At 45.7% G+C, this 288,358-nt stretch overlaps 4 protein-coding genes and 1 non-coding gene across 5 annotated transcripts; 3 read left to right on the top strand and 2 right to left on the bottom strand.

Annotated features, from left to right (window-relative positions):
* Nucleotides 1–158,316: 158,316 nt before the first annotated feature.
* Nucleotides 158,317–256,590, top strand: CLMP (CXADR like membrane protein). The gene is given in 8 exon segments (XM_055305165.1): nucleotides 158,317–158,435; nucleotides 235,897–236,054; nucleotides 251,809–252,010; nucleotides 252,705–252,872; nucleotides 253,688–253,810; nucleotides 254,610–254,751; nucleotides 255,861–256,108; nucleotides 256,111–256,590. Coding segments are annotated over 8 exon segments (1,158 nt in total). The 5' UTR covers nucleotides 158,317–158,401; the 3' UTR covers nucleotides 256,194–256,590.
* Nucleotides 256,591–258,275: 1,685 nt separating this feature from the next.
* On the bottom strand, nucleotides 258,276–261,662 carry LOC129496940 (translation initiation factor IF-2-like). The gene is made up of 2 exons (XM_055305287.1): nucleotides 260,751–261,662; nucleotides 258,276–259,956 (listed from the first exon to the last, which is right to left on the bottom strand). Exons 1-2 carry the CDS (start codon nucleotides 261,660–261,662, stop codon nucleotides 259,945–259,947), a joined length of 924 nt encoding a protein of 307 aa, XP_055161262.1. The 3' UTR covers nucleotides 258,276–259,944.
* A 45-nt stretch (nucleotides 261,663–261,707) lies between these two features.
* Nucleotides 261,708–266,279, top strand: HSPA8 (heat shock protein family A (Hsp70) member 8). Its single transcript, XM_055305163.1, has 9 exons — nucleotides 261,708–261,830; nucleotides 262,534–262,743; nucleotides 263,053–263,258; nucleotides 263,497–263,649; nucleotides 263,755–264,310; nucleotides 264,531–264,733; nucleotides 264,975–265,173; nucleotides 265,387–265,619; nucleotides 265,922–266,279. Exons 2-9 carry the CDS (start codon nucleotides 262,539–262,541, stop codon nucleotides 266,105–266,107), a joined length of 1,941 nt encoding a protein of 646 aa, XP_055161138.1. The 5' UTR covers nucleotides 261,708–261,830; nucleotides 262,534–262,538; the 3' UTR covers nucleotides 266,108–266,279.
* LOC129496939 (proline-rich protein HaeIII subfamily 1-like) lies at nucleotides 261,762–262,457 on the bottom strand. The gene has a single exon (XM_055305286.1). The coding sequence runs from the start codon at nucleotides 262,455–262,457 to the stop codon at nucleotides 261,762–261,764; it is 696 nt and encodes a 231-aa protein (XP_055161261.1).
* On the top strand, nucleotides 264,375–264,462 carry LOC129498015 (small nucleolar RNA SNORD14). Its single transcript, XR_008662050.1, has one exon. It is a non-coding gene; the product is annotated as a small nucleolar RNA SNORD14 (small nucleolar RNA).
* Nucleotides 266,280–288,358: the final 22,079 nt, after the last annotated feature.

Raw genomic sequence — 288,358 nt, 5'->3', positions numbered from 1 at the left:
TTGCCTGGGTAATTGTGTTTGCTGTCTACATTGAAGCCCTGCATTTAATCTGCCACTGTAACATCCTTGGAAGAAACCAGAACAAGCTGTAAGGAAGGACAGCTGACTGACCTAGAAAAGATGTTTTCAAACCCTGTCTCAGGAGCACCTGGGTGGCTCAGTGGCTGAGCATCTGCCTTTGGCTCAGGGTGTGATCCTGGGGTCCTGGGATCAAGTTCCGCACCAGGCTCCCCACAGGGATCCTGCTTCTCCCTCTGCCTGTGTCTCTGCCTCTCTCTGTGTCTCTCGTGAATAAATAAATAAAATCTTTAAAAAATTAAAATAAAACCTTGCTTCAGTGCTCTGTAATTGAGGTGAACAAATAAACAGGCAGATAAAAAACAGCTGGAACATTTTTTCCTGACTCCTAAAGCTTTTTTTTTTTTTATAACACCAATTGTTCACAGGTACCTAAAGATCGTGTTCTTTTGGTTTCTGTGTGCAGAACAGAGATGTGCAGTTGCACCAAACTATGGATGTTATGACAATCTAGCCAACAACATCTAGAAACAGAGAGCCTGAGGCTGAGTCTGAGGGTGGCAGGCGGGGGGCAGATGGGGACAGAGCACCATAGAGAACTCTAACAGAACAAGTCAGAAAGGGCCAGACAGGCAGGGCTCATCACCTGCTGGCGCTGTTCCCTCCATGACAAAAAGATCCTTTGTCTGCCTCCCTCAGCAGGCCCATCATACACTTAGCTTCTGGTGACAACACTGTAGGAAGCATGTGGCCTAGTGGTGAATCAGCCCCTCCGATATGCCAGATTGGATGAAAATGGAAGCCATTATGTTACCTGGCTGGAATGGTGTGTGGGGATTGGCCCAGAAAATTTTGTGAAACTAAAAGTTCATGAACTGAGAAGCAGAAAATGTTCTCTGGAAGGATTTGATGACATAAAGTAAAATAATAGAGCACGTTAAAGAAAAACTCAAAAAACAAAACTGTGGCTTGGACTTTCAAAAGTCCCAGGTGGAAAGAGGCTACAGTCACATGTTTTAGATGTTCTTCAAAATACCTGTTATTCGGGCTCTGCCCCAGAGACAGGAGGAGTCTAGATCTAGCACAGCACTCTGTTCCCAGAGAGGCCACACCTAACTCACTGCAGATGGATGGGGACCATCCAACGTTAAATTTCACAGCCCTTCTTGGGTCACCCCCCAACAATAAACAACTCTAGCTTTGAACATACAAATAAGACAGTGAGTTAAGGTAGGTGGTCACTGCCAAGCATCCTGCTGAAACACCCTTTTATCCAGATGTCAGCTGAGATCTTCACAATCTCAACCTCCAATCCTCTGAAATTTCTCATTCCACTCCTCCCTTAAGTCCCTTCTCTGTCTTCTGCCAGCATATCTGCCACCTTCTAGCTTTACTTGCCTCTAGGTTCCCTTCCTTGATAATAGTCTCAACAGCACTGTCAACGCCTTTTGGTTTTGCCAAACCCATGTCATCCATCTCCTCCCCAAGAGAAACCCAACCAGCTGCTTGCTCTGCCCTGTGCCTGGGAAGACCAGGATGGAGACAATGGTGCCATCACAAGTACATCTTCCAACTTCTACGGGTGTTGGGCCCATATGGAAATCCTTCTGCTTGTCTGCAGTCAATAATTTTGACACTTGGAAAGTTTTCCATTTCTTCTTTGACCCCTACCTCACTCTCTACTCTCAGAAGATGATTTCACCTCTTTTTCACAGAGGAAGGAGCAGTTACTACTTGAAGCTACTCTCAATGGGTCTTCACATCTGCGCTTCTGAAAGTAACACTCACCTTTTGCTACTTTCTGACCTCCTTCAAAGAAAAGAACCCTCCTTCTCTTCCCTTGTAGGGTTCTAATGAGAATGAAATAAGTCAATAAACATAAGATACCTAGCATGATGCTTAGCAGGCCATAAATACTAGGACATTCTTCCTTCTACAAATTTAATCGCCCCCCCTTTTCTTTGTTAGATTCTTTACCTCCTGACTTCTCAAGAACTCCGTTCTCTTAGTTGTCTCTTCTCTTTGATCTTTCCCTTTCAAGCTAGCAGTTTCTCTTTTATTGAAAAGCATATTCAAGTGATTCTCATCTTTTAAAAAATATTTTTTTAACCTTATTGCTAAGGTTGTCATGTCCTCCTCTTACTAAATACTCCTCTTACTAGAGTAATGCTCCAGTAATGCTCTGTTGCCTTCAATTCCTAAGCTCTGGGCAATATCACTAGCTTGCTCCTGTCCCATTTTCCTTCATGATGTCATTGACACTGGTTTTGCTAACTTTACAAATGACTCGTTACATATCTACTCCAATCCTCATTCTGCTCAAATTTCACTCTCTTGACTACTTGACTTTCTCTATCTACTACACCTTCTTTTCTGGTACTTCAGATCTCAGTTTATGGCTAATATCCTAGCTCAGAGAACACTGAGCAAGGAGCTTAATGTAATCTCTGGCTCCTCCTCTTCCTTCCCTCAGCCTCCACCATCTACCGGCTACTGAATCTTCAGGATTCTTTTTTAAACTAATTCTCAAACCTGGATATTCTTTTCCAACCTTTCCTGCCAGAATTCAGAGCCCCATCAAATCTCACCTGGACTACTCAGCAGCCCCTTGATGACACCAGGTCTTTGGACTCTCCCTGTTTCTGTTCACCCTCTGCATTGCTGTCGGCTACCATCCTCAAAAAATGAATCTGTTCTTCTCACCCTTCTGCTGAAAACTGTCTTGGCTCCCAGCTGCCTCTGTTAAGTACAAGTGGTGTAGGTGGACCTTCATGATCTGACTCCAGCTTGCTGCTCCAGGCTCACTGCCTCACCTTCTAGGTTTTGCCCTTCTCCATCTGGACCATGCCTCCTTGCCTATTAAAAACCAGCTCAACTATACCCTTTTCTGAACGAGCTTTCTCCGATTGACCTGAGCTGTTCTGCTCACTGTTCTGGACACGGTGTTCCCACGCCACCTTATTCTTACCTCTTTAGAGCCGTTAACAAGTTGCCTTTGACTTTTCTACTTGGTCCTCCTCACTAGAAACCATGAGCTCTTTGAAGAAAGACTCATCTTATTTAACGCCACATCCTCAATACTCATCTAGTTTCTTGTTTAACATGAGTTTGTTGCAAGAATATAAAGAGAGGATGTGGTTTTAAAAAATAGGATAGAAATAAACAAGAACAGAATAAAGTTGGGGTAAGAACATGTTATATCCTGTCCATAGCTGGTAGAAATGCCGAGGTAGCAAAGAATAAGAGATAAGGACACTTCACCAGTGCTCTGGAAAACCTAGATTCCAATCCATCAACTCATTTCTCTCCACTGCTCACGCAGGAATAAACTCCATAAAAAGTGCAAATGTCTGGATTCTTCACTTTCCTATTTCAGTCTGTTTGTAATACTTTTTATCCTCTCCCAGAATCAGTTATCAGAACATGATTGTAGCACCATGATTTTAATGCAGGTATACAAGACAGCCCAAAATCTCAATCCCCCAAATTAAATTTGGCTGTTGCTAAGAGAGATCAGGCTTCAGATAGAAGAGTCAAAACCTAGTACTACCATTAAGCTCTGGTTCCTACAGCATCCAGATGTGTTAAGAATGATCATATGTTAAGAGAAAAAAAAATAATAGATGAAATTAACTTTTAAGCTCAGTTTTATAAATCCTCTCATCCCATCCACAGTTGGGCAAACACTCTAAGAACACAGACGTGCCATCCCTGCTAACCTGTTCCTACTTCTTGACAAGCCAAAATGTATCATTCAAGCTTGGGCTGGTCTAACTGCTAAATAAAGCCATCAGCACAGCCTTATTTTACCTGGGTTTGCACTCTTTCAGACAAATAACAGGAAGCTCATGCATGCAGAACACCAGCCAGGACCAGAAATCAACACTCTCTATTGATTGTTGCCAACTGAGTTCAAATGGAGGGAATGGCCTCAGCCAAGATGAAGAAAGAACTCAAAAGACGGATTTACGGAGATTTGAATCCTAAGGGACTTGCCTGGCTCTCTTTTGGAAGTGGCAATTTCCCTCAAATTCTGCTATACTTTCTTTGTCTTACAGAAATTTATTTAGCCACTGGTTCAGCTGGAACAGGCTATGGGGCAGGACTCTTCCTTCAGGGTAATCTACAAGAAAAGGAGGGGTATTGCAGTTATTAGGAGTAGATATAATGCATATAACTTTCATTCAGCATTTTCTTTGACTTAAATGTCAAGAAAATTTGGCAGTGATTAATATACCAAAACATAAAAAGAAGGCAGGAGGTGCCAAGGAATATAACAATCTACTTCTTTGTTCTAAAGTCCTTTAATTAGGTTTGCATAGGTATCTATATTTTAAGGAATCTCTTTGTGTCCCAAACTGCAAAGAGATGCTGATATACCCCTTACCTGCAGAGATAAAGAACTAATGACAGAGCATGGGAGAAGGCTATGGAGAAAAAGAGGACATTGAAAATTTAGGGTGGAATCCACAAGACAAAGAATGGTATCATAATATTCGAGAACAGTATTTAAGAATAGACCACAGTATTTTAAAATAGAACATTGGTTTGGAGTCCTGACTTTACCACTTCCTGCCTTTGTGATCTTGGGCATTGTGTCTCTAGTCCCGGTCTCTGCAACTATAGAATGCAGATAATAATAATTCTGCATAACAAAGAGCTCTGTGCTCAGTAACACATAATACCAATGATATTTCAGCAGTAATAATAATAACGAAGGGCTCAAGATGCTTTTCTTTTTAACTGTCCATACTCCTGCGAGATAGCTAACTATGTCATCCTCACCAGGAAAGGGAAAATATTTGGATAAAGACCTTAGGTAAGCTCTCTACTGACAAGTTGAGAAGCTCATTCTGGAGACTCATTTAAATAAAGACTGGAGCATGAAGAGGCTCAGAGTCCAAGTATAGAAGTCTGAGGAAAACATATGACCAAGCAATGGTGGGGACATTCGTTTCTGGCTCCAGTGGCTATAAGATGGACACTGTGCAATCGTGTACCACTGGGCTGAGAGACCTGAGTGATGGACAGAGGCTTTACACCTGGGAGGCCATCCTTTGAACCTGACACAGTCGTAAAGGAAGTCTTGACTTGGGTTTATCTCTTTTTCCTTTTTCTCCAAAATGCGTAAGAAGTTTCCTTGGCTACAAAACCATGCCATACAAACTGCCTGAACCAGATAGCCAGGAAGAAAGAACTCAGAAAGAAAACACACAAGGCTGCTGGACTGGAGGGCAGGGAAGGAAACTGGCTTCTGCTTCTGTCTTAATGGACTGTCAATCCTTCATTTCCTCGGATCTTTGAACATACACCCATATGGCTCATGTCAATGCTTTCAATCGCTCTCTGCGTCAGAGATGGAGATACTTTTTATAGTCAGTGCAGGGAATGTTCTCTGACTAGTAAGCCTATTTGGTTCTGGAGGGAAAGACCAGCTTCTACAAGACTAGCCAGCAGAAAGAGCTCCTTCTGAGCCATTCTGTCCAATCCACAGCTCTTTTTGAAGTCCGAACCGATTCCACAGCAGTCTTGCTATCCAGCCTCTATTGCTGGATCTTGTCAAATCAGCACTTTAGGAGTTAACATGTAGAGAATCATGCAAACATTCAACTTCTAAGGGAAAAGAGCCCATAAGTAGCTTATTAAACACCAATATGTGCACGGGAGTGACAAGCCTTTAGAAGACTGTTGCATTTTTACATCTACCCAACCAACCCTGTCTTATTAATTGGTCCCCTTAACATGCATTGTTGTTTTTCTTTCCTCCAAAAGAACGGTTATGTGCCAGGGGCAGGCATTTAATTGCCACTAAATCTCCTGGGGCTTAAACCAAGAAACCATTATCTACTCCAACTTCTAACCAAGTACGAGATGTACAATGTCCTTATTCTTGCTGCCTACACACTGTAACACCAGCACAGTACCCGTGAGCTTCCCTGACCAGGCCAACAAATAGGGCGAGTGCCTAGATTCTAAGCAAGGTTTCCACTCTGGGCGAGTTCAGCCAAAGTGAATACTTTCTTTCGCATTTGGTGAGATCTCCAAGGAGAAACGGACCAAGAAGTCTCACAAAGGCTGGAATCAAACCCAGTGCCAGGAAAAAAAAAAAAAGAGTATGGGAGGGGAAATGCTAAGCTCCTCCAAAATCCAGTTAACTGGAATTCTTCCTACAACAAGCCCAACCAAGCCAGGGAACAAGGTTCCTTTCTGGCTTCTGCCCACCCTCATCAAAGCAGCTCTTCATAGGCTGTTATCAAAGCCCCGGGCTTCTCTGGAGGATGCCTTCTTATCTGATTAAATGGAATATTATGCTAAATCTTCACCACCCCAGCACTGGCTGTGTGGGTGTGCTGGATAAAATCTTCATGAACACGCCATCACGGGGTCATTTGTTTAATTTCAATTCTGCAAAGTGTAAAAATAGGAGCTGCCGTGGAGGGTTGAGGCTTGACAGCTTCAATGAGAAGGCTCCAGGAGCACAAAAACCACGCTGCTAGGCCAGATCGTCGGCTTTCTCCCTCCACCAGAGGAAAATGGGAAGAAAATGAACCTGCAAACAAGGTACTGCCTTCCCTCATCTTCTCTTTTCCCTCTTTCACCTTTTTCTTGCACTTTGTCTCTGCACTTTCCTTCCACTCCATCAGCCTCCTCTCTCTGCTGCCGCACCCTCCCCACCTGCATCATTTTTCTTCTTCTCCTTCCCAGGGACCCTGTTTGCCCCCAAAGGCTTCACCTAGACCACACTGGCCTTCTGGAGCAGTTGGACTTCAGACTCCCCGGGTCTCACAGACTTTTCCAGAAATTGCTCTCCTTCCCCAGGTCCCACACACTGAAAATGTAACTATGAGATTTCCGAGATCAGTTAGATTAAGTGGGAGACGGGCTGTAGGGGCTGTCTTTCTTCACGCCCCTTCAGTCTAGCCAGATCCGTTTATTACTTGTTGAGTTCTACAGCTAACTCCTGTTGGGGGTGAGCAGACAAGTGGTATCTCCCTGGTCTTGGGTTTTGGACAAAGCGATTTTTAATATTTTGAAGCTCATTACAAAATAAATGTTCCAGGTGCACTCTCCATTTCTGCTCTTTGAAGCCCATAGCCACCTCCGCATTGGCCTTACTACAGCTCAGGCTCAGGAAGGGACCATTTCTTTTCCTGGGGGTTCCAGAGCTGTGCCAAAAGGTCACATAGGTGCTGAGGGTGGCAAGGTGCTTCCTGCTTCCTGCCTACTGGGGTCTCAGAAAGGTCTCACTATTTGACCTACTTTCAAACCAAAGCATTTGGGTTGTTTCTATTAATATGACCATTAATACACTGGTGGAACTACCCGTTCAGCTCATTCACTATGCCTAGAATGGGCTCCTTGCCAGTGGTATCCATGAACTACAGGAGCTATCCTTCTCCCCTACTGTGGATCACCAGCAACCTTCTCTGAAGACAGAACTTCAGGGCTGGTTTCAGGAAAGCCTAACACAAAAGGTGGCTAGCGGACAACTGACTCACAGATTCATCAATGTCAACCCTCTCTAGACACCAACTTATGTTCCTATTATCATTCCTATCTTACAGATCTATACTCGAGTCCACTGCCATGTGTTCCCCTCTCCAAAGAACTCAATTGCTACACACACAAAATAAGGCTTCAAGAAGTGAAGGTGACCCTCCTAATGGCATAAGCCTACTCAGGATCCCATTTCCTAAAACACACACACGCGCGCTCACACTCTTTGCTATGACACTGTTTCAACCCTCCTGCCCCTTATCGGCAATGTTATTCCTTGCACAGACGTGCAAGGCATACCCACCAGGAACAAAGCACAGTGGGTACTGGGCCATCCCTTAGAAGCCAGAGCCTCGTCTGTACCAAAGTAAAGGGTGTGTGGAACTGCAGCATCTAAAAAATACGTGCGGTGTTTCTGCTTTGGGCTTATTAGGGTTTGGATCAAATCAAGGAAATGATGATTTTAGCACAATTTGAAGAGTAATCAGGCCTCGACAGAAAATGAAATGTACCAATCCACAGATGCAAAAAGGGGAAAGGAGAGAAGAAAGAAAAGATCCTGATCAAGCTGAAAGAACAATGAAAATCAAAACCATATTAACTGTAGCAGGCACCCCAAGAGATAGCAACCCCACATCAGGGCAAGTGGAACGGGTGATAATTCATAGCAAAATTGTAAACAGCAGCCCAAAGAGTCAGCCACATGCCACCTGTGTACAAGCAGCAGGCAGTGGAAGCAGAGCAGTGAAAACCCCTGTGGAGTGCACCTGCAGCCCTGGGGCTGGCTTTTCGGGTACAAGTGTACAGACTACAGATGTGTCTGATGGGGAGCCCTGACAGGGAACCAACAGTGAGCTAATCTACAAACAAAGACATCAAAGGACTGCTAAGGTCCAAAAGCAAAGGCTGGAATAAGGGGGCAGCAGGGACCATCTTTATAAAGTAATCACCCTATAAAGATGTGATATTATTCAAGGCCTGCGATCCTTGACTACATCTGGACAAGCAACCAAGTAAGGCACTCATATTTGGTGACAGTGTCACATCGGGGTGCTATATCCCAACACCCCAGTTTGGCTACGTATTGATCAGTTGCTCATACCAGTTTCTTTTCTAACACTAACACCAAAGCCCAGCCCCAAATCTCCACAACCAAACAGCCTTTGGGTGTGGACAGGGGAAACCAGGACTTCCATGTTCCCTTTGGGGACCTGGTCTCCTGAAGACTGATGATGATGCCCAGCAAAGCTCTTGGCCACATTGTAAATTGAGGACAAGATCTTCTGAGCAAGTAACAAAGTAAATGAGCCAAGGGAGGGTGGGCTTCGGGCAAGCACTGGTGACCTCACCAGCAGCCTAACTGCACACCATCAAAGGCAGGCAGTTAATTTCAAGCAGCAGGGAAGGTGCCATGGCTGGGGACACTGGGTACAAGCAAGAGAGACATGATCTTCCAGTAAGGAAAGGCAGAGGCACCACTGAACGGAGGGAATAAATGCTAACCTCACCCAGAGCACAAGACTGAATTGCTCACACAGGAGACATAGGTTTGTATTTTGTCCTCTAACCCTCCAAACACTATTTAAATAAAATTAAAAAAAAAAGGTCAGATCATACAAAATCAGCAGTGTGGTTGCCTCTCTTTGTTGTGCCTGGTCTACGGTGAGCCTCAAGAGCAGACTAGAAGCAAAGTGGTATTTTGGGGTGGGGGGATGGGGAAGGCAACTTTCCAACTTGTTTCCAATATTGACTTCCTGAACTCAAAGAGGGAGCCCCAGCTGAAATATGTCCCTCTTGAAAAGCCCCCAGGCTGAGAGCTCCTCCTCCATAAAACCCTCTCTGTATCTCCGAGAGGTGATGTGCCCACATAAGCACTGGCAGAGGAGACAGCTCAGCCCCCTGCACAAATTTCTTTATCCTCTCCCAGAGTGGTGGGAGTTTTACATCTGCTACTGTCATGAAAACATTTTATTATATTTTTTACAAGTCTTTTTTTTTTTAACTTCCTTGGATAAAGCCAGGGATCTTCCAAGTGTATGTGATGTGCACAATCCTTCCACCCCATCTTCAGTTCTGGTCACCCCCCTCCAACTGCTCCAGGCCCACCAGAACGCAGAGCCTGGGAGCATGCTATCAGGTGCTTGCTTATTCAGGGTGGCCTTGGAGCCATGTACTCAGCTAAGGGACTTCCTGAGGAATGAGGCTTCTCCAGGCAGGAGGTCGGCTGAGGGTGCCAACAAGTTGTTTGGGTTCTAACGACTTCATGCTAATGGCCACAACCTCTCATCTCCTTGTCTCCTCCAGAAAAGTAAAGCCAGTTCTTCTGGAATGGGGGACTCCGTGCATTGTGAGGTCCAATGCAGGAGTTCCTCCAATTGCTAGACCCTCCATCTCCACTGTGGGAGGAGATGGGGATAAGCAAGAACCTCTGCCTAGTCTTAAATAGGCACCTTCAATAAACCCCATGATGTCCACTCTTTCTCCCAAATCTTGGACTTCTACAACATAAGAAAAATCGGCGTAAAATGGATGGGGGTGGTCTGGTGGGGTGAGCGAAGCACCCCCCAGAGCAGGGCAAGCCAGGGTCCCTGGGGGCGAACTTTTGCCAGAAAGCCTGAGAGGAGGAGACTCAGGCCCTGCCCGCACCACTTGCCTGAGCGCATCTCCAGGACTGAATGGAGAGAGAAGCCAGCTTAGCCACCCCTGGAAATTCCGGGGGGGGGGGGTTGGCGGCCTATCCGGGGGTTTTCCCGGGACACCAACTCTCAGGAGTGGACAGCACAGCCAGGCCACGATCCATGTTAATAGCTTTACCGTGCCCTCTGGTAACTTGGAGGTTGCGCTCAAGATTCAGAGATGGAACAGCACCCCTCACCTCCCACCCCAACGCTTCCAGAGCCCCCCATTTCCCCCGGGGCTTCCCCATCCTCAGCCCCCCCCCCCAGCACCCAGCACCCAGGCGTGGTCCTGCCTCCTCCCGGGAGCCCAGGAAGGTGAAGTTCTTACCTGGGTCTGCAGGGGGAGGCGCTCATGGGGCCCGCGGGTCGGGCGCCCCGGCTGCCGGCCGCCGCTCACCGCATCTCCCGGGGAGCCGGTCCCACCGGGCGCGGGAGCCGGCAGGAGGCGCGGAGCCGGGGGACGCGAGGAGGCGAGGTGGGGGGGGGGCAGCGCAGCTCCCCGGGGCGGGGGCGGGGGCGGGGGGCTGCGGGGAGCAGGGCTGCGGGGCGCGGGGCAGGCCGACCCCTCCGCGGGCTCCGCCGCCGGCGCCGCGCGTCCCCTCCCTAGATGAGCATCGTCCCCTCCGTGCTCCGCTCCTCCCCGCGCCGTCCCGACTCTACCTCTGTGGTTTCCGCCGGCGGCTCGGGCCCCTCTCCTCCCCCCTCCCTCCCCCTCCGCCCCTCCTTCCCCCTCCCCCCTCCCCCGTGTCGCCTGCCGCCGGATTCTCCGATCCTCCTGGTCGCCTGGCGCGGGCACCGCAGTGCCACTCGGGGGACGCACAGGCCACCAGCGCCCTGAAGACCAAGCGCCCCTTGACAATCTGGACCCCGCAAGTTTGGGGCGGACTCCGGCCCCGGAGCTGGGCCGCCTGGCGGCGCGGAGGGGACGCCGACCCCGCGGAGGCCGAGCCGCCTGCAACGAGGGAGGTGGGGAAGGCGAAGGGCATGGGTCCGCGCGCGCGGCCACAGGTGACCTGCGGGGGCCTCGGGACCCGGTGGAAGCCTGACTCCAGATCCGAGCACCGCAGAGCAGGGCAGAGCCTGGGGAGTCGTTGAGTCGTTCATTTTGCAGAGAAAACTGGCGCCCCGAGAGGCGCGTTGACTGGTCCAGGGTCACCCACCTAGCGAGCCAGGAGACCTGCGGTGTCCCACTGTCAGGACACCCAAGTTTCCCGAGCGGCCCAGTCAGCCCTCTTCATTCCCTCTCCCTCCTGCACCCCTGTACCTGGGAGGTCACCTGAGCCCAGCCAGGAAAGCTAACCAGCAAACTTACAAGCTAAGGCTCTCCCCTACCCAGGACCCCTCGGGGAGCCCTGGCTGCTTCCAGGGAGCCTGGGAGGCGTGACAAAGGCCAAGGGCCCAGCTGTGCTGAGGCCAACCAAAGGGGAAAGCACAAACCCTTTCTTCTCGCCTTCAGAAATCCAGCGGACAATTAGATCTGCTCTATGGAATTCCCATTTTCCACTTGTCATAGTCCTCCTTCCTCTCTATCCTTCCAGGCCACTCTCTGACACAGATCTTTTCATATTAACCCATAAAAGAGAACAGGTTTTCCCCCATGTGCTTCCGACAGTGAAACTAAAGTACTACCTGCTAGTGTCACCCTGTATCAAAAGGGCCTTCTCACTAGAAGACCTGGGGGGTGGGAGGTAGAGGGTGGGGAGGGAAGGGGGGGCTGGGAGGTTGTCATGGCATTAATTCTCATCCCAGAGGATATATATATATTTTTAAAGATTTTATTTATTCATGAGAGACAGAGAAACAGAGAGAGAGATAGAGACAGAGAGGCGGAGACACAGGCAGAGGGAGAAGCAGGCAGAGGGAGAGACACAGGCAGAGGGAGAAGCAGGCTCCACGCAGAGAACCCGTCGTGGGACTCCATCCCGGGTCTCCAGGATCAGGCCCTGGGCTGAAGGCGGTGCTAAACCGCTGAGCCACCCAGGCTGCCCTCATCCCAGAGGATATTATCTGTGGCAGTCTTCTCACTCACCAGTGTCTGGCCCTGGGGCATTTGTAACCCCAATGACACAGCTCACCCAAAACTGCTCCTCAGGACAATGGCATCACAGGCCCCTTCCTGCTGGGTGGGTTACCATATTTTGCATTCGTATATTCTCTTTGGGGAAGCTATGGTACCTATTTCACACCATGTGCCTTGAAGCAGCAGAGGATGATGAGACTTGCCCTGGGGTTACACCATAAATCAGGGAGAGTTCCTTTGTCAAATGTGGCCATCGAGAAGCAGATAGCGGATAGGGTAGGAGTCTGAACCCCGAGGTAGGTACCCCAGCCCTGCCCTTTATCAGCTCTGTCAGCTTGAACAAGGTCTTTAACCTCTATCTAAGCCTCAGTTTCTCTGAATGAAAAATAGAATAAGTAATTGGCCCTGTCCCGGGAGTAAATGAGACCCAAATGCAGGCCGCTTGGGACATGGAACAGGATGTATTTTAACTGTGACTCCTACTATTCGTCCACGCTGTCATTTGGGGCCAGGGCGTCCTCCTAGAGACCTCGTACTTACACTGACTGGCTGGGTAACCCTGACCAAGCCGCTTAATCCCTCCGCTCTTCTCTCATAATCCAACCTACCTTAATCTCTAAAATGGGGATCCTAATATGTCCTTCATAGGACTGTTGAGAGGATTAACTAAAATCATATCCGTGAAACAACTAGCATGGTGCCTGGTACATAATAAACCACCCCAAATGCATCAGTTCCAACTTCATCATCATCTCCAGGTACTAGATGTGTGAGCAAGTTACTTATCTAAGCCTCACAGGGTTACAAAGATTAACATAACATCTGTAAATTATCTGGCACATAGCAAGCGGTGAATGTATGCTAATTACCTTCCATCCCTTTCGAAACTGCTCAAAATTTATTTTTACCTGAAAGCATTCCCACTGTATCTCAATCACTTAGGATCTCATTCATCCTCTACTTCGGATCCTGTAAGACCAGTTTGTTTCATTTGCATGCATTTACATCTTTTTCCCATTCCCTCATTCATTTAGCAAAAATGTTTTAAATACTTATTATGTGCTGTCAGGCACTGTGCACCCTACTGATGTGCATGTATTTCTTCTATATTGATTTTCGATTCCCAGAAGCTAGGAACGTGGGGTGTGTGTGTGTGAGTGTGTGTGTGTGTGTGTGTGAGTAGGCTCTAGGCCCGACATGGGATTCAACTCTAGATCAAGAGTTGCACGCTCTACCAACTGAGGCAGCCAGACACCTCCTAGTTTTCCATATATTTTAACCTTTCGCTACCTCCTATAAATGTAGCCGTGGCCATAGGTTCACTGAGTTAGTAGGAGACCCAGAGACTCTATCAGGCAATGTCTTCATTTTATAGCCCAGAGAGGCTAATCAACTTAAACTCATTACTAAAGCTAAAATGGTGGCAATTTCTTGCCTCCTTATCCATTGTTCTTTGAACCGTGCAAACTTTTCTTGCCACATACTCCATGGAACACTAGTGCCTTGGAAAGTTAAAAGGTGGCACTCCACCAAAGGGTGCTACCGCCAGGTGTGTTTGAGAAATCATGGGTTATGCAAAGTAAACCATGTTTGATTTCGAGTTTTTGGGGTTTTTTACTGCAAGACTTTTCAGAGCCTTTCTTAGGTTTATGAACACTGTGGATTTACAAGAGAGGGATATAGTACACCTCATTTGTTAAACAAATGTTAACACTGTTAATTCAATCAGGAAACCCTTTCTCATAGAACATTTAGGAAACTACTGATCTAAGATACAGATTTAGGGAACAATGGTGCTGCACCCTGGAAATGCAACCAAATAATGTGACTGCTCAGTTTGGGTGACCTCCAGAAAGGGGGTAACTCATGACAGGCATTCAGTGAGTCCTCTTTAAGAATGTAATCGTGGGGGATCCCTGGGTGGCTCAGGGATTGCGCCTGCCTTTGGCCCAGGGCACGATCCTGGAGTCCCGGGATTGAGTCCTACGTCGGGCTCCAGCATGGAGCCTGCTTCTCCCTCTGCCTGTGTCTCTGCCTCTCTCTCCCTCTCTCTCTGTGTCTATCATGAATAAATAAATAAAATCTTAAAAAAAAAAAAAGAATGTAGTAGTGGGGGGCACCTGAGTGTCTCCATCAGTTAAGTGTTTGCCCTCAGCTCAGGTCATGATCTCCAGGTCCTAGGATCGAGCTCCACTGGGGTGGGGGTTGGGGGCTAGGGGAGAGGTTCCTGCTCAGCAGGGAGTCTGCTTCTCTCTCTCTCTCTCTCTCTCTCTCCCTCCCCACCACTTGTTCTCTATCAGATAAACAAACAAAACCTTTTAAAAAAAAGAAAGAAATGTAATAGTGATAGTGGCAGGGTAGTCACAGCACTTAGTTATCAACAGATAGCTTTGGTGACACAGCAGCAAAGGACACACCAAAAGCGTGATCCTCCTTTGCTCTGTCCTCATACAGTGTTAAGTCTGTTACGGTCATTCCCACAACTGCTCTGCTCTCTCAGAGCTGGGAGGAAATGAATAGTACGCACTCTTTGAGCAAGCTCAGAAGTAAGCAAAAAAAAAAAAAAGATATTAATCATGAATATACTAACAAGCTTCTTTTAATTGAGCAGCTGCTAAATGCTAGGCACTGTGTGAGGTGATTTGTGTTTCTGTTTATATTCATTCTCTCTATATATTCTGTCTATATCCTGATAACCACTTGTGGAGGAAAGTATCCACCTCCCCATTTTGAAAATAAAAAAGGCTGACATCCAGAAAGTCTATGGGGCAAGAAGCCAAAGCAATCCAATGACAAAATGACAACTACTAGTTTCCCTATAGTATTGCAATCCTAGGGGAGCATAGGCATATCATGTACTAGAACACACTTTATAGGACATAGTTCTCTCTTTCATGGGAGAGACAATTATAGAACAAATGTTGATTAATGCCCAATTAAGTAAGAAATGGAGCCAAGAAAATTCTGTTCTCAATTGTCTCCCCCAAGGGTCCACACACCATACTGCCTGTCAGTAGAATATGCGAAGGATTCAGGGCTCCCATCAGTTTAGGAAAAGGAACCACGCTTATTGTGGTCATCATCTCATGGTATATGTGGGTCAGGTCTTTATGCTGTACCCCTGAAACACTGCTAGATGTCGATTATATCAGGAAAACTGGGAAGATAAATAAACAAAAAGAACTCTGGTATCAGCTGAACAGAGAGGACATTTTGTATCAACAGTGAAATGAAGACATAATTTTCTCTCCAGCCCTAGCCAGAGCCCATGTAGAACCAGGACAGTGATTTAATTCTTTCGTTCTCCCTTTCACCCAAAATACCTGTGAAAGTTAATAAAGGGAATAAAGGGAATTCCCTTCACTGAATTCCAAGGGAAGCCTGGACCATTCAATGCCAATGACAAGAAGGATCGTCAATTATAGACCCCAAGAGAATAAAAGTCAACAGGAAAGAATCATCAGTTACAAGCCCCACCAGTGGAAGAAGCACATTGCATCTCCTACACAAAGTCCAGTATCCTTGCAACTCAGCTAGTGAGAAACCATCATCACCCTGACCTCTTGCTTTTCTCCACTGGACTTTCCTTCAGCACAGCCCCTCTCAACTTCCTCCTTCTTCTTTATAAAGTAATGTTCCTCTACTTTGCTGGACTTGCCTATGATTTTTGCGGTAGCTTGCTTGTTATGAATTGCAATCATCTCTTATTCCCATTTTGCGGGTAATATAAACAGACCCATTTTGCGGGTAAAATAACTGACAATTTTATTTTCATCCCCAACAAGAAAGCCACATCTGGGGCGAACATGAGACTCCTTCCAAACTAGACCTTCCTAAGAACTATAGTTCACTCCTCCCTACCTGTCCAGAATGGGGTCAAGTCAAAGCACCCAGACACCCTTTAGTAGCAGCCACAGGAGAATAAAAGGGCAGACTTTGTCCCCTCCAAGAGGTCAGAACCCTAAAGCCCGCCATGGCCACCTGTACCTCCTGACCAGAAATATAACTAGGCTCTTTTTTGTTTTGTTTTGTTTTTCAAGGGGATTTGAAGTGAAACCAAGCTAACAAGAGAATAAAGGCAAGAGGAAAGAACAGAGCAAAGCTTTGCTATTTCCCCAGGCAAAATATACCAAGAAGCTTCTGTGATATAAATTATATTTGCAGAGCTGAGACTGGAAAAGAGAGAACGTGGACATTTGGGTGGTTTTATCATCAGAGGATTCTACTGAAACATCTGCTGCATGGCTGTGCAGGTGTGCAGCTGTGTATGTATTAAGGGGCTGAGGTGGGGGGCTGGGTAAAACATCAGGATTGTAAAGCAACTATTATGATGTATCAGATACTGTACTGAGTGCTAGCAATTCAGAATTCCCTGTAATCCTCACTGGATGAAGTTAGGTTTAGTCATCCCCACTTCAGAGAAGAGAAAGCTAAGTCTTAACAAAACTTCAGTAACTTGTCCAAAGCCACACAGTAAGTATTTAATGTGGGAACCCAATATTTTATCTGTAACAAATAACAACCCGAAGGATCTCATATCTGAATGTAGCATTTCAAATATATTATTTTTGGATAGCACAAAGTCCTGTGAGATAGAGCCTCCCAATTTACATGCAGAAAGTAGGCTCTGAGGTGACCCTATTTGGGTCAAACAGGTAGAAAATGATACAGTTAGGTCTGGAATCAAAGGCTTACTCTACCACTCAGTCACTCTAGCAAGAGAGGCACTTTCCAAATTTTGAAATCCTGATGCTTCCAAGAACCAGAAAACAATGTCACTCCTTGGAGAATGCCCCTGAGAAATTCCCATAGCCAAACCAGTTACTGCAAAGGGCACATGCTGGGGGAAAAAACACTAAAAGCCACAGAAAGTCCAGAAGAATCCTTGGGATTTCCAGTCCTTGTGCAGAGGTTCCAGGAGCTGGAGTCCCTCTACCTCTGCCTCTCATAGATTTCTGGCCAAATGTTTAGTTTTTACTGCATAGAAAACATATTAAGGCTTAATGATGATAATGATAAAAGTGGGTCCTCATACGCACACATCCGAGGCAGGTCCCACTTCAGACCACTGCAGTAAAGCAAATATTGCAATGAAGCGAGTCAAATGAATTTTTTGGTTCCCCAGTGCATGTAAAAGTTATATTTATGCTATACCATAGTCTATTTGGTATGTATTAGCATTGCATCAAAAAATAATAATAATGCCATAGTTTAATTTTAAAATACTTCATTGCTTAAAAATGCTAACCGTCATCTGAGCTTCCAGGGAGTCATAACCACGGATCACAGATCACCATAACAAATATGACACTACGAATAAGTTTGAGAATTGAGAGAATCACCAAAATGTGACACAAAGACAGGAAGTGAGCAAACGCTCTTGGGAAATGGCACCAATGGCAATAGACTTGCTTGGCACAGCGGCACCACAAACCTTCAGTTTGTAAAAAAAAATAATAATAATAATTCACAGTATTTACAAAGCACGACAAAAGGAGGTATGCCTGTAGTTAACTCTTAAAAATTGGGATCCCTGGGTGGCGCAGAGGTTTGGCGCCTGCCTTTGGCCCAGGGCGCGATCCTGGAGACCCGGGATCGAATCCCACGTCAGGCTCCCTGTGCATGGAGCCTGCTTCTCCCTCTGTCTGTGTCTCTGCCTCTCTCTCTCTCTCTCTCTGTGTGACTATCATAAAAAAAAAAATCTTAAAAATTTCAGGCACTGTTAGAAGTGAGACAAGGGATGGTGCGAACAAGATCCAAGTGAGAAACATCACACACCTGGGGCACTTACCAGTGGCGATTGTTACTAAACCTCTTGTCTTCTAGAACAGAACTAGGATGTGGCCAGGATGGGCCCAGCCACAAGCAGGACTTAAAACCGAGGATCCCCAGGCAATATCAACCAATCCAGATGCGGGCCTCTTAAGCATTCAGGATGAAGCACTCTCCTCATTAGCACATTGGACCCCAGTGGGACACTTTACCCAAGTAGGGCCAACCGCTGATGGTGCCAGGTCTCTGCAGTTCAGGTTGGGGCCATTCCTCTGACTTCAGGGCTCCACCTTGTTCCTCTCCTTGTTTGGCCTAGAATCCAGTTGCCGGGAACAGAAGTTGTTTACTTCTATTTCCTCATTTAGGAGTCATGCAATGAGGGGCGCCTGGGTGGTTCAGTGATTAAGCGTCTGCCTTCAGCTCAGGTCATGTTCCTGCGGTCCCAGATGGAGTCCCACATCGGGCTTCCTGCATGAAGCCTGCTTCTCCCTCTGCCTGTGTCTCTGCCTCTCTCTGTGTGTCTCTCATGAGTAAATAAATAAAATCTTAAAAAAAAAAAAAGGAGTCATGCAATGAGATAGATAGCATTATCTCCTTTGGTAGATAAGGAGAATGAGGCACCAGGAGATGAAGTAACATGCCCAAGAGGACCTAGCTAGTAAGGGCAGAGCAAGGATTTTTTTTCCCCCAGGATTTCATTTACTTATTCATAAGAGACACAGAGAGAGGCAGAGACAGAGGCAGAGGGAGAAGCAGGCTCCCTGTAGGGAGCCCGATGTGGGACTCAATCCCAGGACCCCAGGATCATACCTTGAGCCAAAGGCAGACACAACCGCTGAGCCACCCAGGTGCCCCCAGAGCAAGGATTTAAACCTGGGGTGTCTGCTGCCAGAGTCTCAGCAAGAGAGCTGGTGGCTAGCCAGGGTATTGTTAGCCGCTCTGACAAGGTCTGTGGGCACCAGCTATCTTAAGAGCTGAGAGAGACCCTGGGGTAAGGGCCTGCATCTGAGGGCAGGGTGTTCTGGAGCCCTCATTCCCCCTCCTCCAAGCCGGCTTTTGCCCACAGGCCCTTAGCTCATTTCTCTGCCCATCTCCCTGCCAGCGTCACCAGCTGCCCCTTGTCAGCCCAGCACAAAGAGAAGCCAGATTGGCTGGGGGAGGGGTGCCAAGCAGGGGACTTCTCTTGCCCGCCTCCTCCTGAGAGCACCCATCTGGTCTGTATCACCAGCTGATTTGTGCCGTGAGAAGCCTGCTTTCAGGTGAGGGCAGCGGGATTCAGTCCCACGATCCAAGCCTCTTGATCCAGATGGGACTCTTCCCCTGACCGTGGGCATCACCCAACCCTGCAGGATCTACTGTTGGCATTGAAACAAGGCTCTACCAGGAGTCCAGCCATGGAGAGGGCCAGGCGTTTCCAGGCCTTTCTTTTAGGGAGCACATTTGACCTCGGGGATTAGAATGGCTTCCTTTCCTCTTTCCTCCCTGGGTGTTGTGACATTTGAAAACCAGAGGCAAAAGGATATGGGCGGGGTATGGGTGAGTGGCAGGCTGAGTGGCAGATAAATACAAGCCTAGGCCTCAGGAAGCCCAAACTCAAGTCCAAAGTTCACTGGAAATAAGCTATTTGAACTTGGGATTATTATTTCCCTTCTTCAGGCCTCACTTTTCCCATCTATAAAATGGGAGAGTTGGATTAGATGGACCCCGGGAAATTTCTTCCATATTGTTTGAAAAGGAAAGACTCCTCCAAGGGCACTTGTCCAAGGAGAGAATAGGGAAAGAGCCCAAGGTGGCTCCCTATCCCCTTCTGTTCGCCACCCAGAACATCTCCTAATGTCTCTAAAACACAGAACTCCCATTCTCCGGGACTCCACCCCTTGGGATGACACACTGGGCACCTGTGCAGGCTGCTGGGCCAAAGTCTCTAACCCTGGAGAGGTGACTCCTGAGCTTCCCTTTGACTCAAAGCAAGTATCCAAAGTCTGGGTTCTAAGAAGTGTCCTGTCCTGGGCTCACATGTTCTCTCAGCTGCCATTGGCTGCCAATCTTAGAGTTAGATTTTTATTTGCTTCTGACTCTGCTTTTCCTCTTTTAATTAATAGAAAGAAAAGGAAAACAAAAACAAAAACAAAGAAACAAAAAAACGAATGAACCGGTATAGGGTGCCAGGCAATTAACTAATCAGAAATATGGTTAATAAGCTTTGGAACATGAAGTGTCTCACAGAGAAAATCTGACTCCTCAACGGTATCAAGGCTCAATTCCTGACAAGCAATGGTTACTGAGAACACAGCAGGTTAGATACTTTATTTTTTTAAAGATTTTATTTTTTTTATTCATGAGAAACACAGAGACATAGGCAGAGGGAGAAGCAAGCTCCCTGCAGGGAGCCTGATGCGGGACTTGATCCCAGGCCCCCAGGATCACAATTTGAGCCAAAGGCAGATGCTCAACCGCTGAGCCACCCGGGAGTCTCTAGATACTTTATTTTTAAAAGACTTTCCCTCTTCTAATTTCCTCTGAAAGAAAGAAGACAAGGAAAAAAACAAAAACAAACAAACAAACAAAAAAAACCCAGGTCAGAACACATGAGGGAAAAGCAGAAGTAGGAGGCCAAACTGGGATCTTGGGTTGTACTATAAACCTTAGAAGTGGGTGCTGAGTCTTGATTACATGGTTTTGTACAGCCCTGAGTACAGCACACACACCCACAAGCAACCACTGAAGCCGCTCAGCAGTGATGACTGACGCTGAAATGCCCTGTCCTTTGTCAAAGTCCCTGGCTCAGTCTCTGTCACCAGTTGCCCCACCTAATGTTAGGGGCTAGCAGAATTGGTTTGGCTGCAGGACATTCCAAACAAAGTGTAGGGCCCAAAAGTTAAATCTCCTGCCAGGAATGGGGCCTGTGCTTGGGGAGAGGCACAGCATCACACGATGAGAAAAGCCCATCCAGGCAGATGGCACATGACATGTGGAGAGGACGGTGACAGGCACCAGGCAGTGATCCAAGCAGGGAGGTCCCTAAACAGGAGATGAAAGGTGGAGCCCAGTGATAACAGGCAATGTGGTGGCAATGGGGAGGTCTGTGGGGTGCCCAGCTTCTGGATCCTACTCCCGAGTGGACTAGTGAGAACAGAGAGGGGCATTGACCCCAAGGAGCTGGGACTTGAGCAGCTTATCAGGTCAGGACCATTGATAGATGGGAAAACCCAACACCAAGGCTAGATTATCAGCATGTGGCAGAGCTGGGGTGCAAACTCAGGTGCAGCCAGATCCAGGTATTTTTTAAAGATTTTATTTATTTATATGAGAGAGGGAGAAGGAGAAGCAGGCTCCCCACCAAGCAGGGAGCCCGATGCGAGGCTTGATCCCAGGACCCTGGGATGATGACCTGAGCTGACGGCAGGTGCTTAACCAACTGAGCCACCCAGGCGCCCCGGGATCCAGATCTTAACATCTGTTTTCTCCCAGGCCTAGGCTCCATCTGCCTGTTCAGGTGGTGAGGGGGTCTGGTAGGAACTCAGGAGGCTACTGCAGAGTCAGTTCTGGAAATTGTTTACTGACTCACTACAAACCACCATATGAAGGGCCTCTCCTGTGGGTCCTCAGGGGATACTACAGACTCAGGAGACACAGGAGAAGATGCAGGAAGGGAAGCCCCAGTTCAATGAAGGGCCACTAGAGAGAGCCTGCAGTCACCCTCCACCAGATCAAGTGTCCAGGCTCAGACTCCTCACAGGGCACTGTAATAAATCTCCCAGACCCACGCTGCTAATTCTGGGAGATCGTGGGAACTGAAAGGACAAGGCCCTGCGATCCATTGTAGTTTCCAGAAAAGCAGAGACCTGAGAATCATTAACAGAGTGCTAGGAGAGACAATTAAATACATGAGTGAAGGGGATCCCTGGGTGGCTCAGCGGTTGAGCACCTGCCCCTGGCTCAGGGCATGATCCTGGAGACCCAGGATCGAGTCCCAAGTTGGGCTCCCTGCCTGGAGCCTGCTTCTCTCTCTGCCTATGTCTCTGCCTCTCTCTCTCTCTGTCTGTCTCTAATAAATAAAATCGTTAAAAATAAATAAATACATAAGTGAACACTACCAAAGTGGAGTCAAGTCCCCAAGATCCAGTCACACCAACATAAGTGAACTCACCGTCCAGAGAGGCTTACCACAGACATCAAAGTAGGCCTATTAAATCCTTGTGTCCATCTTTCATTCATTCTTGCATTCCACAAACATTAATTGAGACTCTGCCACCTAGAATAATATTAGTTAACAAGACAATTAAATATCTTCTCTCTCAGGAGTGCCTGGGTGGCTCTTTGGTTTGAGCATCTGCCTTTGGCTCAGGGTCATGATCCCAGGGTCCTGGGATCGAACCTCTCATCAGACTCCCTGATCAGCAAGGAGTCTTCTTCTCCTTCTCCCTAACAAATAAATAAGTAAACTCTAAATAATAATAAATAAATAAATAAATAAATAAATAAATAAATAAATAAATAGGGGCCCCTAGATGGCTCAGTTAAGTGTCTGCCTTTGGCTCAGGTCATGATCTCCAGGTCTTGGGATCAAGCCCCACGTCAGGCTCCCTGCTCCATGGGGAGCCTGCTTCTCCCTCTGCCTCTGCCTGATGCTCCCCCTGCTTGTGCTACCTGCCCCCGTCAAAGAAATAAAATATTTTTTTTAAAAAACCCATACAAATAAATAAACAAACAAACATCTTCTCTCCCAGAGTCTACTGGGAAGAATCCGAAAACCAGCATGTATGCCAATACAATTTCAGATAAGTGTTAAGAAGAAAATGAGGCACAGCTGTGGACTTGCCAGAAGGATGGGGAAAGCTCCTCTCAAGGTATCAGAGCTGAGCCGGTAGGAGAAGGAGCCAGACACATGGAGGGAGATCCAGGGGAAGTGGTTTGAGGAAGAGAAAATGCAAGTGCAAAGTCAACCTGAGCAGGTTGGTCTCAGAAACTGCCAGAAGGCTGGCCTGTGTGTGTGTGTGTGTGTGTGTGTGTGTCCTACCGCAGGAGTGAGCTGGGGAAGGGGCAGCTCCGCAGGGCTCTACACACTGGGGGCCTGATTCCGACTCAGTCTTCGGGGAGATGAAGAAGTTTAGCCAGAGAACCACAGGATTCAAATGACTTTTTAAGAAGGCAGCCCCACACACTGGGTGATATGCTGTATGTTGGCAAACTGAACTCCAATAAAAAAAAAAAAAAAAAACTAGAGAAGGAAGAAGAAGAAAGAAGAAAGAAGAAAGAAGAAAAAAGAAAGAAAGAAGAAGGAAGAAGGAAGAAGAAGACGGCTCCACTGCTGTGTGGAGAGCAGTTAGGAGGCCGAAGAGTGGATGTGGGGAAACCAGTTAGAGACACAACACGTTGGTTCAGGGGAGCAAACTTGCTGGCTCGCGGGAAGGTGGCCCCTCAGAGAAGGTACAGTGATCACACTCAGGGCCCACTTCGGAGAGATCGGTGATGCCTTCTGTTTTTCAAGCAAATATAATTTATTTTTAATTTTTTAGACGTATACAAGACAAAAACTGGAGCACTCTGGGGCCGAATTCTGCTAGACCTTCGGCCCCAGCCTCCGACTTCTGCAGTCCCTCCTGGTTTAGTGCCTCCCTAAGAGCCTTGCCCCTAACATCTAATTTGGCTCCCTTGCTGTGAGCTGCCTTGTCAGGCACTCTGACTGGGTGCCACGCACATATTTTGCAGCCAATTTCCAACCATCTCCGGCCAGGGTGATGGGGAGTGAGGAGGGCCGAGCGTATAATGGCTTTGGCCGATGGGACTCAAGCACTGGGTGAGGATTCACGAGTCTCCAGCCTATTTCACCATGCTTATACTCTAACTGGTCATCCCCAAGGCTTCCAAGCCACAGATCTGGTTGACCTACTCCTTCCAAGACTGTGTACCCCTTGCACACGATATTTCCTTCGTCCTGAATGACCCACAAAAGCAGCAGGGATGCATGTGGCTCTTTCATTAACTGAGCATGGAAAACGTGGCCCACACAGAGCAGAACTAGTTCCTTCAGTGAGTAGAAGGGCTTCCAGAAGATTCTGAGGGGCTCCTTCTCCTTTGAATATGCCCATGAAAGACAGAAAAGGGAGTTTCAATAGGAAGGAAAAAAACGTGAAGTCCAAAGATTATCGAAATGGCCAGGCTTCTGCCAAGAGACTGGTTTCTAATTTTATTAGAGCTCCAGTCACTGAGTCTGTACTAGAAATCTAGTTCTCTTGCTGAGGATCTGGCATATTTTGCACCCTCCAAAGGAGCCGTTTACTCTGGAGACATAGAGTCATGTAGGATGTTAATCCCAGCGGACAAATGGGAGAAGACAGCAATAATAAATATCACGGCTAAAAGAGCATAAAGGAAGTAAAAGCTTGGGGCATCTTGGGAGCACCAGCTGCTTAATAATAAAGGAAATGATAACATGATTCCTTGGCTGGGCTGTAAAAATATCTTTTAGTTACAGGTGTCAAAGCCCAAGTGTCTGGCCCTTGCTTTATTACTGTCGTTTAGTATGCTGTTGGCATCTGCTCCCAGCACAAGCATTTTTCCCTGACATCAGAAACATGAGGCTCTCTCTCTCTGAATTCCCAAAGTCCCCCACTCCTGAGACCCACTCCCTCCTCCATTCTCTCCTAACCCAAGATTGTCTGGTCTTTTTGCTGGAGAGAGAAATAGCTTCTTTCCAGAAAGGCTTAAATAATTGCATCTACGTTCATTGAACTATTAAGCCCTCTCCTGTCTGAGGGCTGGGGTGGGGAATACAATTATAAAAATTGATGATGTTAAGAATACAGTTTTCTTTTTAATTCAATTCTATTTTCCGCTCATAAGCCTCAAGAGTTACAAGATGTGAGACAGCTCCCCGAAGGAATTTGCAATCCGGTAAGAAGGGTGAGATGAACACAGGATTATAGTGCAAGTGTGAAATAAATTGAATAAAAACAAGGAATCCTTTGGAAACGAACAAACCAATCCAGCGGGCGAGAAGACAAAGGTCAGGAAGCCTTCCTGAGGTTGGTGGCATTTGAGGTGAGTCTGGGGGGTTCCTTTGAGGCAGGGAGCAGTAGCAGAAGGCTGGGTAAATGGGCAGGGCCCAGATGGAACTAGAAAGATTGTCTTAGCTATAGAGCCTGAGCTGTTTAAGGACACCTGGGCAGTCCCAGCCAGGGTGTATAGTTGAGAAAACTTAGATGTAATTCAGAAAAAGTATTGACACCAGGAAATCCTTCTCCTTCCTGGACACAGAAATGTGAAATTCTAGGTGGCCAGGTAAGAATGTTGGGGCAAAGTAAACCGCATTATGATTCTAAGACATCTGTTCATTTCCAGAAAATAACCAGGGTGATGGGAATTAGAACCCCATCTACTGGGGGAGAGAGTTGGGAAGAGCTGAGCGTAGTAAGAGTCCTTGTCAGGCAGGCAGGGTTTGGGGCCAACATTCTAATCCTCAAGAGATTATGGGCATGATGCAGGCTAACAGGCTAATTCCAGAACTGGGGGTGAGGTCTGAAGCTAGAGCCCCACTCTGGGGCCTGAAACAAAGTGAGGAATCCAAACAGCTCTTCTTCGGAGATGTCAGCATCCAAACTAAGCCCGATCACATCAGATACTCATTTCTGGGTAGTACTGTGTCCCGGTGCCAAGACTCAGCAGATGGTAAGACTGAGCTACTGACATTTTTGTTCTGCCCTGAGCAGGCACTAGGGTTTCTGTATCTGCAGGCAATACCCGGTGTCAGGGATGAGCAAGGCAGGGGACAAGGCCAACGTCTTCCTCTTCTGGCAACATCTGACCGTGCGCTCCAGGAGGCACCTGCTACAGAGCAGCAAAACCTGGTAGGATATGTTGTTTGAGACATTACGGGTCTCACAAGAGGAAAGACATAAGAAGCAAGAAAAGAGAGAGAGCGAGAGAGAGGTCAAGCCTGATCTACTGGAGGATGAATAGGGGTTACAGCAGTGCTGCCAGGGTGCTGAGTTCAGGGCCAGCCTTTTAGGGGAGGAAGGGAAGTCTGGGGCTCCACCTCGAAGTGGAGCCCTGGAGGGAGGGCAGGGAGGGCACAGGAGGTGGGGGCAAGTTCATTGACAGCCCCAGGTCAGATGCACCCCCTAGTTACTGTCAAAGGCAAAAGCAGATATCCTCTGCGAGAAAATGTCTCCATCTCCAATTTAAGCTCTCCGACGTTCCACCTATCATGACAATGAGCTCATAAATATCGCTGAACATAAAATGCAAGCCACTGAGAGTTGGCAGATATAACCTACAATGAATTTAGAATCCCTCGGATTAAGATATGAGATCTGTCAGATATAGAATATAGAGCAGCTATGCAAATACAAGGATTATCTACGTACACAATCATGTCTTCTTTGGATAAAGACAGTTTTAGTTCTTCCTTTTCGATCTAGATGCTTTTTTTTTTCTTGTGCTTCAGGAAACTTTTGATCACACTTAGAATAACTTCTAATTGTACAGATGCATCTGAAGTCTAGAGAGGTAAGGGTTAAAGAGGTAAGCGTTCAAGTCTCTCTCTCTCTCTTTCTCTTTTTTTTAGCATCTGAAAGACCCAAACTCAGAATCTAACAAAACTGACAGGACCTACCAGAGGTAGCACTTTTAGGCTGCTGGATCAGTTATCCACTGTTTTAATAATGGTCTGTGAAAAAAATCTCAAAATCGAGACTCCTGGGTGGCTCTGGGGTGGCCCAGAGCATGAGTCACACATTGGGCTCCCTGCTGCAGGGAGCCTGCTTCTTCCTCTGCCTATGTCTCTGCCTCTCTCCCTGTGTCTCTCACAAACAAATAAATAAATGACCTTTTTAAAAAAATTTCAGAATCTCAGTAGATGACAATAAACACTTACATAGGTCATGGGTCTGTGGGGTTTACCTGTCTAGGTGGGCTTCACTCTTGCGTCAACAGCCAGGACAGGTTGGCATGGGCACTGATCTTGGCTGGGCCTCCTCTTCTGTTCGGTGTTGGCTGGCTGATGGCTGATCTAGGGCTCTGTCAGCATGATGGAGTGAATAAACTCTGTTCTATGTGTCTCTTACCCTCTACCAGGATAGCCAGGCCATAATTGTCTCATTGGAATTGACAGAAGGCAAGTGCAGTAAATGAAATGCACAAGCTTCTTTCAGACCTTTAATAAGTTTGTGAATATTTCATTGGTCAAAGCCATGCCAAGCCCAGAGTCAGATGGGAGGACTCTATGAAGTCACATGACAAAGTCCATGGAGACAGTTGGGCTACAGAATTGGAGCCACTAATGCAATCATTAATGGTTAGAGCCAAGGGGTTAGTACACATGATAGCAAGGCAATACTGTATATTTTGGCCCTGAGGCAATTAACATTTGCATTTTACCTCCTCTGGGAGAGTGACCAATAAATTTTACCAGTAGTCCTTTCCCAAATTGCTGTGTAAGATCTGAGAAGTTCCAGAGAGAGTGAAGATTAGGTACTGGGTGAACAGTTAGATCTATCTAATTTTTTAGAAATTTTCAAATACAGAGGAGAGCAGGCAATCCTGAGGGACTCATTAAATAAATGGATTCCAGTGTCCAGAATATCATATATTAATTGGGATCTTTCTGGTTGCAAATGATAGAAATCCAAGTGAAACTGGTTTAAGCAAAACAAACAAAACAAAAAAAAACAAAACAAAAAACAAACAAACAAAAAACTGTATAGCTTCCATAACTGAAAAATCTGGGAATATATCAGGTTTCAAACACAGCAGGAACCAAAGCCTCAAATAATGACATTGTGACTCAGTCTCTCTTTATCTCTGGGCTCCGGTGATCTCTGTCTGCATTCCCAGGCAAGCTCTTTCCCTGTGATGGCTGCCAGCGGCTCTGAGCTTACAGCCCCCATTATGACAATGCCATGTGGAGAGGGCTTCATTTTCCTTCTAATTCCAATAAAGCTCTAAAATCGACCTTGTTATTCTGACTTGTATGACCTCCCCAGCCCTGAATCTATGACTTAATCCAAGGGAATGGAAAATGCGTATTGGCCAGTCCCACCTTGGACTCACACTCGAGAAAACCCTGCATATCACAGACACACACATACACCCCACATAGTTGCTCAAGAACACTTTGTCACATGGGGACAATTCTCAACACTGGCACCATACGACCCATAAACCTAAACACCCATTCCTATGGCTAACGCCAGGCAGGCACAAGGAAATACTCTCACATATCTTGACCTGTGTCCTCAAAACCAAAGGAAAACCTCATTAAGAACAGTTTTGTAGGTCATGCTGCCCCTGACATTGGAGATGGTTAATACAGTGGAGTAAGCAGATTTCAGTGGCAGAGTTACTTAGGTCATAGAACAAGTACTTATGCAATTCTGTGTTTTATTATTTTGTTAATCATCATGTTCTTCTTCTTAGATAACATGGATTCGCAATATTTTTTCCCGCTAGTGCTAATTACCCACTTTCTTATTTCTCTTTGTCTTTCATTTTATGGTTCCATAGATAACTCACAAACGAGCTTTACAATCACAAGCAGGTAGCTGAACAACATTTTATAATATGAAATGATTCATACCTCTCTCTCTATATATATATATATATATATGTATATATATATATATAGCTATATATATATCTGGATATAGATATAAATATAAATGCAAGATGCATAGAGTATGACATTAAATTTTTACATAGGCAGCTGAATGGTCGCCAAATCCTAGAATTGTGGATATTATTTATTGTAAGAAATGCTAAGAAGAGGGGCACCTGGATGGCTCAGTGAGCATCTGCCTTCTACTCAAGGTGTGATCCCAGGGCACTGCGATGGAGTCCCACATTGGGCCTCCTGCAGGGAGCCTGCTTCTCCCTCTGCCTAGGTCTCTGTCTTTCTCTGCGTCTCTCATGAGTAAATAAATAAAATCTTAAAAAAACGAAATGTTAATAAGATGTATGGAAATCCTCCCCAAGTTAAAAACTCAGCTTTGTTTAAATACTTTTTACTTAAAATTAGAATTTATGTTTGGTCTTTTAATTTTTTAAGGACATTATTAAAAATTTATTTGAAAGAGAGAGAGAACGTGAGCGGGGGTGGGGGGATAGAGGAAAAAAAGAGAAGCAGACTCCCCACTGAGCAGGGAGCCCAAAGAGGGGTTCCATCCCAGGATGGAGCAGTTCCTGGGATCATAACCTGAGCCAAAGGCTGATGCTTAACCACTAAGCCACCAGACATCCCTGGTCTTTTAATTTTAAGATAATTTTGACTATTTTAGAAGAAAAAGTAGCATTTTTGAAAAGATATCTGAAAATAATTTTATTTTGTTATATATATATATATATTATTTATTTATTTATTTGAGAGATAGAGAAAGCACAGAGGGAGAAGGAGAAGCAGACTCTCTGCTGAGCAAAGAGCCTGATGCGGGGCTGGATCTCAGCACCCTGAGATCATGACCTGACCTGAAGACAGGTGCTTAACCAACTGAGCCATGCAGGCACCCTTTGTTATATATTTTATTTATAGTTTCTGGATAGACATTTAAGTTTTATGAATTTTTACCAAAATTATATTTTATTTTTAATTCCTTTAGAACAGGAATTGACAAGCTATACAGACTACTGCCTGTGTGTTTATAAATAAACACTGCCTGTGTTTATAAATAAAGTTTTATTGGCACACATCCATGCTCATTAATTTATGTATTCCCTAGAGTTGCTTTCACAGTACTATAGCAGAGTACAGTTGTTGAGACAGAGACTACACATAAGGGCTAAAATACTATCTTGTCTTGCCCTTTAAGAAAAAGTTTGTTGATCCTTGCTGTAGATTATTGTCAATGGAACACAAATTATATGAAAACATTAATTATGCTAAGATAATTAGTGACTGTGCTAGGATGAAAACAGGACAAATATATTTTGTGGAACAAACATGTAATAATTTAGGAAATATGTAATTTACTGGTATCTGGACATTGCCAGTCCTTCAATATCACACCGAGACATGCGTAAATGTAATTAAATTTGGTTGCATTTGATTTTTTTGCTGACTCTCAGTCTTTTAAAAACCACCGTTTGAAAAAAAAAAAAAAACACCGTTTGAGGGCACCTAGGTGGCTCAGTCAGTTGAGTGTGGGACTCTTGGTTTTAACTCAGGGCAGTGATCTCAGGGTCATGAGATCAGGCCCCCTCATTGGGCTCCATGCTCAGTTCGGAATCAACTTAAGACTCTCTCTTCTTCTCCCTCTGTCCCCCCTCCCCACCCTAAAATAAATAAAAATAAATCTTAAAACAACAGCAACAACAACCATTTTACACAAAATGAAAAATTTTGATATTCTGGGGGCCCCTGGGTGGCTCAGTTGGTTAAGCCTCTGCCTTCAGCTCAAGTCCTAATCCCAGGGTCCTGGGATGGGGTCCCTTGTTGGGCTCCCTGCTCCACAGGGAGTTTGCTTCTTTCTCTCCTTCTCCCTCTCCCAAATAAAATCTTAAAAAAAAAAAAAAGTAAAAATCTTTTAAAAAATTTGGCATTCTGAAAAGAAGATAATCGAGCAAATTTTATGTCACAATTTGCTCAACTCATAACTTTGTACTACTTAGATATATGGGATGGAGTGCTTCAATTTTAACTCTTGTTCCTGGGTCTGGGAAAGTTAGAAACAGGACTAGAGGGAAGTTATGGGCTTCCTAAAGAACCAAAATGTTAGAAATAGAAGGTGGGGGTGTGGAGAAAAATCAGCCAGATTACAAACAACAGATGTCAATGAGAGCTGACAGTTTGCCAACAGGAGCAATTCTATCCAATGCTACTGTTCTCTGATTCCAGAACAGGGATTCATGGGGGCAGGGAGGAAAGTATTAGGATAATATTAGAAAGAGTAGGTATTTATTAAATATTATATATTTACATTAGGTTTGATAAGATATTAGAAAAAGCAAGCTATCTCATGATATTCCTTCCTGGTCGGTGAAGTGTTTGATCAGAAGCTCCATGGCCATGTCAGGGATCCTGTCGAAAGGCTCCTGCTTTAAAGATTTTATTTATTCATTCATGAGAGACACACAGAGAGAGAGGCAGAGACACAGGCAGGGGGAAAGCAGGCTCCGTGCAGGGGCCTAATGCGGGACTCGATCCAAGGATCCCGGGATCAGGACCTGAACCGAAGGCAGATGCTCAACCACGGAGCCACCCAGGTGCCCAGCTCCTGCTTTAAAGGGGAGACTGGACTAGGTCCAGTTGTTATGTCCCAAGCTGTTATGTCCCAAGCTCTGCAATAGTATGATTCCAATAACCAGCCGAAAATGCTGGGGACAAACAGACTAGTTCCCACTGCTGCAAATGCACACAGTGCAGAAATATCTTAGCAGGCAGTCTAGCTCTGCTATTAAGAAAGCTCTAGGTCTATTTTTATATCAGAGACACAGAAACTCAGAAGCCATCACAGCAGGAGGTAATCTGGGAAGTTACCCGAGGACAGTCTATGGCCTTGACAGTCCAACTTCAGAAGGAAGAATTAAGCAATCTTTGCAACATAGATCCCCCGGATATAATTCTATTTCATCTAATCAGTCTACCAAAGGCAAAAGGTGAAATGCTAACAAATTAAATTAAAATGCAGGAGACGTCGCTCTAAAAAGCAGAGTTCAAAACCAATTTTTCTCTGATTTCCTCTTTGAACCTGGAAGTTAAGAGGTCTGTGGAGAGAAAAGATTGCATCCTTTTTGATCAAAGTTATCAAATCAATTTATTCTGTTTCTAAAGGAATTAATGGGAAGGGACAATGGTGTTTTATCTCACGGTTCAGAGAAAGAACAGGGCTTCATTTTCATTCCTCATGAAATCTCTGGAGCCAGACTGAGGCAAGTGACAGTGACCAGCACAGTCTGTAGGATTAGAATGATCTGCTTCCCTCCTTTCCTGCCACTGCCTCCTTTCCATAAAATTGCACCTTTGCCTTCTATCAGCCTGCCTAAAGCTGGAGAACATTCTTGAAATATATGTAGTACCTCTAAGCCAGTCATACTGCAACTACCCGCTAACTAAATATTTTAGTTATTTATGTACTTCTTCAATTTGAGAGAGAGAACATGCACAAGTGGTAGGAGGGGGTGGTGGGCAGAGAGAGAAGGAGAGAGAGAATCTTATGTAGACTCCATGCTCAACGTGGAACCTGATGCCAGGCTCGATCTCACAACCCTGAGATAGTCACCTGAGTTGAAATCAAGAGTCGGACACTTAACCGACTGAGCCACCCAGGCACCCCAACTAACTAAAGATGTTTAAAACCAGAAGGAGCCTTAGAGAGCATCTTGAAAACTTCTTCAGTGCCCAGATTTACAAGTTATATAAATGGGCCCCAATCTACTTGATAACAGAAAAAAGTCTATAACAACCCAGATCTCTCAACTTTCATTTAATGCTCTTTCAGGACACCTGGGTGGCTCAGTCAGTTAAGTGTCTGCCTTCGGCTCAGGTCATGATCCGGGGGTCCTGGGATCAAGTCCCACGCTGGGCTCCCTGCTCTTCTGTCCCTCTCCCTGCTTGTGTTCACGGTCTCTCTAAAGTAAATAAATAAAATCTTTAAAAAATAAACATTCTTTCAGCTGTGCCACTCAATATAATACTATGATACTATGAAGGGCTGGAGAAATATTCTTGGTAATCCATACATAAAGTCCACTTGGGACTCCATTGTCTCTTGAATACTGGCTTGGTGCCCAAACCATCCACAGAGTTCTTCTGGGAAATGCTGGCTTTGTGTTCTGACTCTGACACATCTTGGTTGTTGATCAAGGGCTGGTCTCTCACTCTTTTAGACCACAATTTAATCATCCCCAACATAGAGATAATCACAAAAGCACCTTGTAGGATTGATTAAAGATTTTATTGTTTTAGATAAATATGTAAAATGCTTCACAAACTGTGAGGAAGCACACAAATATCAGGTTTAATTATTGTTGTGGCGGCCATAAGGCACAGTGTTTCTCCAAGATATTTATTTCCTGGGTAAATTTTCCACATACCATAATCTGTGCTCTTTCTTTTAATTCCATCAACATATCAGGCACCATTTTATGTCATGGAGCTTCAAAAATGAATGAGATGAGATGCAGGCCATCCAGAATTCCATGGACTAGTAGCAGGTATATAAATAGTCATGATAGATATGAAGCGCTATGGGAGCAGAGGGTGAACTGATGCCAAGACGCTTAGGAAGGTTGCATGGTGCAAGTGATAGTTTTGAATCAAAAGTAAAAGTTATTCAGACAGGAGAAGGAAGAGAAAAGAGTGGAAATTGGGGGCATTCCAGGCAGCTGCAATGAATTTGCATGTTTACACAAAGGCAAGTAGACCAGAAATGGCTGATAGGTAAGCTAGAACAACAACAGCAGTAACAACTAGAGCTATTTTTTTAGAAATACTTCTAACCCTATGGTCTTTACCCACACTTATAAGCAGCACAATGACCCTTCAAGGTAGGTAGCATTACCTAAAGATTACAGGTAAGAAAACAAAGGCTCAGAGACAGTAAGTAACTTGCCTAAGATCACATAGCTGGTAAACAGGGAAGTCAGGTTGTGAGCTTAGGTCCTGGTGCTTCTATTTATTGTACCACATTACTTCTCATACACTGGGGGATTTTAAGAGATGACTGGAAATGCAGGCAAGTGACAGAGTTTGCAGAACATGGAACACCAAAGGCAGGGAGCTTGGATTTTAGTCTACAAATTTTGGGAGTCCCCGAAAGATTGTTAAACAGGTTTTTTTTATTTTAAAAAAAAAGATTTTATTTATTTATTCATGAGAGACACAGGCAGAGGGAGAAGCAGGCACCATGCAGGGAGCCTGATGTGGGACTTGATCCCGGGTCTCCAGGATCACACCCTGGGCCAAAGGCAGGCACTAAACTGCTGAGCCACCCAGGGATCCCTGTTAAATAGGTTTTTAAAAAAAATCAGTCTGGGGCGCCTGGGTGGCTCAGTTGGTTGAGGGTCCAACCCTTGATTTCAGCTCAGGTCATGATCTCAGCATTGTGGGATTGAGCCCCACACTGGGTTCTGTGCTGGGCTTGGAGTCTGCTTAAGATTCTCTCTCACTCCCTCTCCCTCCCTACCCCTGCCCCTGAGCTTGCACACTCTCGAGTTCTCTCTAAAAAAAAGAAAGAGAGGGAGAAATTGGTCTGATGGCCAGTGTATAGGATGGACGGACAAGAGAACAGAAACAAGACGATCAGCTTAAAAAGTATTACAAAAATCCTGGTAAGAGAAAAGAAAGACCAGCTGAATCTATGTGTTCATCCCCTCACACAGGCATATGTGGGCACAGATCACTGTTTTATTAAGTCAAGACATTCCCTATCTCACATAACAGAAAGTCCAGAGCTTGGGTAGGCTCCAGGTTCATCGAAACCCTTGGCCTCTGTCCTCCTCTCTGTTCCTGTCTATAGTTATCCTAATATGGGTTCCCCTGGGTAGACCCAAAATGGCTACCAATGGCAGTGAGAGGTCGTCATGCTTCCTATTCACATCCTACGAGAGAAAGGGAGTCTCTTCTCACAAATCTTCAGTCTGACTGGGTCAACATAGATAACAAGAGTGAATAATTACCACCAGTGGAACCATTCATCACTTGACTGAAGAGGAATCAGGATTTTCCTCTGGATCTGGACAGGATAAGTTCCCCTGGGCCTTGTATGACAGAGGTAGCTACTAGAACCAAATTCTCGCTTGTTTTAGGAAAGGGGAAGTGGGGAGTCCACAAAAAGTGGACTTCTTATCTACAAGAAGTAGTAGCCACTATAGCCATCCAGCTTCGGGCATGGATACCTGATGCGGATGACTTTCCATATATATCCATCCCCAAACTGATCTGCCTGAAGACATGCTCATGGTCAAGGCCTTAGACTAGCCCTTCCCAAACCCCCTGTCTCAAATGCTCTTCTTCCACTTTATGAGAAAGCCATACTCCCACCTATTCCAAATATTCCCATAGTGCCTGGCCTCAGGAAAAATGTTCTGGGGGAGGGGGCGGGCAAAAAAAAAAAGAGGTTAAATTAAAATATTGAAGTTAATTATAAGGATGAGGTAACAAGTACTTTCTCGTGGCTGGTGGTTTCCAGGGTTTGTTTGTTTGTTTTTTAAGATTTTATTTATTTATTTGACAGAGGGAGAGCACAAGCAGGGGGAGTGGGAGGCAGAGGGAGAAGGGGAAGCAGGCTCCCCACTGAATAGGGAGCCCTACAGTGGCAGGACTCGATCCCAGGACCCCAGGATCATGACCTAAGCTGAAGGCAGACGCTTAACCAACTGAGCCATCCAGGTACCCCTCCAGTTTTTTGAAATTTAAGGGAGACTTACTAGGGTTGTCACCTGTTAGATCACTAAATATACTTTTTAAATAAGTTGCAGTGCTATTTTGATATGTAAATTAGGAAAAGTGAGATAAGAATGGAATTGGCACTAAACCCTGTTTTATTCTAGTGATATATTATATTGAACCATAGATTCATGAACTGGGGAAAACAATAAAAGTCCCATCTGTCTCATTAGGTGACGTGTTTCCAGTAAAATATATTTTTATATTTAATTTAAAAGGTCAATATACTTATATTTTTGTTGATTATGTATTAATAGCAATTCTCATAACTCTTTCCGAACACTTAGATATTTATGGCATCAAACATTTTTTTCAACTTCAATTTATATTTTTGTTTCAGAGAAGCATGAAGGGTGAGCAGTAGAAGACTCCCAAGCATTAAAGTGGGGGGAGTTAAATGGGAATCACAAGGTCAAGGAGAAAATATATAAAAATTTTCACCATTAAAGTGTTGAGGGGTCAGGGAGGGGGAATTGGAGAAAGGTGGTCAAAAGGCACGCATTTCCAGTATAAGATACATAAGTACTAGGACAGCATGACTACAGCTAACACACCTCTAGAATCTATAGGAGAGTTTTGAGAGTAAATCCTTTCCACAGAAAATCTTTTAAGTTACTAAGTTTATGGTAGAGGTGGTGGGAGGTGGGACACGCTGGGGTGGGGAGTTCACTCTTTACTGATGAATTTTAAAACATAAGAGCAGGAATTAAAATGGGAAGGGAAGGTGGGGTCACTCAAAAGGTCCATTATGTAAACCATGCAGGATAAAGTAAAAAGAGAATAAATTGAGTTCTCATTACAAGGAGAAACATTTTTCTCCTTCTTTTTTTTTCCTTTGTTTTTATTATATTGATGTGAGAAGATGGATGTTAGCTGCACCTGTTGTGGTAGCTATTTTACAACAGAGATAAATCAAACCATCATGCTATATGCCCTCAACGTTTACAGTGAGGTATGTCAATTATTTCTCAACAAAACTGTAAAAAGTTCACTCATGTATTATTGCGTGAATGATTCTGAGTATCAAATTGGCAATGAGATTCTATTGGATAAGTTTTTTAAATGCTGTAATTGTTTAATTTTTAAATGTTGATCTTTACCTTATGTTAAAAAACTATTATCTCTTGGGCACCTGGGTGGCTCAGCGGTTGAGCGTCTGCCTTTGGCTCAGGTCATGATCCCAGGGTCCTGGGATCGAGTCCCACATCAGGCTCCCTGCTCAGTGGGGGGTCTGCTTCTCCCTCTACCCCTCCCCCCTGCTTGTGATCTCTCTCTCTCTCAAATAAATAAATAAAATCTTTAAAAAAAAAACAAAATATGAGGTTTCAGGAAGGTGGTGGAATGGAATGCTGCAGAGAGCAATAGAATTGAGAACAAAGGAAAAACTCACTGGATGTTTGGGAATGAAATTTCAGTCCAGCTATGGAGGGTGCAGAAACAAGCGGATGGAGGAAATATGGGGGATACTGGTGTACTCAGTCAGAGAAGCTTCTTGATGACTTTTCTATCCCAAAGACTCCTTTTGGTGCACTTGTTATGGTTGGCATGTGAATGGCAGTGGGGAGATACTGCACATTTAGTAAATTAAGCTCCCAAGAATTCAATGTCTTGGAAAATGAGACGTGCTTTGCAAGACACATATTACACTTATGGACTCAGTAACAGTGTGAATTTCCCCATAATAATAGTACTTATCTCACCACTTAAGGCAAAGAGGATATTTTTTAGCTCAGAGACACTTTCTAATCATTAGTTAAGCAAGCCTCTTTTCTTATGTGCACCTTCCTAAATGATCAGATTAAGCTTTTATTCTTCCCCCTAGAGAGCTAATCAAATATGTGGTAAGGCCACTTAGAACCACATTGTAAATTTATTTTCTTTCTTACTTCTCCCTCCTTAGCTATAAAAATTTGGTTCCCATCCAGAACAAAACAAAACAAAAAGAACAACACAACAACAAAACCCCACCACATGTCACTAGCAAGAGCAAGGGTTCTGTTTCCATTATGAAGCCCATAACCTGACCATCAGAGCATCTAGCACATGTGGGGTGAGCCTGGTACCCTGTATTTTGGTGGCAGGTGGTAGGAGGAGGTGAAGTCTGCCTGCCAGGTGCTCACAGTTTGAGTGTTGGTGGGGGTCCCAGAAAAAAGGCATGTTCTTATGAAATGGTAATAATGATCAGAATGTGGTTCTTCCCATATGGATGTTGAGGACTTGGCATTGAGTTGAGGAGCATAGACTCTCAGGCTCGAAGGGCTTCAAAGTATAGCTCATCTAACTCCCTGTCCAATATTTGTCCCTCCTCCCTCATTTCTGCTAAGGGACATTTCTGCTAGTGAATTCACTAGCTCTTGAGGACAGCTCTGACTCAGTAAGTTCTTCCTAATAATGAGTCAAAATAAGGACGATACTCCTGCACTGTCATTGGACCCAGTCCTACCAAGTCCACTCAGGCATCCCTCAGCTTTACTTCATATTTCACTCTAACAGACACCCATCCCTTGGGTCAACCTGGTTTTCTTAATGTATCTCAAACATATCATGTCTGTTAACCTCCAACTCTGTGCGTGTTCTCATGTTGTTCCCTGAAATCCCCTTCCCTTTGCCCATTTAAATTCCCTCTCTCTTTTAAGACCCAGCTCAAATAGTACTTCCCGATGTGGCCCTCCTATGTTACTTCAGCTTGAATTATCTACTTTCCTGAGTGTTTTTATCCCTAACAAGCTGATAGGAGGTGTAAGGTGGGTCCTGGTCTGAGTACTAAGCATCTTGGTCATTCGTCTCGTAGTATTCACTAGAACCTATACGCGTAAGTATTGTACTCAGGGCAAAACAGGAACCACATGTCAAAATTCACTCTATGGGCGCCTCTGTGGCTTAGTGGGTTGAGTGTCTGCCTTTGGCTCAGGTCCTGATCTGAAGGACCCCGCTTAGCAAGAAGTCTGCTTCTTCCCCTCCTTCTGCCCCTCTTCTCTGCTCATGCTCTCTCTCTTTCTCTCAAATAAATAAATAAACACATACATACATACTTTTTTTTTAATTTTTTTTTTATGATAGGCACACAGTGAGAGAGAGAGAGAGGCAGAGACACAGGCAGAGGGAGAAGCAGGCTCCATGCACCGGGAACCCGACGTGGGATTCGATCCCGGGTCTCCAGGATCGCGCCCTGGGCCAAAGGCAGGCGCCAAACCGCTGCGCCACCCAGGGATCCCACATACTTTTTTTTTTAAATAAAATAAAATGGGGCACTTGAGTGGCCCGGTGATTGAGTGTCTGCCTTTGGCTCACGTAGTGGTCCTGGGGTCCTGGGATTGAGCCCTGCATCAGGCTCCCTGCATGGAGTCTCCTTCTCCCTCTCCTAATGTCTCTGCCTCTCTCCCTATGTCTCTCACGAATAAATAAATAAAATCTTTAAAAATAATAATGAAATAAAATTCACTTTGCTTTGTCCACTGGTTGTTAAGGACTGAATGACTGTGACCCTCCCCCCAAATTCATATGTCAAAATCCTAACCCCTAATATGATGATATCAGGAGGTGGGGTCTTTAGGGAGGGCATTAGGTGATGAGGGTGGAGTCCCTATGACTTACTTATTGTAAGTCCCTAGTGCCTTACAAAAGCAACCCCAGAGAGCTCTTTCACCCTCTTTCTACCACATAAGGATACAATGAGAAGGCAGCCTATTGCTTGGTTTTCATCCAAACCGAATCGTGCTGGCACGCTGAACTTGGACTCTTAGCCTCCAGAACTATGAGAAGTCAATGTTTCTCGTTTAAGCTGCTTGGTTCATGGTACTTTATTATGGCAGTCTGAGCAGACTAAAACACTGGTGTCCTGCTGATGTAGGAGTTAGGGGCGGACAGGGCTAGGCAGGGAAAGATAAGGGAAAGGCCCCAGAGTCAGGCTCCTACCCATCCCAAGAAAACAGAGATAGGACAGTAAAAACAGAAAAAATAAACCTGGCTCCCTAGCTCCAAAATGTCCAGGGGGGTATCCCCCTTTAATGGCTACTAAGTTATCACAGAAATATGTCCTTAAGGTGTTAACAATAGTCCCTGCTCAAACCAAGATGGCACAAGAATCTCAAGGCCATGGGCTACTTGACTAGGCTCACAGAAATCCCAGATGTAGAGAAATATTATGGAGGAGATATTAACCTGAGAGAAGGGAACCTCCTAGTTGGGCTCATGATATTTACAAGAACATCTATTGTTATTATGATAGTTACAAGTCCACCCTGTTTGTTCTAAATATAGACATGATATTTACAAACCCACCCTGATAATTGACAAGAAATTTACCAAGTTCTCTGGTGAGTTCCCCTATAAAAGACAGACCATAAAAGCCCTCAGGGGCACCCTGTGGGGACCCCTCACTGCTGAGACCTTTCTCTGTATCTCTGCCTGATAGACCTCTATGGCATTGCTCACTGTTATCCATGAGATTCATTCTTCGACTCCGAGAGACAAGAACGAAGCTGTCCCATATCCCTGCCAGCACGTAGAGCACTGTCTGGCACATGGTAGGCACTGAGTAAACATTTGTCCAATGAATGAATGAATGAATGAATGAATAGTGCTTAAATGCTTGGTAGTTGATCGAGTGCCCTGGATTGGACAGATGATTAACCAGAGCCGAGACTAAATGACAGAGGACAGGAATATCATTCTTAAAAATCGAACAGCCCTCCACATCCTTGGGTCTGCTCCAGATTTGCGGAAGGAGAGGGAAGAGGTGGAGGAAGAGGTGGGCTGTCAGCAGAGAAAGTCACCAAGTTCTCAGGGGAGTAAGATCAGGTGGGGAGCTCTGACTCATCTCGGGAAATCATCATCAACGTTTCAACACTCCCTAAAAACTGCGGCCCCCGGATAAGCTTTGAGGCAATCTTGGCTCCTCTCTTGTCTCTCCCCCGTCGATCTGAAGGAGCTCGTTTTGCAGACTGGGCTGTGGTTATTTGGTGTTCAGGATATGACAGGACACGTCCTATGGTATCAGGCACCTTCATCTTCATGTTTCTTCAGAGCCCAGGAAATTATTGGAGGCAGGAAAAATGGAAGGGGAAAAAAAGAAGATTCAAGGAGTGATACAAACTTTGAGGTACCACCTGAATTCTTCTCTTCACCCACCTCACGGGCTCCCCAGATGCCTGGGTTTTGACACATAATATACTTTACATATAAGGCATAATAATAATAAGCCCCTCAAAACCTGATGGCTTGACACAAGCGCAACCATTTCTTGGCTCATAATTCTGCAATTTGGGCAAGTTTCAGCAGGGACAACTCGTGTCTGCTGCTCAGGGTGTTACCTGGGGCAGCTTGACTGGGACCAGAGAGGCTGGCCTGGCTGGCGACTGGCTGAGCCTCTCTCCAGCGGAGTGCTTGGAATTCTTTCTATGGTGGCTGGCTTCAAGGAGAGAAGTGAAGCCTCAGAACCCTTAAGGTGTAGGTGCAGAAGTCACATGATGTCGCTTCTGCCACTATCTATTGATTAAAGCTAGTCACCAGCTGAGGCTAGAGGGCAGAAGAGGGGAAAACCTTGGCCTCCTGTTGGGAGGGTGTCAAAGTCACATTCCAAAGGACATGTTGGATGGGAGGGATTTTTCCAATCATCTTTGGACACAGTTTACCACAGTTATATTTATATCCATCTGTTTTGCCAATAGATTACTTCCCTCAGGTCAAATCCCTGTTTGTACTCATTTTATGGCTCTCATGGTGCCCACTCCCCAGGGATGTCCATCAGTTCAGGCACTATGGTTCCCTCAAAATCATCTCTTCCTGGGAGCACTCTCTGATCCTCCAAATGCAAATGGATTTTGCATCCCCTGAATAAAAGTTTCATTCTGGTTTTTTCTCTCACTTTCTGAAAATTATAGGTCATACAACACTGGAGCTGCTAGGAAATGAAATCATCTGGTCCTCTACCCTTCATTTATAAGTATGGAGAAATTCAGACCAGTTGCATAAAGCAACTTGCCTGAGGATTCATAGCTGGAGTTGGACCCTCAAGACTTCCTCAATCTTGCAATCATGCTGTGTTTTGTACCCCAACCAGCTTACCACATGAGCACTAAGCCCCAGTTCCGATATGAAGAAAGGATGATGGAGGAGTAAAGCACAAAGGCTACAGTGTCAAATTCTCAGAAGAAACCCTAAATCAGAGGACACCAACTGCAGAGAGTGGGTAGGCTTACAGACAGAATGCAGCTGGCATATGTGTTTTGCGTGGTTCACATGGTATTTGTTAAAAGAAAAACATCTGAAGAAGTTGCCAACATTTAAGAAAATGTTCATATCAAAATCCAGATCATCAGCTTCTTTGGGAAAACAACTGGTCCATCTAGCCCCCACCAGGCCTGCCTGTGAGCCTGACACCAGTTTGCTGGAGCCATATAGTGGCTGCCCTACTAAATGTGGCCAAGGTCTCCCAGGTCCCTGGTTTAGGGGAAGCTCAGCCTGCTTTCCTCTTTCATGTAAGCAGCATAGCTAATGAGGCAGGTGAGTGTGTGGCTCCTGCTATAGAGGAAGGCTTTGGGAAAAAAAAAAATCACACAAACATCTTCTTTTGCACGACAATTATCTGCCTGCATGTTCTATCTCCCTACAAATTATAAGCTCCCTAAGGGCATTTACCATGTCTTAGAAAACTCTGAAAGAAATAACGATATTCGTTTAGCACTGCACACCTCCCAAATAGCATTTATGTACGTGATTGCGTGTAGTACTCAGTAACTTGGTGACGTGGGTCTTACTATATCTGCTTACCTTCTTCTACATTTCTCTATCAGATGAGGAAACAGAGAGGTTGATCCCAAAGATCAGCCAACCTTTAAATGCTGAGCTGGGTGTGGAAGAGAGCTGGTATTAATTTTCCTTCGGGAAACTATCCCTTTTCCTCCTAGCCCTGTGGTTTGGCTGAGGCTTGAGCCCATGGGAATTCGACTCAGGTCTGTCCAATAGTAATTCTGATCCGCCACCCCCCCCCAACCTCCGTGATTGGGTTGTGTGACTATGTGACCTACGCTGGGCCAATCAGAGCTAATGAGGACCAGTCCTAGGACTTTTTCTGAAACTGTTCTTGCGTTAAGTTGATCACTTTCAGATTAGACCAGCCTCCCCTTTCTTCAGACTTCCATGGGCAAGTGATGAGTGTCCTAGGAGCTCCCCAGCTCTGCGAAAGACCACCCTGCCCCTCGCCTGCAAAACACCACAGACAGGAGCAAAATAGGCTGTGAGCTAGGTCTGCTCCTAAAAAAATCCTCTCACCTCAACCCTCCCCAACCTACCACCACCCTGCCTTGAGACCACCAAGACCTGCCCAATATACGCATTATCTGGAGACTGACGTAGTCTCCTCTAGGGCACAGGGCTCCCAGATCATCCCACACTTCTAGGATGCTAATCCTCACACGTCTCAATGGGCAATGAGGCACGTACACTGCCCTCATAGTCCTTTATCCCCTTTTCCTGCCATTTTTGTTTTCCAAAGAGTTTGTGTTCCGAACATACACAGTTGCTTATTTTTTGTGTCCCCCTGAACTTATTGAGATATAATTGACATGTTGCCTTGTGTAAGCTGAATGCTTACAAAGTGTTGATTTGATACACTTATATATTGTGAAAGGATCACCAGATCACCACCTGTAGCTTCAGCCAACACCTGTGTCGTCACGTCACATAATTACCATTTCCTTGTTGGGATGAGAACATTCAAGATTTACTTTCTTAGCAAAGTTCTGTACTTCTTTCACGTCTGTCTCTCCCTGTTAGAATGCAAGCCATGTGAGGGAAGGGACCTTTGCCATTTGACTCACTGCTTAGAACAATGTCTGGGACAAAGGAGGAGTTCAGTGCCTATTGTGTTGATGGGTGAATACTACCCAGCACGGAGAAGCCCTCCTGAGAGAGAATACCATGAAGAAAGCAGCTGCAAGGGGTGGGGGGAAGAAAAATATTCCTGCTTGCATTTTTTAAAGCCTGTATTTTAGTTTGTGAGGGCTGCCATAACACAATATTATGGCTTAAACAAAAAGTTATTTTCTCGCCATTCTGGAGGCTGGAAGTCCAAGATGAGAGTGCCAGCATGGGTGAGCTCTGGTGACAGCTCCCTTGCTGGCCTGCAGACAGCCATCTCGTCCCCTTGGATCCTCATACGGCCTTTCCTCTGAGTATGGGCATGTGGACAGCTCTCTCTTCCCCTTCTCATAAATCCACCAATCCTGCCAGATTAGGACTCCACCCCTATGACCTCATGTGGCCTTAACTACCTCCTAAATGCCTTATTTCCAGATACAGTTACATTGGGTATAAGGGCTTAGTCCTATGAATTTGGGGAAGGACACAATTCCTTCCCTAGCACCTTGACCCTGGATGTGCCTTAAACTTTTTCGGTTATTCATGAAGCAATAAATTCTTCTGTTTATGTCATATCTTAAGCCAGGTTGAGTTCAGTTTCTGGAGTTGCATTTAAAAGAAGCCTAACCATGGGGGGCCTGGCTAGCACAGTCAGCAGACCACGCAACTCTCTATCTCAGGGTTGTAAGTTCAAGTCCCATTTGGGGGTAGATTATTTAAAAATAAAATCTTTAGGGGATCCCTGGGTGGCTCAGCAGTTTAGCTCCTGCCTTCGGCCCAGGGTGTGATCCTGGAGTCCCAGGATCGAGTCCCACATCGGGCTCCCTGCATGGAGCCTGCTTCTCCCTCTGCCCGTGTCTCTGCTTCTCTCTCTGTGTCTCTCACGAATAAATAAATAAAATCTTTAAAAAAAAATCTTTAAAAATAAATAAATAAATAGGGGCTTCTGGGCAGCTCAGTCGGTTAAGCATCTGCCTTTGGCTCAGGTCATGACTCCAGGGTCCTGGGATGGAGCCCCACACTGGGCTCCCAGCTCAGCCGGGAGTCTGCTTCTCTCCCTTTTCTTCTGTCCCTCCTCCTGGCTCATGCTCTCTGTATCACACACTCTGTCTCAAATAAAGAAATAAAATCTTTTAAAAATTAATAAATAAAAATAAAATAAAAGATATCTAACCACTCCACAACAAAAAAACAAGCAGCCCAATTAACAGATGGGCAAAGGACTAAGACAGACATTTCTCTAAAAAGTTAGACAAATGGCCTACAAACACATGAGAAGATGCTTAGCATTACCAGTCGTTAGGGAAATGCAAGTCAAAACTGCAGTGAGATACTACTTCACAACCACCAGAATGGCTATTGTCAAAAACCAAATAGGAAACAAGTTATTATTGGAATAATGATGTAATGTCATTGAAGTTGTGGAGAAATTGGAACCCTTGTGCACGACTGGTAGGCATATAAAATGGTGCAGCTGCTGTGGAAAATGGTAGAATGATTCCAAAAACAAAAAAACAAAAAAACACAATTACCATATGATCCCATAGTTCTGCTTCTGGATACGTATCCAAAAGAAATGAAAGCAGAGCCTCGAGTAAATCCTTGTACACCCACGTTCATAGCAGCATTATTCACAATAGTCAAAATGTAGGAGCAACCCAAGCACCCATTAACAGATGGATAGGGGCACTGGGTGGCTCAGTCAGTTAAGCATCTGACACTTTTTTTTTTTTTTTAGCATCTGACTCTTGATTTCAGCTCAGGTCATGACCCCAGGGTTGTAAGATCAAGCCCTATGTTGGGCTCCATGCTGAGTCTGGAGCCTGCTTAAGATTCTTTCTCTCCCTCTTCCTTTGCCCTTCCCCCAGCCCCACCTCCTGCTTGCACACTCTCTCTAAAAACAAAAACAAAAACAAAAATGAGAACAGATGGATGGATAAATAAAATGTGCACAATCTACAAAATGGGGAAACTAGGAGGACATTATGCAGTGAAATCAGCCAATCACAAAATAACAAATACTATGTGTTTCTTCTTACATGAGACTCCTGGAGTAATAAAATTCATAAAGACAGAAGGTAGAATGGTGGTTGCCCAGGGGTGGGAGGGAGGGGGAAATGGGAGGTTGATACAGAGCTCGGAAAAATGAGAAAATTCTAGAGATGGACTGTGGTGATGGTTGCACAACAATATAGCTATGCCACTGAATTGCATACCTAAGGATAAGTTTAAAATGATAAATATCATATTATGTCTTTTTAAGGTTTTATTTATTTATTCATGAGAGATACACAGAGAGAGAGAGATAGGCAGAGACACAGGCAGAGGGAGAAGCAGGCTCCATGCAGGGAGCCTGACGTGGGACTCGATCCCAGGTCTCCAGGATCAGGCCCTGGGCTGAAGGCGGCGCTAAACTGCTGAGCCACCAGGGCTACCCGATAAATATCATATTATGCAAACTTTCCCATAAGAGAAAAAAAGCTAACCAATACACTGGATCTCAAACCTAAATCTTCAGGCTCTAAATCTTTTTTTTTTAAATACTTATTTATTCAAGACAGAAAGAGAGAGAGAGAACAAGCAGAGGGAGCAACAGAGGGAGAGGGAGAAACAGGCAACCTGCTGAGCAGGAAGCCTGATGCAGGGCTTGATCTTAAGACCCTGGAATCCTGACCTGAGTCAAAGGCAGATGTTTAACTGACTGAGCCACCCATATGCCCCTCCAAATCTTTTTTTTTTTAGATTTTATTTATTTATTCATGAGAGACATAGAGAGAGAGGCAGAGACACAGGCAGAGGGAAAAGCAGGCTCCATGCAGGCAGCCTGATGTGGGACTCGATCCCGGGACTCCAGGATCAGGGCCTGAGCCAAAGGCAGATGCTCAACTGCTGAGCCACCCTGGCATTCCTCCAAATCTGTTTTTAACCCTACATCCCTGGTCTCCTTTCATCATGTATGCTATCCAACTCCAATGCCCTATATATCATTTGTACGCAATACAAAACAGGTGAATAAGTGAATTAATATGTAAATTAATGAATGCATTAACATTTATTTGTTTAGAGAGAGAGCGCGCATGCGCGCGCACACACACGTACACACACAAGCAGGAGGTAGGGATGGAAAGAATCCTTAGCAGGCTCCACACTCAGCGTGGAGCAGGACACCGGGCTTGATCTCATGACCCTGAGACATGACCTGAGCCAAAATCAAGAGTCAGATGCTTAACAGACTGAGCCACCCAGGCACCCCACTAGCATTTATTTTGAACTGACGTGATATCACAATGACATGACATAATCATCTTGCAAAAAGCCAACATTTCAATTGGTGGTCCTTAACAGTTTGGAAAGTATCATGAAAGTTCAACACAACCTCTTACTTCAGGAAGCCTGGAGGCTCTGTCTCTACCCATTCACACTTACCCAGTTGGCACATGAGAGTTTGTTTTCTCTGTGAGTGTATATTTCAAGCATGGCCTTTGAGGAGAAACACCTTGAAAGCTGAGAGGCTTTCCTTTGTATCACTGATACTTGCTCATTCAGAGAGCCTAGATGCCCAGCCCCTACCCCAGAGCCTCATGGTGGAAGAAGCTGCTGGGCAAGAGTAGACATGACTTTGAGACAGGCCCCAAGCTTTCATTCATTCCTTCACCAAGCCCTGGTGAGTTTTACATTCTAGATGTCTTCAACCTTCTCCACCCTCATTGCCACCACCCTGAGTACAGCCATTGCCATCTGTCCTCTGACTACTTGCAGGAACCTACTGACTGGTATCCTTATTTCCGTCTTGCATCAACCCCACATCTAGATCCATCCCTCACAGAGCAGTTGGAGTACTTTCCAGACCATCAATCTGATTACACTCTACCCTGGTTTAAACCTTAAGTGACTTCCTACTGTGGAGATAAAGAGAAAACCTCCTAACTTGTCCTACTTGGCCCTCATATGTTCTGGCACCTGCGTAAACATTCAAGCCTCATATGGAACCACCTCCTGCATCTTCCCTGGGCTCTAGCCAGATGCTCTCGGTCTTCTGTTCCTGAAATGCGCCAACCTTTCCACCACAAAATCTTTGTGTACCCTGGCACTCCTCCCCACCACCACACCCTCTGCCTATTCAACTCTTATTTCTCCTTCAGCTCTCTATACAATCGTCTTCTGCTCCATAAAATCTTCCCTGATCTTCCACATTTCCACCAGGTTAGATCAGTGTCCTTTGTAATAAGCTGTCATGGTTCAGTGTTCTTTTCCTTCGGGGTATTATCCTTAGCTCATAAATACACATTCCTTCAAAGTACTATTTGATCAATGACAATCTCCTGCACTGCATAGATTCTAAGCTCCTTAAAAACTAAGACTATGTTTGCTTTTGCCCATCACTGACCCACCATCATCTAGCACAATGCCTGGTTGTATACTAGCTGTTCAATAAACATGTGTGGGGGAAAAGGGAGGGAAGGAGGGAAAGAAGAAGTAAAACAACAGTGTCTCCATCTGGAATTTTAGGATCCCATACAGCAGCATATAGACACAGCACTGGTACCAGTTTAATATAACAGCTGGAGCTCAGCATACAGAGTTCCAAGTTTCAACTTGGGTTTTGTGGGGCTTGGTCAAATTGCTCTAATTTGGGGTTTCTACTATTCATTTTAGCAGAGAGAGATAGAATTCCTACTGAGTGTGAGGTGTTATTGGGGCGCTTGGCTGATTCAGTTGGTAAAGCACACGACTCTTGATCTGGGGGTCGTGAGTTCAAGTCGCATGTTGAGCCTAGAGCTTAATGAAAAAAAAAGAAAAAGAAAAAAAAACCTTCTCAACTGGAAAGGATGACTTCTATCACGGGATACAGCAGAATTTGAAGGGGGAATCTTGCTCAGAGCACAAAGAAACCAACAACCCATGTGATGGGCATGTGTTGGGTGTGTGAGTGAGTGAACAAGGAGAAAGTGATACAGAGATGAACCAGATAGTTCATGACACCAAAACATTTACTCTCCAAAGTGGGAAAGACGTAGGGCTAGAACCGTACTACGAGGAAGTCTGCTAGAACAGAGACAAAAGGTGCATGCTGAGCACAGGGAGGTAGTGATTAATTGCAACTTGGGAAAAGGGGAGAGGGTTTGTTGGTGACTTTGGATCTCAGCCCAGAAGAGTAGACAGGACCTCATGGCTAGCCCCGAGGGACAGGCACTTGACCCTCTTTCCAAGAAAGGTGGTGAGAGCTAACTAGTTAATGTGCAGGGGGCCCTCTGAAGCCTTCACCAGAGGCCCTGTGAGTTATCAAGTATGGCCGGCCCTTGAACAACACGACTTTATACTGTGCGGGTTCACTTATTTGTGGATTTTTTATGATTCAGTCCTAAACATGTTTTTTTCTTTCTTAATGACATTTTCTTGTCTCTAGCTCCCCTTGTTGTAAGCATACAGTGTATAATACCTACAGCACACAAAATATGTGTTAGTTGACTATGCTATTAGTAAGGCTTCTCTGGTCAATGGTAGGCTATGAGTAGTTAAGTTTTGGGGGAGTCAAAAGTTTCATGTGGATTTTTGACTACCCGAGGGGCCAGCACTCCTCACTGCCCACACTGTCCAAGGGTCAACTGTATTGTCTCTTGACAGCAGGCGATTCTAATGTATTCAACTACAGAGTGACTGTGCTCGGCTGACCAATGATATTATTCCTGTGAATTGAATGTTTATAAGCTTTTCCCTTCGCTTCACAAAAAGGTCTTGACTTGCCAGCATAATCAGTTTGTGGGAGAAAATATTGCAGCTGCCAACAGGGGATTAGCTTGGGAAAGGTTGACTCATATCTAAAACTAACCAGTGATTTCTGCCCTATTTCTGTTCTTACCAAGCCAGCCAAATGTCTGGCACTCCCTGTGACTTTATCAATTCAGTTTGACCCCTAGAGAAACACATAAACAAGGACAAGTCTTTCTAGAACAAGATATGAGGAAGTAGAAAACAGAGATGGTGTTAGACAAAACTGTGGCGTCAACCACATGTATATGTGGAACGCCTGGTGTCTCTGGCTGGAGTAGAGCACACTGCTAATGATAGTTAGCTCTTACTGGGTTCTGAGCACTTTTCTAAATACTTTGTATGTATTGCATCATTGGCTCCTCACCACAACCTGAGATAGATAGTCATTGCCATCCACATCTTGTAGAGGACAGAGCTGAAGCACAGAGGGGCTACGTAACTTGTCCAAGGTCACATAATGGTGGGATTCGAGCTCATGTCCCATGCTCTTAACCACTGTATTAGACTGCGTCTCATCCATACAGCTGAAAGCAAGGACATTGGAGTCAGGTAAACCTGACCATGAAAGGTTTTCGTCACTTTCTAGCTGGGTGATCTTGGGCGTATTATCTAATATTTCAGGGGCATTTGCATTGTAATAAACCCCAAAGCCTTAAACTTAGGAAATGACTGTCATTGGGAAGAATGTACCATCTCAACCTGCTAGTCGGCTACCATCCCCATGTCCCCAGGCGTCCAACCCCTCCAGTTGAGCCCCCAATTTCAGCTCCTGCCTGCTTGAGCAGTTCTGAGTAAGGGTGTGCCTTTTTCAACAGGCTCAGCCATGCCAAATGGAGGCCAAGTCTTGGAATACTCAGGCCTTTGGTCTAATCCAGTTTCCAAAGCCCTAATGGGGGTCCCCTGAGCCCTTGTGTGCCTGTCCCACTTTTCCCTTCATGCCGTTCATCTGTCCTGCTAATGGAATACTCGGCCTTGCCCTCTTAATACAGATTCCCCCATGAATTTTGATTTATGTGACTAGGCTTCTGCTCTGACACTTTCCAAGTTCTGGTTCTAGAAACTTATCTAACAGTCAGCTCTGATATATGGCTTGGGCCTTGCCTCGCACTTACTGGTCCCTTTTCCAGGCTCAAAAGAGGAGCATTGCTCCTTAGATGACCCTAGGAGCTGGCCCTCTGCCACCTTGAACATGCCTCTTGATTAGCTGCTTACCTGACCATTTGCCACACTTGGACTCTCAAAACTGCTCTATCATAGGCAGAGAAGCCTAATCTTTCCTTCTCTCTCTCTCCCTCCCTGCCTCGCTTCCTTCCTTCCTCTCTTTCTTTCTAAATAAATTCACGTAACATAAAATTCACCATTTTAATCACTTACAGTATATATAGCTCAGTGGTTTTTAGTATATCCACAAGGCTGTGCAACCAACAGCACTCTCTAATTCCAGAATATTTTAGCCTCCTTATAAAGAAACTCCAGAAGACATTAAATCTGAAAAGCTCACCTGAAGGCTGGAAGGGACAGGTCTCCATGTGGTATGGCAGGAGATGTAGAGCTTTATAAGTGAGAAATGAGGAAGCATACAGAAGATGGAGACGGGGTATAGGATGTCCTACCACCAAATATGGTGCCTTGGCATGTTGAATAGTTCAACTGGAGGAATTTGAGAAATGGCAGGTACAAGAAGGATTTTCTGACTTTCTTTGGAAGCAGATTGTAAGATCCTCAGCTGAGAGGCTCCCTTCCTGTCTTTGGAGGAAAGAGCATCCCTACCTCTAAAAACAGATGCCGAAAGGAATCTGAGTGAATAGGCCTTGCTGTCTTCCCCAGTTTACCACTCCCAGTGCATACCATTTTTGTGTTATCACATTTTCCCACAACTCTCCAATCTTCATCAAACCTATCACAAAGGTTAGGCTTAACCTTCCAAAAACCAAAAGCCAAAAACAAAAAAACAAAACAAAACAAAACAAAACAAAAAAACCCCACCACCACACTGCTTCCTGGTCATCCTCCATTCCCCCTCTCTCCACCCCTGACAACCACTAATTTACTTTCTACACCATGGATTCACCCATTCTGGACATTTTTTTAAATAAATACAATCATATAATATTTGTCCTTTCTTTGGCATGTTGTCCTTTCTTTGCCTCTGTCTTAGCATCATGCCTTGAAAGGCCATCCATGTTGTAACATGAATCAACACTTCATTCCTTCTTATGGCTGAATAATACTCCAACGTGTAAATAAACCACGTTTTGTTCATACGTTCACCAGTTGGACATTTGGGTTGCTTCTGCTTTCTGGCTATTATGAATAATAGTTCTATGGACATTTTTTTAATTTTTATTTATTTATTCCTGAGAGAGAGAGAGAGAGAAAGGCAGAGACACAGGCAGAGGGAGAAGCAGGCTCCCTACAGGGAGCCCAAGGTGGGATTCAATTCCAGGACCCTGGGATCACACCCTGAGCTGAAGACAGACACTCAACCACTGAGCCACTCAGGTGTCCCAGTTCTACAGACATTTGTGTACACAAGTTTTTCCATACACGCTTTCAGTTCTACCAAGGAGTGGAATTGCTGGATGGTATGGTAACTCTATGTTTAACTTTCTGAGGAATTTCTGAGGTGTTATCCAAAGTGACATTTTACATTCTCTCCAGTTACGTATGGGAGCTCCAGTTTTCCACATCCTTGTCAACACTCATTATTGTCCTACTCAGTATTTCTTGGTTCCCCTGGCAGAGGGTGTCTTCCTGAAGTTGGTGATTCCTTGAATAAAATAGGTAAGCACCTGGCTTTGATGATAGATGTCTGGTCTTCTTTGCCTTACAGGGTACTAAGGCAGGCATGTTTCTTGAGCAAGTTTTTGGTTTTTTCTTTTTTTTAAATCTTCTTGACCCTCAGTTTTCTCATCTGTTAAGTAGGAATAATAGGGACATTGAACAAATTTATACCATGCATGACAAACCCTTGGTATAAAGCCTGTAAAGCCCTACCTCAATAAATGAAAGCCATTGTCATTACCATCTACCTTTGTTTGCCTACACCTCTAGAGTTCTGGTCAATGGGCTGTTCCACTGGTCATCCGGCTAGGTAACAAGTATGTACAGAGAGTCCATCAAGTTCCAGCCACCGTCTGAAGGAGCTAGGATTATGGTGCTATACACGTAAGAGACTCCCAAGTGGGAAGCTAATACTCTACTAGGGCAAGGGCCATGATAAACACATAAATTTAAAAATAAGGGAAATAATCATAGGAACTAGAAGAGCCTTGATAAAATAAAATAGGGTAATATAACAAGGAGCAGGGTGAGGGTCAGCAGGTGTGGCCAGGGCAAGGGCTGTGGAGGAGAAAAACTGCAGGAAGACCTGGCTGGGGGGGGGGGCAGCCACACACAGGTCTGGGGAAGAGCGTTCACATGGACAGACCCTCAGACACAGAATCCCTGTGACAGGACCAACTAGGAGGGGCTGTGGGGCTAAGAGAAGTGAGGGGGAAGGGAGCGGGCCGCAGGAGCTTCCGGCAAGCCCAATACCCTGAAGACACAGCAGGAGCCCAAGAGCTGCCTGGGCACCGTGCTGGTGACAGCACCGTGCTGATGGTGGGGCTCCAGAGAAGGATAACAGTGAAACTGGGCCAGACCCCGAGTGTGATATTTGGCAGGAGTTCTGGATACTAAATGTTCCCTGTAGTTGGCAGGAGTCAAAGGAAGTCTCACTGGAGAGCTTCAGTTTGGCATCCCCCCCTCCCAACACCACTGTCACTCGCTCCTGGGAAGTCTTGTCCTCGTTTGCATTTCTTTATATCTGACCCAGAGCCCTCGATCACATGTCTGCGGCTGACAGATCCACAACAGGAGAACAGTGTGCATTGATACAGGTTTTTGAACTTTGAAAAGTTGAGACAAGAAAACCTGGACTCTCTCTGCCTCCCAGGGAACATTCTGGATGAGGCTGGTGGGGTTGAACACTCACCCTGTGATGCCACAATGTCCAAACACAAGCACCGAGGAGGCATTGTAGAAAGCCCAACTCACAGCCCATGGGGTGGCCTGAGTGCTGCCTGCGACCTCTCTGGGGCCATGCGTGTGGCAGTGGAGGATCCTAGTTCCAGAGTGTTGGCGTGCCGCCAGGGGCAAGGACTTCAGCCCGGGCATGAGTGTGTTTGTGCGCTGGGCTCTCCCGCTTTCCAGCTATCTGGCCACGAGCAAGTTTCTGCAACACTCTAAGCTTTAGCTTTCCCCATTTTTTACAAAGACTTTATTTATTTATTCATGAGAGAGAGAGAGAGAGAGAGAGAGAGAGAGGCAGAGACACAGGCAGAGGGAGAAGCAGGCTCCATGCAAGGAGCCCGATGTGGGACTTGTTCCCGGGTCCCCAGGATCACACCCTGGGCTGAAGGTGGCACTAAACTGCCGAGCCACCCAGGCTGCCCAGCTTTCCCTATTTGTGAGACAGAGACAAATCCTATGCCATGGTGGCAGCAAGTACATGGCACATAGAAAGCTGACCACGGGGCCTGGCACTTAGGAAGCCCTCAACTAGTGTCACCTATCATCATTTACTCATCATTTTTGCTCCTACTCCTGCTGCTATGATTTTAAGAACAGCTGCCTGCGAAGGGTTGCATGCTTTGAAAAACAAGCGCTGAGGTTGACAGGTCTCCCAAGAAGGGCAGTCATGAAAATGAGAAGAATTTGAAGATTTGAAGAAAAGGTTGGCACGGCAAGGGTGACATTGTATGAAAGAGTGTTATTAAATGGTTTTCAAGTATGAAAATTGAAGAGCTACGAAATGGGGAGGTGGACAAAACTCATAGTTTCTTGGCAGAACCTATTATATGCAAAACCCCAGCCTGGGGTCTTTGCCTTTATTATTGCATTTATCCCCATTGCAACCCTCTGAGATTGTTGTGGTTATTCCCATTTTTCAGATAAGGAAGCTGAGGCTGAGAAACCAAAGCAAATCCTAAGGGATGCACTGGTTTCTGACTTTGATACCAACGTTCCTTTCTCTATATCCCAAAGCTCCAGCTAAACCTACCTTTTTAGTCTAGAGACTGTGAGCTCCGCAGATCCAAGTACATGTCCCCAAATGCTACAGTTGCACAACGGAGCAACCAATCCAGCCCAGGAGACAGATGTGTGAGTGTGTAAGCAGAACATGGGGACAAGAAAGCCTCTTCGTGTGGCAAGAACACTTCGGGCAGAGCGCAGAGGAGGAGGATTCCTCCAGAATAGGCCAACAGCCCAGGGCCTTCCCCCCAGGACAGGCAGGGTGAATAGCATGGTTTGGGGCAGCGGATGAGGCTCAGGCCTCTGCTCATCCATCTATTCATTCATTCATTCATTCACTCACAATTGCTCATTTTTTAAAAAATATTTTATTTATTTATTCATGAGAGACACACACAGAGAGGCAGAGACACAGGCAGAAGGAGAAGCAGGCTCCATGCAGGGAGCCCAATGTGGGACTTGTTCCCGGGATTCTGGGGTCATGTCGTGCCCTGAACCAAAGGCTAACATTCAACCTCTGAGCCACCCAGGCATCCCCACAATTTCTCATTTAATGTCCACTTGTGTCAGGCCCTGTGCTGCATCCTGGGCAAGCCAAGGTGAAGAAGGTCAAGTTCCTACCTTCATCAAGATCACAGTCTAGTGGGGAAGTTGGAAAAGTAAACGGAAAACTATGACAAACTGGGAAAGGCATAATAATGGGGATTCTTAAGGCTCACTTAGGAGCAAGTAGTTCAAATAGGGAAGTAGGATAAATATCAGGGACCATTTGGAAAGATCTTATTGAGTGAGCATGTAATAAAGTGCCAGGTTCTGGGCTGGATATCAGCTGCACCATGAAGAATGAGTAGCCATATAATGAGGAGGCAATGGGAATGGTAGGTGCAGCAGAGAGAAAGGGCTTGACCCATCATGGAACCTGCAAGTAGTCCATACAGCTCAGGATAGACTGAGAGAGGTAAGCTTTAGGATGGAATAGAGAGGGAGCTGGAGAGGTGACAAGTGTGTAGTTACCACGGGCCTTACATGTGATACTAAAGAGTTTGAACAGCCACTAAACAATCATAAGAAGGAGATCTTGTGACAAGGCACTCTGGCTACAGTGATATGGTCAGAGGATCACATGCTATGATACAGAGGCAAGATCAGAGCATGGTTCAGAAAACTCTTGAACTTCAGGCCCGAAACTGTAGGCAGGGGGAACAACAAAGTGGAATCTACTTACAGGAAATTATTGAGTCTCTCAATGAAGGCAAGGGCAGTGGGGATGGAGAGGAGAGGACCGACTGGGGGGATACTTGGGAAGGAGAAAGTATTGGCAGGGCTTGGTCACCACTTGGAGGGAGGGAGAGAGGAGAATCAAGAGTGAGCCTCACGATGCTGACCTGGAACCAGGTGTAGAAGAGAAGGCAATAGATGGCTGGAGAAGAACGAAATCACAAAGGAGGAGAAGTGAGTATGATTGAAAGATGGTTTCAAAGCAATATATTATGTTTTCTAGACTGGTTGGAGGAGGAAATGAAGAAAGAGTATTGACGGATACCTAAAAACAGAGGCAAAGAGCCAGTAATGTCAGACGCTGGGTGCAGCAGGAGTAAAGGAGTTCGAGAAGCAGAAGGATAGGAAACTGGGGTGGGATTGAGGATATTAGAGTAAAGGTTGGAGATGAAACCTTTCCAGGGTGTGACCATCAGTGTGAGTGGCTCAAGTGGAATGGTCTAGACTACCAGGCAGGTCCCCCTTGTAGACAGAGAAGTCAGGAGGGGGTGAAGAGGGTGGACCTCGAGGCACCAAGGTCTTCCATGAAGCAGGCGGATGGAAGCTACAAAAGCAGGGAGAGGGAAAGCTGTGGGCTTCTAAGGAGCAACACTTGTAGGAGGATCTTCGAAAGTATGGTTTGGAGGCAGAACTGGGAAACCGCAAGTTTGCTTGTCTGGGTGGGACCTCGGCTTCACCCAGAGGAGAGGAGGAGAGAATGGGCTTCATCCACAGGAGGCGAACAATGGTGAAGCAGAGCCAGCCCGGATGAGCAGGATCCAGTTCAAGCCAGAGAGAGGGCAAGGTGAGGATGCGGGGAGTTGACGTACTATGGTGTAGCGTTCTAGAAGTCCTAGAGGAGGAAGAGAAGGAGTCACAGGACAGGCGGCCCAAGAGGAGTGAGAGCTGTTTGATGCTTGTGACTGGCACTGCCATTGTCACAGTCATCCTGCTCTCTCCCCCTCACCCCTGCATCCAACTGGCAACCACAGCCTGTTGATTTGGATTCATATGTAGCTCTTGGATCTCTCCCCATCCTTCCTTTCCCACTGCCCGAGCCCTAACCAGGGCTCTCATGCACCACTGCAGGGGCTTCCCTTTTGGCCTGTCTCCTGCTTAGTTAGCCTTCCCCACCACCTCCCACTCTCCACCCTATCCACACTCCACTTAGCGGACAGAATGTTCTTTTTTATCCACAGATCTGGTCCCATTTATCCCACCACTCAACATTCCCCAATGATCCCTCAATTGTTAACAAGACACGATCTGCCCCATTTGTTTGGCTTCCAGAGTCACTCATAATTGGTCTCCTGCTGCTCTGTTCCATGTCATCTTCCGCCGCTCCCCTCCCCCAGCTGCACGCTCTAGTAATGCTCAATTATTTATAGCTCTCGGAACGTGCTACTATCTTCGCTCATGTTTCCAGATTCTGCACATTCCATTTCATCTGCCTACACGTTATTCCCACTTGCCACACCTCGCCCCTGACAGAGCCACTCCCGAGTCCCCTCACACACATATTTCTTCCTCTGTGACTTTGTCCAGAACTCCTCTCAAGAGCCTAGGGGACTCTTTCCTTAAACTCCCCCTAACCTTTGCACAACACACCACAAAAGCAAGTGTGCAATTATACTGTACTAAATGTATAGGACTATTCACCTTCCACCTGACAATGAGCTCTCTTTAGAGGAAAACATTGTTTTTTTAAAAAAAGATATATATATATTATATTTATATATTTATAGTACCTATTTAACATATAAATATATTAAATATTTATATATACATATTTAATCTTAAATATATAATTTTATATATATTTGATTTTATATATAATTGTGTATTTAATTTTATAATTATATATTTGATTATATTTATATATTATATATTTAAAAATATATAATAAAACATATTATAATTTTATATATATAAAGATATATTTTATTTTAAATTTAAATATATGTTTATATTTTAAATTTTATATCTTTTATATATATATATTATTTTTTTTTTTTAACAGCAGTTTTAGGTTCACAGCAAAATGGAGGGGAAGGTGCAGAGATTTCCCATATATCCCTTTGCCCCCCACACGCAGAGCCTCCTCAATTATCAACATCCTGCCCCGGAGGGGGACACTGTTAAAACTGATGAAATAGCAATGACATCATTATCACCCAAAGTCTATAGCTTACACTAGGGATTGCTCTTGGCGTTGTACCATCTATGGCCTTGGACAAGTGGATAATGACATACATCCACCATTACAGAAGCATACAAAGTATTTTTACTGCCCGGAAAATCCTGTGCTTTGCCTATTCATCCCTCCCTCCCTCCCCACTAAGCGTTGGCAACCACTGATCTTTTTACTGTCTCCATAGTTTTGCCTTTTCCAGAACGTCATACCGTATGTAGTCTTTGCAGAGACATCGTCTTTTTTTTTTTTGAGACATCGTCTTTTAATGCTCACATCCAGTGTGTGTCACATTGCTTGGCACATAGTAGGTGTGGACTATTTACAGCATTAATGGTTGACTGAGTGGATATGTGTTTAGGGAAAGGACACCCGCTGATGTGAGGCACGGTGTATATAATTAGGCTCTCAGCTCCCAAAGCAGCTCTGCTCTGGGTGGGACCTGGGCTTCATCCAGAGGAGAGGAGGAGAAGCTAGTAGACTATGTCTGATTCAATTCATCTCCAGACCTCATCTCCAGGGCTGGCATGTAGTTTTTATATCGTGGAATGAGGACATAGTCCCTAACCTCAAAAAGTATACAGTAGACCAAGTCACATTTCTGAGGCCATGCTGTTCCATCCTCCTGCTTCTTCAGTTGTCACAAGGGAGGCCTAAGGGCCACAATCACTCCTTCTTTCATTCATTTATTCAACAAAGCTGCCACAGGTCAGGCGCTATGTTCTGCTTATTAACTGGAAACTTCTGGAAGGGCAAGGCTGTGGTTAGATGGCTGGTGTGTACTGCACAGGCTGAGGATCTCACAGGAATAGACCCTTTCCCTCAAAGCATCCCATGCCCAAACCTTGGGCTTCCAGAGAGTTTGCCCTGCCCCTGCCTGGCTATCAGCTTCCAGTCCAGTCAGAACCAGACGGTTTGGCATTAATTGCTCTCTAATTGTTTCAAGTGTGCTATTTTTATCTCCAGAGTACTTTGCACTCTCCTTGCAAACCGCCTGGTCTTTTAGTTTCACGTTGCCACTGTGCCCCCAGCTCCCAGTAAAAGCTTGCTGATTGATTTTCTAGGAGCTGTAATCATTTCCAAGGCAGCCCTGGGATAGGATCTCTCCTGAAAGGGTGGCTGCTTCTACCCCCTGTGATCCACTCCCCACTCCCAGCACCTCCCACTGGCTGCTGCTTCTCTGGGTGTCACTAGAACCTCTTTCTCCTCTCCGTCTATGCCACTGAGGTTCTCTTTTCCTGCCAGTTCTCTTTTTGCATAAGGGCTCTCTTGGCCAGAAACGGTTGCCTCACCATCTATTTTTATCTCTCCACGCAAAGCATTAAACACTGCTGGGACCTGCTGGGGTGAATGAAGCTTCTACTTTGAATTTCTGTGTTTTCGGTTTTATTATTGCAAGACACAGTTAAAGGAAAGAAATCTTGGCGGGGGGGGGGTGGGGGGGGAGATGGAGCTGAGGTGAGGTCGAGTGGGAAGAGAGGCTTCTTTCTAGAAAGGTAATAAGCAGTGATTGCTGACAGGAGGAGAGGGGAGGGGCCATCCCCAATCACCAAGACTCCAGCTCCTTATTAGTCTCAGAAAGAAGGCAGTTAAGGTGGTAGGGACAGGGTGGAAATTTGCTTCAAAAGTGCTTCTTGGAGTTCAGGGAACCTCAGAAGATTTTCTGAGAATTGCCAGTATGGCTCTTCAGACCTTCTGAAACCACCTTGCCTACCCCCAAAGCAGACCGAATCATAGGATCGCTCATGTTTCTTGGGGCCTTAGGGAGACCTTCTTTGGCTCTGTCTCCGGGTGAGAGCTCTTGGGCCGACTCTGAGCCATTCAGATTTACCAGGGAACCCTCAGATGTAGGAGGCCACTAATTCTCCTGAGGAGAGGGGCGGTGGTGATAATTATTTTTCAAGTGGATCCAATGAGATTTATTTGCTGCCTAGATGCTGGTAGCAGAGCATCAGGGTTAAGAGGCCGGCTTGGCTTCACGTTAACCAGAGCTTAAATCATGGTTGTGGCATTTCCCCTGTGAGCTCAGGCAGGCTACTCACAGTGCCCGAACCTCAGGCCTCATCATAGATAAATGAGCATAATACGACCACTTCATGAGTTATTTTGAGAATTACTGAGACAGGGAAGGCACTTCGTGCAATGCCTGGTGCATCGCAAGCCCTCAATCGGTAGCTCATGATATTATCATCCCAAGGGCAGCGATTCCCTTCTTCCTAACCAGACTCCATCCCAGTGCTCACGCAAACCCTTTGGGAACCCCAAAGGATTCCCAAAGGCTAAGTCACCTAAATAGAGACCATGGGAAAGAGCCCCAGATGAAACACCGCACACCTGGGGTGCTGTCTCTTGGCTGTTGCTGTTACACTGCTTCTCTTAACAGAGCAGAACCAGGACCAGGCCCCTCCAGAGCCTGACTTAAAGCAGGGACACCTGGGTGGCTCAGTGGTTGGGCGCCTGCCTCCAGTTCAGGCGTGATCCTGGGGTCCTGGGATTGAGTCCCCCCATCGGGCTCCCCATGGGGAGCCTGCTTCTCCCTCTGCCTCTCTCTGTGTCTCTCATGAATAAATAAAATCTTTAAAAAAAAAAAAACAAGCAGAAGACCCCGGCTCCAGAGAGCACCAATGAGCTGTCCCAGTTGCCTGCCAGTCTGGACCAGTCAGGACAAGACCCCGGGAGCAATCAGGAGGAGGCCCTTCTAACCAATCAGGATGAAGCTCTACGAAGCCCACCAAGAGCCTCCTAACCAGTCAGGATGAAGCGCTCCCCCACCTTTCCCTTATTAGCATATGGGAGTGGGAACAAGGATGGGAATCCTGTGTATATAAGCAAGGCCTCCTTTGGGGGGACTCCTCTCTAACCACTCTGTGTGGTGCTGTGTCTCCTTTCCGCTCTCGCCATACCTCTGATTAAAATTCTTGCTTTTGGGTCTGGCTTCATTTCTATCCCTGTCAAGCTCAAGAACCCCACTCCAGGACCAGTAGCAACCCATCTGGTTGGCTTCTGCTGGGTGTTCCTTTGGTTTAGGAAGAGCACAGGGTGACGGGAGTGCCTTGCAGAGCTGTCTTAGGTGGTGGAAACTTGCTTGGCTTTTTCTGTGAATAGAGTCCCACCCTAGTCAACAAAATATCTCTGATGAAAATAATCAATGTGGTCACATCATTTGTTCGGTGACAGATAATGTTTTGCAGGTGTGAAAAGCAAATGATCTGGGGCACTGAGGGGCTCAGTCGGTTAAGCAGAGGACTCTTGATTTCAGCTCAGGTCACCATCTCAGGGTGGTGAGATCTAGCCAGAGTTTGGCCCCTGCTCTGCGGGGAGTCTACCTAAGATTCTCTTTTTGCTCATCCCCCTACTTCTTTCTCTTTAAAATAAGTAAATCTCCGGGGGCAGGGGCAGTGGGGAATGGGAAGCAAGCGATCTGAAGGTGAAAATTCCTGGATTCAAATGGTGCCCTCCATTATACACGGGTAGGCTAGTTATTCAGCGTTGCTAAGAGAGCTTTGGTTTGCTCATGTGCAAAATGGGGTAATAAGATTACGTGACTAACACGTGCGTGAAAAGCACTCCGCACAGTTCCTAGCCCGTAGTGATTGTGCAATAGAGGGTGGTGTTCATTGTAGTTGAAGAGTGGGTGGTAAGTGATGATGTTGCTGGCTTACTGGGGCACCCGCTACGTTTTGCCCCTTGCTTGCAAATGTCTGGTGCTCATCTTCACACCCAGCACTTGGAGCGCAGTTCATGCCAGCCTAGACTCGAACCCACATTTATCTGCAAACAGCATCCTTCGAGCGCTTCAGCTTGCTGTGTCCTCATCAGCTGAGCTGGACCCAGAAGCACTCAAGAACCTGGCAAAGCTCCTTCTGGCTGACTTGGCACCAAAGGAAAGAAACCATGTCAAACACTTCTTTCCCCCAAAGGCTGCAGACGCTGCCTTTCACACCGCAGAGTAGACACCGGGCTCCCAGACAAGTTCCTAATTAACGACACATAATCAGCGTCTCTCAAATGTGCATATGTTATTCTCTGCCCAACTGATTAATTGCGCTAAGTATTCCGTGGCTGAAGGTGGAGGCTGGGTTGTCAGAAAAGCCCGTTAGAACCAGACCGGATTCAGAGCTCGGAGGATGAGAAAGTCCTGATCCAGGTTCCACCAAGCTGCTGGAGTCTACACAGCCCCTTACCCTCCCTAAGCCTCTCTACAAGTGGGGCCACAGAGACTTTCTACCTCTTAAGGCTGTTACAAGTGAGCCAGTTATGGGGCGCCTGGGTGGCTCAGCTGGCTAAGCGTCTGCCTCAGCTCAGGTCATGATCCTGTCTTGGGATTGAGCCCTGAGCTTCCTGCTCGGGGGCAGGGGGGGGGAGTCTGCTTCTCCCTCTGCCTCTCCCCCGACTCATGGTCTCTTGCTTGCTCTCCAATAAATTAAATCTTAAACCCACAAACGGAGACAGTCATGATCATCTCTGAGAAAGTAGAGATCTACATCAAGGCTCATAGCAATTACTAGCAGCCTTTGCTATAACCTTGTTTTTCTAGATCAGAAGGGTGGTCAACCTTGTGCAAAAGTGTGTGTCTGTTCTGGGGTGTGGGCTTTGTGATGACCTCATGTGATCCTCATTGACCATTCCTAACCTGGAGGAAAACAAAGCCCCTTCAAGGAGCTCCCAAGGGGCCATCCAGGTGTGAATGGCTGAGCCACAATGTGAATCCAGCTTGATCCAATTTAAAACACCCAGAATTCATTCCCCTTGCTCATTCAAAATATCATACTCCCTGTAAAGGGCCTCTCAGATAGTTTCACCCTCTTTTCTGGTTCCCTGTCCTCCCTCCTCTTTCCTCTACCTCACCACCTGGCTCCCTGTTAAAATATACTCTCCTCCGTCATATCCTCTGAGGACTGGGTAGCTAGCTTCCTTTCTTCAGTGAGGTCTAGTTAACCTGATGGGATATTCGTGGCCAGTTTGTCAGCTGAAGGTTGCCAGTCTCCTCCCTCCTCCCACCCCCAGTAATTGAATTATTCTAAGAAGAGCCTTCTGGAAAGAATGATACACTCCAATCACACCAGGGATTACCTGCTTGCTCCACCTCCACTGGGAGTTGCCCTGAGCAACCACAGGATGATCACAGGACCAAAGCCAGAAGGTTCAGTGGGTGCACAATTTATTGAGCTTAACATAGAACAGGGTTATAAGGCGAAGGGTACAGCAAGCAGAGATTGGGAGATGATGTGGACAAACCATGATGAAATACATTTATCATGTGTTAGAGCTGGAGGGCGGGCTTTACTTGGACAGAACAGAGGGACCGAGGAAAAGCCTGTGTTCCCTCCTTTTCCCTTGCTCTCCAAAGCCTTTCTGGTCGCAGAGGCAGCTCTTGTGGCAGTGAGTTGCAGGTGGCTAAGCTGTCATATTTGATTTGCCACCGGGTTCCAGGCAGGGATGGGGGAGCCGACAGGGCTCATCTGAATCAGTTGCAAGAGGATGCTTATTGCACACTATTACATCAGGACTCCTCTTCCAAGGCTGCATAGTAGATCGTGGCTGGGAGGCCCTGTGCTTGAGCACAGGCAGGGTGCCCATCATCTAGGCTGCTCCTCACTTGCTTTCTCTCTCCATGTCTCTCACACATGCTCACACTTGACTACAGAAATTGGGAGCAGCTGGACAGTGGTTCATTGTTGCTAGACCCCAAAGAGAAAGACAAAGGTCTAGAAAAAAAGTGATACTAGGCTTCCTAAATTTAGCAAAACATGATGGTTGCCACTTTCTGCCTGTCTGCTATGGCTGTGGTTCTATCCCCCTCTGCCTCCCCCCCCCACACACACACTCTCAAAGTCTATAGTGGGGCCATTCTAGAGAGGGCTGCTCTGTGATGCTCCTCAGGCAGGGCAGTGTTCATCTGGGGAAATGTTTTTATTTAAAATTTTATTCAGGGATCCCTGGGTGGTGCAGCGGTTTGGCGCCTGCCTTTGGCCCAGGGCGCGATCCTGGAGACCCGGGATCGAATCCCACGTCGGGCTCCCGGTGCATGGAGCCTGCTTCTCCGCCTCTCTCTCTCTCTCTCTCTCTCTCTCTCTCTCTCTCTCTCTGACTATAAGAATAAATAAAAACTAAAAAAAAATTTTATTCATGAGACATAGGCAGAGGGAGAAGCAGGGTCCCTTGCAGGGAGTCAGATGGGGGACTCAATCCTGGGACCCTGGGATCATGACCTGAGCCAACAACAGACCCTCAACAGCTGAGCCACCCAGGTGCCCCTATAATGGTTCTTTAAAGTGGGTGGTGTTTTCCTCATTGCACACGACGGGAGGAACCTGAATTGCCGACAGCCAGTACCAGCTGGTTGGTGTTCTTTCCTCTGGGCCAAATGCTTTGGACAGTGATGGAGATAACCCTGAGGAGGTAACAGGGGGCCAGACTGGGAGAGAAAAATGAGAGATTTACCAATCTCATTGCATAGTTTTAATTCAATTTTAGGAAGGCTTTTCTTACTCTTCAGGGTTCAGTCCCCAAATGGGGTTCCTGGCAATGAAGCTCAAAGGCTATCTTTCCAGGGGATGGGATGTTTGCTTTGCTGGATGCCACTGCTTGTGGCTGCTGGCCCAGCAGAAACCTGTATGGAGAGATCAGAGCCCTCCTTTGAGGGAAACCACCAGTGACGGGACCTTGAAGTGCTTATAGAGCTGCTGAGGCCTCCCTCACACCAGCTGCTCCCAATGCTTCCTTCTGCTCTTTGCTCCACGGAGCAGCCTTCCAGGTCAGAGCCACCCCCTCCTGCTTGGGAAAACCTGTGTTTCTGTAGGTTGAGCTCAGAGCTGACCCAGATCCATCAGCTCCCAAGGGAGGCCTGGGTTCGATGATGGCGCCATCTGCTGGCCCTTTCCCGTGCCACAGCCGCTGCTGGGTTCCTTCCGGAAGCCAAGGCAGTAGTGGTTCTCAAAGTTTGGTCCCCAGAATCCCCTGTTATCACCAGCAAGTGTGTTAGAGTTGCAAATTCTTGGGCTCTGCCTACCGAATCAAAGAGTAGATTGATTCCTGGCTGCTCGAGTTTTAACAAACCCCTCAAGTGATCCTGATGCACCCCCACAGCTTGGGAGTCCCTGATTTAGGAGATCTAGCTCCACCGTTTACTCATTTCTCAAGTCCGCAATTATTAATGAGCCTCTTTCTGGCAAACATGACCCCCCCCCCTCCAACACACACAGAAAGTAGGATTGCTTGCAGTACCTCACATCTCCATACAGTACAGAAAGGAAGCATTATGATTACCCTGTTTTTCAGTCAGGGAAGAAGTGAGAACAGGAGACTGGCCCAGGACCCCACACCTAGTAAATAGCATGTTTGGGTTCTTTGCCCAGGTCTTTGCATGCCAAAGCCTGGGCTAGTCCCCAAACCACACTGCACCAACTTTTCCATGAGGTGGGGGGGGGGTTGGGAAGGGAGAAACCACCCCAAATCCTACACAACTGAAACCTGTTACGCTGCCTAAGCTTGCCGGCAACACTCACCTAGAGTTAGACGTTTATTTTAGAAGGCTAGCACGTAGGCGGTCTGATTGCCACACTGCTATCACCTGCCACCTAGCCAGTCCCTCCCCATCTCCTCTGTTGACCATATAGAGCATTATTGGGTAGACTGTGATGGGAGAGAAGGGGAAATAGGGGAAGACTTAAAGAGCCTGCTTGGGTCCTGCCAGGGTGGCACAGCTTCAGCACCTCCTAGAAGGCAGGAGTTTGACTGCTTAATTGGAGATTTAGAGGGTAGGACCGTGGGACCAAACAGAAGGAAAAAAAAATGCAGGAAGGAATAAGAGATAAGAACTGAAGGCAAACCACTTGAGAGCCTCTGAAGCAGCCCTTCAAGAGTAGGACAGGCTGCCCAACCACAGCCGACAGTCGTGGAGCACCTGTTATGAGCAGAGCATCACACACTCGGCCCCCTGCCTACAAAGGCTACACTCATTGTTCACGGGAAGAGACATGTGGCTTAAACCTGTATAGAGACTCCAGGCTTAAAATTCCCTTGGCCATTAAAATATTTGCACAAATAGCGGTGTTTTTTGTAATAACATTTATCAAGCACTTAACTCTTAGGCAGGGTTCTAGGCCTGAAATGAGACCAGGGTGGCCAAGCAAGTGATCACCACTTTGAAAAGTCCTGCTTCCAGTCTTTAGCTTTGCAGACCTGGGAATTGGATTTTATTAGTTTTCTGTCTATCTGGCCCGTACCTCTCAGATGCTCCCAGAGTTCACAGGAAATGAAATTGGTGAATCAGCTCATCTTCTTTCCTTATGAGAATCTGGAGGCTGGTCACTTGTGGGCATGGAATCCAAGAAAGGGCATCGGATGAAGGGATTGGGGCATATCAGAGAGAGCCTGATGCTCCTTCCTGCCTCCTCGCAGCATTTCAGCTCCGCTGCAACGCAGGTCTTCTGATTTCAGCTTTAGTCTCAAGGTTCGCTGGTCCCTTTGGCTGGTGTTGTGTTTTTTTATTTTTAAAGGTTTTACTTATATGACAGAGTGAGTGAAAGAGCGAGAACACAAGCAGGGGGAGAGGGAGAGCAGAATCCCCACTGAGCAGGGAGCCTGATGAGGGGCTCAATCCCAGGACCCCGAGATCACGACCCGAGCTGAAGGCAGACGCTCACCCGACTGAGCCACGCAGGCTCCCCTGACTGGTGTCTTGCCCCATTCCTGGGATTATATTCCCAACCGTCTCTCAAGATAGTCTCACGGGTAGATAAGCGCACTTTCATGTATTCGGTGTTGACGTTTATGTTATTTTATCAGGAAGATGGCCTTTCCTAACCACAATCCCAAAAGCCAAGGCTGTCCTTGGAGCTGGCTGGCCCACAAGACAACCCAGGCACCTGCTCTCAACCCCCCACTTCTCAACCTCTTGTGTTTCCCCCCTTCAACACACACAGGGGTGGGGAGCTCTGGAACAAAACCCGGAGGGTGGTCTTTGAACCACCTGCTTACTTCTGTTTCTCCCAGGAGGAATCTTTGTGTCCCCAGAAGCTAGAATAGTTGCTAATACTGGTTACAAATTAATAAATTAACAAATGCCTGTTGGATGAATGGAAAGAGTTCTGGTCTGTGATCAAAACATTTCGTCTCAAATTGTTTCAAGACCATCACTAACTTACTTTGGGATCTGTGACTAATCACTTGATGGCTTTGTTCTTGTTTCCCTAGACATAAAGTAGGAAGATCCTCCTCCCTGCTTCAAAAGGACATTAGGCAGGTGTACTTGATCACTGCCAGACATTGGACTCCTGCCAAATCATGTTAGTTCACGTTTTCCATCCTTAGGCAACCAAGCATAGAAGCTTCTGGGCATTAAATATGTTTTCCAGTTCCATCACGTCAGTTTTCCAGTGTTTCAAAACACAGGAAGACACAACTCATCCACTGAGTTCTCGGGGAATAATAAGACAATGTCTGTAAAGTATCTGATACTTCCTTAAAATTGTTGCTGATGGATTTGCACCACTGTGGTGGTTAGCAATTGATTCCACATGCATGGTTTCAATACTCAGAAAAACATCTTTTAAATCCAGGGATTAGGACTGAAAAAGAGATGTGGAATGAGATGATTGTTTCTAGAACTTGGTGATTCATGGCTCCTGCTCAAGGAAGCCCGATGCTCACTGAGCTCATGGGTTCTTCACTGAAGACCAAGTCAGACCTCGTGATGCCAGGACCCTGGATACAGAGTCTAGAACGTTGGGCCCCTGCTCCTTCTTGCCCCATGGATAGGCCTTCCCCAGTTGCCCTACTGGTCAACCCTGTATGATGCAGATGATTCTGGCTCCACCTGCGTTCTCACCAGAGGCTCTGGGCTCTCTGTCCTCTGGCCAGCCATGCGGGCTACTTTCTTCCAGACCAGGAACCTCAGCTCTGAAGAACTTGGAAAGTATAATCCACTGTTCAGATACTCAAAGGACAGACGTAATAGGCAAAAATCCATTTCGAAGCTTGGGGCTCAAGTGAACAACAGTAATAGAGTGAGGACAGTTTATAATCACTAATGCTCTCCTTAAAGCATTTCTTGGTGATCTCTCTTGATAATCTTGCTTTCTGCCTCCCGCCCCTGCATTCATTTTCTGGGCCCCCTGTACTCTCCTTGCCTAAAATACATAAAGAAATGGTTTTTCTTATTTAATGAGTTTTCTGAATAAAGTTGCATAATCTCCTAGCTTAATTTTAAAAGCAGGAGAGCTGAGCATTTTGCATGGCCTAAAGGAAGACCTAGTTGTTTTTCACTTTTATTTGAGGGGGTGGGGAGGAAGGAGTTGTAGGGGAGGGAGGGAGTTGGCTGGGTAGATAGGGAGATAATCCCCAAACCTTGACAGGAGTCTAAACTTTTCTCCCTGACTTTCAAAATTTTTCCTAATTCAGTGCCATTCTATGTAAGCAATTGTATCTCCATCCCCGGATGCTGGTTTCTAGCCAGAAGAGCCTCCCTTAGGGACCTTGACTTTCTGTACCGGTGGCCTCTGGAAGGACAGGCCTGGATTCTGATACTTCAGGCAGAGTCACTCACCAAATCATTGAATCTCTCTGAGCTTCAGTTTCCTTCTCTGTAGCTCGGTGCCTGACTGGCCCACCTTACAGGCAGATACGATTGTATACATTTACACACATACGATTATAAAATAAAGCTGTGGATCTGGGGAAGTTTTCAGGGGAGAAAATGTGAAGTTCTCTGTGAATGGGCAATACTTCATTGCCTGACTTCCAGAACGAGCTTTTCCAATTTCCTGATCAACTAGATCCCGTTCGTTCTTCAGTAATCACTATCGATCCCTACTTTTTTATTTCTCTTTAATTAAGGAAAGAATTAAACACATGCAAAAGCAAAGAGCACAGCATAATGAACTCCCAGGGATCCATCTCACTCAGCTTCCAAGATTGCATCACACGGACAATCTTGTTTCACTTCTATCTTGCCTGCCCTCTGATTATTATTATTATTATTATTTTAGGATTTTACTTATTTGAGAACAGAGAGCATGAGCAGGGGAGGGGCAGAGGGAGAGGGAGAAAAGCAGGCACCGCTGAGCAGGGAGCCCACATGGGGCTGGATCCTAGGACCCTGAGACCATGACCCAAGCTGAGGGCAGACACTTAACTGACCGAGCCACTCAGTCATCCTCCACCCTGATTATTTTGGGGGAAAAAAAAAGTCAGATAAAAGATATTTTCAAGGTATGTATATTTAAATTTCATTTGTTTGAATCAAGATTTTTTTTAAGATTTTATTTATTCATGAGAGATACAGAGAAAGGCAGAGACAGGCAGAGGGAGAAGCAGGCTCCCTGTGGGGAGCCCAATGTGGGACTCGATCCTAGGACCCTGGGATCACACCCTAAGCCAAAGGCAAATGCTCAACCACTGAGCCACCCAGGTGCCCTGTATGAATCAAGATTCCAACAAGTCTCACTCACTGCTTTTGGCTGATAGGTCTCACTGGTCTCTTTTGTCCATGAGTCCCTTCTGTCCTTCTTGTTTTCCTTGCAATCTATTTGCTGAAGAAGCCGGGTACGAGCTCTATGGAACCCACCACATTTTGGATTTGGTTGACGGCATCTCTATGCTGTTATTTAACTTTTCCTGCTTTCCCTGTATTTCCTATAAACTGGTCATTGGATCCTGAGGCTACACCAGATTTGATTTAGATTTTTTTGGTAAGAATATTGGTGGCACAGCTGAGTACTTCCTTCTGTGTCACAATAGGAGGCAGACATATGACATGTGGTGTTTGTATCTTGGGGGTGTTCCCCAACGTTCACCAATGGAATCAGGATGCGCCTGCTAAATGTTAGGTAATGAAGTGTCCCGTCCACTTTTCACCTAAGGGTCTAAGCAGTCACTGATGATCGTGGTGGTTTTGTAATGCATCGGTGTGGCCACGCAGGATGGGTTTTCCTGTGTGTTTCTGGTTAGGATGGGATGCAAGGGAGATGGTTTTGAGGGGTGGCAAGCGAAAGGAAGCAGGACCCATTATCATCTGACACCCAGGTGGCTCGTCCATGAGCTCCCCTCATTGCCAGGAGATAGCAGCCAGGCCTGTGAGGTCCCCACCTTGCCCCTTTCAGCCTCTCCACCACCTGGGCCTCCCCACGACAAAGGCCCTAGCTTCCACAGGACATCCATGCCATGAACTTTAGAGGCCAGAATTGCCATGGGCTTCAAGGCCTCCTCCTGCACTCTGCTGCAACTGCCATCTGTCCTCCCTTCTCACTGCCTGCCTGTGGACTTAAGCTCGAGTCCCAAGTCGGACCCATTTTTCATTAGTGGTTGCAAAATTGTGATGTTCTGGTTGTAGCATTTCCTGAGTTGTGGTCTCAACAGAGCAGAAGACTCATTTCTTTCAGTTTTCAAAATAACGAATCGGTTCCTAAGCATCTTCCAAAAGTAATCACTCAATTCTACTTGCTTTTTTTCATGCATCACATGGACAATCTTGAGCTCATTTTGAGCTCAGAGATTTTAATATAGTTGATGTGACATTGTATTATTATTACTATAATGCTCTCATTATCTCATCTTTGGCCAGTGGGAGCTCATTCAAGTCGGTTCTTAGATCTTTTTGACACCATCCTTGTGGTCTCTGACAACTTCTTTGCCTGCCCGTCCAACAGAATGTTCCGGGCTGCCCTTTGAGGTTTCCTGTCCCAGCCTTGAAATCAGCATTTATCTAAGAAGGCACAGTTCCTTTTAGTTGGAAATCCTACTTAGAGAACACAACCTGGGTGTAGGGGTGCTCATTATTTTGGTGTTAGTCATGGTTTTCAGATCTTGTGGTAAACAGAGCAAAGAAATAATGGAGGGTTTTAATTTTTTTAAAGATTTTATTTATTCATGAAAGAGAGAGAGAGGCAGAGATAGGCAGAGGGAGAAGTGGGCTCCTCACAGGGAGCCCAATGTGAGACTCGATTCCGGACCCCGGGATCATGCCCCAAGCCGAAGACAGACGCTCAACCGCTAAGCCACCCAGGTGTCCCAATGTGTTGTTTTTTTTTTTTTTTTTTTAAGAAAATACATCATATGATCTTTTCAAATCAAATTTAAGATGATAGAATTTTCCATTTGATTCACTCAATTTTATATTTGTATCGCTCCTCTTCTGCTAAAAGGCTTGGATCCTAAGTATATTAACATAATTATTTATTTGCTATATCCTAATATACACACACTTCATAGTTTTAGAATAATACTAACATAGCATATATACTAATATATATACTATATATACACTATATATTCTGAAATATATGTGACTATGTACTTGACAGTTTCAGAATAAAGATATTAATGTTATAATTACTGAAAACAGCTTAAGATTTCTTTACTGTTCTTTTTATCCTTTGGATATATTCTAGGAGCTTACAACTTATTCTGTCTTAGTAATTATTTCAATTATTTTTATCTCTGTATGTCTTTTTATATTTTAAGTAAACTCTATGCCCAATGTGGAGCTTGAACTCCTAACCTAAGACCAAGAGTCACATGCTCCACCGACTGAGCCACCCAGGCACCCCATTTATCTCTGTGCTTAAACCATCAATGTGATATACATTGAAGTTCATTTCTTTCATTTTGCTCTCAATGTTTAGGGATCGTATTTATGTTTAATTTCCTTTTGTAATTACAGAAGACATTAGTATAGCTCCAAATTCAAGTGTATAAAATTAGGTACTGTGTTGATTTGAAGTATGTCCACAAATGCTTTATCACACCCTTTAAAAGGTCCAACCCACACTCCCCTTGAGTATCAGGATCTTGCTTCAAACAAATAAGATCTAAATGACAGTGGTGACTTCTGAGACTAGCTCATAAGAGGTTTGACAAGTTCCTCTGCTCTTTTTGGGTAACTTGTGCTGGAGGACACCAGCTTCCACATGAGAAGGCGCAAGCAACCCTGGGCAGAGATGAGATTCACATTATGAGAAACTGAAGCCTCCTGCCAACACCCATGGGAGGGAGTTTTTGTGCAGGTGAATCCTCTAACCCAATCAAACCTTTTTTTTTTAAGGATTTTATTTATTAATGAGCAACACAAGCAGAGACATAGGCAGAGGGAGAAGCAGGCTCCCTTTGGGTAGCCTGATGCGGGACTCGATCCCAGGATGCTGGGATCATGACCTGAGCCAAAAGTAGACACTCAACCACTGAGTCTCCCCAAACGTCCCCCAGTCAAACCTCTTGATGACTGACACTCAGACCAACATCTTGACTGTCATCTCTTGAAAATACCCTGAACCACAACCACCCAAGCTGCTCCTGGATTCCCAACTCTCAAAATGTATGTGACAAAATAAAAATGCATTCTTATTTTAAACCACGAAGCTTCTGGAGTAATCTGAGGTAGTAACTGACAACTAATATAGGTACATTCGGGGAAGTCTAGTTTCCATTCCTGTCTCTTCCATCTCCCTAAAGTTAACCATTTTTTTTCCTTGCTACTTTGTCCTTCCACTGGTTTTTATTTTATTAATATAAGCAAATATGTACATATTTCTATTCACCTTTCTTAAATAAAACTTATATTACATACTCTTCTGAACCTTGCAGTTTTTTAAAACAAGATTTTATTTTAAGAGAGAGCATGAAGGGATAGGGGCAGAGGGAGAGGGAGAAGCAGACTCCCTACCTGAGCTAAAGGCAGATGCTTAACTAACTGAACCCCCCAACTGCCCTGGAACCTTGCAGTTTTCAATTAACAATGTTTAATAGAAATTATTCCAAAGCTGAATAGATATAGTTTTTCGTTCTTTTTAACTGTTGATTAGTATTCCGTTCTGTAGATGAACCACAGATCAGCCTATCGGAGCTGTGTTGTTTCCAGTCTCTAGCATTGCAAACAGTGCATATGAAGTAGGATGCGTATGTGTTTTCACAGTTTTGCTAGTTTATCTTTGGCATCAGTTCTTAAGTGCATTTTTTTTAAAGTATGAGAGACACAGAGGCAGAGACCCAGGCAGAGGGAGAAGCAGGCTCCCTGTGGGGAGCCCGATGCGGGACTCCATCCCAGGACCCCGGGATCATGACCTGAGCCAAAGGCAGATGTTCAGCTGCTAAGCCACCCAGGCATCCCTTAAGTGCATTCTTATTGAAATTTTTTCCTAGGACTTCAGCTCTCATGGCTCTCTTGTTCCCCTCTCCTATTTCAGAGTGTATTCCTATAACTTAGCATGGATTTTCCTTTATTTTGTATTGTGAGCTTCCCATGTGTATCTTAGTCCTGTACCTATGAGACTGTGCTATGGTGGCCCATGTAAGGCAGTCACAAAGCCACCCTACTGCTATCAGGAGATTGCTTTAATGCTGAATTTGTGAGGATTAAAGGAGATGTGACCTAGAAAGGGAGTAGGGTGGTGGTGGATGGGAATCAGAGTACGCCAAAATGGGAAATCTTTTTCAGTAGGTATTTCAAACATGAAGCAACTCTTCTTGAAAAGGAGAAAAATATTCCATCCCACTCCTATCATGATGACAAGCAAGGTAATGAAGATTATCTTGAAGATTAATGTGGAAGATAATTAAGATCTAAAATATGAAATAAAGAGGTTGGAGAGCGAATCCTTTCTATTTAAACCAGCAAAGCAGGGAGCAAACATCTCGCCAAACACAGTGGCTGGAAGTAAAGCCTCTACAGAGATAAATTATATTTAAAATGAACGTAAAAGGAACATAGTAGGGGCACCTGGTTGGCTCAGTCGGTTGAGCATCTGCCTTCGGCTCAGGTCATGACCCCAGGGTCCTGGGATTGAGCCCCAGGTCAGGTTCCCTGCTCAGCAGAGAGTCTGCTTCTCCTTCCCCCTGCTCATGCTTTCTGTCTCATTCTCTCTCTCAAATAAATATATATATATTTTTAAATTCTTAAAAGAACATATAATCAGCTAAGCATATGCCTTCAGATCATGATCTCAGGGTCCTGGTATCAAACCCTACATCCAGCAGCCTGCTCAACAGTCTGTTTATCCCCTCTATCCCTCCCCCCTGCCTGTGTTCTCTCTCTCTCAAAATATTTTTTAAAATGAACATATAGCATTAGGGGAGAAAAGATTAAGAACCTATAACTGGGGACACCTGGGTGGCTTAGTCGGTTAAGTGAGCATCTGCCTTCAGCTCAAGTCATGATCTCAGGGTTCTGGGGTAGAGCCCTGTGTCAGGCTCCAGGCTCCGTGGGGAGTTTGCTTCTCCCTCTCCCTCTGTCCCTCTTCCCCGCTATGCTCCATATCTCTCTCCGATAAATCTTTAAAAAAAAAAAAACTATAACTAGACAGCAATTCTCTAAGGGATAGTCCTCCTGAATGTCTTGGAACAGAGGCGCATCGGGTGGTGAAGTGCAAATGGGATACTGGCCTGTGAGCCAGATCAGCTTGATCAACCCTGGTGACCAAACACAGGTTCAATCACCCAGTCGGATCCCCTCTGCACCCAGCAGTGAGAACTTATGACTTGAAGAAGCAATAGCCCCAACATGAACCAGGAGGACACAAACCACAGAACGCTGAGGGAACCGGGGGGCGGGGGGGAAAGGGCAACAAAGAGAAGAAATCAAGCCAAAGGTTGACTGCCTGGACCACAGTGAGTCTCACCAAGTCTGCAGGGTGGAGGAACTAGAACTTGCGGTCAGAGCCTCTCTATCTAGTCGAGAATCCACAGTTGCTCCTCTCTATGCTGAACCTCACTATCTAGAAAGCTGCACAAAGTTCTCATTCAGGGTTCGGGCTGAGTCCTTTCTCATTTTCACTCTGTCCTTAAATATCATTATATATCTATCAAAGGTGGGGTCTATTTTAGACCAGATTCTGTTACTCACTGAGGACAAAGGCAAGGAGGCAGTATCCCTTTGCAGTGCGGTTGGGAGGCGGTCACTACGTATTACACTTTTGCAAAATACTGACAAGCACGTGGCACACAGCAGATTTTCAACAAACCCCTGATACACTGATCAGATCCTTAGCTTCAGGTCTTCATCGCAATTTTATCCGTATCCTCGCCTTTCTTCCCTGTCTTCATGGGAGTTAAATGTCAGTGAGCATAAACCTTTCTTTACTTAGGCAATAGATGAGCTCCTGCCCCAGTTGCCTATGGATATTTTTATTATCTTAAAATATTTGTATACACAACATGCAAGTCCCTGATGATGCAAATGCACGCCCGTCATGGACCTAATTCCTGCATTTTAGAAATCAGTCATTTAGTGGCGGAGACTGAGTATATACACAACAAAGATGAAGACAGTCATTGCTAGATGATTCCAGTAGTTGGGGAGTTCACAGAGGGTGTTGCCTGCTGGAAACACCACTCGGGCTGGAGAGCCAGCTGAATGTTGAAGAGTTTGATGACAGATAAATGGAAACGAGAGAGGAGGGTTTTTGGCAGGAAGGACTGTGTGCGCTAAATCAAGAAACTGGTAAAGTGCCACGTTGATAATATTAGCTGTGGTAGGGAGGGCCCGGGTAGCCTGTCCCATCGGAAGTGAGGATTTTGCTGCAGTGGGAGGGGAAGAGGATGAAACACAGAAGACGAATAGGCAGTGCTGTGTAGGCTGGAGTGGAAGAGCAGCAACTGGAGGCTGGCGGGCTGATTCAATGTCTGTAAATAGAATCCTCTTTTTCACACTAAGATGGGGGGTTGGGGAACCAAGGACACCTGATCATCTCAAAGAAGCTTCATCTTTACTTCTGATTAAATTTTAATAGGACTCCAGCCTCATTGGACCTCAGTGTCTACATGTCAATACTTGGCGGGAGCTGGGCTTTTGCTATTCTTGTTCACCTGTTAGAAAGGGGAGGAAATGTTTGAGAGATAACTAATGGCTAGTTGATTGGTGTCTGGCAAATTTCAGTCTTGCATCCTGGGATTGCTCATAGTTAGGGGGGTTGCCCGTTCACCACACCTGCACACTGAGCATGGCCTCCCCATCATCTGGGTTGCACTTTGGTTGTGTCAGTGATGTGAGGGAGGCACGGACGGTAAAATACGTGAAATGCCTTGGTAAGAACGAGGGTTTTCAGGTGCACCATCGCACTTCGTTATCCGAGCCATCCCCTCCCATGGTGGGAGTCCCCCTTTGCAGATCAGGATAAGGAGATCTACAGAAGCAAAATGACTTGCTTAGAATCACAAGCGAATAAATGGCAAGGCCAATGTACTGACCCAGTCTTGGGCTGATTCCAAGGCTGAAGCTCTTTCCTCCACCTGGAGCTATCACACTGGAAGGAAAATTGCGGTAGATTTGGAAGGTAGGGAGAGGTGTGGTGGTGCAGTGTTCGACATGAGGGAGTCCTAAACACTCGTGACTCCCCGTTGAAAGGAAGAATTGTAGAATAGTGCAGCTCTAGCTCAGCTCTTCCTTGCCCTTATGCTATAAAAATTGTCTTTTGCTGGGTGATGAGGGTTTTCCTGCAGAGGGTTATTTGTTGTTTTTAAAAAAAAAAAAAAGAAAGAAAGAAAAAGCTCTTTCTGCCTGGGCAGAGGACCTGAACAGACATTTCTCCGAAGAAGATACCCAGATGGCCAACAGACACATGAAAAGAAGCTTAACCTCATTCATCATCAAGGCAGTGCAAGTCAAAACCACAATGAGATATCACCTCACACCTTGATTCTAGAATGGCTAGAATCAAGAAGACAAGAAAAAAGTGTCACCAAGGATATGGCGATAAAGGAACCCTTGTGCACTGCTGGTGGGAATGCAAACTGGTGCAGCCACTGTGGAAAACAGTATGGAGGTTCCTCCAAAAAGTATAAATACAACTATCATAGAATTCAGTAATTCCACTATGGAGTATCTACTGAAAGGAAACAAACACCAATTTGAAAAGATACATGCACCCCTACATTTATTGCAGCATTACCTACAATAGCCAACATATGGAAACAATCCGTAGATGAGTGGATAAAGAAGATATGGTAGGTAGGTAGATATACACAATGGAATATTGCTCAGCCATAAAAGAATGAGATCTTGCCATTTGCAACAGAGGGCATAATGCTAAGTGAAATAATGAAATAAGTCAGAGATAAATGCCATATGATTTCACTCACGTGGAATTTGAGAAACAAAACCAATGAACAAACAAAAAAACAGACTCTTAAATACAGACAACAAACTAGTGGTTGCCAGAGGAGAGGTTGGAGAGGGATAGGTGAAATAGATAAAGGGGATTAAAGAGCACACTTATGATGAGCACTGAGAACTGTGTAGAATCATTGAATCAGGAGCACCTGGGTGGCTCAGTAGGTTAAGCGTCTGCCTTCAGCTCAGGTCGTGATCCTAGGACTTGAGTCCCAGGTCAGTGGGGAGCCTGCTTCTCCCTCTCCCTCTTCCTGCCACTCCCCTTGCTTGTGCTTCCTCTCTCTTTCAAATAAAATCTTTTAAATATTAAAAAAAATTGTTGGATCATTGTGCTATACACCTGAAACAAATGTAACTCTGCATGTTAATCATGCTTCAATAAGATTTTTAATTGAAAAATAGGATTTTCTACCTGGAATGCCCCCATACCCTTAACTCATTCTTTAAAATTAGTTTGGCTAAAAAAAAATAAAATAAAAAAATAAAATGAGTTTGGCTCAGCATGGCCTGTTCTCTGAAGCCTGTGTCCGTGCTTTTCACATACAGGAACTCCTTGTTCTATCCACAGCACTTGGGAAGGGATTCAGTATTATCAATTCTAAAAAGAGATTAATCTTACTGCCAGCCTGTCACAAGCCCACATGTTGTCCAGAGCCTCTTGATAAAGTTTTCCTAATTTTTCTCATCAGTTTACTTTTAGACACATTGAGTGAGTGGACTGTGGATGAGTATCTATGACCCTCTTCCTCCTCTTCTTTTTCCTCTCTGCCCTGACCATCTTCTCCATTTTGACCATCTCTCTGTCCTCTCTTCCAGGTTCCTGACTCCATCCTGGAAACTGAAAGGAAAGTTTATGGTGCCGGTTGCTCTTGGCCATACTGGATGGAGGGCAGTAGGTTTCTGTACCTATTCTCCATGGGCCACCCCCAGAATGATGCCTGCCCCATTGAAAGCCCACAATATAATATGCTGAATAATAGACTTACAAATAATTGCTCAGGCCATTTGGACTCTTCCAGGTAGAAATACATATTAGATTTACAAGGTTATTTTTTTCATTTGTTTCTGTTTAATATTTCTGGCCCTTAAGCTACATGTCAAACGTGTGCTACAGTGGACATATATAGTTTTCCTTAACCAAGCCAGAGCAATGAGAATATTGCATCCTCTGGTCACTATTACGGACATGCATGGACCGCCTCCACAGCAAAGAGTGTGACACTTGCGACTCTGTGTGAACTGTTGGTAGTGCAATATTGTTCTCTACCAGAAGTCCTAAGCTGGTTGGATATAAACCCAGAGTAGCTTGTGGCCATCCTGTCACCCTGTGGCAAGGACCTAACAGAAAAAAATTTCAAAAAGAGGAAGGCACGACAAGAGATGCTGAGACCAGGGCTCCTGGATGGCTCAGTGGTTGAGCATCTGCCTTCAGCTCAGGTTGTGATCTAGGGGTCCTGGGATCAAGTGTTGCATTGGGCGCCCCGAGGAGCCAGCTTCTCCCTCTGCCTATGTCTCTGCGTCTCTCTGTCTCTCTCAGGAATAAATAAAACCTTAAAAAGAGAGAGAGAGAGAGATGCAGAGACCATCTCTTTTGCTTAAGATGTAGCGTCAACCATGCCTGAGCTAGGAACTGCCTGGACTTTTCAGTTTTAAGAGCTAATAAATTTCCTTTGTCACTTAAGCCAGTTGAAGTTGGATTCTTATCACCTGTAACAGGAAGTCCTTATAGTGCAGTAATTACGCTAATGAATCCTTATCTCTCCAATCATAAGCCCCCCCTGCCCGTGAGAGAGGAAAGAGGAGAGAAGATAGAGTGGGTGGGAACAAGAAACCCTGTCCTATGCAATCACATGGTAATAATGTAGCTCCAGGCCTGTGAGACTATAAACTCCTTTGAAGCATGCATCCCCAGAGTCTAGCATAGTGTGTAAACAGAGTTAAAACCCAGAAACTATTTATTGGTTGAATAAGCTTGATTTATTCATAGTTTCTAAGCATTAGAGTTCACTGAACTTGTTCAAATCCTGACTATTATTTACTCACCATGTGATTTTGGCCAAATGACTCCACCTTTCTGATTTGATTTCCTTGTCTGTCAGATGAGCACACTAACAGTAGTACCTACTTTGCACGCTGTTAGGAGAATGGAATAAGGTCATGTGTGGTGCATATCACATGGTAAATATCACATATCACTGCATAATTACCATGTGATATGCACCAGTTCTTGCTATTATCAAACAAGAATGATTAGGATGGAGACTTTCACATATTAAAATTTCTACAAAATGCTATTTGCTATAATGACATTTTAACGTATGTTGGTTTATTATGTAATTGATGTACCAGCTAACCCTGAACAATGTGAAATTCCTGTATAACTTTTTTTTAAGATTTTATTAGAGAGGGATCCCTGGGTGGCGCAGCGGTTTAGCGCCTGCCTTTGGCCCAGGGCGCGATCCTGGAGACCCAGGATCGAATCCCACATCAGGCTCCCGGTGCATGGAGCCTGCTTCTCCCTCTGCCTGTGTCTCTGCCTCTCTCTCTCTCTGTGTGTGACTATCATAAATAAATAAAAAATTAAAAAAAAAAAAGATTTTATTAGAGAGTGAAGAAGAGCAAGAGAGAGAGAGTGAGAGCAAGAGAGAGAGCATGAGCAAGGAAGGGGCAGAGGGAGATGAAGAAGCATACTCCCCGCTGAGCAGGAAGCTGGACTTAGGGTGTGATCTCAGGACCCCGAGATCATGACCTGAGCCAAAGGCAGATGTTTAACCATCTGAGCCCCCGAGACACCCACTGTATAAGTTTTTACTCCCCTCACCCCACCCCTGCCCTAAACTTAACTACCAAGAGCCTGCTGTCAATGGGGAAGCCTTACTGATAACAGTCAATTAGCACATATTCTGTTATATGTATAAAACAGTATTCTTTTAATAAAGTAAGCTAGAGAAACAGAATGTATTTATTGAAAAACTGTACTTATGGAAAAAACCCATGTATAAGTGGACCCGCACAGTTAAACATGTCGTACAAGGGACACCTGTCTAGCCATGTGATCTTAGGCAAGTTACTTAACTCCTCTGAGCCCAGTTTACTTCAATGGAGCACCAGTCTAGTACTGCACATATTCTTCTTGTGTTAAGTAACATGGGGCATATTAAAATGCCCAGCTGGGAGGTGATAGGTGGAGCAAGGAGCCTGTAAGCTGAGCTGCAACCACCTCCACCCTCTGGCATCCATGCCCTGGCTTAGTTCCTTCTCCTCACAAATGCTATATTTAGGAGGCGCCTGGGTGGCTCAGTCGGTTAAGCATCTGCCTTCAGCTCTGGTCATGATCCCAGAGTCTTGAGATCGAGCCCAGTGTCTGGCTCCCTGCTCAGTGGGGAGTCTGCTTCCCCCTCTCCTGCTCCCTCTGCTTATGCTTTCTCTCTCTCTGGCAAATGAATAAATAAAATCTTTAAAAAAAAACATTTAGGTCAACAGACTTTCTCTGTTCCTTGTGTCCTGCTCTGCTTGCTCTCACCTTCTAACCTTCATTCCCTGTTTCCTGGGCTGGAGCCTGTTCCAATCCTTGCTTGCCCACATTTTAGATAGCCTGGAGGCCCTTTTAATGCTCTCTTTCAAGGCTTCTTTGATCCTCGCACCCAATGCCAACTTTTCTTCTTCTGTACTTAAAAGCAAATATTTATACCTTTCTTGTGCCATCTATATATGTGCATAGTATCATGTCAATTTTATCATGTCTCATCTCCTAGAACACTCAATATCCATTCATCTTTGCAACCTCCTCTATGCCAGCACATGATGACTTAAACAATAATAGGTGCTCAGTAAGTATCAGTTGAGTAAATGATGCTGTGAGAAAATGTATGAATGGAGGATCATGAAAATAAATGTATTCCTACTTCCTCCTTCTTGAATGATGACATTTCCAATTGCCTTCAATCTACCCCCTTAAGTCATATTTCCAGGAATCCAGAAATTCATTAGTGAATTCATGAACAATGACCTCAAAGAAAATTCCAAATCCACAAAAAGGAGCATTTCTATCCTATTAGCAGTACATATTATGACAATTATAATATATTTTTAAAATATTTTATTAATTCATGAGAGAGAGAGAGGCAGAGACACAGGCAGAGGGAGAAGCAGGCTCCATGCAGGAAGCCCGACATGGGACTCGATCCCAGGTTTCCAGGATCACGCCCTGGGCTGAAGTCGGCGCTAAACTGCTGAGCCACCCAGGCTGCACTGACAATTATAATATTAGGGCATTTTACAGATTGTATTAATTATCCATCCACCCATCGATCCATCCGGTCAGTCATTTATCAGAAAAATGTGCTTGCCAATGTTGATGAGGATATAGAGAAAGGGGAACCCTCTTGCACTGTTGGTGGGAACACAAACTGGTTCAGCCACTCTGGAAAACAGTATGGAGGTTCCTCAGGAAGCTAAAAATAGAGCTACCCTATGACCCAGTGATTGCACCACTAGGTATTTATCCAAAGGATACAAACATAGTGATTCAAAGGGACACATGCATCCATACATTTATAGCAGCAATGTCCACAATAGCCAAACTATGGACAGAGCCCATGTGTCCACCAACAGAAGAATGGATAAAGAAGATGTGAGATATATATATATATATATTTATATTTGTAAGGTATATGTATATAGGAATATTACTCAACCATCAAAAAGAACAAAATCTTGCCATCTGCAAAGACATATAGGGAACTAGAGGGTATAATGGTGAGCAAAATAAGTCAGCCAGAGAAAAATACCGTATGACTTCACTCATATGTGCAATTTAAGAAACAAAACAGATGAACATAGGGGAAAGGAAGGAAAAATAAAATAAAAACAGGAAAGCAAACCATAAGAGTTGATGAAACAAACTGAGGGTCGCTGGAGGGGAGGAGGGTGGAGGGACAGGGTCACTGGGTGATGGGCATTAAAGGAGGGCATGTGATACAATGGGCACTAGGTGTTGTATGCACCTGATGAATCACTAAATTCTACCTCTGAAACTAATAATACGCTATATGTTAACTAAATTGAATTTAAATGTGTTTTTAAAATGTGTCAGCTGAAAGGAGCACCATGGAGGGAGCTAAAATAAGCACAATTGTGTGATTCCTGCCTTCACAGGCCATCTGGGAAAACAACAAACTAGTGACAAGTTCACCACGACAAGGGGCTGGAGGACAGATCCCTGCAGAGACAGGCGTCAGGGAGGACTTGGCCTCCTCTCAGCAGTATTGGCCAAAACAATTCAAGTGAACATACAGACAAAAGAATTAAAATCCATTATGATTTGAAGGTTGAAAATAATTTCAGGCACTGCCCTGAACCCAGTGTGTGTTTGCAAGTTTCCGAATTTGTCAAAAGCCTTCTCTAGCCTAGTAGGAGATGGAGAATAAATAAATGTCAGTAGAACTGTTTTTGGATGCCCATGAAATTAATACCTGTGGTTCTGTATTTTCCTTGCCAACCTGCCCAGGTAAATCCGAGAAACCATTCCAAAACTATTCATCCCCTAATAATGCAGGTGTTATCAGGTGCGGAACACACGGGTGTTATGGTGACGGGCTGTGTTCCCACGAGGAAGATGAACCCTTGGGATCCATCTCTGACCCTGGATTCTGAAACTGAGTAGTCCGTTCTACCCAGCCCCCAACTTCTCAGTTTTCTACAGGTTTTAGGGTACCAATCCCAGGCTAGAAAGAGACCAAAAATGCCATTTCATGGCACATGCTACAACCTGGATGAACCTTGAGGACATTCACTGAAAGTAGAGCAGTGGCTGCCAGGGGTGGGGGAGGAAGGAACAGGAAGTCGTTACTTAATGGGTCCCAAGCTTCTGTTTTGCAAGATGAAGAGATTCTGGAGCTTGGTTGCACAGCAATGTGACTGTACTTACTACCAAAATCATAACTTAAAAATGGATAAAATGGTAAGTTTTACATGATGTGGGCTTTACCACAATTAAAATCATTTCAACACCTCCTCTGCCTTCAAACTGGACAAAACTTTAATGTGCACCAGCAGATGGGAATTGCTTTGGGTACTTAAAGAGCTTGAGAAAATACTCCTCCATCTACTTCTGGCAATCCTGTCCACAGGGCTCTGGGCCCTCCTTTATGAGGAGTTTCATATTTAAATACACAAGAGTACCTTTGAGGCAGTGGGAGCCTTTTTCCAAATTTTGCCCTCCAAATCCCCCCCCCCAAAAAAAAAAAAACAAACCCAGAGCTAAATTCACTGCCTTTTGTCACATTAGAAGGCAACTTTGGAAGTCATTCCATGTTTCCATTCTCTCCTCCTTTCTGCCAAGTGGAAGCAGGAATGGGATATAGGCCATTGGGGTCGTGCCAAGTCAAACCTCTATTACAAAAAAGAGGGAATCATGAGTGACAAACAGTTAATATTTACAGCCAGGCACCTTTGTGAGTGCTTTGTCATACATTAACTCGAGTCCTTGTAAGAACACTGTGAGGCAAGTATTCTTACTGCCACTATTTTGTAGATGAATAAATTTGGCAGAGAGGTGTTAAGTAAATGACCCAGGATCATACTCCAGAAAGAGCTGGAACAAGGACTGAATTCCACACAGTCTGATCTTTATGACTATGCTCTGAAACCCCATCCAGCACAGCCATTAGACCCTGTCAGGTAAGGCTCCCATTCTGTGTCCTATGTTCTAGAGGATGCCCACTCTCACCAGGCTGGACCCCTTCCCATGGGGGAGGCGGGGTGAGTTGATGGGCAAAAAAAAACATGACCACTTGACCCCAATGTTCTCTTCCCAAATGGTCTCAGGTCTGCCTCAATGGCCAGCACTACCTTCTTTCTTAGGTTGTCCATTGGGGTGCTATTGCACCCTCAGGGTGTGCATTCCTGGAATCAAGTGGTGCCTGAAGGGTGATTGTCTATGGGGAGTATGCATGGAGCTCAGATGTGTGGCCTCACAATGTGGGTCAAAACCAGAAGTGGAAAGAGAAAGGAGAAGGCTGCAGGCTGGGGTCAGGTGTGGCCAGCGTGTCTCCAGACTACCGTGTTCTGGCACAGAACCCCAAGGAGTCGGGGTACCTGGGTGGCTCAGTGGTTGAGCACCTGCCTTTGGCTCAGGTCGTGATCCCGGGGTCCTGGGATTGAGTCCCACATTGGGCTCCCAGCAGGGAGTCTGCTTCTCCCTCTGCCTGTGTCTTTCATAAATAAATAAAACCTTAAAAAAAGAAAAGAAAAGAAGAACGAACTCCAAGGAGTCTGAGAACTAGGCCCTCCAGGTCATTGCTATAAAGATTTTGTTTGTTAAGTAAAATATGTTCTATTCTACAATGATTTGTTAGCTTGCTCCAAACTTCAAATATTCAGAGGCCAGTGTTCCTCCACTGACAGTCTTGCCCGGAGCCCACAGAAGTCGGGGGTCCGCTCCCCGTTAATTCCCCTGTGGCTAGCCCACGCCCTCCCTACGGGTCAGGCCCTGTCGTGAGCAGTTCACATATATTCCTGTTTTGTCCTCCTAACAACTCGAGACAGAAATCTTCCCCCTCCACATGTGGTTGTGGTCAGAAGCGTGCTACGGTGACATTTGCTTCGCCTCCCCTACCCCCCAACGAGACTGGTCTACAAGATAAATAACTCTCTTTGTGACTCTAAAACCCTTGAAAAACACCAAATAAGGAAAATGGGAGTCATAGTTGGATGATTTTCAGAGTATCTGCTGCATTATTTTCCTTTCCTGACAAAGTGAGCACCAAGTGAGCACCACTTAGACCCATTCGTAAGCCACCTCGATAGAAGGAACCAACCTGGACGGCCATCCTTGAGACGGATGTGTGAAGTCCATTCCCTTCCAGTAGGTGTAATTCGGGGACCCTGCTGCCTGGACGCTCAGGTGAGACTCAGTGCGCTCTGACTTTTCTAGAAGAGAATTACTTCCCAAATGATCTCATTTTTAACCCCATGGTATCCTGTGATGGAGAAAGTTCAGGGATTCTTTGCTCATGTTACAAAACAAGAAATGGAAATTTGAATCTGTCACTGGAAAAACCAGGCCAGGGTTCTAGGTCAACCTCTTGTTCCTTCACCTTCAAAGAAAACCTTAAGAGGATCAGGGGCACTTGGGAGGCTCAGTCAGCCAAGTGTCTGCTTTTGTTTTAGGGTTTTTTTGTTTTGTTTTGTTTTTGTTTTTAAGATTTTATTTATTCAGGAGAGACACAAAGAGGGAGGCAGAGACAAAGGCAGAGGGAGAAGCAGGCTCCCTGGAAGGACCCTGATTCAGGACTTGATCCCAGGACCCCGGGATCACGAACTGAGCCAAAGGCAGACGCTCAACCACTGAGCCACCCAGGTGCCCCAAGCATCTGCTTTGGGCTCAGGTCATGATCCCTGGGTCCTGGGATCAAGCCCCACATTGGGCTCTCTGTTCAGCGGGGAGTCTGCATCGTGTTCTCTCTGTCTGTCTCTCTCTCTCTCTAATAAATAAAAATCTTAACAACAAAAAGGTGTTTATTTGGCCTATTGGGATGGTTCACTCTTCCAAACATGTCACCGCCCTGTTCACGGGCACTTGTTAAAGGGTAGTCACAGTGTCCAAACCTATCATCCCATCGAGGCTACAGCAGCGCGCTGTTGGGATCAGGAGCCCAAATGCACCTGCCAATCTAGGATTTGCCTTCCACCAAGACGCAAGGGCTATCATGAGGCAAGGAGCTGAGCAGCACTGCTACATAGAGGGCCCGGCTAGCGCACAATTATTAGCACCACTGTTTTCTTCTGCCTGTAACTGTCATGAAGCATAACATCCTTCTATAAAGAAAGAGCTGTCTTCCCCTACAAGAGACTCTCCAGTTCCACTCCAGCGCCCGAGGCATGGTCATTATGGAGATGGAAGGAGCCATACCCGCCAGAACTAGGCACTCACTATGTTCCAGCTCTCATTTAATTGGCTTTTTTTTTTTTTTTTGGTACAAAGCCATAAATGCAGTGAAGGTGGATGGGTGGTCTTTTCACAGACCCATTATCAATAACCCCTTGCCAAGGCCAGCCAGCTTTGTCCTCTTATTTAAAAATAGGAAGAAGGAGGGGGAGAGGTTGGGAGATGGAGGGCAGGCAAGAGATATCTTGCTTTTCTTCCCCCCCCCCCCCTTAAACTCAAATCTGAGCATTTGCCTCTGGCTTTCTCTTTCCAACCAGGCAAAAAATCTTTAAAGTGAAGTGAAAAGACAGCCTAATGAGGGTAGTCAAATATTTCCAATTTGAAAATTATGCAAAGGCTGGGAAGGGACACGTGATTATCACTGGAGCAAGAACATTTTTGGGTTTGTTTTGGGTGTGTGGTTTCTTGTGCCAGGTGGTTACAAGGCTCAGCCTGGGGAGTATCGAGCCTGCGTCCCCCTGGCCCTTCCCCGGCCCCATCACATCTAGTATTTGCATCTTCCTGCTTTCCATGTTGCACAATAATGTGGTTAGCATCTTAGGTCAGGTTCCCCAGGAAACAGACTCTCAGAGGGAGGTGATCTGGGGTTGCTCTCAGAAGCAGCACCTGTAAGGGAGTGAGGGAAGCAGGCCTGGGCAGAGGGAGAAGCTGAGCCACCCTGCAGGTGTACAAGGGGCCGCAGGCAGGGCTGGGGTGGCCCTTGGCAATTTTTAACTGGGATCCCAGGGGGCTCAGCTTCTGTAGCCCCATATAGATTTGTCACTGGTGGGTGACTTCTGGCCTGGGAGACACGACCTTGACCCAGCAATTCCCTGCAGCCAAGAGCCATTTCCAGAGAAGGGAAGAGGTACCAGGAAGTGCGAGGAATGAGTGCCTTGATCCCAAAGGGGATCAGGGTAGCCTCCTGCATTATTCGTTGTCATCAGCTTTGTCTCCTCAGAGTACAAGTTGGCAGAGGCAGGCATCCTGTGTGTCTGTGCCCGACTTGTACCTCCAGGACTCACAGCAGCAGCTGTCACATAATAGGTGCTCAAGGGAGGGCTGTCGAACATAGAATGAGTTAATGCTTTTTATTCTACATACTTTATTGTCTTAAACAAGTAGGCAAATGCATTCACGCAACACGTTTCCCTAGAAATACCCAAATATCTCCTAAGCCCTAAGGACGTTCTACTATGTAACCATATTTAAATTAGCCACTTAAGAAATTTACATTGACAGGATGTGATGATCCAACACAGGGTCTCTGTTCAGTTTTCCAATTATCCTAATGTACTGTCAGCTTGTTCTTTCTCTCTTTTTAAGTCCAGTCTAGAATCACACATTGCATTTAGTGGTCCTGTCTCCTTAGCATCTTTTTTTTTTTTTAAGATCTTATTTGTTTAAGGGGAGAGAGAAAGAGAGAGAAAGCATGAGAGCAGGAGCAGGGCAGAGACAGAGCGACAGGGAGAACCAGACTCCCCACTGAGCAGGGAGCTCGATGCAGGACTCGATTCCAAGACCGTGAGATCCTAACCTGAGCTGAGGGCAGATGCTCAGCCAACTGAGCCAGCCAGGAGCCCCTAGCATCTTTTAATTTGGAAAGTTGCTCAGCTTCTTTTTGTTCTTATGACCTTTTTGTTCTTATGATTTCTGAAGCCCTCAGTCTAGTTGGTCTGTGCAATGTCCCTCGATTTGATTTTGTGTGATTGTTCCCTCGTGACACATGCAGCCCTTCAAAAATTTTTGACAGGAACACTATATATGTGATGTGATGCTGTGTTCTCATGGGTCACACTGAGAGGCCAACGAGGCTCTTTGTCCCATTACTTACTGGTCATGTTAAATTGGATCATTTGGTTAAGGCAATGTCTGCCAGACTTATTGTATTAAAAGTATCATTTTTGCTTTGTATATAATAATTGTGATGGGACACTCTGAAACTGTGTGAGTATCCTATATCCCCAAAGTTGTTCTGTCAATGACTTTAGCATCCATTGAAGATTCTTGCTTAAATCAAGTGCTATCATGATGATTGCAGAATAATGTAACAATTTTAGAAATAAAAATATCTCACCTGGTTGGCACGCAGTAATTCTGAAATCTCTATACTTAAAGATGCTACATGTTCTATACAACCAATATATAAAGTGATGTGTAAGAAAACATATGAAAATAGGTTCCTTTCTTAATTAAAATTTTTCATGTAACTACATTTTAATTTTTTGCCTTTTAAATGATATTTTTGGTTTTTTTAAGATTTTATTTATTTATTTATGAGGGACACAGAGAGAAGCAGAGACATAGGCAGAGGGAGAAGCAGGCTCCCTGCGGGGAGCCCAATGTGGGACTCGATCCCAGAACCCTGGGATCTGAGCCAAAGGCAGATGCTCAGCCACTGAGCCACCCAGACGTCCCTATTTTTACACTTTTAACCAAACATCTATAGCTTGAAAAGTCAAATTGTTCTATGAAGCTTATAATGGAAGCAAGCAATATTCTACTCAGTTCCACCCCCCCACCCCCCCCGCCATCTCCCCATTCCCACTTCTCAAAGCCATTCATTTTGGCTCTTTTAGCTACTTGTTGCCATGTTTCTAGATAATTCACCAGCCCCATTTCTTGATTTTTCAGTTTTGGATATTTTCTTTTTTTTTTTTAATTTTTATTTATTTATGATAGTCACACAGAGAGAGAGAGCGAGAGAGGCAGAGACACAGGCAGAGGGAGAAGCAGGCTCCATGCACCGGGAGCCCGATGTGGGATTCGATCCCAGGTCTCCAGGATCACGCCCTGGGCCAAAGGCAGGCGCCAAACCGCTGCGCCACCCAGGGATCCCTTGGATATTTTCTATTAACATCCCCCTATGGACATGACTGGTTGTCTGGCACTCTTCCCGCACCCCCCACATGGTCACACACAGCTCCTTCCCCCTTTGTTCCACAGCTAACCAAACCATACTTACAGTCTTGATTACAATATACTGTTCACACTGTGACCACGTAATCATTGTTTACACAGCTCTTCAGGGCACTGTGCATTTATTTATTTATGTACAATCTCTGCTTGATTTCAATCTTCTGTTTCTTCCTCTGCATAATTTCCTTTTTTTTTTGATGATGATGATGATTTTATTTATTTATTCATGAGAGACCTAGAGAGAGTCAGATGCAGGCAGAGGGAGAAGCAGGCTCCATGTAGGAAGCCCGATACGGGACTCGATCCTGGGATCACACCCTGAGCCAAAGGCAGACACTCAACCGCTGAGCCACCCAGAGGTCCCTCTGCATAGTTTCCTAATTCACTCCCAGATCCTCAGCCAGCAGTATGAATCTCTTCTCATTGCATTCGTTATATGGAGTGATGCATCGGTTTCCTGTTTTTCCTGGTGACATAGCTTTGGGGTCCTCCATCCTCCTAGCTCCCCCCTAGATCTGCTGCATGGCCAGGAGAAGGGAATCCGAAATCTCCTTTTACCCTAATCCTGGGGACTCTCTCTCCTCTCTGTGTTGTATCCCTCGTTTACTAGATTGCATGTCTGTCTCTTTCTTGGTTTCTTCCCTTATTTTGATGGAGAACATCCTCTAGTACCTTTCTAAGAGAGGTGCACATGATCTAAATGTTTGGAGACAAGGCACCACTGTAACTTGCATGACTTTATTCCCTGATAGTTTTCCTGAATATAGAATTATAGATGAGAAAGCATTTTCCTCTGATTTTTTTTAAAGCGTTGTCCTAATGTTTTCTTACTTCCAGTGTTATTATTAAGAATTCTAGTGCCATTCTGATTGCTTATCTTTTACATGTGAGCAGCCTTTCCCATCAGGGAACTTTTGCAAATGTTCTCTTCACCTCCAGTGTTCTGAAATTATACTGTTATATCCTGCTGGGGGTCTTCTTTCACTCATTATGCCAGGCACTCTGGGTAGAAACTCGTGGCTTGCAATTCTGGAGAGTTTTCTGGAAGTATTCCTTTGATCATTGGTTTCCCTCAGTTTTCTCTTTCTCCAATGCCTGTTATTTGGATATTCCTCTAGGACTAATTTTTTTTAAAGATTTTATTTATTCATGAGAGATACAGAGAGGCAGAGACACAGGCAGAGGGAGAAGCAGGCTCCACACAGGGAGCCCGATGTGGGACTCGATCCCAGGACCCTAGGACCACACCCTGGGCCAAAGGCAGGCCCTAAACTGCTGAGCCACCCAGGGATCCCATGCCTCTAGGACTAATTTTATTTTATTCCCCTCACCCCTTTTCTCTGCTATTCGCTACCTTTGTTTTGCTTTAATTGTTCTATTTTCTGAGGCTGTTCAAGTTTATCTTTTAGCCCTTCTACTAGACTCCAACTAAATTTTTCAAATTTTCTTCTGCTCCTGCTTCATTCTGTCTTCTACAAGCTCTTCTTGTTTGCATCAACTAGCTATTAGCACAAGAGTGCTGCATAATGAGTCATTCCCCAGCTCAGTAATAAGCACTTATTTCTCACTCGTGAGTCCTCCTATGCGGGCGTGTGAGTTGGCTGTTGTGTCTCTGATGTATATGTTTCTAACTCTTCTGGGACCAGTCAGCTATCAAGGATATGTTCTCATTGATGGTAAAAGCTTAAGAAGGTAAACTTCGGCATAAAAACTCCTTTCAATCCTTTGCTTATGTCACATCCACAAACCTCTCATTGATCAAAGCAGATGACATGACCATATGTAACACATCGGGATTGGGTTGTACATTTGTCCACACTGGAAGGGAGAAGGGTACATATTAGCTTAACGATAAGCCAAACTTTCATGTTCTTCTTCCAAGTATTTGTTGGGGCTTCTGTCTTTCATGTTAGCTTTCCTAAAAGGTTTGGTGAGCCCTGCCACTTCTCTTCATTCAAATATGAGGCACAGGGAAAGCAATGAACAAGCTTTATGGGAAGGAACTGAACATGCTGAGCGGTGAGCTGTGTAGGACAATCTGGCTGGGTTGTTTCATGGGGGGTGTGGGGGGTGGAATGATCACTGATATCAGTGGATCTTGTTCTTTGAGCAGCTCAGTTTCTAAAGAGAAAAATCTCCCAATCATCTACATAGGAAGTCTAGCACTGGCTTCCAGTTATCTGGGCATCAAGTGGAAGAAAGAACCAGGGATCTCACTATTTCAATAATAGCTCCCATTTTCAGCATGGTTCCCCTTCCTCAGCTAGGCCCGCTATCCCTGATCCCAGAATGTCTCTGGTTCAACTTTTTTTTTTTTAACATTTTTAGAAAAGATTTTTAGAAATTTGACAGAGTGTGTACATGTAGGCAGGGTAGCAGGCGGAGGGAGAAAGAGAAGCAAGCTCCCCACCCCGCTGAGCAGAGAGCCCAATGAGGGGCTGGATGCCAAGACCCTGGGATCATGACCTGAGCCAAAGGCAAACACTTAACTGAGCCACAGGCGCTCCTCTGTTCAACTTCTTCAGAAAGTAGACTTTTAGACTCCTGCTCATTGGTAGAGGGGAAATCACCAGCAAAGTGGAGTTGAGGTAGGAATCTAGGTCTATCTGCTTCTCATGTGGACTTTTGATAAATACTCCCATTTCTAGGTCACCCTGGACACTCACTCAGAGGTACCTTGTGCTGGTCATTTCTGAACATTCTGGAGCTCCACAGCATGAATGTCCTTACTCCTGGGCTTCTCCTATTGCAAATGTAAGACTTAGCTTTACCTGGTACATGACGTCTGCCATCAACTGTCCAGTTTCCAAACTCTGATTCTGTCCTTTCCTCTACTATTCTCTTCTGTATTGTGGTTTTGTGATTTTCACACTCACTGTTACTGTTCTAGACAGTGGCACTAGCACAAGTGCTCAATCTCCCACATTATACCACAGTTTCTTAACATATTAGTATTCTCTCACTAACCTATGTATCAGAATATCTTTCCATAGCAAGTGTGGAGAGGACTTTTTGCTTAATTTTATTGTTGTACATAACTCACTTAATCTTCTAAATATGGTCATTTTATAAGTTCCAGCCGTTTGTCATTAAAATAACACTAGGTGGGGCTACATAGTGGCTCAGGTGGTTAAGTACCTGACGCTGGGCATGAATCAGATGATCATCTGACCCCTACCATCTGCTCTGTCTTTGCAGGCGCTTCCGAACATGCTTCTTCCAGAATAAATGAAAGAGAAGTAAGATGGGTACCAACTACCAAAGCCCTGATGAAGTCATGACTCCATAAATCCCAAGTTTGGTGACAACCCCCAGGAGGCAGTGAGAGGGGGCGCTGTCACTCAGGAATGACTGCCAGTCTCTCCTTTGCACAGTAAGAGGAACCCCACATGCCAGTGATCTAGTTCCGGAGCATCCCCACCTGGCCCACACCCTCCACCTGTCCACCTTGCAGCTGTCTGTCCGACCCCTGATGCATCTACGGTTCGGGAAAGAAAGTAGATGAGATTATCTTGTTTAAATCTGTGCTTCGAACTGTCGGGGCGGGAAAGATGTGAAAAATCCTGGCTACGGTATGGAGTAAGAATTTCTTGTTTGGGTGTTTATTGTATTTATTTCACATCCAGAGTTGGTCATGTGTCAAGTAGGATTCAAATGCAAGGATAAAGCAGAAGTAAAACCACAAAGACAAAACAGACACCAAACACCTAATATCTTCTTCTCACTGTTTTGTTGAATCCTGCTCAGGTCTACTTCATCTCTCTCTTTTTTTTTTTTTTTTTTTTTATATTTGTGATAGTCACAGAGAGAGAGAGAGGCAGAGACACAGGCAGAGGGAGAAGCAGGCTCCACGCACCGGGAGCCCGACGTGGGATTCGATCCCGGGTCTCCAGGATCGCGCCCTGGGCCAAAAGGCAGGCGCCAAACCGCTGCGCCACCCAGGGATCCCTTTTACTTCATCTCTTAAAGAGACTGATGATCTAGTGCTTGCACCTTTTTATAAAATATTGAGGCAACCTATAATATATTTAAAATAGAAATTGCTGGGGCACCTGGGTGGCTCAGCGGTTGAACGTCTGCCTTCGGCTCAGGGCGTGATCCTGGGGTCCCAGGATCGAGTCCCACCTCAGGCTCCCTGAATGGAGTCTGCTTCTCCCTCTGCCTGTGTCTCTGCCCCTCTCTCTGTCTCTCATGAATAAATAAATAAAATATTTTAAAAATAAATAAATAAAATAGAGATTGCTCCTAATAGATACCCTTTATTGAGTATTTGCAAGAGCCAAAAGCTTTCCATGCATTACCTCATTTGGGATGCCCTTAACTCCTTGTGGTGGGTATTTTTATGACACTTTTTTTTTGACCCTCATTTTATTTTTTTAAATAAAGTCCATGTTTTATTCAGATTTTCTCAGTGGTGGCCACTTGTCTTTTTGTTGTTGCCGTCCAGGACTCCATACAAGATATCACATTTATTTTTTTAATGTATTTTACTCATTTTTTAATTTAAGTTCAATAAGCCAACATACATCATTAGCTTCAGATGTAGTGTTCAATAATTTATCAGTTGTGTATAACACCCGGTGCTCATCACATCACGTGCCCTCCTTAATGCCCATCACCCAGTGACCCCATCCCTCCACCCACCTCCCCTCCAGCGACCCTCCATTTCTTTTCTAGAGTTAAGAAAGTAAGCTGAGAGAAGTTGCAGACGTTACCCACGGTCACAAGTTGGTAAATCACGGGATTTGTGTCCAGCATTCTGACCTGTGAGCCTGTGCTGTTTCCTACAGTACTTTCATTTCTTCAAATCACCTCCCAGTCTTACAGATGCACGATTAAATGCACATATTTACAGTTGTTTTAAAGTGTACAGAGTGTTTTGTACTCTGCTTTCTCTGCTCCCACTTATTGTATCCAGCATGTTTCCATGTCTCCCCCATCGGTATAATTCCAATTTACATTTTAATAGGCTTACAATAGTCCACTGAGTCATCATAGCATCACTTACCAAGCAATTTCCTTCTGTAGGAGTTTTATGTTTTCACTATTTCTGGGTAGCATAGACACACTGTAATGGACCTCGGGCGCTCGGCTTTTGCTTTAAAAACATTCATCTTCTTAGGATAGATTCCTAGCACTGGGATTTGCCGCTTATTATCATTATTGCTTTCCAGAGTGTTATACTGACTGACAGTCCTGCCAGGAGTGGGTTGGTACCCCAACTCTCTGTACCCTCACTAGAATCAGCGTAATGGAGCACTTTCAAACAGGAATATGAAATGTATGGAGGGCTATTATGGTTATTGCTGCAATGAAAATTATTACCAACAATCAGATTGTCCTTGGACCCACCACTGCTCATTTCTCCATGGTTCCCTTCCCTGTCACTTTAATATCCTCACTTGAAGTTACAGTGATGAGTTTGGCTCCATCACAGGACACTGGCAACATGGATACGAACCGAAAAAGGTAATCCATTATTCAGACACCAACAGCTGGTGCTAAAAGTTGCTCCTTCTCCCACCTTCACAATTTCCATATCCCTCTCATTTGCGTTAACAAGAAAATTGGGAATGTTTTGGCCGCTACCCCCTATTCCCTCCTTAGTTCCCATAAGTTACATAGTCTCCCTCCCAACGTTGACACATCCTCTCCATTCCCAAAGCCATGAGGCCTATTTGATCCTTGTCATCACTTGCCTGTGCACACCTTCTATAACAGGACCCCCTTCTTCCCTTAACCGTCTGCATTAGCAATCCTGAGGCACAGCCCCTGCTCACTCATGTGTCCGCCTCAAAGTTGGCACCAGTGTTCATGAGCCTCAGAAGCAGTGTCCAACCTGGGATATGTGGTGCCCTCCTTGGTGTACACCCTCCTCCTTCCCGGCCTTGCTTCCTTCCACTTTCTCCACCTGCTCCCTGATGCCCATCAGTCCTTGGGACATGGTCTTTTCGGGTCTATGAGATGCCTAACTGGACAGATGCTACATGCAGAAGCTTGGGCACCATTCCCCCACCTGTTTGTGTCAACTGCTCAGAATCACTCTCGGGCTGGGGGAACCTGGGAAAGTCTCTTAGGCATCTTTCAAGCCACCATGAGTATTATGGCACAGGCTTTCAGCAGCTCTCCGCCTGCAATCTTGCCAGCTCCCTCTCCCCATCTAGCCTGTGCAGAGCTGCTAGGGTGATGTGTCTGACTGAAGGCTGGGTCATCTGCTCCCCGAGCTCCCCACTGTCTGTAGGGTGTCATCTCCTGTCCTCTAGGAACTGCTCCCTCTCTAGGCCTGCACGCCCATCCTCCCAGAGCTCCATCCTCCACCCTGTCTCCAGCCCTCTGCCCAGCCTTATACACCTCTCAGAGGTCCCTCGATGGAGGTGCTTTTGACTCCAGACCATCTACTGGCACTGGCCTCTGCCTGGGACATCTACTCAGTCCTCTGCCTTCCTGGTGAAGACTTCATTCCATGGCTAAAGCCAAATGCCACCTCCTCTGGAAAGTCTCCACAGACAGTTAGGCTTTAGTGATTGTACAACATCATTAACTTATGTTTTATGCTCACATTATGTTAAACTGATTGGTTGGAGTGTCTCCCCACTAGATAGAAGCTCCTCTAGGGAAAGAACCATGTTTGATTCATTTTGGCTTTCCGATGCCTGGCATCATCTCTAATACAGACAGTTGCTTCTGGATGAAAGTGTAGCTAGAGCTGTGCCTCCTCTAAGAAAGGGATGGGCCAAATCTCTAGCCCAACAATCTCATGAAGAGCCCAACCATGTAGAATGGGAAGAGCTAGCTTGGAACAGAAGCAGACCCTGACCCCTTGAATCTCCCTCTCTCCTGCCCCCATTAGGGAAAGGACTGGACATTTCTCCAGGAGCCTCTTGGTTCTGGACAGAAGAGAGGAAGCAGGGGATGCCCCATCACTGTGGAATGAGAGGCTGGGCAAGGGGCGGGGGGTCCTCCATTCCTCCAGGTCCACACATCTCCAGATTCAGGGAAAAAGGAAGGAATTCAGGTGGACAGGAAATGATCAAAACTGGGAGTTACTAGCTGATTGTCTGCTTCCATGGGCTATTGATCAGTTAGGGTTTGTTTGTTTTTTATATATATACTTATTCATGAGAGACACACAGAGAGAGGCAGAGACACAGGCAGAGGGAGAAGCAGGCTCCCTGTGGGGAGGCCGATGTGGGACTCAACCCAGCGACTCCAGGATCACGATCTGAGGTGAAGGCAGATGCTCAACCACTGAGCCACCCAGGGACCCCTGTGGATCAATTTTGAAAACAAAGGTTTGCAGACCTGGAGAAAAGCATACGTGACACCTGTGTTTCCCCAAAGCTTTCAGCCACCTGCTACCTGAACAAAACTCAGGTTCTGTGAATCCCGAAGGAGGGAGTCTGCTGGTCGCTGAGCATACCCCCACCCTCTTCTGTGAGAGGCCAGGCCCAGGGCTCCGTAGCCTCCCTTCTCCTCTGCCAGCCTGTGATCCTGGCCAACAGGGTCACTGGAGGGAGACAGAAGGGAGGAGGCGGTGGAGGCAGCTGCTGTTCTTGTTGCCTTGCTGTTCCAACCCACGTCCCAGGGACAATGCTTTACCCACAGCAGCATGGGCTTCCAGAGGAACAGCTGGTTCCAGCTTCCAGAATCTTCCACTCTCCCTGAACTAGCCCCATGGTGCTCGCCCGGGTGCACCTGCCCCAGTCTGTTGGTGGCTTGGGGTCGTGCTTTCTCAGCCTTCCGATCCTTGCACCCAATTTCTCATATTAAATGATCTCTGTTAAAACAATTGGTGTGGGTTCTCTTTTCCTGACTGGCCCCTGACCAGTCCGGGGAGAACAGCTGTTGGGAAGCTACGGCAAATGTCTGGCTCCATTAGGACTTGCGAGTCCCCTTTGGTGGTGGTGAATTATCACAGTAATGATTAGCATTTACTAATACTGTGTATGTCATACACCCTGTGCCAAGAGTTGACTGTATTATGAAAGACTGAATATACAGAAGCACAGTGGCTATACCACATGGGAACAGAATTCCGACCCATAGGACTCTGGTCCTGACTGCCCACTTCCCTAATTTTCCTGCTTCCAACTCAGAGAAAGCCAAATATGTTCCCCAAACCAATCACAAAAGAGGTCCCACCTCTGGTTAGCCTGCCTCTGGCTTCCTACAGTCAGAGCTCCCCTCTCCCCTCTCCCTCCTCCCCTCTCCCCCCTCTCCCCCCTGCTGGTGAGTCTCTACAGACTGACTGATGGTGGCCAGCTCCCTTGCTACAGCAAGTTTTGTTTGTTATTTGGGTGATGCTCATGCATTTCCACAAGTAATGTTATCTCTTACTGGCATCCAGCAGGGCAGATGTAATTAAGTCCCTTTTACAGATGAAGAAACTGGCACCCAGAGAGCCCAAGTATATAACAATTAGGTGACAGATGGAGGATTCAAACCCGGGTAGGCGCTCCTCACCTAGTCCTTATCCATCCTGCCATGATTGTATCTTCACAAGGCTATCTCCCTGGGCAGCCTGTGTCTTTCTCAAAGTTCGGAGGTGAAACTTCCAAATGTTGTCTCCCCGGCCCTTCCTCAAGGCATGGCCCACGGTTGATGCCCGAAATGTGATTCAGTAATGACTCTGAGGAAGTGTCTCTGGTCACCCTTCCCCTGGCTGAAAAACACTTTGAGAAGGAAATAAAATCAGTTGAGTGAATGGTCTAGGATTTACTAGACTTGGGCCATAGTATAGACTGTGGACACGAATACGGAAGAAGGGAGCGCTGTCTGTGCATCGATGGGGCTCACGAGCAGGTATCAGCAGGACCAGGGACCCGAAAGAAGCAGTAGCCAAGGCAGCTTGTGCTGTACCTGCACGAGGTCAAAACGAACAAAGCTGTCTACGCCCAAAATCAGTCCTCACTGAGAGGTAGAATTTTGCAATTATGTGAGGTAGGTAGCTGTCTCCTTCATCTCCCCGCACAAAAGGATCTTGTGTGCTGTTGTCAAAACCCCTGTCTGAGCAAATACCGTATGACTTCACTCATCTGTGGACTTTAAGAAATAGATGAACATAAGGGAAGAGAAGGAAAAATAAGACAAAATCAGAGAGAGAGACAAAGCATCAGAGACCCTCAACTCTAGGAAACAAACTCAAGGTCACTGGAGGGGAGAAGGGGTCAGGAGATGGGGTCACTGGGTGATGGGCATTAAGGAGGGCAGTTGTTTGGGGCACCTGGGTGGCTCAGTCGTTAAGTGTCTGCCTTTGGCTCAGGTCATGATCCCAGGGTCCTAGGATCAAGCCTCGCATCGGGCTCTCTGCTCATCGTGGAGTTTCCTTCTCCATCTGCCTCTGCTTGTGTACTCCTGTCTCTCCCTCTCAAGTAAATAAACCTTAGGGAAAACAAAAAGGAGAGGGGCACCTGGGTGGTCCATCTGTTGAGCATCTGCCTTTGGCTCAGGGTGTGATCCTGGAGACCCGGTATGGAGTTCCATGTCAAGCTCCCTGCATGGGGCCTGCTTCTCCCTCTGCCTGTGTCTCTGCCTCTTTCTCTGTGTCTCTCATGAATAAATAAAATCTTAAAAAAAAAAAAAAAAAGAGGGAGATGATGTAATGAGCACTGGGTGTTGTGTGCAACTGATGAATCGGTGCATTCTACTTCTGAAACTAATAATGCAGTATAGGTTAAATAAGTTGAATTTAAATTCAAAAAAATTAAGTTAAAACAACAGCACATGTCTGAAGAACTGGAGAAGGCAGAGACCAAAACCCCATCGGACCCCATAGTCTGAAATGCCAGGAGGACCCGCAGGCAGCAGGCCCGGCCACCAGGGGGCACTGGTGCTGAGCTAATGGGCTCGGGCCTCCCACCCACCTCTCCCGAGAGGCCACTTTCAACAAAAGCCAGCAACAGCAGGTAAAGTAAAAACTGGACCTGGAAATGGGGCTGCTCTTATAATCCTGCAGTGAGCCTTTTATGTGATTGTGACTTTTATCATTAATAGGGCATTTGTTGTGCCGCAGAGGCCTGAATTAGCAGTGGTTGAAGAACTGAATCCAGCCCCCTGTTTAGGCAGCACTGAGCAAGGTCTTGAGGGCTTTCAGAGGAATGGCCTGAACAATCTCCCAGCAGGATTCGTGTAAATAGGGTTTTCTTTGATTAGCATCGTTCTGCTGCCCGGGGCTTTCGAAATTACAGGATTTCTGAGGCTTCCGGTTTAATTGCATAATTGTACAAAAATAATACTTAATAAAGAACCAGGCAAATAAAAACGACAGCAACAGTTTCCCGGCTATTACCAGCTACTGGAGGCGGCCTGACGTGGGCAAAAGAATGGGTTTTGGAATTGAACGTGGGTCCAAATTGTAGCTCTGCTTCTTTCTAACTGCACATTCCAGCAAGTTCTTCAATCTCTCAGAGCCCATTTCTTTATTCGATCAAGATGGTAAAGTGTCACAGATTCGTGAGGGCAAATGATGTGTGGCATGTGTAAATGTCTAGTACAATGCATGGCACGTAGTAGGTGTGTAGTAAATAAAAATCCCTTCCTCCGTTCACCGAATGGCGGGGCTTTGCCTTGATGATTAAACAGTGGATATGCTACCCGTTTGTGGCCTCTGTGCCTGGGATTTTGTTCCTTTGAAACAAAGGATTTCTCATCTACCTTTCCATCTCGACTCACAGGCTTTGAAACAGAGCTTCTGAGGGCAGATAGCCCTGTGGGATGGGAAGGGTTTTGTTCAAAATGCAGATTAAGGATAAATACAGACTCTGTGATTGATCATGATCTGTACTAGTGCCTCCTACATGGCTGGCTTTCAAAATCCCTCCCCTGTCCTGAGGATGGACTCTCTGCTGAGGCAAGAGAGGGTCCATGCAACTGACCGCACCTTCCCTGCTTCAGCTCTATCACCTCAGAAATGTGGAAATTGGATTGTGGGTTTGGTCTGGCTTCAAGTGGGTAAACTGGAAGGGCAAGGTTTGGTTTTGAAATGTCAGAGGCCTCACTCCAGATATCCAGAGGTCAGACTGCATTGTGATGTCTTATTCTCCCCTAAAGGCATAGGCAGCAAGCCAGGTGGGAGCCAGGTGCTGTGGGTCTGGTGTGGGGGCACCAAGAAAAGCCCTGGACCTAGATACGCAGACTCAGGGGTCAAGACCTGGTGCTACTACTATTGTATAATAATGTGTCTGCTCTTTGTCCCTCGTTCCTAAAACCATTGGAGAGAGTCTTATCCATGAGGTCCTTGGATCAAAACTGAGTTTATGGTCAGGTGATGGCTCAGGATGGAGGCTGGTCACCAGAGAGACCCACCACGTGCTGAGAGGGGTGGGGCTTTGAGCCTGGGCAGGTGTGAAGGGCTGGAGATTGAGTTATCAATCATGCCTTTTTTAATTTAAGATTTTATTTATTTATTTGAGAGGGAGAGAGCAAGCACAAATGGGGAGAGGGGTAGAGAGAGAAGGAGAAGCAGACTCCCTGCTGAGCAGGGAGCCCGATCTAGGACTCCATCCCACTACCCTGGGATCATGACCTGAGCCGAAGGCAGAGGCTTAACCACCTGAGCCTCCCAGGTGGCCCTCAATCATGCCTTTTGGTGAAACCCCAGTAAAAGTGCTAGACACAAGCTCCATGAACCTCCTGGCTGGTGAGCATGCTGATGTGTCTGGAGGGTAATGTGCTCTGATTCCATGAGGAGAGGACACAGAAGCTCTGCATTCAGGACCCTCCCAGATCTCACCCCATGTGCCTCTTCATTTGGTTCATCCTGATTCATATCCTTTAGGGTGAAACTATAAGTATAGAATTTTCCTGAGTTATCAGGGTTGTCTAACAATTTATCAAACCTGAGGGAGGTAATGAGAATCCCCCAGATTTGTAACTCGTCGGTCAGAAGTGTGTATGGCCTGCCCCCCCCCACCTTGCAGCTGATATTCAAGTCAGGGAAACCTCTTGGGGACCCAGCCTTTTACTTGTGGGTGTGCACAGACACCAAGGAGTTAATGCAGAACTGAACTGCAGTTTATCAGTTGGTATCAGAGTAGCTATTTCAGGTACCTGGTCTCTATCTAGCAAATCACTCACCTCTGAGGCTTCGTTTCTTCGTCTATAAAGTGAGGTTGTCTGTGATGATTCCTGTAACCAACTCACAACAAGACAGTAGCAGTGAGAGTGTGTGGTGCACTGTCTGGTGCTGTATATGCCTGTTCCTGTTCCTGCTGACTCACCTGGTGACCTGAGGCTCACCCAGCCTGCGTGGACCTCAGCTTCCATGTCAGGGAGATGCACCCCTCTGTTCCTGCACCTCATTGAATTTGTACAGAGTGAAACTGAGTCATCCATGTAGGAAGACTTTGACAAATACTCCAGCAATTGCACTACTGGGAATTTATCCAAAGGATACAAATGTAGTGATTCAAAGGGCCACCTGCACCCCAGTGTTTACAGTAGCAATGTCCACAATAGCCAGACTATGGAAAGAGCCCAGATGCCCATCGACAGATGAATGGAAAAAGATGTGGTATCTATATACAGTGGAATATTACTCAGCCATCAGAAAGGATGAAATCTTGCTATTTGCAATGATGTGGATGGAACTAGAGAGTATTCTGAGTGAAATAAGTCAGAGAAAGACAAATACCACATGATTTCCCTCATATGTGGAATTTAAGAAACAAAACAGATGAACAGAGGGGAAGAGAAGGAAAAATAAGATAAAAGGGGGGCAAACAGGGAGGCAAACCATAAGAGACTGTTAACTCTAGGAAACAACGAGGGTCGCTGGAGGGGAGGAGAGAGGGGGGACGGGGTAGCTGGGTGATGGGCGTTAAGGAGGGCATGTGACGTGATAAGCACTGGGTGTTGCAGGCAACTGATGCATCACTAAATTCTACCCCTGAAACCAACAATACATTACATGTTAACTAAATTGAACTTAAGGTGTTTTTAAATACTACATAGTACTTCTAAGATCAAAGCTGCTGCCTTCTTTGTTTTTAATTTCTGAATGCATTACATAAAAACAGCTGGATTCATTTTTACTGAATTTTGAGCATTTGGGATAGTCAGACTTTAAAAGGTGGACCACAAGGTAATAAAAGGAATTCACCCCAGAAAGCCCCAGTGACACCTCAAAGAGCTAGACCGTCATCCTCCTGAGGAATAGAAACTAAAGGACCATGAGATGCTTTAGTGACCACCATACTGAGGGTCCCCAGGATATGGAAATGCAACATCAAGAGAAACCAAGGGGGGATTTCTGACAGTAGCTGGAAGAGAGGGGTAGGCAGTTAAAAATTAGTGTTGATTTGCAGGGATTTCCTTTTTGCATGATAATTGTTGTTTCCAGTAACTCTAGGTACGCTGGCTAGTACACAGATGTGAACCTAATACAGTGACAGATTCAGCTAGATCGGCTATAGAAATCGAGATCAGAGATATTTCAAAATTATGAGGCTCATGAATAACGTCCTTTCCCTTCTCGTTTCAATTTGGTTCCTCTAATCAGCCAGTCTGGGGGTAGGGAGGTGCCTTTCTTCCATTCAAGAAAAAGCAGAATTGAAACAGGCTGCTTTGTGTCCAAGCCTTGCGCTGGGACCTCAGTCTGTGCAAAGTGGGAATCCTGTCCTACCCGCCACCAACCTGCTCCCCGTCCTGCAGGAACGTGGGTAAATTCCCAATCTAAGTGGGATCTTACTGGCGGTCACTGCCCGTTGCCCCTATGAGAAAGCTGGGGATGCCTCTCTTCCTTCCCCTCTACTTCCAATCTGTTAACCAGTTCTGCTTATACTACCCTGTAAAATTATTTCTCAAAATTTCTCAAATCCATTTCTCTTCCCCCCCGCCCCCACCACAATCCTTAGCTCCAACCCATGCTCAGACCCAGGCAGGTCTGAGTCTGAGAGTGAACCCCCCAGCTGGACACAGATTTGTGCAGGAAATTGGAAGGCTGTGACCACAGTTATGGGGAAGTGGGCATCAGTGACTGTAGCTCAAAAGGATGAGTCAGTGACTGTAGCTCAAAAGGGTGAGGCAAGCGAAAGCTCCCACGCCCCTGTCTCCTTGCCTAATACGTTTTAGGAAAATAAGACTACTGTGAATTCTTACGGGAACCTCCTATTTTGGTACCAGCAGTATAACCTTTGCTGTATATCCAATTATCCCCAAGTCCAGAGTCTTCGGAAAGTAGCAGAAGACAAATGACACAATGAGTAGGAAAGAGCAAGAGCACGAGGATGCAGCTCAGTAGACCAAGATCCCACTTGGTGCCAACCATGGGGACATCCCTTTGTACCCTCGACTGTTTCACAAACCTGTCTTGAGCATCTAGCAGGTGTCTCACCCTCAGCTACATACTGGGGACGCAAAACAAATAATCTCTGTCCTTAAGGTACTGCTTGGAGGACAAGACAGGTGTGAAAAGGGATTGAGAATCTAGATGGAAGAGACCTCAGTAGGTAAGTTCCCATATTTGGGACCAGGACCACATCTTGGTACTTTCCTACGTGGTTACTTATTTAATACTTATAACATCTCAGTGAAATAGCTACTATATTCCCCATTTTTTAAGAAGAAATAACCCACCATAAGTGGTTAAATTTCTTGCTCGTGCCCCACAGTGACTGCACGGCGGAGCTGGGATTCAAACGAGGGTCTCCATTTCTAACCTTATGTGTTCGCTTCACTCTACTATCCTCCTCCAACGTACTGAAAATCCTCCCTTGGTTTAATCCCATCTGTGTGGAGGCTCTGCCCCTGGAGACAGACCAAAGCTATTCTCTTAAAAAACAAACAAAACAAACAAAAAAAACACCTCCAAAAAGGTTTAGAATGAGGAAAAAATGCCCAAGTTAAACATTTTATTTTTTTTAAAAAGATTTTTATTTATTTGAAAGAGAGAGAGCAGGGGATGGGCAAAGGGAGAAGAAGGCTCTTTGTTCGGCTTAATGCAGGGCTCGATCTAAGGACCCTGGGACCATGACCTGAGCCAAAGGCAGATGTTTAACGGACTGAGCCACCCAGGCACCCCTAAGATAAACATTTTAATGTAAAGAATGAAAATGAGAGAAGAATAAACCAGCCTTCTTCGGACAGGCAAGCCCTCCATTCTGAAAGAAAGTTGGTGGCCACATGGACTAAGGGAAAAAAAAAAAAAAAACAGGGAGAGAAGCAAACCAAGCAACAGACTCTTAGCTATAGAATAAACTGGGACTTCCCAGAGGGGGATGTGGGGCGATGGGTGAAACAGGTGAAGGGGATTAAAGAGCACGCTTATCTTGAATCACTATATCGTACACCTGGAACTAACGTACCACTGGATGGTAGCTATGTCTTGTCCTCTGCTTCGAAGAGATGAGGTTGCCAGCAAGTGAGTTGTTCTGGTGATGAGATGGAATAGTAACTATTTGCTATAAATAAATACATTTTAAAAAACTAATACTTAGGAAGACTCTCCCCCAAAACAAAAAAGCTGTGAATGACACTGAAAGGCAAATATCTCCGATGCCTCTTTTCCACCCTAAATCCAGTTCAACCCTGAGTCCCACGGGCCTTCCTCCACAATGTGCCCAACTCAACCACTCCTTGCCACCCAACCGCTGACACAGCAGAATATTGGTAAGTGATAGGATTGTGGGCGTGATGTTTTCCCCTAAAGCCAACATAATACCTGTATAATTGTTATATCTTAAAAAAAATTTCTATTTTAAAATTCATATTGAAAAAAAAATGTATGTTGTAAAACACTCAGTCCTGAAGCGTGCCATGTGTATGGACAGCATCGGACCAGTTGCACCAAATGCAGTTTGGAACACCTGAGTCCTGCAGCAGCAGCAGCTGATGGTAACAGCCGCATCTCCTACAAATCAGCCTGGAGCTGATGGAAATGCAAGTGGGCCCTGGAAGCTCCGGGGAGGGGGAGGAAGCAGGGGGAGGAGGGGGGAAGGGTGGGGGAGGAAGTGGGAAGGAGGAGGGAGGAGGGTGGAGGTGAGAGGGAGGAGGGTGGAGGTGAGAGGGAGGAGGGTGGAGGAGAGGGAGGAGAAAGGAGTAAGGAAAGGGAGGAGGGAGGAGGTGGTGAGAGGAAGGAGGGAGGAGGAGGGAGGAGGTGAGGAGGAGGAGGAAGGAGGGGAGAGGGAGGAGGGGAGAAGGTGGAGGGAGGAGGGTGGAGGTGAGGGAGGAGGGTGGAGGTGAGAGGGAGGAGGTGGGAGGAAGGAGGGAGGAAGGGGAGGGAGAGGGGAGGAGGTGGGAGGAAGGAGGGAGGAAGGGGAGGGAGAGGGGAGGAGGTGGGAGGAAGGAGGGGAAGTGAGTCCTCCTTTCACCGCAGGGCCCTGGGCACAGCCCAGGGGCGGAGCCGGCAGGGTGCAGTGACGGGGGCTGCCCGCAAGGGGGCAGAAGCCACCCAGTCGCGAGCCCGGCCCTGGAGAGGCCCCGTGTCCCCGTGTCCCCGTGTCCCCGTGTCCCCGTGACCCGCAGGGACCCAGATCTCCAGCCGCTGAGGAGTCTCTGCGTCTGTTTTGCTGTCGTTTTGACCCCAACTACGGAAGGGTTAGAGCCGAGTGCCCCGTGTTCAGAAATAGCTGCTCAGATGGGCTAAAAGCGTTCGGTGTCAAGGCTTTGGTGATCTTCCCGCCCGTGGCACACAAACTCAAAGTCTTCCTGCAGAGCCACGGGGAGGTGGTGAGATGACCTAGATTTAAAAATCATCCGATAGAGGGGTGGCTCCCCGTGCCAGTGACATCCGGCCCCCTCCACCCTGCTCCCGGGGCGGAAAGCCCTCCCCCTTCTCTAAAGAGGCCAGATTCAGGGGCTCCCCGACCACTCGATTTGCTCCAGGTCCCGGGGCTTTAGCTTGACAAAGAAACAGAACAAATAATGTGATCAGACACCAGAGACCAAATCTAAATGATTTCAGTACTCTCCAATTCCACCTCCATGGCTCATTTCCTTAAGCTGAATGTATTGGTGATCTTTAAAAAAAAAAAAAAATAAGATTTTTTAAAAATTGAGAGAGCGAGAGCACCAACACAAGCAGGGGACAGAGGCAGATGGAGAGGGAGAAGCAGGTTCCCCGCTGAGCAGGGACCCCCGATGATGAGATGCAGGGCTGGATCCCAGGACCCTGAGATCATGACCTGAGTGAGGGGAAGGCAGATGTTTAATTGACTGAGCCACCAGATGCCCCTGTATTTGTGATCTTAATAAAGAGTAACACACACACACACACACCCCTACCTTTTCCCTGGTCATAAAGCCACAAACCCACCATGCTGGCTTTTATCTAGAAGCAAAGGCTCTCAGAACCCTAGAACTGCAGGCATCAGAATCACCCAGAAGCCCAGTCTGCTGGGCCCCACCCCTCGAGCCTCTAATGGAATGAAACTGAGATGGGTGTTGATGCTGCTGCTGGTTGGGGAACCCTTTGAGAACCACTGTCATAATGACATAGAACAGCAGGGGTTCTCTCTCTCTCTCTCTCTCTCTCTCTCTCTCTCTTCATTGCATTATCCTCAGCACTAGAATGCTCAGAAACAAATACTTAACAAATACGGAAAAGAAACTAATATTCACGGAGACTATTGTATGCCAGGTGCTTTGCATCCCTCAAGGCCATTTCATTTAATCTGCACAAATTCCTGGAAAGTAGGTAGAATTAATCCCCATTTTCAAATTAGAAAACAAAGTTTTGTCCAAGAAGTTATTTGCCGCTATCATCTCTCTAACAAGTGTCACCGCCTGGATTTGCTCTGGCTTCAGAGTTCATGCTGAATATTCTATCCCCTGTGTGAAAGGTGGATGCAGTGAAATGAATAAAAGTGGAACAATAAGCAGATTTGGGGGGCGGGGGGGGCACCTGGGGGGCTCAATCTGTTAAGCGTTTGGCCTCAGCTCAGGTCATGATTTCATGGGTCCTGAGATCAAGTCCCACATCGGGCTCCCTGCTCAGTGGGGAGTCTGCTTCTCGCTCTCTCTCTGCACCCCCACCCCAGCTCATGCTCACTCTTGTGCTCTCTCGTTCTCTCAAATAAAGCCTCTTAAAAAGCTAAGCAGTTGGGGTTTTTTTTTTTTTTTTTAAGGCAGGTAAGCAGTGTAGGAAAGCTTTGCAGTCCCAATTAGTATCCGATGTGGCTCCCAGATTGCCCCCGTGCCCGTGACATGGCTCTGAGGAAAGAGGGCAGACTAAGTGAAGAGCCACCAATGTTGAGGACGAGACTGCTACTAGCAGTTACAACAGCCTCAAAGAATAGAACACCATACGTTTTCCAGAATAGAAAGTAGTTTCCATTCTTGCATCTGAAGAAGGGGTATTTGTCTAAAAGGGTGTTGGGGATGTTTGTTAAAGAGCTTTCTACAGATCCGAAATCCCCAAGCTGGAGGTCTGATGAATTTCAAAAGCAGAAAAACAAAATGCGATGCAATGTTTAAAAGCCTGAGAAACTGATTAACACCCTTCACAGTTTTTTAGGTTTCTGCCTCAAAATGGAAGTGTTTGCTTCCTTAAGCAACCCCTTTTGGTTTTTTTAGGCAAACATAAGCATTTTGATTCTGTGTTTGTGTGCATGTGTGTGTGTGTGTGTGTGTGTGTGTGTGTATGTGTGGCGAAAGTAGGGGGAGAATTTCTATTCAACGTCATGCAATGTCAGGAAATAAACTTTTTGCATAAAATGTTGAAATCCCAAACAGACTCCTAGCTGGTACGTTTTGGAGAACAGTTAAACAGATTTTCATTAATAATAATCTGTGTGGGGAAGAACTGAATTTCAACATGTTAGGCAATGCACAATTTAATTCCACCAACAGAACCTCCTCTGAAGATAAGACATTATCTTCAAGAAACTTGCAAATTAAGCAGAAGAGTATGATAGACGTATTAATAATTATGGTAAGTGGGATACACGGATGTTTGTGTCTTTTCAATATTCCTGTGTTGAGATCCTAACTCCCAGGGGGATGGTATTTGGGGTGGGGCCTATGGGAGGTGATCAGGTCATGAGGGTGGAGCCCCATGATGGGATTAGAACCCCTATGGGAAGAAACTGGGGAGCAGATTTTTCCCTCTGCCTCGTGAAGATACAATGAGAAGGCGGCCGTCTGTAAGTCAGAGAACGGGCCTTCACCAGACACCAGAACTGCTGGTGCCTTGGTGTTGAACTTCCCAGCTTCCAGAACTGTGAGACAAGAGTGCTGTTCCAAGCCCCCAGTCTTATTAAAATGGGCCAAACTGACAAAGACAGCAACCATGGTCCAACTGAAGAGGAAACAAGCAGCAAAAACTGCTTTTTTCTTCATGATTCTTCTTACATGTCTTTCTAGCCCCATCAGGGCTTTTTGATCTGTCCGCTGCCATCTAAACTATTTCTGCTCTCCTAACGGCCTTGTTGCCCCTGACTCTGGTCTACCCAACACACTGCCATTGGGTTTACCCTCCTAAATTTGAGGCAATTGACTGTCCCCAGTCAGGCTTTCCATGGACCCTAGTTGCCTGCAAAGCTGAAGTGATCTGGTTACCAGAGTCCACCCCCGCCCCCACCCCCCACCAGTTCTGCTGCAAACTATTTGCCAACATTATCTGCTTTCAATCCTCAACTCCAGTCAAGTCCATACACACTCACTGTCCCTGAATACACCACAAAGCTTCCCATGTAAAACCCAACAGCACTGACTACGCCACTGTTTACTATTTGGCATATGCTATGCTGAGATATTCCCTACATGAGATGTGTTCATCTCCTGGCTCATCACAATTTCTAAGAGTAGGAATTGTGTACATTTGTTCTCATGTCCTCAGTCTTCGACGCAGGATGGGTACACAGTTGGCCTTCAATGAATCCAGCTAACTTTGACTAAGGCTTTCATTAAAGACATCAGGTCTTATTTACAATACTCCATACTTATGCCCATCCGTGATAAACATGAATGGGCAGAGTCATATCAGCATCTCTTGGAGTGACATAAAATTAGACTCGAGTTAAGACACCTATAGACTTGTCAAGTGGGTGCATCTGTTGCCCCTCTCCAAGAGGATAAGTGCCCTTCTCCTTTCAAGGTCAATGTCAAGTGTCACCAATATCACAACTGAGTAAGCACCCTTTTAGTCTGCTTATATTTATTTCTTTATTTTTTAAAGCATGTTATTAATTTATTGACAGAAAGAGGCAAATGAGCACAAGTAGGAGGGTTAGAGAAAAAGGGAGCAGCAGGCTCCCTTGCTCAGCAGGGATGTTGAGTCCTGATGGGGAACTCGATTCCAGGACCCTGGGATCATGAACTGAGACAAAGGCCAACCCTGAACCGAGTAAGCCACCCAGGCACCCTTGCTTATATTTATTTCTTAGATTAGGAAGGCTTGGCCCTCTACAAAGGGGACCGAGCCAGGAATCATAGATGTTTATTGGCCTAAAATTATCTGAAAGAGCTTTGACCAAGTGGGTGTGAAAAGCCTTCTGACATCTCTGCTAGACTCTTCAGACTAGTTAGCAGTTTTTCATCAGGGACTTCAACTCAAATGTGCCTTCTGGTTATCAGGCTATTACTCCAATATGGCCTGTTGATCTACTTTTTTGGCTACTTTTTTCTAACTTGAAAAATGGCAACATAAGATAGTTCATTTCCTTTGGTCTATAAACATAGTTTTTGGTTATGATTTAGGACTGGAAGCAATGAATTAAAATAGCAGAATGCATATAAATTGAAAAATGCTTTTCTCATTGCTCCATTCACCACAGTGGTAGGTTAGCTATTCACTTAGGTTCAGGAACAAGATTAGTTAATTGTTAATCTGAGAACAACACAGCACTGGCAACATGTATAGGCAGGTCCCACCAGCAAACACTACTCACCAAGAACAGCTGCATATAAATTTATTATTTACTTAATACTGATGAGCCAGAGAAAGAAAACTTCAGCTGTGAATCAGTACTTTGGCCTATAGTTGGTTTCCAAACTATAGTTGGCAAAGTTAAAGAATCACTACCATGCCGGGTTCCTGGAATACAACATAGTTGAATGATTCAAAGAGGAACTGCTCAGAATTACTGGCTCTGAAAAGTGTTGTTGGGGTCCTCAAGGATTTTCAGTATTTTAAATTAAGTATTTCAGATTTAGATGATTTTAGATTTCAGAATTTTAGTATTTTGGGATTTTCTTATTTTAACAGTCTTTTACGTATTTCTCAAATTGTTGGAGGCAAAACCTCACTCACATGAGTGTAATGAGCAGAGTCAGAGACTCAGCCCTCGCCTGCCACCCACTACTTCCGGTGCCTCAGCCTGCATACTTTCCAAATTAGGAACTTACAAAATCTGCTAAAAAAAAAAAAAAAAAAAAAAAAAAATCATGGCTGCCCTCAGCATTCCCATCTACTGGTTAAAGCGCAAGTCTGTATCCAGACATGTAAGCCCCCCAACAGGTGACCGAACAAGGAGCCTGACTCTCCCTCCTCATGTCCCATCACTCCTTTTATGTCCCAATTAGATGGTCCCATCTCCAGTCCCATGACTTCTTTTTATCACTTTTGACAGTTGCTACAAGGCTAACAAGCAATTATTGGTCACCTATTATATCAGACGCTACACCAGACATGTTCATACTTTGTCCATTGACCCCTCACAACAATGCGACAAGGTATTTTTCAAATAAGGAATGAAATTCAGAGACTTGTGACCTGATAGTAAGGGTTGGGTTGTATGTGAGTCCAAAATTTCAGGTCTTCCCACTATATATTGTCCCCTCTTGGCGAATCTTCCCTGTTCAGTTTCTCCTCTATAAATTCTACTCATACTCAGGACCCAGAACTAACTCCACCTGCTTCTGAAAACTTCTCCTTACTCTTCAGAGACATTCCCCTCCTTGGAATTCATAGCTCTTACTGATACTTTAGTACTCTTCATAAGCATCGAATAATTTTTTTAAAAACATTTATTTGAGAGAGAGAGAGACGTCACCTGTTCCGTGCAGGCCAGGTTGACAATTCAGCTGTACTGTGAAGTTACCAATAGGCTAGAATGTCCTTAAAACACCTACCCTCAGTAGCTCCCCACCACTGATTTACTACTGAACACTTGGTGGAACTGGGCGGGTCAGGGTGTGGCCCTTGTCCACGGGCATGCGGAGGGCACGGCCCCAGGCAGGGCCGGCCAGTGGTCACCCTGACCTTTGAGATGCTTTTGCTCTCCCTTTTGACTCTTGAAAAACCAAACCAAGCCAAACAACAAAGGAAACCCGCACAACTTAAAAGAAAACTTGAAAGGGATCGTATACTACTAGTTTGTACTAAGTTTTTTCAGGAAAGGGAAATAAATTTATATATATATGCAATATATTTTTACACTGTTTTGTTACCATTAGGGAGTTCTGAGTGTATCACTTTATCAGTGTGATGGTGACGTAGCGTCGACGTCTTGGGTGTTCTGACTCAGAAAGGCACATCTGTGGGCATCTAAGAGCCGTGCTCACCAGGAACGTCTATGGGTACAGGGTGGCCCTCCTCTCCATCCCCAGAGTGTGAGGCACGGTGTCACCTGTCAGAGCTGCTGTCAAGGCCTGGCTTGCAAACCTTTAGTGAAACAGCTCATGTCTGTCTGCATATTTCTCCTCCTGTGTTTGCTGTTGTTAACATTGTGTGTCAAATTGGTAAAGTGATAAATAAAGCTGTTGAAATGTGAAAAAAAAAAAAAAAAAAAAAAGAGAGAGAGAGAGAGAGAACGGGGTAGTGGGAGGAGCAGAGGAAGAGGAAAAAGAGGACTCCCTGCTGAGCAGGGAGCACAGTGATGTGGGACTGGGATCATAACCTGTGCCGAAGGCAGACACTTAAATCGTCAGGTGCCTGGGTGGCTCAGTTGGTTGAATTACATATGCATTTCATGCACGTGTGTAGTATTTCTCCAACTAGACCGAAAGTTCCTTAAAGCAGGAGGCATGAGTTGCTCATAGTGTTTACTCCACGCAATGCACAGAGTAGGTGCTGAATAATTACCTGTTAAGGAACATGACACTACCAGATGTGTCTAATACCATTCTTGCTACAGTCTGTCTCCTGCAACTGAACTAATTCAGGAAAACATCTAGCTAGCTTAAGAGAAAGCAGGCAGATGCTTAACAAACAAATGGAGTCTCTTGGAGCGGATAAAGGGAAAGAATATAGTTTGGAGGTGGCTTAGAGGATAAAGGGAAAGAATCTGGTTTGGAGGTGGCTTTTGATGATTGTCAAAGAGGTCTTTTTTACTTTTTACCCTTTTTGATAATGAGAAAGGATAAAAAGTAGAAGGAGATCCATGATTATAATCAAATGCTAAATAGAGATTAGGACAAGGGCAATAGGGATCCCTGGGTGGCGCAGTGGTTTGGCGCCTGCCTTTGGCCCAGGGCGGGATCCTGGAGACCCGGGATCGAGTCCCACGTCGGGCTCCCGATGCATGGAGCCTGCTTCTCCCTCTGCCTGTGTCTCTGCCTCTCTGTGACTATCATAAATTAAAATAAAAATTAAAATTAAAAAAGAAAGACAAGGGCAATATGGCCATAAGATTGGCTAAATCCTCCCAGCAAAGTGCCCATGATAAAGGACTGTCTCTGGAAGCATCATTCTCTCTTGCCTACAAACACATATTCAGCACCTGCTCCATACAAGACATAACCGGGCATGGTATTAAAAAGTGGTATTACAGTCTGCTCAAAAAATCCCCAATTCAACTGGCAAGGGAGGATAAATACCTACATAGAAGAGCAGAAACACCAGGGTATGTACGAGCTACCGAATAAATGAAGTATGTTGAAGGCCAGTGCCAATGGAGCTCAGAGAGGGAGAGGCTCCCTGGGTGTCATGTCAGGAAGGGTTTATGGGGAAGATGCAACTAGAATTGTATCTTGCAGTAGAAGCAGGACTACACAGGGAATGAGAAATGGGAAGAAAATTCTGAGCAAATGAGTAGGGGAGACTCACATTCCTCATGAAGACCATGTGAACATAGGAAGGGGCCAGGGATATAACATGTATGCTCCGCTGCTTATATCGTAGCCCTAATTACTTTGCCTTTTACACCACTGCACTGAGGCAAAACAAAAAACATGAATGAAACAAATTTGTAGGTTACTAGTTTGTGACAACTTACAGGGAGGAATCAGGTGTTGTGTGTGTCTAGCTTGGTGCCAGGGATTGTAGAAGTAATAAGACAGATTTAAGACTTGGCCCTTGCTTTCAGAGAGCTAAATACCTACTTTGCGAGCAAGACAAACTCCTCCAGAAATGTTTATTTAAATGTGCTTTAAAAACCTGTACAATAAGTGCTAAATTATATTCTTCGGACTACAAAACACAAGCATTCTTTAAAGATTAAAAATATTAGCATAGACACAGGTATTCAGTAGAGGTCACATTACAGTGAATTCCCGGAGGTGGCTCATCAAAGTGCAACTTTAGATTGGGCTGGGTTTGCCCCTTATATCTACTTTCACAATCCAGTTTCCACCAGGCACTGAGAATCTCTTATAAGTGATTCAGAAATGTTCAGTTTTAACCTGAAGACTTCACTAAGAACAATTTCAAGCCCAGGCAAGAACCATCTGACTTGGCAGCTTGGAAAGTGGGAGAAGTTGATGACACCGATTCTCCTACTGGCTTCCATTTCTGCTGAGATCCACCAAGTGAGAGACACCCAGCCAGTTTGCAGGATATTAAAAGCGATAGACACAGTCACCCTGTGAGGGGCGTTGCAACTCACAGAATTGAGTCAGTGTATTATTCACGAGGCATCTTCTAATTTTTTATGGATATAAAACCCACAAGCCCAGACTATGGCAGAAGCAGTTGTTTTATGCTGCCATTTAAAAGTCTGTCTGAAATCGTACATGTGTCTTATTTTAACAGTTCCCAAAATGTTACAGAAACACTGAATTCAGCTCTTGAGCTTCCTCAAAACTCCTCCCACACAATTCTCTTCATTATCCCTGTGATCTGTAGAAATCCAACAGCCCAGCCAGCGTCTCCATGATGAGTCAGGCTTGTAGGAACAGGAGGCATAGGGCTCCTTCCACCCTGGGAGTAGAGTGTCTCCCTGGTGGCAAGTTGACTCTCTCAGCTCTAGTGACCTCTGGAGAAGGAAACGCTTAGCTCTTCCAGTGACTGACAGGCATGCAGAACCAGCCAGAGAAGCAACATGAATTCAGCCTCTGAGTGGTCAGGTGGCCAGTGATGTGCGATTCTCTCTTATATGAGGAGGCACAAGAGTATCATGTCTACCTGTAAGTAATGAATTAATAATGAATGAAGTCACCGTTCTCTACAAACTAGGTGCTGGGTTGAAACATTACAACTAAAGTCACCATTTGAAGATCACTGCGTGCCAGCCACTCTTTTAAGTACTTTTCCTATATAACCTCATTTTGCCCTCAGAAACCTCTGGAGTATGTGCTATTACCATCTTATTATCCTCACGGTACAGAGAAATAGAGAGATTAGTTAGCTTGCTTGACTTGACCTAGTAAGAGGCAAAGGTAGGATTCGAACCAACACATTCTCACTCCGTAACTCAAGCTCTTTAACTCCATGGTCTACAACCAAATCTATAGACTGTTTAGGACACAGACGGAGAAAGGAAACTACATACTCATTCATGATTCCTTGGAGGCAGGGATTACTAAATGGCTCGAGATTTATCAGGGGGCTGACCAATGGTTGGGCCCAGGATTGGGGCACAGTGTGAGGAGGGGTTCTTTGAGGGTTGTCAGCCCAGAATTCACACAGGAGGACAAAGGAGGGGTCAAGTAAAGTTGCTTGAAGAAGGTACTGCTCAACTGAACTTTGAGGCCTAAGTGTAAATTAGAAGTGGAGAAGAAGCATATGGTAGATTGATGGTAAAAATGCACACAGTTCTTCATACCTCCTTGTATCCTTGCCCCTTGCAATGGACTTTGTGGCTCTTCTCATGAAAACATTGTTTCAGGGCACCTGGGTGGCTCAGTCAGTCAAGCATCTGCCTTTGGTCATGATCTCAGGGTCCTGGGATTGAATCTCATGTTCAGCTCCCTACTCAGCGGGGAATCTGCTTCTCCCTCTGCTTCTCCCCCAACTTGTGTTCTCTCTCTCTCTCTCTCTCTCTCTCTCTCCAATGAAATCTAAAACAATTTTTTTTAAAAAGAAAGAAAGAAAACATTGTCTGTTTCTATGTGCCTTGAATCATGTAACTTGCTTTGGCCAAATGTATAGTGCAAGCTATGAGCCAGTTCCCAGCCTTAGCCTCAAGGGCTTCTCATGCTTTTCTCTCTCTCTTGAGCTTTGCCACTAACAAAGCCTGTGAAAGGCCTGGGCTAGTCCTCTAGATGCTGACATACCACATGCTCCAGTCACCCTTGTCACCCCAGCCAACAGCCCACAAGAGTGAACCCATAGAGACCAGCCAAGCTTCCAGCCAAAGTGAGACCCAAGTGAGCTCAGTCAGGGCCAGCTGAGCCTGGCTCTGGTTAGCAGAGCTGCCCAGCTGACCTCTAGCCTCATGAGGAATAAAGTTTATTGCTGTAGGGACACCTGGGTGGCTCAGTGGTTGAGCACCTCCCTTCTGCCCAGGTTGTGATCCCAGAGTCCCAGGATCAAGTCCCACATTGGGCTCCCTGCGTGGAGCCTGCTTCTCCCTCTGCCTGTACCTCTGCCTCTCTCTCTGTATCTCTCATGAATAAATAGATAAAAATATTTTTTTATTGCTGTATATCACTGAGGTCTAGTGGTTGTTACACAGCATTATTATTATAATAGAAATAGGCAGGTCTTCTTTCATCTGAGTAAAGCCAGTATGATACAAACTGTACTGTGATCCTTCTGTGATTTGTTTGCTTTAGAAAAGAATATAGGATTCTCCCACTGAGGGCACCTGGGTGGCTCCATTGGTTGGATGTCTGACTTCGGCTAGGGTCATGGTCCCAGGGTCCTGGGATCAAGCCCCAAGTCGGGCTCCCTGCTCAGTAGGAAGCCTGCTTCTCCCTCTCTCCCCTGGTTGTGCTCTCCTCTCTCTCTCTCTCAGATAAATAAATACAATAAAACTTTAAAAAAAAAGGATTCGCCCATTGTTCCAGGACTGGGTTTCTCAACCTTGAGTCTATTGAGAGTTTGGGCCCAATCATTCTGCGGGGGACTGACTGTTCTGGGCCTCCTAGGATATGCAGCAGCATCCGTGGCCTCTACCCACTAGGTGCCAGTAGCAATCCCAGTTGTGACAACCAAAATGTTTCCAGATTGCCAAATGTCCTCTAGAGGGCAAAATCACTTTCAGTTAAGAAACACAGGTCCAGAAACAGAGGCAAAGAAGTTCAATAACCAAATACCCAAAGCCCCCCAGCCCAGCCATCTTTTCTCTAAGATATTCCCAGTGGTAAACCCAGCTCTGACTCCATATGAACACCAGTGCCTTCCCTGGGAATGTGTGGTATTGGACTGGCTGCTCTAGCACATGTAAAAGCTTGCTCTGGGCGCTCTCGCTGCCTCGGCACGTTGAGTATTGTCCATACAATGACATTCAAAAGAAAAGAGAAACGAAAACACAGCCCAAGAGGAATTACAGGCTACCTTGTAGATCAGACTGTGGAGGCCAAGAAAATTAAGGCCATTCCACCTCAAGTTTAGCATTAGCACAAGTACAGCCATCTTAGGCCCCTGGGAATAAGACCTGAACTTTACAGGAAAAACTGCAGAATGTCCTTGACAGGGAATCCCATACCAGAAAGACAACAGAGCTCAGAATGCCCTTGGCAGAGAATCCCATATCAGATCTTGAGAAACTCCCCCACCCTTTCCCCCATATTGGAATGGAAAAAAAAAAAAAATTCCTCCACCCCTTCTGAAAATCCCCTAGACCAGCCCATAAAAAGCCCAGCTGTAACCCACTTCAGGGTCCAAACCCCTGCTCTGCTGTGTGGAGTATGCTTGGACCCAAGCTCAAGCTTGTAAATAAACCCTCGTGTACTTGCATCGGTGTCGGGTCCTTGGTGGTTTCTCGGATTCACAACCTAGAGCACAAGACCACTTGTGTCCAAAACTTTCCTGTTTCCCTCTGACTTAAAAAATTCTTCCTCCTGGTTTATTTTTTTCTAGCCTGTAATAATGAAAGAGGGCAATTCATCATCACCTTCCCATAGGTATCTGGATATTCAAATGAGGATTCCAGTTGCAACTGCCCTGTATCAGTAGAGAGTTTCCTAACTTAGGGCTAAGGAAGATGATTGGTGTTTCTCATAGTCCAGGGCTAAAGTTTAACTCAGCAGCTCCGATCATCATGCTTTTCAGGAGCTAATTGCCCCTCATGAGAGGATGCCAGATTCAGGTATTGGAAGAACTTGTCTTTTCCTAACACCCCAGCTTAATCAGCTCATTCGCTGGTTCCAGAAGATGGAAGGCAGAGGAAGAAGGCGGCTGAATCTTTGCTAATTTCTTACTCATCCTGACCCACACATTTTATTTGATAAACGTTATTTGAGGCTTCTTGTGTCCGTTGGGGCCTCCAGCAAATTGCTGACCTTCCCCAGGCTTCCATTTTCCTCTAAAAATACAGGATCACCTCTTACTTTTCCTGCTATACAGGAAAAACTGACAGATTTGGCACAAAAGGAAATGTGTGTCCCAAGTCCATGAAAAATAAGAAGAACATCCATTAAGAAAAAGGACAAATCCAAGTTGAAGCTATTCTGAATTCTAAATCTGAGCGTCTCCCAGGCACCTCTGTCTTCCTGATTAATCTACTTTCCCAGTGGAACTGTGCCCAGTTGTGCACTTTAGGAGTTGCTTCAGGAAAAAAAAAAAAAAAGGTGAAGTCATCAATTCTTGGCGTCTCAGTGGTGGATGCAGCCAGACTTTATGGAGATCAGCTATTAATTCACTCTCTCTGTAATTCAATTGTTATTTTTCCTGCAGGGCTTGGTGGTGATGGTCCAGCTTTGTGAACACATGAACATATTGCAGTGGAGAAGCAAAAAGAGGGTTTGAGAGTTCAGGTGAGGGTTTCCCCTAAGGTTGTTTCTGGGAATTCACATCAAATCTAGATGTCAGATATGACAAATTAACCATAGGTTTCAACAAGTCTGACTCTTTGGGCAGAACAGGAAATACAAATATGGTCTCCACTAGCCAATGGCAAAGGATGCTCCAGAACGCACCATGAAAGGCTAAGGTGACAACCTCAAAGTGTGCCCTGACCCTATGGGTCCATCAAGGTCCAGCCAGTGATGCTTGAGAGCATCTGATACCCACCCGGGCCAACATCCATACAGAAGGCTCAGGATATTCAACTGGAAAAGAAAAGGGAAAGCAAGTAAAAAACCTGCTTCCTTGCCTCTGCCAACCTACAAATACATGAAGAGAAAGGACAGTCTCCATCATTTACCCTGTCTTGCAGAACTTGGTGCTTTTTCATAAATTATCTCGGTTGAACCTCACAACCCTGTAACATACATAGGAGAGAGATCACAACCCAGATTTTTAAATGAGGAAACTAAAGATTTGAAGTCTTGTCCCTTGATCTCAGGGCAAACACAAGGAGGAAATCACAAGTGGAAGCCAGTTTTTCTGACTGTAGACCTCAACCCCTTCCATCCACGTGTTCTTTTCCAAGCAGACCTGGAGCATTCAAAAACATAGCCCTGGGGGGAAGCTTCATTGACCCGAGCCCCTTGTAGCAACAACCACCTTCCCTTCCCTTCCCTTCCCTTCCCTTCCCTTCCCTTCCCTTCCCTTCCCTTCCCTTCCCTTCCCTTCCCTTCCCTTCCCTTCCCTTCCCTTCCCTTCCCTTCCCTTCCTCTTCTCCTCAAACCAGCCCCAAGGAATTTAGCACCCAGGCAGCAATCATCTCAGAAACTTGTTCCTGAGTTTCTTGTTCCTTGTGCAAAAGTCTTGGGTCCTCTTAGGCTGCTCTGTTTCTCTGGGAATTGATGAACATACGGTAAATAATAGTGACAACAGTTAACAAATCCTGAGTGACTAAATGTGATAAATGATATTAATAACAGGTCACGGATCCCAACTAAAATGTGCCAGTAGATTTGTTCACTTGCTAAGGTTGGGGGCTGGACTCTGTTGAGGGCACCCAGCCCAGGGCATGAATGGGAGCTGATGTCAGCCTGGGGTGCCCCTCACCAGCCTTTCTCCCTCACATACGGCTGTGTTTGCCCATGGGAAGTTTTTTCAGGGAATCCTAGTGGCAGAAATGCTTCCAGCTTGAATTTAAGGGGGTTGAAATCTCACAACAGGAATCCTAAACTTTTACGGGGAAGAAGTAGCCTGTGGAACTACTCAGCTATGGCGTTGGGCCACCGTCTATGGGCAGGATAATTCCGAAGGTGGAACCAAGAGCCTAGAGAGTGGAGCCAAGAGTCCTTCTTCAGGACTTGAATCCTGATCAACATACTACCAGCACATTCTCTACTGGATCTCAAGTTCTCTGGGTAGCAGTGATTCCCATTCCTCTACCACCATTCCCCCTCCCTTTTGTTGGGGGGAGAGTGTCTATAATGTTATCCTTACCTATGTTGTAATGTCCTATTCTTGTGTTTTGGAGATAAGGGGTCAGACAACTTGTATTAAAAAAAAAATTTATTTATTTATTTATAATTTTTCTTCATGGAGCCTGCTTCACCCTCTGCCTGTGTCTCTGCCTCTCTCTCTCTGGGTCTGTCATGAATAAATAAATAAAATCTTTATAATTCCTTGCCCTGATTGGCTGTGCTCCTGAAGGGTAGCCTCTGCCAAGAGGGTGGCCTTTTTTTTAATTGACACCGAGGTGGCCTAGGGGCAGTGTGGTACTACAGCTATGTTCTCACAATTCACCAGAACCCTGTGGGGCAGATGACATTTCCAGTGTCATTTTACAGGTGAGGCAAGCAAAGCTTTGAAGAGATTAAATGATTTGACGGAGCTAGGAAATAAAAGAGCCCCTCTGCCGAATGCCACGGGGGTCAGCATGCTCTCACACTGCCCTCCCAGGGAAGCTGAGTCTACCTCTCCCCTGTGGCATGTTGAGACTATTCCCACACGGGCAAGATGCCACTGTGAGTGAGCTTCAGAAATTTAATTCAGGGAAGCCACCTCACGAGAATCATCAGAAAAAAAACTGTTTAAATCCCTCGTGCTTACAGATCTGAGCCAAGATCCTCAGACAACAAGTTTTCATAGGTGATAGGAGTTCACACTTTATCATTCCTATTCCCCAAGAAAACCAGGGAAAGAAAACCAGTGCTATTTTTCAAGGCAATGAGGAGTGTGGGCTAAGATTTTATTTAAAATATCAAAAGAAAAATATATACATATATCGAAAGGATGGGACGCCTGGGTGGCTCAGCGGTTGAGTGCCTTCGGCCCAGTGCGTGATCCTGGGGTCCCAGGAACGAGTCCTGCATCGGGCTCCCTGCATGGAGCCTGCTTCTCCCTCTGCCTGTGTCTCTCCCTTTTCTCTGTCTCTCATGAATAAATAAATAAAATCTTAAAAATAAAATAAAATATCAAAAGGACCTGGAGAAAGCGAATAAAGTCTAGCTTCCCGTTGCTGAAGGCCAGAAACGCCCAGCCCTGCCCCTCAGGCCGCCTGGTCCCCTTCCTCCCCATCTCCATAATTAAATAGTCTTCCTCCTCAGCTGTTGTCACAGTAACAGCTTGGGTCACATGGCCGTCACTTTACAATCTGCTTATGGAGCTGCTCGTAATCCTCACTCCAAGGCATAGTGACAGCTCATTTAGAATCAATCAAACATTTATTAATAGAGAGAGAACCAAGGGGCACAGTCTCCTGATTGAAATTCTCTGCTCCTTGGCAAGGGCGAGAGCAGGAGGGGGAAAAGCTCTCAGGTGGAGGTTGGGGAGGCCACACCGAGTCAAGGAAGGAGCCCTCTCTCGAAGGTCAGGCCCTTGAAGGTTCAAAGCCCGCCCCCAGCTCTGTGTTCTAGGCAAGGAAGGAAACCGGGCCGGGTCTCCATTTCTTTCAGGATTTTGTTGTGAGGCTCAAAGATAAGGAGACGAATAAAGAAGAGGTGCCAGGCCTGGGAAGGATTTAATCAGGAGCAGCCATTATAAATGAGAGAGTGGGAAAGACCAGACATGTGATAAAAACAGGAAGTGGGCAGGACCAAAAAGGAGACTGTGATTTAAGGCTGATGGCCAAAGAAGTGGGGTTATTTAACCCGGCTGCTACTTTCAAGCTGAAGCCCTTTTAAGCACAGAGAGTAACCAGCAGTAGGAGGAGAAAACAGGGAAAGGGAGACTTGTAGGGAAGTTGCAAGGAACTCATGAAGATGAATGAGCTTTGTGTTGTTTTGTTTTGTTTTGTTGTTTGTTTTGTGTTACCAGCAACATAACTAGGGGAACGTCTTACAGTATCTGCTGTTCTTTCGTCCAGGGTGTGATCTCATCTTTATGACATAGGTGGTCCTGAGGGACGCCCAACCAAGAGCAGTCTACAAGGCCCCCGGTTTGCATGGAGCCCTGGTGAAATAGTTGTTGAGTAGGGGCACCTGGGTGGCTCAGTTGGGGAAGCATCCAACAACTCTTGATTTGGGCTCAGGTCACTCTCTCAGGGTCCTGGGATCGAGCCCCTGAGGAGCCCTGCATTGGCTCCATGGTCACAGGGAAATCTGCTTGAGATTCTCTCCCTTTGTCTCTCCTCCCTCTCATGCTCTCTCTCTGAAATAAATAAAATTTTAAAAAATATGTGTTGGGACTCCTGGGTAGCTCAGCAGTTGAGCGTCTACCTTCAGCTCAGGGCATGATCCCAGGGTCTCGGGATCGAGTCCCACATCGGGCTCCCCACAGGGAGCCTGCTTCTCCCTCTGCCTGTGTCTCTGCTTGTGTCTCTCATGAATAAATAAATTCTTAAGATATTTTTTTAAAATATCTGTTGCATGAATGAATGACTAGCAAATTATTTAATGGACCTAATGATCCCGTAAGAACACTTGGGCTTTATGAAAAAAGGGAGAAACCAATGTGCCTCTATGTCCTAGTTTCTTCTAAATGTGTTAAATATTCTTCCTGGCAAAGGCGTTTGGGAAAAAAAAAAAATAAAGCAGAAATGTCCAGATGGATCTGACATGGGTGACAATCCCCAGAAGTGAAAAAGCTTAAAGATTGATGAATAGCCCTCCTCCCTCCAGACTGAGCCAGGGGAGAATCATCCAACATTTTCCATTTGATTATTTACAGCCAAAAAGATGCAGCTGACTGCAGCCTTCCAGCCTCCCGCCTCCTCTCAGCCGCTCAAGTGGCTGACTCGAGCCAGGGCAGGCCGCTGTGTGGCCAGGGCTGTGTGTGGCCCCCCAGAGCAGACAGCCTCCGATCCATGACCCTACCCCTGATCCACTTTCTTCCTTTCTTTGTCTTGTCTCCAGCCCCTTCCCCTCTTCTGTCCCTCCCCTCCCTCTTTCCCTATTCCTTCATTTCCCTCTTCTTTCTCGACTTGTCTTTTTCTGTCCTCAGTGATTGTTATTCGACATCGATGTGAGTCGAGGCTGAAGAACATGCTACTTTTTCGCTAAAATAAAGTTGCCTTGTCACCCTGGGTCCCTGAAGACTCCAACTGTAGATCCACATTCAAGATCTTACATGACTAACCCATTTAAAGTCCACAACTGTGAGAACCAGAAATCCTTACGTGACCTTATCCTCCCCCAAGTCTGTCCAAAGTCATCTTTCTTCGCCCACCTTACCCAAGAAAGTGAGCCCACTTTCTCTCTCCAAGACTGTTATGATAGACTGGTGTCACGGAGTGCATCTGCCATTGCCCACAGCGGCTGCATAGAAGGATTTCATCGACATCTGCTTCCAAGTCCATCTCTGAAGTGTGTACCATGTTTTTCCTTGGGTTGCAGCTACTACTGCCTTCTAGATAGAAATGTAACTTATTAAACCTGTCACTCGTCTGCTCAGCACCTCCAATGGCTTCCCATTTCCTATAAGATAAAGTCTCCATGCTCGGTCACCTTGAACCCTCAAATACCTGGCCCCAATTCACCTGCCCTGATGCACCTTTGCCCATATGAATATGCTCCTTTCTACTGCCTGTACATTCGTTGCATTTTTCCTGCCTCCTTGCCTTATCTTGCTTTTCCCTCTCCTCCCTCCACCTTTCAAATTTGAGGACCCTCTCTCAGGGCCCTCCTTCAACACTCCTCCCTAGGCACCTGGCCCTGAAACATGAAATAATCACATTTTTCCCTGCTGTCCTATAGCCCCGCGGTTCTGCTTACCTTACCCTGCCCCATGTTACAGACGGCAGCCGCACACATTGAGCACCAGCTGTGAGCTCAGGACTGCTCCAGAGAACTCACAGAAATTATCTTTACTCCTTACCACATACCCATTTTACAGGTGGGGTAACAGGGATCCTGCCCAAGGTCCACAAAGTCGGTCAGTGATGGGGCTGGGAATTCAAACCAGGCTTGTTGGTCTCTGATCTCTCTCTGTTCCATCAGGCTATTGCAGAAGAGATGAGGGCTGGGCACTCTTATTCCCATCCATTCGTTCAAAGCATGAAGTAATCCAGGGCTTAGGTAAGAGCCAAGGCAGCAGGTGGCAATCGCTTTTTTTTCAGCAACATCTAACATATCTCCTCTAAGAGATTATAGACTTTTTAATATGTATATGTGTGTCCCATAAATCACTTTTTTTTTGCTATATGAGTAAGCTTTTTTATTTAAAGAAGTAGATTACAAAGAATAAAATAAGGAAACGGAGTTATGTAGACACTCCTTGTGCTTTCAGAGATTATTTTCTCTGAGACCACCTAATTCTTACTTTAAAAAAATTTTTTTTAGGTATTTTATTTATTTATTCATGAGAGAGGCAGAGACACAGGCAGAGGAGAAGCAGGCTCCCTGCAAGGAGCCCGATGTGGGACTTGATCCCAGGGCCCCAGGATCACGACCTGAGCTAAAGGCAGATGCTCAACCACTGAGCCACCCACGTAAACCTTTTTAAAAAATCTTTTTTAGATTTTTGTTTTGTTTTGTTTTTAATTTATTTATTCACTTACTAACTTTTTAAAAATACATAAGCTCAGGGGCGGCTGGCTGGCTCAGTTGGTGAAACATGCAATTCTTTTTTTAAAAAGATTTTATTTATTTATTTGAAAGAAAGTTAGAGAGAGAGAGCACAAGTAGGGGAAGGGGCAGAGAGAAAGGGAGAAGCAAACTCCCTGCTGAGCACAGAGCCTGATGGGGGCTCCGTCCCAGTATCCCAGGCTCATGACCTCAGCCGAAGTCAGACACTTAACCCACTGAGCCACCCAGGCGCCCTAGCATGTGATCCTTGATCTCAGGGTTGTGAGTTTGAGCCCCACATTGAGCATAGAGATTACATACATACATACATACATAACTTAAATAACTTGAATAAATAAGCTTTTAAAAAATACATGAGCTCAGTTCTGAAGAGAACATGCCATCTGTCTAGAGGCACATGACAAAATCATGGCGAGGCCAGAATGAGAAGGCAGGTCTCGGACCCTGGCTGGGTGACCACTTGCCCCTACTGGAGTTAAAGGCATTTTACGTATATCCCCTGAGCTAGTTGTCAACATTTAATCCTGGACTGTTTCCAGGCTGGAGCATTCAAGTCCAGGTCAGCAGAAGCCTGTGAGTTGCAGTGAGAAATTTCAAATCTGACACTTGCCAGTTCCCATCGAGCTCCGGGTGGGAAACGTCCTAGGTTTTGTCCATTTCTAATGTCACAGCCAGTCTAGCGGAAGAGATCACCTCCAGGTAAAGTCATTCAGAACAAGGGTTTCTCATTTCAGTGCCATGCGACTGAGACAGATCAGATCATGGGCCACTCTGCGTCCCAGGGGGTGGGCATGGGATGAAGGACAAAAGCCACTTTTCCCTGCACCTCTGTCCTCTGCGCCCCAGGGTCCTCAGACAAATCCCCACAGTGACAAAGCCCCTGATGGACTTTCCGGGCACCCCACCCCCAGGAACGCTAAACCCACTATTCCAGTCCTGGGTCTGTCGCGTAACTTGGAACCACTACAAGCCTCTCGTGTCCCCCTTTCCTCATCCATAGAAGGAAATAAAGACACCGCATCACAGCTCGACTTTGAGGACTAAACTAGAGCCCTATGAAAGCACTTTGTAAACTATAGGCCGCTGTAAAAGTATAAAGTGTCCATTTTTCAGGTGATATGAGGCTAATGCCTGATTTCCTTCAGGACACAAAATGCTGGGAGGTGGGGTGTTTAGTATCCAGAAACAGAGAAAACAGCCTGCTTTGTGGATATCTGTTTAGATATGTCTCATAGCACCCAGGAAACTTGTCATTCTTAGAGGGACCTGCTTTTCTTCATCCTCACAAAGAACAGAATGCGAGGAAAGTCAGTGGTTCATGTATTCATTCCTTCAAAGAACATTTATTAACCACTGAGATGTAACAGGCATTACACTGAGCTAGCTAAGTGCTAGGAATATAGAAACTAATATCAAGTTACATGTATAAACATTTAGAAAAAAGTCTGGAAGTATATTCAAAAGGTAGCTTCCTCCCTTCCTCCCTTCCTCCCTTCCTCCCTTCCTCCCTCCTCCTCCCTCCCTTCTTCCCTCCCTCCCTTCCTCCCTTCCTCCTTTCCTTCTTTCCTCCCTCCCTTCCTTCCTTTCTTCCTCCCTACATAAAAGTAATTTCACAGAACTCTAAGTCCTGGGTCAAAGTAACTTGAATGTGGTCAGTTGTGGCTCAGTGATATCTGCTCTGTCACCCTCAGGCAGCTCCTGCAGCAGAGCCAAGACAAACCCAAAATCATGACAATGACCCATAGAACCAGCACAGCTCTGTCTTCCTATGGGACCCTTTTTATCTTTGAGAAAACTTTCCCAAATAGATTGAAGAATTCCCTTCATTTCTCTTTTGTCTGGGTCACATGTCCATCCTAAATCACTGGTAAAAAGAACAGTATCACAGGTCAGACCAGCAGTTCTCAAAGTGGGTTCCAAGGAGCCCTGTGGGACCCCAGCCCCTTATCAGGTCTATGAGGTCCAAACTATGCTCATGATAATGTTAAGATTCTTTTGTATCTTTTTTATTCTCATTCTCTCACAAGTGTACAGATAGTACAAAAAATCTGCAGATATGAAACTATCACTTTTTGAGTTTTGGTGTAAGAGCAAATCAGAATATCAACAATTATCTAAAAAGGGTATTAAAATGCTTTTCCTTTTAAAAAAATTTATTTATTTATTTGAGAGAGAGAGAACGCAAGAGAGCACAAGTAAAGGGAGAAGGAGAAGCAGACTCCCTGCTGAGCAGGGAAGGCTGATATGGGGCTCGATCCCAGGACACTGAGATCATGAACTGAGCTCAAGGCAGACACTTAACTGACTGAGCCACTCAGGTGCCCCTAGATTATTTATTAATAGGCATGAATATCTGGGAGGGCTTCCAAGAGAAAGTGCTTTTCACATTTTGAAGAAGTTAAGGGCTATAGTTTGGCAGGAAACAGGAAAGTCAAGCCATGGCAAGGTATCTGCCAAACGTGCCCTCTGTGCCCGGGATGCTGGATGCCATAAGACAGAGTTACTGGGAGTGGTGTAGCTTGCTGGTTACAGAGGGTGGAGTCCCTGCCCACCTCTCCTCAGGCCACTGGTGTCCACAGAGGCACCTTCAGTGCCTTCTCCATCACCCCTATTGTCTGAGTGTGTGTGCAGTGGTGGTAAGAAGGAAGATGAGTGCCTGGGTGGCACAGTGGTTAAGCATCTGCCTTCAGCTCGGGTCGTGATCCCAGGGTCCTGGGATCGAGCTTCTCCCTCTGCCTGTGTCTCTGCCTCTCTCTCTGTGACTCTCATGAATAAATAATAAATATCTTTAAAAGAGGAGGAGGAGGAGGAGGAAGACAACTGAAAAATTCAATCCTGGACCTTGTCTGAGGACACCAAATTCTACCCAGGGAGCTGAGATTTAGTCACTGCAAAAAAACTTAGAGGAAGCTCATAGGCTATATAGTTTGGAACAGATAGTACAGACACTTCCAGACTCCCCACGATCCTACGTGTGACTTTTCGACTTTACAATGGTGCATAATAGATCCTCATTCAGTAGAAACTGTACTTGGAATTTTGAATTGTGTTCTTCTCCCAGACTGGCAGTGTGTGGATGATACTCTGTTGTGATGCTGGGCTGCTGGAAGGGTTGTTGCTCTCAATTACCTGAGATCACCAGGGTCAACTACTAATACCTGTACCCACACAACCATGTTGTTTTTCCACTGCCAGTATGGTATTCAATCAGTTACGTGAGATAATCAACACTTTATTATAAACTAGGCTTTATGTTCAGTGGTTTTGCCCAATCGTAGGCTCATGTGGGTGTTCTGAGCATGTCTAGGGTGGGCCAGGATGTTGGGTCTGTTAAGTGTATTACATGCATGTTTAATATTTTCCACTTACAATTGGTTTATTGGGGCATAACCCCACCTGAAGTCGAGGACCATCTGTATATGCAGTGGGATGGACTGAGTTAACTGTAAAGAATGCCTGAATGCTCTCCCAGAATTCCCAAAGTGAAGGAAGGAAACGTGTGAACAGACACCTTATGTTTTGGTCTTGCTTAACATTGTTCAGAAATCACAGCCACCATGAGTCCAACCCCACTTTCCACAAAGTTTTTTTCCCCTCTTCTGTTTTTACTTCCTTCTTTTCCTAGCATTCTCTCCCAACCTGTCTCCCCTTCCTGCTGTTTTTCCCACGTCCTTCCTCCCTCCTTCTTTTCTGGTCATGTCTCTCCTCCTATCGTCCTGTTTTATTTTCTTTCTTTCCTCGTAACAGTGAAGTATGAAATGTTTAATTTGCAATGGGAGATCACCACTACGTGAAAAGAAAACTCTCCCTGGCTCAAGAAACAACTTTAATAATCTCTAACTGCTTTCAATCCTACTATTTTATATGGACATAATTTTACATAGTTGCTATCATAAAGTCTGTATCAAAGTGATGTTTCCTGGGGGCAGAAATTAGAGATGCATATGAGCTCTTTTTAGCTTTAATAGCTCACTGTTCACTAACTCAGAGTCGGAACTGCAATAAACAGTCAGACATATTCATTGCAATCGGATGTCAGTGAGCTCTAAAAAGGGAAAAATATCAGCAAAAAAAAAATCATCCACTTTCTAATAACAATGCCACAGGGTAGGAGCACTCTCAGGAGTCCCTTATCCTCCTATACAGAACCAATCTGCCAAATTCAGAGACCCCATAGCTGGATAAAGACCCTTATTCTCTCCTCCCCCATCATCCAATAACATGCTAGAAAATTAGCCTGTTTATTTCAAGTTATGGGCCGCATTATATATCTATAAGCTATCATTTTGCATGAATGGCAATTTGCCAATCTGGGATTAGCTGCCTGCAAAATCGCTTAGCTCATTTGATATTCTTTAGAGAGAAGTTATCTACTTAGCCAGCCAACCCTTTAATTGGATGCCAACCTCTGGTGCTACAAGGCTAAAAACAAACAACCCAAAATCTACAAGCGAACCAGGAGGCATCTCACTTGTATCTTCAATGAAAAATCATCTGAGGATTTTCTCATTGAATCTTCATAATAACTCTGTGGTACAGGTAATACAATTTTCCCATTTTACAGAGGAGGAAACTGAGCCTCAATCTCAGTGGTCACTCAAGTTATTCAAGTGATTAACAGTGAAATCAGATCCCAGATCCTGAGTCCTGTCTCGTCGGACTCTAGAGTTTGTATTTCAAACCCTGACATCATGCTGCTTCCTCAGACCTTGTTGGGAGGCCAAGTCCTCTGGGAAACCTCTCTTACAACCAAGAGACATTAAAAGTTCTCGTTTCCCCCTAGAGCATCCCAAACAAACTTCAGTAGAGCCCTCATTGTGGCACTCATTTCTTGTCTCTCACCTGGACAGTGAGCTCAAAAGGTACAGAAAATATGTCATATTTATTTATTTATTTATTTATTTATTTATTTAGATTTTATTTATTTATTCATGAGAGACACAGTGAGAGAGAGACAGAGACACAGGCAGAAGGAGAAGCAGGCTCCATGTAGGAAGCCCAATGTGGGACTCGATCCCAGAACCCGGGATCACACCCTGAGCCGAAGGCAGATGCTCAACCACTGAGCCACCCAGATGTCCCAAAAATATGCCATTTTAGTATTCGTAATCCCAACCCCTAGCCCAAGCTACTTTCTTAGTAGATGTTTGTGGGCTGAATGGAGGTACATCCCTCGTGACCATTAGGATCATACCATGAAGTTGTGTTCTGACTGGTGCCCGCTTGTGTTCTTGTATTCCTGACCAATATCCAAAGCTCATCTAAGTCATGCCTTTTTTCCACATCTTTGTCAGACCTTGGCACTCTTTTTCCTAATCCCAACCTCTATGCAGGTACCCCTTCCCCCTTTGGCCAACACACAAAATGTATTTATTTTTCACTTTGGTTTAATGTGTATCTCGTGGAGACTGTGAGATCTTTTGTTATTCATATCTGTTTGTTAGAGACTATACGTTCTAAAACAGAAGGGATTTGGTAATAAATCTTGGCAGAAGAACTGGAACCTAGTAGGTGCTTAGTAAATGAACAAATATAATTCTCCTGGAACATCTTTTTTTCTTTTTTTAAAGATTGATTGATTGATTTGATTTGATTTTTTTAAGAATTTATTTATTCATTAGAGACACACAGAGAGAGAGAGAGAGAGAGAGAGGCAGAGACACAGGCAGAGAGAGAAGCAGGCCCCATGCGGGGAGCCCGATGTGGGACTCGATCCTGGGACTCCAGGATCACGCCCTGGGCCGAAGGCAGGCGCCAAACCACTGAGCTACCCAGGGGTCCCCCTGATTTATTTATTTTAGAGAGAGAGAGAGCACACAAGCAGGGAGGGGACAGAGGGAGAGAGAGAAAGAATCCTCGAGCAGATTCCCTACTGAGCTTGGAGCCTGAAGTGGGTGGAGCTCCATCCCAGGACCCAGAGATCATGACCTGAGCTGAAATCAAGACTCGGATGCTTAACTGACTAAGCAACCCAGGTACCCCTGGAACATCTTTCAACCTAGCACCATACGCAATTCAACATTCTATCAGAATCTGTACATTTATTCTTTCATTTGGTAAATGAGTAAATGGCAATTACATTTGAAGTCACATGTTATAGACTGAGAATACAAAGGTGAAACAGCTAGGAGCTTAGCCTTCCAAAAACACATGTCTGCAAGGAGAAATAAAGAAGGTTCCACCAAAAAAGAATAGAGAATGTACTATGACCATTTCCAGCTGACCAGTTAGAGGCTTCATAGAGAAAAAGGACTTTGCATAAGGCCTTGAATATCCGTAATATTTAGAAATTTGGCAAAGAAGGAGACAGAAGGGCATTCCAGATGGAGCAAAGAATTTGAGCAACTGCCCAAAGTGGGAAAGCCTGGGGCATGTACTTGGAACAGAGCAAAGTTCATTTGCTGGGGCCTGGAGTGGAAGAAGAGGCAGGACAAGGAGCGGAGACGAAAATGTTTGTGAATGCTGGATGAAAAAGCCATCCTGACAAGGACATGGAGCCCTTGGAAGAATTTCCCTACTTTGCATAGCTCATCAGTGCCATCTCTGTACCAACCAATGAAGGTTGCATGGGACCTTTGGCCCCATGGTGTTGGCTGCTGTCCACCGTCTAACATACTCACCTCCTAGTAGATATCTCTCCCTTTTAGCAGATTTTCACTTTTGGAAATACTACTTACATCATAATCACATTGATAAATGCTTTTTGCCCTTATAGAGCTTGGCACATGAAGAATCTCCATAATCAACACAGTAGGAGCCCACATAGCATTTTGGGAAGAAATTGCTCTCGGGTACCCCTCCCCAAATCCTTCTCAACCACCCACTTCCTTACAAGACAGATCCCAGTTTCAATTACCATCGAAATGGTCACTACCCGGGTCCTGTTGTGCCTGGCACAGTGCTGACTGCTATACACAAGTCACATTCTTTGTGAGCGTGAGTAAATCGTTTGGCCTTCCTAAGCTTCAGGTCCCTCATCTGCAGGATGGTAGTGGAGAGGGTGGGAGGTTGCTATCACCTGCCTTGCCAGAATATGGGGAGAATCTACAAGGTAATATATATATAAATACTACACAAAGTAATATATATAAAACACAGTTTCTGGTCTATAAGGGTGCTCACTAAAAGGTAACTAAGTATATACTGTGGAAGTTTAAAAGGTGTATATATTCATTGTATGTATGTTTTTACATATATGTATATCCACACACAGACATATAAAGGCACAGTGATCTTTCATAGTATCTGAGGAGATAGGCAGGGCAATTTCCCAAATGAATCCCATAGGACAGTTGAGGCATTGGTTCAAGGTCAAAAATGAATCAATGTGTGTTGGGGGTGCTGGCTGGCTCAGTCTGTAGAGCATGGAGCTCTTAATCTTGGGATCATGAGTTCAAGCCCCACCTTTGGCAAAGAGAATACTTTACAAAATAATAACAAATTTAATAAATAATTGATGATTTGGGGCATCTGGGTGGCTCAGTGGTGGAACGTCTGCCTTTGACTCAGATTGTGATCCTGAGGTCCTGGGATCAAATCCCACATTAAGCGCCCTGTGGGGAGCCTGCTTCTCCCTCTGTGTCTCTGCCTCTCTCTGTGTGTCTCTCATGAATAAACAAAATCTTTTAAAAAAATGAATAAATAAAAATAATTGGCTCAAGTTAGAATCCAAGGCTCCCATTTGCTAGGACAGATTCTTTCTAGCACAGTGTGAGGCCCAAGTACATTTCAAGAGCACCTGTGTATAACTACAAATGAGAATCAGGAAATGAGCTGACAGCATCTATGAGCAGAGAAGGCAGGGGAAGGAAACTGTCCACTCTCCTTCAGGCTGCTACTTTTGATGAAGTATTGCCCGGTTGTTGAGCACCTCTACATAGAGGCCACTTCATAAGCTATGGATCATATTCCTCTTCCCTCTTCTGAGCTTTCTTTAAATTCTTGCCAAGTTTCCTTCAGAGACAGAAGCCCCCAGTTGAGTTCACTCTTTCCGATAGTGGACTGACCTGGTTGAGGTCAGAGCCTTTGAGCCTTGGGGTCATTGTATCCGGGCACTCAGCACCTCCTGGGTTCTCCTCAGGTATCCTGGGGCGCCCCCAAAAGAGAGGCTGTGAATCTAGTCTTAGGTGTCAAGGTCAAGGTCCTCAGGTCCCATTACATAGGGATGGGCTGGAGGAACAGGGGCGAGCGGGGGTGGGGGGTGGGGGGGGGTGGGGGGGGTGGCAGGGTGGCAGGGTGGGGTGGGGTGGACTTTGGTCAGAGATGGGCCAGCAGGGGGCCAAGGGGCAAATGGATCAACAGGCTGATGCAGAAGAGCAGCCAGGAGGGGGAAGAGGCGGCAGCCACAGCAAGGTGCCCAAGGTCAAGGCCAGTGGCAAGCTGAACTGACCGGCCCCAGAGGGCCTTCCTGCTTCTTCGGATTCTAATGTTTTCATCTCAAGAAGATTGTAAACCGAAAGGCGCCACTCGCCACTCGATGTCTCAGAGCCCCAAGGCAACTAAACCCAGAAAACAAAAAGGGCCAGAAGCTAGCCCACCTGAAGGTGGTTACAGCCCCAGGAGGTGGGAGGGGCCAGGCCGGGTAGGCGTGGCCTTCCCTGCAGCGGCAGGTGACCGACAGGTGCCCCCTCCGTGTGCCCCTGCTCTGTCCCCACAGCGCTGTGAGGCAAGAAACCAGAAAGGACCTCGGGGTGGCCTGGGCGGCTCAGTGGGTTAAGGGCCTGCCTTCCGCTCAGGGCATGATCCCGGGGCCCTGGGATCCCTGGGAGTGGGGCTCCCTGCTGAGTGGGGGGCCTGCTTCTCCCTCTCCCTCTGCCCCTCCCCCGGTCGTTCTCTCTCTCTCTTTTTTTTTATTTTTTATTTTTTTTAATTTTTTTTTTATTTGTTTATGATAGTAACAGAGAGAGAGAGAGAGAGAGAGAGGCAGAGAGCGACACAGGCAGAGGGAGAAGCAGGCTCCATGCACCGGGAGCCCGACGTGGGATTCGATCCCGGGTCTCCAGGATCGCGCCCTGGGCCAAAGGCAGGCGCCAAACCGCTGCACCACCCAGGGATCTCTCTCTCTCTCTCTCTCTCTCTCTCTCTCTCTCTCTCTCTCTCTCTCTCTCGGATAAAATCTTGAAGAAGAGGAAGAAGAGGAGGAGAAAGAAGAAAAAAGAAGAAACTCCAAACCCCATATCCAGGAGCTAACAAGATTCAAGCTGAAGAAAATCAGCTCACAGACTTAAAGGATTTTTTTCCTTCACTTTTAATCTTTGTCTTTGCGTTGCTTTGCTAAACTTTTAACAAAGAGTAAGATGTGAGAGAATGTGATGGGCAAAGTTACCTTGCATCCCGGTATCCAACTTTGCTCCCTGATGATGCGATGTGAACCCCAGATTCTCAAGAGTCCTTGAAAAAAAAAACCAACAACAACAAAGGAACCAAGGAGTCAAACTACCCTTGTGTTTTCTCCTGCTAGTACCCACCAGAAGAGCAGCAGTCAGGCTGCCCCCCCAGCACCTCCCACCCCTGCAGCCAGCCCTACAAGTAACCATCCTCCAACCCCCCCATCCCCTTACCCCTTGCCTCCAGGGTGAGAAAAAGTCAGAGACCCAAATTAGAGTGTTATCTGGCTGGCAAAAGAAGTGTGAAAAACTGCTGTGGCCTTTTCTAGCCATCCCAGTGAGCTCATGTGTTTTCATTTTGAAGTGTTAAATATATTGCCAGAGAGAGGGTATTCTGTGGATATTTAGGTCAAACGCTAGGATTTCTTTTACCCCCTTAGAATTTTAGCCCAGTTCTGAGGATGTTAAATTGAGATCATAAAACTGGCAGAGCAAACTTTCTGGAACCTTTACAGAGTAATCACCAATATTGTTTAAAAATAAAAACCCACAAAACCGTCTGATCTCAGAGAGAGCTGCATTATCTCTTTCTGTCTCCCTGAAATAATCCCTGCGTGACACTTCCATGGGGCATCGGTAATGTGCAGTGGCTCTTCCCTCTCCACTTCTTTACAGCCCACATGCAGTTAAATCGAGGCCGGATCCCTGACTGCATGAAGATTAACTTCCTTGTCTAATCACTCCCTAGAGAATTATTTCGGGTTTTAAGACAAAGGGGAAGTCCTCATTTTTGAGCTTTCTTACCCAGGCAGGTCTCCACAGGCCATTTGGAAGGCCTAAGCTGACATTAAAAGATGGCTTTCAAAGGAGCCGAACTGGAAGAACCAGAGTGGGTGGGTGGTTGCCGGGGGCTGGGGGTGGGGGAAATGGGGAGATGTTGGTCAAAGGGTGCAAACTCCCACTGTAAGGTATGAAAGATCTGGAGATCTAATGCACAGCATGGTGACTGTAGTTAATAACAGTGCATTATGTCTTTGAAAGTTGCTTGTGGAATACATTTTTTTAAGACTATTTATTCATGAGAGACAGAGAGATAGAGGCAGAGACATAGGCAGAGGGAGAAGCAGGTTCCCCATAGAGAGCCTAATGCAGGACTTGATCCCAGGACTCTGGGATCATGACCTGAGCCAGTGGCAGATGCTCAACCACTGATCCACCCAGGCACTCCTGTTCATTTCTTAAATTCCATGTATGAGTGAAATCATATGGTATTTGTCTTTTTCTGACTGACTTATTTTGCTTAGCATAACACCCTTTAGTTCTATCCAGGTTGTTGAAATGACAAGATTTCGTTCTTTTGATGGCTGAGTAATATTCCACTGTGTATAGATACCACATCTTCTTTATCCATTCATCTGTCAATGGACATCTGGGTTCTTTCCATATTTTTGCTATTGTGGACATTGCTGCTGTAAACTTTGGGATGCAGGTGCCCCTTCAAACCACTAGGTTTGAATCCTTTGGATAAATACCTAGTGGTGCAATTGCTGGGTCATAGGGTAGTTCTATTTTTAACTCTTTGAGGAAACTCCATGCTGTTTTCCAGAGTGGCTGGACCAGTTTGCACCAACAGCGTAAGACGGTTCCCCTTTCTCTGCGTCCTTGCCAATATCAGTTGTTTCCTGAGTTGTTCATTTTAGCCATTCGGATAGGTGTGAGGTAGTAAGTATCTCATTGTAGTTTTGGTTTGTATGTCCCTGGTGAGGCTTATCATGTTCTTTCTTTCTTTCTTTTTTTTCTTATCATGTTCTTTGATAGCCAGACAAGAGAGCACTGTTAAGAAATAAGTTCCCAACCCTTCATATTTGTATATTTAATACATCCTCAATAAAATACCAAGATTTTTAAAAACATCTAGAGTTAAAAAAAAATCTAGAGTTGATGTGGGGAAAGAAACATGCAGGAATACCCTGGAAATGTTTAAGAGAAATGTAACCAGCAGGTTACAAGCCTTAACAGATGCTAACTACATTCTGAAGTTACATTAACACAATGTGGTACTTATGCAATGAATACACTGATCATGGACGAGATGAGGAAATTTTAAAAATAAGCACAAATAGGGATCCCTGGGTGGCGCAGCGGTTTGGCGCCTGCCTTCGGCTCAGGGCGCGATCCTGGAGACCCGGGATCGAGTCCCATATCGGGCTCCCGGTGCATGGAGCCTGCTTCTCCCTCTGCCTATGTCTCTGCCTCTCTCTCTCTCTCTCTCTCCTCTGTGACTATCATAAATAAATAAATTTTAAAAAAAGCACAAATACATAAGGTAAATTAGTGTATAAAGCTGGGATCTCTAATGAGTGGATTATTTAAAGATTACTTGATAGATGGCTTACAAACAATATGGTAACTGGGAGAGAAATAAATTTGGAATCATACTTTACATCCGACATCAGAATACTTTCCCAGTGAATGGAAGATTTACATGTGAAACTTAAAAAAAGAAACCTAGGAGAGTTCTTTTGCAATCTCAATTTAACTGTGACACAGAACTAGAAGCCATAGAAGAAAATATAAACAAATCCAACAATATAAGACGAAAGTCCACATAGTGAAAATCATTATGAACAGAGTAAAAAAGACAATCTAAGGGAAAACAATATTTGCAATTTATACATTAGATTAACAAACCAGTAGAAAAATTGGGCAGTTTCCCCCCCAAAGAAACACATGAACAAAATGCATCATCTCATTATTAATAAAAAAAAATACAAGTGAATAATACAGTGAGATGATATGTCCCTTTTCAACGTTCAAAAATTTCACAACACACTGCTATAGGGTTGTCAAGGGCTCTCCTATATTGCTGGCAAGAGTAGAAACTGATACAACATTTTTGCAGAGTAATCCCTCAACAACTTTAACAATTATACATGTGTTTGTCCTTTGACCCACCAATTTCACTTCTGGGAATTTACAGATGTACAACGATATATGTAAACGATATATGTACACGGTATTACAGATGTACAACGATATATGTAAACGATATATGTACACGGTATTTAATGCATCCTTGCTTGTTCTTTCAACAATTGGAAACAACCTATGTATCTATTAATAACAGTAAAATAAATGATCATAAATTTATCCAGTGGAATAATATACAGGCATAAACAATAATGAGGGGGCTCTTTATGCATAAAAATCGAGTAATCTTCAGGATATATCATTAGATGAAAAAAGAAAATACAGGGCACTGTGTAGCACATTCTGCTATTTACTGAAAATACGAACAAAAAGAATATATAAACATTTGGCAATATACAAAGAAAAGAACACTGGCTGTTATAGAAGTTGTCTTTGGGGAAAAAATGGATGTCTAGGATTCTAGGATAGCGGTGGGGGTAAAATCTGTACTATACACCTTTTTGAACTTTTTGAATTTGAACCAAGTGACTATATCATCTATTTTTTTTTAATGTCAAATGCAAGTTTAAAAGAATTGAAGGGATAGAAAGAGTGACAAGACAAAAATTAACAGATGTGTCTCAAATGCATATCAATGCACCAGAAGAACTCAAGAATGTGCTCTCCATCACCAGACTGAGGAGCAAAGAATGACTTTGGTCCCATGGTATGATGGAAAGAGCTTGGAATATGGAGCTGACAAAGTGTAATTGCCGAAATACTTCAAAAATATGATTCTCTTACAAAATAGGATGAACATTTGTCACAGATTTTATTTAAATAATTAACCCAGGGGATCCCTGGGTGGCTCAGTGGTTTAATGCCTGCCTTCAGCCCAGGGCATGATCCTGGAGTTCCAGGATCAAGTCCCGCATCAGGCTCCCTGCATGGAGCCTGCTTCTACCTCAGCTTCTCCCTCTGCCTGTGTCTCTGCCTCTCTCTCTCTCTGTGTCTCTCATGAATAAATAAATAAAATCTTTATAAATAAATAAATAAATAAATAAATAAATAAATAAATAAATAACCCATGAGGGCATCAGGGAGATGGAAACATTGATTCCAAGAGTAGCTGAGGAAGTGGGTGGTGGTATAACCCATAGGGCCAGGCACACTAAAATAACTTTTTTAAATTAGAGACAAATCTAATTAATGCTCCACTGGGGAATAAAAACATCTTTTCTGAAGAACAGAAATCATTTCTAGCTCTACAAATAGATCACATGTTAGACTCAGAGCTACAAGTTAAGGTGTGACTTTACAACAGAGTCTGTGCCCCAAATTAGTTGTAAATAACAAAATCAAACATCAGTTTCTTCTCTTAGAGACAGACTAATTTGCTGGGCTCAGTGTAAATGAAAATTTAGGGCCCCTTGTTCAATATTATGGAAAATTTCAAGACAGTGATGATCGAGCACTAAACCAAGTTAGTGGGCCCTCCTAAGCGCAGAGTTCTGGGTGACTGCATAGATTGTAACCCATGAAGCTAGTCTTGTTCCCAGGAAAACTAGATAAACCCTAGGAGAGCTTTTAAATAATGTTGCACGATGACATTAGAGGACATGCAGCCACTCTCTTGCTTCATTTCCAAATTTTGCATCATTTTTCATTATAGAGTGGAAAGAATGCCTTCATAGTTGTGTGATCTTGGGCAAGTTACTTAATGTCTGCAAAGCTCCCTTGCCTCACTGGTAGATGAGGATTAAAAATAAACCTTGCTAGGGGCACTGGGGAGATGGTGAAATGGGTGAAAGGATCAAAAAGTACAAACATCTGGGGTTGTAATAATCAGGATAGTGAGTATAGTTAATAATCTTGTATATTTGAAAGTTGCCAAGAGGGTAGATCTTTCAAATTCTCATCAGAAGGAAAAAAATTTGTAACTATGTGTGACAATGAATTGTTAACTAGACTTATAGTGGTGATCAGTTTCCAGTATATATACATATATGGAATCATTATGCTGTACACTTAAACTCATATATATGTCCATTATGTCTCAATTTAAAAAAATTCCAGGGGCAGGGATCCCTGGGTGGCGCAGAGGTTTGGCGCCTGCCTTTGGCTCAGGGCGCGATCCTGGAGACCCGGGATCGAATCCCACGTCGGGCTCCTGGTGCATGGAGCCTGCTTCTCCCTCTGCCTGTGTCTCTGTCTCTCTCTCTCTGTGTGTGTGTGTGTGAATATCATAAATAAATAAATAAATTTAAAAAAAAAATTCCAGGGGCAGCCCGGGTGGCTCAGCGGTTTAGCACTGCCTTCAGCCCAGGGCGTGGCCCTGGAGACCCGGGATTGAGTCCCATGTCTGGATCCCTGCATGGAGCCTGCTTCTCCCTCTGCCTGTGTCTCTGCCTCTCCCTCTCTCTCTCTCATGAATAAATAAATAAAATCTTTAAAAAAAATTCTAGTAGTCACATTAAATGAGGTAGAAATGAAATTAGTATGTTTTACTTAACCCAATATATTAAAAATACTATTGTGATATGGAAACACTATTAAAATTATTAATTAAAAAAAATTAAAAAATAATTAATTAAAAAAGCCTTGCCCTATATACTTTTTAGGGTTTTAATGATTTCTAAATAAAACATGCATCTGACAGTTGGATACACTGTAAAGTCCTATACAAAACTATGCAAATATTTAATATCCGGATGCAGTTTTGGCATTTCAGCCTGGCACTTGTTTCAGATTCTCTCTTTCTCACTTTCTTTTTTTTTAATTTTAATTGATTGATTAATTGAAGTATAGTCAATATAGTAATGTTACTTTAGTTTCAAGTGTATGACATAGTGATTCAAAAGTCTGTATGTTATTCTGTGCTCACCACAAGTGTAGCTCCCATCTGTCCCCATGCAACACTATCACAATACCATTGACTATATTCCCTAAGCTGTACCTTTCGTCCCCATGATTTATTCATTCCATAACGGATTCTCTTAACTGAGAGAAAGCTTCCTGGAAAAAATGACCTTGGATTGCATTATAAGGAGAGGGAGACAATGGGATGTGGCTGTCAGGAAGTGGTAGGTTGTCCAGACATAAGTGACAGTTTGGACAAAGCCTCGAAGAAAAGGAAGGGTGAGCCCATCCCTGGAGACCCCAAAACTGCCAGCTTCATAGGCTGGCAGGAGATGAGAGCTGACACCCGAAAAATCATGGTAACTCACATAGCCTGTGAAACATTAGGGCAGTGACTGTCAAAATCTTCTCAAAATTACCTCTAAAGACAGAAGAAAGAAAACAACTCTCCAAAAAGACCACTATAATGGGGGGAATACTTCTTTCATTTTTGGGGGGGAGGCATACTTCTTTTCATTCTTGTGTCTATCTTCACAAATTCATGAACATTTTACATGCTATTCTATCACATATCCATTATTTTAATATTAAAAATAATAATTCGGGGATCCCTGGGTGGCTCAGCGGTTGAGCACCTGCCTTTGGCCCAGGGCGTGGTCCTGGGGTCCCGGGATCGAGTCCTGCGTCAGGCTCCCTGCGTGGAGCCTGCTTCTCTCTCTGTCTCTGTCTCTGCCTCTCCCTCTCTCTCTCATGAATAAATAAACAAAAATGAAAAAAAAATAATTCTTCCCCCCTCCAAAAAAAAAAAAAAAATCTTGGGTAAAACTGAATTCCCTCAAGATATCCCATTTTTATTTTGTCGTTTCCAGAACACAGAAGCTTAAGTATCCCAGTCTAAAAGGCACTAGAATAATAGTCCCTTACTAGAATATCGTTCCTGACATCTCGATGATAGAGGCTACTACTGCCCAGAAGCTTCCACCCTTGACTGGAGGCCCTTTCCGCACTTCTAGGGACCAGAACTCCTTGGATGGGGTCCAAACGAGGACCTGCCTTCAGCACAAGTCTCACTCTGCAGCCTGTTACTTCCTTTTTCTTTGCACAAGCTCCCACCACCTGTGAGCCTCCAGTCTCACCTCTTCCCGATCCCCAAAGGGCTAACTGGTTTAAGGGATTTATGATTCCTTGAGTTTTCCCCAAAGTGTTCTGTCCAGTTTGGTTTTTCTGCGGCCTAACTGGGTATGGAGGTGGAGCTACGGGAGGGGAGGAGTGGGCGGGGCAGGGTAGGGCGGAGTGGGCGGGGCCGACGAGGGGAGGACCGGTAGGCGGAGTCTATGGGGGAGTGGGCGGGGCAGGGAGCGCGGAATGGGCGGGGCCGATGAGGGGAGGGGGAGGGCCTGGTGGGCGGGGGGGGCCTATGAGGGGGAGTGGGCGTGGCTATGAGTGGGCGGGGCAGGGGAGCGAGGAGTGGGTGGGGCCGATGAGGGGAGGGTCGGATGGGCGGGGCCTATGAGGGAGGGGTGGGCGGGGCAGGGAGTGGGCGGTGCCGATGAGGGGAGTGCTGAGTGGGCGGGGCCAGGGGAGGAGAAGGGATGCGTGGGCGGGGCCTGGAGGAAAGGGAATGGGCGGGGCTTACTGTAACCTCAGAACAGAGCAATTTCCTTGAGAGGGAAGAGTAGTCTCTAGAATCTTCCTGTTGGCGACCGCCCAGGCTCACCAGCTCCTACCTACTGCGCTGAGCCCCTGGAACCGTGCACATATTTCTGCTCTCCAGAGCCTTAGCCTCCGGAGCGGAATTATCATTTGTTTATGATTAGGACCAGGCTGTGGATCGCAGAGAGCACCCTCCTAAAGTCAGATGGCCGCCCTTCCGATTCTTACTCCTCTAACAAGAGCTTCTTGTGTGTTTCCTTTTGTTAGAGTCTGTATATGTTGCTCAGAGACTTGGTGACGTTTTGAAAGAGCAAAGTTTATGATTGCCTCTGTGTCTAAAAGAGGAATTAGGGTAAATTGATGATTCTGCCTTGAGCCCTTCTTCCCATCCTCAGAGCTTGTTTTCATTACGGGGGGCTGCTGGGTTGCAAAATAGGAGATCAGAGGAGCATGTAAAGTATCTTTCCCCATTTGCTTCTAAATGGTGGAGTTTGGGGAGGGAAAGCCAGGTTCATGACGTGATCCTCTACTCTTTTTTTCGGTTGGAAGAAATGTCTTAAGAGTTTTTTAAGAAATCCCTGCTCTCGTGATCTTCTGTTGTCATTGAGGAAGGGAGTGGTGTGAGAGAATCGGCACACAGCACAATGCGGTGCTTGTACCCAGTTTTCTTTTTCTTTCTACTCTGTCCTTTGGTGTTTGGTCCACAGCCAGGGAGTCGCTGTCACTTCTCTGCAGCGGCCTCCCTGGCAGGACTCGCACCTTTACCTCTCTGCAGAACTCTATACCAATCTGAAGACCGGACTCTCCAGGTGGCTCCCTTCTCCCCACTCTGAAAGAGGAGAAAGGGGAGGAGGAAGAAGAGGAGACCAGGAGCACTGGAGTGGTCACCTAGGACCAGAGCAGCCACAAGCAACCCAGACCCATGGTAAGCAGAGATGAGAGTCATTTTTTTCCTGCTAGACTAATACTCAAGAACCAGAGTCTAAAGTGGAACTTAAGGACACAGATTTCCAGGCCCCATTCCAGAAGGAATGAATCAACCTTGGGGTGGGGGAGATGGGAATATGTCATATTTAAAATCCTCCTTGTGACTCTGCTGTATCAGCAGGTGAGGGAACCACTGGACCAGGCCAGCACTTAGCATCAAGTTGCTGCACCTGCCAGTCGGCCCTAGAAGAGTTCAGCTCTAAAAGTTTGGCTCAGGGATCCCTGGGTGGCGCAGCGGTTTGGCGCCTGCCTTTGGCCCAGGGCACGATCCTGGAGACCCGGGATCGAATCCCACATTGGGCTCCCAGTGCATGGAGCCTGCTTCTCCCTCTGCCTGTGTCTCTGCCTCTCTCTCTCGCTCTCTGTATGACTATCATAAATAAATAAAAATTTAAAAAAAAATAAAAGTTTGGTTCAGGGGTGCCTGGGTGGCTCTGTTCAGCCGGCATCTGCATTCAGCTCAGGTCATGATCTCAGGGTCCAGGGATCGAGCCCCACATGGTGATCTCTGCTCAGCATGGAATCTGCTTCTCCTTCTCCCTCCACCCAGCTAGGGCTTTCTTTCTTTTTCTCTCTCAGTCTCAAATAAATAAATAAGATCTTTAAAAAATAAATAAATAAAAGTTGGGTTCAACCTGTTGTTCCACCGTGGATACCCCCACCCCCCTCACACACACACACACACACACACACACACACACAGCCTTACTGTTCACCCTAATAATCCTGGGAGATCTCAGTCTCCTTAAATAGCTGTTTGCACATTTATTTTCACTGTCTCTTAGTAGTCTTGCCCCTGGGGGCAGCCCAAGTCCCTCCTGGTATAGATAACTAATAATCCACATTAGCTAGAACACCAGAGTACATCCCACCAAGGGGTCCTTTCAGTTCCTCAAACTCAGCATAAATGCATTCACTGGGTCCTCCTCCCAAGCAACATCCTCTCCTGGCTTCTATGTTTCTTTCTGGTCTTAACATGGTCATTCTTCCTGTCAGCCTGGCTTGCAATCAGCATTAGATCCATTTATCTCTATCCCTTCCCATAGGCCATGCTCCTCTAATCAATCACCACATCTCATTACTCTCAATTCACAAGTTGATGCTTGTCATCTCCTCCTTAGGCATATTGCCCCTGTCCCCCCTCAGCCCTCTTCACCTCTTGCTGGAACACTGAACGCTTTGTAGGTGAACGTTCCATCGTTCCATTATTCCATCCCCAGTTGGTCCCAAGGTACTCTGCTCACCCCCTTTAACCATTTCCCATCCTACCTTCCTTTAAGCGGTTTGCAAGTAAATCTGACCAATCCTTGGTCAGGCTAAAAGCTATGTTACTCCCCAGATCAAAAAACCTTTGATGATTTCCTGTGCCTACTGAATAAAGCCTAGGCATTTTTTTCAAGGATTTGCCCCAATGTCACCCTATTGGGCTACCTCCACTCATAAGTCTCTTATGCTCCCAAACTGTTACCTCTTGCAGATCTTTCAAAATTGCTCCCATTCCTCCTCCCCTGAGCCTCGGTCCCTGCTATGTCTTTCTTTCTTTTTTTTTTCTTTTTTTTTTTTGCTATGTCTTTCATACTCATGTATTGAAAGGTTACCCGTCCTTCAGAGCCCCAGCTCAAAAGTTATTTTCTCCATGAAGTCTCCCATGATCGCTCTAGCCTGATGTGATGTCATGCTCCTCAAGACAAGTATGCTTTTCTTATGACATTTTTTCATGCCCTGTTCTTACCGAGGTCATTTGATTATATACCATAGCTCTATTACTAGACCATTTGTTTCTTTAGGGTATGTTTCTTTACTCTTCTTAATGTCTAATCTAATGCTTTGCACAGAAGCAGCTCAAAAACTAAGTGTTGACAGGCTGAATAAAAGTAGAAATTAATAATGGGTTAAGTTGGGGTGAGGAAGGCTGATAGTCGGTATACTCATTATTAAATATTCAATATTAAATATTGGAATATTTCCATCCTGGTAGGACATCTTCGGCACTATTTCATGCTGCTAAGTTTCAGCAGCTACTGCTCTAGAGCTGTAGTAGCCCCCAGATTCCTGAATCCTCCTCTGAGAGCCCCTGGACCCCTGCACAATCCAGCACCTAAAGAAGTGATACTTGACTCCGTAGAAAGTCTCCAGAATTGATGCCTCCATAGTAATTCTGAATGCCACCCATAGGGAGGAGAAATATGATTAATCAAATAGGTCAAACCACATTGAACTTTGAACAGGATACTGCACTTGCCTGGGCACAGAAGGAACTAGAAACGTAGACATGATTTCTGCACATCTTAGGCTAGGAATGTTCCAGTGGCTAGAAGACATGAATATTTGTGTGATGACTAGTGAAGTGGGGTGGGTATTTCTCTTAGTACCAATAACCAGCATTTGACAAAAACTTTTACTAATCTAATTGTCCTCAGAAGTCTTGGAAGCAACCATTACTACCTCATTTACAAGTAGATAGGTAGTAGCCGGAGGACAGATGAATACCAGTGTGCCCAGGTTCCTATGGTGAGAACACGCACTGCCTGAGTTCATTGATATTCTGCACTATTTCTTATGGCTTCTTTTTTTTTTAAGATTTTATTTATTTATTCATGAAAGACACACAGAGAGAGAGAGGGGCAGAGACATAAGCAGGCTCCATGAAGGGAACCTGACGTGGGACTCGATCCTGGGTCTCCAGGATCAGGCCCTGGGCTGAAGGCGGCGCTAAACCACTGAGCCACTCGGGCTGCCCTTCTTATGGCTTCTGTATCAGGCCGCCACAATACGATGCCCCTTGATGGAAAGGAAGAAAGAAAGGAAAAGGAAAGAAGAAAGAAAAGAAAGAAAGAAAGAAAGAAAGAAAGAAAGAAAGAAAGAAAGAAAGAAAGAAAGAAAAGGAAGGAGGGGAGGGAGGGAGACACTGGGGGAGGGAAAGAAAGAAAGAAAGAGGGAAGGGAGGGAGAGAAGGAGAAAGAAGGAAAGAAAAAAGAGGGAAAAAAGCAACTTATCAGCAGTAAACAGGAACATTTGGCCTTTGTAGGCATTTTAAGAGGCCTTACACTACATTCTATTAAGCATATTAAAATATACCCCATCTTGGGGCCTCTGGGTGACTCAGTCCGTTAAGCATCTGATTCTTGATTTCGACTCAGGACGTAATCTCAGGGTCCTAGGGTAGAGCCTCAAGTCAAGCTCTACACTGAGCATGGAACCTGCTTATGATTCTGTCTCCTTCTGCCCGTCTCCACTCCCACTCGATTTCTCTCTCTCTAAAACAAAACAAAACAAAAAAACAAAAAAACATATATATGTCTCCAATCTCTAACTTTTTTTTAAAAGATTTTATTTATTTATTCATGAGAGAAAGCGAGAGAGAGAGGCATAGGCACAGGCACAGACACAGAGAAGCAGGCTCCATGCAGGGAGCATGACTTGATCCCAGGTCTCCAGGATCACGCCCTGGGCCGAAGGTGGCACTAAACCACTGAGCTACCGGGCTGCCCTCTAAGTTTTTAAAAATAGATTTTATTAATTTATTTGACAGTGAGAGAGAGAAAGAACATGGGTGAGGGCTGGGCAGAGGGAGAAGCAGACTCTCCACTGAGAAGGGAGCCCAATGTGGGGCTCAATCCCAGGACCCTGGTCTCATGACCTCAGCCAAAGGCAGATGCTTAACTGACTGAACCACCCAGGTGCTCCTCTAACTTTGTTTCACTGTGAAAATATTACGATATTTTTCATAACTTTACTTCTCAAAAGTTGGCCTAACAACAATTTCTTGGCAGTCGTTGCACCCCCAATCAGGAATTTTGCCAATGATGAAAAACCAGCCTGCTTATTGTTCTTGGATAGGTAAACGTCTTGTGATAAATGAAAGAAAATGGCATAATAACATCTGTGTAGACTTAGTGAGGTATATTAAGTTTATTTTCATGTTTTCTTCTCATACTGTGAAGCAGGTTACATTTTTTTAGATCTTCAACATGTTTAGGTCTCTACCACCAGCCGTAGAGACAAACAGCCCTGGTTGCAAGTGTTGGAGTAGGGTCAGCCTGCAAACTTAGCCAGGATACTCGAAGCACCCTGGAAGTGCCATCGGCCACCTCCTCCCAGAGCCATCTTCATACATCTTCATACATCAAGGTGCAGACTGTTGCTTCCGTGGTGGAGTTAATTTTCAAAATCCCAAATTGGCCTCTTCTGGAAACCCCTCCCCACTCTGGATCCGGCCAAGCCCCTGGGAGATGGGCGGCAGATGGAGAGCTCTGTGACACCAGGTGGGAAGCAGTGCAGCCAGCGGGCTTGAGGCTGGCTGGCCCTCTGCCTCACCCACCCCTGGGCCCAGAGAGAGGCACAGAGTGGTTACCAGTGAACACTGTTTACTTGGGCCAACCTGAGTGCATTCCTAGCCCAGGCTGCAGTCAAAGAGGATGCTAAACAGTCCTCCTTTGCTTTTGGGGTTGCTATGACAGCCAGGAATTTGCAGATCAAACTGGACCTGGAGAAGAATTCTGTCCTTGGCCCAAAAAGTTAGTGGTTCCAAATGGTTCTGCTTCTAGTTCCTGGTGTCCCTTCTGACACCTGCCAGATGGAAGGATCTCTAAACCGGGAATTTGGAAATGTCCCAATGGAAAGGCTATTTCCAAGCTGGCCGCAGCTGCATTAAAAGGAATTTAGGTGTGATTGAAGGAACTTTTTGGCAAGAAAATCTGGAAAATATTACAGTAGGCCCCAGAGAGAACCTCATTGTTCTCTGGAAAAAATCTCTTATATTTGTTTAGCGTTCTGTGGTTTGCTAACTACACGCACATAAATTATCTCATTGGATCTTCTCATCTGCCTGGTGAAGTACTCAAGATCGACATTATATTGGGCCAAAGACAAGGGAAGTGAGGCTCAGTAAGAACAAGATCAAGCAGCTAACAAGCAGGAGAATTGAGATTTGAATCCTGGCTCTCTGATTTGAGAGTTAGCAATTTGAATTCTATACTGTTCTCCAAATGATAGACTAGATCACACCTGATCTGGACAGTTTTGGAGTAGAACTTTTTAAAAGAAAGTGATATTGTAGAAAAATAGTTTTTCTTATTGTGGTAAAATACATTTAACACTATATCATCTTGGCCATTTTTATGTGTACAGTTCAGTGGCATTAAGTATATTCAAATTGTTAAGCAACCACCACCACCACCACCACCCATCTTCAGAAAGCTTTCCATCTTGCAAAGCTGACACTGTACCCATTAAACACCAACTCCTCATTCCCTCCTGCCCCCTAGCCCCCTGGAAATTCCCATCCTATTTTCTATCTCTCCGAATTTGACCACACTATGTCCTTCATATAAGTGGAATCATAGAGTATTTGCCCTTTTCTGACTGGCTTATGTCACTTAGTGTAATGTCGTAAAGGTTCATTCATGTTGTAGCATGGAACAGAATTTCCTTTCTTTTAAAGCCCGAATAATATTCCGCTGTGTGTATATGCCACATTTTTAAAATTATTTTTTGAAGATTTTATTTATTTATTCATGAGAGATGGGGGGGCGGGCAGAGACAGGCAGAGGGAGAAGCAGGCTCCATGCTGACGATGCCATGCCTGATGTGGGACTCGATCCCAGGTCTCCAGGATCAGGCCCTGGGCTGAAGGCAGCACTAAACTGCTGGGCCACCGGTGCTGCCCAACATTTTGTTTATATATTCATTTGTTGGTGAAAACTTGGGTCATTTGGGTTGTTTCCACCTTTTGGCTACTGTGAATGATGCTGTTCTGACATGGGTGTGCAAATACCTCTTTGGGTCCCTGCCTTCAATTCTTTTGAGAATACATCCAGACATGGAATCACTGGGCCATATGATAATTCTATGTTTACTTTATTTGTCGAAACATCATCCTGTTTTCCACAGCAGCTGCGCCATTTTGTGTCCCCAGCTAGGGTCTTAATCTCTCCACCTCCACGTCCTCATCATCACTTGTTATTTCCTGGTTTTTGTTTGTTTGTTTTATTTGAGCCATCTTATTGAGTGTGTGGATGGATGATTTTTACACACGTGGTTGTCTAGGTCAGCTTTTTCAGACGGGTTAAAGAAGGGTCCTAGGGAAACCAGGTTAGCTCTACTTGACATGTCAGCCCTAAGCCCAGCCAGGAATCTCACAATAGCATTCACGGGTCACCAGAGAAAGCATTAGAAATTCTTGGGCACATTCATGACTTGCGTTTAGGGATAAGGAACCAACCCAAAGCACAGAGCCTCCTCGTAGGAATTTCATGTACCTTCACTATGTATGAGAATTTATTATATGATGCATTTATATTGATTAAAGCCCCCCTTCCATAACTAGAAGGTACATGTGAGCACACACAGGTGAGGGTGTGCATCTACATGGATAAAAATGAAGGTGGAGAGTTCCAAGAAGGCTGATATGACCAAGGGGGTCAAGCAGGCTCTTCTTCCAAAGGACTCCAGAATCTTGAGACCTCACTTCATGTCTGTGAGCTTCCTTCTTTATTGTTTATCCACCCCTGCCCACTTCAGAGGGATGAGTTAGAATGTATCTTTAAAGGACTTTGAAGAAAGTGCTCTGTGAGCACAAGATGTAATATCTGATTATGTCCAGAGTTATAATTTCTCCACCTGGCAAGAACTATTGGATTCCTTATAATGTGGTTCAGAATAGAAGCTTGGGGCTGGTGAGTTTGGGACTGGCCACCACATCTGATTCTCCCAACCTTGGCTGTTCAAGTTTTATCTACCTCAAATGCCACCTCCTCTATGGAGCAGTCTCTGATGACTACACAGGACGAAATAATAATTTCCTCCTTTTAAATTCTATAGCACTTCACTTATGCCTATCTCAGGCATAATCTTAGACTGGTGGTTATTTAAGAACACATTAGGGGTGCCTGGCTGGCTCAGTTGGTAGAGCATGCTAACCCTAATCTCTGGGTTATAAGTCTGAACCCCATGTTGGGTGTAGAGATTACTTAAAACAAACAAACAAACAAAAAACAAAGAAAAAAAAGAATACATTCCCCCTTGAAAGTAGATGCCCCTGAGAGGCAAAACCTCTGGTCTCTGGTTTGCACATAGTATAAAGCAAATGTTTACTGAAAACTCCCTAGCAAACTTCTCTTATGCCTGACCTATCGGCCAGAACTGTGTTACATGACCTTTCCTGGAGCAAGAGAGGCCCGGGAAGTGTTTTGATCTTTTAGCCTCTTTAGTGGAGGTGTGTTGAGAATACTTCCCTTGCATTCATAAGGAACTTAAGAGTTTACAAGGCACTGGCATCCCTCTTTTTTTCAGACAACAAACAAACAAAAACAAAAAAACTAAGACTCAGGTTAAATCATTTGCTCAGGGATCCCTGGGTGGCGCAGCGGTTTGGCGCCTGCTTTTGGCCCGGGGCGTGATCCTGAAGACCCAGGATCAAATCCCACGTCGGGCTCCCGGTGCATGGAGCCTGCTTCTCCCTCTGCCTATGCCTCTGCCTCTCTCTCTCTCTCTCTGTGTGACTATCATAAATAAATAAAAATTAAAAAAAAAAAGAAAACGTTTAAAAAAAATAAATCATTTGCTCAGGGTAAGAGTAAAGCCAAGTCTGCTGCAGTCCTGGTCTCCTGACGTCCATCACTCCTTGGGCTCTGTCTACTACTCTCCACTGCCCCTCCGAGGGCAGCTTCTGGCCACCGCTGTCCTATTCCTCACCCCCGCTCCTGGGAACGGTATAGTCAGGAGAGACGCCAGACAGAGCAAGAGGCTGCAAGACAGTGACATGTGTCATGTGCTCTGGGGTGTGGTGGCTGGGAAGGTGGGAAGTGTTTCTCCTCCCCCCCACCCCTGTCCCCTCAGCCTGGCCACCACAGACATCAATCTTGCCACTGAGCAGCTGCGAGCAGCTGTGGACAGCTCTCAGCATCTCAGCCCATGAAAAATATGAGTTCCCCACAGGACACCAGGAGCATATTCAGGTTTCGCATCTCTCGTCCTCACTTTTACACTGTGGGTTTGACAGTCTCATCCACGCCTAGAAAACAAAGAAAGAAAAAAGTCCCAGCTCTTGCCCGGGCCCTATCACACCTGTTCCTGCCAGCAGACACCACGGATTTTTCTGTGCAATTCCTGACCTTTTAGGAAGTGGCTGTGTGGCCATCTTCCAGGCTGCTGGAACCAGAAGGGGGCTGATCGCTAGGCAACGGGCCTCAAGCTTGGCTCTGCCTCTAACTTGACTGTGACCCTGAGATAGCACATCCCCTGGCAGGCGCTAACTCTGCAAAAGGAAAAAGTTCAACCTAAAGGAACTCTAAGGACCCCATCCAACTTGGTAGTGGAGGCAGCAGCTGCGCGGAGGGGGAACTAATGGAGGCTTTCAGGCCGGAGCACATCTTTCAGGCCTGAATGAATGAAAAGTACATGAGGGCTCACGCTAGCTGGAGACAGCAAGTCACCATTCCCCAGCTGCAGAGATATGAATTATTTCTGTCTTCTGGCTTGGCAATTCGCCTTCTCTGCTATGTGCTTACATGTTACAGAACAGAGGCAAACATGCTGTCGGGTTCTCGGAAAAATCACCCAGGTCTCTGTTTGGCTGCAGAATGAAGCCAGATGTGGGTCTGGTCACCCATGGGATCATAGCAGGCCTGCACGAGACAGTGGTCTAGGAGTCCGATGGGGGCTCTTAGAACTTCCATGCCACCAGCTAGCTGTGTGGCCCTAGATGAGTTGCTGTTCCTCTCTGAGCTCATGTCCTTTTCGTAAAATAAACGAGTTAGATGGGATGCCTGTCATATTCCGTTAGAGCCAGCGATCTGAAATTTAGTGCTTAGTCTTATTCTTCTCTCATTTGGTTTCTTTTTCATTTCTTTTTTAAAAGATTTATCTTTTATAGAAAGAGAGAGCACACAAGGGAGGGGGAGCAGCAGGCAGACGCAGAGGGAGAAGCAGGCTCCCCACTGAGCAGGGAGCCCGATGCAGGGCTTCATCCCAGGACCCTGGGATCATGACCTGAGCAGAAGGCAGATGCTCAACCAACTGAGCCCCCCAGGCTCCCCCATTTGGTTTCTTTCTGACAATTTATCTTAGGGTAATTCTGAGTGTTATTAACCAAAGAAAAACCTTTTGATTCTGATCTCAACTCCGAGATGGGGAATGAAGTGATGGGGAGTGGGAAAGCTACAAATATGTTTCCTTTACCCCTTTCGCTGTGTGTTTCCAAGGAAACTGCAGGACTTCTTCCTCCAAGGTAAGAGATGCTATACTCCCGATGCCAAGAGGGGAAAGGAGCGCCAGTAGACCCAGTAACAACGTCGCTGAAGTCGGGACACTTACTGCAGTATTGATTTATTTTTTTAATATTTTATTTATTCATGAGAGACCCAGAGAGAGAGAGAGAGAGAGAGAGAGAGAGAGAGAAACTGAGAGAAAGGCAGAGACACGGGCAGAGGGAGAAGCAGGCTCTCTGCAGGGAGCCCCTTCGGGACTCGATCCCTGGACTCCAGGATCATGCCCTGGGCCTAAGGCAGGGCTAAACTACTGAGCCACCCAGGGATCCTCTTAAAAATAAAGTCTTAAGGGACATCTGGGAGGCTCAGTTGGTTAAGCATCTACCTTTGGCTCAGGTCATGATGTCAGGGTCCTGGGATTGAGCCCAGAGTTGGGCTCTCTGCTCAGTGGGGAGTCTGCTTCTCCCTCTGTGCTCTCTCTCTTTCTCAAGTAAAAAAAAAAATAAATATAAAATAAAATAAAATATTTTAAAAAATCAGCCGGTCTTCCTCCAAAGTCTGAACTGCCTCTCCAAGGGTGTCACTTTAGCAGGAATCGAAAGTAGGATGTAGGGAGGAGCTGGGAAACCCCAGATTTAGCTGACCTCAGGGAAAAAGATGGCATTAGAGCAGAGACTCTGGCTATAAATCCTTATGCTCAGCAGCCACACGAACCTCTGTGTGTCATCTTGGCCCTTGATTCCCTTACTGGTCAAGGGACAGGCCTGTGCATCTAGCCTCCTCAGCTGGCCACATGAATCAAAGCTGGGGCAGTCCTCTCATGGTGTGGGATGGAGCAGGGTCTAGGGATCGGCACCTCTCCCCCACTCCCAGGCCCTCTGTGTGGGGAGAAGAGCTGCTTTCTCTACCTTTGTGAGAACCCCTTATCCCTTAGCCTCCATCGGCTCACAGGGCTCCCCAGACACAGCCTCCAGAAAAGTTATCCAGCTCCGACCCTGTAAGCCAGCTGGGGCCTCGCACTGTCCAGCCATAAAAAGAAGCAGCTCACTGAACGGCCAGGTCAAGAAGTATCCTTGCGAGACAGGAAAGAACATATAAAGATAACCTTGTTTTAGTAGAAAAAGGAAATGAGACAGAAGTTGGCTCCTTCTTACTGCAGGGAATGGAATCCTATGAACTCAACTTACTGCGTTGGAACAAATATTTACTGAGCTTGTGTTATACCCTGGGAGGCACTTTCCTCATAATCTCATTTCTCCCTCGGAACGGTGTTAGGAAAAGAGGAAAGGAAGGCTGGGTGAAGTCAGGGTGGCCTCCTCGAAGCCACTAGAAACTGAAACTTTCTGCCTCCTAGCCCAGGGTACAGCAATCACACAAGTGCCTTCTCCTAAATGCTGTCTTGAGCCTGTATCTTCATCCTACAGAACTGGACACGGGTGGATACTGAAGGGACAGACAGATGTGTGGTCTGATTCCCAGGGGTCCTGTGAGAAGAGACGACAGCACGGATCTCTTTCCTCACTGAGCTCCCCACCCCTCTGTGTACGGAGCTTCCCCCAGGAGGCCTTCCTTGACATCTCCTACCCTAGGTCCAGGGTCCTGCTCGTGCACTTGCCCCTGCATTTGCCCATTCAGAGCACTTCTCGCTGCACTTCGTGATTGTTTCTGTCATCTAGCTTCCGTAACTCACCATAAGCATCTGGAGGGCAAAGGCAACTTTTGCTTGTGCTCCGCACATAGTAGATAAAGATTTACTGAATTATTTTTAAGATTTTATTTCTTTATTTGAGAGAGAGAGAGTGTGTGTGTGCACTAGAGAGGGGAAGGGCAGCGGGAGAGGGAGAAGCAGACTCCCCGTTGAGTAGGGAGCCCCATGTGGGGTTGATCCCAGGGCCCCAGGATCATGACCTGAGCTGAAGGTGGGTGCTTAACCAACTGAGCCACCCAGGCGCCCCTTGAATTATTGATTGAAAGAAAAAGTAAAAAAAAAAAAAAAAAAGTAGAAGGATGGGTGGATGGGGTGATGGGTGGATGGAGGAATGGATGGGTGGATAAATGATGGTTTACCCATCCCTCAAAGTTACCATATCTCAAATGTGTCTTTCCCTTCCTGACAAGTGAACTAACTTGACTTCCTTAGTTTGTTAGCAGTACCATCAAAAGACAGTGAGGTATAAGGGCTTTCAATCTTCTGACTTTATGTCCTGCCTCAGTCACTTACTAACCATGGGACAATAAGCAATTGATTTAATGTCTCCAAACCTTAGTTTCCTTATCGTAATATATTGTGAGGCTTACTGATGATGCTTCTAAGCCCTGGAATATACTAGGAGGTCAATAAACAACTGCTATCTATCTTAGCATATATAACAACATATGAGATTGCTTATGCCTCAACGTATGAGATCTTCGATGCCTCTTTTGTCTTCCACCTTCTGTCCTACCCACAATGACCATTGGCTATAATCTGTGTAGTCTTTCTTTTTTTGCTTTTAAATATTTTATTTATATATTTGACACAGAGAGAGAGAGCACAAGCAAGGGGAGCAAGAGAGGGAGAAGCAGACTCCCCAATGAGCAGAGAGCTTGATGTGGGGCTCAATCCCAGAACCCTGAGAATATGACCTGAGCTAAAGGCAGACGCTTAACCGACTGAGCCCCCCAGGCACTCCCTGGGTAATCTTTCTTCCAAGTATCTCTTGTGTTCGTTTCACCACCTTCATGCCATTTCTTCATGTGATGTAACAGGTTCTAACTAGTTCCTCTGCTTCAAGTTTTTTGTTTAATGTTTCCTGAACCCCGTGGCAGCTCTAAAATTCCTATACAAAAGAGGTGTAGGGTGGCACTCTTGGCTCCCCATAGAGTCTTAAAGCTTGTCTTGTCTTGAAGCCGCATGTGAATATCACTTTTGAAAATATTGAGAGCCGCCTGTGTGGCTCAGTTGATTAAGCATCTGCCTTTGGCTCAAGTCATGGCTCTCAGGGTCCTGAGATCAAGCCCTGCATTGGGCTCCCAGCTCAGCCTGGAGTCTGCTTCTCCCTCTGCCTCTGCCTCTCCCCCTGCTCACTCATGCTCTCTCTCTCTCTCAAATAAATAAATAAAATCTAAAAAAGAAAAAATATATAATACTGAGAAAATGTCAACTGGGGAGAAATTAAAGCACGGGGCAGGGGAGGGAGTCTGATGGATAGGAGAGGGGTGCTAAAACTGTCCACTCTTGGCCAAACCTTGGGGTCACCTCTGGGCGAAAGCTGCCAATTTATATTTACTAAAGTATGGTTCTTATCAAAGTCCCCTTTGCTTAAATCTTTTCAATGAGTCTGGAGAAGCTGCAGAATAGTTTCCAGAATCTTCTGCCTCACATTCAGGATCCACCATTCTTGCCTCGGGCTGTTACAGGGCATTTTGCCCCAACACCAACTTTTCATTTCATGTACTTCATTTCATTCGATGGCCCCTGAATACACCAAACTATTCTGACATCTACATCACTGTCCAGAAGTGCCCACCAATTGGCCCTCCCCAGGTCCTCTCACCTAATGAGAGTCTATTAACACCCCCCCCCCCCCCCCCCCCCCGCCAAGGCTTGACTCAAGCCTTGTTCTCCCAAGGAAACTTCACAACCACCCAGCCTACAATGCTTCCTTCTTTCTTGGAATTTGCAGTGCTTCTTACTGTCAGGATAATGGATTCAGGCACTTAACTGCATAACTTTCTTGTATTGTTGTTGAGACATTTCACATGTTGATGTTTTCTCTCCCACTGGACAGAGATCCATTTAGGGTAAGCACTGCCACATACCACTTTGGATTCCCATGGTGCCCAGCCAGGTCAGCGTGGGATATAGTGTAGGTAGGCAATGGGCTGCTGAGTTGTGAGCCATCCCGAGGCACTCTCCTCTATGGGCCCACAGGATAACAAAAAAGAGGCTGCAGATAGAGAGACAGTCATCTTTATGGAAGCAAAGACTCTTTCCAAGAAACATATGCCAAATGGTTCTGAGACTCTGGACCTGGGAAAACCGAGTGTTTATGACCTAATCTCAGCCTAGTCAACCCATTTCCTATGCTGATGACTAATGACTTGGAGTGAAGTCTTGTTACCTTTCACTTAAGCGATGTAGCTTTAAACACACGCCAGCTTACACCCACACATCTGTCCTCCTGTACATACCAGCCCTCAAGCAGTAAATGGTGTCACCAGGTTCATGAGAAAGGCCACAGTGCTGGGGCGGAGGGGAGGAGGAGTAAAGATGGGGCTTTAGAACTTTTGCAAAACTGTCACCTTTAGAGGGATGCCTGGGTGGCTCAGTGGTTGAGTATCTGCCTCCAGCTCAGGTCATAATCCCAGGGTCCTGGGATGGAGTCCCACGTCAGGCTCCCTACAAGGGAGATTGGGCCCCGCATTGGGCTCCCAGCTCAGCGTGAAGTCTGCTTCTCACTCTCTGTCTGCTCTTCCCCCCTGCTCACCCATGCGCTCTCTCTCAAATAAATAAATAAAATCTAAAAAAGAAAAAAAAAGAGATAATACTGAGAAAATGTCAACTGGGGAGAAATTAAAGCATGGGGCGGGGCCTCCCCTACAGGGAGCCTGCTTCTCCCTCTGCCTATGTTTCTGTGTCTCTCATGAATAAATAAATACAATCTTTAAAAAAAAAAAAATCTCCTTTAGAAAGAAATCAAAAGGAAGGGTCTGAGTGACAAGTATCCAAGACCTCTTTGTACTATTTTTGCAACTTTTCTGTAAGTCTGAAATTATTCAAAATAATTAATAAAATTTTAAAGCACAAATAGCCAAAGTCACCTTCTCTATACATTTTCCTTCCCACCTTCCTCAGCCTTTTAAGAATAAACATTTTTCCAACACATTCACATATGATTTATAGCTGTGAATCTTTCAACTCCCCCTATTAGGCAAGAAGTATAAAATGGAAAATGAAAATACTCAGAGCTTTTAAATCTTTTATAATATAATAATAATAATATTTTAGGATATTAAATTAGAATATTAAGAGTAGAAGAGAAGGTTTAAATTTTTTTTTAGGTATTTGAGAAACAGAGAGAACAAGAGAGAAAGTACTAGCTGGGAGGAGGAGAGCTCCGGAGAAGTAGACTTCCAGCCGAGCAGGGAGTTGGATGCACAGCTGATCCTAGGACCCTGATATCATGACCTGAGCTGAAGGTAGACACTTAACCAACTGAGCCACCCAGGTGCCCCAAAGAGTAGGGTTTTGATATTTTGTAACCTGGGGCAAGATATTACTTTTCTTAGGTGATGGTTTCCTCATCTTTAAAACAGAATTAGGGCAGCCCGGGTGGCTCAGCAGTTTAGCGCTGCCTTCAGCCCAGGGTATGATCCTGGAGACCCAGATCGAGTCCCACATCTGGCTCCCTGCATGGAGCCTGCTTCTCCCTCTACCTGTGCCTCTGCTCTCTCTCTCTCTGAGTCTCTCACAAATAATAAACAAAATCTTTAAATAAATAAATAAAACGGAATTAAAAATGCCTAATTCTTAGCATTGTTGTAAGAGTTAAATGCAAAGATAAATGTTAAATAATTAATATAATCCCTAGTCTGTAGGTGGTGCCCAGACATACTACATCCAAATATCAAAAAATTTCAATCACCAAGCTCTATTCACTTTGTGTCCTCACCACCTAAAGAAAGCACCTGGCCCAGAGTAGATGCATAATAAATACTTACTGTATAAGGGAGGATGAAATGAATAAATGTACTAATTCTAAAGCAACTTATAGCTGACCCCACAGCCCCTACAACAGCCCCAGTTTTTGCCATCCCTTCTGAGTGACCTCATGAGAGGTCTCTCATGAGACCTCTCTTTTCCACATCTATGAAATGGGTTGGTTTTCATTAAAACCAGAAAGTCTAGAGAGGGATATACAGCTCCTGGGATCTAAGACCCCTAGAATGAGGACTGGAAAAAAAAGAGGACCCCTACAACAGCCCCAGTTTTTGCCATCCCTTCTGAGTGACCTCATGAGAGGTCTCTCATGAGACCTCTCTTTTCCACATCTATGAAATGGGTTGGTTTTCATTAAAACCAGAAAGTCTAGAGAGGGATATACAGCTCTTGGGATCTAAGACCCCTAGAAAGAGGACTGGAAAAAGTGGGGCAAATGTGGGACCCAGCAGCCTGCCAGGCCTGTAGAGTTTCATCCCTCCTACAGCATCCCCACTTCTCAGAGCAATGCCCCAGCTCCCGATTATAGACACAGGCGTGGCTGAAGGTGAGCCCTTTTGTCCGGCCTCAGTGTGACTGAAGGAGAGGCCACAGCTCTGGGGACATCCGGAGTCTGGGAACCAGAGAGTGCAGGCCCAGGGGTTCTCAGAGCCCAGGACACTGTGCTAGGTAGGTGCCTCAGGCAGTGGAGACCTGAGCTTTGGCTGCTGCCCTTTCCTCTTCTGGTCTCCTCCCACCCCAGGCTTCAGGGCTCTCAAGGGCAGACCCCAGCATCCCACCAGAAAGCTCCCGGTCCCCCCCACACACACACACTCCCCTTGGCCCTAGGCCCCTGGAGGGCCCAGAGGCCAGGTCCCTGGAGCCCCAGAGCGTGGCCCAAGCGCAGAGGGAATTCCATGCCTTTGGCCTTTCCTTCCGGAAGGGAGTGAGTGATGCATATTTTGGCCGGCGCCACGTGCCCTGCTGTTTGCTTCAGTGCTTCCCAGCGGACCGTCCCCCTGAGCTCGGCCCTCACGCCCCCGGGGTGCAGGCTAGCTTAGCTCTGCCCGCTTCTGGATCTGAGGATGGGCGGCTGCTGACAGGCAGAAGGAGAGAGAACGAACGCGAAAGGCCAAGGGAAGGCCAGGCAAACGGTGGCTGAGCTGCCAGGACAGGCAGGGAGGCCAGCAGAGCGGGAGCAGACGCTGCTGGGCCGCCTCAGCTGCCCCCTCCACGCCTCGGCGTCCTTCTGGTCAGCCTGCGGTTTCCTGTGACAAAACCAGCCAGGGAGCGCAGGGGAGAGGAGAGGAGAGGAGGAGCGAGGGAGAAGGGAGAGGAGGGAGGTGAGAGAGGCCAGAAGAGTGTAAATGGGAGAGAAACGGAGAGAGAGGGGATGGAGGCGGGAGGGAGGGCAGATCCAGAGAGAAGTGGAAGCAGAGAGGGTGAAGGGGGTGGGGGGACGAAACCGAGATGCAGAGGAGAAGCGGAGAGGGACAGAGTGGGCACCGAGGCGGGGAAGCCGGGCAAGGCCTGGGCCCTCGGCGGTGGCCGCGGTGGGGCCGCTCCTCTGCTCCAGCGGGTGCGGCCCGGCCCCTGCGCTCCCGGGCCCCTGCCCTCCCCACCCCTGCGCTCTCTGCCCCAGCCATCCCGGGCCCGGGCCCGGCCCCCGGCCCCCTGCCGTCCCCGCCCCTGCACTCCCAGCACCCCCCCCCCCCCCGCGCTCCCGGCCCCCTGCCCTCCGTATCCCTGCACTCTCTGCCCCAGCCATCCCGGCCCCCTGCCCTCCCCGCCCCTTCGCTCCCAGTCCCCGGCGCTCCCGGCCCCCTGCCCTCCCCATCCCTGCACTCTCTGCCCCAGCCATCCCGGCCCCCTGCCCTCCCCTCCCCGCCCCTGCGCTCCCGGCCCCCTGCCCTCCCGGCGGCGAGCCCTGAGCTGCGAGGGCGGGCGCGGGCGGGGTGCGGGGGGGCGCGAGGGAGGGGCTGCCGGTGGGAGGTGACCATGTGGTTCCAGCTCACTCCTTTTTTTTTCCCCCCTCTCTCTCTTTCTTCACTTCTTTTTCTTTCCAAACAGGGAAAAGTGTTCCCCGGAGCGGTAGCGCCTTTCCGCCTGGCCCTTCCCTCCGCGACCCTGGTCCCCGCTCCCGTCCGGGCGCGAGCTGCGGGGCGAGCGCTGGAAGCCCCTCGGCGCCGGGGGGCGCGGGGCGGGGGCGCGGGGCGGGCTCCCGCGCCGGCACATGGCCGCAGCCGCCCCGCGCGCTCCCCGAGGCGCGGCGCCCGGCTCGTCCGAGGTCCGTCGGCTGCGCCCGGCCGCCCCGGAGCCCCGCAGCGGCTGAGCGGGGCCGTGCCCGCGCCCGGGCGCCGGGATGCGCGTCCTCCTCGTCGTCCTGCTCTGGCGAGGTGAGTGCTCGGGGCGGGGGAGCCCCGCGGCGCGCCGACCCGGCTCCGAGCGGGGTGCCCGCAGCCCCCCGGAGGGCGCTCCGCGGGCGCACATCTGGCGCGGGGGCCCGCCCAGTCGGCCGGGGGCGCGCCTCGCACAGCTGGGCCGGGGGCGGCCGCGGGCTGCGGCTGGTTCCCGGCGGAGTTTGGCCGCGAACCGTCCGAGGTGGAGGGCTTGGGCTTGGGCTTGGGCTGGGCGGGGGGTGGTTGGGGTTTGGTTTCGGGAGTATCTCCGGGGCAGGCGGGAGAATTGGGGGAGGGAGGAAGGTTTCTTCTGGAATTTCTGTGCCAGGTTCCTGGGGGTGGGGGGGGAGCTTTTTTGTTTCAAACAGGCGCCTCGAGGGCTCAGATTAGAAACAGATGTGTTGGAGGGGAGGCGGGGAGGCGCGGGGGGATGGAGGAAGAGGCGGAGGAGACGAAAGGTGGAGAGGGACAAGGCAGGACCGGGGAGATGCCCCCGCGAGGGCCAGAAGACCGGGAAGCCCAAGGGGTGGGGAGCTCGAGAGGAAAGAGGAGAGAAGGGGAATATGAAGCAGAAGCGCAGGACGGGGGAGATGGGGCTGCAGAGGGTCAGAAAGAAGGAAGAAAATGGAGTGGAAGGGAAGAAAGAGAGGTTCCGGGGCAGAGAGGAGAGCTCTCGGGGTGTCCACCTGGGTGTGAGAGAGGCCCTGCGGCACATTCTCACCTGGGCGGGAAGCAGGCAGGTTTGCAGGACAGGGCAGGACAGCAGTTGCACCAAGGATGTGTGTGGACAAGAACTGACAGGAGGACCTGGAGCTTCTGAGCCCCCGGGGCCCTGGGGGATTGGGGGGGGGGCAGGAGAGCCCAAGAAAAACCGCGATAGGCTCCCCCAGCCCCAGGCTGAAAAGTTAGCCCGGGGTTCAGAAAACCCAGGAGCCCGCTGGGTGTAGTAGAGTGCACGCTGCCCAGGGCACCAGACCTCCTGACCACGAGTCCTGGTTTCCAGCTGCCCAGCTGGGTGATCACGGACAGCTCACCACCCAGGGCTTCGGTATCCTTAGCTCGAAACAAGCAAATTAGATGGTTCCCAGATCCCTTGTAAGCTCTGACAGCCTAAAACACCAGGGGTGTGCGGGGGCCTGATGTCTAGAAAAATCCCCACACCAAAGTGAAGAAGCAACTTAAAAAGCCACCCTGAAGTGGGATTTCTAGAGCTCGCTCTCTCTCTCTTTTGTTCTTAAGCTTACAAACCGACTAGGCCCCAAGCGTGCCTTTCTAGGCCAGCCTCGGGTCAGCAGTCACCCGGGTGGAGGAATAAAGACGGTGGATTAGCCTCAGCTGTCACTCAGGTGGGGCAGGTGGGCAGCCGCTACCTTCTCAGCTCCTTCAGATACTGGCCGAGAATTGCCAGACTGCCCCTGTGCACAGCTGGCATAGCTGGGTGGCACCTTTGTCACCTTTCCTGGCCTCCACCCCGAAGCTGTGAATCACCAGATGTTCACTGGACTCAAAAGTTCAGAAACGCACCCCCACCCCCTTTACTAAAAACAGCTGGGATTCTTTAAGTACTTCTGCTGAGCACTTGATATGAACTGTCTTGTTGAGTCATTTCTCCCTCATGCCGGGCCTATTGCCTGCGCACTGTTGTTTGCCCCGTTGTACAGCTGAAGGAGTCAAGGTGTAAAGAGGTCAGGTAACTTGCTTGAGGCCATAAGTTCCTAATGAACAGAGATGGGATTTGAATGTAGGTTGTTTGCCTTGAGAGGGTGCTCGCTAAAGCATCCCATGTACAGCCTTCTGTCCCTACGGAAGGACTTAAAGGTGTTCCTTGGAGTGGCATCCAGTGTAGCCCTCTTCGCCAAGGGTGAGAGGTCAAGGTGAACCTGCCCTGAAGGAGGGGTCTGGGCAAGGGATAGAAAGCTCAGCGAAAGGAGTTTGAACCCCTGCTGTATACCAGGGGTATAGTGGAAAGTGACAAGTGGAAAGTGACAAGTGACTTTGTCCCCCACGGTCAGTTGAAATCAACTGGCCGGCCTTGCTAATAGTCATCCTCTTGGTTCATGAGAAAGAGGAACTGGCGAGACAGCATCAAAAGATGTCATTGGAAAAAAAGATGTCATTGGTTCACCATCCCTTCTTTACTGACTGCCTGCTGTGGGTGACTGTTCCTGTGGTGAGAAAACAAATCTGTTGGGCTGATAGTCTCTTTATCATAGAAGCTGCCTCTCACGATTCCTTTGTTGATTCTATCCTTATAAAATGAGAGCAAACGACAGGCGACAGGCCATGTGGAAGAGAAAAAGGAGGGTACAGACTTAGCTTTCTGCGCAACTGGATGTTTGTCACTCACACCCACTATTCAGCTTTTGCCACATCTGTGTTCTTTGTCAGACATGCTCAGGCTCCTGCCATCCGAGTTCAAGTGAAAAGTCACAGAGTCGATAAGCTGAAGGGTCCGGACAAGGGACAAGGCAGGAGACCTGAGGTGATGTTGGTGATCCAGAGATCACACACGGAGGAAGAAACCCTGGAAGGGACCCCTCTATGCCTGACATTCCTTCCTGGGTTGGAAGGCCCCAGGGAAGCACTCCTGTGGGTGGGATGGACCTTATTTGCTGAGCGGTTTTGAGCCCTGGTATGCCTGGCACTCCAGGGAAGCCAGAAAGAAAAGCCTCAGAGTTGCCTGAATCCTAAAATCGGCTACTGGTCCCTTAAAGGGACAGTTCCAGGGCTGCTTATGATCACTGCTGGCATGATCTCTGGCCTCTTTTTTTTTTTTTTTTTTTTCCTAGAGAATGCACAGTGCTGAAGGGGAGTTGGGAGGGCTCAGTGTTCATAATCTGAGCAAGGGTGGACCCGTTGACCTCATGCTTTCTGGACCTGCCAGTGAATGAAATCAAATGCCACACCTCTCTGATGTGAATGAACTGAGTAATGTTCTGAGCTCCATGGAGGAGAGAGAAGGGATACTTCACAGGCTCCCCCGGCCCCAGCCCCTCCTCTGACCCCTTGCCTTCTCCCCCCACCACCCCATCTTGATGCTCAGGTCCTCATTTCACCTTAAGTTCTCACTTGGACTTCTATGATGGCCACCATATTGGCCTCCTGCCTGAACCCCCTTTTCTACCCTGGACTTTAGAATCTGGCAAACTCTCTGGGTTCTTGTTCTGACTCTCTTGTCCCTAAAACACAGGTAAGGAGATCTTTCATTTAAAATTTCTATGATTCTAAAAAATAATTTAAAAAATAAATAAATAAAATTTCTATAATTCTATGACCTTAGTCTCTTCCTTCATAAACCTTTAGAAATCTCCATTGTTTATGACATTGAGTACAAACACTTCATTTTCCTGTTAAAGATGCTACACAGTGTCATTCACAACTCTGTTCCTCCCACTCCACGCAACTCTGCAGGGAACTGAGATTCTTTCCTGTGCCCTAAACATGCCCCGGGTTTCCTTCCGTTTCTATGCTTCTGTTTATGATAGTCTCTCCACCAAAGATGCCCTCTCACTCTCCACCCTGAAGATCGAAATCATGCTCACACTCCAGAGCTCACCCCAAATACCACTTCCTCCATATGCCTATGCACGATTTCCCCCAATCAGGATATACTTTCCTTCTTTTGAGTCACAGTAGCCTTTCTGTTACATGGCTTTGCGTGATGGTGATCCAAATGCTCATCTAATGGCCCAGTGAGAGCCTAAGCTCCATGCAGACAGGGTAGTGTCGCATTCATCTGTGTGCCACTTTCAGTACCTTGCATAGACTCAAAGCTGTGGGCCAATTGTTAAGATAATCAGATTTTTTAAACATTTGGAACACTTAAGGTAAAGAGAGGCAAAGGATTAGGAGGATTGCTACTCTATGGAATGACACAACTGTAAGGATCCCAGTTGTGGGTTGTTTTTTTTTTTTTTTAAGATTTATTTATTTACTTGAGAGAGAGTGCACTAGTGGAAGGGGCAGAGGGAGAGGGAGAGGGACTCTCAGGCACACTCCGTGCTGAGTGTGGTGCCTTACATGGGGCTTGATCTCATAATGCTGAGATCACAACAGGAGCCAAAACCAAGAGATGGATGTTCAGCCAACTGTACCACTCAGACGCTCCACACATAGCCTAGTTTTAACTCCACTTCCTTTTGGGCTTTCTTGTCCATTTACACAAATAGGACCAGTACCTTTTAAAAAAATTATATATAGAACATTACATGCACAGGGACCAGGTAATATATTTGTTACACAAACTTATTTTGTTATAGGAAGGACATTAGTACCAGATTCACGATAGATTTCTTCATTGAAATTTCTACCAGGGTGGGAAGGAGCTTTGTTTCCCAGAAAATGAATTTGAGGAAGGCTTGACTGCATGGTCCGTTGGTCTGTAGTTCAATGACAGGTCTCAGTAGGATTCCATGCCCTGCCTTCATCTTCCCACATTAATGATGATGGCCATAACAATGATACATTCCTCCAGTAGGCTCCTGTCTTGTCTCATCCTATTTTTGTCTTGTACTCAGCTGGGCAGTATATACATGAGTGTATTTCATGAATGTACCTAATGGTAATGAACTAGATAGACATTTTTAAAAGGTGGGGCCAAAGATTGTCAGAACTGGGGAGAAGCTAAGAGACTGTCTAAAAATGGAAAGTTCTTCTTTTTTTTAATTTTATTTATTTGAGATATCATGAGCATGAATGGGGTACGGACAGGTGACAAAGGGAAAAACAAGACTGTCTACTGAGCAGGGATCCCGATGTGGGGCTTGATTCCAGGACCCCGGGATCATGACCTGAGCTGAAGGCAGATGCTTAACTGACTGAACCACCCAGGCATCCCTAAAAATCAAAGATTCTTAAAATTTGGAATCTCAGACCCCACTGAGAATTTGATGAAAACCACGAAACTGCTTAGAAAAAGACACATATACGTTGAATTTTGTCGAAACTTCTAGGGATTTATTGACCTCCTGATGCCCTTACTATCAAGTGAATCCTTGATCTAAACCTATCTCTTTTTTTTTTTTTTTGAAGATTTTATTTATTCATGAGAGACATAGAGAAAGAGAGGCAGAGAAATGGGCAGAGGGAGAAGCAGGCTCCATGCAGGAAGCCTGATGTGGAACTTGATCCTGGAACTCTGGGATCACGCCCTGAGCCAAAGGCAGATGCTCAATTGCTGAGCCACCCAGGCATCCCAAAACCTATCCCTTTTTTTATGATGAAGAAACCAAAGTTCAGAGAGACTTGGCTAAAGTTAAACAGCTAGGTTCATAGAAGGGCCATGACTAGAACCCAAATTCCATAATCTGTCCTATCTCGCATTCTTGAACTAGAAAAGTCTCTCCTTCCTTTTTAGCTCGTGTAGTCAAACTTCAAGATCACAATTGCTCTTCAGATGCTTCAGTTAAATGAGCTAAATGCTGAATAATTGGCATTGGTTTTTATGTTGAGAAATTGCCTGAAAAATAGGGCAGATGTCGTAACATTTCAAGTTAGCCATCCTAAGTGGAAATCCTGGAAACTTCTACAGTGTCTTGTAGAATGTCTGCTGTATTCTGGAAAAAGGATTATACCCAAAGTTCCAAAGGGGTGTGTGTGTGTGTGTGTGTGTGTGTGTGTGTATAAGGAATAGAATGGGAAACCGATAGCTCTAGCTACTTCATAATTTTGCTAGGTTATTCTGGGAAAGTCCTACCACTCTGAGCTTCAGTTTCTTTTTTTAAAGATTTTATTTATTTGTTCATGAGAGACACACAGAGGCAGAGGCACATGCAGAGGGAGGAGCAGGCTTCATGCGGGGAGCCTGATGTGGAACTCGATTCCAGGATCCCAGGATCACACCTTGAGCCGAGGGCAGACACTCAACTGCTGAGCCACCCAGGTGTCCCATGAGCCTCAATTTCTTTTGCTGTAAAATGAGATTATTAGATTAAGGTTATCTCAGTTTCCTTTTACCACTAACATTGTCTGATTTTTTTTTTTAATTCTGAAAATGTGCTGGTTGGTCTAGATGTGGTAGTGTTTAGGAACATGTGGGTAAGCATGGCAGTATCTGATTCTTTTCAGGCACTGTCCACTCATGGCAATTGGTTGCATATGATTATAAATCTAGAGGGGCCAGCTACCTAATGTGAAGAGAGCAGTAGTGGGACTGTACTGTAGCACTGTTAGCCAGGGAGCATCATTTCAGGTCATGGTAGATGGTCAGCGACCTATTTCCCAAGTTTAGTAACTGAAGTATTCACCTAAAGGACCTCATCCTAAGCAGAGTTACCTATAAAACAGGCCCAAGCATGGACACCAGGCTAGACTTCTGGGTAGAGGGTCTAATGAAGCTATTTGCAAATGTTAAGCATTTCCCTCAATTTTTAAAATTAAGGCATAATTCACAGATAATAAGGTGTGCCCATTAAGTGTGTGGTTTAATGGGTTCCTTGCATGGTTTGAACTTTTGGTTGGGTTTTGAAATATGAATTGGGTATTATTAGGTTACTTATAGTATCTGAGAGAGGATTATATGAGTAGGATTATTATGACAGTAGAATTCATGTCTAACATTTGTACAGGGTTCAGCAATTTACAAAGTATATTAACATACTTTACCTCATCTTTAAATCACTCTTTGAGGGTAAATGTCATTGTTATGCCATTTTTCAGATAAATAAACTGAGGCTTAGAGAAACCTAGTAAGTGTCTCAAGATTACCCTGTTAGTAAACAGCTAAGCCAGGACATGAACCTAGCATTTCGGATTCCAAAGACCATCTGCTTTTCACTTACCAGGAGGGACATAGTTATTCTGAAATCAAGGCTTCTGTGTTACCAAGAAGCAGAGGCTTTGTATATAGGATGCCAAACAATAAATCCCACAGTGGAAAATTCAGTGAGAACATTTATCACTTACCCCCTTTCTGCTATCTCATTCAAATGGTTCATCTGGTTTGTTTGGGTTAAGGATTCCTGCATCTATCCTTACAGGGATTACTAGCTCTTCTGATTAATCAGAAGGCTCTGGTACTAATCAAGGTTATTGTGGACACCTTGCCCTGCTGGGGGGGTTAGGTTCATTAGCTATCCTAATTAGTATACCATCCTGAGCCTGTGGGTGGTGATGGTATAGGTTTGGGTATGACTTGCCCTTTATGTTGCTCTTGTAGTTAAATTCCTGTTTTCACCAGTTTTGACTCCTTTGCTCCCCCCTCCCCAAAAAAAGAATGCAGACTGTACCCCTCAAAAAAAATCTAGTTATCTGAACTTCCTAACTATCTGGATTCTGGAAAAACCAAAGTTTATTTCCTTTGGCACCATATAGACCAAAGTGGGAAGGAATGCTGAACTCAAACAACCTTTATTTTGTTAGTGACAGTCAGCCGGGTCGCTGGGTGTCTAGCGTCAGCCAGAGTCTGGCGGTGATAAGATTGAAGGCTGCTTCATTTCAGTAGAAATCAGGGGAGAAAGTGGTTTCCTTTGTGCCTACGGGGAAGGGAAAAGGGGGCAGCCATCCTCAGAATGGGTCCCCAGTCAGTGGGGAATATGGGGGAGGCTTTTCTGAAGCGAGGCAGCAAGGGGAATCTGGAGAGGTCAGGTCAGAAAAGCAACAGGAGAGAAGAAGGAAGAACTAGAAATGGCAGAGAATGAAGAGCCCAGCCAAACCATGGAGCTCTTGGCCTTCACCGAGCAGCTTCTCCGAGCTCATGCTGCCTCATGGATGGCATTGGCTGCTCCTCGGCCTCCCTTCCACATTTACACAATTTTGACTTCCTCCACAGGCTCTCACAAAACAATTGTGGAAGGGAGGCTCCTTGTCTGCTTCAGACCCCGTACTAGGCTCCCAGGTCACATGAAAGGTGCCATTTCTACCATCTCAGAACTCAGCCCAGTGGGGGCGACGTGTGCCTGAACAAGGAACTACAGATAAATGAAAGTGTTAGTAGCATCCAGGAAAGTACCAAGATTTCTAGGAGTCCCAAGGAGGAAGGAACTTAATTTTGAGCTGTCTTGTGGAAATAGGGTATTTCTTCTCTGTGGCTCTTCAGGGACTGGGCCTGATATTCTTGCGTCCCTCACGGCACTTGCACATCTTGAGGCTGGTGCTAAATAAACAGCTGGTGGCTTGCTGGCTCACCCCCCATCATCATCAGAAAGGATATTTAAGCGGTGTGTGTCCTTGGCATTCAGCCAGGTGCTTCCTGGAGGGATTGAACCTCCTAATGTCCTTGCCTTTTGAAAATTATGGTCTCCTTCTTTATCACCACCTGCCAACGACATAGCTACCTCTGCTTCTGCATCCCCCCGGGGATATTAAAAAAAAAAAAAAAAGAAAGAAAGAAAGAAAGAAAAAGAGAAAGATATATCGATGAATTTGAATCTCTTAATTTAGAATGGTGGTCTGCTCCCCCAGGCTTGTCATTGGTATTTGTCTACATGGAGAGCAAATGGGATCAAGCCAAGAAGGACTTTATTGTTCCAAAGAAATCCATTGTATTGAGCAGAGACTCGGCCCCCACCGTCGTCTTCCTTTTCTTGGCGGGAGGGCGGGGAAATCAAATCTCCGAGGGGGAAATTGCTTTGTGACTTCATTGTTTAAATTTAGGCTTGGGTTGGTCGGCATCGTTCAGACTTGGAGCAATGAGTCTCTAACCCAGCCTCTGTCACTTTTCATTACTTCCAGTGACAGTTCCAATTATTTCCAATCATTCTTCAAGGGAAGAGCAGGGGAGGCTTCCGTGGGGACCAGCAGTGGAGCAACTTCTGTAGGGGCCCGGGGCCCTGAGACCCCAGCGTGGAAGTGCCAAGATGACACTTGGGGATCACGTGACCTGCCCCCGCTTTTCTCCCCAGTCCCTGCGTCTGACACCAATGGCATAGGTTTGTTGCGACAATGAACGAGGGTAATGCATGTAAAGGATCTCAACGCCCTGCCTGGCACAGAGTAAACGAATGGCTGTGGTTAGGACCCCGGCTGTCCCTGCTGGGAGAGGGTCCCCTGCTGGGGATTGGGACAACGTGGGGATCTTTGCCCCAAGTCAGTGGTCGCCAGGCCAGCCAGGCCAGCCTTGGGAGCTTCAGCCATGACCGCTCCTCCACCCTGCACACAGGTTCCTAGCTGTCCTTCGGGGAATGTCGCCCTGCTCCGGGGCCCTAAGAGGTGCACAGAACCCACCTGAGCCCCCACTGGCTGCCTGCCACTGGTCTGGGAGGGGAACGTTTTGTGTCTCTTGGCCCTGGGCAAGAGGTGCCCTCCTTACCCCGCTGGGCAGTCTGCAGGCCGCTGGGACCGGTGCCGCAGTGTGCACGCCTTTCCCAGGCCCTGCCCTCCCTGCCGCACACTCCCGAAAGCCCGTGCCAACCCGGGGCTGCCCTGGCTGGGCAAGCACCCTGTGCCTCATTGCTGCTCTCGGTGCCAGGTCATGTTTTATTGAGCATCTACTGTGTCCTCGGCATCGTGGAGGGACTTTCCAACGAGTGATCTCTTGTATCCTCATAACAACCCGGAGGCAGGAATGACCCCATTCTACAGGTCAGAATGTGGAGACTTAAGAGGTCAGGGGTTCTGTCCTATGTTCCGTCTGCCTCCTGCCTCTGCACTGATCTGGGGAAGATGGGAGCGCAGAGACAGGCGGGTGGCGACACACAGGGGGGACACCACTTGGGGACCCAGGTGTGCCCTGCCTTTGAGTGTCTTTGAGGACGTGGCCTTAGAAGGAGGCGTAAGTCCCTGCATTCTCCACTTTTCAGGCAGTCATTTGTCCCGACCAAAATTAGACTGCAGTGTGCCCGACACCCACATTCAAGACGTGTTGAGTTCTATTTCCTTTTTAAATTTGGGAGGACAGGAAAACCTCAAGGTGAGAAGGAAAATGTCTGTTTTTTCCACTGACCCGAACAGCAGAGAGGGTGACATCCCTCCTCATTAAACAGGGTGAAGCCGAGTGTCCCAGATTTCTGCAGACCTAGAATTCCTGCTCAGAATGATCCTGGGGCCAGGCAGGTAGAGTCTGGGTTTCCAGCCGGGGCCTGCTCTCCATCTGCTTCCCTCTGGTGGAGTTCCATGCCCCGGCTGCTCCGGCCAAGAGCCATGACGACGTGCGGCAGCCTCCCGCCTTCCCCTCTCCACCCGCAAAGGAGGAGCAGAGGAAACGGGGCCACCTCTCCGCAGCTACCCTCTCTGCTCCACTGCCTCTCACTCCCTGTGCCTGGAGTCCTGCAGCTTCCCAGGCCCTGAGCAATCCAGCAATAGTCCCTCCCATGCCTGCCACCTTAGCCTGACCTTCCCCTTGCTCTTTCTCTCTCATTTTGGGCCTGGTGTGTCCTGCTCTCAGATCTGGCATGGAATGACCGAGAGGCACACAGAGAGAGAGAGACAGTTATAGAGAGATGAGACAGAGGGAGAGCCAGAAAGAGAAACACAGAGATAGATGCAGAGAGAAGGACAGAAGGAGAAAGAGAGATGAACAGAGCCAGGCAGAGACATAGAAAGACAAAAAGGACACAGAGAAGCAGAGATGGGCAAAGACAGAGAGACAGAGAGAGAGAGAGAAAGAGAGAGACAGAGAAAGAGACGACACAAGTGTGCACTCTGTAAAGCTCATCTTTGGTGTGGACTTTCCCTTTCTGTCCTGCATCCCACGTGCCCACATTCACACCCACACTCTCTGCAAAGAAGCCTCCCTGAAAGGGGGATGCTTTGCCCCCCTATCGGCACCCGCCTACCTTTTAAGACCACAGGCTGCACCATCGTGTCATCCGCAAAGGCTCCCCTGATGGTCCCAGGCAGAGAGCACAGCCCGCCCTCTGAATCCCATGGCACCTTGTTGCTCCTGTTGCAATAGCTAGGCCACATCATGCAATGGTCTGGGGTTCTCTGTCGGTTCCATGGGACTGCGAGCAGGGGATCATATCGTACTGTCTGTGATACCAAGCCCAGGGGCTGGCACTCAGTAGGTACTTGGAAAAACAGGTGAATGAGTGAACAAACTTAGGAATGAAAAAGTTAATGAATGTAAAATGAAGCTTATAAAAGTAAAGTAAAGATGTGACCTTTTCCCAGAGTACCTTTTTTTTTTTTAAGGATTTTATTTATTTATTCATGAGAGACACCAAGAGAGACAGAGGCAGAGGGAGAGGCAGGCTCCCTTCGGGGAGCCCGATGTGGGACTCGATCCCAGGACCCTAGGATCATGACCTGAGAGGAAGGCCGATGCTCAACCCCTGAGCCAACCAGGTGCCCCTCCTAGGGTATCTGTAATGAGGATTCTTTATCATCAAAAAGACCCCAGCGAGTGCTCGCTTTGGCAGCACACAGACTAAAAAACACCCCAACAAGGAAGTGGTCATCGTGGGCAGGGAACAGAAGATGGTGGAAGTGTTTGCAAGTAGAGTGGCCTGTCCAGCGTGCCTCGAAGTCCTACCCCCTGGGAGGCCGACCACGACCACACTGAGCTGCTCCCTGGAGAGCCTACACCCTCTCTCTAAGGGGATGGTGAGCAGGTCCACAGGTGGGAGGTGGCAAGACCCCCTGAAAACCCTCTGCTTTACATCTCGTGGTGGGGAGCCTGTAGTCATTCGGGCCTTCTACACTTTGGTGATTTATTTTCCATGTACTGTAATAATTTGGGGAACACGTGGCTTTTCCTTCCAGCATAATCTGAACTTTTAGCTTCATTAGCGGAGAAAGCCAACCCAGCCATGCTGACCGGCTCATTTCCTGGCCCTTTCTAGGCCCTCTGGGGGTCAGTGGCTCTTTCTGGGGCACATAGAGTTGAAAGTTCTCCTTTTCTTTCCTTTCTCCTCTATCTTGGTGGATTTACCCCACGTGCCACTAGCCAGCATGGTATCTATCACTGAGGCATGGCGAGCAGAAGAAACACAAGTCAGTTAATGATCACAGAAAGCACTGGTGGGATTTTAAAGATATTTTTATTTCATTTGTTCTGTTTTGTTGTAACTTAATTTTATTTTATTTCCAGGCTTAGTGCTTTCACATGTTAGCTCTCCATGACAGCGTCATGAGGCAGATAGTGTCAGCCTCCGTTTTATAGAAAAGGATCAGATGTTAAGAAGTTTTCCCTAGTTAGTAGCAGAACCAGAACAAGAAACCAATTCTCCTGGCCCCCGAATCATTGCCCGTCCCACTCCTCCGCAGGCCTGGGAGCTCCAGCATCCCGCAGCACTCAGCGGTCCTCTTCACTGCTCCCGCCCTGTCCTTGGTTGTCCGCTAGCCACCAAAGCTCACCGAGTGGAACATCGTTGCCAGATATGGCTTCTACTCTGGGAAGGTTTACGATTTAATATGTATGGTGACCGACCATCCTGATTTGTCCAGGACTGAGGGGTTTCTCAGGACTCAGAGTACAGGAAGGTTCTGAGAAAGCCGGTCTACTGGTCAGCCATCTCACTACTCAGAGTCTGGTGCTCGGACTAGCAGCAGTGTTCTCTCAGGGGGCTGGTTAGGCAGCGTCTCAGGCCCCACCCCAGACCCACTGAACCGGACTCTGTAAAACCTGTCCAAGATCCCCACAGAACATTAGAAACGTCTAAGACACTGTAGAGGGACGCCTGGGTGGCTCAGCGGTTTGGCGCCTGCCTTTGGCCAGGGACCCGGGATCGAGTCCCACATCAGGCTCCCTGCTTGGAGCCTGCTTCTCTCTCTCTCCCTCTGCCTATCTCTCTCTCTCTCTCTCTCTCTCTCTCTCTCTCATGAATAAATAAAATCTTAAAACAAAAAAATAAGACACTGTAGAGCAGGACCTAAGGCGCCTTTGACAGGGGTTGGTGAAATGGAAGATTCACACCTGAGTTACCTGCCCTGGGAAAAGCTTGGCCGTAATCTCGGGTGATGTGTGTTGACACACAGACAGGTGTATAGGCCGAGGAAGGAAGGAGTCAGGAGTCCTACGTGTGACCCACTTGTGGTGAAAGGCTGGACTTGGCCTAAGCTCTTCTGTCTGAGATGCTGATGTTCTTACACAGGCTCTGAACTTTCCTGGACTTGTCCTCCCTCTGATTGGGGAGAGGCTGGCACTGTCAGGAGGAAGGCAGCACATTTAGCAGAGCGCATGCATGGGCAGCAGCAGGCTCTGCTCCTGGGGCGGGTGACTCAGACACCTGAAATAAAAGAACAGGGCCGGGCAGCCTGGGTGGCTCAGCAGTTTAGTGCCAACTTTGGTCTAGGGTGTGATCCTGGAGACCCGGGATCGAGTCCCACATCGGGCTCCCTGCATGGAGCCTGCTTCTCTCTCTGCCTGTGTCTCTGCCTCTCTCTCTGTGTCTCTCATAAATAAATATAATTAAAAAAAAAAAGCACAGGGCCACGGCACATAACAGAGCCACATGTGGCAAATAGCAGACTCCGGGGAGTTATTTCCTGAAGGAATAAGGACGCTGTAAAAGCAGAATTCTGAGCCCGTGTGTTTGTTTTCCTGTTTGGTATCTGGCTCCTCGTCTCCAGAGCTGAATCCAGCTTCGCAAACGAGAAGTGATTGAATCTGTTCACTCCAGGAGAGGAGGTGGTGGCCAGCTGCGCATCCGTCTCAACAGCTTCCCTAGACCTTGGCTTTTCTCAAAGGAAGCTTGAATCAAAGCCATGGTTCAAGTCCTTTTCGTGATGGTGGTGGCCTGGTATCTTCTGAGACCTTTGTGCTCTCGAACCTGACTGGCCGACGTTAAAATCCCAGGCACCAGGTAGGGAAAGATGTTCGTCTTTCTGGGCTGCCAGAGTGGCCTCAGACTCCAAGAAGCATAACCCACATTTGTCAACTTTCTCTCTATTCCAAGCCACACGCCCAATAGAGACTCAGAAATAAGAGCAGCCCCAGGGACAGAGTGACAGGCGGGCCTGGAGATGAATGTGTTCATCCGTTCAGTTAGAGCTGTTTCAGCCAAAGCTGATTTCTGGCTGTGATATTAATCCCACCCTGACACCAAGAAAACAAACCATCACTTCTCTTATAATAGGGAGAGATGTCTCTGACCTAGGTTGATTGGGTTCGGAACCGTTTCTTCTGTATGTATTGTTTTCCCTGGGATTTCAGAAGGGCTTGGTTGTGGGTGGATTTTAGAGAGGATACAGGGCCCCTGGGTGGCTCAGTGATTGAGCATCTGCCTTCGGCTGAGGTTGTGATCCCGGGGTTCTGGGATCAAGTCCCTCATTGGGCTCCCCGCATGGAGCCTGCTTCTCCCTCTGCCTGTGTCTCTGCCTCTCTCATGAACAAATAAATAAAACCTTAAAAAAAAAATAAGAGAATACAGATTTCCATTATGGAGCAAGCCTTGTGTGCTTGGTTTTGTGGGTGGAGGTGGACCTGAACATGACCCAAGACCCCTCTCATCAAAGTCTTGTGGGGGTGGGAACCAGACTGCCAGAGAAAGGAAATTGGTGAAAGATATGGGTCACGATGTAATCAAATGCCATAATGTAAATGTTTGGTGCAGACCGGAAGTGAATGGGAGTTTTGGAAAAGGATAGTCATTAAGGTGCGAGGTCTTCTGCCCACAGTGGAGCAGAAATGTGCCCAATGTGAGTTGAATACACAGTGGCTTGAAGGCGCTGCCTCTGGGGCCGGGGATGGCAGGAGGCTGGACAGATAGACTGGGGCAGAGGAGGGCGGGGTGCGGGGGGAAGGACACGCCATGGGGGGCAGAGACCGACATGAAATAGCGGTTCTCTCTGACTCTGGAGAGAACACACATTCTTGGCTTGCAGGCCAATTTGGGGGCCTTCCTCAGGTGGTGTTGAGAAGTGACCTTGAGCAACCCACCCACTCTCTGGGCCTCGGTTTTCTCCCTGCAAGGGGAGTGGGTGGGGTGATGTTAATGGAGAGTTTCTGGGTCCTTCCAGCTCTGCAGATGGAGGGCTCTGTGCATTCCTCTGTGGGAGGCTGCAGCCCCAAGTGATTGGTGTTGTTCTCACCTGTGCCCCTCAGCCCGGGAGCCCCCAGGCTCCCTCCTGCTGCTCTGGCTAGGCCCCTGCTGCTTTCCCTTGCCCTAGAATGGACCCCACACAGCCTGACCCTGCCCGGGCCTCTGTCCCCAAAGTTGCTGCAGGCTCAAGCTCTTTGCATTTGTACTCCCCTCCCCAGGGATGCTCTTTCCCCTGATTATTGCAAGGCCGGCTCCTTGCCTTCCAGGTTTCAGGGCAAATATGCCTCAGTGAAGTGTTTCCTGAGCCCCACCCGCATCCCTGGTCCAACCAGAGCTCTCCCTGCCGGCTCTCACGTTACCCTGTTATATTTTCTCCCTCACATTTATCACATTTATCACAGTCTGAAAGATTCTTTTTACCTCCGTTCATGCACTTGACTGTTCATTTCTACCAGAGTCTGGGCTTTGCCTGTGTCCTTGACTTCTGTATCCTCAGCCCTAAGAACAGAGCTAGATGCTCAGTACAGCTGCGATGAACAAACATGTGTGCCCTTTCCTGTAGGACCTGCCTGGCGACAGAGAAAGTTTATAAGTGCCAGAAGTCATTGAGGAGCTCCTGTTGTGTGCAGAGATCATCGTATACATTATCGTCACTCTACTGACAATGGGGGTCTATGGGGGCCCCATCTTACAGAGGAGAACATGGGACGCTACAGAGGTCAAGCTCTTGGCGAAGGCTGCAGAGCTAGCAGGCCATGAGGTTAGGATTTGGCCCTAGGCAGTCTGACTGTCAGGCTGGTGCCATAAATTAAGTACTATTCAAAGCCGCTAAACCAGTGTTTCTCAGACTTCCAGGTGCTTATGAACCACTTGGGGATCTTATTAAAATCCAACTCTGATTTCGTTGATCTGGTGGCGGGGCAGGGTTGGGGAGAGTGGTGGACTCAGATCCTGTTTCCAAGTTCCCAGCCAGCGCCGCTGGTCCGGGAAAAATGCTGCTCAGGAAGGAAGGGAGAGATAGAGGGAGAGAACCAGGCTTGCAGAGGTTAGGTGGGTTTCATTAGACCCTATGGATAGTTAATGGCCGAGCTGGGACTCCAGCCCAGTGTCCCCACTGCTAGCCCCAGGCCCTTCTGGCAGCTCACCAGCCCCAGGCATCTGGAAGCGTGTACACGTCTTCAAAGACTGTTTGCAGGCATGTGGCCACCCGAATTAGAGACTGCAAAGGCGGGGTGGGTGGGTGCATGATCCTGGCCTCTGGCCCAGCGGGTCATGGCCAGGTTGGTTGCCACTGGCCTTCCCATGACAGGCCATGACAGTTCTTCCTTCGAGAGACAAGAATGGTTCCCTCAGAACTTCTAAACTTCCTCCTAACACGGCCTTGATGTGTGATCTCCAGCACACCCCCTACCACTCCCTCTGCTTCACAGGGCAAAAATAGTGCCCTTTCCTCAGATTTACCACATTCCCTCAGGATGCCAAAGGGTTTGGCATGATAGCAGCTTTTAGAAGGAGCATCAGCTCATTCGTGCAGCCTCCACCCATCCCCACCCTTGCCTGTTCCTTTCTTCCTGACACATAAGATTAAATGAAAACTTGTTGAAAACGTTGACATCTGTCTGTTCCACCCTCCACCCAGCAGAAATCCCCTTCTGGAAGATGATCATCTGTCCTTCATTGGAGCGAACAACAGGAAGCTCAATACTTACAAATGCTTCCAATCTGAGAGACCTCTTACCATTGGGAAGGACTTTCTACTCTGAGCTGGAGTCAGCCTTCCTGGAAACTGCCCCCAACCAAGGCTGCAAAGATTAGTAACCGCCACAATCGCCTTGCAAGCGAAGGGGCCTCCACTTTATAAAGTGATGTTTTAAAAGCATTTACCAGTGATGGGCACTGTGCTAGACATTTTCTTTTGTTTTTGTTTTTTTTTTAAAGATTTTATTCATTTTTTTGAGAGGGAGCAAGAGAGAGCAATCACACAAGTAGCATGAGGAGCAGAGGGAGAAGCAGACTCTGCTGAGCAGGGAGCCTGACGCAGGGGCTCAATCCCAGCACCCTGGGATCATAACCCAAGCTGAAGGCAGACACTTAACCACCCAGGTGCCCCAGTGCTAGACATTTTCATATACGTGTCACCTGATGCACTACTTACAACCACACCCTGAAGTGCGTAGTATCAATTTCTACTTTACAAATATGGAAACTGTGCTTGGAGGGAGGAGTTTAAGTGACTGATCCCAGTGCACAGCCAGTAAGTTGCAGAGACAATGTCCTTTCTAGCACATTGGAGCCATACATCCTCCTCCTACCCCCAAAGTCCTGTTAATAGCTGATAGAAATCTTTTCACGTATGTCTCCCCTCCTGGTCTGTTCTTTCTGAAACAAGCCCTCCAGTTTCCTTGAACTGTTCTCTCTAGTTATCATAATAGTAGGACCAACCATCCTTAACTGAAGTCATGACATGTGCCAGGTACCCAACATGTAGACTGAATTAATCAGAGCCCTAAGCTATCTCCGTTTTATAGATGTACGAGATGCCGGAACCCAGAGAAGTAATTTTTTTCAATGTCACTCAATTAGTAAGTGACAGCAAGCTAGGATTTGAGCCTGGGTCTCCTAGACTGTGAAAATGATGGAGAAGGCGGGGGTAAAGGGCTGGAATGAGGACACCGGGAATCTGAATGGGAAATGACATGAATTTGGCTGTTCTCCCATCGTAACTGTCTGTATTGTGTTGGCACGCTTGGCCTCCCCTATAGACTAACTTAGCTAAACAGGGCCCTTCAGCAGGGAACCTGATCTGTGCAGGAGAGTGGGGTCTGGAGGTATTGAAGGCATTGCTCTGGGGAGGGATTTTTTATTTTTTTTCAAGATTTTATTTATTTATTTATTAGAGAGTGAGCAAGGGAGAGGGCTGAGGGAGAGGGAGAGAGAAACTCTCAAGCAGACTACATTGAGTGTTGATGCAAAGCTGAATGCAGGGCTCGATCCCATGACCCTGAGATCATGACCTGAGCTAAAATCAAGAGTCAGATGCTCAACTGACCTAGCTATCCAGGTGCTCCTCTGGGGAGGTTATATGACATCAATCCTAAGTACTTAGAAAAAAACCAGCCTCAATTATTGAGATATACCAGACATAATAAATTGCTCATAAAGTATGCAGTTTATTTTTTTTAAGATTTTATTTTATATATTCATGAGAGACATAGAGAGAGAGGCAGAGACATAGGCAGAGGGAGAAGCAGACTCTGCTAAGCAAGGAGCCCAATGCGGGACTCAATCCCAGGACCCTGGGATCACCACCTGAGCTGAAGGCAGATGTTCAACCACTGAGCCACCCAGATGCCCTAAAGTATACAGTTTATTATGTTTTGGCATATGTATATGCCCATGAAACCATAACCATAATCAAGATATCTTTTAAAGATTTATTTATTCATGAGAGACACACAGAGAGAGGCAGAGACACAGGCAGAGGCTTTCTGCAGGGAGCCCAATGCAAGACTTGATTCTGGATCCTGTGAGCTGAAGGCAGATACTCAACCACTGAGCCTCCCAGTCATCCCAAGATATTTTAAAATACATGTCATAAATCCAAAAGAATGGCAGCCCTAGTAATGAATTTTTGTAATAAGTTATGATCTTCATGGCGGGTAGTGGGGTCAGGGGAGAGTAGATGAAACCCATTTCAGCCATCTGAGAGCGAGCCTCTGTCTCTGCATTCAGAGCCCTTCCCTGGATATCTTTACTATTTTGGGGGGTGTTTTGCTCCCTTGGAAACAGTGTGTATTGGGGGCGGGGGTTCAGGTGGTGGGAACAGATGAAAACCCATCTCTTGTCCTAGGAAGCCTTGGCGAAGGTGTAGACCCAAATGGTCCAGATGGGGTAGGACCTTTCAGCCTCCTAGCTGTTAATGCTACCTTGTGGTTTTCTGATGTCTTTTGATCCAGAGCCCACATTTCCAGCCCTGTTTGACATCTCTGGCTTCCCATGGACCTTCCATTTGGGTTCAAGCAAAAATTAACCTTCAAGTTCTTGGGGCTGAAAAATTCAGTAAAATGGAACCCAGTGGGATTGGTCTTGTGGCTCAGGCCCCAAATTTCAGAGTTCTCAATCCAGCAAGAATGAAATGATCCACCAGAACCTCTAAGAGGAGACTCAGAAGACAGAAGCTGCAGGGTCATTGTCCACTTCCCATCTTCCCAGCCCTTATCTCTGCCTCCTGAACCCTCACCCCCAATACACACTGCATCAAAGGGAGCAAAACATCCCAAAGGAGTGAGGATTTCCAGGGAAGGGTTCAGGACCCCTTGCTGTAGGACGGCTGAAATGGCTTGAATACTGTCTTTACCCTAAGATCATCCTTATTCCCCCCAGTTGAAATAATCTGTCCACGCTAAACTGCCATAAACTTTCCATTTTGTCAACAAGCACCTTCTACCCATTGAAATACAATTGTTCACACGCACGCACGCACATCTTCTTTGTTGTGCTGTTGAGCTGTAAGTTCTCTGTGTGTTGAGCTGTAAGCTCTCAGAAGGTATGATCCTGGTTTGATCCCTCTTTGCATCCCCTGCTGTGTCGAACTCCTGGTACGCAACCATACTTGCTGAACAAATGAATGCATGAATGACTCACCTGTCCTAAGCCTCTGGGAACAGCTGTATTGCTCTGCAATGGTTAGGACTCAGAACTGAATGTACATTACCCTGGTGTCTCTCACACTAGACGTCACATGTGAAGTATTACACCCAAAATGGTGATTCTCACTCGTGTGATATAAATAGAGCCAAGAAGATACATGCTCTGTCTTCTTTACATACACTGTTAATGCTAAGCGAAGGCGAGGCTTGGCTTGACGAGCTTGGCTCACAGTGGGAAATCAGGCAACCTCTCAAGGGAAACAGAGCTCCTGCCTCCAGTGGTTCCAGCAGGTGCAAATGAGCAATCAGAACAGATAGAAGGGGAGAGAGAACTACTGTTCTGAGCAACAGGGTGTGGGTCTCAGCAACTGGGGTCTCAGTTGCTCAGTCTGGACCTTGGAAAGAAGTCTACAGAGCTGTGGTGCTCATGGGCCACCAGTCTAATTCCTTATCCACAGATCTCCATGCCTCGTAGACAGAAGTGGAAAGGTGGTTAAATTGCCTTTAAGTCACTCAAAAAGGAATTCATTTACATATTAGAAAAAATTAGATTTTGTTTCTCAGACTTTTCGATTTTAGGGAACATAATAAATTTGGGCATGAAATTGGGGGACACTTTTCAAATATGGCTGACTACAAATAATTAAATAAAAATATAAACTACTATCATGCAGTTAAAATTGCTCCTAAAAAGCAGTGGCATTTCAACAACAGTAATAACAAAAGGACAAAATGACAACCATACAAGAACAACTCCGTCTACAACAACTAATGGACTGAGTGCTAACTATATGCTGGGTGCCATTCCAAGTACTTGACTATTATTTTGTTTATTATTTTGTTTTACACCATACATATTGCATCATTTATGTTTTGTCTTCCCCATGAAGCTATGAAAATTTCATCATGGGTCAGTGGTAATTGCTTATATCCTAGATTTAGGAAATCACCAGATGAGGGGTGCTTGGCTGACTCAGTGAGAGGAGTATGTGGTTCTTGATCTTGGGGTTGTGGGTTCAAGCCCCACATTGGGAATAAAGATTACTTAAATAGATTTTTTTTTAAATAAATAGATTTTTTTAAAAAAGGAAAGAAAAAACAAAATCACCAGATGAGAAAACTTCATGAGGCAACTCACAGCCGTAGGAGTCAAAACTTCTACAAACTTTAAAGTTTGCACCTGATGCAGAGTTCAGGCTGTGATCCTTCAGAGCAGCTCTTTTTGCAGGATTCAGATGATAAACATCTTCCCCTGAAGTTTCTTTGATATGTGGGATCCTTTGAGGTCTGGTTCCCCTTGCAGCTGAGACTCACAAGCTGGCAGTCTTTATCGACAAATGCAGTGGCCCAAGTAAATCACAATCCAGCCACAGCTAAAGTGCTTCCAACTACATTTGTGGGTCATGAAAGATGGAGGAAATGCTACCACTTTTGCAAGATAGAGCCTCCCCCTTCTCCCGTCCCTTTTCCTGCCTGAACTTTCAAAAGCTTAATATCCCACTATCATGTTTCACAATGAACACAAACCAGATGGTTTAGGCCAGGGGAAAGAATGCTGGATTGAGTAATAGGGTATGAATTAAATAACCCTATACAACCATTAAAACAACAACAACGACAAAAACCAACCCTAAGTGTTTCCTAATTTCTAGATTAAAGGAAATCCACGGGGCCTGAAATAGAGAATATAAACCATGTTAGGATGCTCCCTCTAGACAGAAGGGCCTTCCGCAGAAAATGGACAGGCCTGCGAGGTCATCTACTACAAAGTCTCCCCAGAGACCAAACACATCTTCAAAAGAAGGAAGCAAGTGGGCGACTCTGTTATTTATTTTTCCGAAGCTTAATAAATCAGCTCAAGGAGACCCAATGTCAGGCCCAGATGAGAAATAGTTCATTTCAGGAGATAGCACTTTCGTATCCAGGTGGAAGAGGTGCCAGATTCAGGATAGAATGTGATTTAAGTCCAAGTGATCTTTGTTCATGTTGCCCCTTTGTCTGAACCAGCAGGTCTCCCTGAATAGGAAAGAAGGTCATGGTTGGGAGTTCCTAGTACATGTGGAAAAAAATTTTTAAACTCCTTCCCTATTCCCAAAGAACTGGATTTGGAGGCCAATACGGGGAAGCATGTTGTATAAGAAAAGCATCAAAGGACGTGTAGAAAGAGTTACTCTGGAGATAAGTCCTGGCCTCTACATCAGGTAGAAAGCTTAAGGGTCACGGAAGTTTAGATTCAGAGAGCTGGATTTTTTTTTTTTTTTGAGAGCTGGAATTTTAAAAAAAAATTGATGGGGAGTTGGGGAGCCTTTGAGAGCTCCATTTTTCTACCGGGTATGTCACTTACCACTGCAAAATGAGGATACAATTCCCATTTCACAAAAGGAGGAAGGCAGGGCTCTTAGAGACGGAGAAACTTGGCCAGAATCACAACCCTGAATATATCTTGTTGCAAAGCTTGTGCTCTTTTCCCTAACCACACCAACTCTTGAGATGAGATCATATACATTAAAATGTTTGTAATGAGCCAGGGTCTGTGCAATCATTCCCTTGTGGTTATTAGGCACAGACTTCCATCTGGCACACACAAAGAGACGTGTCAGCTCACATCTGCATGTGTCCATGAATATATTCATGTAAGACTGCTTTACAAACATAAGGAAGTTTGGGGTCTGACTAGCATAAAAAGATTGTAGCAATAGCAGGACAGAACCAGGGAGTCTCCTTCAGAAATCCAGGCTGTGCGGTGGCTTCAGCCATAGGAAAAGCGGTCCCGGATCAGGAACAATTGCTTATGCTCTGACTCATGCCAGCATTAGTGGCATGATCTTCCGAGCATTAGTGACATGTGGCTCACTTTGGAATAATCCTGGACCTGCTGTCCTATCTGAGAAATGAGTTCCTTCTAAGAGATTCAGGCAAACCATATCCATTCTTACTGATCATTATTCTGGGGGATCCGGGAAAAGGGAGTGTTGGCTGTGAGGAAATGCTAAAGAGAGAGAGGCTCCTGGTCTGTCCCAAGGGTGGAATGATACGTCCTGCACCCTGGAAAGGTGTCATCAAACAAAGAAAAGGAAGACTGTGGCCCTTTCAGATTGTCCCTCTGAGAAGGCTTATCCTCGATTAGTGAGATGCGATCAGCACAAACCATTTTATTTTGTGTTATTTTTTAAAAGATTTTATTTATTTATTCATGAGAGACACAGAGAGAGAGGCAGAGACACAGGCAGAGGGAGAAGCAGGCTCCTGCGGGGAGACCGATGCGAGACTTAATCCCTGTACCCCAGGATCACGACCTGAGCCAAAGGCAGATGCTCAACCACTGAGCCACCCGGGGGCCCCAGCACAAACCATTTTAAAGAACAGTTTACAGGGGTGTCTGGGTGGCTCAGTTGGTTAAGTGTCAGACTCTTGATTTTGGCTCGGGTCATGATCTCAGGGTTCAAGCCCATGTGAGGCTCTGCTCCAAGCCTTGAGTCTGCTCCAGGTTCTGTCTCTCCCTCTCCCTCTGCACGTCATCACCTCCCTCTCTGCTCACATGCACTGTCTCCCCCTCTCTCTCATCACCCCCCCAAAAAAAACAAAACAACAAAAAAATTCCCAAAAAACCAACAAAGAACAGTTTAGAAGTCTGCTTCAGGAATCAAAAACACTCACATCCTTGGCCCAATAATGCCATCATTGGGGACCTACAGTAAAGAGATAATCAGAGTGTGCAAAGTTGTACAAGAATGTTTACTGCTACAGAAATACAGGCACAAACTAAATGTCCTCAAATAGGAAAATGGCTAAGTGACTTACGCTTCGTGAATCTGTACTGTTGAATATGATGCTATAAGCAAAACATAACAAGGAATTACCATGACTTGGATGATGCCTGTGATACCACGCTGAGCAAATGAAAGTAACGAAACCACCACTTTGTGTGTCTGTAAATGCACAGAAAAAAGACTGGAAGGAAATTTTACCGGGGACAGTTCTTTTCTTATTTTTGTCCTTGTTTGCCAGGTTTGGTACAAAAAGTGGTATAAGTTTTATTATTTAAACATTCCTTTAAAAATGGCTTAAATATCTCAGCACCACTCCTCCTTAAATGGCTTTCTCATTTGCCTGGATAAGCACAGCAGACTCCCCACTGCTCTTCCCCCTCTGGCTCCACACTCCCTTCCCAACCCAGCCTGTCCTGTCTCCAGGGCTCCCTTCTGTGACTCTGAGCTGACCAGGGTTAATACCCTTGGCTTAACACGGGCTCCAGCTGCCTGTTGCTCCTAGACTGGAAGACAGAGCTCACACTCCTTTGCATGGTTTGCTGTTGCCCATGGGGCGGACCCTTGCAGACCTTCTGGTCTACCTACACAGTCTTCCCTCTGCCTAGAACACCCTCTGTCTTCCTTTTTCATCCTGAGGAATGTCTTAGTTGGCCTCCATGGCCAAGCTCAGAGGTGAGCTTGTTGCTGTTGGCTCTGCTCCCCAAGACTTTGTCCATAGCTCTATTTTAGCCAGTATCACTTGTAATAAATGTATCTTTCTGTTTCTTGCTCCCTCCTCCTGCCTCTCTCCCCACATAAGACCTGTCTGGAGTTCGTCTTGGTATGCTTGGTGCCTGGCACAGAGTAGGTGCTCAGGGATGAATAGATAAAGAAACTGGTGGGTAGCTGGACCACAGGAGGCAGTGGGGCATCCCCATGGCCAAGTAGGTAGTCTACAAGATGGCTGTGGACTGACCTTCCTTTCTAGAAACAGCAAAAAAAAAAAAAAAAAAAAAGGCAGGCTTTCCTGCAGCAAAACAGATTTCAGGTAGGCAAAAGGAGGAACTTCCACAGGTTGTTATTACTGAAAGAGGTGAGTGATTGGGGACTGGGGGGAGAAGGGGGAGGTGATGCCTTCAGAATAGGGTAAGAACCTCCCTGTCTAAGAAGAATTGGGCACTGCCCTTCTTGGAGCCTGGAAGGTAGACAAGGTGACCTCAGCCACACCTGGGTTTCAGTGTATTGTCCAAGGAAACAGGGTCTGGAGCTCTGCTTTCTTCCAGAGCCCACTGTGATTCCGCTATAGGCCTGGGCAGCTTTCCATGTCAGCTGCACTTCCAAACCCAGATCTGCAATTTGAACCTAAAGCCCTGCAGACAAAGAAGACTGTGTTAAGAGTAGAGCCAATTGCTCCCAAAGCCCAGCAGGGCCCTTGGCTCCACAGCACTCATTAGCATCTGAAGTTCACATAAATATATATGAGGCCTGTGGATTCCCCTGGGAGTCCCGGAGGCCGTCACAGCCAAAGCAGACTCTCTCCCTCTTTGCACCTCCTCCTGGACCTTCTGAGCCCAGCTGCCTCCCAGGAGCCCAGGGCCGTGCAGCCCTTCCCCAGCAGGGGCCCGCCAACTCATTTGCAGGGTGCGAAAATAGACACTTGGTCCTTTGGGGGACCAGCTCTGTTCCACCCCTCCCCTCCTTATGTAGGGCCAAGGTCTCTGAAGACCAGGGATTTCCCCATCACCCTCTCATATGCCCCGATCCTGGAGACTCCAGGGCAGAGTGGACCCGCCGCGTGAATGCAGCATAGCCCAGATTGGATGCCACAAAACCCAGGACTTGAGGGAAGTGAGGAGACTCAGGGCTTTTTGTTCCTAAAGGGCTCCTTATCTAATGGGATACACAAAATAGAGAAGGAAAAAAAAGGTCGAAAACTGAGACATCACCAACCTCAGAGAAAGATAAATGAGAACATAATTAGTAGCATACGAACCTTGTAATTTCCACAGAGGGGACCAGTAGGCAGTGCTGTGGGATCCAATCTCAGAGGGCTTCTGGGAGGAGGTGGATTGGGGGGGAAGGGTGGAGTTAGGAAGGGTACAGGGACTGTCGGGCAGGGACAGCTGACAGGCTGCCCTCTCCCTCTCGCAGAGGCACCACAGCACAACTGAAACAGCAGGGAAGAAGGCAGCCCCAGGGGTCCTCAGACTCCCAACAGCAGCCCTCTCCAATGGGACCAACGCACAACCACAGTTGTCTCCAAGACTGAAGGGAAAGGACTTTCAGAGAAGAGCCACAAAACGAAGCCATTTGAATCCTGATGCATATGGGGAGAGCCTAGTGTGGGTGGCTGTGCTTTGATGTTTCTGGCTAAAGCTGGAGTGCCCTGGACTCAGCTTTGGGGTGCGATGCCACAGCACTGCCCTGGCCGAGATATATGGCCCTTGCTCTACAGATTCCTTGTGAAAAAGAAAAACTACGTATCATTTAGGGGATGTGAGGAGGGCAGTGGCTGAAGTGGAAAGAGGAATTATGGGGCGCCTGGGTGGCTCAGTGGTTGTGCACCTGCCTTTGGCTCAGGTAGTGATCCTGGGGTCCTGGGATCGAGTCCCACATCGGGCTCCCCAAGGGGAGCCTGCTTCTCCCTCTGCCTGTGTCTCTGCCTCTCTCTGTGTGTCTCTCATGAATAAATAAATGAGATCTTTAAAAAAAAAAAAGAATTTATGGAGGTAGATTTCCAAGCACTGAGAGCATGTTCAGCTCAGGTTCTTTGGGAACCCACTTCCTTTGCCCACCTTCGCAGCTGGGGGTCCTCCATCAGTTGAAGAACAGACATTCTGCTCTCTGAAGCGTCCTTCACCCAGACGCTGGCTCACCTAGGACCTGATGAGAGGGCCCAAGCTCCTCATTTGCCTTGCAGGGAACTTCATCATCGGCCCCCATCTGCAATGGCTTTCTCTTAGACAGGGAAGGAGGCAGATTTCTCAGCCAGGGAGGAGCTCCCCCTCTCCCTGACATTGGCAATTCCAAGTCACAGCTCATTATACTGGAAGAATCCTTAGAGGTCCTTGATTTCGACTCCTGCTATAAGCCAGAAGGAGGCAGGAACTTAATCAGCGCTGGGACTGTAGTCCTGGGTTCCAGTGGCACAGAATAATCTCTGCAACCAAACCAGGCTGCCTCCATACTCCATCTTTCTGGTTTGATGGCCATGAAACCTTGAATAAGTCTTTGAACTTCTCTGAGGATCTGTTTCCTCAGTTGCCAAAAGCCAAAAGAGAAAGAAAGAAAAACAGATACCTCCTCATAGGATGCTCTGTAAGAGCTCGGAGATCATTGATAATAGTAACTGTCACTTATTGAGTACCTCCTATGTGCCAAGGGCCATGCCAAGCGCTGTGCACAGTACCCCCAAGTACCCAGAGCCATGCTTGGCATACAGTCATGTTTGCTGTAATGATCACTATCTGCGGACCCAAACAATCAACATTGCTCATGGACCCATCTCACCTTTGGCAGGAGACTTCTGAGATGATAAAACCTCTAGGGCCCCTGGTGTCTAGGGGTCAGGAAGACCTAAAAGTGGGAAAACAGTTCACGGTCAAGTCTGAGCAGTGACTTGCTGACCTGCTCTCCTGCACCAAGAGGAGGTCACCAGCCTTCCCGTCCAAACGCAGCCTTACTGTCTCTTGTTGAAACAAGGCCAGGGAGGCAGGCAGGCAGCCCGTGGCTGGGAAGGAAGAAACCAGGCCTGTTTGGGATTCCATGTAGACTCTGGGCTATTGAAGCTGTCAGGCTGATACACAAGCTCTGTCGGGCTTATAGCTCTTGGCATTCTGGCCGCTTCCCCCTGATGACCATTTATAGTCAATTCCTCTGAAGAGGGTGTCGCCCTGGGGTTGGACGAAAGTGAAGAAGCTGGAAGAGAGGCACCTGGCGGAGGGAAGGCAGGCAGGAACTATGAGAAACCCCCTTACCTCCTAACACTGCAGATTTCCCAGAGCTTGGGCTCAGTGGCTCCTCCTTCAGGCTTGTGCGGTAAGAACAAGCCAGTACCCAAGGGAGGTTGGAAGGTGGAACGAATGGAAAGATCAGGGCCTCAAATTAAGAGTTTTTAGTGGAGATTCAACACAAGACAAGCCCATATGGCTTTGCGATAGGAAATCCAGTCCCTTAACCCCTGCATTTTTCTAATATTTCCTCTTGAGATCTAATTTAAGACCCTTTTCTGCAAATGGGAAGCAGCAAACCTTTAACACTTGGTAAAGGGAAACACGGCCTGACGGCGTCCACAGTCCAGTCTGGTTGTTGACCTACGACAAGCTCTGCCCTTGGCATCATTGTGATTCCCATGGTCTCTGCTTGGGGCGAGGGCACTAGATTCCATGGGGTCTACATAGACCTCATGCTCTCTTAGCCCCTATGAGGAGGAAAAGAGTAAAGGAGGGTCTGGAACCTGTCCCGCAGACTTGGTTGGGTAAAAAGAACACTGTCCCCAAAGTCGGCTGGAGGAGTTACTAGAAGTCAGGAATCCGCAAATAAGGATGGGAGGGCTTGTGCCGCTGAGGCCACAGGAAAACAGTACTTTGAGGTGCTCATGTGGGCCTGCATACACCTGCAGGAATACAGAGTAAACATCTGCCTCTATTAACCATGAGAGGGGCCTCTGTGGGTGGTGGTGGGTGGGTAGGGGAAGGATGCACAGAGGTGGGGATGGACAGGAGCATTGTTGGTAGTGTGTTTGGTTCTAGACACTGCATTAGGAGCTTTAGACACACCACTTTGTTTTCTAAATGCTCCTAACCTTGGAAGGTTATTTTTTTTTAAGATTTTATTTATTTAATCATGAAAGACACACAGAGAGAGAGGCAGAGGCACAGGGAGAAGCAGGCTCCATGCAGGGAGCCCAACGTGGGACTCGATCCCGGGTCTCCAGATCACGCCCTGAGCTGAAGGCGGCGCTAAACCGCTGAGCCACCCAGGCTGCCCACCTTGGAAGGTTAGATTCATTCTTATTTTACAGATGGTGAAGCTAAGGCTCATGGAAGCCAAGTAAATTGCTCAAGGTTTCAGACTCAGCAATGGTTGGAGCTGGGAGTCAAACTTTGTAGAAAAAAGTCTTTCAGTCTTTTTTTTTTTTTTTTTAAGATTTTATTTATTTATTTGACAGAGAGAGAGCATGAGCAGGGGAAGCAGCAGAGGGAGAGGGAGAAGCAGACTCCCCGCTGAGCCAGGGAACTCGGTGTGGGGCTTGATCCCAGGACCCTGAGACCATGCCCTGGGCCAAAGGCAGATGCTCCAACCGACTGAGCCACCCAAGCACTCCTGTCAGGGTGTTTTTAGCAGCTTGTACCAAGATTAGTTATTTGTTTAGAACACTCCCCTGGAGGGTGAGGGGGCGGAGGTTTACAGGTCTGAGGAAATCTGAGGAAGCCAGATTACAGATCAGAAGGTTCTGCAATAGATATAAGGGTCCTTCCTTCTATCAGGTTGGTATAACAAGAAATCATCTCCAGCTTGAAGAGGTGTCTGTTTTTATTAGAAAACCAGCCTGTTCTCTGCACAGAGTGGAACGACACTATCAAAACCTCATTTTTCTGTTTTGTTTTTCTCAAACTTTGCGGAGATCACGACTCTTCAGTTATGACATCCTCTCTTCCTTGGCCAAATGAAACCATTCTTGGTTTTATTACACACTTCTTTGGTTAATTTCGATCCTGGGGATTCTGAGGCCCCTTTTACTAATGTTAGGAGTTTATCTTAAAAACCTTTTAGTGCAAACTACAAGTGCATTCATTTGTCCAAATTTATTGAGCACTTAAATACATGCCTGATGGTGGGTTCACTTCTGGGTATAGGAGAATGATGAAGCTTGTCTCTCCTTAGGGGAGGCACATGCATAAACAGATACAATGTAATATGTGCCTAAATAGCACAATGTTTAAAGCACCATAAGGATCGTTACTCTCACTCCATTGGTTTTTCATTCAAAATCCCAAAAAACCTGAGTTTATTGTAAGGCCTAAATAAAGATTTTATTTATTTATTCATCAGAGACCGAGAGAGGCAGAGATACAGGCAGAGGGAGAAGCAGGCTCCATGCAGGGAGCCCGATGTGGGACTCAATCCCAGGACCCCGGGATCGCACCCTGAGCCAAAGGCAGATGCTCAACCACTGAGCCACCCAGGTGTCCTTAGAAGGCCCAATATTAAGTACTGGGCAGGGCAGCCCCAGTGGCCCAGCGGTTTAGCGCCATCTTCAGCCCAAGGTGTGATCCTGGAGACCTGGGATCAAATCCCACATCAGGCTTCCTGCATGGAGCCTGCTTCTCTGCCTGTGTCTCTGCCTCTCTCTCTGTGCCTCTCATGAATAAATAAATAAAATCTTAAAAAAAAAAAAAGTACTGGGCAAATGCAGAAGAGTCTATTGGGGAAGGTAGATGGGTAGATAGATAGACTATATGGTGCAAAGGTGATAAAAATGTATAACAAATAAGGGCCAGGTTTTGGTAGGCGTATGATTACTGATTTGCATAGAAGTGAAGTATTTAGTACGTTACCTGGAACAGAGCAAGCACTTAATAAATGGTAATATATGTTGTTAGTATCATCACTATTATCGTTGGCAAACATTTGGTGAATCCATTTGGATTTTTTTTCCTATAAAGCTTATAAAATCTAGGTGATATTGTCATTATTCCATTTTTTGGAGAAGATTGTACACAACATGATTTAAGCGGCTGCATCAGACAATTCGGATTTGGAGTGCAGATACAAAACTTAAGAGCAAGCACTCTGGCTCCCAACGTATCCCTCTTGCTATGGGCTCCTGAACGCACGAGCTGGCCATTAGTCTGGGTGTTGTCCCACTCACCATAAATTTATTCTGACTCTACCTGCAACCCCTGAAGATCCAATCCTCAAAACATCTGACGTTACCTTAGGATTTCTTTTCTGTCCTCCCCACCTTCAGGAGGCAGCCAGGTTTGAGGAACCAATGCTTCTCCAACCTACTAGTATACAGATCTCCTGGAGGCTCTGGTTAAAATGCAGATTCTGACTCAGTGGGGGTGGGGCTGGGGCTGAAGGTCCTTCATTTCTAATAAGCTCCCAGGTGCTGCTGGTGCTGCTGGTCCCAGGACCACACTTTGAGGAGCAAGCTGTCCGTTATGACCCCCAAACCTCTCTTTCAGTGACCTCCCCTTCCTTATGCTCTCACCGCCCCCAGCTCGGCCATCCTTACTCCTCTGCAGACAGGCCCCAAGCTCCTGAGTGGTCTCCCTGCCTCTCCTCCCTACTTCCACCCCATCCTACATGCTTCTGCTAAATTCAGCTTCCTAAAATGTAACTTCCTTCATGTTACTCTCTTGCTGTAAGGCCTCCAGTGACTCCCCACTGACCAGCGAACCGGACACAAAGTTCTCCAACTGAAATGGAGACCCTCGAAGATGGGGCACCTGGGTGGCTCAGTTGGTTAAGCATCTGCCTTCGGCTCAGGTCATGGTCCCAGGGTCCTGGGATTGAGCCCTGCATTGGGGCTCCCTGCTCAACGGGGAATCTGCTTCTGCACCTCCTCCCTGCTTGTGCTCTCTCTCTCTCTCAAATAAAAATGAATTCTTAAAAAAAAAGAAAAAAGACTGTAATATTTAGCCTCAGCTTTTTCAGTGTGAGGAATCTCATGGTTCCCATTGATTTATCCTACCCATGATCACCATGGCTTCGTGCCTTGGGGACTTTGTGCATACTCTTCCTTCCATTGATGCTCCTTCCTGTGGCTCTAATCTCAGCACCCAAACATTCTCCCTCCTTCAGGGCCTGGGCACCCTCTTCCACAGCTGGAAACCATCTCAAACCTGCATAGCTCTTTGCCCAAATACGGTTATTTGTGTGCATCCTCCCTTGTGCATGCCTTCAGCTCTCTGCAAACCTCATAGCATCTCTTGTGGGGCCGTGCTCCTGGCAAGCCCTCAATTAATTCACCCAGATGCCTGACGGATCTATTTCCCAGTTCTTTTAATGGGACTCTGTCCTGTGTGCATTATTTATGTTCCCGTGTTAGATGTGTTTTAACATTGTAAACCATCTCAAATCCTTTTTGGAAATTGGTGAGTAATAAGTCATAAATAATCAGCTGTAAGAGTAGACACTAAGGAAACATTTGTTAAATGAATAAATGGATGCTCTCGTCAGGGTTGAGTAAAGAGCAAGTTACTGGCTGCCCTTCCCACTACTTCCTGCCTCTGGCCCTTTTGCTCACCTTGTCCCCCAACAGATCCTCTTGCAGCTCTTTGGGGTCCTATTTAACTTCAGGATGAAGGGTGAGCTCCAGCCCCTCACGGAACTCCCCCCAGACAAGCTGTTCTTTGGCCTCCAGCAACATTCACTCCACATGTCATCCATTAAGCTGTGAACCCCTTTCTGTTGTGAGTCTCTGGCCCCTGCATCCCTCATGTTGCAAAAGCACAGTGGTCCCCAGGCCTAGCCTCACATATTTATCCTTTGGAAGCTTTGGAAGATTTCAGGAGCCCAAACACACAGGTCCCACCCCAGGGACCCAATCAGATGGTTCTCAAACTCGAGTGTGTGTACGAGTCATAAGCACCTGAGGGCTTGTTAAAACACAGAGCCCTGGCCCACCCCAGACACTGCAGGTTGGGAGTAAGAATTAGCATTTGTAACAGGTGCCCAGACAACACTGACACCGTTTGAAAACAGCTCTTGGAGCTTGGCTACCCTAGAAGTGAGGTCTAGCTGTTCTGTAGGTAAAGAAGAGAAATCACAGTGGGCTCAGGCAGGCACAGTAGAGGCTTGATAAATACTTAATGGATTAAATTATTTGCTTCATCTATCTTAGTCATACCTCCCCAAGTGGATTATAAGTAGCTTGCAGCTGGAGACCAACTCTTAGAGGACTTCTCTGGCAAATTCCACAGGCATGACCTAGGACTGGGCCCTGGGTTTGCACACCATGCATTCCTTTGAGCGAGTAACAGCTTTTCCTACCCCCTTTTCAGTGTTGCTGTCAGAGGAAAGCTAAGGAAACCCAAAATTGCCTGTTTCAATCAATAAGTAGGAGGGCAAATTCTGTTAATTTTGTTGAAATATTCCTGCCTGATAGGTTTAGGGGTGAGGAGGCCCAAGCCATTCACTCTGTACATTTTAGGAAATCAGTAAACTGAAGACCTCCCTCCCTCCCACAACATCTCCAAAATTTGCCATAAATCAGCTCCTATTGCCGAGGTTCTTGTGATGCATATCCATTGTGGTCTCTGAATTTCCATCAATAATCAATGTGCATGTGAGCCAGCATTTAGGAAACCATTAAATGTGCCAAGAAGCCATGCAACAAAACATGCTCCTAAGGACCATCTTTTCCCAAATGTCAGTATTGATTTACCTTCCCAGGAAAAAAAAAAAAATTAAGTTCATAGGATATATAGCTGGATTATTGAAATAAATCCTTATTACCAAGGTTTGTTTTGTGCTTCGCAGAATGTTTTAACAGCTTGTTAGAAAAATAAAATAATCATCATTAGACATAATGATCTTTTTATATATATAAAGATTTTATTTATTAATTCATGAGAGACACACAGAGAGAGGCCGAGACATAGGCAGGGGGAGAGGCAGGCTCCATGCAGGGAGTCCGATGTGGGACTCGATCCCAGGACCCCGGGATCACACCCTGAGCCAAAGGCAGACACTCAACTGCTGAGCCACCCAGGCGTCCCTAGGCAGGAGGTCTTAATAACAAACAAACATGGTAGATGTAATATGAAAATGGATGAATTCCTCATTTTTTCACTTTTGGACTACAAATTGAAAAGATTTTTTAAAATTTTTTCTGAGAGACAGACACACACACACACACACACACACACACGCAAGGGTGGGGGTGGGGAGAGGGAGAAGGAGAGGGAGAAAGAATCTCAAGCAGACTCTGCTGAGCACAGAGCTCGCTGCCGGCTCTATCCCATAACCCTGAGATCATGACCTGAGCTGAAACCAAGAGTTGAACACTTAACTGACTGAGCCACCCAGGTGCCCTGAAAATAATTTTTTAAAGCAGAAATTATTAATCAACTGAGTATTTACAGAGAATTGTGGAAACACTTATTCATCCTTGTAGACTCGGCATCCCCACCATACCGTGGGTGTTCCTACACCTCACCTAGGCCCAGGGCCTCCCCAGTCTTCTCGCTCCTGTGTGGCCCCCGGCACAGTTTGGCATCTCCACCATAACAGCACTTAACCTCAGTGTCTTCCAACAGTTGGTTGACCATCTTCTATCCTGTTAAGCATGAGTTGGTTAAGACCGAAGCAGTAACACCAATGTAAATTATACCCAACGCAGCACACAAATTTTCAACCTTTGCTGACTCCATCCAGCAAGCTACATATTCTCATCCTCTTGTCCAGATGTCGCACACACTGAGATGATTCCCACACCTGCTGGGAGGGCCTCCTTTGTCTGCAAGATGCAGAGCCCAGACAGACACTAGGAGCCACTATATACCCTTCTCACCCACTGGGTCTGTTTCTTCCTCCCTTTCCCCTCATGCCCAGGCTTGCCCAGGCTGGGACCAGCAGCTCTGTCTTCACAGTGGCCTGCAGGTAATTGTGCAGGAGCAAGTTCTGGAAGGTTCGCAGCCCGATATTTATCTTCTCACTGAAATTAGCTGCTAAATAGCTCCCAGGAGACACTGGGTTTTTGTTGAGCTTTCCAGACACTGTCATGATCATTTTCAAAAATAACACACATAACACACACACACATCCATATTTAAGCACATTTGTATCTTTTTAAAAAATATTTAAAAAATTTTTAAAAATAAAAAAATATATATTTTTTATTTATTTATTCATGAGAGACACAGAGAGAGGCAGAGACATAGGCAGAAGGAGAAGCAGGCTCCCTGTGGGGAGCCTAATGCGGGACTCGATCCCAGGACCCTGGGATCACGACCTGAACCAAAGGCAGATGCTCAACCACTGAACCACCCAGATGCCCAGTACATTTGTATCTTTAATGCTTTGACAGATGATTGGTCTTTCCCACATTTTCTGAAGGTCTTAAACCAAGCCTTGATTGGAACTACTTTACGAATTTCTTAAGAAAACTACTGTCTTTTATATTTGAAATCCCCAGTGCCTAGCACAATTCCTGGTATGTAGAGGGGTCCAAAAAATCAGGTACAGGAGGGGCATGGCTCAGGTAGTTAAGCATCCGACTCTTGATTTTGGCTCAGGTCGTGATCTCAGGGTCCTGGGATCGAGCCTGGCATCCAGGCTCCCTGTTCAGCGGGGAACCTGCTTCTCCTTCTCCCTCTGTACCTCCATTCTGCTTGTGCTCTCTCGCTTTTGTGCGCGCTCTCTCTCTCTCTCAAATAAATAGAGAAAATAAATCTTAAAAAAATAAATAAATCCAGGTCCATCTAGTTCCAGAACCCCTATATTTACCATAGCACGATATGAGGTCAACAGTTGAATAAACCTTGATCTTAGAGACTGAAATATTTGGGTAGTCTGCTGGCTTTGTGATTTATTGCAAAACTAAAATAACATACCCGAGAGCATAACATATATGAGGAAATAACAAGCAGTGCCTTTGAAAGAGGTAGATGGGGGGACCCACGTGGGTTCATGGGCCCACCCAAAGCCAGCAGGCCATGGTGGCACTGTCCCTGGAGTTCCCGAGTCTGATTTCCAGCAGTGGAGATTGGCACTCAGGCCTTCCACATTGCCTAAATTCTCGACTATTTTCTTGCTCTTAAATAGCTCTCTCCAGGACCGAGGCATTTTATCAAGATTACAGCATTATGTTATCTGGGTGTGCTGAGAGTTAGCTAGCTAACTCATTAAAAGGGATTGCTCACTCTGATAGATGGGATGGCAGGCTATAATTGGAAGGGCACTTCGAGGCTGAGAAGCAGTACGTGACTTGCCTAAGATCCCAGGGTGGGTCTGAGGTGGACAATGTTAGAACCCCAAGCACCTAACCAGACCTGCCACCCAACACACTTCCTCTTACAGCATCTTAGGTTGGACTCTGATAGAGGCTTGCTGGTGATCAGAATTTGAGCCAAGCAGCATAGAGTACTTCTCAGGGGGGTGGTGTGTGATCTGTGTGGCCAAACCTGAGGTTTCTGTGTAGACGGGACCACGTAGGAAGGAGCAGGAAAAAATTCAGGTAATAAAGAAATGATTGCAGAAAGGGGCAGGTGCTGAGTCCATCCCTCAGTCTGGTGCCTTAGGAGAGGGCGGTGGTTCCACACTGTCCTCTGGAGGGCGCCCTGGAGGCACTTGGGACAACCTGCACTTCAATTCTGAGAGCCAGAGCTCCTCCAGAGCCTGCTGCGTCCTTACCTGCACCTCACTTACCCTTGAGCAGGACATGGAGCCTCTGCACCTTCATTTTGTCTTTATTCATGAAATAAAGAAGTTGTCCTGGTGATTTCTAAGGTATATTCTAGCTCTGACATTCTAGGGTTCCCCTGACCTGGGATTATTTAAGGTTTAGGCCCAGGGTGCCTGTGTGGCTCAGTTGGTTAAATAGTCTGCCTTTGGCTCAGGTCATGATCTCAGGATCCTGGGATTGAGCCCCACGTTGGGCTCCTAGCTCAGCAGGGAGTCTGCTTCTCCCTTTCCCACTCCCCCTGCCTGTGCTTTCTCTCTGTCCAATAAATAAATGAAATCTTAAAAAAAAAAAAAAGTATAGGCCTAAAGTCCTAAACCCACTCAGAATATTACTCAACTATGACCATCACTTCTCCCAAGTTCTTCTGCCTTTGGAATGCAGAGCCAGCTGATAAATTGTTCCCAGGTATTTGCCCTCCGTGATTCCTCCGTTATGCCAGGACTAAATCCCTCAGTGTTTCTGCTGATAAAACTATTAACAGGTGCCTGGGTGGCTCAGCCAGCTGAGCATCTGCCTTTGGCTCAGGTCATGCTCTCAGAGTCCTAGGATGGAGCCTTGCATTAGGCTCCCTGCTCAGCGGGGAGTCTGCTTCTCCCTCTCCCTCTGCTCCTTGCCCCCTGCTCTTGCTCTTGCTCTCACTCTCTCTCTAATAAATACAATCTTTAAAAAGGAAAAAAAAACTATTAAACATTACTGAGGTCATAAGCCTCAGTATTCAATAGAACTATTAACCAAAATAATTTATTAGCAAGGTAAAGGAGCTCTGGAAAGAAAGTGTCCAACTGGTGATAGCCTTGATGGTTTTCCCTGGAGCCTCATGTGCTGCTGCTGGGGATGCTCAGCAAATCTTTTTAGGAAGAAGGAATCATCACCTGTGAGATGTGATCTAGGGGCCAGAACATAGCTGAGCATCTCTTTACTTACATCTCTCCACTGTTTTGCAGAGCTAGAGGAAGGAAGCATCACGTATGAGCTCTTACCTGTGGGACAGAGCAGAGCTGGGCTCCATCACACAATTAAGACCCCTCTCTGATGCTGCCTTCCTGCAGCCACGCAAAATGCCCTCGGTGTCAATGGCCCTCTCCCTTTCTCCTGCATCAAGTATCTATTACTGCATAACAAATTTCCCAGGCCCCAACTTAGTGGCTTCAAACTACAAACATGTATTCTTTCCCAGTGTCTGCGGGTCAGGAATTCAGAAGATGGCTAGATGGCTCTGGCCCAGGATGGCTTCTGAGTTTACAGTCAAGCTGGGGCTACCATCGTCTGCAGGTTTGGTGGGGCCGAAGGATCTGTTTCTCTACTGGGCTGCCGTAGTAGGATACCACAGACTGGGTGGCTTAGACAGTGGTTGTTTTCTCACAGTTGGAGGCTGGAAGTCCATGAGCAAGCTGCTGGCAAATTTGGTTTCTTATGGGGCTTCTTCCTTGCAGACATCTACCTTCTCACTGTGTCCTCACATGGCCTCTTCTTGGTTGATGGGCACAGGAGCCAGCAGACCTGGTTGGGGGCATGGAGGGGTAGGCAGCTCTCTCTGGTGTCTCTCTGGACACTAATCCTACCAGATTAAGGCCCCACCTTCATGACCTCATTGAACCTCAGTTACTTCCTTAGAAGCCCTATCTTTAAATACAGCCACGTTGGGGGTTAGGGCATCAACGCAATAATAATGGAGGAGACAAACACTCAGTCTACAACATCTTCCAAGGTGGCATATTTACATGGTGCTGGTTGTGGGCTGGAGGGCTTAGTTTCTCCCCATGTGGGCCTCTCCCACATGTTGCTTTACCATCCTCATGCCATGCTGCCTGGTGTCCTGGAGAGAACAATCCAAGAGAGCAATGTGGAAGGCACAGTGTATTTATGACCTGCCCTCAGAAGTCACAGGCTGGCACTTCTGCAAAATCCTATTAGTTACACAGGTTAGTCCTGTTCAGGGTAGGGAGGGACTATGCAAGGTCATGAGTGCCAGGAGAAAACGGTCCCTGGGGCCATCTTGGAGTCTGGCTACCACATCTCTGGATGAAAAGACATTACAGTATCAGGGAAAGGACATATGTTATAGCAGACCTGGAGCTGGAGCCAAATCCTAGCTCCACCAATTGTAAGCTACACGAACACTAAACCTCTCTGTGCCTACTTCTCCATCAATAGGATGATACACCATCCTCACAGGATGTTGTGTTAAATGAGAATAGATTCACTGTGTCACAGATAGTGGTCATCAAGCAAATACTCCTTCCCTCTCCAACCTTCCCTCTTCTATACAATGACAACCTCTATACCATGACAGCACAAGACAAGAATTGTAGACTGACGGACTAGAGTAACTTCTGTATCATATAGACTTAATAGTCTCCCAACTTTTTAAACCAAGTTTCTTCTAATTTTTCTCCCAGTAAGCCCTATATTTTGAAATATTTTTGAGTCCCCAAACAAATTCTATTAACTGCATATTTCAGTTCCCACTGTATTCATTAAAGCATATATAACTGCCCATCAGAAATTCTGATCATCGGTGCTTCCACACTGAGTTGTGATAATCTCAATGAAAAGTGAAGCAGTGATTATTTTAGAGGCCTAGACAAATGAAGGGATTTAATCCAGGATCATTCAGATTCGTTAGTCATAGATCTAGGGCTCAAACCTGGACTTCTTGATACCAAGCCAATAACCATCCCCAAATTTTAAATAGTCATCCTACCTGTTTGATGTGCTGTGCCATATTTCATGGTATCTGCCACAGTAAGAGATCTAAGGTCTCCTTCAGTCTAACATCATAAAACTCTGGGATTAAATATCCACCTTCCCAAAGTCCCAGCTGCATGGATAGCACAAATGGGTAGGACCCCCAAGCTCCCAAATGTAGCCCTGTAAGTATCATAGAACAGGCCATGCCCATGTGGCTTCCATGAAGGCTGTCCACTAGCCAAGATGCCCATAAGTTCTAGAGCTATTTAGTCAGGGCTTTAGGATAGGGAGCTAGCTCTGTGTCTTCAAGTTTGCTGGTCCATACTCCAATTACAAAGAGAAAGCTAGCTTCTCACTGGCAGATAGGAGTCAAGTCATGAGATCATCTTTGACACTACCTGCATGGAGTAGGGGGTGACAGAGGGCATGGTTCAGCCCATGCTCTGTCTTGTCACAGAGTAGGAGAGCTGAGAAATATGAGGGCTCCATATTCATCCTGGGGAAGGCCATCAACCCACTTTTTGGCCAGAAGGTCAGTATATGACAGGTGTCTAACCCCAATGCCTTGTCTGAAAGGGAATCGAAAAGAACCAAAGGAAGAAAAGCTGAAGAATTAAAGAGGCATTTACGCAGCCTAGACGTGGAAAGAATAGTGTCTGTGAACGAGGTAAGTGGGCCAATTGTTTAAAGACAAATGCTTCGCATATGTTATGTGCAGGGTTTATGTTTGTTGGCCACTTCCCTGCTAGTCCATAGTCAGTTTCTTTTTGAATGTTCCAGCCTGCCTCTGCTTCATTAAAGGGCACAAAAATGGGTTTTGTATTTTCCATACTTGGGCGAAAATCTTAAGTGGGGGAGGTAAATCTCTGGAGATATTTATGTGGCCCGAGCAATAGGACTCAAAGGAGAAGCTGGCAGGAGAAAAAAGGAACCTCAGAGAGAAAGATCAGATAAAAGTTTTGAGTTGCATCTTCCTCCATAAAGAGAATGTAGTTGAAACTCCTATCTGCTCAAACCCAGAGGCTGTTCTGTGCCTGGAGAGAGGAGAAGGGCTCAGTGTTCCGGACAACGGGCAAACTTGAATGTCAGCACTTGGTGCAACCCGAGCCCTGAAGCCTGGGAGCTCCATCAACAGAAGTCTGGGGAGATGCTTTAATGTCAATTATATTTAATGTCATTGCTCTGTACTCTTTCAGCCAGATGCATTTCATTGCAAGAGATTTCATTTCCTAGAGAAAAACCTTTAGAGAAGAGAACAAATGTCCTCAATGAACTTCCTTGGAGGGCAGTTTGGATCAGCCCAGTGGCTGAAACATTTTTCCAACATGCTTCCCCTCCAGGCATCTCTTACACAACCTCTGTGCTCAGAGTCCCTTACTGGGCCCTACTGGGTATGTGTGTTAGGTGACATGGCCCTGAGTGCTAGTAATTGACAGCCTGCTTGGGACATACACAATACACAATGGGAAAAGACATGGGGGTAATATGGAGCCGAATGAGAAAAAAAATGAGAAGGTACTTGGCAAGTATTTTCCCAATTTGAGCTTTGGAGAAAGGCAAAAGTGGCTGCCCTTCCGGGTGGTATGAGTCTGCTAGGGCTGCCATAGCAAAGTACCATAGATTGGGTGACTTCTTTAAACAACAGAAATTAACTTTCTCACAGTTCTGGAAATTAGAAATCCAGGACCAAGGAAGGTGTCAGTGGAGGTGTGGATGGTTATCTTCTCCAGGTGTCTTTCCATGGCCTTCCTTCTGTACCTGTTTGTGTCCTAATCTCCTCTGTACCTATAAAGACATCAGATTGAATTAGGACCCACCTTAATGGTCTCATTTTAACTTAATTCCTCTTTAAAGACCCTGTCTCCAAATACTTTCACATTCTGAGGTACTGGGGATTAGGATTTCAATATCTGAGTTTGGATGGGGAGGGAGGACATAATTCAGCCCATATAGGGAGTGTTTAGAGGAGGAAACAATTCACACCCATTGAAAAGTGATGTACATCTATCTATATGGTGGCGGTGCTACCTGCCAGGTGTGTGATACTATGGGAGGGAGCTCAGGAGAGGGAGAAATTGCCATGAGCTAGTGTGGTTTGGAGAAATCTGTCCTGAAGAGTAGAAATTGAACTAATTAAACAGGAAAGGGGGACAAGTGGGGGTGGCTCAGGGGTTGAGCATCTGCCTTCAGCTCAGGTTGTGATCCCTGGTCCACATCCCCCAAGCAGGTCTCCTTAGCGCCCCATCTGCACCATCTTCCAGGCTATTCCTTCTTCCTCATCCAAGTCTTCCTTTCCTTTCCTTTTTTTTTTTTTTTAAGATTTTTTTTATCCATTCATGAGACACACACACTGGCAGAGACATAGGCAGAGGGAGAAACAGGCTCTTCGGAGGGAGCTCCTCTAAGATTGGAGCATTCATTTTGTAGGACAGGAGGAGAGAAGAGCCTGAGGCAACAGGCTGCAAGTGGAAAGTAGGGGATGGGCTGCAGATAGACTTTCTCTCCCATCCAGGGCCTTTTAGGCTGGCTAGTAAAGTAGTATCAAGAATAACATGCATATCGCTTCTTACAACCCTTATTTATGATTTTTCATGAACAGGGTGCCTGGGTGGCTCAGTCGGCTAAGTGTCTGCCTTCAGCTCAGGTCATGATCCTGGGGTTCTTGGATCAAGCACCACACTGGGCTCCCTGCTCATTGGAGAATCTGCTTCTCCCTCTCCCTCAGTCTCCTCCACCCCTTCTCTCCACAGCTTGTGTGCATGTTCTCTCTCTCAAATAAATAAGTAAATAAAATCTTTTTTTAAGTTTTTATTTATTTATGATAGTCACACAGAGAGAGAGAGAGAGAGAGGCAGAGACACAGGCAGAGGGAGAAGCAGGCTCCATGCACCAGGAGCCCGACGTGGGATTCGATCCCGGGTCTCCAGGATCGCGCCCTGGGCCAAAGGCAGGCGCTAAATCGCTGCGCCACCCAGGGATCCCTGTAAATAAAATCTTAAAAAAAAAAAAAGTTTTGGGGACGCCTGGGTGGCTCAGTGGTTGAGCATCTGCCTTCAGCTCAGGACATGATCTTGGGGTCCTGGGATCGAGTCCCCCATCGGGCTCCCTGCAGGGAGCCTGCTTCCCCCTCTGCCTATGTCTTGGCCTCTCTCTCTGGGTCTCTCATGAATAAATAAATTTAAAATCTTTAAGTAAGTAAGTAAATAAATAAATTGCTTGAGCAGCAGATGTGAGGGCTGTGATCAGAATTCACTCCAGGCGAATTCATCTGACAGGGGAATGCCTTTGCAGAGCGAGGAGCAGGGGGCTGGGAGTTACAAGAAAGAGGAACAGGAGTGCAGTGGTGAAAGCCTGAGTTAGAGAAATGGTCCTAGAACTGGAACAGTTTAAACACACGTGCTATGTTGATTTTGATCAATAAGCATGCGAAAAATGAAGGTGCTGAGAAATAAGCAAAAATGCCTCTGGGAAGGGTACCATACTTGGTTCTCCTCAGCCTTCTGTATCTCAGCATGAGTTAATTGATCAGATTCTTTTCTGGCTTGGGACCTTGGTACGTAGGAACAGGAGGACACAAGTGCAGCTATGTTCCCCTATGCCCCTGAGAAACACTTTGTATATTGTACTGGAACTGTGTGTGCCTATAGCCGTCTCCTCGACCCGGATGATGAGTTGCCCCAGGGCAGGTGACAGTCTTTTCTTCTTTGTATATCCAATACCTAGTAAAATTCTTCAGTGATCTGAAGCTCAATAAACATATTTTGAATGAATGAGACAGAGTGAGCCTGTAGGACACCAGCAATGGGGAAGAAAAGAACACAAAAAGCAGAGGAGTCAGAGACTTCACAGGTGTCCCCAGGATAGCCTCATGGGCAGTCAGGTAAATCCAACCTAAAAGAGAGCTCTACAAGGCCAAAGAAACTTCAGATAAGTGGCTTTGACCATCAGGTCACTGCAGGCAGCAGGGACTTTATTATATAGGATTAGTAAACTTTACGATGAAGAATTATATAGGGCAGCCATGGTGGCCCAGTGGTTTAGTGCTGCCTTCAGCCCGGGGTGTGATCCTGGAGACCCGGAATTGAGACCCTGCATGGAGCCTGCTTCTCCCTCTGCCTGTGTCTCTGCCTCTCTTTCTCTCTGTGTCTTTCATGAATAAATAAATAAAACCTTAAAAAAAAAAGAATTATATAGTGAGCTTTATAAAGTGTATGGACATTATACAGAATTGCAGGGCAAATGGCACAGACAACATAAAATAACTTATATGATGGAATAGGTTTCTAGAGAAATGAGTGGTTTTTTCTCCATGGCCTTACCTGTTAGTGCTCCAGAGGTCCTTTCCCGTAAGCTCCTGGTTGCTCTCCCGTCCTGCTTCTGGCTGCCATGCCCCCTGCATCTCTCCCTGGCACATGGAAGGGCCCCCTCCTGAACGGACAAGTCTGGCATTAGAAGAAAAGTGGTGAGATAAGGTAGAAAGACCCAGATACATCAGAGCGACTTGTTCTCTCACTGGGTTTATCAAGAAGCCTCCATGGGCTGGAATCACTTGACCTGCTGTCCTTTTGTTTTCCATGGGATATAACTGTAATCAGGGGCTCTGAAGTTCATTTGTTTCAGTACACAAGTTTTGTGAAAAATACCAAGGTGGGTACCAGACAGCCCCTGCCTTCCAGGAATTTATTCTCTCTGTGGAAGAGCAATGTCTTCCTGATGAGTGTTGAATTTCTCTGCCCTTTCTATACCGAGCAAATCCCATTCTCATGCGTGCGGTGGAAGTGCTAAGATTTCCAGAGGTTGCTATATGTGCTGCTGAAGTAAGCACTAAAATTTCCAGAAGTTAAATAATACTTTCTCACCAAGGCTCAGTGGGCTCTTCAGAGCCAAGTGTTGTGGCATAGTCTTCACAGTCATCTCTTGTGGTCATCATCTAGACAGCTGGCCCATCCCTCACCACATCCTAGGCCACTTCCCCTTGCTTGAGCACATGCTTTGATTATACAGGAAGTAGGATATAACCCTTGCCTTGCAAAGCAGTGAACAAATGCTCCGTGGGGATACAGCCATGCAAGGCAGGAAGTAGCCCTTAATGTGCTACTGACTTTTCAGGGAGAAGCAAAGACGTCAGGTGGACACCCTAGACCTCAGCATCTATGGAACAGGACAGAGGCAGTAAGTTAGTGAAGGAAAAGTCTTGCTAAATTAAAAAGTGTTGGGATCCCTGGGTGGCGCAGCAGTTTAGCGCCTGCCTTTGGCCCAGGGTGCGATCCTGGAGACCCGGGATCGAATCCCACGTCGGGCTCCCGGTGCATGGAGCCTGCTTCTCCTTCTGCCTGTGTCTCTGCCTCTCTCTCTCTCATTCTGTGTGACTATCATAAATAAATAAAAATTAAAATTTAAAAAAAAAATTAAAAAGTGTTTACTACTGACCAGAACTGGGGAGGTGCACCCAACTGCACCCCTTCCCACTGAGGATGAGGGCAGAAGGTTAGGGGTTTAGCATTCAGATTTGGAGCTCTTCAGTGCATGATCCGTCCATCTCTTAGAAGGCCTGAATTCTGGGAGTAAAGATTCCCACTGTCCAAGGAAGCAATCCTAGGCATCAAAATCCTTCCCACTCATAAGGTAAATCAAGAGACAATATGTGTCTGTTATGTGACTGATGCGAATTAGAACAGGAACCAATGTATTTTTTTAAAGATTTTTAAAAATTTATTCATGAGAGACAGAAAAAGAGAGGCAGAGACATAGGCAGAGGGAGAAGCAGGCTTCATGCAGGGAGCCAGATGTGGGACTCAATTCCGGGATTCCAGGATCACACCCTAGGCCCAAGGCAGGCATTAAACCATTGAGCCACCCAGGTGTCCCCAAGGAACCAATGTATTTTATGAGCATGGAAATTTGGGGGTGATCCTATGTTAGGGATAAGTTTTCTCCCCTTTCTCTTGCTGCAGGCAGGCACATCCTTGCACACTAAGCTTTAAGCTGCCAGAACTTCAGACCACTGATACTCTGTCTCTTTCCATTCAGATTCCATCCAAATGCCTTTGTGCAGAGTTCACACAAATCTGCAACAACATGGCATGATGGAAACAGAGTAAGCTCTGAGGTCAGAAGGCCCTGAGTCAAATGCTGGCTTTGAAAGCTACCTGAAAGCTCTGCAACTCTAACATAACAGTGAACACTTATGTAGCACTTAAAACACACCAGGTACTATTGTATGTGCCCTACAGATATTAATTTACTTAATTCTTGGGATGCCCATGTGGTTCAGTGGTTGAGCATTTGCCTTCAGCTCAGGGCATGATCCTAGGGTTCTAGGATCAAGTCCCCCATTGGGTTCCCAGTGGGGAGCCTGTTTCTCCCTCTGCCTATGTCTCTGCCTCTCTCTCTTTTTCTGTGTCTCTCATGAATAAATAAATAAAATCTTTTTTTTAAAAATGGGGAGTAGGACTAGAAATAAGACCACCCAGAACCCTGGGGTACCATCACGCAGGAGAGGTTTGGCCTAGGGAATAGGTTGTCAGGAACCTCCGCTGGTTTCTTGATGTGTCCTCTCCCTGGAGCTACACAGGAGACACACCAGAGATGAGATATGGGACTTTGGCTTGGATGAAAGAAATTGTGGGCTCAGGTCTAATAGCAGACTGCCTATTTTAAGATATCTTATCCAGCCAGGAACCTCAACCACAACTCTTCTTAGGTGATTTTATGACAGAAATCAAATAACCCCCATTTACTCCTTCTCCCACTTAGTACTTTGACTGTGAGGTTCAGAGGTCAGAGCCACCTCCTATAGGTTCCTTTGTCCCCTGTGCTGGATGCTGTGGAGACTTCCTAAAGAGTTGCTCCTTAATTTTAGGGTCACATTTCAACTTTTGAGATCATAGAAGTATCCCTAAGGGGAGTGCCTAGACAATCAGATCTCTTTATCCCCACCCCTGACACCCAGGATCAAGATCCAAAGTGAGGAACTTTGACTAGATCAACTTAATTCTCTCTCTCTGGCTCTACCAAAGAAGTAGTCCATCTTCTAGGCCACAATGGAGAGGAGAAAATTTGTGTGAATGGGTACTATTGAAGTCTTTGTGTGCACTCATGCAAAATCAAGGAAATTATACAACACAGTCCCCATCTTCAAAACCCATTTATGATGCTCTGGGGGATGAGATCTACACACTACAAAGGGTGAATATGAGACAATATAAGCAACCTCGTGAAAAATTATTTACATTAACTCAGTAATTAATTTTGTATGCTTAAGTGATGAATTACAATACCGAGTAAATGCCTCACCAATGCACAGATGGAGGAGCCCACTGTGAGCCAGAATCTGGTAACTTGAGCCGGGTTTAGAAAGATCCCCTAGGGAGCAGTGATTCCCAAATGGGGGCAATTTTGCTTGCCAGGAAACATCTGGCAATGTCTGAAGACACTTTTGATCGTTGCAACTTTTTTTTTTAAAGATTTTATTTATTTATTCATGAGAGACAGAGAGAGAGGCAGAGACACAGGCAGAGGGAAAAACAGGCTCCATGCAGGGACCCCAGTATGGGACTTGACTCAACCGCTGAGCCACCCAGACATCCCTTATTGTTGCAACTTGAAGGGGGGGCTGTTACAGAGTGGGTGCCACTGGCATGTAGTGCGCAGAAGCCAGGGATGCTGCTCTATATCCTATAAGGCCCAGGACAGCTCCCACAACAGAGAATTACCTGGCCCAAAATTTCAACAGTGCTGAAAAGCTGAAATCAAACCAAAGTTGAAAAACTCTGATCTAGAGTAGTCACAGAGGAAGCCTTTTAGCAAAGGTTGGGGGAGGTGGGGTAGCAGTGTAGTGAAGCCGCAGATGGCAGAACCATAGAGACACCAAGCCAACATCCCACACACTATTCTAGAGGGTTCTCTCCCCAGACTCATGACAACCCATCTTCTGACATATGGCTGGCCAGCCACAACAGATGTCAGAATCACGATGTCAAAAATCTTAAAATGTTACCACTGAAAGGATGCCTAGAGCCCCTGTGTCACCACTCAGTATTACAGATAGGGACGCTGGGCCATTCACGGAGGGAATTAAGGTCCTGCACCAGCTCTTGAACCCAGGCCCCCAGCACACAGCCCAGTCTTCTTTCTTGTGTTTTTGTTTTGTTTTGTTTTTAAATATTTTATTTATTTATTTATTCATGAGAGACCCAGAGAGAGAGGGGCAGAGACACAGGCAGAGGGAGAAGCAGGCTCCTTGTGGGGATCCCAATGTGCACTTGATCCCGGGACCCCAGGATCACACCCTGAGCCAAAGGCAGACGCTCAACCACTGAGCCACCCAGGTGACCCTCTTTCTTGCGTTTAATTTCTGATGTCTAGGACTCCAATAACTTTTTGAACATCTCTTATCCAAGGTGCATGACTTGAAAACTGTTCTGCAGCTCAGAGGTTTGCCAAGCATTTCTGTAAAGGACCAGGGAGTAAATAGTTTAGGCTTTGTAGGCCATACAGTTTCTGTCGCAAGTACTCAGCTCTGCTGCTGTCGTGTGAAAGCAGCCACGGGCAATACATACCCGAGTGAGTGTAGCTCTGTGTTCCAATAAAATTGATTTATGGACACTAAATTTAAATTTCACATAATTCTCACGTGACAGCACATTATTCTTTTATTGTGTTTCCACCACTTAAAAGTATAAAAACCATTCTCAATTTTTAATTCTCAGCCATAGGAAGGGGGCGGGGCAGGGACAGGAAAAGTTGTTGTTAGATTTGGCCTGAGGTCAAAACCGCTGATAATCTCCTCTAGATAATCCTTCTATCTTGCTTTGTTTTTCCCCCCCACCTTTTATGTTATCAATCCCATTTGGGAACTGAAGGTAGCTCTTCTGTACGCTAGCATGGAAAAACTGAAACCTAGTGAAAATTGGAAACCATACACACAGTAAAGTCCAGTTCTGTTCAAAGTAAAAAAAAAAAAGTTTTCTATACATACATGAGTATGTATGTAGCATAGTAACATGGAGGGGGGATCCCTGGGTGGCTCAGCAGTTTAGCGCCTGCCTAAAAATAAAATAAAAATCTTAAAAAAAAAAAAAAGACAGAGGAATGTTAGAAGAATGTTCTCAAAATTGGTATCAGAAATTATGTGAGGGTAGGCAGGGGGATTTGAGGAGAATGGGTCAAGGGAGCCCTTAAAGTTCCTGGTTTCTTAATTAATTATTTTTTTTCAAAGATTTTATTTATCAATTCATGAGAGACACAGAGAGAGGCAGAGACATAGGCAGAGGGAGAAGTGGTTCCCTGTGGGGAGACCGATGTGGGACTCGATCCCAAGACCCCAGGATCACAACCTGAGCCAAAGGCAGATGTTCAATCACCGAGCCACCCAGGTGCCCCATTTTTTTTTTTAAATAAGGAAACTATATGTATGTATTAGTCCTGTAATTCTTTAAAGTATTCTATTTATTTGAGAGAGCACTAGAGAGCAAGCACGGCGTGGGGGGTAGTGTAGAGAGAGAAGGAGAGGGAGAAACAGATACCCCTCTGAGCAGGGAACCTTCTGCTCCATCCACATGGGGCTCAATCCCAGGACCTTGACATCATGACCTGAGCTGAAAGCAGGCACTTAACCAACTGAGCCATTCAGGCACCCCTAAAGTTTTAAATTTAAAAAGGGTTAATATACATTAACCCTTACACTAGCTTGATAAGTTTGCCTCCCAGTCCTTCTTGCTGTTTTACCTGGGGGAGTTGGGGAAACTCCTACAGGTAGAGAGGCCCCAGGCCTTGGGGGTTTCTGGTCCTTTTCTGTGATTTGGGGGTGGGGAGGTGAGGGATGCCCTTACACTAAATTAGGAGGTGGAGGGGGTTATAACAACTGCAGTAGTATTTTTTTCTGTGGGGACACTGGTGGTCCAGGGTCCTTGGAAGATCTGACTTTGGAAGCCAGAGGGAGAAGGGAGCCAGAAAAGGCTATACAGCCTGGGGATCTAGGGGTCTGGAGGTCTGGGGGGAGGGGGGTCTTGGCTCCCTCCCTTTTCCTCCCTCCCTCCCTCCCTCCCCTCCCTCCCTCTCTCTGGATCCCTGCAGCCCATCAGCCCATGTGGTTTCAATCACGGAGAAGCCCAGCAGCTTACAGGGCTGTGACTTCACTTCTTTGTTTTGAGGAGCCCAGGGCCCTGTGGGGGTGGCGGCCTTCCCCTTTCTATGAAATTCCGGAAATCGTGGGGCAGCCCTAGGCGACAACTGCAAGCTGCAGGCCTTGTGCTCGGGGAGCAGGGGCTGCCTGGGGCAGCTTGGGATCCCTGGGGGGAAGTAACCCTGTGACCTCCCTGCCAGCGCTGGCCAAAGCCAACAGCGAGCACTTGTCCCCAGTGCAGCCTCTGGTGAGATGCACCTCCTTCCGGAGATGCTCCCCGGGGACCTCGCAGACTCCACAGGCCTCTTCTGCTCTCACTCCCTCTGCCCCTGCCGGCTTCTCAACCGGTTTTCTCTGAATTGGATGTCCCAGTTTGTGAACTTTCCAAAAGGGGATTGAAGGGAAAATGCAACATTCCCCAAGTGGAAGGTTAATTTGATCTTCTCCTAAAGAAGGGTTGCATGGAAACTTCTGGGGGACTCCGGGAACTGGGCAGAGGAGGTTTACTTACCCAGTTTGGAAGGCGGACAAACCCTGTCAGGCGGGGTGGGCAGCTCGCCACTTGTAAAATCCCAGGGCTGTTAGCCAGCCCATAAGGAAGATTCTGCTTATGGCAAGTCATTAGTTAAAAATACACTTCGGGCCTACATTGCTGAAGTGTTGCTTCAAAGGAACAATCTGGGTTCCAGCCATGAAATGTTGCACAGGAAATGCAAATCTATGGGCCATCTTCTTACTTCGGGCAACCCAATACTCCTGGAAAATATCTCTGACAGACACCACATTCGGGATCTTTCCCTACCATTCTATCATCTTGCGGAGGAACTGTCTCCCCTTGGCCTTGACCATTCATACCCATGGTTTGTAGACTCTGCAAATCAGCATTGCCATTTTCACAGAAATACTTTGCTTTTTCAGACCGCCAGCATGAACATCACAACGATGTTCCGAGGACTTTCTGGAGCAGTTTGCTATTCTGCTCTTTTTTTTTTTTTCTTTTAAGTAGGCCCCATGCCCAACATGAGGCTTGAATTCATGACTCTGAGACCAGGAGTCGCATGCTGCACAGACTGAGCCAGCGGGTGCCCCGTATTTTGTTATTCTTGGGTGAATAAAGAAAAGGGGAAATTTTCACAGGATCCTAAACGGTTTGTTTATTTATTGCAGCTCTCAGATTTATTGCAGCTGGCTCCCGTGACCAAGCCCCTCCTCGCAGTTCATTTGTCACACCGCAAACAGAGCTGTCAGTGTGAACATGGAACACCCCCACTTACGAACTCCCCTGGACCCCAGTTGGCCGTGCATCCAGGATGCATTCTTTTTTTTTTTTTTAAGATTTTATTTATTTATTCACGAGAGACACAGAGAGAGAGGAAGAAGGAGAAGCAGGCCCCATGCAGGGAGACCAATGCAGGACTCGATCCCGGGTCTCTAGGACCACATGCTGGGCCAAAGGCAGCCGCTAAACCGCCGAGCCACCCAGGATCCCCTCCAGGATGCATTCTGATCTCCTTGTGTGTCATGCAGACTTTCCTGGTCTGACCCTATCCTATGTTTCCAGCTCACATCCAGTCCTTAGATGCTGTCATTTCTCTACTGAAGTCTCTCTGGAAATATCTCATCTTTCCCTGAACATTTCTGCGGGTCCTCCCACAAACTCTGGAATGCCTTCATGTGTGATTATAATGTCCCAGCACAGAGAAATAGGGAAACATTGGGGTAACTGCTAGTAGGAAATAGGTTTCTGCACGTCCACCCTCCAAACAGCTTCACCTGTTCCCCGTGGAAGTGGGATCGTACAGTGATCGTCTTGGACAACTCCCCAAAGTAACCATTCCTTTTCTGAGTCCCTGTGAGAAGGGACTTGCCAGCCTGTGTCCTGTGTGGGGCTGAGCCAGCCCGGAGGAAGATAGAAATCCTGTCTTTCTGTAGTTTGCTCAAAAAAGGTGCCAGCAGAGGCCTTGGCTCCGTATCTACGGTTAGTTCTGCACATCCTCTCTTGCTAGGATTATTGCTTTCCTTCCACTATTATACTCCTCACTATATCAGGGAAGATATGCTTCATACCGTGTGCTTTAAAACAAGGCTTCCTGTGATTTATCCTTGCAACAGCCTTGTGAGATCCGGACTGTTATTAGGCAATTTGTGGATAATAAAAGTAGGTTTGGTAAAGGTAAGGATTTTATGGAGGCCGTTTCGTAAATGGCAGCGTGAGAACTCCTTTCTGACCCAAGCCCACTTTGGTGCCCATTGTCCACAGTTTTTAAACCTACAATTTTAAGAATTTGAAGGAGTAAGTTTGGGGCTTATTTTGCTGTTATTGTCTGTTTTGTTTTGCTCCTAATCTTTTTTAAAAAAATATTTAATTTATTTTTTAAAGGTTTTACTTATTTATTCATGAGAGACACAGAGAAAGGGAGGCAGAGACGCAGGCAGAGGGAGAGGCAGGCTCCATGCAGGGAGTCTGATGTGGGATTTGATCCTGGAATCCCGGGATCACGCCCTGGGCCGAAGGCAGCCGCTCAACCGCTGAGCCACCCAGGCATCCCTGTTTTGCTCCTAATCTTAAAAGTCCATAAAATTAAGCTAAGAGGAGTTAAGTATTCCCTCCAAGACTCAAAATATTCTTTTCCGTGTTTATCGTCTAGGCTCAGTGGTTACCAGAAAAATCTTTCTTTCTTTAAGATGTTATTTATTTATTTGAGAAAGAGTCAGAGAGCAGGAGAGATGGGGAGGAGCAGAGGGAGAGGGAGAAGCAGTCTCCCTGCTGAGCAGAGAGCCTGATATTGGGCTCATCCCAGGATTCTTTTTTTTTAATTAATTAATTTATTTATTAATTTATTTATTTATTTATTCATGAGAGAGAGGGAGAGCGCAAGAGGCAGAGACACAGGCAGAGGGAGAAGCAGGCTCCATGCAGGGAGCCCGACGTGGGACTCGATCCCAGGTCTCCAGGATCAGGCCCTGGGCTGAAGGCAGCACTAAACCGCTGAGCCACCTGGGCTGCCCATCATCCCAGGATTCTGATATCATGACCTGAGCCCAAGGCAGACCCTTAACCAACTGAGCCTCCCAGGTGCCCCTAGAAGCAACTGTCAACCAAGTTTTGGATTTGTGAACTATTTTCTGACTCGTGAACCACTCTTCTCCCCCCACACATTTTTCATACCTCAACTTCCACCATTCAGAATGCTTGCTCTACATTTCTCTGCTCTTGGGGAGCACACAGGAATGACATTGCTCACCATGGGCACCTGCCAGGGAAGGTGGGCTCACTTATTTCTGGGTGCGAGTATCCCTTAGGGGCCACCACCTGCTGTCAAAGGGAGTGCGCTGACCTGGTTCTTCTCGCTCTGATCTGCCCAGACACCATCCAGCCACACCCTTTTTCTTCTTATCTCCCATTGCAAGAAGGTTTTATTTTTATTTATTTATTTTTTAAGATTTTTATTTATTTATTCATGAGAGACACAGAAAGAGAGGGGCAGAGACATAGGCAGAGGGAGAAGCAGGCTCTCTCTGCGGGGAGCCCGATGTGGGACTCTTCCTTTTTAACCTTGCTGAAGCTTTCCAGAAGGCAGGACAAAGCTCCTGAGCCCTTGGGGCCACTTCTCTGAGGCTGTTCTGAGAGGTGCTGGTGGCTCTGATTGGGACTGGGTGGGAAGTGATCATTGTCACAGAAGGGCCAGTCAGTCCTAGGCCTCGTGGGGTACTCACATCCTTCAGGTGCCCCTGTTCAGGCCCCAGAGTGTCACATTTCTGGAAGGTAGTATTCTCTGCTACTTCCCCCCCCCCCAAAATTTCTTTCCCCCCTTTAGAATGCTTGCACTTCCTCACCGTCTGCATTCCTCGGAAGGGAGGGTCCCACCCAGTCCTGCCTCTGCATGCTCTTTTCTGACTGTGGGCAGCATCCTCTCCTCTGCGGCTTCGTGGTTTCAAATACGAAACAGAATGGAAGATGAAATTCAATCCTTGGTTCTCTAAATTATATTTCTTTCCCTAGCATTTTGGGCCTGAAGCTTCCATGGGGGGAAAAAAATGTGTGTTTTGGTAACAAGGAAGGGGTGGGAGGATTAGATGTAAAAGTAACACAAAGTTTCTGGAAAAAAAACAGGGCCCTTGGAGTCTGAAGGCCTGAGTTCCTGTCCCAATTTTGCCATCACCTTGCATGACACTCAGTTGTCAAATCTGTCAGATAAGTGGCTGGAGGAGAAGCAGAGAGGACGGCGGTTAAGACCACAAACTTCTGGGCTGTTTACTCACTGTGTTTCCTTAGAAATTTATTTGATTTCTCCAAGCCTTAGTTTAATCATCTGTAAAATCGGAATAAATTGTACCTATTTGATACGGTGGTTGTAAGGATAAAAAAATGGTAATGTTTGCACAGCCCTCCGCAAGAGCTCAATGAAGTTAGCGATTAGCACAGAAGTTCCACATACATACAGGGTTCTTCCCCCGTCTATACGTTTTATGACTCCATTTTTAAAAAGGTCATTGATAGTTAGATTTTTCATTATTTTTCACTTTTTAACTGGTAGTTCTGTTTCAGTTTTGGTTTTCTGCTTTTTAGTAAGTTCCCTTTCTTCTGGGTCTGCTGAGAATTTATTTTTTTTTAAGATTTTATTTTTAAGTAATCTCTATACCCAACGTGGGGCTCGAACATACAACCCTGAGATCAAGAGGCGCAAGCTCCACCGACTGAGCCAGCCAGGCGCCCAGAGGGTTTTTTTTTTTTTTAAGATTTTATTTATTTATTCATGAGAGACACAGGTAGAGAGGCAGAGACACAGGCAGAGGGAGAAGCAGGCTCCATGCAGGGAGCCCGATGTGGGACTCGATCCCAGGACCCCGGGATCACCACCTGAGCCAGAGGCAGATGCTCAACCACTGAGCCACCCAGGCATCCCAAAGGGCTTGAATATTAAGGAAAAATTTAAAAGGGAAGAATTCTACTGTAATCAAACAATCTAACTGCATAGGATATTCAGAAATCAAATATCTTTAATGGTGGAATTATATGTTTATAGCTTCCTATACTTTTACTTTATAACATTTATCACATTTATAGATTTTTTTAAAAAGATTTTAATTTATTTGTTCATGAGAGACACACAGACAGAGAGAGAGGCAGAGATAAAGGCAGAGGGAGAAGCAGGCTCCATGCAGGGAGGCTGACGCGGGACTCGATCCTCTGTCTCCAGGATCACACCCTGGGCTGAAGGCGGCGCTAAACTGCTGAGCCACCTGGGCTGCCCCACATTTATAGATTTGATATGATTACTTAATCATATTAATTTATCACATTAAATATAATTAAATACTTACAATTAAGTATTTTTCTTTTATTCTTGTGAGTCTACTTCACACAATTACAAACTTCATTAGAGGAGAGACTAATTCTGTTTTCCTTACTATTATCTTCATAAAGCTGGCTGAGTAATAGAAAGCTGGTAAATATTTAATTAATGAATAGATAATGAGTAAACTCATTAATGCTTTCAGACAAGCTTCCGGGGAATTTTGTATGTATTCAAAAAAAGAATTAGTTCAGCTTACATCCATTGAAGGCCTGTTGGGTGACAAGCATTGTATAACTACAACGATGGATAGAAAGAAATGCCCCTGCCTGGGGAGCTTAATGTCCAGTGGGAGAAAAGATGAGCAGCATATATATATGTGGGCCCAGGACAATATAAAAACTATAATGCACGAGTCTAGTGGGTACTGTGGGCCACAGAAAGAAGAAATTGGTGCTATTCAGAAAAACTGACATACTTGGGCTGCCTCCTAGAAAGAGAGAGGGATTGTCCAGGCAGGGAGATGAGGCAGGAAAGGACCCAAACAATGCTTTGTGGGTTGTGGACAAGAATGTGTTCTGACAATGACCCTGTCCCAGCTCACGGCCTCATGGGTGCTCACTACGTGCTCAGTAACCGTCTGTTGAGGGCCTGCCCATTCCTGCTGTAGGAGGGGGTGTAGGAAGCAGGAAGCATCCTGCTGTGGCCCAGGATCACATCCTGCAGAACCCTGAATACTCACAAAGGAGTTTCCACTTGATCCTGTAAGCTGAGGTGATGCCACTGGACCCCTTAAGGAGGGCTGTGCTTTGCAAAGCTTCCCCCCAAGTGTGCCTAAGTGCAGAGGAGCCAGCGTGTGTGCCCCTGGGGACTTGGGAACACAGCCCAGAACAACCAGCCCCAGTACAGATGAATTTTGGGTTCTACTCATATATATATTTTTAAAAACACAGGCCCTTGTTTTCAATTACTTACCATGACCCTCCTAGAAAATACTGGTTGCATGATTATTCTGCGGCTCTTTGTGGCCCTGTCATACTAGCCATGACCCCCAGGGAGATGGACATATTTTTTTGAGAAGTACAAAATAAAGAGAACACCCATTTTGCCCACTGCTATATCCCCAGCATGTCTGACACTTAGCAGGTGCTCAGTAAGTGTTTATTAAATGAATGAATGATGGCCAAGAAATCACGTGATCTGAACAGATATTCTAAGAAGTGATATGGACAGGGGACACCTGGGGGACTGAGTCGGTTAAGTATCTGCCTTCCGCTCAGGTCCTGATCTCTGGGTCCTGGGATCAAGCCCCTGGGCTTTCTGCTCACTGGGGAGTCTGCTTCTCCCTTTCCCTCCGCTCTTCCCTCCGCCCTCCCCTGCCTCCTGCTCTCTCTTTCTCAAATAAATAAATAATCTTTAAAAAATAAAAAGTGATAGGGACAGATGGCTGTTAGATTATTTCAGAGACACAGCCCGGGCATATTGGCACCTCTGGCCTTTGCCGCCGCATAAGGCCCTGCGTGCTGAATGAAATAAAGCCATGTCCCAGCGCGTCTGTCTCCATTCACTCACCTGCGACACTACAGCCCACCAAAAGCGTGGAGATTTAAGAAACGTTGAGGAGGGGGTGGGTGGCAAAAACAAAGACCTGCCTCTGAATTAATCTCGAAGAACAGTGAACCAGTGAGCTGGGAAAATTGTACATAAAAACAGAGACAGTTGTTAAACTAAAAATAACAACAAATTAGAGCTCTTGCCTAGGGGCCAATTCAGAGTATTTTTCTAGAAGTTTCCCTCTCATAAATCTCACCTCAGATGACTCACTCCTTCCTCTCTGCAGCTCTTCTCTTTCCCTTGCAGTCCAACCCTGAGTGATGAATTCACTCCTGCTCCAACATCCAGCGCTCATCCCTGCCTCTGTGGCTTGGCCAAGTTCCGCTCGCCCAGTCACCCATCCCACCTACCGAAATGCTACGATCCCTCAGACTGGAAGTCTTACTTCCTTCACTGACTTTCATCACCCATGGGTTGCCATCTCCTCTGAGCTCCTTTGGCTTTCGAGCTTGTGCCAATTTTGTGCTGTCTTAGAACATTCTTTGATTCTTTCCTATCACTTAGCGCAGTATTGGGCCCTCCGCTAGGGCAGAAATCAGGCCTGCCGTGTTAATCCTACCCTAGTGTCTTCCGTGGAATTCTGTGCAAGGCTGGGGCCTGGTACACGGTCAGGGGGCTGGTTCACCAGTGAGACCAGGAAGCCAGCCTGCGTGGCTCACACAGCTCCTCATGGGGCTCACACCAACTCCTCATCAACCAGGATCTTCATATCTCTGCCAGAGTTCCAGAGAGTTCATGCCCCCAGGAGGGCCACAGCGGGGAGCCAGTGTGACAGGGCCCAGAAAACCGGATTCCAGGACTAAAAGCCACAGTGGCTTTGAAAGACCACAGAGAAAACAAAAGATTTCAACAAATATTTTTCTCCAGAAGGCCTCAGTGTCTGGTAGGGTTTCCAAGTTGCAAACACAGCAAAAGAGCTGAGGGTAGAGGGAGGAACCGAGCTGCGCAGAGCGGGGCCTCGTTTATGCCCGCCCAGTGGCTGTGTCCTCAGGAGGCCTATACCTCTTCAGCGTGTTCTGAGAACCTCGGCTCATTTTTCTCCGATCAGGCCAAAATAGCTTAAATACGATGTAGAAGTAGGGAAGGGGGAGCACCTGGGGGGCTCAGCAGTCGAGCAGCTGCTTATGACTCCCGGCGTGATCCCAGGGTCCTGGGATCGAGTCCCGCATCGGCCCCCTGCAGGGAGCCTGCTTCTCCCTCTGCGTGTGTGTGTGTGTGTGTGTGTGTGTGTGTGGCTCTCGTGAATAAATAAATAAAATCTTAAAAAAAAAAAAAGGGAGGGAAGGAAGGAAGGAAACCAAGACATTAGCAAAATCCTCCCCCACTTTTTCTCTGTGTGTTTCCTAAGTCAGAATTAGCAAAACGATGGACACTGTCCTCATTCCAGATGAGACTTGCTTTCGCATTTTTCTGTACCCTTCTCTCGGGCTGGGTCCTGTGGAGAAGAAACAGAATCTGCTGGGAAACCACAGCCTCCTTCCCTTTTCTATGAGGCTGAGCAAAGGGCGTTAGAGCAGAAATGCGTTGGGGCAGGAGTGTGACCCCTGGGTCCCAACACGCACATCCCGGGAGTGAGGATGAGGGGCCATCCCCGTGGATGCAGGGTGGAAGCAGAGTCTCAGCTTAGGGACACAGGCCCACAGAGAGGACTCTCCACTGAACAGATGAAGGGGGAGGCCAAAAACCTAAGACACCATCAAGTCTTTAGTTATTCTCAAAACTGGTACAGAGAAAATGCCGACAGCACCAAAGAAGTAGCCTACCCACCCCCATCACCTACTGTAACGTGGGAGAGTGAACACTGGTGTTTTTCTCTGTTTGCTCCCCAAATCCCATTAAGACGAGAGGAAAGGAGGGACACCCGGGTGGTTCAGGGGTTGAGCATCTGCCTCTGGCTCAGGGCGTGATCCCAGGGTCCTGGGATCGAGTCCTGTATCAGGCCCCCTGCACGGAGCCTGCTTCTCCCTCTGCTTGTGTCTTGGCCTCTCTCTGTGTCTCTCATGAATAAATACATAAAAGCTTTAAAAAAAAATAAAACGAAGAGACTAAAGGAATAAAATGGATGCCAATCCACACGGACAGAAGAACGGGGGAGGAAATAAAGGTGAAAGAAATGTTGGCAAATGTTGGGATGAAAGGAACAGATGGAGGAGAGACAACTAACTTACCAAATTCTCTGGGACCTTTCACGTTTAAAATATGCAAAGAAAGACTCTTTTTTTTTTTTTTAAGGAAAAAAAAACCCTTTAATGACAATACTTAGCTTTGGGCCACGTTCTGAATGTCGGCTGCCTAAATTTGCCTCATTTGTTTCCTTTTTTTTTTCTTAAGATTGTTTTTTTGTTTTTGTTTTAGTTACATTTTATTTTTAAGTCCTCTCTATCCCTAATGCTAGGTGGAGCTTGCTGTATTTGTTTCATTGTTTACTCTTTTTTTTGTGGTGCACATGAAATTCAGCTGTCTCCTTGCATAACATGGGGCATCTGTGACTTGAACAAACAGCAGTTCTCAACGTCAAAACAGACGCAGGGAGCCTGTGGCTGTGTGTGTGTTTTCATTGTGTGGTGGCGAGCCCAGCAAAATGAGTATATGGGGGTGGGAGATGGGGCTGTGTGCAAACGTCTGTTTTTTTCAAGGTGGAACCCCAAGACTAATCTTGTTCTTGTATCTCATCTCAAAAAATAAATAATATTTTTTCCCAAAAGAGGGTATATACCAGGTTAAAGATAGAGTATTATAAATCTGGTAAAGCTGAGTCCCCATTGCTTATGGAGAGCGAGCCATTCAGGGAAAGGCTTAAGAACTGGAAGCTGTGGACACCTGGGTGGCTCAGTGGTTGAGGGTCTGCCTTTAGCTCAGGTCATTTTCCTGGGGTCCTGGGATCGAGCCTGCTTCTCCCTCTTCCTATGTCTCTGCCTCTCTCTGTGTCTCTGATGAATAAATAAATAAAATCTAAAAAACAAAAACAAAACTGGAAGCTACTCAGATACAGTGAAAAGTGGAGCTGAGGCATTAAAGCTGGGGGAGTCAGGTGAAAATCCATTTCAAAAAGTTCTAAGTTTCTGGGGAGCCTGACTCTTGCTTTTGGCTCAGATCTTAATCTCAGGGTCCTGGGATTGAGCCCTGCCTCAGGTTCCTTGCTCAGCAGGGAATCTGCTGAAGATTCTCTCTTCAGCTCCCTCTGCTCCTCTTCCCCTCCTCCCGTTCTCTCTCTCTCTCTTTCTCTCTCTCTCATCTTAAAAAAATAATCTAAGTTTCAGGGCATCTGGGTAGCTCAGTCGGTGAAGCATCTGATTCTTGACTTCTGCTCAGGTCATGACCTCAGGGTCATGAGATTGAGCCCTGCATGGAACTCTGCCCTCAAGCAAGGAGTCTGCTTGTCCCTCTCCTTCTACTCCTCCCCTGGCTCTCTCTCTCTCTCTCTCTCTGTCTCTCATAAATAAATAAAATTCTTATTCTTAAAAAAGAATAAGAAGAACTAAGTTTCTCTTTCAGTACCTTCCACAGGAGAAGGGAGTTTTATTATTATTTTTTTAATTTTTATTTATTTATGATAGTCACAGAGAGAGAGAGAGGCAGAGACACAGGCAGAGGGAGAAGCAGGCTCCATGCACCGGGAGCCCGACGTGGGATTCGATCCCGGGTCTCCAGGATCGCGCCCTGGGCCAAAGGCAGGCGCCAAACCGCTGCACCACCCAGGGATCCCGAGAAGGGAGTTTTAAAAAAGCAGATTTAGAGACCCCCAGGCACAGTAAGGAGCAAAGGGCCAACTGTAAACCTAGGGGCTCCCCAAATTAGTGTCTTCTCTCTGAGACTGTTTGATTTGCATCTCAAATTGGATTCCCAGCCCCTTTACCCACTCAGCTCAGAGATCATTGGCAGCCTCTGCCTGCCTCCCACTGACAGATGGGTGATTCAAGAATTCTTCTCTGGAGAAATAGGAAAGCTTCAGAGAAAAAAGCCTTAGACACTGACATTTGGGAAGGCCACAGTGAAAAAAAAAAAAAAGCCTAAGTGAAATCCTCTGTGCAAAAAGACATGCTCCCTCACAGCATTTACAAATGGCTTTTTGGTATCTCTCTTTCCAATATGACACATTTGCAAAAAGTAAAAGGAAGACAAATAGAAACAGAGACTATGCAAGGAGCCCTGTGATTAATATCCTCAGAGACATAAGGGAAGAAATTGTAAGATGTTTTGCAAAAGGAACACATTAATAGCAATAATAGTAGTATTTATGGAACATTTACTATGTACCAAGCATTTTTGAAAGCTAACTTAACATCACAACATCCTTTAATCCACATTTCATGCCCATGAGTTGGGTACATTTCCCCCATTTTATACATGAGACAACCGAGGCACAGGAAGGGTGAGGAAATTGTCAAAGGTTATACACCCAGAAAGGAGCATCTCCCAAATATTTTGAATCCTTGATTTTAATAACTACTTTATGCCCCCCAAGAGGCTCTATGAAAAAAAAACCTCTTAGAATGATTCAATGAAAAAACACAAGAAAAATATAAGATTAGAAGATCGATCCAGGAAGTCCAATATCTGCCACACACACACACATATATACACAGGAAAAAAAGGAAATGGAAGAAATTATTTCTAAGTAGTATAACATTTCCTGACATTGAAAAGAGATAGGTTTTTGGATTGACTAGGCTATCAGTGAGCAGAAAAAGAGACTTAAAAACAAAAACCCATTTAGCAAAGTCTTCCAACTCTGGGGATGAAGTTAAGACCCTAAAAGCCTCCAGAGAGAAAAAAGAGGTCAATCACAAAAGATTGGAATTAAAAATGGCATCAGATTTCTCAACAGTAACCTGGAAGCTGAAAGCCAGTGGAATAATTGAAATTTGAGGAAGAATTCTATCCAACTTAACCTTCTATACCCAGTGGAACCGTGAATGAGGTGTGAGACACGCAGAATGCACAGCAACTGATGGCGAGTGTTACCTGTAGGAGGGAAACTGAGGGCCACATGTGGGCGAGAGACTTAATTTGCCTGTATGCCATTTCGTTCTGTTTGTTTAGCATATGCTTTTATAACATTATTCAAATAAGTTTTTTTTAAAGCTTTTTAAGTGATGCTAATAATTCACTGGATTGGGGAGTCACCCATCTTAAATTATAAAAGCACGTGGGTGATGTCTTTTTCTTGCCTAGTCCTCTCCTGCAAGTGGGAAGAACACCAGGTGTGGAGGCAGGCAGGAAGGGAGCTCAGCTGAAACCTGTTTGTACTGCTGATGCAAAGATCATCTGGAAGACAATCCTCTGGCAAGCCAAGGCCAAGACTCATCATTAGGCAATTTGAATAAACACATGAGTGAATGAATGAATAAATGAGCATGAAGCAGCCATTTGAGTCATTTGGGTGTGGGTGAGTAACAGGAAGAGAGCAAAGTTAGGGGAAATTACTTGGCATTACGAATCCTCCCTTGCAGAGACCTGACATGGTCTCCAGGGATATATCCTGAATGTAGGAAGCCAAATTGCAATTTTGGATCTATTCTTGCCACCTTAATGTGAGAAGCTGAAGTCTGGTTTAGCTGATTTATCTGCATACCATCATTAAGCAGCATACAAATCAAGGTCCAGATTTTTAATTGCCGTTATCTGTCTCAGAGAAGAGAAGCTCTGAGATGTTTCCGATGAAACATGAGCTATGCCTGATTATAATTCTGCTCACACACTTGATGTAAGAAGCATTAAAGCCCACTGCAGTCCTTAAGAGTATATCTATCTAATACACTATTTATTTTTTTTTAATTTTATTTATTTATTCATGATAGACACACACACACAGAGAGAGAGAGAGAGAGAGAGAGAGAGAGAGAGGCAGAGACACAGGCAGAAGCAGGCTCCATGCAGGAAGCCCGACGCGGGACTTGATCCCTGGTCTCCAGGACCAGGCTCTCGGCCAAAGGTGGCGCTAAACCACTGAGCCACCAGGGCTGCCCTACACTAGTTATTTTTAAGCCCTTTAAAAAGAGTTGGTGTTCAATGAATAGTATGATGACTATGGTCAACTTTTTATAAACATGTTAGTAAGAATATATTCTAAGCACTTTACCCGAACTATCACAAGTCGGTAGCATCAGCCTCTTGGAGAAAGATTATAATATTCTTTACTGTTAGGTACAAGCACCATACGGGGAATTACTGTCTTTCACATTTTATCTGCCATAATCTCTGAAGACAATTCCCCCCCACACACATCCAGATCAGGATGGCACAGTTTTTATAAAAATTTCCCCATGACATATCCAGGAAAATGTATTATCAGAGTGATAATGAAGATTATAGTTACCTTCTTTGTAGAACCTAGGTGGTCTGACATCAGACTCTTTGAATTGAAATTTTGGCTGTAACAAGTATTAGCTCTGAAATCTAAGCAAATTATTAGCCTCTTTGAATCTTAGATTTTACTCCATAAAATGAAGCAAAAGCCTGTCTCCTAGGGCTAAATGATTAAGTGAATGTATATACTCATTTATTTCATTTAATCATTTATATATATATAAATATATATAATGAATATATGTATATATATGCACACATATGCATTCCTTAGCATACAGTAACTAGCATATAGGTTTTTTTTTAAGATTGATTGATTGATTGATATAAGATTTTATTTATCTATTTGAGAGAGTGAGTGAGAGAGATCATGATAAGGGGGAGGGTCAGAGGGAGAAGCAGAGTCCCTTCTGGGACTTCAGGATCAAGGCCCAAGCTGAAGGCAGATGCTCAACTGCCTGAGCCACCCAGGCACCCCACATTTATTTATTTACTTAAGAGACCAAGAGTTCAAGTGAGTGGGAGGAGGAGCAGAGGGAGAGAATCTTTAAGCAGACTCCCTGCCAAGGATGGAGCCCAATGTGGAGCTTGATCTCACGACCCATGAGAACATAACCTGAGCTGAAACCAGGAGTCAGACTCCTAACCGACTGAGCCATTCCAGGCTTCCCCAGTAACTGGCATAGTAAAACGTTTTTACAATATTCATAGTACTTTCAGATAAACGAACACTAAACTATAATTCTTATTCTGCATAATAAAACTCAATATAGATGGGAAAGAATTGTGAAACCTAAAAAGTGTTTTGCAAATATAAAAGTGATAATATCAAGCTTATTATTATGTTCCCATAAAACAGAATGAAAAATTCATGCCATCCATCTACTCTTAAGGGATGTTGTGGTTACCAAAAAATTAGTGAATTATTAAAGCCTTTTAAAATCTATATGACAGGGCAGCCCCGGTGGCGCAGTGGTTTAGTGCTGCCTGCAGCCCAGGGCATGATCCTGGAGACCCTGGATCAAGTCCCACGTCGGGCTCCCTGCATGGACCCTGCTTCTCTCTCTGCCTGTGTTTCTATGAATAAATAAATAAAATCTTAAAAAAAAATCTATATGACAATGATAATCATTGTGAGTGGAGAGGCAGAGGAAGTTATTATGGAATTTTTAAAGCTTTTCTTATGTGTAGTTAGGCAGCCTCTAAGATTGTCCCTCATAATTCCTGCCTCCTGGTAGTCCCTTCTCCTTGAACGTGGGCTGGAATTATTTGATCACTTATAATAAATAGAACATGGCAGCAGATGTCTCCTCTGAGTTTCCATCTTAGGCGCTTTCTTGTGCTCCCTCTCGAATCACTTACCCTGAGGGAAGCCAGCTGCCATGTGGTGACGCAGTCCTGTGGAGAAGCCCGTGTGGTGGCTGAGACCTGCCAACAACCACATTGTAAACTTACAAGTGGATTCTCGGTACCGTAGTTGAGCCTTCCGATCAGACCACAGCCCTATCCAACAGTTTGATTCCACCTCATGAAGACCCTGTGCCAGAGCCACCCAGCCTATGCCTGGATTCCTGACTCACAGAAACTCTGAGATAAGATATGTTGGTTATTTTGATCTGCTACATTTTTGAACAGTTATGCACCAATAGATAATTAGTTAAAAAATATAAATATATAAAATGCACAATTTTAAGTGTTCAACTTGATGAATTTCACAGAATGAACATTCCCAAACAGGCACTCAAATCAAGATATAGAGCATGCCTAGTCAGCACCTTAGAAGCCTCCCCAAATGTTCCCTTCTACTCATTATCTCATGTTCTGAGAGTAGCCACTCTCTGGAATTCCAACAGCATAGATTGATTTTTTGTTTAGTTTCTATACCTTATATAAATAGAATCATATAGTATGTACTCTTTTGTGTACCTTCTTTTGATCCGCATTATATTCATGTTTAGTTTTTTAAAAGCTTACTCAAAAATGCCATTGCTTAATCATAGTATTTAGTAAATAATACCAAATAATAGTAGAGTGTGAGTTTATATATATACAAAAAATGGGAGCATAAGTAGAGAAAGATTAAGAAGCATTTCTGTATATAACCAAGAGTAGAAAAGTTTTGAAGGAACTCACAAGAATACTAGCATAACACGAGATCAGTGAAATTTTTGTTAAATATATGTGCTGGAAGGCAGTATAATATACCATTAAGGGTATGGATGGTAGAGTTAAAATGGCTGGAGTTAAACTGTGGCACTGGGATTCCTGGGTGGCTCAGTGGTTGAGCATCTGCCTTTGGCTCAGGTCATGATCCCGGGGTCCTGGGATCAAGTCCTGCATTGGGTTCCCTGCAGGGACCCTGCTTCTCCCTCTGCCTGTGTCTCTGTCTCTCTGTGTGTGTCTCTCATGAATAATAATATATAAAATCTTTTTTAAAAAAAAAAGTCCATTGCACAAGGCTGAGAATTCCAGGTTGTGGCAAGTTCTCATTGTCTGAGTTGCCATGGTTCTCATTGGCTAGGTTGTTGCTGGGCAAAGTGAAAACCTTACTTCTTCTTGCTGGTGTAGATAAAGTAAGCTTCAAGTAGTGATACCTCCATGAGCATGTCTACTTTGGTACTTCCCAACTCTGTTTTGAATGAAATTTTTACTTTATTCTTTTTCAAAATATGGCTTGACTCTCTACCCTTGGAGGAGGTGACTTAATGACAAAGAGATCTTCTCTTTGAAGATCATCTTCCCTTGGTTATTAGTTTTTATGGGAAGGTAGATGAGATAGATAAAGGCTGAATTGATGCTTTAATTCATCAGTGGATTTTTATGAGCATAATCTCAATTCTCCATTGCCATGAACCCCTAAAAACTGACAATTAGCACTCTCCATCGTAAGTCTGTGTTGATTTTTAATTTCCTCCCTCTGTTCAAGTCTCCCTGCCAAAGGTAATAAAAGATTTAGATTTAGAATGAGACTTAGCATTTGGAATGAGACAAAGGCTATAAATAGACACGTCAATGAAATAGGTTAGTGAGGGATCTAGTTCTCAGTGCCTCAGAATCAGAGGCACACCTTCTTGTCTGATCTGTGTATGGTCACAGGCATGCTTGTAGGTTCCCTGCACAGGTGTGTTTTTTTGCATATGTGAACATGAATACATGTATGGAACATGTACTAGAACATTCCTGAGAACAGAATTCTGAAGGATTCCGGTGTATTTCTGAGCTGTGGGATGATTGATCCCTGTGGACCAGGTCAGTATTCTTTCTCTGACAATTATTACTAGAGATGTCAGGATAAAACATTACTCTTGTAGTCAATGCCCACTCTGTAGGACTGTGACACAGCTCACATGCCCTTTGACCATTATATTGGGTTATATTACTGACCATTCTGTGGGAATTTTCAAGACCAAGGGTCCATGGTGATACTCCAATCCGTCAAGTACAGAGGTCAGCCTCGCAATTAGTTTCCTAAGTAGTCGGGCCACCATTTCCAATCTTTGGAATGTCATTCCCTATTTATAACTGCTAAAATAGCAATCTATTTTTCAAGGGCCAGATGTAATACTGCCTCTTCTATGAAGCCATCTCTGATCACCTTGGTGATCTTCCTCTCCTGAATTCCCTTACCACTTCCCAACTTCACATTGGTATTGCTCACACACTGCCTTAAACTGGGTCTGTTGAACACCTGTTTGTTTCTCTATTATTATGATCTCTTCATAGACAAAAGACAATGTCATTGATCTTTGTTTCCCACAGCACCTGGTATGGTAGCAGGAATGCCACTCATATTCATTAAACAAAAGTGCATCCCCTATGGGTGCCAACTATCTTGCCAGTGTTCCTTTTTGTGGTACCAGAATCTGAAGCATTGAGGAAAAGTTGTTTGTTTAAAGATGTTCTATGGAGGGATCCCTGGGTGGGATCCTTAGTGATTTGGTGCCTGCCTCTGGCCCAGGGCATGATCCTGGAGTCCTGGGATTGAGTCCCACGTAGGGCTCCTTGCGTGGAGCCTGCTTCTCCCTCTGCCTGTGTCTCTGCCTCTCTCTCTCTGTGTGTGTGTGTCTCATGAATAAATAAATAAAATCTTGAAAAAAAAGAGAGAAGATATTCTATGGAAGTCAGTATCCCTGATTATCCTATTATACAGAAGTCAGTATCCCTAAATATCTCATGACATATAATAATAAAAAATTTGGGGACTCCTGGGTTGCTCAGCGGATGAGCGTCTGCCTTTGGCTCAGGTTGGGATCCTGGGGTCTGGGGATTGAGACCCACATCGGGCTCCCTGCAATAAGTCTGCTTCTCCCTCTACCTGTGTCTCTGCCTCTTTCTCTGTCTCTCATGAATGAATAAATAATATCTTTAAAAAATTGATACCAACAGAGAAGTGTCAATATCATGGAACAGTTTTTTGTTTTTTTTTTTAATTTTTTAAAGTTTTATTTACTTATGATAGTCACAGAGAGAGAGAGAGAAGCAGAGACACAGGCGGAGGGAGAAGCAGGCTCCGTGCACCGGGAGCCCGATGTGGGATTTGATCCCGGGTCTCCGGGATCGCGCCCTGGGCCAAAGGCCGGCGCCAAACCGCTGCGCCACCCAGGGATCCCTCATGGAACAGTTTTGCTGTGATTTCAGATTCTCAATGATGGTAAGAGAATATGAACCATTTGATGTTTGATGTTTCAGCAAACAGGTTTTAAATATAAAATTGTCCAGAAGGCAAGACAGTGACCTTCTGTAGGCCTTTCCAAGCTTGAGATTGAAAATTACATATAACTAAAACATTCCAGGATTTTGTAATTCTGTAAGTGACTGGCTTAGAACCAAGACTAAATGTCAAAACTGAAAGGACCTTGAGAGTTCTTTTGCTGATTCCTCAGTCTCTCTAAAGCCATCTGTGATGGATTTTTGTTCCTTCCTTTTGTCCTTTTTTATTGACTATCAACTAAAACCATTCTTCACAGCACCTGAGTATTTGATTTGTTTCATAATGAATTCTGCAACTAAAATGAGGTGGTTGGTCTCACAGTAAACATAGATTTCAATTGGATAAAGTGAAAATAGTGAATTTAAGCTATTAGAATAGTGTATGTTTCTATTTCCTTAGTAAGTTCCTTGCAAATGTCTGACCATATTTTCTGATTTCTGTTGCCCTTGAAAATTAAATGCGGGTCGTTTGAAATTTAGTATATAATCACAAATGGCAACAAAGTGCTTATCAAGCTTAAATCCAAGGTCATCTATAATTCTTTGTCAATTATAATCCTTCTAATATAAGAACTGCCTTAAACAGGAGGCATGGCTAAATCCTCTCTAAGTAAATCCTGCCCCCTTGTGGATTAAAACATCCACAGCTAGGAAAGAAGTGCTGTAACTGCTTGGGTCAGTTTCTTTTTCTACTTTTAAAAAAGTAGTTTGGTCTGGGAAACGAACTAGGGGTGATGGAAGGGGAGGAGGGCGGGGGGTGGGGGTGAATGGGTGACGGGCACTGAGGGGGGCACTTGACGGGATGAGCACTGGGTGTTATTCTGTATGTTGGTAAATTGAACACCAATAAAAAATAAATTTATTATTAAAAAAAAAAGTAGTTTGGGGCGCCTGGGTGGCTCGGTGATTGGGCATCTGCTTTTGGCTCAGGGCATGACCCGGGGGTCCTGGGATTGGGTGCCACATCAGGCTTCCTGTGGGGAGCCTGCTTCTCCCTCTGCCTGTGTCTCTGCCTCTCTGTATCTCTCATGAATAAATAAATAAAATCTTAAAAAATAATAAAAGTAAAAAGCACTTCAACAATTTTTAAAAACAATGTTAACAATGAAACAAAATGAAATCACTTGTATAAATTGCCTAAGAGCTGACCAATGGTGACAAAACACATTGACAGATAATAGTATATATTTGTATCTTGTTCTTTGCATTCCATTCAGCTAAGACAGAGCCTTGAATATTAATATATCAGTTAATATTTCATACAATATTATAGTTAGAAAGGACATTAAATATTGATTCATCTTCCACGTATAAGGATCCCTTTTACAGCTCCTGACATAACCCCACTTGAATGACTCCAGTAATGGAAAGTTCACTAAATGAATCAGCTCATTCTCTTATCAGGCAGGACTGTTAGAAAATCTATCAACATATGAAGCCCAAATGGAATAAATCTTTTGTAAGAAAACCAGATCGTTCCGAACTAGAAAGAGGTATTGGAGATCTTCCAGTCTATCATTTTATGGTTGAAGCTGTTAGGCCATCTGGACCTGATTCTACCCAACAAGTGACAAGTAATACTTGTTTTATAGCCTTTTAAATGTTGGAAGGTAGCTAGGTTGCTGCTCCTTAGTCTCCCATCTTCCTAACTTGCCCTCTATAATTGTGTCAACTCTTCTTCATATGACATGTATTTCAGACCCCAATATCTAGTCACAAACATCTGGATGCCCACATTTTTGTCAATGCCCTAGCATGCAGCATGCAGCATCTCTGATGCTCTGGATGTTCTCCTTTGGCTAGTATCAAATACGATAGAACTGTGACCCTCCATGTATGAGGCATCAGACCTCTGTTAACGCAGCCCAGACTCTGTTGGTTTTTTTCAGCAGCCATATCCCACTGGTGGTTAATTTAAATCTTGTAGAGCCCCGTGTCCTCTGGATCTTCCCACTCGGTGCTTGTGTCTAGCTGCAACTTCTAACATTTGTCTCTGTTTAAATATCTTCTCACTTTTGGCTCAGGAACCCAGCTAGCAAGATAATGATACATCTTAAGTGTGTATGATCAGACCAGCTCTGCTACCTAGCTCTGTGCTATCGACATGGTCTCTGTGTTTCCCACCAGCCAATTTCTAGGCAAAGAGAATAGAATAAAAACAGAAGATGGGCTCATGTCCCCACAGTGCCACCCATCAGCTGCATGGTCCGCAATTCTCTCTTCTCTAAAACAGAGGTGATGACATGAGCTCACTGTGTAGTCATGGGGCTCACATGAGATAATGCACTGGAGTGAGCTGAGCTAACAAACCTCAAGTGCTATTAATCAGTAGCTTTCACATGGTTTGAGTGAGGAGTGAAGGTTACCAACTTGGCATTCCCAGTGCTAGACCAGGGGAAGATCTTAGTGGAGTTGTTGTTGTTTTTTAAGATATTTATTTATTTATTTATTTATTCATTCATTCATTCATTCATTCATTCATTCAACACAGAGAGAGAGGCAGAGACATAGGCAAAGGGAGAAGTAGGCTTCCCCTGGGGAGTCTGATGCAAGACTCTATCCCAGGATCCCAGGAACACGACCTGAGCAGAAGGCAGACGCCCAATCACTAAGCCACCCAGGTGCACCTTAATAGAGTTTTTTAATGTGGATAAATACAAACAATGTACATACTAGACAGTTGTCACAGAGGGGGAGGGGAGGTGACTTGATCATTTGTCATCAGGCCAGGTCTAGTCTGAAGACCTCAACTGTCTTCTCCAGTGCAAGGCTCTCACTTGCCCTCTTCCCCTATAAATCCTGCCAGGAGCGCCTCTATTTCTTCTCCTCTTTCATCCACCCCTCCCCCACTCCATCTTCCTCTTCTCTTTCTTCTTCCCTCCTTCCCCAGCCTTCTCTCCCCAACCCACAGACTGGGGAGGGGAGGAAGCCTAATATCTGGCTGGGGGCCACACACTGAAGCCCACCTCTCAGGCTGCCACCTCAGTCCTTGCATACACGCACTACTAATTTTAGGGACTCCAGGAACAAATACTTCCCCCTGGGGGTGGGGTGGGGTGACCAGAAGGCACCACACTGATTCCCAGATGTCTGAAATTATGCTGCTAACCTGCAAGCCTCACTGTGTTAGCTGTAGGCTGTCTCTAAACATCAAAGACATGTTTGTATTTGAGAAGACATTAGAACATTAGTTGCCTAACAGCTCACAGTGAATGTGGTTTTCCTTTTCCTAAGATTTCAAAAAGGGGGCTGGCCCAAGGGACTCTGGGGTTGGGCTGGGTATGGGGTTGAGAAAGCAAAATGTATAGAAGAGAAACATCCCTAGTTCACAGTGAGGGGGCCTGAAGGAGGGGACAAGAGAAGACAGTGCTGCCTACTGTTCACTTTCCCCTACAGCTGCCTCGGGTCCGTGCAGGAATGCATGTCTGCCTTTCTAGAACTAGGTCAGTTCCACTTCCTTAGCCAGTCTTGTCAGAAATGATCTTCCAGGGGCACCTGGCTGGCGCAGTCAGTAGAGCATGTGACTCTTGATCTCAGGGTGATAAGTTTGAGCCCCATGTGAGATGTAAAGATTGCTTAAAAATAAAAAGTCTTCGTAATTTTTTAGTTTTCATTTTAATTAATTTTTTCAAAAATTTTATTTGAGAGAGAGGAATAGATGAGCAGAGGGGAGAGGGAGAAGCAGGGTCCTCACTGAGCAGGGAGCCTGACGTGGGACTCGATGATCCTAGGACCCTGAGATCACCGCCTGAGCTGAAGGCAGATGCTTAACTGATGGAGCCACCCAAAGCCATAAAAAATCTTTTAAAAAAGAAAATGAAAAAATAAAAGAAAAAAAGAAAAAAAGAAAATGACCTTCCATACAATATTGTTAACTGGTGCGGTAATATGTTATGGTTGTGTAGAAGAATGCCCTGAGTTTTAGGAGGTCCTTGGTGAAACACTTAGAGGTTTAAAAGTCATGCTATCTGTGACTTAATTTCAACCAGTGCAGCAAAAAATAGAGAGATGAAGCAAATATGGCCAAATATTAACAGTTATCAAGCAAAATGACTTCCAAACTCCTCACCCTCCTGTTTCACCTCTTCAGCATATGCTCTTCTGGTTTGCCTTGTCTTTGGAAGTACAGTATGTACAACTATGAAGAATAATAATTGCCATGTGTTGAGTAGGCCTGTGTGCAGGTGTCAGTGCTACATGCTTTACATACATCATGTATAATCCTACGACAGTCTTCCCTGGCTGATGTTTTTTTCTCTTCATTTCACAGGGAAGAAAAAAAGACCCAGAGTGGTCAGGAAATTAACTGGACTAATGGGCACTACTTAAAATTTCTGTTGATTTGACTCCAAAGTTTATGCTCCGTCTCCTGCATCATGCCAACTCTTGAATTGCACTCTGTGTTCCAGAAATAGTCAGGAAGGTGCACACACACACACACACACACACACACACACATCCCACCCCTACAGAATTTTATGTATGTCATTAGTCTAAAAGTCAGGAGGCCTTAGGGTGAGTCATTTCTTCTAAGCCTCAGTTTCTTGATCTGTAAAATGAGAGACATTGATTTAAAAATATCCAAAGTCTGGGGCACCTGGGTGACTCAGTCAGTCAGTTAAGCATCTGATTCTTGGTTTCAACTCAGGTCATGGTCTTGCGGTCATGGGATCGAGCCCCGGGTTGGCCTCTGCACTCAGCGAGGAGTCTGCCTCAGATTCTCTCTCTCTCTCCCTCCCACTCACTATCTCTGTTTCTCTCTCAACTAAATAAATAAAATCTTTTTAAAAAATATCCAAAGTCCTTTTTATTTTTCTGACAGACATTCAGTAACTGTGATTCTCTGGAGGCTTTCCGAAATATGTAAAGGGAAACACAAGGAAATTCTCTTCCCATTCAGCTAAGTGACCAGGTCCACTAAGAAAAGTTCAATTGCCGAGTGGAAGGAGGTGCTTGCACATCTGGATGGGCCATTGGTGGGGGCTCCCCTGTACATTACACAGTGTGATGGCACAGCTCCTATACCTGACACGAGGTAGTAACTACCATGGCTCTCTAACTCTGGTACTCACAAACTGCATGTGTACACACCCTGGTAAACAAACCAATTCTTTTTTTTTTAATTTTTTTTTATTTATGATAGTGAGAGAGAGAGAGAGAGAGAGAGAGAGGCAGAGACACAGGCAGAGGGAGAAGCAGGCTCCATAGGCTCCATGCACCGGGAGCCCGATGTGGGATTCGATCCCGGGTCTCCAGGATCACGCCCTGGGTCAAAGGCAGGCGCCAAACTGCTGCGCCACCCAGGGATCCCAACAAACCAATTCTTAAGGAAAAGAACCGACCTAGGGACCCTTGGGTGGTTCAGTCAGTTAACCATCTGACTTCGGCTCAGGTTGTGATCTCAGGGTTGTGGGATCAAGTCCTGTGTTGGGCTCTGCACTCAGTAGGGAGTCTGCTTGAGGTTCTCCCTCTCCCTTTGCCTCTCCTCCTGCTTGTGCTCGCTCTTTCTCTCAAAAATAAAGAATATCTAAAAAAGAAAAAAAAACAAAAGCTACCCATTGTTGACCTGTGCACCAAGGACTGTGGCCTCTCTTAGATGAAGGCCCCAGAGAATGTTGAATGTCAACGTTGAGGATGGCAGTGCTGGAGGACCCATCCTTTGGACGGACTGTAAGCATGCAGACTTAACTTGAGATCTAGGGCAACTTGTGTCCTTTAGGCATCAGTAAGTATTTAAGAAACAGAAGAATTCTCTGTTAGAGAAAGAAGGAGTAGATATTTTAAATGCAGCATCCTGGTTCTATTAAAAGTTATCCTGGCCTTTTGCCTCCTTGCATCCGTGAAAGCAAGATGGGTACCAGCAGCTCTGGTGGAGTCATCTGAGAAAATTTGCCAAGTCCTTGCTCTTGCCGGGTCTGCTCAAACTGGCACAGGCCGATCCAGAAATATGGTCCCCATATGTGATGGAAACACAGTATATGAAGCCTATATAGGCTTCGTTTAGCTGGACTAAGTGGACTTTCTTGAATGGATTATCCAAAACATCTCCCTGACAGCAGAAAGAATGTTAGCTCTCTGAGCATAACATTTTTAAGAGGCTTTGATTATAAATGTTTTGATGTGAATGGAATAGTCTTTTGGTATAGAAGCCTCCTTTTTTTTTTTTTAAAGATTTTATTTATTTATTCATGAGAGACACAGAGAGAAAGAGAGGCAGAGACACAGGCAGAGGGAGAAGCAGGCTCCTCACAGGGAGCCCAACATGAGACTCCATCCTAGGTCTCCAAGGTCACGCCCTGGGCTAAAGGTGGCGCTAAACCACTGAGCCACCAGGGCTGCCCAAAATTTACTATTATTGGGGCACTTGGCAGGCTTAGACAGTAGATCATATGACTCTTAATCTCAGGGTTATGAGCTCAAGCCCCAAGTTGGGTGTAGAGATTGCTTAAAAATAAAATCTTGAGAGATCCCTGAGTGGCTCAGCAGTTTGGGCCTGCACTCTGCCCAGGGTGTGATCCTGGAGTCCCAGGATTGAGTCCCACATGGGGCTCCCTGCATGGGGCCTGCTTCTCTCTCTGCCTTGGTCTCTGCCTCTCTCTCTCTCTCTCATGAATAAATAAATAAAATCTTTAAAAAAATAAAAATGAAATCTTGAAAAAAATAAATAAAATAAAATGTACTGTTATCTTCCCAATAGACTCATCTTCAAAATATGTGTCTTATTTCCCTCAGTTATATAAAAGTATACACAGAAAAACAAAAAGTTATCCCTGCCCCATCCCTTTGAAGGTCTTCCCCCCCGCCCCCACCTTTGAAGGTCTTAAAGGCTCAAGAGAATCTTTGGTAAATATAAATATCCTTTAGAGAATAAAATCTTTAATCTTAGTTGAATGTAGGCAGTCATCATCTGAGAAAATAAAACAACCCTTCTGCTAGTGGAGAAAAGCAGGGGAAGGGAACTGACATTTTAGGAGGAAACGAATGCCCTATGTGCCATCCCTGCGCTGGGTGCCTTATGTCAGGGTGTCCTTTAATCCCCATTTTGCAGATGAGAACAGTAAGGCTCAGCGAGGGTCATTGTCCCAAGCTCGAGCTCTCAAGAGCCTGTGTTAAGTGCCTGAGTTGTAGGAGACTCCTTTCCTTAGGGAGAGCCTGAGGTGAGCCTTCCAGGGATGAATTTTGCCACATGTACAATATTCGCACCACTGCTACCTTCTAGCACCTCCCCTCACCATCAAGTGCCCGGAGCATCCCAGAGACCCAGTGGAGACTTCAGTTGACTCTTTAACAACACAGGCTTGGCTTGTGTGGCTGCACTTATGCGTGGAGCTCTTACAGTACACTAGTGTGCCTGTGTTTTCTCTTCCGCAAGATATTCTTAATGTTTTCTCTAGCTGACTTTATTACAAAAAGTATATAGTACACATAACGTACAGTCTATGTGTGGACTGGCTACATTATGTTATGTTATGTAAAGTTTCCTGTCCACAGTGTTAAGTTTTGGGGGAGTCAAAAGTCACATATGGACTTGGGACTAGGGTGGGGGGGGTGATGCCCCTAACCCTGCATTGTTCCAGAATCAGCTGCATTTGCCTACTTGCGGTCTGCTTCCACCAGCGCCAGCCCTGTTGATGTAGGTTTAGAATGTAGGTGAGGCTTGGTGGGGTCCAGAGTTCACGGCCAAGAAAGAATTCTTGAGACATCTTTGGGGCAAAATGGTGGTTTTTTTTTAAAGCCCGGGGACAGGACCGAGGGCAGGACCCAAGGGCAGAAAGGGCTGCAGCTCCCTGCTGGCCCGGGATTGTGAGGGGCAGCTGATGATCTACTTTGAAGTTGGGTAAAGCAACCATCAGGGAAGTTTGAAGAGGATCTTCAGATGCTAAAGCCCACACAGGATACCAGAGGCCTTGCTCTGGTCGAGCCAAGGTTGTTTTTCCCTCTAGCAAGGCGTTCACATTGAGAAGGCTGGGAGCTTCCTGAAAGAACATTATACTCCGCCTGCCTCAAGTATTTGTCAGTGGGCTGCCGGTGATTAGGACATTTAATTTTATCTATATTTCCTTCTGCCTTTGTTTCCCACATCAGTGTGACTTAACTTTTAAATTCTCAGTTTCCTACCAAATTAAATTAAATTTTGATGATCTTGTAACAGTCCTTCTCTCTCTCTCTCTTTCTTTCTTTTTCTAAGATTTTATTTATTTTATCTATTTAATCATGACAGGCCATGAGAGAGAGGCAGAGACATTGGCAGAGGGAGAAGCAGGCCCCCTGCAGGGTGCCTGATTCGGGACTCGATCCCAGGACTCTGGGATCACACCCTGAGCCAAAGGCAGAGGCTCAACCGCTGAGCCACCCAGGTGTTCCCTAACAGTCTAACGAAGAGGAACCTTTCAATGCCTGGGAGCCCAGGGCTGGCTCTGCGCACTCACACACCGGGCCGCAGACACTTGTGCTTGGCAGCCTTGCCCATCCCCAAGCCTGAGATTTCTATACAGAACCCAGGGCCCTGTCTGCTTAGGCTGCACATCACAGATGTGGCGGGGAGGCAAAACACAGAAGGAGGAATTTGTGAAATTTGCAGGGATCCCAGAGACCCCTGAAGTCTGGGAAGCTGAGGTTCTCCACAGGTGAATGTACTCTGATCTCGAGTTTCTCTGCTTCGGGAAAGTCATCTGTATTCACTGGGCGGCCCTCTCCCTGCACTCCTGTATTTAATTCTGGTTATGGTATAAATAGAACTTGGCACTCTGGCAAAGCACACCACCCACCACTGTGTTCCTTTCCTTTGGGGACGTCAAGCAAATCTGAGCCTTTGATTCCCTCTAGTGGCTCAAATCAGCAACTTTCATAGCTGTTTCTTTGCATTTATTTATTTAATGTATAGAGCCCACTGTATGCGCCAAATTGCTGCTGGGTTCTCAGCTTTGCCAGGGGCATGGGAGGCTGGTTTTCTCTGATCATTGTTGTGCCCGGTGGAAAGGGGGCAGGGGGAGAAGCTGGAGGGGACAGCTCCTTCTTACAACTTAGCTTAGTGCAATGCACACTGGCTGCTCTCCCTGCTGTCGCATAGCTGCTTTATGGGGACGGGGGAGGATGGATCTTGTATGGGTTATTCTGTCTTTGAAGGAGTTGTAGGACCTCAGGGCAACTCATTTATCCCTGGCTCTCAGTTTGCTTATGGGTGAAATGAGTACACGGGTTAAATTGAAGTCAATCCAACAACTGTTTGTTAAGCACCTACAGTGTGAGGGACTCTGGGCTGGGTGCTACGGGGATGTAGTGGTTAATGGGGGAATCTCCGGGAGCTTACAGGCTAATGGGAGAACAGGAGCAGGTCCAGGAAGCCACATAAGACATAGGACAGAAGCAGCAGAGCATGACTGTTAGAGTCTGAGCTTTGCAGGGAGGCAGATCTGGGGTTGAGCCCCCGATCTGTCATTGCCTAGCTGTATGATCTTGAGCAAATTGCTAAGCTGCCCCTTCTGTTTCATCCATAGATTTGGGTAATCACCCTTTCTTCCTACGGTTAAGTGCTCAGTATACAGCCAGACCACACAACGGACTCATTAAATCGTGGCCACTCTCATTGCAGTTTTAAGTTTTAAACAGAGATAACAGGAACTTTATTGGGAATGTCAGTAAGGCCCCACGAGGGTCTTGTCCTGTTGGTTCTGCAAGCCCTTTCTATGCCCCACAGATTTCTGTGGTCCCCTTTCTTTGCCACAGAGCTTGGGAATCCACCTGCTGCTTCTCGTAGGGTGGGTGCCTCTGAAGATCCAACCCTGCAATGTCAACCCAATCTGCACCCCGGTTTAGAGGGAACTACAGTCGCCCCTGTTCCCTTCTTCCTCCTTTCAGGCCCTTTTCCTTCCCAACAGATTTACTGCTAATCTATCTTGGGAAATGAACAGGGAATACGAGAGGTAGTTTATGTGCTTCTGTTGGTCATGTTTCTTGATCTTTAGTGCTTAAGACCCTCTGACATGGCAGAGTGAGTGCTCCCCAGGAGAGGGGACGTCACCAGAAGCCCTGACCCTTGGGGCTGTTCCAGCGTGTAGGCTGTATGATTCTGTTACCTTGTGAATGTAGCACTAGAACATTGTGAATGGCTAGAAAGAGACCACTTTTCCCACTGAGCTTCTTTATCCTGTGTAAGGAGACAAAGGAGGAACTTAAAGCACATCTTGATGCAGGACACATCAGACCTTGAATCCAAGTGAGGTTATTTAACACTGTGGGTTTCATAATCAACAATGTCCAAAATCGATAGGGAGGAGAGAGGGTGAGCTGGGAGCCTAGAGTTGCTGACAGGATACCGTTCCTGGAACAAGGTGAAAATCAGAGATAAAGAAAGCCAGAAGTGACTCTGAAATCCCATTGGCCAAAGGGATCCTGGATGGGTGGAGGGACAGCATCCAAATGTGGTAATTTGGAATTTCATTTTGGACAGGAGGGGTTGCTTCATATTTTGAAGCCATGTGAGATGAAACTATAGAGAATGGAAGACAGAAGTTGGGGGAAAAGAGAATGAGTGTCCCTAAGGGAAGCAGGAACAGCCTATAAGGTCCCACTTGTTCCCTGAGGCATCCTGGGGCAGCCTGTCTCTACGGTGACTCTCAAGGAGTGAAGTGATATCTGGAGTCTTTCTCAGGAGGATGCCAACCCCTGCCTTTCCTTTAGTTTCTGTCCTTTTGGAAGTCTCTACTGGTAAGGGAGAGAAAGTTAAAAAAAAACAAAAAAACAGTTGTTGACCTGAGTGCTTTCATCATTCATAAAAACACAATAAGGAAGGAAAGATAGACATCAGTAAGAGTATAATTCGGGGGGGCTACAGAAAATAAATGAGTTCAGTTAATGGAGGAGCCAATCAGTGCGAGATTCCAGGACTTCTGGTACCTGCGGTCTAGGATTCTTCCAACACCATGATTTGCCCCTTGCCTACAGGAACACCTAGGAATTATTAGTTGTAATGTTTGCTTCCTACACATTGCTATCCATTTTCTGCATTACTCATTAGAGGCTCTCCTCTTCCAGTTTCCTACTATGTTGGAACCCTGGGGACTCACACCGAGATCAAGAGAGTGGCTGAAGAAAAGGTCACTTTGCCCTGTCACCATCAACTGGGGCTTCCAGAAAAAGATACCCTGGATATTGAATGGCTGCTGACTGATAATGAAGGGAACCAGAAAGTGGTAAGTATACAACTGGCCCGAGCCCTGCCTTCCGTCCTCTACCCCTGCTCTTCCCCTCATCCTCCTATGGCTGTCTTTCCTCAGTGTCCAGTTTTTTGTTGAGTTGGAAAGAGCTAGAATTGCTCTTTCAGGGGCAACTGGGCGGCTCAGTGGTTGAGCATCTGCCTTCAGCTCAGGGCGTGATCCTGGGGTCCTGGGATCGAGTTCTGCATCAGGCTTACCACAGGGAGCCTGCTTCTCTCTCTGTGTTTCTCATGAATAAATAAATAAAATCTTAAAAAAAAAAAAAAAAGATGGGCAGCCCAGGTGGCTCAGCAGTTTAGCACCGCCTTCGGCCCAGGGCCTGATCCTGGAGACCCGGGATCGAGTCCTACGTCACGTTTCCTGTAGGGAGCCTGCTTCTCCCTCTGCCTGCATCTCTGACTCTCTCTGTGTGTGTCTCTCATAAATAAATAAATAAAATCTTTAAAAAGAAAGAAAGAAAGAAAGAAAGAAAGAAAGAAAGAAAGAAAGAAAGAAAGAAAGAAAGAAAGAAAGAAGTGCTCTTTCATCTGGCTTATTGTTGAAAGACTCTAGAGACAAAAATGATAAACAAGGAAAGGTATTTGGGTCTTAAAGATAAGAGATTCTGTGTTCTTTGGGCAAGCAAGAAAGCCACCTATCAGTTGTTCAGAGAGGAAATCTGTACTCTTAGTGTCTTTCCTAAGAAGGGAGCTAGCATGCAGTAGCTTGATACCCTAACCCAGTGGCCAGAACCCCAAACCTATACTTGGAAACCTGCTCCTCTTCCTCCTCTGAAGCCATTACCACCTGCTTGTTTGCAGCTTTGCACAAATTCATGACTTTCAAGCTCTGAGATTGTGTAATATGATGAAACATATGATGCAGGACATGACTAGAAATGTTTAACACATATATAATTGGCCAGTGAAAGAATTAATGCTGGTTCTCGAATTGGAAAATGAAGGATCTGGCCCTGGGTCTTATGTGCTCAGGATGGGGAGGTCCATTGGTGCTTATGGGCTTTTGGGCAGTGTGAACAGAATTTGCAGTGCTTTGCTCCCAATGATCCAAGAGGCTGGTGTCTATGGAGAGTGAGAAGTAAGTAGCTACTGTATTATCTGTCTGCCTTGGCTGCATTCAGCCACTGTAGCTTTCCTCAGCCTGGCTTTTCTAGCACAACTCTTCTCATTCCATTTCCCCACTTTTGGGTGTGGGCACCTGGCTGGCTTAATTGGTGGGGCATGCCACTCTTGATCTCAGGGTTGTGAGTTCAAGCCCCATGTTGGGTGTAGAGATTGTTTTAAAAAATAAAATCTAGGGATCCCTGGGTGGCACAGCGGTTTGGCGCCTGCCTTTGGCCCAGGGCGCGATCCTGGAGACCCGGAATCGAGTCCCACATCGGGCCCCCAGTGCATGGAGCCTGCTTCTCCCTCTGCCTGTCTCTGCCTCTCTCTCTCTCTGTGTGTATGTGACTATCATAAATAAATAAAAAAATTTAAATTTAAAATAAATAAATAAATAAATAAATAAATAAATAAATAAATAAATAAATAAATAAATAAAATCTATGGGCACCTGGGTGGCTCAGTGGTTGAGCATCTGCCTTTGGCTCAGGCCCTGATCCCAGGGTCCTGGGATCGAGTGCTGCATTGGGCTCCCTGCATGGAACCTGCTTCTCTCTCTGCCTGTGTCTCTGCCTTTCTCTCTGTGTCTCTCATAAATACATAAATAAATAAAATCTTTTAAAAAATAAAATAAAACCTAAAAATAAAACAAAACTTTTGGTTGAAAGTTTTGTGATTTAAACAAAATCACATAAAATAACCCAGGGAAAAGCTGACTTTAGACTTTTTTTCCTTTTCAGAACTTTACCTCTTGCCCTACTACAAAGTGAAAGGTTATCCTTTCTTCTTCTTTGTCTGTACTCCTGATTTCATATGATGGTTCTGTGCTGGAAGAAGCTAAAGTTTTCACTAAAATAAAATCCAGGATCATTGTTGGATTTCAGCTCCTACATCACTTTATCATTTTGATACTGCTTGTCATTTTGTTCTCCTAGTACGTCATCCTGAGACTCTGTTCTCTGTAGGGCAAGGTCACCTTAAACTGAGCGTATTTCTTCCAGCAGATTCTTAGTCAATCGTAGACATGATACTGTCTGTTCTGAATGAGGAAATAAGAGCTGTGTTCCTTTTACAAAAGTTTAAAAAGAATGACTCCACTCATCTAACTTCCCCCAAGTGTTTTCATTTAAACTAAAGAAAAAAAAGAGTTGCTTGTTTATGTAACCAAGTGAATATAAGGCTTAGAAGTTCATTGCTGGGCAGCCCGGGTGGCTCAGTGGTTTAGTGCTGCCTTTGGCTCAGGGCGTGATCCTGGAGACCTGAGATCGAGTCCCACGTGGGGCTCCCTGCATGGAACCTGCTTCTCCCTCTGCCTCTCTCTCTCTCTGTGTCTCTCATGAATAAATAAATAAAATCTTAAAAAAAAAAAAAAGAAAAGTTCATTGCTGATTAAAGCAGGCAACTGATAGGGCTTTAAGCAGCCACAGTTCCCCGACTTGTCTTCAGTTAATACTCCAAAGTGTCACCGTTTATGCAGTCATTCAGAGCATGTGGATTTATTTAGCACTTACTGTATGCCAAGATAGGCACTGGGCTACAAAGCCCCTACCTTCCTGTAGCTTACAGTGCAAAGCCATTCAGTAATTAAAACAAAATAACAAACTTTTTCTTAAAGATTTTATTTATTTATTCATGAGAGGTACAGAGAGAGGCAGAGACACAGGCAGAGGGAAAAGCAGGCATACTTCGAGTAACCTGATGTGGGGCTCGGTCCCAGGACCCTCGGATCACACCCTGAGCCAAAGGCAGATGCTCAATCACTGAGCCACCCAGGTGCCACAATAAAATATTTTAAAGAAAAGAAAAATACTGATTAAAAGCAGAGGCGGGGGGGGGGGGGGCTCCATGCATTTCTGTTCAAGGCGGTTGCATGATTGCCACGCAGGGCCCTGGCACAACAGAGCAACTGCCAGAAAGCTGAGCTGTTCCGTCTGTTCCATCAGGTCTTAACAAATTGTCTGGCCTCGTCCTCCTGTCTTTCAAACCACGTCATGAACAGGTCCATCAGGAAAGTCCTAAGACACACAGCGTCACAACAGCTGTAATTCATACACTTCATATTTGTTTGTTTGCGAAAGGATTAAATTTATGTTCACCGTTCTCCCATCACACCCCAACAAGGGCTTAGTCTCAGCTCCACATTTTCTAGAATTAAAGCCACAACTAAAACAAAGAGACACACACGTATCTGATATCCAGTGTATGTCTGAAAAAAACTGCGCCAAATTCCAAGGCTGTAACTGAGCCCCAGCCTGTGTCCTAAGTGGGTGTGAAATGTTCATATCAGGTAATGGCTATTTAATTATAGTAAGATTATTTTGGAGTTGTACAATGTCTGCTTTCCAAAGATGTTAAATACTTTCCTTAGTTGTCTTTCCACCCGCCCCCCCCCATCCTCCCACCCTTTTTTCTTCATTAAATAATGGGACAGGATTTGGGGGGAAAAGGAGAAAAGCACTCGGGAGTCAGTTCTGCCTCAATGCATTAAGTGCTGTGGTGGAGATAAGTCCAAAGGGCTGAGGCTCGCAGGAGGAAGTCAGTGATTCTACACAGGGACCCAGGAAAAGCTATAATACATAGAAGGTAGCCCTTGAACTTGAGCTTGCTTGAGCTTGAGCCTGAGGCCTGTGCAGGTGTTGTTTAAGCAAAAATAAAAGAGAGGCATCTCAAAAGGAGAAGGCTGCATGATCCAAGGCAAAGGCACATCAGAGGGTGTTGTTCAGAATCAAGGGACATGGAGTTTGGGTACAAGGCTATTCAGAGATGTAAGGACTGAGAGCAAAGATGAGGCATAGTCCAGGCTGCGCTGGCCTTAGGTGCCACCTTCAGAGGGCTGAGCTTGAGTCCACAGTGTGCCCAGGTGATAGAAAGCAGATGCAGGTTTTCAGGCAGCTTTGCTATGCAAATATATGAAATGTAAAATCTGGGATCCCTGGGTGGCGCAGCGGTTTGGCGCCTGCCTTTGGCCCAGGGCGCGATCCTGGAGACCCGGGATCGAATCCCACGTCGGGCTCCCGGTGCATGGAGCCTGCTTCTCCCTCTGCCTGTGTCTCTGCCTCTCTCTCCCTCTCTCTGTGTATCTTATGAATAAATAAAATATTTAAAAAAAAAAAAAGAAATGTAAAATCTTTGAAAAAGAAAAAAAAAAAAGGCAGCCCGGGTGACTCAGCGATTTAGCCCCGCCTTCAGCCCAGGGCATGATCCTGGAGACCCTGGATCCAGTCCCACCTCGGGCTCCCTGCATGGAGCCTGCTTTTCCCTCTGCCTGTGTCTCTGCCTCTCTCTCTGTGTGTGTGTGTGTCTCTCATGAGTAAAGAAATAAAATCTTTAAAAAAAATTGTATTTATTTACTCATGAGAGACACACAGAGAGAGAAGCAGAGACGTAGGCAGAGGGAAAAGCAGGCTCCCTATGGAGAGCCTGATGTAGGACTTGATCCCAGGATCCCGGGATCACGATCTGAGCCAAAGGCAGATGCTCAACCACTGAGCCACCCAGGTGCCTCTAAATAAATAAAATCTTAAACACACACACACACACACACACACACACACACACACACAAATATATGAAATGACTAATATTCTCTGAATATTGGGCTGGACAGTTTTGGTAATCTTAAGGGCTCTCACGAACCTAGAACCAGCCTACTAAAAGTGATCTTGAGTCCTTACTATCTCATTCCCACAAAAACTCTATGAAGTGGCTTACCCCCATTTTACAATTGAGGAACTTGAGGTTTGGAAAGGTTTTTTTTTTTTTTTTAAAGGTCTCTGTATTTATTTATTTTTAATTTTTTTTTAATTTATTTATTTATGATAGTCACACACAGAGAGAGAGAGAGAGAGGCAGAGACACAGGCAGAGGGAGAAGCAGGCTCCATGCACCGGGAGCCCGATATGGGATCCAGGGATCCCTGGAAAGGTTAATTAACAGACCAAAGGTGCAGAGCAGAGGGGCTCCCATTTGAATGTAAACCGGTTGACTTCCCTGCCAGCTCACTGGCAATCACTGTGTCCTGGTGCAGCGTTTTTCAATATCAGGACCCAGTAATGGTTTCTAAGCCAGCAGACTTTTTTTTTTTTTTTTAACACAGACCGGAAAATATCAGAGTGTATTGCACATATGCTATTTCATGAAATTTATGCTTAGTTGTATGTGTAAACTCTGTGTGTGCTGGGTCATGGTGGAAAAGGTTTTTTTTTTTTTTTTTTAAGCTTTTATTTATTTATTCATGAGAGACACAGAGGCAGAGACACAGGCAGAGGCAGAAGCAGGCTCCCTCTGGGGAGGCTGATGCGGGACTTGATCCCAGGATCCCGGGATCAGGACCTGAGCTGAAGAAGGCAGATGCTCAACAACTGAGCCACCCAGGTGTCCTGGAAAAAGTATTTCTTGATGTGAGTCTGTTCAAAGTTTGAAAGCTCCTAGTGTAGTATACATAAAGCAGCCAGAGTCTACCGTGGACCACACCTACTAAGTCTCTCCAACGTCAAGTGTGGCTTTCAAAACAAAAGTATTTCCTGGTGTTAATCCAAATATTAACATGAACAAGAAAGAAATCCCCTAGACTAAAAAGGTTCATCAACTTCCCAAATCCTACAAAACCCCCAAATTCCTAAAAAATGACCTGACTTTTAGGATGCCTGGCTGGCTCAGTCGGTAGATCATGCGACGCTTGATCTCTGAACTTGTGAGTTTGAGCCCCATGTGTGGCATAGTTTACTTAAGATAAAAATTTAAAAACAAATCCCCAGCTTTTTACTGATTTCTAGGTTTAGAATCTCTTCATTCTTCCTAGGAAGCAGACTAACTTCCTCATAGAGATTATGAACCTGGGATGTAATATGAAAAAGTCAGAAAGAAAGTAACCTTAGTTGAGTACCTGTTAGGCATTCCCATCTTACTTGTCCTACCTCAAAACATCAGTCTCCCACTTTCAGTCTTAAGAGCACGTAAGCTCTAAAGCTTCCAGGTTTTTTTGTTTTTGTTTTTGTTTTTTTTCTGTTGCTAATGTATTTCCTCCTCTCCCTGTTGTCCCAGTGAGTTGGCATTTCTCTGGCAGCTCCTTCCACCGCCCCAAGAAACCTAGCCGTTATACACAAGAAACAGGATGTATGGCCATGAACATCCTGCAAACTTTTAAAAACAAACAAGTTACTGTATCAGAAGGGCTGGGACCCTGGCTCTTCCTGGTCTGAGTCTCTAAAGCACAGAGCCCTAACTGGATGCTAGGAACCCTATCAAATTATTTGCAAAATAATATGTACCTTTTTTTTTTTTTTTCTGGGTCAGAGTTAATAGGTTTTATCTGATTGGGAGAAAAACAAAAAGCAGTGAGGTGTAGGACAAAGAAATTCCTCAGACGTGGTGCTGGCTGATAGGATGTGATGTGCGGTCCTGGAGTGAGCAGTCAAGAGAGAACTTGGGGCTCCATGCGGGGCATGGAGACTACTTAAAAAATAATAATAATTCTTGATATGTTTTTCGGTGCAAAAAAAAAGGTGGTTTTTATTAAAGCACAGGGATAGGACCCTGGGATTGTGAGGAGCGATTGACTGTATACTTTAATTTTTTTATTTTTTTAAAGATTTTATTTATTTATTCATGAGGGACACACAGAGAGAGGCAGAGACACAGGCAGAGGGAGAAGCAGGCTCCCTGTGGGGAGCCACCCAGGGGCCCCGATTGTATACTTTCAGATGGGGAGGGTCAGAGATAAAGGTTTCCGAAAGGATTTTCATGTTAAAGACTTAACAGGATCCTGGAGATCTGGCTATTATCAAGCTAAGGTTGCTTTTCAGCCTCTAGCAAGTTATTACCATTAAGACAGTAGTGAGTTGCTGGAGGAATGTCTTACTCTGCGGGTCTCAAGTCTTTGTCCCCGGCTCCAAGTTGTAAGGAGATTTAATTTTATCTACATTTCTTTTGCCTTTGTTCTCCACATCACTGGCCACACCCTGGAACCGGAAGCTGGTTGCAGTTTAAGGGATAAGAAAGAAACCTCTCTCTGGCCCTAAGAACTCTCTCCTGGGATGCCCAGTCTCCATGGGAAATGCTGTTATGAATCAGTGAACACAGGAGAGTCCAAAAGAATGATCCCACTTGAGCAGGATAGACTGCAGCTGCCCCAATTTCAAAGTAGGATCTATGTTCCCACCTCATCGAAGGCCCTCTCTAAATATTTATGAAGCAAAAGAATGCCCTTAAGTCTAAGCAGTTTGTTGGGGAGACCCACTCCTTAATCTCCTTAATCTTATGAATTTTTCACTGCCTTGGTATTTTTTCTGTTCAATGAAAGGGGTTAATACTTTTGAAGTATTTAAAACAGTGCTTCGCACAAAATAAATACCTCATACGTGTTTGTTAAATAAAAACAGAAATCCCTGCCCTGAAAGTATTGCATTGTGTTGATCGATTTTCATTTTGAGGCCTGATGCATATTTTCCTAAGCCCAGAGCCAAGGACTGTGCTTGGCACAGAGTAGTCACTGAATGGTTAGCGAGCAAAGGAATGATGTCCTTTCGCAGATTTCTGCTCTTAAAATTCTTACTAGAAGCCTGTGAAGTCAGTAGCTAAGATTTGTCCTAATTTTCTTTTAATGCATGAGGAAAATGGGATCTCAAACTTGGCCCCAGAAAACTTGAGCTCTATGCCTTTTAGACTTTGAAAGCCCTTGCCCAAGACAGATTTCAGAGCTGGGATCTAAACCCTTAATTCCTAAAGCTAAATCCCTTTCTTTCCCTGCACCTCCTCCCCCATAACTTACAGCTTCTCTTGAAAAGAATGCAGAAATTCAAGACAAAATTTTTGTCTGGGAGTAAGCACTGGACGTTTGACTGAAATCGTGTATTTCCTGTACTTTCCGGGATATTCCTCTGCATGAGGATGACATTCCATTGGGATCTCCCTATGGTATGTGGGGGTGGGGAACAAGTGTTCAGGCTGGGTTTGGGGGAGATCCTCAATAGGTAGGATAATGAGTGTAATCAGACCTCTTCAAGGCTGCTCCCCTGGCCCCCACTTCCCCACTGCCTCCTTCCTCAGCAGGTGGCTTCAGGGTTTCCTCACTGAGTCTTTGTGAAAGAGAGCTTATGAGGAAGAGTTGCTCTCAGGAGCAAGACTGGGAATGTGAGCAAAGGCTGGACTTGGATAGTCAGCTAAAGAGATAGGACAGTCATCAATTTTACTCTGAGGTTGGTGGTATTTTAATGAATTCTAATCTTTGTGTTTAGATACCCACTATTTGGAAAGCCTTATTTTCCCCTCCTTTTAAAAATCTCTATATTTGTGCCCTCAGGGATCTTATCTGGTCTCATGTCTTTAAATACCATCTCCACGCTTAGAAATCCCCAATGCATATTTCCAGGCCTCCCCCTGAAAATCCAACACATTTATATGCAACTGCTTTACCCCATGACTCCTTTGGGTGTCGAACAGGTCTCTCGAATGTAGTAAGTTCAAAACAAAACTCCCGATTCCCCTGCACACTCTGACTTCAAACCTTCTCTGCCCCCTCTCCTCTCTCTTGGTTGATAGCCATTCACTCTTTTCATGGGGTAATGGCAAAAAACCTGAGAGTGGTCCTGGCCTCCTCTATTTCTCTCATACCATAAATACACATTTAAATAAGGTGGTTAGTTTAGTGAGAGAACCTTCAAAATACTCTGATCACCTCTTCTCACTTCCACTGCTACCACCCTGGAGACGGTGTGCATCTGTTCCCTGGATCTTGACTCCAGTAGACTCTTTTTAAAAGGATTTTATTTATTTATTTATTTATTTATTTATTTATTTATTTATTTATTTATTTATTTATTTTTAAATATTTTATTTACTTATTCATGAGAGACCCAGAGAGAGAGAGAGAGGCCAGGACACAGGCAGAGGGAGGAGAAGCAGGCTCCATGCAAGTGGGACCAATACGGGACTGGATCCCGGGAATCTGGGATCCGGCCCTGAGCCAAAGGCGGACGCTCAACAACCGAGCCACCGAGCCGTCCTGATTTTATTAATTTAGTTGAGAGAGAGAGAGAGAGAGAGAGAGAGAGAATGCATGAGCACAGGTGGGGAGGGGCAGAGGGAGAAGCAGACTCCTTGCTGAGCAGGGAGCCTAATACAAGGCTCCATCCCAGGATCCTGAGATCATGACCTGAGTCAGGACCCTGACATCATGACCTGAGTCAAAGGCAGACACTTATCCAACAGAGCCACCCAGGCGCCCTGACTCCAAAAGACTCTTAGCTGGTTTTCCTGTTTCCATTCTTGGCCTCCTACGCCTATTCGCAAAACCAAATCATATCATGATATTCTTCTGCTCAAAATCCTATAATAGCCCCCCCCCCTTCCTGCAGAGCAAAAGCCATCATCTTTACAATGGACCAGAGGCCTTGCAGGGTGTGGCTCCCCTGCCTGACCTCATTTACTATTCCCCTGGCCTGTTCCAGCTACCTGGCCTCTTTGCCTTTTCTCAAACATGCCAAGGCACACTTGCACCTTAGGGTCTCTGCCTTGGCTCTTTTCTCTGCCTACAACTCCTTCCCCTACATAGCTCCCGGGCTAATTCTGGGTCTCCTTCATGTGTTAACCCTTATGTCTCCTTCCAGTAAGGCCTACTTTGGCCACCTCATTTAAATAGCAGTCTGTCCCCTTGGCCTACAACCGCCTTCCCTGCTCTATTATTTTCACAGTATTGTCCAGTGTTCTTTCATGTCTTTCCTGCCACTAGAACATATGATCCCCAAGGGTTGGGATTTTCAAGTGCTGTGTTCACTGAGATCTTCCAAGCACCTGCCACAGGTGCTGGCAAATTGTGGAGCCTCAGGATTTGTTGAATAAATGACCCATCTTGGGACTCCTTAGGTCAGCATTCAAATTCAGCTTTTCCTTCACTCTCTGGATGGATGTGGGTGGATCACTCCTTCTCCTACCCTCTATTCTCTTTCCTAAATATTCTCTAACTGGCCGTGCTTACCAATTTGCTGTAAATGTCTCCAAAGAGTTCATCATAGCCTCTAGAAGCAGCTGGTGGTGCTGTCCCAGTGAAGCTAGCTCCCATTTCCATCACCCCTCATCCTAGTCAGAAGGAAACACTCCCCCGAGCTCTTCTTAGTAGGCCTGTAGGTATTCTAATTTAGAGACCCAGAGAGTTGAACTGTGAAACCACCTGCTGAGGGAGGGAGCAGTAAAGGGGTGGGAGCAGAAGTGAATAGCCTTCAAGGGATCTAATTCCCCTTACTGTCCTACCAATGGTTTCTCCCTAACCCAGCCTGAACACTTGCCTTCACCCCTGCACACATAGTATACCATAGGGAGGTCCCTCCCAACCATCATCTTCAGGCGTAGACTCCAAATTTTCAGGAGATGAGATTAATTTCCACAGAAATAGAAATTAACTTGTGGAATGCCCATAGTGACATCCCTGTTTCCTATCCATAGCACCTCAGTGGTTCCTGTGGATAGAGATACAAATGAATTTTGTCCAAAAGAGACTACAAATATTTTCCGATTCTCATTTGAACCTGTTGTAAAATCTTTCTGTTTCCATCATTTATTAATGGGTTAAATAAAATCTTTGACATATGCTTATTTTCTATGTATGTGAAGGCCATAGTTTTAACTTTTTTTTTTTTAAAGTTGTCCTTTGAAACTAAAGGAGAGGGGGGAAAAATCTTTTCCCCTTTCCCCTCCTAGGTTTTCCAGCTGGGGCACTGTAAATTAGGCCAGTAAAAGACAATTTTTGTTGGTTGGTTGGTTGGTTGGTTTTCTCTCTTAAAAAAAAAAATATTTTAGGGCAACCCAGGTGGCTCAGTGGTTTAGCACTGCCTTCAGCCCCGGGGGTGATCCTGGAGTCCCTGGATCGAGTCCCACATCAGGCCCTCTGCATGGAGCCTGCTTCTCCCTCTGTCTGTGACTCTGCCCCCCCCCCTTTCTTTGTGTCTCTCATGAATAAATAAATTTTTAAAATCTTTAAAAATTTTTAAAAATTTTTTGCTGAGATATAATTGACATGTTGTTTTGGGTGTACAACAAAGGGACAGATTAACAGGAGAAAAACAAGTTTATCAACTTCTGTATACCATGTACGTAACATGTGGGAGTAAGAACCCACAAATGAGTAACTCCAAGGGGTGGCTAGTATTTGGGCTATATACCCAACTTAGTAGGGGAAAGGGAGGAGGAAGAAGGACACTTAGGGAAAAACAAATGACTTTTGAAGAAGATAAACAGGCCCTTTGAAGAACAGATGGGAGACATGTTAGCTTGTGACCTTGTCTGTCTGGGTGTGGTGTAGAGTTCTGGTCTCCCAGAAGAGAAGATTAGAGTCATTCTCAGGAGGGGATTTACGACACTTAAATTGTTTTGGAAGGCCCTGCTTTTAAGTCAAGGGACTTTAGGAATTCAAATGCCTTCAGCATTTGAAATTAATTTTTTGTAACATTTTATTTATTTAAGAGACAGAGAGAGTGAGAGAGACAGAGAGCACAACCAGGGTGGAGGGGCAGAGGGAATGGAGAAGCAGACTCCCTGCTGAGCAGCATTGATGTGGTGGAGCTCCATCATGACCTGAGCCGAAGGCAGACACTTAATCCATTGAGCCACCAAGGAGCCCCTGAAATTAATTCTTATGCACATGCAAAGTGGCATATTCTGGGGTTTAATGTCCTGGTCCTCAACACTTTCATAGAACAGTTTTCTTTGTATTGGTATCATCTCTAGCACAGTGCTAAGCACAGAGTATGTTTTCAGTAATCTTCAGTAAATGTGTATTCAAGAAAGGATTGCAGGGAATCCCTGGGTGGCTCAGAGGTTCAGCACCTGCCTTTGGCCCAGGGCGTGATCCTGGAGTCCCAGGATCGAGTTCCCTGTCGGGCTCCCTGCATGGAGCCTGCTTCTCCCTCTGCCTGTGTCTCTGCCTCTCTCTCTCTCTCTCTCTGTCTCTCATGAATAAATAAATAAAATCTTAAAGAAAGAAAGAAAGATAGAAAGAAAAGAAAAGAAAGAAAGGATTGCAGACTTGCAACATAGCCTAGCCAAGATCATTAAGGGCAATAGACATATAAAACCAGAATGGCCCCATAGATTTCTGGACAACACTGAGCATTATAGGAAGGGGATCTAGCAACCTATGAATCCAAGTCTTTCACCATTTCTCCTCACATAAAAATGCTACAAGGAGATGCTATGGGTGAGAGAAAAAAAAAAGCCATTTGAGTGTCATCATGGAGGGTTTCATGAGAAATTAACACTGATTTTGGATTTTAAAGAATGAAAGGGCATTCCTTTAAAAAAATTATTTATTTGAGAGAGAGAGAGAGAGAGAGGGAAAGGATGTGAGTGGGGTGAGGGGCAGAGGGAGAGAATCTCAAGCAGACTATTCCACTGAGTGGAGAGCCCAATGCAGAGCTGTGTCCCATTACCCTAAGATCATGACCTGAGCCAAACTCAAGAGTTGGATGCTTAACCGACTGAACTACCCAGGTGCCCTGAAAGAATAAATAGGAATTCTTCACGTGGAAAGATGAAGAAAGAGAGTTTCTCCATGGAAAAATGCAGTGGGCAGAGTCACTGAGTACAAGAAAGCATGAATCATATTAAAGAAGGGGAAACAGTATTATCTGATGGTACCCAGGTATGGGAGGTGGACAAAAGAGGAAAAGAGACTGGGAAGGTAATGTAAAAGTCACTGTGAGGACTAGAGACTGAATCTGGCCATCATTCAGAAGTGGCAGGAAGCCACTGTAGGGTTTTGAGCTGGAAAAGAGCTGATGTATTAACTTGGCATTCACTTATATAGTTATGTAAGGTAGACTGGAGAGGGCAGAAATACACAGCAGCTAGGCAGTTGGAAATATGAAACTGGAGGTCAAAACTATGTTGGGATAGAGATAAAGATATGAGAATTATCACAGTAGTGGTGCTGGTTGAAATAAGTGGGCAAAGCTGAAATCTGAAAATGTCTTAAACTTATTATCAGCTACAGTGTCTTTTATTTTTCTCTTACTTTTCCCCCACCTCCATATTCATCCCCCACTCCCACCCACCCCAAGACTGTGAGGTCCTCAATGTAGGAGCTGTCTTATTCCTGCTTCTTTTCCGGCATCTGGCACAGTACCCTGGAATGTGAGCTCAATAAATATTTGCTGATGAAAAAGAGCATGCAGAGAAAGGAAAAAACACATTTTTCAGAAAGGTGGTGATGGCAAACGGATTCTACTGAAGAGTTTTGATATAACGGAGAGAGAATTGTTGGGCATTTTATTGGATGGCCTCAAATATTGTCAGGAAAGCATTTGATGTATGGTTGCAGGGTGTCACATGATTGAGGATGGGGTTGACTTGAGTTGATGCAACCAGTTTGAACAGCTGCAGCCAGAAATGTGCTGAGGAGACTCCTGTATGCTTGCATGCCTGTTTTTAGTGCCCTTGCATGTATCTGGAATGCTCCCTGCAGCCCTCTTCTCCCTGACTCCATTATCTCTCATTTAGTCTGCTTATCTTTCAAAGCCTAGCACAAATGCCTCCAACTTTTCTGGGACATTGCTCCCTGATACTATTTCAAGTAATTAATCCTTTTTCTATGTTTATACTTCTCTACTTGTTAATCCCATTAGATGATAAATTACTTGAAGACAGGAAGAGGGTTTTACTCATCTGAGTAGCCTCATGTCTGCTGACACTTAAAATCAAATGAGTTTTCAAATAAATAAATAAAATCTTTTAAAAAAATAAAATGAGTTTAAGAATACACTGAGTGGCAGAAAGGGCAAAGCTGAAGTATAGCTTGAAGTCTTGGTGGACTAGATCAGCATGGTTTTTGTGACTGACAGGACCTACCGAGGTGATGGACAAACAGAACCAGGAAAGGATTCAAGAACTATCAGCTGTGATGCAGGCAGATGAAATTTCACTAAAATTTAAGATTATTATGATTTTTTAAGTAGGCTCAATGCCCAATGTGGTGCTTGAATTTACAACCCTCAGGATCAAGAGTCGCATGCTCTACCCATTGAGCAACCAGCCACCCCCGGATTTTTAGACTTTGGTGTCTCTACCTGGAAAAATAAAGACATGATGCTCATGTGTATTTTGTGGTAGGAAGGGATGTAATTTTCTCCCCCGACTTCCTCTTACTAGTTGGCAGTGAAGCCCCGCAAAGGAAAGCCCAATAATGAAGTCCTCAGTATCAGACTCAAATTTTAAGCATTGACTTCTATTCTTTAACTCCTCCAGTCCCTTTGGCTGGGCTCTAAACTTTTGTAAGAACAAAGCAGGTGGATTTTACAGTGTCACTTTCCCACCTTCATTTCCAAACTTTTGGAAGAGTACTTAATTAGCAGTGAAATGAATGCAGATGGCCACAGGAAGTGGGAGAGAGGTAACTGGTATACCAGGACAATGAACTAAATGGTTTAAGATGGTTATTTTCAAATCCCAGTTATGCTATTTATCTGTGAAATGGGGATAATGACTACAGTATTCCCCTCCTATCTGTGCAGGGTATGTTCCAACCTCCCCCTCCCCTGGATACCTGTAACCATGAATAGTACCAAATCTTATATACGATCCTATATATGTTTCTTCCTATACATATACATCAATGGTAATGTTTAATTTATAAATTAGGCACAGTAAAAAATTAATGATAATAATTTAAATGTTCTGTGAATGCGGTTTTTCTCTCCTTTCAAAATCCTATTGTACCATACCCACTCTTCTTATGATGATGTGAGATGATACAGTGCCTCTGCAATGAGACAGTCAGGGGAATGACACGGCACTGTGATACAGTGTTAGACTACTATTGGCCTTTTGACAGTATGGCAGAAGGAGGATCATCTGCTTCCAGACCCTGGGTAACTGACATCACAGGAAGTGAAACCACAGAGAAGGGGAGGAATTACTTAACTTGCAAAAACATTATGTGAAAAATAAACTAGATGTAAAAGTGCTGAGCAAAAGGAATGTAGTGTATTTTGAATAGGTCACATGCAGGTGATAAGAAATTAAAAACGTCAGAAAGGGTACGCAGGGGAGGGGTGCCCTGGGTGGTTCAGCCGGTTGAGTGTCCAACTCTTGATTTTGGCTCAGGTCATGATCTCAAGGTGGGGGGATTGAACCCTGTGTTGGTCTCTACGCTGGGCTGGGTGTAGAGCCCACTTGTGCTGTCTCTCACTCTCTCTCTCTCTCAAAAAAAAAAAAAGGTATGCAGGGGAAAGGGAAGTCTCCTCCCTCCTCCCTATCCTTTTCTACCAAGTCTCACAGCCAACTCTTCATACCATTATATGCCTTTATTGTGCATTCCCTTCCTTCCATGACTGTTATGTGAACTTGATTGAACATGTAATTCAAATGTAAAATTCCTTACCTATAAAATGAAGTGCTTCTGAGCATTTAATGAAATGGTTACTGCTATGTAATTAAAATGCTACACAAATAAGAGGTGTTAGCTTGGGAAGAAGCAAGGCCCAAACATATTTTGCTTTTAACTTTATTTAGATCAGAGGTCTCTTGACCCTGAGAATCAGCCCTGGGCTTGACTGCTTTGTTCCATTAGCAGTATTCCCTTTCCTTATCTTGACATAATCAAAAGATGAAGGCTGAGAGCCACTTGGTCTATTCCACAGGTGATCACTTACTCCAGCCGTCATGTCTACAGTAACTTGACTGAGGAACAGAAGGGCCGAGTGGCCTTTGCTTCCAATTTCCTGGCAGGAGATGCTTCCCTGCAGATTGAGCCTCTGAAGCCCAGTGATGAGGGGCGGTACAGCTGCAAGGTGAAGAATTCAGGGCGCTATGTGTGGAGCCATGTCATCTTAAAAGTCTTAGGTAAGCTAGAGTGTTCCAAGGTAAATGCCTCCATCTAATTAATAAGGTCTCTGCGAGGAATAGCCAAATGCATCATGGTGGTACATAACTTTGTTTAATACCCTGTATTATGCAGTCAGAGATCACCTAGTCCAGTTCCCTGGGAAGAAGTATGTTCTATATTCTATACATAATAAAAGAAGAAGAATAATCACAATTTTCCATCGTAGACCATTTTCAAAATTTAAATCTCCTCTAATGTTTAAGTGATATTCTTATATTTACCTGACATCTCTCAAATACGATTCAACTCCGTTTCTGGCAGCAAGAGCTACTAAGTTGTATTTAATTGCTTCCAAGTTAGTGGACTTCTATCCCTGTTTCAGTATTAGTAAAATCACACTCAACTGTCCTAAAATTTCCAATTAAATAACAGTGTCTTCTTTGAGAAGTGACGAGGGAGTTTCTAGGGCAGCCTCTGAAAATTACAGTAGCGCCACTGGAAGCAGCTGGAATTGGGTGTGTGTGTGTGCAGGGGATGGAGGTGGGTGTACTTCTGGGGGTGGCATAAAGCATGGTTACGTAGCAAAAGGTCACTGAATCCCCCCACTCAGAAGTTGACCATAACAGATGGCTAGAGAAACAACTCAACACCACATAGCTCTTCCACTGAATCTGGTGTTTGGCAATCCTTGAAGCTTTTTCTTTTCGCCAGTGAGACCATCAAAGCCCAAATGTGAGTTGGAAGGAGAGCTGACAGAAGGAAGTGACGTGACTCTGCAGTGTGAGTCAGCCTCTGGCACAAAGCCCATCGTGTATTACTGGCAGCGGATCCGGGAGAAGGAGGGAGAGGATGAGCATCTCCCTCCCAAGTCTAGGATTGGTAGGTCATCCTTCCACCAGTCTGCTGAGGCAACAGAATGGTACTCTAGCCATGGGTTCTAAATCTGGTTTTGTCAGCAACTTACCAGTGACCTTGAACACACTGCTGAACCTCTTTGAGCTTCTATTTTTTCATCCACCTTTTCTTCCCTCAAATGGCACATAAAAGTGGCAAAAGAAGTGAGGGGGAGATGTACCACATACCCATGATATCTAATTATTGTGTTCACTATCCCTTACCCGTTCACAGTCTTTTGTAACTCTTGAGGATGTGCGACTTTTTTGTAAGACTCTTCTTAAATTTTATTTAAGTTCAATTTGCCAACATATAGCATGACAACAAGTGCTCATCCCATCGAGTGCCCTCCTCAGTGCCCGTCACCTAGTCACCTCATCCCCCGCCCACCTCCCCTTCCACACCCCTTTGTTTGTTTCCCAGAGTTAGGAGTCTCTCATGGTTTGTCTTCCTCTCTAACTTTCCCCACTCAGTTTCCCTCCTTTCACTTATGGTCCCTTTCACTATTTCTTATATTCCACACGTATGACTGAGACCTCATGATAATTGTCTTTCTCCAATTGACTTAATTTCACTCAGCATACACCCTCCAGTTCCATCCATGTAGATATAAATGGTAGGTATTCAGAGGATGTGCAGTTTAAAAGAATGTTCACCTTTTTTTCCACATTCTGAAAAAATCTATCATCTCATTCTTACCAAACAGTATTTGAGAATCTTAGGTCAATGATGCAATAAAGTAAACAATAAACAGAGACCTTGTCACTAAGGGGATTACAATCATTCCTTCTGCTTTGTAGACTACAATAACCCTGGACGCGTTCTGCTGCACAATCTCACCATGTCCTCCTCTGGGCTCTACCAGTGTACAGCAGGCAATGAGGCTGGGAAGGAAAGCTGTGTGGTGCGAGTGACTGTACGGTGTAAGTATCCCAAGGGCTTGTTCTCGCCTTTGCATTGATAGTTCCGTGTAAAAACACTTTTAATCAGAAATAAGAGTAAGGTCAGGGTAAAAGCTTTTATTTCCAGAAGGACACGGCTATCACTAAGGTAAGGTAAGTTCAGTAGTTGCAATGACCATTCCACTCTTGTGGCTAACTCTGTATTTAGGAACATGTGTGAACTTGTCAGCTCCCTAAAGAAATTTATTATATCCAGGAGGGGACCAAATGGAGATGTCCTTTATAAATGTAAATTTACCTTATAAAAGGCCAACTTTATTTTTAGAACTTCTCCTGGGTCTGCTGTGTCTCAAAGATAATCAGCTTAAGGGGGCACCTGGCTGGTTTAGTCAGCAGATAGACTCTTGATCTCAGGGTTATGGGTTCAAGCCCTATATTGGGTGGAAACTCCTTCAAAAAAATCAGTGTAAAATTGTCCTAATGGTAAAGAGGCATACTTTGGGGTAGTATAATCTGCTATCTTTCAATATCAAGAAGGTTAGTCATACACCAAGAGTAAATAGGAAACTCAAAAAGATAGAAAGATCTGGAAATACTCATCTCGTCTGGCACTTATGTTTTTGTTTGTTGTTTTAAGTAAAGTCTATTTCTAAGGTGGGCCTCAAACTCCCAACCCCCAAATCAAGAATTATTGAGATGAAGAGTCACATGTTTCACCTACTAAGCTGGCCAGGCGTGCCAGGGCTTATGTTTTTTAAATTCATGTATTTCCTTAGCTTATGTTTGGTTTTTCCCTCTGTTTTTGTTTCTGAGAAAATAGATGTACAAAGCATCGGCATGGTTGCAGGAGCAGTGACAGGCATGGTGGCTGGAGCACTGCTGATTTTCCTCTTGGTATGGCTGCTAATCCGAAGGAAAGACAAAGAGAGATATGAGGAAGAAGAGAGACCTAATGAAATTCGGTAAACCTCCCTTCAAAATCCCTTCTACTAGACTTCCTTTACTGGGCTAGCTCCATAGTGACTAGCCAACGTAAATGTCCCATTTCCCCTTTTTAAATTATTTTTTTAAAAGATTTTTAAATTTATTTGGGAGAGAAAGAGAGTGAAAGGGAGAGAGACACAGCAGGAGCCTGGTGGAAGAAGCAGAGGATAAGCAGACCCCATTCAGTGGGAAGCCTAATTCAGGGCTCAATCCCAGGACCCTGATATCAGGTGACCTGAGCCATCCAGGCACCCCTCCCATTTCCTCTTAACTATGAATCTGTTCAAAGGATTACTCTGGTTAGGTAAGGAGTTCCAGCCTGGGGATAGAAGTTCAGGTTTACCTTGCCTTTATTGTGAAACTGTCCTCAACTGAGAATTAGAAGATCAACTTTGGGGTATCCCTGGGTGGCTCAGCAGTTTAGCGCCTGCCTTGGGCCCAGGTAATGATCCTGGAGTCTCAAGATCGAGTCCCACATCAGGCTACCTGCATGGAGGCTGCTTCTCCCTCTGCCTGTGTCTCTGCCTCTCTCTCTCTCTCTTATGAATAAATAAAATCTTTAAAAAAAGAAAAAGAAAAAAAGATCAACTTTGTTACTTCTGATTCACTTCCACTTACAAAGGGCCATGAAGTGAAGAATGGGCCATGAAAGGCTTTACTTAGGGATGCCTGGGTGGGCTCAGTCGCTTACTCTTGATCTCAGCTCAGGTCTTGATCTTAGGGTCATGAGTTCAAGCCCTGCTCCATGCTGGGTGGTGGGCTCCATGCTGGGTGTGGAGCCTACTTAAAAAAAAAAAAAAAGGCTTATGTAGACAGACCCCAAATCAATCTCAATGGTAAGTGCCTGCTTTCCCAGAGTAATAGAGTTGACTTCGGGTCTAACAAAACATCCATTTGCCCAAGCCAACCTGATAAAGTCTCAGGGACCAGGGAAGTCCCCGTTCCCCTAAAGGGCTGCCCCTCAGTGGGATCATGTGAAGTTTACAGCTTGAGGAGTTTTAGAAAACCTCAGAAGGAAGCAACCATAGTGGAAACTATCTTGGTCTTGCCTGTATTGAAGTTTACCTTTGCTGTTTTTTCTCTTCAGGGAAGATGCGGAAGCCCCAAAAGCCCGTCTCGTGAAACCTAGTTCCTCTTCCTCAGGATCTCGGAGCTCACGCTCTGGTTCTTCCTCCACTCGCTCCACAGCTAATAGTGCCTCACGCAGCCAGCGGACACTGTCAACTGAAGCAGCGCCCCAGCCAGGGCTGGCCACCCATGCATACAGCCTAGTGGGGCCAGAGGGCAGAGGTTCTGAACCAAAGAAAGTCCACCATGCTACCCTGACCAAAGCAGAGCCACACCCAGCATGATCCCCAGCCAGACCAGAGCCTTCCAAACCATCCGAATTAGAGTGGACTTGACTCCCATGCTTTCCTAGGAGTCAGGATCTTAGGACTCTTCTAGTCATTGAAGCTCAGTCACCAGCCACACAAACCCCCTCGAACCAGATGACAGGCCATTTAAGTAGCAGTGAGCATTGCATGGACCCGATTCAAATGAACACTTTCTTTATATGGCACCAAACAAGAAAAAGGATGTAAGCTGATCATCTCCAGAAAGGCATGGTGCCTTGAGACCAGAGTGGGGAAAGCAGGGGTCCTAATCTGTGTATTTGTTGACCAGGACCTGTGGTGGAAAAGGTTGGGGAAAGGGGAACTGCACACACTTAAAACTTCTCACCTGAGATGTTTTGTTTGTATCAATACTTCGACTCACCATTGTCAAGAAGAAATGAAATGTTGTTCATAAATTTTCTATGCATTTCTGCAAACCTACTGGATTATTGTGCTTATTCAGTCAAGTGGAACCCACAGCCTTATATTTCACCTACCTGCACCACGTACTGGGCATATTGCTTCTGAGAAATTTCAAAAAAGGAAATATGTTTCTTCTGACCTGACTTCATTTACCATAAGGTTTGGATATTGATTTTATAAGGAGTTGAACTAGTAGGAGATGAAGAATAATTTGAGTTTCTCCCCCCTCTATCCACTCCTAACCTCCCACTTATAGAGAACCATAAGAGAACTAAGAAAGGAATTCAAAATGTGTGACAGGGGCCTGTGAAAAACTTTCCATCTTAATGATGTTCATTTAGAGGGTCACTGACAGATAACCAGAAATCCATACTGGACCAATTGTGGAGTAACCCTCAAATCAGATGTCTCTGAGGACTTCCCTGCTAGAGGATATCTCTGGAGCACAACGTTCACTATGTGTCATTTGACAATGTTCTTAGAAGCTTTTTCGAGAGAGAAATCTTTCAGAGATGCTAAAAGATCATTGATATATCGTTGTGTTCTCTTCTGAGAACCTATAAAATCAGAATTCTAAGACTGACTAAACTATAAAGGGAGCTTAGATCAGTTATCTCTTAATATAAGGAAGTTTATTACACCAAACCTGGAGCTTCCTCCATTTCTTTCATTTTAGGAGAAGGATGTGAACCTGGGACTTTTGATAATTCTAGGGCTTAAATTATCAAAAAGATCAGGGATTGCCAGCGTTTCCTAATGGCATTACAAGGACGTCATAATCATTCCCTCCTGAGAGGCTGAAATAAATTCAGTAATTTCCCAGCTTAGCCTCCGAGGAAGTCCAGGTTTGGAAGGAAAGGGAATTATATTTAGGGAAGGGATGGTGAGGATAACTCGTGGGTGGCAGGACAGGGCAGGATTAGTGACTGCTAACATTTGAACTGTCACCATCTTGGAAACAATGAACAGAAATGATTCACCACAATAACCATCATTAAGAGTTGATTCATGGAAGAAAGGTGTGTGAGAAATAAAAAGCGAGCAGCAGCCTCCAATACGAGAACTTGCCTTTTTAATAGTGTTGACTATCCTGTGAGTCAAATGCATCCAATGGCAAAAATGATAGACCTGAAAAAGTCCTGCAAGGACCTCAGGGCAAATGTCAACAGATCTCCATTGGTAGTGCAAAATATTTATGATTAAAAGGGCAGCAAGTTAGAGGAAAGAAAAAGTCATGCTGAATCTGGAGATGAAAGCATTGTTTCTAAAATGGGAATCAGATGCTTGAAAAGGCTGATCTGGGATTTGGCCCCATTTTTCTGGTTTTTCCTTTCTACATTTAATTCTTCTACCACAGCCCTCATATAGTGCAAATACATTTTCTTCTAAGGTTCTTTAAGAAATGAGGGGGTTTATGCTTGGGTGAAAATTGTCATTTGAGGTTTGTCTTCCTCTTAAAAAAAAAAAAGGCTGGGAGATAAGAGACATTGAGGAAGTAATGTAAAGAATGTCTATTGATTTAAGAAGGCTGGTATATGTGGAATGCTTAATACTAACACTGCCTCATTGTAAGATAAAACCCCTTCCATGCTCTATACTTTTTTATTCTTCTGGTAATGTGGTAACCTATCACCTCTGCTATGTAATTCTGAGGATTCTCATTCCTATAGAACCTGAGCCAAACAAGTCACTATGGAGGCTGCAGCTCTATCATCACAAGCAATTTGCTCTAATCGTTACTTACTACCTTTGAACCTAAGGTTTCCTGCATATGTCTTTGAAGGCAGGAATCCGTCCCCTTTGCATGATATGGAGATTGAGGTTATTTAAACATGTTAGTTACTAAAAGACTAAAATACCCGTTGAATAGCCAGATTTTGGAAATCTGTTCACACTGGAAATCTACAAAAAAATTCACAAGACCGATAACTACCTAAAATCTGAGAAATTCTAAGGAATTGAAACTTCTGAGAGATAAGGTGCTCAAGTTTAAGCAATGATAGTGCACTTTTCTTGGAGTCAGGTTTTTGGGTTCAGATACAGCAAGCTCTGGGCTTAAGATAAAGTTTTGAGACACTACTGGTTTCAAACCATATTCCATTAACTTTAAGTCAAATAAACCTGATCCGTTAATATGAAACAAAACAGATAACTAAAAAGTAGAAAGAAAAACATTTTTAGTGTGAAGATCCCAACGGAAGGATGTGAATGTTTGGAGAATAACCATTTCAGTAAAATATATAAACCAAACTTAAATTTGTGAAACAATGAAGTGGATGCCCTTGTTGTTACACTGTATAAAAATAATTTCAGAATTGCTTTTGCAAAAACACACAGTTTTGCTTAATTTCTGGTGTTAAGCTGTTTATATTTTAACTTCTAAGTTGCCTTGTAATTGAGACTGTATTTGATCACAGAAACCAAATATTTATTACAGATGTATCTGTATCAGCAATTAAAAAATAAATAAGTAAAGGTGATATACTGTAGGAGAAGCTGAAGGTCATATAACCTGCACTGGAAATGTGTTCATTAGCTTGCTGCCAAAAGAAGAACAGAACTCAGTCTGAATATCATCTATTATTTATTGATTTCAGTCACAAATACACCAAAGTACTGTTTCCTAACAAAGCGAGATGCTTAGTGGTACGGGAGAATACCAAGTTATGACAGAGATGCTGCTTTTAAGGACCTTATCAAAATAACTAACATTCACAATGCAAATATTTTATGCCAAGGTGAGGTGCCGACAAAACTACACACTAAGGGATTCAAACAAATCTCAAAAGAAGTAAGCACCGAGAGGTTCAAATGAATCTGAAAAAAAAAAAAACTTCACAAAATTAAATGAGGTAATACATCCAAAGCCCTTGGAACCCTTAGTGCTTGGATATGTGACAGGGACAACAGTATGTTCACGACCCCACTCCCCAGCCAGAAACCCCATGCCTCAGACTTCACTGCAGTCCCTATGCCCCCAAACTTTAATCTTTCGATCCTGAATGTGTCTGAAAGCTTGTAAACAGGCGGATACCGGACATTGGTCATAAGCTTTATATACATACACTCTGAATCATTCTATTTAATGAGCGCACAGTTCAAGTTCTACAACGCGCTGTGAGTGACCGCACACACAGGTTATCTACTTTTTTTCATCAGTGACTTTAGGTGGGATACTCCAAGGCACTGGATTTGGGACCTTGTTCCATGGTCGGGTGGCTCAATAGTTAAAACGTGGTTAGGCAGTCCAGAGGTCACAAGCTGCAAAATGTAGGTTTTTGATAGGCTGAGCGGGAAAAGGAAGATGGTAGATACCAAATAAATTGGAAAGGAGCCTCCCACGGCACACATCTTCCTCCTCCGAGTTGGGAGTTACATGTGTTTCTAGGAAAAAAAAAAAAAAAAAACTGCACTATAGGGCAACTAAAAAAAACAGACCAAGGATTCTGGAATCAAATGCGCTAGGTTCCATTCTAGCTCAGCCAACTGTAAATCCTACAGATAGCGTCTCTGGACCTCATTTTCCTTCTAATACAGGAATATACGATATACACCCCAGAAAACTGTTCCGGTGGTTATATATTAACAGATGAAAGAACTCTCTGTGTTGTAAAAGCACCCTAAAAACAATTTCTTGGGAAGTGGGGCAAAATTCAAGCATATGCCACCACGTGCTCAAGCCATCGCTGCCCTCCCCCACCCACCCACCCCCGGAAAACGCAAAGGCAAAACATGAAAAAAAAAACAACAAAAACCCACCCTTCCTTCACATGTTTGAATCTGGCTTTAGGCCTTACTGTCTTGGACAAGGACAAGGTGTCCTCTTCTGACAGGCTTTTTGGAGGCACCGCCTGCAGGGCTTTTCTGATTACAGCCACAGCACGGTTAGGTGGTCTTTAGAAAAAAAATAATAATAATCTTTTCATCCGCCCATTTATCCATTAATAAGAAGAGCAGCGGCCGGGCCTGTGTGGGAGAACACCCCCGGAAGACAGTTCAAGGAACCGAGGCTCCGAGAGGCCCGGGCGGCAGGCCCGCCCCCACGCCGCCCCGCGCCGCGCCGCCCCGCTATCAGCACCACCGTCTCGCGCACTCGGTTAATCCCGTTCTCAGGACGCCCCTGGGGGGTTTCTCGGCGAGCTTTTTTAGAAATCCAGGAAGGGAATAGAACCACACACCTGGTCACTGAAAATAAGGGAGCCTGGGACGCCCCAGGTGAAGGGCACGGGGCCGCCGGCGCCCAGGCCGCTCAGGCCTGGTTCTCCTCCGCGGGAGCAAGCCGCGCGCGGGCCTTTCTTTCCTCCCACAGACACCTGAGGAGTAGGGGTGGGGGCCGGGGTCGGGGCGGCGGGCAGCGACCCGGGGCCTCGGCGGGGGGAGGGGCAGGGCGCAGGCCCGGGCCCCGCAGCCTGAGGACTCCGGGCGCCGGCCTGGCTCACCCGCCCGGCGCACCCCCGGGCAGGGCACCCTGGCAGCGCCCCGGGGCCGGTCCCCGCCCCCGCTCCCGCCCCCCCAGCCCCAGCGCGCACACCCGGCCCAAAGCACCAGGCAGGCGACGCGGGAACGTGGGCCCCGCGAGGGCCTCGGGGACCCCGGGCGACGCCGAGGGGGGGAGGGGCGCACAACCTTCGCGGCCATTTTGTCCTCGTTCCACTTCCGCCTTCCCTCCCGGGCCGCCGGGTCCGCCCTCCCCCCGGGTCCGCGGCCGAGCCCGCTGGCGGCCAGGGCCGTTGCCATTGGCTGGCTCTAACGCTGCCCGCCCCTCTCCCTCCTCCTCCTTCCGGCCCCTCCCGCGCGCGCTTGCGACGGCGCCTGCGCAGAAGCGGACGCGGCCTCCGCCCCTCCCCCTCGCCCCCCCTCGCGCCCCCCCCTCCGCCTGAGGTGACTGAGGACTCCCGCGCGCGGGCTCTCTCGGCTCCACCCTCCCTTTCCCCGGGGCCGTTCGGAGCGCGGGGGCGAGAATGAAAGTTCCAGAACGCTGCGGTGAGTGCGTCATCGCGAGGGGGGGTGGGATGGGGGCGGGAGGGGGCGAGGCCCGGGGCGGGAGCCGGCGTCGTCATTGGGGCTCGCCGAGGTGGCCGCGCGCCCATTGGCCGACGCCGCCGTGATGGGCAGCCGGCAGGGGTGGGCCCCTTCTGGAAGGTTCTGAGGCAGGGTATAAGAGACAGGGTGGCGGGCGGAAACCGGTCTCATTGAACGCGGCGCCAGATCTGCAGACGGCTGTTGTCTCCGCGAGCCGAGCCCGGCCCACACAGAAGGTAAGGCCCGGGCGTGCCGGGGTCCTGTGGCGGCTCCTCAGGGGCGTGCGGGCGGCGGCGGCGGCGGCCGGGCCGGGCCGGGTGGGCGGCGCCCGGGGGGCCTCGAGCCTTCCTGTGTGTGGGGGCGGGGGTGGGGGTTGGTCCGGAGCCGCCGCTCTCCTCCCTGCCGGGCTGGGGCGCGTCCTTCCCCGCCGGGCGGCGGTCCGGAGCGCGGGGCGTGGGCTGCAGCCTCGGGGGCCGGCGGCGGCGGCCGGGTGGCGTCCGGGCCGCTTCCGCCCTCGGGGCGCGGAAGTTCCAGGTCCTGTGAGGAGCGAGGCGCCGTTGGCGTGCGGCCAGCGCCGGGAGCGGGGCGGGGGGGGGGGCTGGAGCACGTACCCCGGGCAGCATTGTGTGGTCTCCGGGAGCGCCGGTCACGGCGACGGGGGGAAGCGGCGCTCCAGGGCCCGACACCACGTGCTCGGAACTGTCGCAGACCCTCGGGGCAGGTGCACCTTCCGGTCTGGGCCGGCCCCGCCGCCGTTGGCACGGCAACCCCGGCTGCAGCGCTGCCGGCCCCGGCGTCCCGCGGGCTTCTCCCACACGGGCGGCGATTCGGGGCGGGGGAAGCGGGCTCGTACTCGGTGGCATAGTTGTCGCAGGAAGCGTTCCGAGGTGTTCAGTCCCGTTTTAAAACCCAGGGGCTCGCTTTCCTTTTTAATCCTAGCAACTATGTCTAAGGGACCTGCAGTCGGGATCGATCTTGGCACCACCTACTCCTGCGTGGGTGTCTTCCAGCACGGGAAAGTGGAAATAATTGCCAATGATCAGGGAAACCGAACCACCCCAAGTTATGTCGCTTTCACGGACACCGAACGATTGATCGGTGATGCTGCGAAGAATCAAGTTGCGATGAACCCCACCAACACGGTTTTCGGTAAGCCGTTGGTTTAGATCTCCTGGCGTGGAGTGTAGGTGCGGGTGGTGGAAGTCTAGAAGTTTATGGAGTGTGAGGCAGCCATGAAAGCCTGGAAAAGAATCGTAAAATATGTTGCAGTGGTGATAACAAAACGTTATGCAAAAGTTTGAGGTATTTTAATAAATAGTTTGGATGACTGTCAGAGAAGGAGTCCGTTTACTAGAAAGTTTGGTTACTAGTGCTCCTGGCGTTTGAGTGATGGCGGACTAGGTTCTTCCTCGGTGGATAGTAGTGTAACAAAACTTTCCATTCGGTGACCTTTTACAGATGCCAAGCGGCTGATTGGACGTAGATTTGATGATGCTGTCGTCCAATCTGATATGAAGCATTGGCCCTTCATGGTGGTGAATGATGCTGGCAGGCCTAAAGTCCAAGTAGAATACAAGGGGGAGACCAAAAGTTTCTATCCAGAGGAGGTGTCCTCTATGGTCCTGACGAAGATGAAGGAAATTGCAGAGGCCTACCTTGGGAAGGTAAGTAGTGTGCATCCGTGTGCATCCCTACAGGAAGGTAGTTGAAGGTTGAAACATGCACCAGATTCCCTGATGAATGCATGGGATTTTGAGTACTGTGGAACATCTAGTGGCCACAACTGAGAAGTAAAACGTTTAAAAACACGCTTGTTCTTTTGAGAGCACACAAAAGTAGACGATGACCATGTGACTGCGGACAATTTTACAGATGATTTACAGCCACCTTTTGTTTTCTTAGACTGTTACCAATGCAGTTGTCACGGTACCTGCATACTTCAATGACTCTCAGCGTCAGGCTACCAAAGATGCTGGAACTATTGCCGGTCTTAATGTACTTCGAATTATCAATGAGCCAACTGCTGCTGCTATTGCTTATGGCTTAGACAAGAAGGTATGTACCACTTGTGAAGAATAGGATTCACCTTACTACATATATTATAGATCAGAGACCTAGGAGGTATGCATAATGAGTAACTGTCTTGTATTCTAATTGCAGGTTGGAGCTGAAAGGAACGTGTTGATCTTTGATTTAGGAGGTGGCACTTTTGATGTGTCAATCCTTACTATTGAAGATGGGATCTTTGAGGTCAAGTCCACAGCTGGAGACACCCACTTAGGTGGAGAAGACTTTGATAACAGAATGGTCAACCATTTTATTGCAGAATTCAAGCGCAAACACAAGAAGGACATCAGCGAAAACAAGAGGGCCGTCCGCCGTCTCCGTACTGCATGTGAACGGGCTAAGCGTACACTTTCTTCCAGCACCCAGGCCAGTATTGAGATTGATTCTCTGTATGAAGGAATCGACTTCTATACCTCTATTACTCGTGCCCGGTTTGAAGAATTAAATGCTGACCTGTTCCGTGGCACCCTGGACCCTGTAGAGAAAGCTCTTCGAGATGCCAAGCTGGACAAGTCTCAGATCCATGACATTGTTCTGGTGGGCGGTTCTACCCGTATCCCCAAGATTCAGAAACTTCTGCAAGATTTCTTCAATGGAAAGGAACTGAATAAGAGCATCAACCCTGATGAGGCCGTTGCTTATGGTGCAGGTAAATTATTCCCTCAACCTTTAAACAGTTGTAACCACTGGCCTTGTTAAGCCCTAGGCTGCTTTCGCTATGATGATTGATTATTTAAACATTCGTAGTTTCCACCAAAAGCTTAGCTAATGATGGTCCAACTTCCTTGGATGTCTGAGCGATTGACCTTTGTTAGTGAGTTAACAGGGTGGTTGGGATTATTTTTTTGAACGAACTGTTTCTATTCCAGCTGTCCAGGCAGCCATTCTTTCTGGTGACAAATCTGAAAATGTTCAAGATTTGCTGCTATTGGATGTCACCCCACTTTCTCTTGGTATTGAAACTGCTGGAGGAGTCATGACTGTGCTCATCAAGCGCAATACTACCATTCCTACCAAACAGACACAAACCTTTACTACCTACTCTGACAACCAGCCTGGTGTGCTTATTCAGGTATGGATTATACTGTCGGTACTGATTTGGCTATTCTTAAGGGTTCTATGTAGCTTCGGAAAGACTTGTCCCGCTGTGATGATTTGACCTAAACCATTCGTAGTTTCCACCAGAAGATTTGTGTTGGCCAACTCCTTCCTTGGATGTCTGAGCGATCAGTCTTTCCTCCTAATGGATTTTATGCAGAAGTCTACAACTGCTAAACTTTTGCAGCTTCTTAATGATTTGTTTTCCTAACAAGGTCTATGAAGGTGAGCGTGCTATGACCAAGGATAACAACCTACTTGGCAAGTTTGAACTCACAGGCATACCTCCTGCTCCTCGTGGCGTTCCTCAGATTGAAGTCACTTTTGATATTGATGCTAATGGTATCCTCAACGTGTCTGCTGTGGATAAGAGCACAGGAAAAGAGAACAAGATTACCATCACTAATGACAAGGGTAAGTGTTAAGCACAGGTTTGAGTGTTACTTTTTGTCCTTACAAGATGGTGTGGGTCATTAAGATAAGATTGTATTCCCAAAACCTTTAACTTTCCAAAGCCTCCCAAAGGCATTTATCCTAGAAGCCTGTTTTAGCTTTCTTTCACGGGTTATAAATGTTGTAGGGTAACTTGAAGGTTCAGGTTTTAAAGTTGTGTCTAAAAACTTACAGGCCGCTTGAGCAAGGAGGACATTGAGCGCATGGTCCAGGAAGCTGAGAAGTACAAAGCCGAAGATGAGAAGCAGAGAGACAAGGTGTCTTCCAAGAATTCACTGGAGTCTTACGCTTTCAACATGAAAGCAACTGTTGAAGATGAAAAACTTCAGGGCAAAATCAATGATGAAGACAAACAGAAGATTCTTGACAAGTGCAATGAAATCATCAACTGGCTTGATAAGAACCAGGTTTGTGATTCCTACTGAATAGTGGTGGGTATAGGGCTTCAGCAGGAAAAGATTAGATGGGTTTCTAAAAATACAGGTCACGATGATGAATGGTCCAAACATTCGCGGTTTCCACCAGAATTCCATGTGTTGGCAACTAGCTTCCTTCCTTGGATGTCTGAGTGACCCAACATTTCATGGGTGACCAAGACTTGAATGTGGGGATAGGCTTTTGCTTAGTGTTACTGTCAGATTGTACCAGGCATGAAGTTTCCTGAGGAATTTATGGTATGTCTTTTTTTTTTTTTTTTTTTTTTTGTTAGACTGCAGAGAAGGAAGAATTTGAACATCAGCAGAAAGAGCTGGAGAAAGTCTGCAATCCCATCATTACGAAGCTATACCAGAGTGCAGGAGGCATGCCAGGAGGAATGCCTGGAGGCTTTCCTGGTGGTGGAGCTCCTCCCTCTGGTGGTGCCTCCTCTGGGCCCACCATTGAAGAGGTTGATTAAGCCAACCTGATGACAGGTCTAGCATTGTTCCACACATTTGAAGGACCCAAATTTGTAGCAAATTCCATGGCAGTTTTAAAGTCAAGCTGCTATAGTAAATATACTGGGCATTCTTGATACTTGAATATGGAATATGTGCACAGGGAAAGGAAATAAACATTGCACTTTATAAGCACTGTATTGTTAAGTGGAAAATGCAATGTCTTAAATAAAACTGTATTTAAAATTGGCACCATAAAGTTGTCTGACTCCATGTGTACAAGGGCAACAGGTAGCATTTGGTTTTGGGAGGGCTGGATATTTGGCCTAGTGGTGAAACTTCGGGTTGTCAGTGGCTCAGGTTCAGTTCCAAATCAACAAAATTGTGGTTTGGGTTTGCCATTAGCGAGGCTTATGGTTGCTATGGTAAATTGAAACTAGCTGTGGATGTAGGCGCTCTTGGTGCTCTTGAAGTTGATGGGGAACAAAATCCAAAGGGAGGAATCCAACTTCTTCATCTGGCATGAAGAAAGTTTGGGAATGGGAAATTTTGAATAATAGATACCTAAAAGGAAGTAGTTGGCCATGTAGGAATAAATCAAGTTAAACACCTGCAGCATATCCCTTAAGGGAATACTTTCAACTTGTTTGAGCTGGGTACTAACCTATAGAACTCTGGAGTTTACCATAGAATCAACTGGAAAGGAAAGGCCTGGAGCAGCTAATTGTGCATTCATGTCTTAAAACTGCCAGGCGAACAGTGAGCTGAGTTGATGTTAGTACAGTTGTATTTGACAGGTTACTAGATTGCCTTTAGGTAAAGGGTTTTAAAGGAAAACTACATTGTTGGCTTCGGCTCATTTAAAGATTACGTGACTTGGTACTTTGTGATGTTTAGGAAAGGGGTTGAAGTTAGGTTTCTTAGTAAATAATGGTTGGTGGTTAGCTACAGGCTGAAAGTACTCCGCCTTTGAATTTGAGTCCTGGAAGTCCTTTGTGCCTATGTCACGTTGTTTTGATAGGCCTCAGTCCTTAAAACCTGAACCAAAAAAACAGGTTAAGGGTGGTAAAATCTGACATGATCTGGGGGTGCTACACCTCTGCCACCTGGTGGTCAATTAGGACTCTTCACTAAGTGTTAAGATTTTAACTATGCTCCCAGCAGAGGAGCCCAGCTTTGATCTACTTGCAACCTTTAAGGTCTCAGAAAGCCTGGTCCCTCAGTGACCTAATAGTGTACACCTACCCGGATTTTGTAGAATAAAGCGCATTAGGCAAGGTCTGAGTCTAAGACCTTTCATAGAGGTCATTTTCCTGTGGTTGATACTACATCGACTAATTTAGAAGTGTATCCATGTAATGCTTGGAGTCTGCAGAGATTGGTGGTGCCATATATGATTAATTTTTTCTAAGGGTCCCATGAAATTTGAAAGTAATGCTTGATCCTTGGGAAAGTCCCATGGTTTGTATGTAGAAACTGCATGGTTCCCCCCCCCCCTTACTTGATCTGATCTGGGTATTAGGTATTTTAATACATTCCTTATGAATCTGGAGCAAATGGTTTGAGACTACTCCGCTCAGAATGTACTCTTGGTGCTCTGAAACAGGATTGTGGGGATCAAATGTGATCGTGAAACCACATAAGACCTCTTAAAGTTAACAGGTTTTAGTCACAACTTGAATTTCAAGTTAATGTTCTATCCATGAATCTGTTCGTGAAACAAATTGGAGATTGAGAAATGGTATTTTTCCTTAGTGCAAATGGGAGAAGCTGGGCCTGTGTACTAGAAAATCATGGGGCGGCTTTGGGAAGAAAATGGAAATTTAACTATTTGCTAGATTTTCTTAGTTATCCAGAGAAGGTTGTGTTTACAGCTGAGGACACAGGATCAGAGTTGAATTGGTCTCAGATTGCATAGTAGGAGAGGGGATCTAGTTAATCCAATTCTGGCAGGCTTAACTCCAAAACCTGTGTTGGTTTTTGCTCCTTCATTGTGTGAGTTAAACAAGCTCCTCGAAACAGCACCTGGAACTTCCTGCAAGGAATATTTTCTTTAAAGGAGTTTTGCAATCTTGCTCAGCACCTGCAATTACGTACTTGGTAACTTGGTCCTGATATTACTCCTTTGCTAATTCCTCGTTTGAGTTAACGGTTAGTGATCTTTTTCAATACTTGAGGTCTTTTTCAATACTTGAGGTATTCACACATGGAGATTTGCCTTTTGCAAGTGGCAGTCTAAGCAGTCTGGCCGTTTGAGGAGCTCAGTGAGTCCAATCAACTTGAATATTTCGTGTTCAATTTGTTTCTTGCTGTGAGATAAGCCTGGTTTATGAGGATAGATAAAAAGTTGGTAGAGACGTGTACTGGCCTCTGACAAAAGATAAATTGGTAACTACAAAGTGGTTTTACAAAGTATAAAATGGCATGTTTGCAGGGTGACCTTGGTGAGAAGTATAGGAAGTTGTTGGTGCACACAGAACATGAGAGAAGGTGGAAAAAGACAACAGCAGTATTTATCACTGTTCAGTTTAGAGTGAACACTTGGCTTCCACTGTTTTTTTTTTTTTTAACAACCTTCAAGAAGGATGCTTGGCTGGTCAGCTACACCTGCATAAATCTACCCAGGTGGCAAAGGCAGTTTTAGTTCCAGTGTGTTATTAAGGAGGTTGTGGTTCTGAGTAGCAATGCTGTGCTCGATGGCGGTCTCTTAAATTTGCACAGGGCCCCACTGGATCAGAGAAAGGGAGCAAAAAGTCCACTCCATCTCCATGAGCAGCTTTTCAAGAGTTAGTGCTGTTTTCAGCTAAACCATATTTAGCAGTAACTTAAGTTTTGGTCACCAGTAATTGTTGCACTTGTTAAACTACTAAGGGAGTAGTTTTTACCTGTAAAGCCACAGCAGTGCCTTTATTTCCAACAGTATTACTGTTTATTTAAAATGTAATACCAAGAAATGGAACTGTAATAGCTGCAAACAGTCCTTTGTTCCAACAGTATCTGTGGAGTACCTCTAATTTTCCAGATCCTCCACCTTCAGAGGAAAAACAGCCTTTTGGATTCTGGTAAGGTAGAGTGGAGGGATTGGTGGAACAAAGAAAAGTTGAGAGTTTTCATTTTTGAGGTTGGCTTGTGAACGTAAGGACCTCTTTTCCCACTAGATGGCAGTAGCTATATAGGAAACCACTCCAGGGATAGCTGAGGAAAGCTACTGGACCATGTCCACTGAAGTCTGTGCTTTTTTTGTTTAACAAATTGTCTACAAGAAGCAAAGCAAGTGCTGAGGAAGGAAGTCAGTCCTTGAATATTCTCACATGCCCTTTCCTGGTAGAGTATTCCCAGCTGTCAGTTGAGCAAGTGCCCTGGTTGGGGTTACAGCTTTGAGTAGAGATCTCAGGGTCCTTGGGGGTTGTGGGGAGATTTAAAGCTTTTGAAACATGGAAGGGGGAAAAGGTATATCTCAGTGGGGTAGAGTAGTCTTTACTGACACGCTTTTCCTCATTCAAGCCCCGGCTTTATTTCCCTAATCACCTTTGAACTGCTTCTGAGATCTAATCATATTTGCATGAAATGCTAGAATTTTTCCTCCCTCAAACTCAAACCCAAGAATGTAAGAATATTCACACTCCTATATTTCCAGTGTCTGGCACATTATATTCGTCAAAGGAAAGAATAAAAACGAGTTAAGCACTGAGAGTTTAGTGATGGAATGTTCTCTGGGCTTTATAAGGGTTTGGTCATGGTCATGGCTCTTGGGGTGGTGAGAGGCTGGCTGGCTGAGCTCAGGCCCCTGCCCCCATAGATTTTTTTTTTTCTACAGTTGCTCCTTGCAGAATTAGGGAGCCAAGATTAGAGCTGGATGAGAAGAGGGAATGATCAAGCTAGGAATAGCTCTAGCCAAATGAAAGTTGACAGTAACAACTGTCAAAACCTTTGGCCTATTGGACTCCTGATGTCTTTAGATTGCCTCTGAAATGTGGCCAGTACATGGGGTGAGTGGGGTGAATCCGCAGAGCCAGTGCAGCTAGTCTTTGCAATACGAGAGGACAGCCAGACCTCAGCCTGTTGGGAATGGGGCCTCTCCTAAGAAGCTAGGCCATGGTTCAGGGCACTCAAGGGAAGCAGCCAGCCCCAGAGCTCCAAGAAAAAAGGCTGCAGGGGCACCTGGGTGGCTCAGTTGGTTAAGTATCTGCTTTCGGCTTAGGTTATGATCTCAAGAGTCCTAGGGTCAGATCCCGCATTGGGCTCCCTGCTCATCGGGGAGTCTGTTTCTCCCTTTCCCTCTGTGTGTTCTCTCAAATCTTAAAAAAAAAAAAAAAAACAAAAAAACAAAAACAAATCTTGACTTGGATTAGACAAGGGTTTATTAATTTGAGAGCGAGCAAGAGAGCACAAGCAGGGTGAGCAGCAGAGGAAGAAGTAGACTCCCCACTGAGCAGGGAGCCCAGTGACGTGGAACCGGATCCCAGGACCCTGAGATCATGACCTGAGCCAAAGGCATATATGTGGTATGTCTCAATAAAGCAGTTTATGATTTTTTTAAGTCTGAAAAGGAGAGGCGGGGCGCTGGGTGGCTCGATTAAGCATCTCCCTTTGGCTCAGGTCATGATCCCAGGGTCTTGGGATGGAGCCCCACATCAGGCCCCTTACTCAGCAGGGAGTCTCCTTCCCCTTCTCCTTCTGTCCCTCCACTTGCCCCCACCCTTCATGTTGTCTCTCTCTTTTTTTGCGCTCTCTCAAAATCTTTAAAAAAAAGAGGCTGGCTTCCCCATGGGATGGGGAGGAGGAGGGAGAGCTCCCCCCCCCCCAATGGCAAATGGGTAGGTGAAGGAGGGGGAACAATAGAAATACATAAACTTTTTTTTTTTTTTTGAAATAGATAAAATTCTTACTTTCAAGGAAGCCAGTAATCATCTTCGGTTGTTTCCTTCCTTTTTCCCCTAGCCTTATCAGCATACTTGACAGACACTGTTGTGTAGTGTTAAGGTGCACAGCATGTCGATCCGATACTTTGGTAGTGTGCGTGGTAACCACAGGAGGGTAACACCTCCATGCCCTTACATTAATTACCATGTCCTTGTGAAAACACTTGAGATTTACTGTCTTAGCAACTTTCAAGAATATCCATACTACTGTATTGTTGACGACAGTTACCATGCTGTGCCTTAGATCCCCCAGAATGTACTTACCCTGTCAGCCAGAAGTGTATATCCTTTGACCAGCCTGTCCCCACCCACACTGTGGTTGTTTTCAAACGTCTGCACTTCTATTGGAGATGCTGTGGACTTTTTTTTTTTTTTTTTTTTTAATTTTTATTTACTTAGGATAGTCACAGAGAGAGAGAGGGAGGCAGAGACACAGGCAGAGGGAGAAGCAGGCTCCATGCACCGGGAGCCCGATGTGGGATTCGATCCTGGGTCTCCAGGATCGCGCCCTGGGCCAAAGGCAGGCGCCAAACCACTGCGCCACCCAGGGATCCCCGATGCTGTGGACTCTTAATCCAAATAGAGACAGGTTCCACACCCAGGGATTGAGAAAATTAGATTGGACTGGAAAGAAAGCAGGCAGCAAGCAGGTAATCATTTGAATACTGGAAATACTCACCAAAACCCTTTTTTAAAAAAAGATCTTTATATTTATTTGAGAGTGAGTGAGTCAGTGAGAGAGAGCAGGAGCTCCCTGCTCATGCATGGCTCAATCCTATGACTCCGAGACCACGACCTGAGCTGAAGGCAGCCACCCAACCAAGTGAGCCATGGGGGGATGGAGGGGGAGGCAGAAACCTTTTTATTTGCTTGTTGATTGAGCTTTTATGACATTTCTGAGACCTGCTTTATCGTTTACTAGGTGTATGACCTTAAGCAAATTATTCTCTCTTGTACCTGAATATCTTGGGGCACCTGGGTGGCTCGGTGGTTGAGCATCTCCCTTTGGCTCAGGGTGTGATCCTGGGGTCCTTAAGATTTTATTTATTTGTTCATGAGAGACACAGAGAGAGAGGCAGAGACACAGGCAGAGGGAGAAGCAGGCTCCCTGTGGGGAGCCCGATGCGGGGACTCAACCTGAGCCAAAGGCAGATGCTCAACCGCTGAGCCACCCAGGCGTCCCAAATAAAATCTTTATAAAAAAAAACCTGAGTATCTTATGGAATGGGGATTAAATTAATCAACCATTAGGTTTGTTATGCAAATTAAATGAGCCAGGATATGTGGAGTATGTAGCGCTCTACTTGGCTCCTAGAATAAGTGCTGAGTAACAGCTATTATTATTATTAATGATTAGTTAAGTAACAATAATAGTTATTAACATTTCCTAAGGTCGCCATAACAAGCTACCAAAGACTGTGTGGCTTAAAGCAGAAATGTATTGTCTCGCAGTTCTGGAGGCCAGCAGTCTGAGGTCAAGGCATTGGCAGGACCATGCTGTCTGAATGCACCAGGGCAGGCAGGAGCTGGTCTGTGCCTCTCTCTTAGGTCTGGTGGCCTCACATGTTCCCAGGCTTGGAGATCCCCACTCAAGTCACATGGCCGTCTCCTCCCTGAGTGTGTTCACTTTGACCTCCCTCTGTGTGCGTCTCTTTGTGTCCAAATTTCTGCTTTCCACAGGGACGCCAGTCATATTGGAGCAGGGCCCTCTTTCATCACCTCATTTTAACTTTGATCCCCTCTGTCAAGACTCAAAGTCTGAGGTAGTGGGGATTAGGATTTGTTTACCTTAAAAATAAAGCTGTCGCTTATTTTACCAGCCACATGGGGTTATGTGGGAATAACAGAATTGCAACGTAAGACAAGGAAGCTCAGGCAACATCAGAGGCAAGTCCCACATGCAAAGGGGAGAAAGTTTATTTTACCGAGGAGAAGGACGTTGGGAGGAGTTGAAGACACGGTCACTGGCGAAAAGCAATTAAGAGGTAGGGTGATGACGGTCTCTCCCTTGGTGAGTGGCAGGGATAGTCCATCTCTTTGCAGGAGATGCAGTGTGCCTCTTTCTCTGTTGGAGTTTGTAATTAATTGATGGTTCTTCCCTGTTGGCTTGTCTTCTGCTGGGATCTGTAACTGATAATTCTTATAACTGACATGAGTGGTCCAGGCTCCCCTTCCAGCCTCCCCTTCTGGCATCCTGAGTCCACTTCACTGAGATTTCCCTTATTAATTTTCATAGACTTTTTTGGGGGGTGGGGTGGGCAGGGTACACAATTCAACCCATAACAGTCATATTCCCTGTTATCACAGAACAGGAATCCCCTTCCCGGCTTTTGCCTAAAGATAGAAAACCCTGGGCACCTGGGTGGCTCAGTGGTTGAGCATCTACCTCTGGCTCAGGTGGTGATCCCGGGGTCCTGGGATCAAGTCCCGCATCCGGCTCCTTGCAGGGAGCCTGCTTCTCCCTCTGCGTGTGTCTCTGCCTCTCTGTGTCTCTCATGAATAAGTAAATAAAATCTCTAAAAAAATAAAATCCATGAGAATCCAAATATCTCTTCTTTCCTGGGACCAACGAAAAGGTGTCTTCATTCATCTCCCCTCGAGGGTCTCGCCGCAGGCCACCAGCTGTGGGCACCAGTGTTCCCTCCGTCCCTTCGCCAGCCCACCGTCCCTCCAGGTTCCCAAACGAATGCCTAATTCTATTATTGCCAGTGATTTCCCCGTGGGCAGCAGTTTATTTCTGTCATCAAGTCTCTGATGAAATCTTTAGCCGTGAAATGTTTAGTCCAATCCCAACAAATCGTGTGTAGTGTTAACATGTCACAGGCAGCCGGCGGCCTGCATTATGTGGTAATTTGGAAGCGAGAGGAGTGATAATATAGGGCTGGGCTTCTTTTGTGAGCTCGCATTAATGCTGGATCTGGTGATGTCAATTGACAGCCCATTGATTTGGGCTAATAGTGCCGGAAGGAGGCAGAATTGGGATGAGGGAGGGAATAAAGGATATTGACGGTTGGTCTCCAGGATCCCGGCAGCTTTTAATCTCTCATTGCCCTCTTTTAATGCAACTCCCATGTCAGCCGCATTTACTTCCACTAGCTCTGCCTGCTGGGCTGAGCTGCGAAGCCAGTGGGATGCCACCCCCAGAGTGGTCCAGAGTTCCCCTGCATTGATTCTTTGATGCTCTGGGGTGCGAATTATAATTATTTCATTAAGCCCTTTAATGGGTATCAACTATGAACCTTCCCCAGCCCGGGCTGGGGTGGTGAGGGCAAGGTCCACATCATTAATCTGTGTTCATCTCGTTGCCACCAATTGTCCTCCCCTCCACATTTTGTCCCCTTCCTATTATCGCGTCTGTGGTTTTAGTGGGAGGCTCTGCTGTCAGAGAGGAGGTGGGAAGGGGAGTTGGCTGATTTGGGGAGGCCTGAGGGGAGGCCATGGGTGAGCAGAATGCAGTGTGGGCTCTTCACACCAACGGACTCGCTAATCGTGCTCTCGGGTCTGCTCTGCCCACTTCTGGTTTGCCTGTGCGGGACGGCGCTTTGGGACAAAGCGAGAGATCTTGTGGCTGCTTCCTCCTGTGGCTTTGAGTCCTGTTGTAGCTCAGGAACATGCCACACCCTTCCCAGGATGCTGTGGAGACAGAGGTGTACAAAATCCTGCCTCGTGCCCTCAGGGAGCTTCAACCCCAGTAAAGGATCTGGGAGAGGGATCGATAGCAAACAGGCAGCAAGACACTAATAAGCATCGAGAAAGGGCAAAGTGCAAGGAGTTATGGCAGCCCATGGAGGGGAGAGTCAGTCAAGGAGGGCTTCCTGGAGGAGCAAATGCTCTGCTGAACCTGAAGAATGAGTAGGAGATAGTCTTAGACAGGAGAAGGGCATACTAGTCAGCGGGAACAGCATGTTTAAGAGGCCTGGAACTGAAAGAGAAGGCCCATGAAATTTTGGGAACCTCCCCTAGTTGAGTAAGGTGGGGAGAAGTCTCCCCCACCCCCGCCCCCTGGTTTCTTATCTTTACCCACCTGCAATTGAGGATTAATCTCATCAGGAGCTTTAATCAAGCTCCATCTAGGTCCCAAGTGACATTCCCCATCATTTTATCCAAGGCTTTCTTGTTTCTGCTATACTCTTCTTTAGGCCAAAAATGAAGTTTTATTTCTGATTCTTCACTTGTTTGACCCAGGTAGTGGTTTTAAAAGATGTCTGCACTTTTCTTTTTCCTGCAACTTTTAAAAAAATATTTTATTATTTATTTATTTATTATTTGGAGAGAGAGAGAGAGGAGGGGCAGAGGAAACAGGAGAGAAAGAATCTCAAGCTGACTCCCTGCTGAACAAGGAGCCTGATGTGGGGCTCGATTCCAGGACCCTGACATCATGACCTGAGCTGAAATCAAGAGTTGGACACTTGGGCAGCCCAGGTGGCTCAGCGGTTTAGCGCCGCCTTCAGCCCAGGGCACGATCCTGGAGTCCCGGAATCAAGTCCCACGTCAGGTTCCCTGCATGGAGCCTGCTTCTCCCTCTGCCTGTGTCTCTGCCTCTCTCTCTCTGTGTCTCTCATGAATAAATAAATAAAGTCTTAAAAAAAAGAAAAAAGAGTTGGACACTTAACCGACTGAGGTGCTCCTGCCCCCTGCAACTTTTTTTTGACACTACTGTCCTGAGTGTATGGAGTCTAATTCCTCTTCCCTTAAACATGGGCTGGCTTAGAGACAGAGACTGGGTAACTTCCAAGTCTAGACTGTTAAATCCATGCTGCTTTCACCTGATTCTCTGGACACTCACTGTAGGAATCTTCGGCTGCCCCTTAGGAACTTCCGCCCCCGTGAAGTCCATAAGTGGAAAGACCACATAGAAAAAGGAGCCCTGGGGTGCCTGGGTGGCTCGGTTGGTTGGGCATCTGCCTTCTGCTCAGGTCATGATCCTGGGGTGCTGGAATTGAGCTCTGTGTCGGGCTTCCTGCTCTACAAGGAATCTGCTACTCCTTTTCTCTCTGCCTCTTTCCCCTGCTCATGCTCTGTCTCAAATGAATAAGTAAAAATCTTTTTTTAAAAAAATCATACTAAAAAAAAAAAAAAAGGGAGGAGCCCTAGTTACTGAATGGTCCTAGTCTGTGCCCCAGACATGTGAGTGACAAAGGCTTGAAGATGACTCTGCCCCAGCCCTCAACTGACTACATCTACCTTCAAAGAGACTTCAGTGAGAATTGGTCAGCTGAGCCCAGTTAATCACCAGGTTCATGACCGAAGTAAATGATTGTCATTGTTTTAAGCCACTGTCTCAGGGTGACTTGTTACACAGTGGTAGATAACTGGAACAGTTAGATTTGATTAAATTTGTCTTTGATTAAGTTTCATTATTATAGCTTTGTAGTCCTAGTTTTTTTTTTTTTTAAGATTTATTTATTCATTCGTGAGAGACACAGAGAGAGGCAGAGACACAGGCAGAGGGAGAAGCAGGCTCCATGCAGGGAGCTGATGTGAGACTCGATCCCTGAACTCCAGGATCATACCCTGATCATGAAAGCAGAGTTAACTGCTGAGCCATCTAGGCATCCCTATAGTTATAGTCTTAAAATCAGGTTATGAGTCTCCAACTTTGTTCCTTTTTCAAGTTTGTTTGGACTCTTCTAGATCTTTTCCTTTTCCATGTATATTTTATTTTTTTTAAAGATTTTATTTATTCATGAGAGATACACAGAGAGAGGCAGAGACACAGGCAGAGGGAGAAGCAGGCTCCTCATAGGGAGCCTGATGTGGGCTTCAATCCACAGACCCAGAATCATGCCCTGAGTTGAAGGTAGGTGCTCAACTGCTGAGCTACCCAGGCGTCCCTCTGTGTACATTTTAAGTCAACTCAGGGTGCCTGGGTGGCTCAGTGGTTGAGCATCTGCCTTTGACTCAGGTTGTGATCCCGAGGTCCTGGGATCGAGTCCCTCATCGGGCTTCCCCCAGGAAAATCTTTAAAGATTTTATTTATTTATGCATGAGAGACAGAGAGAGAGAGAGAGAGAGAGAGAGAAGAGAGAGAGAGAGAGAGGCACAGACACAGGCAGAGGGAGGAGCAGGCTCCACTCCATGCAGGGAGCCTGACATGGGGCTTGATCCAGGGTCTCCAGGATCCCACCCTGGGCTGAAGGCAGTGCTAAACCACTGAGCCACCAGGGCTGCCCAAATAAAATCTTTAAAGAAAAAAGTCAACTAAATTTCTACCATAAATATAGCCTGCTTGAATTATAATTGGGATTTTAATGACTCTACAGATTAAAGTGGATAAACCTGACATCTTAGTATCGAGTACCAATCCAAGAATATGGTGTATCTCTCCATTTGTTTAAGCCTTTTTTTTTAGAGTAGGCTCTATACTTAGCACAGAGCTCAATGCAGGATTTGAACTCACTACCATGAGACTGAGAGCTGAGCTGAAATCAAGAGTTGGAAGCTTAACCAGCTGAGCCACACAGGTGCATCTACTGAAGTGTTTTTAAATTTTTGTCAGCAGTGTTTTGTAGTTTAAAAGGAAAGATGGTTTACTTCTTCCTTTTCAGTCCTTACACCTTTTACTTCTTTTTCTTTCCTTATCACTTTGGCTACGACTCCAGTAAAATGTTGAGTAGAATGACATTGAAAGCAGACATCTTTGCCTTGTTTTTGATCTTTGGAGGAGAGCATTTAATATTTCGCCGTTAAATGTGATGTTAACTTTGGATTTTTCATAGATCTTTTTAACAAACTGGGTTTTGGTATTATGCTTATAGTCAGTGTCAAATTTGTTGAGCATGGCAATCTATGCATGACAGAAACCGCCAGTGGAGACCAGCATGGAGGAAGAGGGCGAATGCATGTAAACATAGCTGCTCACCATTTCAAGGAAATGCCTGGAACTGAAGTAGCAAGAAGGGTTGCAAGATGTTGCTTCCAGAAATAGCCCAGGAAGAAAGGAGAAAGGTAGAACAAAGACAGAATAACATCCTCAGCGCAGGACCTGTGGGCTTAGCATGGCTTCTTTCTTCCTCTCTACCTGGTGATCTATTCACTTTTCAACAGCCAGCTGAAATATCCCCTTTCTGGAATTCTCCTAGATGCGGTTGGTGACTTCTCCACTCTGCATTTCCAAATGCTTTGCACCTTTATTATAGCCTTTTCCACACGTTTCGGAGATGTTCACATGCCGGCTATCCCCTCCACTGGACAGGGAGATCCTCTGAGGTAGGGACTGTGCCTTTATTTTCATACATCCCCCTCCTGTAGGCCCTGCCTCTCTGGGAATCATGGGGCAGAGTCAGAGCTCTGGGGTTTGCATATCATATTTCCCCAGCTGTGAAAACCTCAAGCAAGTTTCCCTCTGAAAATACTTTTCTTTAAGTTATAATTCCCTTCTAAGAACTTGCACCAAGGTTAATACTACTTGGACACTCCCTTTTCTCATCTGTAAAAAGAGAAAAATAATACCTATTTTAGAGGTGGTTGCTATTTGCTCTTTATGTGGCAGTGCATATTTCTTGAATGAAGGGACACAGTTTTGTATTGGAACAGAGGTGTTGCCTAGACATGAACAAAGAGATAATCTTGCATGATCCCTGAATTGAATGGAAACTTAATTAATTAAATCCTACCAGGCTTTAGAAAGTAAGTTCTGTAATGCAGTGAGGTCCCTAACCTGCTCAGACCTCCTTTTTTTTTTTTTTAAGATTTTATTCATTTATTTGAGAGAGAGAGAGTACAGGAGAGTGAGAGCAGGGTGAGGGGTAGCGGGAGAAGCAGACTCCCTGCTGAACAGGGAATCTGATGTGGGATTCAATCCTAGGACACCCTGAGATCATGACCTGAGCCGAAGGCAGATGCTTAACTGACTGAGCCACCCAGGCACCCCCAGACCTCCCTTTTATAAGAAATATTTTGGGGGGATCCCTGGGTGGCTCAGCTGTTTGGCGCCTGCCTTTGGCCCAGGGCGTGATCCTGGAGACCCGGGATTGAGTCCTGCATCAGGCTCCCTGCAAGGAGCCTGCTTCCCCCTCTGCCTGTGTCTCTGCCCGCAGCCCCCCCCCCCCCGCCCCTCTCTCTGTGTGTGTCTCTCATGAATAAATAAATAAAATCTTAAAAAAATATTTTGGAATATCCTTTTTCCTATCATGGAGTAAAATTCATAAATAACCAAAATATTCCACCATAAATATAAATCTGTATGAGAATTAAAGAAAAACCATTTGCAGGGCACCTGGGTGGCTCAGTGGTTGAGCATCTGCCTTCAGCCCAGGACGTGATCCTGGAGACCTGGGATCGAGTCCCGCATCGGACTCCCCGCATGGAGCCTGCTTCTCCCTCTGCCTGTGTCTCTGATTCTCTCTGTGTCTCTCATGAATAAATAAATAAAATCTTAAAAAAAAGAAAAACAACTTGTAAAATATTATGTTTCAAAAGATAAATGCTCAAGTTCAGATGAACAGGAAGGCACAAAGAGCTGAGTGAGATGCTCACTCCTACAGAAACTTGGTGAAAGCCAGTTATAAATTCCGACAGACTCAGGCCAATACTTTGGTGGCTCAGAGAGCAGTGACACTCCTGTTGAGACATGCTTTTCTGAAATGGTGAGCAAATCTTCGTATTGTCCCAGACGAAACAAAGGGCTTTCGTCTCATTTTGCGTGATATTTGCAGCCAGGGAAAATTCAGTATGTTTTAACTGAAAGAAATATTTCATGTTATTGCTGTACAACAGTTAAATATGGAAAGTTTTCTCTTTTGTAAGACTAATTGGAAGATATTCAGAAGTCACTTGGGATATAGAAATTTCCTTGATGTACAGAACCGACCTGAATATTGCAAGATACCAGGCATCCCTCTCTCCTACCTACTAAAGGCGGGTGGTGACCCCAATCCTAGCAGCAACCAAAAATGTTCCCACAAATTTCTTAAGTGCCCTTTAGGGGGCAGTATCACCCCAAGCCCTGATTCTGGAGTTACCCTGGCACTGCCTTTTTTTTTGTCTATGTGGCTGCTTGACTTCCAGTTTCTAACCCTATAAAAGGTGTGTGTGTGTGATGTATCCAGTTGCAAGGTGTGTAAGGATATAAATTACAGGACAGGTGTAAATGCCACTTGGAATAGTGCCAAGTACCTAGCCCTCAGAAGTAACTAATTCATATTGAGCATCCATCATTTGTCATGGATAGTAACTAGCCTTTGTGTTTCTTGGCCTTAGTACTTCTAATTTTTTTTTTTTTTTTAGTACTTCTAATTTTTAGTTGGGTAAGTGGGGCCCGATTGCTTGTCCAAGGTCCCATAGGCAAAGGCAAGGAATTGGCCTCACAGGGAATCTGACTCCCGAACCTGACGGGTCACTCTCCACACTACGTTGACTCTTGTGAGCAGCACAAGCAAGACTACCCCTTGTTGCTTTGCCAAAGGTTAACCCCTCCTGATGGCCCACTACTCTTACAAAGCATCTCCATGGGCTGACACTCTAGCACTCTGACCGGTGTGAAGAGGAAAGACCAGTTAGGCCAAGGGTGAGGGAGAGGTGCTGAGGGCACACATCCCACTAGTCCCTTTTCTCTCAACCCTTGAGTGTGGGATAGAGAGTTCTCACTGGGGGGAATGCCTGAACTGTAATCATAGCAGAAAAACTGAGGCTTGGGAGGGGTGAAGATGAGCCACTTGCTTTGAGGACAGGCTGATTTGGGCTCCATACAAAGACTGATTAATATTCAGAACAACCTGACAATTCACATCAATGCCGAGAAAGCCCCTGGTGTGGTTGTGGTGTTGTCACCCTGATTTCAGAGGCATGTTCAAACGATACTCCTGGACCCCCTGTCCTAAGGAGTCCAAAGTGGAGAAATCAACAAAAGGTTCTGTTAGGCAGGAAAAGGAGAGCTTGGGGAGGTTGTGGTGGCAATTTTTGAATAGTTGGAAAGTATGAGTGTATTGGTATTACTCTGGAGGCCAGAATTGGCATCCATGGTTGACTCGAGGTAACAGGAAGAAGTTTGGGTTAATATGCTCATTATTGCCTCTAGCTACATTCTTTTAGACTTTTTTTTTTGTCTTCAAGATTTTATTTATTCATTTTAGAGAGAGTAGGCATGAGCTGGGGGGTGAGTAAAGGAAGAGGCAGAGGGAGAGGGAGAGAGAGAGAGAGAGAATCCCAAGCAGACTCCATGCTGAGTGCAGAGCCAGACTTGGGGCTTGATCTCAAGACCCTGAGAGCATGACCTGAGCTGAAATCAAGAGTCGGACACTCAACCCACTGAGCCACCTAGGGGTCCCCATTCTTTAAGACTTTGATGCTGGGCCTGGGACTCTGAAAATCACATTTCTCCTTGCCAACTGGATCTGTCTTAAGTCTCCCTGGTGGGGGTGTCAAAGGGAGACTAGATAGCAGGAGAAAGGACAAAGGACTTCACCCTCTTGTTTGTTGTTGCTGATGGCATCACGCCCTCCACCATGACAGTGATAGTTGGTTCTAGTTTCCAGCACACCCAGAACAGATAGCACTGTGGCCCTTCAGAGGTGGTCAGCACTGGGTGGACTGACCCCCACCCCCAACCCCAAGGTCTGCATCCCAGTCCACGAGGCTCTCCTCTGAGTTTCTGAGGGAGTACCAACCAGCCTGGTAGCACTCAGAGGTCTGGGGGCTTAGGGACCCCTCCTCCCACGGCCCCTCTTCTTCCCATTGTGCCCCAGCCTTAGGGGAGGTGACGGCTCCTATCTCTGTGGTTTCTGGTTTCCTAATTGGGCCCTGATGTAATTATCATTGTTGAGAAAGCTTTTCCTACAAGCTATGAAAGCTAGTTAAAAAGTAAATGCATGATTTGGGAGGTTACAAAGTCCTCATTTCTAAGAGTATGGAATCACAGAATTGGTAGACCATGAGGTATTAGATATTATATTGCACCTCATTATTTTACAGCAGCCCATAAAATTAACTGGCTTACTGAGAAGTATGCTATTTCATTCTATAATCATATACAGCATTTACCCTATGTGAGACACTTTATATATTATAGTTCTTTTAAACTGTAACAACATTCTCGGGGAGGTACTATTACTATTCTCTCTTTCCCCGAAATACAGAGAGGTTAAGTAACTTGTCTGAGGTCACACAGGCAGTAAATTGCAGAGTGGAGATTTGGACCCAAGATTTCTGGCTTGAGTCCCTACCTTAACCCCTTTTCTCTATATTGCTAGAAGCTGGTAGCTGTGCTCCGACTAGAGAGTCTGGGGTAGCTCACTTCCATTCTAGCATTCTCCTGATGGGAGGGCAGACCAGATTCCTATTTGGTGAGCCTTCCAACACTCAGATGCCAATTTCCATGACTTTTTTTTTTTTAAAGATTTTATTTATTTATTCATGAGAGACACAGAGAGAGAGAGAGAGAGAGAGACACAGAGAGAGAGACAGAGAGACAGGCCGAGGGAGAAGCAGGCTCCGTGCAGGGAGCCCGACGTGGGACTCAATCCCGGGTCTCCAGGATCATGCCCTGGACTGAAGGCGGCGCTAAACCACTGAGCCACCCAGGCCCCTTCCATGACATTTTTATAAATTTCTTGTTTCCTACCTCAAGAAATGTTATGGTCTTTTTATTTAGCAGTTACAGTTAAAAGTTATTTAGACCTTGCGGTGTCCAGCATTGTGCGGAGTGGATATTCAATACACATTTATGGAAAGACTCAGTCTATAGTCACTGCCTGTACTCTTAATAGTAGCATTAATAGGGGTATCTGGGTGACTGTGGGTTAAGCGTCTGCCTTTGGCTCCGGTCATGATCTTGGGGTCCTGGGATTGAGCCCTATGTCAGTCTTTCTGCTCAGTATGGAGTCTGCTTCTCCCTTTCCCTCTGCCCCTCTCCCTATACTCATGCTCTCTCTCTAAATAAATTAATAAAATCTTATAAAAATAGTAGCAGTAACACATAATATTTTTATTAAACACTTTTTAAAAAGATTTTTATTATTTATTCATGAGAGACACAGAGAGAGAGAGGAAAAGACACAGGCAGAGGGAGAAGCAGGCTCCCTGGGGAGCCCAATGCGGGACTCAATCCCAGGACCCCAGGATCACACCCTGAGCCAAAGGCAGACGTTCAACTGCTGAGCCCCCCAGGTGCCCCTTTATTAAACATTTGAAAAAGGTTTTTATGATTTAAAATGTTTTTGATTGTGGTAAAATACATGTAACATAAACTTTCCCATCTTAACCATTTTTAAGTGTACAGTAGTATAAAGCATATTTACATCTTTTATACTTCCAACTTTTCCATCTTACAAAATTGGTGGTCTGTATATTTTGTATCCATGAAACAACCACTCCCCATTCTCCTTCTCCTGACCCCCAGCCCCTGGCAACTACCATTCTACTTCCGGTTTCTAAGAATTTGACTACTCTAGATGCATCATATAATATACAGAACCTTTTTGTAAAAAGCCAATTTTACATTCCTAATATTATTTGAAGATTTTATGTATTTGAGAGAGAGAGCACGAGTGGAGGGGAGGGGCCGAGGCAGAGGAAGAAACAGACTCTATTCTGAGCAGGGAGTCCGATGTGGAGCTGGATACCAGGACCTGGAGATCATGATCTGAGCCCAAGGCAGATGTGTAACCAACTGAGCCACCAAGGCGCCCCTGTATTCTTAATATTATTTGATTACAACAATAATCTTTTTTTTCCAAGATTTTATTTATTTGTTCATGAGAGACACACAGAGAGACAGAGAGAGACAGAAACACAGGCAGAGGGAGAAGCAGGCTCCATGCAGGGAGCCCATTGCATGACTTGATCCTGGAACTCTGGGATCATGTCCTTGGCCAAAGGCAGACTCTCAACCACTGAGCCACCCAAGCGTCCCTCTTTTTTTTTTTTTTTTAAGTAATCTCTACACCCAATGCGAGGCTTGAACTCACAAGCCCCAGATCAAGAGTTGCATGTTCTATCCACTGAGCCAGCCAGGTGCCCCTGAGTACCACAGTAATCTTAGAAGCTGACAGGTCAGAGCCTCTTAGAGGCCTGGACTATTTCCATTTTTTTAAGGCTTTTAAAATATAAAGAAATACCAATTTGAGATTACAGAAATTGTGGTACATTAAAACATTTTACATGGAACGAATGAATACTTTATTTATTTTTTTTAAATTTATTTATGATAGTCACACAGAGAGAGAGAAAGAGGCAGAGACACAGGCAGAGGGAGAAGCAGGCTCCCTGCACTGGGAGCCCGATATGGGATTCAATCCCGGGTCTCCAGGATCGCATCCTGAGCCAAAGGCAGGCGCCAAACTGCTGCGCCACCCTGGGATCCCACGAATGAATACTTTAAAAATACAATGTATATACTTGTCCCAGAAAAAAATTTATTAAATTTTCTAGAGTGTGCTGCAGGTATGGTCCCAAAATGTCATTGTAAGTTTCAAACTGGGTGATGAACACCTTCTAATCCTGTATTTCTCTGTGGTTGAATGTATATTCATTCCGATATAATGTCAAAATCTAAATGTGAGGTCCTTCATTAATGTGAGGTTCAGGTAAAATGCCCATTTCTCCTTCTCTACCAACTCTTCCACTTATGAAAGGGTAGATATCATCCCCGTTTTTATAAACCAGAAGTATCTCAGCAAGTGTTGTTCCTAGTTGGAGATATAACAGCAAATTTGGTGGTGGGGGTGGTTGGGGGTGGTGGTAGGAGGTGTAGGGTGGGGGGGTCCACACTTGAACTCAGAGGCTTGGCTGAGAGCCTAACACCCCAAGCACTAAGCCCAGCTGACCAGGGCTGTCCACCTTTCAGTTCACCGCTAATACAAACAAGGATGTTAGTGTGGCTCCTGTAGAGGAGGCATCTGGGTTCTACTGAGCACACTCATTGAAATGGTTTGCCTTGGAGGTGGTGAGATCCCAGGCTCCGGGGGCAGTCAAGAAGAAATTTGACTGACACTATTTAGGATGGCTGAAAAGGAGATTCAAGAATGGGGAGTGGGAGTTGGCGGGGACGGAGTTGCATTCGATTATTTCCAACTTCCCTTCAAGACACCCCCACCTCCGCACCCTCCCCCTACCCCCCAGCACCGGGCTGAGCCCAAACCATCAGCACATCTGTGTGCTCTGGGGAGAGGCAGTCTGGGCCTCACATTCAGTTCCCCACCTTTTCATTAGCAGCAGCCTGCCGCTGGTTGTTGGGCAGCCGCAGCTTAATTTGAACAATTGGGCTCTGGGTTCCCAAGGAAAACAGTCCGGGCGCCTCAGCCATCCATCAGTATTCTCTTCAGTCCCCCGACAGCTGCTCACTGCAGTCTGGCTCAACCTGCACTGACCTCATCTTCTCACATAGAGCAGAGGAAGATTTGGAAAAAATTAGTTATATTAGTGACTCCCTGAAACACTCCGTTTACTTGTGATATGACAAATATTTCAGCCATTAGGATCTCTCTGTCTCTTATCATCTTAAATGCACTCACTTACATTCCAAATCACTACTTAATTTAAAAGCCTATTTGTTGAGATTGTGACAGACCCAGGGAAAAGGAGAGACAGACACTCACTCAGCTCTGGCTGGAATAGAATCAGACTTGGAACTTTGATTGAATCTTTCTCCACAAGACTTATGCTCAGTCAGGTACGATCTAAACACATAGGAAGCAAGAAACTTAAAGGGAAACCCCTAGAGATTGACAAGTTCTGCTTTGAAGTGGCAGGTGGCATGATGACCTTGGGCAAATGACTTTATTGCTGGGTGTCCTCATATTCCAGAGCTCTGGATACAGTGACTCATTCAGTGAACATTTATTGAACCCCTAATATATGCTGGGCAGTGTGACCAATTCTGAGGGTCCAAAGATGAATGAGCCATGCCTCTGTGCTCAAAGCTGTTCTCAGTTAATTATTAACAATAAACACTTATTGAGTACTTACTATTTACCAACTATGCTAAATACTAAACATGGTTTTTTTCTTTAATCTGCACCATTATCTTATTCCTTTTTTTTTTGGCATTATCTTATTCCTAAAATAATGGTGAAGATAATTCTATTTCCATTTTACAAATGAGACTAGTCTGTCATTTATTTATTTATTTATTTATTTATTTATTTATTTATTTATTTATTTATTTATGAGAGACACAGAGAGAGAGAGGCAGAGATGTAGACAGAGGGAGAAGCAGGCTCCCTGTGGGACTCCCTGAGCTTGATGTGGGGCTCGATCCCAGGACCCCAGGATCACGACCTGAGCCAAAGGCAGATGCTCAGCCACTGAGCCACCCAGGTGCCCCTAGTCTGTCTCTTTAAGTCATAATATTAAACCCTGTGCAGAACTCTCTCTCCATATAAAACTTCCCCTAGTGGATTTGTAAATGGAAAGTTCCCAGAACAGACCATGCTCAATATATATGTGTATTGCATGGTCAGGATATTGATATGCTTTTGGATCCAAAATAGGGACAAAATTATTCTCAGCATATAAGAGGTAAGGAGAGAGGGGGTCCCTGGGTGGCTCAGTTGGTTGAGCATGTGCCTTTGTCCCAGGTCATGATCCCAGGGTCTTGGGATTGAGTCCTGTGTTGGGTTCCTTGCTCTGTGGGGAGTCTGCTTCTCCCTCTCCCCCTGCCCTCTCCTTACCCCCACCCCTGTGTGTGCTCTCTCTTTGAAATAAATAAAATCTCTATTTAAAAAAAGAGGTAAGGACTGATAGAATTCATCACTGTTTAGGTAGCACACATCCGAGAAATCCTCTTACTTAGATTATTACATACATCTTATTTTTCTTTCTTTCCATCTCTTTGGTTTCTCTTGAGGTCTTGGCAATTTTATTTGCTTAGTTTCCACATTTTTCAGCTGTCTTTAAGGGAGGCGAGGAAGGAGAACCATCCTACCTTGACTTAAGTTTGAAGGTTGGAAGCAGAGAGAGCAAACTCATTGGGACACCATGTGGAGGTGATGGGAAATGCCAGCTTGGGTGCCTCCTGGGTCCCCATCTCTGCTAGGAGACCTGGCTTCACCTCCCTGACATAGCTGGGTGATTCAGAAGCAGACTTCCCACTCTAACTTAGAGCCAAGAGGCCTGGATGCCAGACTTTGGAGCATTTACATTAATGACCAGTCGAGGAGACTTGCACAACTCCTGCTGTGGGGAGCTTCTATGGCAGTCACCTACTGCTGTGTAATAAACTGCCCCTGACATGTAGGGACTTAAGACAGCAATTTGTTATTTCTCATGATTCTGTGAGTCGTTTAGTCAATTCTTTCTCTGGGCCCATTCACACAGTTGCATTCCAGTGGCAGACTGGGAACTGAGCTCAGCTGGGAGCCTGGCATGGCTTCTTTTCACGTGGTCCTGCATCCCCATGCAGTCTAAGCCAGGTTCTCCCCAGGGCAAAGACAGTGTTCCAGGAGGGAAAAGACAAGACCTTGTCCAGACACTGCAGTGCAGCCTTCCTCACTCTTCTACCCAGGAGGTCTTCTAGAAGACCCCACGTCGTCTACCATTTAAAATGTGTTGCAAAGCCAGTCCAGAATCAAGGGGTGGACTTCATTACCTGACAGGAAGAGCCACAAATAATTGCGGCCACAGCGATGGACTTAGTGGATTGGAAATAGACACAAATTATCTGTGGCCTTTCCTAGTAAGACATGGGGTCTGGTTCCTCAGCGCTGGAATCTGGGATGTCCCAGTGATGTTCTCTTACCAACAGGACGTAGCAGATGTGATGTGCAGTTGCCAAGATGGGCCTTGTAGCTCCCCTGTTGCTCTCCTGGAACATTTCCCATCACCAGGTGAAGAGGCCGGGTTTAGTCTCCCTGAGGAGGAAAGAGCACATGGAAAGAGAGTTCCTGTCCTCACAGCCTTCCTGGCAGAGCTCAAGCCCCCATCTGTGCACCTGCTGAATGTGGTCACATGAGCAAACGCAGGAGGAATCAACAGAAACTCTTCCAGCTTACCCATAAAATTATGAGAAATAATGCGATGTTGTTTTAAGCCACTAATTTTGTGATGGTTTGTTATGGCTGCAATAGATAAATAAAACAGCCTCCGACTGCCCTGCTCAAAGGACTCTCCCCAAAGTGTGATTGCTTTGATCCTGTGACTATCCTTCTAGTAAGTCATTCCCTCCCCTCCCCTACCCCCCCCCAAAGAAGCCAGAGTCTATTTGCATTGCATTGCTTCTAATAAATACTTAGTGTAAGAGAACCCCAAGCAAAGGGAAGAAACTCTGTGTACTCTGCTTGTACTCAGTGTACTCCCCAGGTGGGGGGGGGGGTCTCTTCCCAAAACATAAACAAAAAAAGAAAAAAAAAGAAATTAGGATTTATTGCATAATCTCTATCTGCTAAGATCTTTACTCTTAAAAATTTATCTCTA

Source organism: Nyctereutes procyonoides, unplaced genomic scaffold, assembly GCF_905146905.1.
Source record: "Nyctereutes procyonoides isolate TBG_1078 unplaced genomic scaffold, NYPRO_anot_genome, whole genome shotgun sequence".
Lineage (NCBI taxonomy): Eukaryota > Metazoa > Chordata > Mammalia > Carnivora > Canidae > Nyctereutes > Nyctereutes procyonoides.
Note: the sequence above shows the minus strand (reverse complement) of the source record. Positions and strands in the feature narration are given on the sequence as shown.

What these genes read in the sequence shown, in the direction of transcription:
- LOC129496940 (XM_055305287.1), bottom strand. Translation starts at nt 261,662, where the DNA reads ATGGGCGCGCGGCCACCTCGGCGAGCCCCAATGACGACGCCGGCTCCC.
- LOC129496939 (XM_055305286.1), bottom strand. Translation starts at nt 262,457, where the DNA reads ATGCCACCGAGTACGAGCCCGCTTCCCCCGCCCCGAATCGCCGCCCGT.
- HSPA8 (XM_055305163.1), top strand. Translation starts at nt 262,539, where the DNA reads ATGTCTAAGGGACCTGCAGTCGGGATCGATCTTGGCACCACCTACTCC. An exon ending in GGCCGTTGCTTATGGTGCAG is followed by an intron (nt 264,311 to 264,530) that starts GTAAATTATTCC and finishes TTTCTATTCCAG; the next exon opens with CTGTCCAGGCAGCCATTCTT. An exon ending in TACCATCACTAATGACAAGG is followed by an intron (nt 265,174 to 265,386) that starts GTAAGTGTTAAG and finishes AAAAACTTACAG; the next exon opens with GCCGCTTGAGCAAGGAGGAC.